The 261,389-nt window shown below is 31.1% G+C and overlaps 1 protein-coding gene across 1 annotated transcript; it reads left to right on the top strand.

Moving 5' to 3' along the window:
• The first annotated feature begins 43,268 nt into the window (after positions 1-43,268).
• On the top strand, positions 43,269-229,017 carry LOC142325419 (uncharacterized). The gene is made up of 5 exons (XM_075367166.1): positions 43,269-43,748; positions 126,315-126,488; positions 213,548-213,737; positions 221,504-221,674; positions 228,829-229,017. The coding sequence occupies exons 1-4, from the start codon at positions 43,403-43,405 to the stop codon at positions 221,547-221,549; spliced, it is 756 nt and encodes a 251-aa protein (XP_075223281.1). The 5' UTR covers positions 43,269-43,402; the 3' UTR covers positions 221,550-221,674; positions 228,829-229,017.
• The last annotated feature ends 32,372 nt before the right edge of the window (positions 229,018-261,389 follow it).

Genomic DNA, 261,389 nt, shown 5'->3' with positions numbered 1-261,389 from the left:
TGGAGTATGGGTTTTTAGCTTTTCTTGACTCAGAGACGCCAAAAAACAAAAAATATTGGGGGAGGGATAATGTTCGTACGTAAGCGCGTTAGCGTGTTTGAAGCTTAATAACATTTATCTGGATGTACCGATTTTGATGAAATTTTGTACAGAGACTCGTGTATATGTGGCAATTTTTTTTAAAATTTTGGAGTTAATTTTTTTTTAATTTTGCAACGTAGCCCCACTTTATACAGTTCGTTTGGAAAGTTGCAGTGCACTATGCTTTAACATTACATTCTGTTCTTTCAGCGTTAGGTTGGTAGCCCTGTGAGTTCGTTATAAGAAGAAGATATCGGACTTGCTACCGCATATAAAGGCGTAAGAAAAGAACTGGAACTTTCCCCCCAAAAAGTAATGTGTGTTCAAGATCTGAAACCTACAGAATCTGAAACCCACATGCTAAAAGACTAGCTTATTGTCAATGATTTAAACGTTTTAATGACCAAAATTCCGTAGGTATCGTCAACATTAGATTTTTTACAGGTGAACAACCGTGATTTCATCTGGGAGGGTATATTACACAAAATACAAGACTGTCGTCGAAAACTAACCCCCTTGAATTACACGAAGCGAAAATTGGAGTCTGGGTCGGTCTGAGTAGAAGGCGGATTGTGAGTTCAATCTTTTTTAATAACAGTAAAAAGTGATCGTCATTGTGCTGTTTTAACAAATTTCATTAGTAAGTTAACAGAAGTAGAAAACGATCACGGTTAGTTCCACAAAGATATTGCCACAGCGCACACACACCTAAGAGATCAATGACTTTTTTATGAAATGTCTTTTCTGAACGAATCATTTCGAGGGGTTTGTGAGTTTCACAATCGCAGGATCTGAGTCTCCCAGACAACTTTCAATGGGGGGTCAGGAAATTAAGCAATGTATCGCAACAGACCACGCACGATCGACGAACTAAAAATCGCAATAACGGAATACATAAGAGACATTCTAATACATCAGATGATTAAAATGTTCAAAAACAAACTGAAACGTGTGAAGTGTTGTATTGATGTTGGAGGAGTCATTTTCGTCACCTTTTATAAACTATTCCAATTATTGTAATATCCGTTTCTGTAAATAATCAAATAAAAATATAAAATAATAATTAAGAAAATTTCGTCATTAAATGTCCATAATTCCACTGCACAGCAACTTTTATTAAGCTCAGTACATGTGAGCATGTTTATCTAACCATTTTTTAAAATTTTCTCTAAAATTCCCCCTCCGCCAAAATTGAAAAAGCTCTCTTTTTATTTATTGAATATTTTTAACCGCATTTTAAAAAAATTTCTTCCTAGGTTTAGCAGTAGTGCAAACGACAAAAAAAAAAATACTTTGAGGCAATATAGGGGGAGGGAACCAATCAAATTTAAAAAATATCGATTTTTTTAATTTTTCAAAACTTTTTGGGTTTATTTAAACTTTAAATATTATTAAAAAACTAATAAACTTAAGGTTTAAATATAAAGTATAATCGGAAAAATATTTTAAAACTTTTCTTCCATTTAACGTGGTAAAGTAGACAAATCAAAAAAAATTCCACGGAAGAATGATTATAGTGATTGGAGAGCTGAAAAAAATAAAAAATACCGATTTTTTTGAATTTTTAAAACGGTTTTTGATTTATTTAAGCATAGAAAGTTATTAATTCTACAATAAAACTTCCCCAAAAAAGAAATCTTAGGTAACGTTTTCCATTTATAATTATTTTCCCACTATATAAGAATAATTAACCTATGCCAGGGAAGTATTACAAATTTTTTGGCAGATTTTTAATCAAAATTTCTTTCTAAACGTTCATACCCTCCTCCGATCTTCGAAAAACAATTTCAACACCGTCCGGTTCCTTTTAGATTTGAACCGCTCACTATCATTAGGTTCAATCTAAATTAAAATCGCGCCAATTTCCTAACTGAATCAATTATTTAAACCAATACTTATTTGTTTAAAGAACGACTTTTCTCTGATACGTTATACGGTTAAAAAAAATCTGACGTATATACCACATGACTTCCTTGTACGCATACACATTTTTTTTGCACTTCTTTTAAACCTTTTTCACTTGAAAGTCAGATATGATCCTCCAATTCTTTAATAAAATGGACAGTTACACAATTGCTGAAACTACAGAACGTGAATAAAAATTAAGATCAGAAGAATTACATACCAAATTATTACAAACCAACGAGCGATTAAATGACCGGCAACAAAAAACAAATAAACGAAATTATCAACTCCGACTTAGGGAGAATATTGTCCGACAATATTATAGGAGTAATGAAATAAAAGATAAGAAATTTTTGCAATTTATTAAAGTTCGGGCATGTACGCCTCAGTGTATATGTTGTTCTGGTGAGGATCTACTTTTCAGTCGCTGTGTAGTTTATTTTAATGTAGATAAAATTAAACAGAAATTGAATTAGAAAATCCAAAAATAATACGATTCTAAATTATAATTTTCAGTTAATATTCACCAAACATATTACTTATACACTTGTATAATAATGCCTATTAAATTACATATACGCATTTTTAAAAGTACATAAAATTTTATTTTACTACTAATTTCTGATTTTTTTCATATTTTTTTTATTGAATTATTGGTTACGGTAATTTTTTTACATTCAAGGGTTAATAATTATTAAAAAATCAATATATTTAAATTAAAAAAAGGACATGAAGTCTGATACAAACCGATGTGCTTTCCCTTGTAAGATCCAAATATTTCATTATTTAAAATTTTATTTGGCTATAACGCTGCAATCAATGAAAATAACTACCACTTATGATATATCGTTTAAAAGCTCTCAGAGAGATCATTACGGATGTTAAGAAAAATTCAAATGTTTTGAATTTTGGGCTTTTATGGACACTTTTGCTTCAGTCGATTACAATCAAAAGGGGAGGTGCACATCTAGATGTTACAACAGTCCTAAATCCAAAATTTTCAACATACTACGGCTAATCGTTTTTGAGTGTGCGAGATACGTACATACTACATACATACGTGCATAAATACGTCACGCCGAAACTAGTCAAAATGGATTCAGGGATGGTCAAAATGGATATTTTCGTTGAAATCTGAAAACTGAAATTTTTCGCGATCACAACACTTCCTTTACCTCGTACAAGGAAGTAAAAAAGATAAACGCAATAAAATTGTTGTAAGGAGGCAATGTAGACGACTTGAATATCGAACTCTAAAGAGTGTAAACGGGTGCCGTATCGAGTCGGATGAGCAAAATAATAACAGTGATAAAAGACTAGAGTGTAAATACAGAAATAATCGGTAAGGGGGAAATAAAGAGATACGCTTACGTACGGTCATACTCGTTCTATCCTTTTATAGCCGTCTCTCTCATTCTATTTCTTTACGACCTGCAGCGTATATATGGTATATAAGGTCGTAAATTATATGCTTTTGATGACTTCTAATGCCAAGGCCAGTACCGTTCAAATTAATTACCTTTTAAAATATCTTTTGTGCATTATGTTTTGTTTTACAACGTTCGTACCTTAAACAGCCCCTCTTCCACTAGTATTGTACGCAGACAAGCAAGCATGTAGGAGTATTACATAAGATCTTAACGAACAACAATGCGAATGTCTAAAAGTCGTTAAAATTTTCTTTTTAAAATACACAAAACGTGCTTTGTTACAACTAAACAGAAATATTTTTATAGTAACCCTGATGGATAGAAAAAATGCATCGTTTTAGTGCGTGGAAGCTCTTAACTAAAAATTATCTGATTTTTTTTTTTAAACAGTAGCATATTGTGAAAATATTATCAAGTCATAGTTTAGTGTTACCCGAAAGCTACCTGAGATGTAATGTAACTAGTTATTTGTTTTAAAATTTCATCCTTACAAACATTAAAAAAAAATCACTGTCACAGACTAATTAAAAAAAAAAGTACAGCAATTTATCAGTTTTATAAATTATGTTTGGTATCAAAATAGTAATATTTTTAAGAGCATAATATTATAAAAAGGAATAAAATAAAATACTGTATTGTATGTAAGTGTTATGCCGTTTTATTTACCATATACCTTTGAAATACAGACGATAGAAGAGTTAGTGGGAAAATGTAAAATAAAAGTAATTATAAAAGAATCGTAGAGTTTAATTAATGAATTAAATACAAAAAATCTGATGTGGACACTACATGACTTCCTTGTACGCCTATAAAATTACTTATACACATTTTTTGCTGCATTTCATTTAAACTTATTTCATTTGAAAGTGAGGTACGATACTCCAGTTTAATAAAGCGGACAGTAACAAAATTGCTGAAATATTAGTTTTTATTAACATCAAATATTTAAACAATTATTAATTCAACAATCTCTCATAAAATATTAGGATAGAGTGAAAGTCCCTTTATTACTCGTATTACTAGATCAGCATTAATCGTATCTTCCTGAATTGCTGATTAATAAATATTTTAGATTTCTGGTGTGTCGTATAAATAAAGGTTAATACCAATTAAACTATTCCGTTTATTGAACTCCAGTGTACTGGTTATAAATGTTAATTTCGGCCTTACGGTGTAAAATGTTCAGTTTTTATTACTGGATTATTTGCTTAATAATTGAAAATGAAAAAGAAAGAATCGTACAGGAAAAAGAAAGATAACATGAAGAATATATCTAAAAAAAAAACGACAATAAGATGAATATTAAAGGGAAATATTAAGAACAAGGGAAGAATAAAACAATTAAGAGAAAATGATGAACATAAAGAGGGAGGAAATGTTAAAATTGAAGAAAGAATAAAAATATTAAGAGAAGACGACGAATATAAAGAGAGAGAAAATTTGAAAATTAGAGAACGTGTACACAAATTAAGATCAGAAGAGTTATATCAAACCAAAGAGCGATTAAATGATTGGCAACAAAAATCAAATAAACGAAATAATGATGAACTCCGACTTAGGGAGAATATTGTCCGACAATATCATAGGAGTAATAAACTAAAAGATAAGAATTTATTGTAATTTTTTAAAATAGTGCATACATGCCTCAGTGTATGTGTTGTTCTTGTGAGGGTCTATTTTTCAGTCGCTCTGTAGTTAATTTTAATGTAGATAAAATTAAACAGATATTGCATTAGAAAATCAAAAAATAATCCGATTCTAAATTATAATTTTCAATTAATATTAAATAATCAGCTATTTCACCAAATCTATTCCATATAATAATGCCTAATGTAATAATAATGCCTATTAAATTACATACTCACATTTTTTAAAAATACGTAAAATTTTATTTTACTAATAACTTATGATTTTTTTTTAAATTTTATTATTGAATTATTAAGTATTGTATTTTTTTTAGAATCACGAGTTAATATATTATTAATAAATCAATATATTTAAAAATAAAAATAATAAAAAGGAGCTGAAATCTGATTCGACCCGATGTGCCTTCCCTTTTAATATCCAAATATTTCATTAATTAAAATATAATTTGGCTATAACTCTGGAACCAATGAATATAAGTACCACTTATGATATATCGTTAAAAAGCTCTCAATGAGGAATTATTACTGCAGTTAAGAAAAGTCCAAAATTCAATTTTTTTTTGGATTTTGGGCTTTTTTGGACACTTTTGGTTCAGTCGATTGCAATCAAAAGGGGAGGTGCACAACTAGATGTTATAAAAGTCCTAAATCCAAAATTTGAACATCCTACGGCTAATCGTTTTTGAGTTATGCGAGATGGGTACGTACAGACGCCACGCCGAAACTAGTCAAAATGAATTCAGGGATGGTAAAAATGGATATTTCCGTTGGAATCTGAAAACCGAAATTTTTCGCGATCGCAGTACTTCCTTTACTTCGTATAAGGAAGTAAAAACTAATAAATAGATATGAATTGACTGCAATTTTCCGTGGCGACATCTAACGGAGCAAATCTCTTCAGCTGTTTTGGAATAATTACAGATATTTTTGTCAAACAAACAAAACTTTATGATAACTTGATGGAGGTAATTACGAATAAAATCCTAATATTATGTCCATACCTCTTACAGTGGACATACCTGGGTCATAACGCGACAAATGTGCAGATTAATCATTTTCTTGGTGTATGTATATAGCCAGCACTGATATGAAACATTTAATAACATTTTTACTAAACAAACATTCCACCTTTGGTATTATAACATGATTCTTTATCTTTAAATTAACAAACACATTTTCTTATTCGCCTTAGAAAAATGGAATATACAACTTGTTTTACTTTCTACATACCGATATAATTGTTATTTGAAAAACCCGTAAATAAATAGAAACCGTAAAGAAAGATAAATGGAAAAAAACCTGTTGCTCCAAAAAAGGCCAAATTTGGTAAAAACGATGAAGAAAGATTGTTTAGTTATATTTGGCTGTTAATCGAGCAAATTTAATTTTTTACAAGCCTGTTTTCAAAAATTTTCAATAAAAAATTTTAACACACTACGGCTAATCGTTTTTGAGTTATGCGATATATATACGTACGTACAGACATCACGCCGAACTAGTCAAAATGGATTCAGGGATGGTCAAAATGGATTTCCGTTGAAATTTGAAAACCGAAATTTTTCGCGATGACAGTACTTCCTTTACTTCGTACAAGGAAATAAAAAACAAAAATACTTATATTGTTTTATCTGTTAAATTTTGTATCTCAAATATTTTATGAGGAAATCAATAAATTTCAATATGTGCATTTTTCGTCGGTTGAAAAATGTCCAATGAACATTTAGTTTCCACCCGTCCACGATTCGACGTATCTTCTGTTATTATTGTAATCGCTTATGTTTAAGCGGTTCATTTTTTGCGAGTAAACAATAGTTTTAATGTATCCCCACAAGGTATTAGTTGCGAACTTCTTCAAGGCTAGGGTATAGGTCCTTGTCGACCTATCCATGTCTGCAACTAATTTGTAATCGCAAAATAAAGTCCAAAAGCACTTGTTGAACTGAGAATTTTCTAATAAGCTTTTCATATGTCACATGTTAGTTTCACAAGACAACAGCATCAAATGAAATTTGAAAGGACACCCTTTAAACTATTTTCGAATAATTAATGAACAGTCTCCATTCTGTAGAGTATGTTCATGATGAATTGCACCCACAACAGTATGAATATTGATAGATTACACTAAACTATTTTCTTCGGAATATAAATGTTGAAATTCTTTCTTACAATTACGAAAGCAACGCACTTTAGCACTGTAGAATGGAGAAGATCTAAGCCTTTCAGCTTAGATCCCAAAAGCTTGGTTTTTTCTTCGGCAAGTTCAAATCCCGAAGAAAGACGTTTAACTCAACTTGAGTTATCAGATGAGGTTCAGGGGAAGAGGAATCTGCTTCAAAACAGAATCATCTAACTCATTGATTCTCAAACTTTTTCGCCCACCGCCCACATTGAGAATCAAAGATTTTCTAGCTCCTCAAAATTTTTTAACTTTCCATCTGTTAAAAATAATAATTGCAATTGCTGGTTTTAAGATGCGCTCTTAAAAACGGCAACTGGAATTAATGTTTTTATACGTGGAATACGCCATTTCTGAATTGAAACTTAAATGAGAGCAATTAAAACGCATATTTAATTATATTTGAAAGTATTTTTATTAAAATTGCATTCAAAAAAATTACAATTGTATTTATATAGTTATGTAACAATTGTGATAGCATATACAACATAACAATACAATAAGTAAAACAAAACCCTCAATTGAAAAATTACACTTAATTAATGTGAAGGATGAATCCTGATGTGCTTAAACGAGTTAGTTAATATCAGGATCGAATTTACATAAAAATAGCCGTAAGTCGCTGCGTTCTCTTTTTTGGTTAGCAACGTTGCTACAGCACAAAACCCATGTTCAAACAAATACGTCGATGGGAATGCTATGAGAAATCGTTGAGCAATCGACCATAACCCAGGGTACAGTTGCGGGATTGGTTTTTGCAGCCAAAATTCTTGGTAGCCTTGAATTTTATTTTTATTTCTTCGTTTGTTGTCAGTTCTATAAGTTGTTCTTCTAACTGGGATGATCCCATAATGTGTTGACATTTGAAAAAGGACCCAACACCCAGTCTGGTATATCCATATTTAAAATGTCCTGGAATCGTTTTTTGAAATCACCGAGGAGTTTCTCCAAGTACTGGCAGTAAACAAGCAACCCGTCGTTGTTTAAAAATAATCCATATTTATTTGAAGCACTATGTTGCTTAGATCGGGAGATATGTAGCATTAAAGACAAAGTGGCCTTTTCTCTTTAAAGTGGATTATTTCGATTCAGAAAAATCGTTCAGAGACATACAAAAAAGAAATTAGAGTTGGTCTTAAGCTTTTAAACGATTTTAATACAGTTTACTGTATTATACTAAATCACAGGAGACACAGACCGAACACTCCAGGGCAGAAGAACTGACGGACATTCTTGAATCCGAACTGACCGACGAACAATTAATCGATAGATTGCCTGGTCGCTGGTCTACATGGGCCATGAATAGAGTGACTTCCGTTGACCCTCAATCTGATAGCTCTGACAGATGTAATTTTGTAGACTTGAACAAGCAAATGAGACCTAGTGCTGCTAGCGGCAAATATGCTAACGCTAAACCGGGGGCAATCAGCATAGACAATACCACCATTCTAGACGAAAATAATGTTTCTACTAATTGGACTAGATACACGGTCCTTTACGACTCATCAGCAGGAGACCGCGCTACAGCCGCCATTCTCCTTAGGGCGTTGAAACGAGTCGTGGTGAAAACTAGGGCTCCGGTCTTCGTGCTTCCACCGGGACCCGCGGATACAACGATAAGGAAATTGATCATATATCTGACCAGAAAAGAGAAGGAGTTCCCGAAGATGGTCCTGCCCAGATTGGGGGACTCGGTTCGGGCTTGCTCAAGATCGGCTTCAATCGGAAGGGGCACACCACCGGTAACTGATAGCAAGACTATCGTTATTCAGGCTAAGGGAAAGACTTATGCCGACCTGTTGAGAACAATGAAAAAAAAAAGTCACCCTGGAAGAGGCAGGCGAGGTCCTTTCCCTCCGGAAAGGCCGAAATGAAGAATTAGAGGTGAGGATAAAAGGGGCGCAGAAGGCAGGAGAACTCACCACTCTTCTGAGAGATTGGGCAGCAGAACTTCAGGTGGACCTACGTTCTAGGGGTGACAGAAGGACTGTGGTCCATATTAAGGACCTCGACGTAGACACAACCGAAAAGGAGGTGAGAGAAGCGGATTCCAGAGTTGTCGGCGCGGGGGAGACATTTCAGGTCACCTCCCTCAGGAAAGCATATGGTGACAGTAAAAACGCCAACGTCATCACGACACATAGAGGCGCCACAAGGCTGGTGGCATCTACGAGTTGGCTGGGTGCATGGTAGGACCTATATTCTTGTAGAAGGAGAGCGCTGCTACCGTTGTTGGGGCACCGGACATGGTAGCAGAGACTGTAAGGGCCCGGACAGAACCAATCTCTGTTATAACTGCGGTGGCGCTGGACACCGTATCCGGGAATGCAGAGAGGCATCCAAATGTCTTGATTGCCGTAGCCTAAACCACCGCACCGGGGGCACTGAATGCGGAATGAAGCGCGATACCTAAAGTCTTACTAATCAATAACCATCGAAGCCTACTATTCCATGACTTGGTGGAGGAGACAGCTAATACTGGAGAGTACAAATTTGTTGTTGCCACCAAGCCTAACGTATACTCTGCGGCTGGGTGTCGATGGGTGCCAGATACCGCTGGGAATGTGGCTATCAAGAAAATTACTGGAAACTGGGACTATAGCTTATATTTGACTGAAGGAGTCGTTGCGATAGAACTCTGTAAGTATATATTGTTTGGGTCTATATAAGCCCGAATGTGACGCTCGCGGAGTACAAAGCCAGACTACTCGGACGCAGAGGATGGTCATGAATACCCCAACGAGGACAATTGTTGTGGGTGATTTCAATTGCCGTACCGTAGCGGCTGGGGCTGGTTCCTCGAACAACAGAGGACTAGCGCTAGAAGAACTACTAGGAACTACTGAGCTTGTGTGCATCAATGATGGGTCGCCCACTTTCTACGCTCGCGGGCATTCCTCTATCCTGGATCTGGTATTGATCGACGGTAGATTTCCACCAGACATGGTGAGCATGCGGGTTTTGCAAGTCGAGACTGCAAGTGATCATTTGGCTGTTTCTGTTGAAATCCTTGATACTGAGACTCATAAGAGAAATCAGCATCTATGCTTTAGACTTTCTGAACGTCAGGTAGAAACCATTGTTCGCAAAGTTCCTACAAAAATAACGGATGGCAGACCGGTCACGCCAGATACATTACAACAGATCATCATTACTGAGCTGGCCAGGCTCCCCGAAAGAGCTACCAGACATCACCCTGTCTATTGGTGGTCTTCCGATATTGCGGATCAACGCAGGGTTCTGCAATCCATGAAGAGGCGCGTGCAGAGACTTAGAACGAGAGCATACGGAGCTGATCGAGACCTGAACACGGCGATTACACAATACCGAGCAGCAAGAAAACAGCAAGAAAACTTCATGATTAAGCATGCAAAAAGACAGATGTGGAGGGAGCTATGCAGTGAACCAGATGCTGACCCCTGGGAGACGGGCGTACCAGGTAGTCATGAAGAGACTGGGAAGGGAGTTGCCCGTTCTTAATAAGATAGAAGCTACACGACACATGGAAGCGCTTTTCCCGCGGGTTGATATGGGCGTCACGGAGCTAATACCTGGTGAACGCGGCAGGTTCACCCACGATGAAGTGGCGACTGCGGTTAAAAGACTAAGAAGAGTCCAGGACCCAATGGTGTGCCAGCTGCAGTCATAAAGGGTCTGATGTCCGTCATCCCGTGGGAGATGACAGATATTACGAGTTATGGGGTCCAGCATTGCTTTTTTCCTGCTTGCTGGAAAGCGTCAAGAACTGTTTTCTTGCCCAAACAACAGTCAGTTCCAGGGACTCTCGAATATCGTCCTATAAGTCTCATTAATAATATGGGCAAAGTCGTGGAGAGGCTCATCGCTAATAGACTAATTGAGGAGCTAGAAAACAACTTATAGTAGGGCTGGGGGGGACAGCCTCGTTCCTGAGGGCTCACATGCCCTGGTGTGTGGGTTCCCGTGATGGAGCGGGGACTCCTGGGGTCCGTTAGGTGGGAATGAATGAAATGACCGAGACCCGGCCGGCGGTGTGGGTTCCCGGATACGCTTTGGCGGCTTCGGCTCCTGCGCCGTCGGTTTGAGGCCGGCAAAAGCAAAGACCGAGACCTGGTCTCCAGCGCGGGGCCTGGGAACGGCATAGCCGGGCCTGGTTCTTACGTTGGAGATTAGAGGCAGGCAATTAAAAGATCCGGAAAGGACACGTCCCCGAGTCGAGTATACTTAATTGGATGTCCAGCTCGGGGATATAGAACAAAAAAAAAAAAAAAAAAATACAGTTTACTGAAAACATTTCGTTTTCTCCATGCGCTCAATCAAACATGAAGAAAAACTTTCAAATTTTTAATACTTTTCTTCTCACTGACTTTTTTTTAATTTGTTGATTTTTCAAAAACTGGAGTATTCAAGCTTCACTTTTTTGTATTCGTGTCTCTAAGCCTCTTGGTTGCAAAGTTAAAGTAGTTTGAATACAATCATTTTTTATCATAAAATGTAGAAGTCTCTTTAATTTTGTTTGTACTAGTGTAACAGATAACTAGTTTGAAATATCAGGAAAACATAATTTTTGCCTTTTTTTTTAATCAGCTTTCGCCTACCTAGACCGTCTGAACGCTCCCAATCTTCTGTGGGCCTTCTACCGCCCCTTCAGCGCCCACAAGAGGGCGTTATAGCCCACTTTGAGAACGAATGATCCCCATATCGAACTTCAGTGGCTACCTCATATCCGATTCATCTTCTAAAGTTAGATGTGTTGGAGTATGCGGTAAACTAAGTCCTCCCTTATAGGGAGGACTTAGTTGTACCGCAACTAAGTCGGAACTAACCTTAAAGCAGTTGGTATATTCGGGTACTGCACTGTGTTTTGATTTAATACTTATTTCTTTTATCTTTTTAATATAGAAATAATAGTCCGACAAATGATCATGTTTACGTCACACCATCGATACGGTAGAACTCATCTGCCGATTACTTGTAGCCCAGTCTGTCTAACGATTCACACAGGTCTAACAGCAGATGCGAAGGGCCCAGTTCTTATCTAAATCCCCAACTTTACGGCCAAAATATAATTTATAATCTTTTTATTTTAACATGTGGGATAAACTCGTCGTTGTTTTTTAAACTTCCCATTTTAAATGGGAAGTTGTTGTTTTTTTTAAATCCCCATACACGTAATGGAAATTATCCGAATCTTTTATACGCTAAACTGTGAATCATAAAACAGAATTAAACCACAATACAGGGAACATAACCAGGGAACGTTTAAACACTACCTATGAATTAATTGTACGACTCAAAAGATTCTTGACGTATCAGTCAGTCAGTACAACTATGCTACTCTGCGTTGACTTGTCAAAACGTACGTTAAATGAATCATCAAGCGTATACAGCAATTACCTTCATAATCTACCCCACCCACTATTAGAAATTATTTAAAATATTATTTATTTTACATAAATTACCCCTAAAAAACATGTAGAATTTCGTAAAAGCAATATTTCAAAAATGCTATTACATAAAAACTGTAGGTGATGGAAAAATTCTGATTGCATTTTTGAATTCACCATAAAAAGTTAAACATCAAAAACACGTGCCAAGTAATAGTATATTTAAAATATATTACCTTACTAATTGATTGGATTTGTGTTAACTGTAAGACATTTTGACTTCCTTATACGAAATTAAGGAAGTATTGTGATCGCGAAAAATTTCGCTTTTTAGATTTCAATGGAAATATCGATTTTGACCATTCCTGAATCCATTTTGACTAGTTTCGGCGTGACTTCTGTACGTACTTCAAATGTATATCGCATAACTCAAAAACTATTAGACGTAGGATGTTGAAATTTTGGATTTAGGACTGTTGTAACATCTAGTTGTGCACCTCCCCTTTTGACTGCAATCGACTGAACTAAAAGTGTCCAAAAAAGCCCAAAATTAAAAACATTTGGATTTTTTTTTTTATCTGCAGTAATAAGCCCTCAATGAGAGCTTTTCAACGATATATCATAAGTGGTACTTATTTTCATTGGTTCCAGAGTTATAGGTAAATAAAATTTTAATTAATGAATAGATCTTACACGGGGAAGGCACATCGGTTCAAATCCGACTTCATCTCCTTTTTTTAAATTTAAATATACCGATTTATTAATAATTATTAACCTATCTTCAAAAAGATTTTTACAAAACGTATTTATTCAATAATAACAAAAAGAAAAAATATGAAAAAATATCGGAAGTTATTAATGAAATAAAATTTTACGTACTTTTAAAAATGTGTACTGTAATTTAACAGGCGTACAAGGAAGTGATGTGGTATCCACATCAGATATTTAAATACATCATTTTAGTATTTATTTTAAATTAATAAGTTTATAAGGGTAGTCATTTTTTTGTTGTAAAAATCCAAATAATTACTGTCATTCAGGAACGGAATTGTGTCGAGGATGCACGTCACGGTAAACAACAGCCGAACGAAGCACGGTTGTAAAACTAATAAATGGAATTAAAACATTAACTATATAAACCATAAAATCGTAATTCGATGAGACGGTAAAAACGAGAGGTAAGCGTTCGTAACTTATAATATGAAATCAAGTTTCATAATTAAGAGAATGTAATAAAAGTATAAGACAGATCATCGCGGTTTTATATAATAAATGATGGCTGACTATAATGTAATATCCTAATTATAACGCGGCATACAGTACCAGTTTATTACAATATACTGGCTTATGTATATAAAATTTTACGTTTCCAATATACCGTTTCAAATCAATATAATCTGTGAAATTAAAATGCATTATTCTATCGGCAATCGACTCTTCTAGTAGTACTACTACAATTTGGTATTTAATACTCTTTGAGAATGTGTACACAGTTTTCTCTATTTAGTGATGCCTTCCTTACAACGGACCTTGTTACAAGTAAATGCTAATTAAACATACGTAGTCGGTATTTATATAACAAACCGTCTTGAAATTTATTATAAATGTAATTTAATTATAGTTTCTTTATATTTTAATATTATTACACGTAGCATTACAACTTAAATACTATGTAATGTATCCGTAGTAATTGTATAATCATGTATTTCTTCGCCTTACAGTTCAGTTAACAAAAGAAAACACCTGTGTTTGAGCTGTTACAATTTTGTAAAAAACACATTTAAAAAAAAAATTAAAATTAGTTTTTATTTAAAATATAAATATTTTTACCCATAATTACTTCACTAAGCGCCATAAAACTTGGCGATGAGTCTCCCTGTTACTGTGTTATCAAAAAACAATCGTGCAAATAATTGAATAACACCTTTAGAATCAACAATCTTTTTTGCGTAAAATGTATAGAACGCCCCTTTGGTGTTACTTTCCGTTTACTTTTATTTGGCATGAAAATAGAAAGGAAATTTCAAGAGATAATTTGGAGAATAAATTTAATAAATTTCTTTTCTGTACAGATTGTTTTGCAGTGCACTATTTAGCGGCAGTTTGTGATTATACATGTAGTCACAAATTTGTCATTAAATTACAATATTATTCAGCGGAAACCATACCTACCTGGACAAGCGTAGATATAATGGGAGGATTTGAGGGCAATTTTGATTTATGATGCTTTAATCGAAAAATATGCTGCAATCTGATTGGCTGTTGTCCTCAAGTCATGTAATTTAATCTTTAGAAATAACAAATCAAAATGGTCTGATTTTTCAATTTCGCAAACTTTTAACCATCATCTGTTAGTGTGTATGTGCATTTATAGAAATATTGTAGTTTTGTTAGAATTGACCATATAAAGCAGAAAGCATCATTATTTTGTACATTAATCACAGCATATTTATATTTGATTTTATTCGGTAAATCTATATATGAAGAACCGCGTAATGGTTTAAATCTATTTATACGTAACAATAAACCATTAATACTTATTACGTTATATTCGGGAAAAATCGCTTATTTCTTGATGTTGCAGCCGGCTTCGTTGATTGGTTTAACAAGATGATTAGGAAAATTTATCGTTAACTTCCGACTTCATTTATATATGTTATTCTTTATTCTTTTATATGGATTATTGGTATTGAACAGGGTCAAAACTCCTGGCCTTCATTACATATTTTGTGATAGATAATTAGGGTTAATTTTTTTTTTGGTGTAATATATTAGAGGTTATTATAACTCTATTGCACTTTTCTTATAGCTCATACCGGCTTCCTAGTAGTGAATTTTCGGTGAACGGTTGTCGACGGCTATTTGTGGGAGATGTGGAAGCGAATAAATTTAAAAATATCGTGTAACGTTTTTCATTCATCAGTGATTGAATACATAAATATTCGATTTAAATCCATCTTGCAACTTATTTACTCGTGTTTAACGGTATGTTATGACATATGCTCATCTTTTTTTATTTTGTTTTTGTAATCTGGGTATTTTTATGTATTACTCGAATTTATTATTTCAATTATTTTTTATTTCGTTTTAACCAATTATTAATGAACTATTATAACAAACATCTAATAATCGGAACTGTACCAAAACATTTCGTTAAGTACAGATAAAGAAGTTGGAAGAAGTATAATTTATACATTTTTTAAATCTATCTAAGCGATACGGAGACCGTAAAAAATTCATTTAGCTCAAGCTTTTGTAAATTATTTAAAAGAATAAGAATAGTACAATAATAATACTGAAAAGTACAGTAATAACGATTAGGAAGAAAAGCATTTTGAACATGTGACTTAAGCCACGCCCACTAGTTTTTACAGGAAAAATTACATATTTTGCAGTCTTTTGCAAGCTAAATGATTTATCCCTAAGGGATAAATCTTTCATTAGAGCGAACGAGTATTACCACGGCTTTTCGACGCTAGACCGTCTACAAAGCTAAATACGATTTTGATCTCAGTTTTTTCGATTTCAGTAAAAATTCTGATACCCTCAAACAAGTTACAATTCTTTCAGTTTTAGAATCGATAGACCCGCAAAAAGAAAGAGACGGTATAGTAAAGGATACGATGAAAATATAATCTTTATTGAAAGTGAGTCCCAAGTGATTCGTTCTGTTTAAAGATAGGAGTACAGCTCTTGAAGATGGACTTCCCCTGTCCTCCTCCCCGATTTCGGAATCGGAAAACCTTTTTTTAAATATTCAAACGGAATGGAGTGCAGGTCAACAAAAAATTGGAAATACCTAAACAATTACTGAATGATGCCATTTTAATAACTACATCAGAGAATTATCCGGTTAAAATTTTGGCGTAACTAGAAATAGCGGGCGAATTAATTCGCCCGCTATTTCTAGCGAATTTAATTCGAATTAATACAAGATTAAAATCATTCCAATGAGAAAAAAATTTGATTAAAATTAAGTACCCGAATATCGGTTTACTCGATGATCAATGATTTAATGTAACTACGTTGTAGAAAAATATTTTTGAAAGGTAAGACAGAATACTTTCAAAACAGTTTTTTAAAGGAAATTCAAAATTTACCCCTCTTTATTGGAATATGTACCTACAGGTCTGTAAAGAAAATACACATACATAGAAACGCGAACATAGAAAAGAATACGCGTACATAGAAACAAAGCAGAAAAGCTTGATATTTAATAGCGATATATTACCAGTCCCGACACATGATTATCAGACCTGGTCGACGACAAAATAATTGAAAAAGAAGATACTAATTCGTCAGAGAAACATGTTAAATATTAGAAGGGTTAATGACGGTACTATTAGGAAAAGCTTTTCGATATGGGATGCTACCGGCTATTGTGATGGATTAAGGTGGGAACGGGCAGGACCTCAAAACTAGAAGGCGGCTACATATGGACGGTACCATTATAGAATGGTCGCCTTTCGGAAGAAAATGAAAAAATTATAGACGAAAAAAAATGGTTGGATGAGATTAAGGGGAAGAATTAATCGGATGTGAAATATGGACAATAGAGGATACGGCAGGAGAACAGGTGGAGATGAAGTCAGTGAATTCTTAATTTAAGATGCTGTCTATCATCGAAAACGATCAAAACTCCTGAATAGGGAAGACCTGTATATTTTTACATGAAGCTTACTATGTCATTTCTGTAACAAATTAATGATTTGAGAAAGCACAAGATACTCATTTTTTATCGTTTTACGTAATTCTTGTAAATAATTGTACGTAAATAAAGAGTTACATTTTAATTATTTTTTTAAAAATTAATACAAAAATACCCACAAATCGCTTTTCTACACGCAAAAACGTAAAACGGAGAAACGTACACCTTGATTAAAATAAGAAATTAAAGCAGTAAATTTACGTGCATTGAATGCTACCGAATCTAATCTAAATTTTATTTCCAAATATGTTAACATTTGTTATTTTTTTAGACCAAATTTTCAACTAATTTTATTGAATTTCGCACGAAAATAATTAAGATACCAAATTGATAACACCCTGTACATTATGGACTATCCTTATAAAATCCTTATTTTGAACGAAGAAGATGATAGAACTGTCCCGACTTGCAGGAAAATTTCCCCATCCAATCATGATTATTTTTAAATTAAGATTTATCGGTATCAATTTCTGTTATATAGAGTACGAGTAACTGAATCGTTTCTCTATCTATTTTTTGAAAAAATTCAAAAAATATCACTTTAGTATTTATAAATAAAATTTTACGCCGATAATTTATAGTTAAATTAGTGAAATCAAGCTTAATTGAAATTTGTAAATTTGAAATATTTGGAAGAAGAGATGGTTTTCCAAAAACGCTTTTCGAAAATATTACAAATATTACTAAGATGCAACAAATAACTAAGTAAATAAATTTGCCACTCTCCCATTTTTGTCGAGATACGATACCCTGACCTTTTATCAAATAACCCTCTTGGAATACTTTTTTTGAAAATTTAATACAGTACAATCAAATTCCCATGTTTACAATCCTTGTGCCAGAAATATCATGTGTTCATTCATATGTAACCCACCAGGTTGGTCTAGCGGTGAACGCGTCTTCCCAAAACAACTGATCTGGAAGTCGAGAGTTCCAGCATTCAACTCCTAGTAAAGTCATTTATTTTTTTACGGATTTGAATACTAGATCGTGAATACCAGTGTTCTTTGGTGGTTGGGTTTCAACTAAACACACACCTCAGGAATGGTCGAACTGAGACTGTACAAGACTGCACTTCATTTACTCATACATATCATCCTCTGAAGTAATATCTGAACGGTAATTACCGGAGGCTAAACAAGAAAAAGAAAACCTCATATGATATGTAAGCCGACTTCATTACTCTCCCAACTACGTTTAAAATAAATTATATAAATAATTAATTACTGAATCACAGAATTATCAATAAACACCGCCGACTGAAACATTTATTCGTATGTGAAGTATTTGAGGAAAAGGGTAGTTTGAGAAAATAAAAATTTATTAGTATCATAAAGGCAATTAACAGATTAAAAAAAAGTACCCCTCAATTATTTTATCGAGTTATGACACCCCTACCACCCTACACCTTCAAAAGGATATGTTTCAGAAAATTAATAAAATCAGTACTTATATGTAGAAGTCATTCTATCATATTTTAATTTATGACGTCAATTCGTTCCTATATTAAGTGAAATATACGTCAAAGACACACACACATACAACACTTTTTATTTTTTTGTAAAAATCACACAAACACACACTTTTATGGTTTTTTTGCCGGGTAAAAAAATCGCTCATAGAGGTTTTATACATATATATATATAAATATATATATGTAGAGAGAGAGAGAGAGACCGAGAGAGCTGTATTATTCATACATATTGAGTGGAAAGTTTTATAATAACAATTCTTTCGCTCTATTATACTTATAATTGGTGGGAAAATAGAAACAAAAAAATTTTTAAATAAAAATTCGTCGATGACAACGTTATTTTACGTTGAAAGATTTGCCGCAATATTAACTATATGAAAAAAGCTTACGACGGTACCACTAGAGAAGCTTACTCTAGATCTCTAGAAAATAAAAAAATCAGTCCGTTTGGTAAGAGTAATTAATTGCTTGAAAATGGATAAAAAAATAAAAAAAAAAAACATACGGAATAAGGCCCTCTTCCTTTTGTGGTCGGCATAAAATTGAATACAATTTATTTCTATTTTAAATTTTAATTTATTATTTAAAAAACAATCAATTTAATTTACGAATCTTCAAATCGTTCCTTCCAACTCGACATACCTTCTCCAACAGCCTTTAGATGAAGAACGAAAGATAAAGTGATATAAAATAAAAGAAACGAAATACAAAGAGTTATATAGTACAATAGACATAAAGTGCACAATAATAAAATAATTATAATATATCCTGTAATATTTGCTAAATGAATGTTACTGTTAAACAGCGAACAGGCGAAGCAGCCAGACCGTCTCATCAAGATAATAGAAATTTCAATTATTGTATTTCATAGGGATAATGTAAGCAAATACAACGCGCTGACAAACAGTAAAAGTGCAAGTTCATAATGTTTGCGTGTTTCATCTCGACATTGACCTCGTACAACCGGGCTACGTATATGTAAATGTAAAGTTAGAGGACAATGTAGGGTATATTAACTTTACAATACTATGTATACGGTGTGGCAAAGTCATTTATAATCTAGACTTATTGTCTTTATAAAAACTTAAATAAATTGCATAATTATACAGAAGACCTTTTTATTTTATTTACTTTTTGAATTTCTTAACGTTTACCAGCGAGTTAAATTTAAACGGCTAGTGAAGACGACATCAGCGGATCATTAATAATTTATAATAACAATACACTATAGAATATGAATACATCGTAACAAGACCGGATTAGCCGGCCTGAGTAACGGATTATTGCTAATTAAGAAGAAAGTAGTAGAAAATATAATAATGGGAGAAATCCAGAAGAGGCTAAAGGAAACCATTTTCCTTTAAGGTAGCAGTTCCGTTTAACAATCGTATTTTGTAATACTGCCCGCTGACAAACAATAAACACATATTTGTATCGTTAGAAGAGTTATCGAACCAAGGTTTGGAATGCACGGTAACGAAACGGCTCGGTCGATCGTTCTCACGCTTCGAGTTAGGCAGGTAAAGGGAATAGGAGTATAAATACTCCCGAGAAGATCAATTAAAGAGTAGTTTTGCGAACCAGTCTAGCGAGATGTTAAGACGTAAGTTCAGCAAGGAGAGTCTGCGAGACGAGAGTTTGCGACATGTCAGTCAGCGAGAGTATTTTGTCCGAGGAGGACAGTGAAGGAGCAAATTTCCAGTGTGAATTAAGTTCGATACGATTGAAGCCACGAGTAATTCCAGAAGGCAAGAAATACTATCGATGAGTTTACTGTAAGAGTATAAGTGAAAGAAATAATGCACTAAATTTCATTCATAAAATGTTGGGGTAGTTTTTTTTAACAGTAAAGGTATTTGCAAGGAAAGAACTTTAAACTTGTCTTATCTACTGTAAGGCAGTCATGCTACATCTTTTGTCAATGGGACTGAATTCTGGTTTTCATTATTTATTAACCTACCTGTAAATAAATCCTGATAATTACTTTAAATTCTATTTTATATTTAATCTCTGTTTATTGCATTCTATGATTATTTGTTTGTTATTGACATGTAATATTATTATTGTATACTGTTGCTATTATTGTGGTTGAGATTACTATGATTAATATTTGTTTATTTACTATTTTTCGGTAATTGTTAATTAGTGTCGCTTATTATTATTATTATTATTAATATTCCACACTTTTTACAGCTTTTTCTTTTGCCGGTGACATTCCTTAAACTTGGAGTAATTTATACCAACGAGATTAGGCTTGCTATTGTTGACTAAGTGCCTTCAGGGCAACATGGCAGGTGTCAATTATCACGCTCCTTTACATTAGCGCGTGGGTCTTCCACTGGATCTTCAGTTTTCCAAGACTGTAGTGCAAAGTAGATGGTATTATTCCCTCCGTAGATATAATTATGGGATTATATAAACTTCTTTTTGATTCCACATTTCTTTAATTTCAAAAGCAAAATCTGTATATTTCTGCCGCTTCTCATTGTGTTTAATATTGATGTTGTTACTTGAGATGTTGAGTTGGGATGGCTACGTCTATTAGGTAAGTTACTTTTTCCATTTTATCAACTATTACTATACCTGGCTTATTACAGTTGATTGGTTATGCTGTTACAATTCCCCGGTTCCAGAAAATTTTTGTGTTGTTGTTCTCCAAAAAGGAGGCTGGCTCATAAGTATAGTAGGATCTATTTTGAAACTTTTAACTTGTATCTATTGCAGAGTTCTTTGTGTATAATTTTTGCCACGTTGTTGTGCCTCCTAGTGTACTACATCGGAGCTAGAATCGAACAGCCAGTGATTATGTGGTCTATTGTTTCATTGTGTTGCATACATAGCCCACATTTGTTGATATTTTCTTTAATAAATTTTTTTTTTAACAATTGGCATTATTGATTTGTCTTGTTTTATTTATGTTTTTAAACTAATAAACTGTAATTGTATAAAGATACTAAATAGTCAATCTCTCAATATCTTGATCGAGCCGGGAACACGCGACAATACTATTCATGATATTATTAGTATAAAAAAAGACATTAACTACGTTGAAAAATTGTACATTACACTCGGTACAAATATACTCATTTCTCTATTATTTTCTATAATAAACGACATAGGCGACTTGACACCAGACACAACCACTTTCTAACACCGCATAGCCATTTTCAAGAAGAACAAGCACCTCAGGATATACTTATTAGAAATGTTGAGTTGTTGATTTTTTATTGTATATGGTAGGTCAAAATAAAAATTTATAGGGTTGATTCTTCAAGGAGGATATGAACACGGATAAGTTGGAAAAATAGGTGTGTCAAAATTTAAAAGATGTAGTTAAAGAAAGATGTGGCTATATTGGATACCGCTCATTAAACGAGACACCGGCTAATCACTTTCTTGCGACGGTTACTGTATGTCAACCCGCATTGGAGCAAGATTTTAATAATATTTTTATATAGAAATATAAATTCTCCCGCACGCACTAACCACAGCTTTTCATTAGGCTATTAAAGACATTTACTTTTCTTTTTTTTTTTTTATTTACTATTTCACAATATACTTGCTTATACCGTGGAAGTCTGAAATGAAATTTTGAAGAGTTGAAAACTGCCATGCCTGATAGAGATTCAAATCCGGGACCTCCGGATGAAAGGCCGACACGCTACTACTCCCGACATGTATGTTAATTTAACTTATCAAAACGAATATGGACTTACGGTGTGTTTTTTTATTTATTTTTTTAATCTAAAAATTCCACACCGAAAAACCTTTGAAAATACCTACCGAAAAATCGAAAACGAGATAAAATATCGGGCGAGTGAAGATAATTTTAATATTTTCCTTCACATTTAAGTAAATTGGAAGGAATGAAGTTAAAAAAGTACTTTTCTGAAAACAGACTTCAGAAATGAAATTGATATTCATTAAAGTTATCGGGGAATAAAGAAAGACTACTCACGTCTGTTAAGCGTTATTAAGAAGCGAGTTAAAAAGTCTCAAACTCTCGTCAATATATTACCGCAATAGTCAAGATATAATCTAGATTGCTAAGTGATAAAAAAAGTAGAAACAAGATTAATTAAATATACATATTAAAATAATAAATGGTGATATTGTTGTAAATAACTAAAACAGCTGCTTTGCATGGAAAAAACTAACGGAAATAGTAAGAATTATAGTAAGAAGAATAATGTAAAATTTATACAAAATACGACTGTAATAGTGTTATGATAATAAAGCTTATCTGATTCAACTTGTGGTCAAAGCGCCATAAAATCGTCTTGGCAACCGTCGATTCAGGAAAACGTAAGCTTTATAAAACTAAAAAAAGAAGGAATATATGAATGAAAATGAACGTACTTTTCTAAATTTTACAAAGAAACCTGTTTTTACCCCGACTACAAGTTTGTAATAAATAGAAAACCGAAATAGTCTCAGATAAAAAAAATTAAACAGGTGATTAGACGTCTCTTGCACTCTTCCTGCAAACATTTTGATTGCTTCTGTGTGAAATTCAAAAATTTCTTTTTACTTCTTAGACGATGTTGTAGGAGAAGTTTTTACAAAAGTCGATCTTTTTTACAGATTTAAGATTTTTAAGACCTATAGATTTAAATACTAAAATTTCATTTTTTTCTACTTGAGGCGTTCAAAGAGGAGACAACTCTCAATTTTACTGACGCTAGGTCAGTAAAATTGAGAGTTGTCTCCTCTCTATCCATCCAAAGCATCCAAACGAGATGCTATTTGTTTTTTGATAAAGTCGAGGGAGATAAAGAAAAGTGAAAAGGAAATTTTCATCTCAAGCTCCCAGTTCTCCAGATTAACGCGTGTTCCTCCTCCGCATTTGTCACGACTTATCCCTGACAACACTATCATTGCTAATCTATACATCGAAAGGGGTAGTGAAATGTATGAAAATTCTTTCACGTACTATACCATTTTGTAAGCGTAAGATTGTCACTGAATCTGTTTAAATCTAATGCGCTATTTAAATATTACTGTAGCATTTATTTGGTGACTTTACATCCTTCTTATCCTTTTGTAAATATGTGACTCTCTTCTTCTGTAGTTGCATCAAACTATTTATTTATTTTTTTTATTAATTGACCACAAAAGCAATTTGACCACAAAAACGTAAAAAAAAAACACCACGCCTGACCGGAGTTGAACCGTAGATCGCCGATTGGAAGGCTGAGACGCTACCACTTCGCTACGGAAACTAACGCATATATCCTGAATTTTGTTATTGATATCACTTATGCGTAGCAAATCTTATAAATCTAATGTGCGAGTTTACATCGCGAATTAGGTTAGACGAAAAAATATATATATATATATATATACACATTTCATTTAAACATATTATTCGATAATAGAATTTTCAACCTGAAGTAATAGTGATATTTTAAACTAAGTAAAACATTAATTTGTTATTTAACTTTCAAAGCTATCTTTTAAATACAGGTAGAAACAGTAGCGGCTCGCGTATAGCCACTGCAGAACTGCAGCACCTCTATTTCCACTTGATATTATCGATAACATTTAGTATAATGAGTCCTTTTTCTTTAATTCTTTCTTTTTACTTCTACAATATACAATTCTTAAGCTTAATGTCAGTAGCCATCCCAAAGTATATGAAAAAGACACTAAAATCTTTGTATGAAACTTTGCGCTTCACAGTTCCAGCGGCATGGTGTTTGGCTGTTGTGCGCATGCGCACATAGGAAGCTGCACGCGAGACTGGGAGGGAGAGAGAGCACTGTCGCTCCCGCAGTGCCGACCCTGGCGTGCTGGTGGTAGTTTTCTTTTTACTCCGCGTGTGTATGGAACAAAAACACGCTGGAAGGACGAAAGTGAAGGTTATTAGTAAAAACTAATTATGTATTTGTTTCTGTACATAGATATTTAAATTAAGCACCTCTGAACTAGTGTTTTTAAGCGGACGTTTTATTAAGTTATTATACAAAAACACTATAATATATTATCTGTATTGACATTCTTGAATGTGATAAAGTATAGAATTAGATTATTACCTTGCTTCCAGTTATTGTATTTGATTCATTGTTTCGATTCTTTTCTTTTACAGAAAAATTTAACCATGGCCTTGAAAGGCCCAGAAAAACATTTTCTGGAGCAGCAACCCCACTAATTTTAGCTACGAGCCGCTACTGGATAGAAATAAAATTAATATTCAAAATACTTACACAATCAACATTGTTTGTTCTGCAATAAATTAAAATCTAAATTATTGGAGCTATATATTAAAATTATTGTTATTATTACAAAATTGAAATTATAGTAACAATTCTAAATAAAATTGAAAATGACGTATATTTCTACCGAAGTACTTTACACAATATTATACAATCATACTTCTTTTAATCTGTCATTATACGTTATGATCGAAGCTTTGCATGATTGTCGATGTAATTAACTGCAATAACGTTTTATACATAACGCAAACGTTTAAATATAAAAACTAATCTAAATAAAACTTGTACTTCAAACAATGACAAGTAGAATTCTTCTTTATAACCAACAGAATTTACGCCAAAAAAACCTTTGAGGTGTTATCTTTTCTACTGGCAAACAAATAGAAATGTTAATAACATAAAAACAAATACAAATTAATGATTATATAATAAAATTGCAGTAATAAATTTGTCTGAAGCCCGAGATTGTTATACCCATGTTTCCACACCTTTAATTAATGCGTCAGTGTTTAACTTTATTTATAAAGCTTAAAAAAAAGCATAGGTTCTCTTACAGAGAACAATGTTGCCGTTTATATGGTCAAAATTTTCTATTATATATTCGAAAAAACGTAAAGAATTACATAAGACCATAGGTTAGTCGATTGTTCTTCCTTCTTGTACATATAACATTATGATATCAGACACCAGCAGCCGACAATTAATTATTATTTTTGAATAATTTTATAATCTATACATTATATACACAGGAAGAGGGATTTTATTTGTTCGAGGTAAACAAAAAAACTGCTTTGATCAATAGCAACCAAATTTTTACCCATGTTTCTTGGCATAACTCAGATTTTTAGATACATTTCACCTCAGAAAAAAAACTATATTTATGTATGTAGTAGTGGAAATACGCCGGTTGAAACACAACTTTAATGAATTGAATTAATGAACTGTGAGTCTGTGTAAGCTTGGTTTGAACTGAATGATTCGAATCGTCGAATGAGTAATATGACAAAAAAAAAATAATTAAATTTACGTTAAATAAAATAACATTAAATAAATTTATAAAATTTCTGTAACAATTATTGGCTTCCCGTTGGGACTGCATCTGTGGCTAGAAAGATATGCAAGCACCTCGTGGGAGGCTAGACCAGTCATAAGCATGAACTGGAAACAAACCGGGTGCTTGGTGCCCTATTTTGGGGGATGAAACGGGGTGTGCCTCTGTAAACAATCGTCCAGTTTTCAGAATTCAAACGAAGTATTCGTTAGTAGGTTGAAGGCTAACTTTTACATTCCTCAGGTATACTCTATCTAACAGATCACGGTTGTTCGGAAATGTTATCTAAAAATGAAAAATCATTTATTAAAACGTGTAAAATAATAAATAATCCGTTACGGTGCTGCACTTCTTATTCGGGCTTCTAGGTGGGAAGCAGTTAAATTCGCATACTCCTTTTTTACAGCGAGCCGCTCCCATAATATTTTTGATCAGAGATATTTTCAATAGAGGGCTTAGTGAAATTGAAGACAAAATATCGTGAGTGATTCATAAGCCAAGACAAGTCAAAATTACTGACAAGACAAGACTACTGACGATAAATTGATGAAAATTTGTATACATGTTCTTAAGGTGTAACTGCACACTAGAAAAGGTTGTTTTTAAATTCCGAGTTTAAAGAATTAAAATGGAGTAACAAAGAAATTTACTATTTTTTTTTTTAATTTTTGGTAACAAATGAAGATATCAGCTTGATTTCTGTGCGTGTGTAATCTCGTGTGAATATGAAAAAACTAATTTCTAGATTTTTTAAATTCCGGTTTTAAGGTTAAAATGGATTTTTGAATTCTTTTTGAAACCCTGCTATTTTTTTTATTTTTTATTTTTTTTTAATGAAGAAATCAACCTGATTTTTGGCGTGTGTAAATGTTTATGTGAATAAACCAATTTTTGATTTTTTAAACTGACAATTTTTAATTTATTTTGAATTTCGAAAATATTGAATCCATTCTTACATAAATAAAATTACTTATATTTGTAGCAGCAAAAGAACTTGAAATAGGCAAGGAAAAATTTTAATTTGTGTATCAGAATGTCGAGGAAGCTTTTATCGATTCGATGAAGAAATTTTGACCCTACAAGGTTATAAAACCTTATTTCCAGTTTCCATATAATCGGTTAATACATAAAAAACCAACAAAAGCGTTACGCAAAACAAAAAGGAACAACACAACACAGCTTTACAGCATCACAGTTGCTTTGAGATCGGCCAGGTTGGTTGCACAAACCCACCGGGTTGGTCTAGTGGTAAACGCGTCTTCGCAAATCAGCTGATTTTAAAGTCGAGAGTTCCAACATTCAAATCCTACTAAAGGCAGATACTTTTATACGGATTTGAATACTAGATCGTGGATACCGGTGTTCTTTGGTGATTGGATTTCATTTAACCACACATCTCAGAAATGTTCGACCTGAGACTGTACAAGGCTACACTTCACTTAAGCTTATACATATCATCCTCATTCATCCTCTGAAGTAATATCTGCAATCAGTTACAAAACAGTGGAATCCAGATAGTGTTCCAGATGGCTGAAGTAAAAGTTTAAATGTAAGAGGTATATGATACTTAATATGTACGATGGTATATTTAAATATACCATATAATACATATATAAAACTATTATTATAAATGTCCATCAATTTAATAAAATTTTAAATGACTAACAGCATTAAATGTAAAACTTAAATACGCCCAAAAATATCTTAGCATTAAAAAAAATAATAATAAACAAAATATTTGAAAATATAGTTTGTATTTTTGCCATGTTAATAGAAACGAAAATGAAGTTAATAAACACTGATAATTTATTAAATAACATTCCTTTAATGACGAATTTATGCTCGAGACAAAATAAACGACCTATTTAATCGCTTTGGCCGTTTAATAAAATAAACATTTGTTCTAGTGATATTCGTCGTTATCTAAAAGTCGTTTATAGTGATGAAACTGTTGATCGAAATACTATGAACAGGTGTGAAACAAAATTTTGTTCATTAGAAGTTGGTAAAGCGAATATTGAGGATGAAGCTCTTATTGTTCGACCGGTTTCTGTGGCTGATAAGAAGCATCAAAAGAAAGGAGATGGATGAGTCGATTAGAAATGACCGTTGCATCACACAAAAATTCATCGCCACCCAGATAAACATATCAAAAGAAGTAGTAGAATAGATTATAACACAACTGAGGTATAGTAAAAATCTGTTCACGACGGGTGCCATGCAAACTCACAGAAAATAAAAAATAACAATGAAAAAAGTGTGGTAAACGCTTTTGAAACGTTATCACGAAGGGGAAGATGACTGACTTTTCAATATTTTTGAGTGGAGATGAAACTCGGTTGGATCATTATGACCAGACCAGGAGAAAGACAGCAGAGCATGATGATCACGTGGAATACACAGTGATTTACCACAATTAAAAAATTCAAAACACAGCCCTCTGAAAAAAAGCTTCTCTTGATAGTGTTTTAGTGTTGATAGTGTTGATTCCAAACAAGTGTACGTAATCGACTACCTGGAAGTCTTCTCTTTTTCCTGTTTAGCCTCCTTTCAGATAATACTTCGGAGGATGAACGAGGATGATATGTATGAGTGTAAATGAAGTGTAGTCTTGTACAGTCTCAGTTCGACCATTCCTGAAATGTGTGGTTAACTGAAACACAACCACCAAAGAACATCGGTATCCACGATCTAATATTCAAATCCGTGTAAAAATAACTGAATTTACTAGGGCTTGAATGCTGGAACTCTCGATTTCCAAATCAGCTGATTTTGGGAAGACGCGTTCACCACTAGACCAACCCGGAGGGTTACCTGTTAGCCGGGTCGACTGTAAATTACCCACGATACACAGAGACGTTAAAACACATTGGGATACGTTTGTGTCATGTTCGACAATCCATTGTGCCCATAACTCTGCAAGCACGATAATGCTTGGACATACAAATCTCTTGCAACCGCCCTTGTGAAAATTTGAATATAGTAGTCCTGCATTCGTTAATGTTGAAAGAAAGAAAGGGAATTCTCATAGCCAATAAAAACAAGCGTACATTTCGGCGGAAACCGCGGAACATCCTGAATTAGAAAAGAACATTGTAGAATATATATGGAACCTACATTGCTTTGGACACGTGATTTCTACGGAAATGTGCCGAATGAAAGCCATGGAAATCGCGAATGAATTAAATATCGGTACGGAGTAGAGAGCTTGTCTTAATCGGATACGCCGATTTCTTTGCCGATATAGTTATTGCATTCGATGAAGGACGTCAATAACACAGCAGCTACCAGAAACAAAAATACGTCATAAATTTACGTTACAAATGTTAGGTTATATTATACAAGTACAAGAAAAGGGATGGATTAATAATGAATTAGTACTGAACCTGATTAAAGCGTCTGGGAGCGTCGACCAAGCGTTTAATTAGATAGTTTTAGGGGTCAGACATCCGACGTTGCAAAGCGAAGACCGATTTTGGAAAGTAAGGTCACGTTATTATTCCTGGTTGAATGACATCTATTCTTCAATCTCTAGATATCTGCGCCAACCGACCGTTTATAACCGGACTCCGTAAACACTACACAAACCAGATGATCATCGCAGTTCACGAGACTACACCATCTAGCAAAATTAAGAAACCGTCTTAGATACAGATTTGTTAATAGATTATTGCGACTCAGTCAAAAATACCGAATGATTTGATTAAAAATCTTTATAAGAAATGTTGTATTTCGAACGATCTCGCTGGAATTGAGGACGATTATTTGTGGTTAAGTGATTCCGAAGTTCATTGATGACAGTAATTAATAAATACCTAACATAATTTCTAAAATTTTAAATATTTACAGTATAGATTGATTTACTGACATTATACAAATAACACATACAATCAATCTTCTATGGTGTTTTTGTTAATGAAATGTAAAAAGTAACAATATATATATTTTTTTTTACTATTTTCAGTTTTCCAAACCCGAGTGTGTGCTGTACACGGGGGTACATGGTAGATGAAAGATACTGAAAAAAGGTGAGATGATTGTGCTCAACGATATCAAGGGACTGCTGTATTTCAAAAGAAGATGAAATTTACAAAAATATTAATTTAAACATTTTCTTTTTAGCACATCAAAACACAATGTGAAATAAAAACGTTAAATTTTTTGAGGAAAATAGTTCTCTAAAAACCACCCTACCTCTAAAAATGTATTGTTTTTTTTTTTGTATAATCTTCGAAATTCTTTTTAATACAACTTATCAATTTTATTATTTTTCTTCAAATGTTGCGTTATCTGGATAGGAATGATTCTCTACTTAGGAAAACCGCATTATCTAACTTTGAAAATACGATTTCTATAACAGTTGGAAATGTTCTAGTCAAAAAATATATTTTTTTAAATTATGTTTTGAAAATGAGTAGTTATTAGAAAGGAAACAGTTTAAAAATATATCAGTGTTAAGAGAAAAAGTCACTACCCAAAAAATGTATATATGAATTCAACATATTCGCTTAAAACATTGTTTTAATATTTTTTCTGAACGAAGAATTTTCGGGTTGGAAAGAATTATATTTTTTCATACAGGTGACGGTAAGTTTTTTAGTACTTTATCGAACAAATACACTAAAACATTGTTATTTGAAGGGATATTGTCTATATGACATGTGAATAGGAGCTATAAAAAGCGATTATGACTAGCAGATAAAATACATTAGCACAGAATTCAGATTTTGCTGTTTTTAGATACAATTAAACAATTTTTTTCTTTTCTCTGTAGTCGTTAATCGTTTGACTAGCTGGTTGCAATTCTCGATTCCTTTCTGTTATGCGCTAATCTTTTAACTTTAACATAATTACTACATGTCACATCCTCCATTATTTATTTTATCTAATCCGATTTTTGAGTTCCTCTACAAATTGTTATTTTCGAGTTGATTTTTAAGTACTACTGCACGACAAATTAATTAAACCTTCAAGTGTTCGTACACGGCTGACCTAATTAGACTCCGTATGAACTTCTTTTACAAATTTCTCCCCTCCTATTCAGACTATTTGTTCTTCGTTAACCGTCTAAATTTTCAATATTCTCCTGCAATACAGCATTTAAAAGGCCTCTATTTTTTGCTTTGGTGTTTTCTCTATTATCCATATCTCGGTACCAGAAAACTTTTCACTTCACATTAACATTTTTAAGAGTATATTTCTAATTCTTAGATCGGCGTTTGATTTAAGCATATTTATTTTCTGCAGAAAAGCTCTCCTTGCTCGTCCGGCCCGCTTTTTACCTTAAACTAAATTAATCGTCTGTAACTGTACTTCTGAGTAAAAGTTTTTGAATAAAATTCAGTAATTTCTGGTATATTGTTTCCTAATCTTAATATTTAAATTTTCAACATCTTCCTTTTTGTCGATTTCATTAGATTCGTTTATCCATATTTAATTTCCGATTAAAAAGCAACTCGTCAATTCTTTTTTCCTGGGCTCACAAGGAAGTGTCGTTAGCAGCACCCGGACGCGATATTTATATTTTAAATAAAACATATTAAATAAATATTAACATTGGTATAACTAGCTGAACATACTACAGTAAGTCAACTGCTTGAATATAAACGGACGGCCCTAACAAATCGTAAAACTTAAGATGATGTTATCTTAAATTAGCTCCCAGTCTAAACTTGCGACGAAATGCCGTATAATAGACACAATCCACAAGGATGTGGTGTACAGTTAGTGGTAGTCGGAGTGAACACAAATGGGTGAATCTGTTTTGGTCATCAGATATCCATGAGTGAGCCTTTTTTTCCTGCTTAGCCTCAGTAACCATCGTAAGGTGTATTAAGAATGATATGTATGAATGTAAATGAAGTGATGTGGTCTTGAATAATATCAGGACTCAGGTCAACCATTTTTGAGATATGTGGTTAATTGAAACCCAACCACCAAAGAACACCGGTATCCACAATCTAGTATTTAAATCCGTGTAAAAGTAACTGCTTTTACGAGGATTTTAACCTTGGAACTCGCGACTTCGAAATCAGCTAATTTTTGATGACGAGTTTAACCACTAGACCAACCCGGTGGGATCCATTAGTGAGCCTAGTATGCCCTTTTTGCAAACGGCAAATAATAACCTTCTCTCGATGGTTATTCCTGCATAAGGAGCTCGACGGAGACTCAGTGTTCTTAAATGGACGAAGTTTATTGTTGATGGTAGCATTCCATTCACTTTGTCACTTATTATGTACCACTCTCTTGATAAAAGAAAGACAAGAGCGTTCGAAACAACGCGATTAGTGAAAGGAAACTGGAAACAAGCTTCTTTTGCAGCACTGACAACCCGCTCGTTGGCTGAAATTCCAATATGGCTGGGAATCCAGCAGAAGCTCACAGTTGTATTACGTTGAGTCATTTGAGAAATAACAGACAAAACAGGGTGTCTTGAAAACTATGGACCAATCGCCTGAAAAGGCATTCATGGGATCTCAGGACAAGTACTTGTCGAAATGTTGGGCAAATTTTATTTAAGGCCTTATTAATATCACACAGCTCCGCAAAAAAAAAAAAAAATGACAATGCTGGATCAGCCAAACCGTACGCAAGGATTCTTTTTTTCACTTCTGTCCTACTTTTTTAAGGATTTTAAACATTTTGTTAATTCTACGATACCATATGGTTTCCACGCCTTAAATTTCATATCAGTGGGACCGGACTTTTTCTTATGCCCTTTCAAATTTAATCCGACGATCGGAATCGCCTTGCTCGTATACCAGAAAACATCTGCTTGAAACCGAACCGGTCTTTACCAAATAGACCTTTCGCTACGCGTTCTAACGGCCTTTAAATATAACCTTTTATTATATCGGTTTAAAAAAAATAAATTAATAAATAAAAAATATTCAATCGCATCGGAATCATTTTTTAAATCGATAAGTGTGTGACGCGAAACTAAAGTAAGATTACAAAATTATAAATAAAAATTTTAAAAATGCTTTTACAATTTAATTGTTCAAGATAATCATAATTTCTTTGGAGCGTTTCGCAGTTGTTATCAAAATAAGAGACACACATTAACAATTGAATTATACTTAATGTATAAAATGTATTATAATTTGAGCACATACGCACTTAATATCACTTCATACATATACAGTTTTTATCGAATTGAACTTTGAAGTACGTTAAATTTTATCAAATAACAAAGATAAAAATTTGCATTCTAAAAACACCATATCACAACTTACTTTAAATAGAAATAATAGTTTTATTAAATAGAAATAATGTATATAGCAACAACGGTTATAATTAAATAATTCAATAAGTTAACACATCTTAATATTTATACTCGTGTGTGTTTGTATATAAACTAAATAACTTAGAAAATTATCCAAATTAATAGAAAATGTCTAATGCAATTCATTAGGTCAACAACCAAACAAACAAAATAACAAAAACAAAAGCAGAAAACCTCGACGTTTCGTCCAAGATGTAGGACATAGGATGTAGGACTTTATGTAGACGTAGGACATTTTTGTGGTTTGTCTTGATCTAGTCCTACATCTTGGACGAAACGTCGAGGTTTTCTGCTTTTGTTTTTGTTATTTTGTTTGTTTGGTTGTTGACCTAATGAATTGCATTAGAAATTTTCTATTAATTTGGATAATTTTCTAACTTATTTAGTTTTTTTATATTTGTCTAACCAAAGAATAGAATTTGGTTATTATTTGATATTTATATATATATATATATATCCGTTGGATTTATTCATCTACGATTTTATTCAACAAACTCTATCGTTAAAATACATTTATGGAAAATTCGAGATCGTAACACTAATGCAAACATTTCTTTAAATCGTACAATACTGAAAATATATAATAGTACAATATTTCATTTTTGTATTCGTATAAGAAAAATATATAATAACAAATAGCGCATCAAAAAAAAACCCTAAACCACATTTCTAGCGACAAATGTAAAAAAATTATTCCGTTACTGTACTATTACTATTAACAGAGTACAGGAAAAAAATAATAGAAGCCAATAAAATATGAAGTGAGAGATGAACATTATGTACAGTTAAAGTACAAAATGAAAAGAACTAAAGACGATTGGAAGAGAACTAAAATATATGGAAGAATTTCGTAAAAAGTGGCGACCAAATGTTAATTCATTCAGTTTGGTTAATAGAGGGAAATCTTTAATTTGGTATTTAAATCAAATTAATAAAGGGAAAATTAATAATTTTGTAATAGAGAGATACACAGAAGGCAAAAACTGTATAAGTCAAAATCTGTATATGTAGAATTGATAATCGATGACGATGTATGTATTAAATATATTAGTGTTAAACCTTAATTGGCAACGGATATTATCCTACCAAAGACTATAACAAATTTCAGTTTTGAAGCAATTTCTAACGAGAGGATATCTATCTGGTTATAATTTCCAGCTGTTCCGGTTTCACCATTCTTTTTTTTAATTTATTCCCCTAAAATAAAAATTTTAAAAATAATCGAAAATTTTGCTATACCTAATTACTTTAACTATATCTAATTACATACAGGTCTCCAGCTAATAAGAAAACAGAGAATTTATGTTATTTGTGATTCGCTGTTTGTTTTCCATTTAAATATGTAAATCGAGTAGTGCCCCGTCTCAATTACCTAAATACCAGTGGCGGCTCGCGTCAGGCACTGTGGAACTGCAGTACCCCCTATTTCCACTTGATATTATCGATAAAATTTAATATAAAAAGTCCTTTTTTGTTTAATTCTTTCTTTATACTTGTACAATATATAATCTTAATGTCAGTAACCATCCCTCAGTTTATGAAAAAGACACAAAAAGTTTTGTATGGAACTGTGCGCTTCACAGTTCCGGCGGCTAGGTGTTTGGCTGAGCACATAGGAAGCTGCATGCGAAGCTGCGAGGGAGAGAGAGCACTGTCGCGCCCGCGCTGCCGACCCTGTCGTGCTGGCGGAAGGAATTTTTTTTACTCCGTGTGTGTATGGAACGTTCCTTGTTCATTCCCTTTTCTAGTTTAGTCGGTGGAAGGAATATGAAAGCGGTTTAGTTGTTATTTTCAGTAGTGATCAGAGAATGGCGGAAAGAAAGGGCTCTTTGATTGCCAAATCTGTCCAAAAACAGGCTGGAAGGGCGAAAGAGAAAGTAATCAGTAAAACTGATTATGTATTTGTTTCTTTGTCTATAGGAATTTAAATTAAGCACCATTGGACTACAGTGTTTTTAAGCGGACATTTTATTAAGATATGTAATAATACTAAAAAATATTATCTATATTGCAATTTTATTATTTATTCGGTTAAACCGAATACGGTTTAAAACCTGTATTCGTCTGGTACACGGTTTTTAAGCACAATGTACACAACGGGTTGGTGTAGTGGTGAAGGCGTCTTTCCAAATCAGCTGATTTGGAAGTCGAGAGTTCCAGCGTTCAAGTCCTACTAAAGGCAGTTACTTTTATACGGATTTAAATATTACATAGTGGGTACCGGTGTACTGTGGTGGTTGAGTTTCAATTAACAGCACATCTCAGGAATGGACGAACTGGGACTGTACAAGACTACATTTCATTTACACTCATACATATCATCCTCATTCATCCTCTGAAGTAATACCTGAACGGTAATTCCCGGAGGTTAAACAGGAAAAAGAAAAGAAAAAAGTACAATGTGCTTAAAAACCGTGCACCAAATTCTTGAATGTGATAAAGTGCAGAATTAGATTACTATCCTGCTTCCAGCTATTCTATTTGATTCATTTTTTTCGGTTCTTATATTTTACAGAAAATGTTAACCATGGTCTTGAAAAACAAACCCACGCGTAGAAGAACATTTTCTGGAGCAACACTCCCACTAATTTTAGCTACGAGCCGCTACTGCCTAGAACGTTTTTTTCTCTTTTTGTTTAGCTTCCGGGAATTACCGTCAGGTATTACTTCAGAGGATGAATGAGGATGATATGTGTAAATGTAAATGAAGTGTAGTCTCGTACAGTCTCAGTTCGACCATTTCTAAGATGTTATTTGAAACCCAACCATTAAAGGACACCGGTTTCCACGATCTAGTATTCAAATCCGTATAATAGTAACTGCCTTTACTAAGATTTGAACGTTGGAAAACTTTCTTATTCGAAATCAGATGATTTTGCGAAGACGCGTTCCTCACTAGACCAACTAAGTAGGTTCATTGTTTAGGGTTGAATGAATAGAAACTTACTTAGCGCAACATCAACTTACTTTCGAAGGAGAACATAACTAGGATTTAAATTTCTATCTCTTATGATCTTAGCCTAAATGTTTACCTAATTTAACCCCTTGGGGGTTATTAATCGAAAAAAGTACTTACTCTTGTTAAAGACCGCCTCGAAATAACTACTACAAAATTACCTTTCAATCTATTCGGGAGACAGAAAAATTAATATTAAGAGATCCCTTGGATTTATCTTTAGATAACAGTTTTGTCTCTCTTTTAAGAAAATAGAAAAGATTTTTTTTTAATTTCAAATTTATTGAAATTCGAGTTGGAATGTAAATTGCACTGGTAGTCAATTGCACCGGTGTAAAAAAATCATGTTTTTAAGTTTTACTATATTTATTTAACGTATTTTTTATGTAAAAATATTTATTTAAAATTATTATGAACAGACGAAAGGATACAGCACACAATAGAAGTAAAGCGACGTATGAAAGTGTAATCGATTTGTGCAACAGTGCAATCGAAATGTAATCCGACTTTATAATTTTGAAAGTCTGTTCTTAATGCAATGAGGTGAAATACTGAAATCGTGTACGTAGGTTTCACTTAACCAGTGCTTGGTCAGTTGAAGAAAAAACTCAAAGTATGGATTAATATCTGAATGACAGAAATACGGGCTCTGTCGTAGGAGTCCGGACGCACTACACATTCGATTTACTTTGAGTACGTTGAAGTTAGAGAGAGGCTCGTCTGCACCTGACCTTAACTCACCGGGTTGGTCTAGTGGTTAACGCGTCTTCCCAAATCCGCTGATTTGGAAGTCGAGAGTTACAGCATTTCAAGTCCTAGTAAAGCCAGTTATTTTTACACGGATTTGAATACTAGATAGTGGATACCGGTGTTCTTTGGTGGTTGGATTTTAATTAACCACACATCTCAGGTATGGTCGAACAGAGAATGTACAAGACTACACTTCATTTACACTCATACATATCATCCTTATTCATCCTCTGAAGTATTATCTAACGGTAGTTACCGGAGGCTAAACAGGATAAAAAGAAAGTGCACTTGACCTTGTTTCTCTTCGACCTCATAATACTATAAAAAGTTCAGACATTCTCTTCAAATTTAGTCGAAAACTATATCGACAAAAGTAGTTCTTTATTTTAATAAGTGTCTAGGGGAACACACTAGACGTTAAGCGCGGAATCTCTTCGGTTCGTCTTCAATTTGTCCTTTAATTCCGCTTATTCGTCTGTCTATAAGAATAGACATCTTTTCAAACGGAAGTCTATAGAAAAATAAACGATCTTCATCATTCCTACGTAAAAATTATTGAAATATTAAAAACAGTAAAACATTTAGAGATAAATCCCCAAATAAAGAAAATTAGATCGACCGACTAACATTCGTGAAGAATATTACGTACAATTAAAAAAATTAAGTTAAATTAATTTTTTGTCGCTGTACAGTGAAATGTTTGCTGTTGTACATCTAAGTAAGCAATATTGTTCACTTTTTAAAACACTCTATAATCCAGAAACAATTTAAAAAACTTCTAACTTACGTCTTAAAAATTACGACATCTATACGCCTATAATGCATACGCTTATAAAAAGGAAGATTTTTTTTCTTCGTTATTGATCGACAGTAATACTATGTAGCTTCATGTAATTATAGCGTTTATATATATATATATATATATATATATATATATATATATATATATAGAATAATTTTTTCGTATTTAAACAGATTTTAGCATTACTTGGTTACTAGGTTTGATTTTTTCAGTGACAAGCAGTAATGATTAGTTATAATGCCACTCCTGGATACTTTCCTTCGTTGTAGTTTCGAAGGTACATTATAATTCCTTACCGGTTTTCAGGGAAATTTACTACCGCTCAAATTCGAATTATGAAATTTTTTTACTTTCTCGGAAATTTTTTTCTTTTCTTATTAAAATAAAGAATTGAAAATATCAAAATCTAAAAATAATAATTAAAAATGAAATAAAACTAAGGAATAAAGTTGTTTAAAAAAACTGGAAAAAATAAACATTTAAATAAAAATATTATTCAAGGCGGAAAATTAAAGGAAACAGCCTCCAACAATCCAACCGCACTCTGCGCGCGCCAACTGAGCTTTCTAAACCTTAACCAGTAATAGTAACTTTTTTGAAAAAACTTTTGAAAAGAAAAAAACAACCATTATTTAGTTTAATATATTAAACTAAACACTATGTGAAAAACTTACGTCATACATGTGTAACATGATGTAATTGTTTTGTCTACAATCACACACCGCAAGACATATTTATTACTCAGCTGGCAAGATAATGTGAGATATTATTGTTCATTTAACAATATTGTTTTTTTTTTCTTTTTAATATATCCATCAATCACAATTTCGAAACACTAAGTGGAATGGAAATAGGATGAATGTGTTGGATTATAATGTTTTCACACTTAAAGAGATTATCAAGAATAGATAAACTTTATTAATATTTATCTCGCAGTAAGATTAATATTTATTTACTTAAAGTTGCTTTTTTTATTCGATGGAGGAGAAATTATTTTTTGTAGCGTATGATTACACACCAGCCTGTCGGGATTCATACACAGGACCTTTTGATGAAAGTGAAGATCCTACCACCAAGTCAGTTTTTGATATCGATGATGCATTACAACGCGCAAGGATAAGTTCGTCTTTTACGAGTTATTCTTTACGAATCTTTCTCAGTTTACACCGCGTTAAAGCGTACTATTTTCTTCATTATCGTTGCAATTTTCAGTTTATTTGAACGACTTAGAAGCACTGTTTATCCACATGGGTTAAAAGAATCGTTGCCTTTAGTTTGGTTCGCCGTTTCGTAGAATTATTGACCAATATTTATAAGGATATTGTAAATAAAAATGTTTATCCTGAAATTATAATTTAAAAAAAGAATACGTTTTTACATCATAAGATGTGAATCACTTACAGAAGCTTCAGAAGATGTAACGTAGAGGTGCGCCTCATAACATATAACAGCCGAAACTGTAGAGTTTTTTTGAAAGAATGTTTAGATGACCGTCTAATTTCAAAAATATTACGGTACTTCATTCCACTGATCTCACGTCACCAAATTTTTCTTCCACTAAAGAAGGGAGGGTTTAAAAGAAATTATGGATAGTAATAATAATGATCTTCATAAAGCTGATTAACTGAAAATACGAAATAAAATAAAAATTATGAAATTACAGGAGCGAAATCACGATTCAGGTAACCGGAAATATAAGAAAAGCTTATAAAACGTAAGGTGATGGGGCATTTTCAAATGATTATAAAAATCTGTCTTAAAAATAAACATAAATCAATTTTAAAATAAAATAATTAAATAGCAGCATTATTATTTACTGATTTATTTATACTATTCTTCTACTTTTTCTCCTTCTTTCTTTTTCCTGTTTAGCCTCCGGTAACTACCGTTTAGATAATACTTCAGAGGATGATATGTATGAGTGTGAATGAAGTGTAAGTCTTGTACATTCTCAGTTCGACCATATCTGAGATGTGTGGTTAATTGAAACCCAACCACCAAAGAACACCGGTATCCACGATCTAGTATTCAAGTCCGTGTAAAAATAGCTGGCTTTACTAGGACTTGAACGCTGGAACTGTCGACTTCCAAATCAGCTGATTTGGGAAGACGCGTTCACCACTAGACCCACCCGGTGGGTACTATTCTTCTACTGGAATAACTTTTCCATCACGTTAATTTATTAAAATTAATTAAAACACTTTTTCCACTTTCTGTTCCCTTTGAGTACTTTGCTGACAACTGTTCTTGTGGAAGGATTATTTTGTTTTACAATTAATAATATATTAATTTATTATTATAATAAAGTAAATTAAATATAATTTTTTATAATACAATCTACTGATAAATAATGAAATTATTGTTTCGGTACAGTATCCAGATATTCATTTTAAATTATGAATTTGTACTTAAACTAAATTTATTATTTCCTACTCAGATTTTACTGGATCATATCTTCAATCCTAGGATTGAAAATACACGGATTCCAAACACAGTTTTTTTTTCTTAACTTCCTTGTACGAAGTAAAGGAAGTATTGTGATCGCGAAAAATTTCGGTTTCTAGATTTCAACGGAAATATTCATTTTTACCATTCCTGAATCCGTTTTGACTAGTTTCGATATGACGTTTGAACGGACGTATGTATGTATCTTGCCTAACTCAAAAACGAATAGCCGTAGAATGTTGAAATTTTGAATTTAGCACTTGTAACATCTAGTTGTGCACCTCCCCTTTTGAATGCAATCAACTGAACAAAAAGTGTCCAAAAAAGCCCAAAATTAAAACAAAATTGGATTTTGGACTTTTTCTTAACTGCAGTAATAAGCCCTCATCGAGAGCTTTTCAACGATACATCATAAGTAGTACTTATTTTCATTGGTTTCAGAGTTAAATTCAAATAAAGTTTTAATTAATGAAATATTTAGATCTTACAAGGGAAGGCACATCGTCTCACAAGCGAAGGGAAGACTTCATCTCTTTTTATTTTTTAACTTTTTTAAAAATTTAAATATAGTTATTTATTAATAATTATTAACCTCTCATTGTAAAAAAAATTTTACGATGAATAATAATTCAATAACAAAAAAAAAATGAAAAAAATCATAAGTTTTTAATGAAATAAAATTTTATGTACCTTTAATTAAAAAAAATATGAGATAATGTAATTTAATAGGTATGCAAGGAAATCATGTGTTATCCACATCAGATTTATTTTTGTTATACAAAATCCAAAAATAAATGGAAATAAAAATCAGCGTAATTTGAAGATGTAACTAATTTGTATATATATATAGTTACAAACTATCCTGACTGACTTATCAAAGTACTGCTCAAATAGCTTAACCTAGGTAGATGAATTGGGAGAGTATATTGATTTTACATCGTAGATTTCCTCTAAGAAAGGATTTTGAAAATCTCGTTCTGTAAGGGAGTGAAAAGGGGGGAACAAATCCTTTTACGAAAATTCTACATCTCAGGAACCTAATGTTCAACAGTTGCGAAAATTTGTATTTAGAGTCTTCTTTAAAAACAAATTGACACTTGTTTCACCAGTTTTAAAAAACGTTTCCGATTGAAAATTTTTGTTTTTGAATTTTGGGGGAAACAAGGGATCAAAATTTTGTATGGAAGTTCAAAATCTTAACAGTATATAATGAATAATGTTTTAATTCTTAGAGACGATTCCAGTCCACTTTCTCCATCGTATTAGCTTTCAAAGAGATATATTTTACTTTGTTACTCAACTGAGATTTAGATCGATTTAAACGAAAACAGATCGATTTACCATTACGCTTACTAAAACATCAACTTTCAAATTACGGTAGAATGTAAAAACATATCTAATATAGGTACAAATCCGAACTCCAAGCGAGCGATGTCGCGGGGAAGAGATAGTAATGAAATAAGTGTACATCACTCCTCTAACTACGAAACACTTAGAAAAATAATAGTTGACATATAAAACTTATGCTAAATAATTTTTAAAAAAAACTTTTTGTTTAACTCAAAACTTCAAAACATTATCCTAATAAGAAAGTAATTTTTTCTAGTAAAAAATAACAATTTGATTATATATTACATTTACTAATAACAAAAAATTACGTCTCCCTCTTCGCCAACCTTTTAAGATTGTGAAACAAGAACATTAACGGTTAAATCTGTAATACCTCGATAAAATTTAACCGGACTTTAATAAATGAAATATCAAAGTTAAATTTAAGTTTCAGGAACGAAATAGATATTTCTTGGAGAACATGATTCAGTAAGCGTTTGGAAATATTACTCAAGAAAACTGGTCCTGTAAATTCGGTATGCTGACAATTTAAGTCTGTTAGTTAATTAATACAGTTACCTAGATAAATTTCCCCTAATACTTCCACTAACTTAAGTAAATAAAATTTAAAAAAAAAAATTAAAATTATTACAAACGAAAGCAGATAAGTAAAACTAAAAAAAAATTCTGATAATTATTATATTTTTATAAAATAAATACATTGATTAACTAAAATAATTCATTTTAACTCTTTTTTTGCGTAAGCCGTCGCTTGCTATAGTCAGTGCAACTAATCAAATTACTTTCTAGGTACCCAGTTTGAAAAAAACGTAATCAAAAGATGACCAATCATAGATTAGAGATTAGAAAAGTAGAATTATATTTACCGAACAGAGGGAAGCGAACGATGGCAGAATAAAAACTGGAAAGTAACCAAAACTGATAAATAAAATTAAAACTTGATAAAAACGCAACGGTAGAAAAAAAAGCCTTAGGAAAATGAATATTTATTTCTTTGCCTACTCGATTAAAATCTTCTCATAAACACTGATAACCGAGTAAATCTAAATATTATTTCCTCTTTGAAGTTAAGAATTTACCGATGATCTGACTTTTTTGAAAACTATTTCCACCGAATGCCTCGTTAAAGAAACAATCTAGGGAACAATTTAAATTAGTAACAAAAAAAAAAAATTAAACTCCAAATCCCACAACTATTTTTATCTTACAGTGAAAAAAAAAATGCCTTTCTTGATCCTACAAAATTCTCTACTATTAAAATTAAGATAGGTCGAATGCAGCAGGGACAGTTTCTTGTATTTCCGTAATACAATGAATTTAAAAATTAAGTGAAGTATGATCGCTGAGCTAATCCGTGTAATGCATGCGCGAAGGCGGTAAAACACCATTGCGAAGGTGGGAATACAAGTAACCAGAAGGGAGAGACAAGTCATTCTGTCTATGTTCCAGGCTCACGTGTTTCTACTCATAGTATATTAATAATTTGTAATAAATAAAGTGTGAGGGGGGGAAGTATTGTCGTCTATTCGTACGTGTTGTATGTGTGAGAGTGGGAGGGGTCGATCACGTGATATGGGAGGGTTTGCGATTTTTAAAGTCTGTAGTAGTGACAGTTTAGGAGAGCGAGCGGTCCGGCCTGCCTTAGCCGTTCTTAGTAGCGGGGGGCTCGTAAAATCCTTGCGCTAGGAATGCCCGCGAGAGGCGCACAGCGCAGCAGTGTTGCACTCTTGATGCGCCTTGCACCGAGTGAGTTGTTAGAATGGGTAGGATGAGTGGAATGATCGTATCGGTCGAAGCTGCCTCTACCGGAGCGCGTAGACCGAACTGCGCCCGTTGCAGAAACCATTACGAAATAGTACCGTTGAAAGGACACAAAAATTATTGTAAATTCAAGAAATGCAAATGCGTGAAATGTCTTCTGACGCAAGAACGGCAAAACGTTATGGCGAAACAGACGGCTCAAAGACGAAGACAGCAGCTGGACGAAGACCGTTTGAAGAAAGGCCTTCCGGTACCACCCTCGCCACCCCCGGAGACTTCGCAGCAGTGGTCGGAAGTGATAACGCCCGCCCCCAGTCCCCCGCCAGTCAGCGTCCCCACCACCTGTAAGTACACGCTACAACTTCACTACGAGTTTACTTTGTTCGCTTTAACTTCAAACCGACTTAAGTCGACCCGAAATAAGTTTTACACGACTTAAGTTATAACCGATTATATATATATATATATAATATATATATTTTAATAAAAAATTTGTCGTAGTTTCCTACAGATTAAATAATAAAAATACGACACGTTTCTTTTTTATTGGAGTGTGTTACAAACTTTTTTTACTCCGCAAATCTATTAATGTTTAAAACATTTCAATTACTTTGATGTAATAATTAATTACTTTTTAGGCCGATCAATATGTATTATAATTAATGTCGTGTATCAATTTACTAACGACTAATTAAACGAAATCGTCTTATTTTATTTTTATATTAAATAATTAGAGAAATTCGCTTATCATTAAAAAAATTGTTATTTATTAAAGCTCTTAATGTTTAACCCAATTGTATTGTGTAATGTTGTTAGAAGGTCATAAATAATTTATTGTAACCGATGTATACAGTAGTACAATTAAATTATTACAGAGTAGATTTATGCGGTTATATTTTTTCTTTTTTACTACCATGATTTTAATCGGTTCAAACATTTTAATTAAAAACAAACAAACCTCTTGATTCATTCTATATTTTAAATAATAGGCCTACATTATAAAAAGTAATACGGCAATCATTACATTTCACTATTTAAATTTCTTTAAAGATTTTTAAATTTCTTTAAGTAAAAAATTATTAGTTTAAATTTGTCAGATGCATGGAATCGGTTAAAGGAGAGAGGGCATGTGCTGTTTTCTAACTTTACTCTATGTATCTACTTATATTTTAGGTCTTATACTTCTGGTTTCTAAGCCTAACAATACCCAAATTTGAAGTTATTAATGTATAAAGTATGTTTTTTATTTACATTTATTTTGTTTCTCAAAAAAAAAATTAACCGTTTTATTCAACAAGCTTGATTTTTGTTTTTGAAAACGCTTGGTTTTTAATCAATTTTTGCAGCAGTATAAAAAAAAGGCACTCGATACTGTAAATAACTAACTAAAAGTCGTATCAATGTAGTTTTCACATTACACATAAATTAAAAAAAAAATCAACGTTTCCAAAAGTATAAAATAAATGTTATCTATTGAAATTTTAATATAATTTAATTTTAACGACTACAAGCATGGTTATACTAGTAATAATTAAGCATTTTTAGGAAATGTAGATAGACCTATCCTTAGTAATTTAAGTATAATTTGTTTTGACTATGTAGAAAAAAAATGGAATTGAAATTTTTTTATCCCTTTTTAGATTCAGATTAGTTCAACTTTTTACGCTTTATTCTTTTGTATTCCAGAGCGTAATTATTACTCTGTAATATTGCTTTATATATTTTTCTTGTTTTGGTTTATAGAAATAATTTATAAATTTTATTAATTTCTTATTACGTATTCATTATTGACAGTATAAAATTAAGAAAAAATAAAAAGAAATGTCTTCTTTTTTACAGTTCATGTTATTTATTAAGTGCAATATACATGGATTTAATTGAGAGGTCTTATCGATAGCTTAATTTTTTTTTTAATTACGAATTTAGATAATGTTTTTATTCCTTACATTATATCTGTTTTTTTACGATTTATACATAAAAATAGGTTCGGTAGCATATTAGATTACGTTAAGTACTCGATTTAATTGTTACGTTTTTTTTTTCGTTTTAAATAGTGTACTTTTAATACTATCTCAACATATCCGATCAAATAATTAACTGTTGATTGTAGCAGATTTATTTTATTATGAAATGCAAAGCCGATATGTTATTACTACTATTCACATTTATTTTCATGAGATATTCTTCGTTCATCGATTACCGTTTGAATTTAAGTTGAGGTATTTAATCGATATTTTAAATGTCGAAATAAATATAAATTGTAGAAACCTTATCAGACTTATTTGTATAGCTTTGAAGCGCCTTAATAAAACGCTATGTTAGTCACCATTATTAAATATTTATTATGATTTCGTATGTTCCAATTTAGATATACTCCTAAATCTCTTGGGGCTTCCTCAAAATATATATCAATGGGCTATTGCATATCTGCTTATCGCCAATAATTATGAATCATATAGACCGATAAGGTGGATATTTAGATAATTAAAAATATTAATTTATCCTTCAGCTTATGTTTATTGAATGTGAAATCTTTGTAAAAAAAAAAGTCAACCTCTGTTGAAAAAGACAACAGAAATATTTTTTGTGTACGTAACATATTTCGGCTTATGAGAAGGCTTTATTAACTAAAATAAATAAATTATCGAATCTTTTAAAATTCTTCCCACTAATTTATTTAAAATATAATTAAAAGATATTCTTTTACAGAAACAGGTTATTCTACCTATGAGTTTTTAAATAAAGGTAAAAAATATAATTAGAAATTAAAATAAAATATTCGAATTTTGTTCATCCCCTTCAACATGTATACAAATACGGGTTTCTCGCCTTTTAATTTATATAATTATTTTTTTCCGTGCAATAGCATATATATCCATTACTTAAGTGAACTAAATAATATATTATTATGTACCGACCAAAATAAAAGCTCAAATATTTATTTACTTTCCAAAATTTACATTTAAACAATTTTTAATATAACTCGTTATTGAAAACTTCTAGTGCCAGTCAGAAGACGTTTCGTAAATACAGTATTTATCCGTTTTAAAAATAAATTTCGTTATCATTTTACATTATTCTAGAATATCTGTCAGTCGGTCTGAACTACAATATACTGTACATGCAATTTTAACTATTTTCTACTAAATAACATAAGATATGCATTATGACATTGTCCTCAATTATGGTGTGTCAGTTTTGCCAAAGAGAACTGTTTTCAAAATTGCAATCTGTTTAAAATTATAAAAAAATGTAATTTAGTTAATATTTTTGGAATTATTATAAATACAATATTAAAACAGCTTGCTAATGTATCTGATTTCCTCAAACGTTTTCGGCTATTCTGCCATCTTCAGGAGGAATTTATAATAATTTAGAATTAAACTATATAAAAAATAAAATTCACAAGCTAAAATTAGAGAATAGAATTGATCGTCATAAGATAAACATTTTGTAAGAGTCATAAGTTAAACTAAAATAATTACGTCCGTTTTGTAAGTGTGTAACAATTGCTATCAATCTTTCGAACTTATAACTTTCCCAATCTTTTGAACTTATTAGATAAGTTTATGTTATGACGATCAATTGTATGTCTCTAATTTTATCTTGTGAATTTTATATTTTTTATATAGTTTAATTCTAAATTATTATTAATTCCTCCTGAAGATGACAGAATAGCCTTAAACGTTTGAGGAAATCAGATATTACATTGGTAAGCTGTTTTAATATTATATTTATAATAATTATATTTTACCAACGTTGACATGTTTGAAAAACTTATTTCTGGAATGTTTACATCTTTAAAGTAGAATATTTTATTAGAATCTATAATATAACATCCATTTATTTTGTGCAATTAATAATTAATTGTTTTGAGTCGGTGATTTTGGAATACTAATGCTAAATTTTTTGCACCCAGTTTAATAGAAAAAATAAATATCGTACGAATTATTATTTTAGTCTCGTTACTTTGAAATTTTTTGTAATTAAACCTAGTCGAAGTCCCTAAAATTGAACTTGCCAATAGTATCAGTCTAACTTTTTTGGTACGGGCTTCGAGCTTAAAAATTGAAATCTGTTGTATTGATGTTAAGTCGAAATTATTATTAATGTTAAAACGTTTTTATTTAATAAAAATAAATAAAGTTTATATGGTTAAGCGATTTATAAATACTTAAAATATGAGCAAAATTTATTCTCTTTTATGTGTGTATTCCGTTTTCATTGTGATAAAAATATTACCATTGGACTGCTACGTATTTTTTATTCATTAAAAACATTCTAAAATTTAACAGGTACTATTCTAACAAAGGTTGAAAAACTTATTTCCACTCTCATAACGCCTCATCCAGACTTGCATTAAGAAAATGGATATAAAAAAAATTGATAGGTCAAAAAAAGTGTAAAGTAAATGAGAAAAAAATCGTATAAATCAAACTTTTTAGGGCGGAGATTTGTTTTATAAAGATTTTATTTTTTTATAAAGATTTCTACATTGGAAGTATTATTGAAAATTTCAACTTTTTAATTTACGTAAAGAGTACTCTATTTCACTTGTATTATTTACATTTACTTAGGCTAAATTTCTTTATGGGAAAGACAATCAATCGCTCGGTTAAATAAAAGAAAAATTTTATTTATCAGTCAGGAAAGCATATTAATAATAATACCTGGCGCATATTTAAATCGATGTGTGGTACCGGTAGAAAAAATCTCAGGAATAAAATCAGCAAGAAAAGCGTTTTAAAATGCATAAAACAACGGCAGTTCCCATTCTTCTGTGGGAGCAAAGCCTTCTAGGTAATAAAATTAAATAATCGTAGTCTAATTCAAGCGGTCAAGATCCTTTTAAGAACCCTGAAGGGATTAGATAAAGTAGGAACGAGAATACTAGGACGCATTTGATAGAAAAATCAGTTTACATGTCGGACCACTCCGGAGAAACGTTTAAATAGCACGATATAACACACGAACCTAAGCAAGCTGTAACTTATAATGTCGTGATGTTAAAGCAACAGACAGACCGAGGAGACTTGTCTAGTCGGATGCGGTCGGTAAAGTTTTTCTTAAAAGAATGATGATACTTCTGAAACAATTATTTTTTAAACTAAAAAATAAGTACTAGTAAAATCTTGTTGAACTCAAATCTCCTTCAAAATATAATACTCTTTGATATTCCCTCCCCGACTCTTTAAATTTTTTCAAAGCGTAAAAGAATCTATCATGCTTTCTCACAAGCTAACGGCTCCAATTTTTATACTTGTAGGTTAAATTGTTACCGAATTAAAGTGAAACATAAATGCTCACAGGATTTTAATGTCTGTAGCTTAAGAGGCCTCAATAATTCGGAAATACAAAATTCCGTGAGAATAACTTTTTTTAGCGAGAGGAGAATATTTTTTGTTTTACGAACTACGAGGCGGATTGTAATCTGAAAAATAAATCCTCAATAGTAAAATAATTCCTCATAGAATCTATGAAGAAAATTATTTTGAATCGGATATTGGGTGAGAAATTTATTATCCGTTTTGCTGAGCGAAGGAACCGAGTGATGGTGTAACAAAAATTAAGAATTATGCAAATATTTAAAACTTAAAAACCCGTGGAATAGTGCGACAATAGAACAAAAGTTATGCGGGTGTTTCTTGAAGAAACACATATTTGTAGAATACTGTATACAGATCAAAATATTTCATATGAACGAAGGTCTGAAAACCCCTCTTTTTCGAGTTTCCATTAATGAAAAAATTCACCCCGATTCCCCCCAAACATTTAATTATACTAAAATAATTAGATAATTATTGTGTAAAATTGTTCGTTATCGATAGTTTTTAGAAATGGTTTCGTGTACAGCATTTTTAATAGTTACGGACAAAATTGTTGTAAATTACCAACAACTGGAGTCAAAAACACATTTTGTTTTTAAGTTTTGCCGTGAATTGACTTACGTAAGTTGATTTCATTGAAAACAAATAAATTTTTATTTAGTGGAATTTTATTGGAAATCATCTTAGAAATTTGGCAAGGTTTTTGCAAAACTAACAAAAATCATTATTAAAATTAATTCGTTTAAAAATTTTAACTGATTTACCATATTGTATATTATTTAATATAACGTCGTCGCTTATTTATACAAAATGTTGTGGTCTTCGGTATAATAAATAAGTGATAATCTTGTAAATGCATATTTTGAAACGAAACGGAACGCAAAAGTGGCGGGAGTTTCACAAATTCTCCCTTCGAATCGCAGAGCCTGGACAGTGTCCCTTGCTACTGTATGATTCTGTTAATCGGGCGTGTTTCAAGGGTTTATTTTAATGTCGGGTCTAAGTTTCAAGTTTTGATATATTTTACGGACCGATTTATGAATAGCGTTCCATATCCGTTTGAACCAGCGTTCTCAAACCCGTTTCTGGGTCCGACCGCGGGAGACTAGGCTTTTGAAAACTGTGCTCCCGACTAAATTCCGCTTCAGACCTTCCACTGAAGTACTTCGGTGCTAACGCTGCATAGGCTAGCAGGAATACGCCACTACGGAGCCCTAACTGTTTGGAGGGAGCAATGCGCCCCCTTCATCGGAGGAAGTCGCAGTTGTTGATTTAATTTAATGCATATTCAAGATTGTCTGTACCTTCCCAATACACTACGAAGAAAACTGAGTGTTTATTTTATTATCTAACTGTAAATAAGAGCATTTTACAATCATCTGTTGGGTTCCCGAAGAATCAAGAAATTAACAATTTTCTTACGTTACAAGTTTGTTGCCGGTGAAGGTACTCGATTTGATATCAGCATATTTTAATGAAAACTGTTAAAGAATAGAGGATAGAAAAGCAGAACGATGAATGGAATGTAGTTCTTCTACGTTTACCATATTTAAAAAAAAATTATTTAGGTCTTGTTTTTACGGTTTTTTTTTTTTTGTTGAAATTATGGTTTTTGGATGATTTTTAATTACTGCCATTGACTCTTCAAACGTATATGCATTCAATAAATAAACTATGATTATAAAAACTTAAGTTGCGTTTGGTGACTCAGAAATTTTATATTATTTTTACTTCGGATCGTCTCAACCTGTAAATTTAAATTAATTTGTTATTCAGTTTTAAAATATAAACTCGATACGATAAACTAGAAAACCAAGATTACTTTACAAACCGTTCACCAACAATTTAACATTTAAAACACTCGAAACTGTCATTATCAACAGATGCTACGAAGAAAAGCTGACAACACAGTTGTAGGACTTTCCCGTCACGCTGCTTTTTTTCTGATGTATGAGCTTAAATACATATGCACACAACTTAATTTAAAATATTTATCATTTTATTTAAATATAATATTTTTTTAAATTTAATTCAATGATTCTAACTAAAGCGCGCGCGCGCATATCGTATTTCATTCGCGCGGATGTGGCGGTACTAGCGACCCCTTTAAATACTTTTTTTACATTTTAAATATTATTCATTTATTTAATTCTACCGCTTACCTTTAACGTCACAACATAGCAGGCAACTCAAACGCTATACGTCGTGCTACATTAGCGCCGCTTGTGGTTACAGGGGGCACTATTGACGCAATATATCCACTTAGCTGCTAGTTTATTTACAGCATTTTTTGTTTGGATGTGGGTACGATTTTGGAAAAAACGTTTTTTTTTTCAAATATTATTTTTTAATTGTTAACAAAGCCTAAGAAAAATAAGAACTTAATTAAATCAAATCTCGAGATGATGACCTTGTTGTACATCTTCACCCCTTTGACGCCCCCCCCCATCTTCAACCCCTTTAACTTGAAAATTTAATGGAATCAATGCCTCATATATAGGAGTAATCTGACCAAGTTAAGTCAAAATCGGTCGAGTAGTTCTGAAAATATGAATGAGATACTGAGCACAAACATGTACATACGAACTATCCGGGAAATTTCCATCCGGTTTTTTGGATTCCAAAAGTGTCAAAACGTGAAGATCCGGTGAAAATCGCATACGCTCAAATTGGACCGATTACTATACTTTTCCTTATAAAGCTACGACTCTGCTATAGCGCTAGACGGGAAAGTAAAAGTATATTTAAGAAAAATAGTATACGAATTAAAAAAAATAAAAGAAATAATATTAAAAAAATATTAACTAACAAATAAATTTATGCAGCCAAATAAAAACAGTTTTGTACAACTCCATTAAAATAATCTTTTATAATTTTTTTTTTACAGTGATTTTTTAAAAACAAATTGAATTTATTTATTAATTTAGTTTGTATAATTTTCCTGGATGTCTTCAGACAAAGACCGTTAAAGACTTGAGATGAATTTAGAATATTTTTAAATTTTAAAACATTTTTGTTTTTAAGCGGTGTCTTATACTCCAATTAGATTTCTATAAGTTTATTTGAATTTGATATAATACGAAAAAATTTATTTAAGTTATGAGTTAAAATTTTATTTATCGTTTAAGTCTAGAAAGTCTTGATTTAAAGCTATTTTTTGCGAGATTCGTTATTTTACGTTGACCGTCGCTTGGTTCAACAGCAAACGGAACTCTCATTCCGGGATTCGATTCCAAAGAACAATACTCAATATAAAAATACTCAAAATTCTGTGGTAAATAAAATAATCTTTTACACTAAAATTTATTGTTAAGATTTTTTAATATATTGGGGCTGAATAATTAGGATTATTGAACAGTTAAAAAAGTGTTGTATACAATCACGAATTTCGAATTCTATGAAGAATGTTACTTTAAACAAAAGGTTAATGTGCAGTTACATGCTTTTATTAAGTTCTGGACTGTGATAAATAACCTTCTCTTATATTGCCCCTTACCGAACTTGATTTTTGAGTAATTGTGAAAATGTAATAATTTTGTTATTTAACATATGGTTTTTCTGAGACCTCTTAATATTTGTAAGGAAGATTTTTAAACAAAGTTTTTCAAAGGAAGATTTAATATTATAAATAGACATTGATTTCTTTTTCTATATTTAGCTGAGATCTATATTTTGTCTTCAAAGCAGTTATTTTTTATGTTAAAGGTTGGAAAATTTACTTAAACTAAACTATTTTAACTTTGTAAAAATTAAAAATTTTATAAATAAAAATCCGACAATTCCAATCCAAATGGGAAAGCTCCCAAAAACATTATTTCATCTACTTGCGTCATTATAGCTTGTTTTTAAACTACAGAATGTTTCGTAAGTTTCTATACGCAGGAGAAATAAACATTATTTTATGAAGCCCTTGGAAAAAGTATAAAACATAAATTATAAATCCTGTACAGCTGAAGATATGCTTATAATGGCGTTATGATACTTCCTTGAGATGGTTTATGTTTTGTATCTTTTCTTGATACACCATGGCTATTATTAAAAAATGTTTATTTTTCCTATTTATAAAAACTTATCGGGTTAAAAATATAATTATATTTCTACGTATGAAAACTTATGAGACACTTGTGTTGTTTGTAAAAACAAAATCAACAAATAAAATTGTAAAACTTCCGCTACGTATTGTAAATTTATTCTTTAACCCAGCGATTCCCAAACTGCGCGCCGCGGCGCCCGGAGGAGCCGCGGCTTATTTACAGGGGCGCCGCGAAATATTGTAAAAGTTTCATAATTAATTGAACCAAGATATTTATAATTATGAATTAATGTTAACAAATTAAAAAAATAATGAAAATACTTTAGTTTTATTTACTTTTATCTCTTACTTACGAGTAGTCTTACTTTTACTTAGTATAGGGTATCATGGAAAAAGTTTAATTGAAAAAGGGCGCCGCAACTCAGAAACGTTTGGGAACCATTGCTTTAACCGATTTGGTTGTAATTTTTGGCCGCGCTTAAAATAAGTAATTTTGAATTCAACCTAATACTCCACCAGACAAATATTCTCCGCCTGATTCCACGTTACGATTCTAATCGTACAATATATTTTAATTCAAAAGTTCCTTTCTCAGCAGATGCTGTTGAAGAATTATATCCAAGATTTTACTGTAATTTACTACTGACTCGTAAGAATCAATCGATTAGATATCAGGAAAATCCGCCAAATTTTATCAGAAAGAAGGATTGTTCTCCGTTAACATTTCGAAAATTCTTCTTTTTTTTTAAATACTATTCAATATAATTTTTTTTTGTAAATTCAACTGACAAAAAAATTTATTGAATTCTTAAAATCGATTAAAATATTTTAATCTGATCGTATTTAAAAGTACATTTTTAAATCGTATTTTAAAATAGGTTGTATTTAAAAATACAGAATTTAAATAACGTGAGGAACGGGTAGGAATGATACTCCATGATTATAAAAATGAACTGTCCTAACAATTGCCTGGATATTTCAAAGGAAACCGTGATTAAACTTTGATCATTGCAGTAGCATCACAGAATACAGAATCGGTTTTAAAATACAAATTAGATGTGATTAAAGCAGACCTACATATTAATTAATTAAAATATAAACAGATGAATAACCCTAAGCCTACTATGTGAAGACACTAAATATAAAAAAATAATTTCAAAATAATTCACAATTCAGAAGTTCTTAACAAAAATGAATTGAGATTATGTTTATGGACATATTGCAAAAATTTAAGGAGGATTAAAAAAAAATTGAATTAATGTTATTTAAAAATTCAACGAAAGGAATATTATATATTTTATATTTTTTAAATCTTTTAATGGAATTTTAAATAGATTGTTGGGGAGATAACTTAAATATTTCGATAATTTATTAAAAATTTGGGATGGAAACATAAGGCCCTATCGTTTAAGTTGAAATATTGTATTAAGTTTCACGAAAACTGTTATACTGTTATCTGGTTTAATAGAGGTAAATATTGCTCTTTTTTTTTTAATATTCTATTAAATAAAAGTAATTATTCTTTTTACGTGGAAAACTCGTTTTAACGAAAAATATTTTTTTTATATTGTGATCTGTAGCAGTACTGTCTGAGATAGAAAAAATAAAAATTAAAACCTAAGTCGATATTTTGTTCTATAGGTTTTTGCAATCTGTCGTAACATATTTAATGCTAAGTAATAAACCGACTTTTCGAATTAAATCCCACGTTTACTTGCGCAATAGGTTTTCGCATACTATTTTTAATGGTTTCAAACAAATATTACTCACTTTTAACTAATTTTTTAAATGCATCTTTGTAAATGTATAAATGTTAAATTTTGTAATAAGGAAATCTGGAAAAAAATCCTTATGTTCGAAAAATAAATCACTTTGAAAGAAAATTATTTCTTATTATTTTTTTAACTTCAGATTACTAATCGGATTAAGAACATAATAACCTAAAATTACTACTAATAAGAATGGATGAAATTATACAAAAAAAATAAATGTTGTTTTGTACTGAACGTTGGATCATATCCAATAATTTAGGAAATTTTATAACTTTCCCTTCTGATTGCGGTGAACTTATCAAGGGGTTTCCCGATAACGTTTCTGATGGTACTTCATTTTGATTTAAATTTTGTGTAATTACCATAAATCCTAATTACCCAATAACTGCACTGTAAGAAAAAACCAGAAAATTTCTTTTTGTTGACGCTGTCCAATCATCCAAACATCTACTTCTTTATATTACCTACCTATTTATTACTATTTACCTACATACCTATTACCTATTTATTACTTCATATTACTTGCCTAGATATTCATTTCCACGCCGATTTTGAGTGTTTAAAAATCAACGGCTTTAAAAAAAAAACTCCGTAGTTTTGCTTGTATCTAAGCTGCAATTTTTTTCTCCTTTTAATATCCAAAAAATCGGCTGCCCATAGATTCGAACTTTTATTATATTCGAAAAAAGGTTTATTAAAGATTTTTTTTAAATTCCTCTTAATGATTTTGTTTTCCAATTTCTTAAGTATTTACATTATTATCTTTTTTTTTACATTGTTATTAAAAAAAATTAACGATTGAAAATAAAAAAAAAAATATTCTCTCTCCAGATTTAATAAATCTTTTTCATTGAAAATTGGTAATTTTGACATATTTTCGTAGTCAGGTTGATTTTCAGAATGCTGTCGGGATCAGTGCAAGGAAGGGACAACCACTGCTTGTGGTAAATTACAGTTGGTATTTAGTTTTATCTAACAACTTGATTGTCTGTACTTAGCTTCCATTTTTTTGCCGTTTGATTTTTTACATAATACATTTCTTGATTGTTCATATTTTTGCAAATATTATCATCAGTGTACTAGCAATGCTATCAAGAAGAGATCACTACGAACCCAGTAAAAAAAGGAAGACGATTCTATTAGCGAAAGTATACGGGAATAGATCAGCTGCCAGAAAGTTGAAGAAATAAATGTTCGTCGTGGCGTGAACGTGATTTGATTTTTACTTGCAAATCTACGATAAAGAGTTTTACAGAACCACAAACAGGAAAATTTCCCCAAGTAGATGATTATGTTGCTCAATTTATAAAAGATGTTTCTCAGTTTATAAAGATGTTCTAGCAGTGTTAAAGAACTGCTAGTAACAATAAAAATGTAATAATAAAGGGTAAAGAAAACATTGATAAACTTGAAAATTTTAATGCGTCAAGAAGCTGGTGCCTGGTGCAAAAAATTGATGGAAGGTGAGGAATTTTCTCTTAGAGACTTCAAAGTGCCAGAAACTTTCTTCGAATTTTGAAGATTAGCTCGTTCAGTTTCAGCTACTATCGTTGGAATTTGTAAAAAAATCTACATGTGAATATAAGAATACTGGTAATGTGTAGGATGTTCCCTTTACTTTAATATCCCGCGTAATTATACAGTTACGTCAGAGGAAGAAAAAAAAATTAAAATACTTAATACAGGATACGAAAAACAACGTATCGCTTCAATGATATGTATTATGGCAGAAAATCTGAAATTACCGCCATTTTTTATAAAAAAAATATAAAAACAGTGTCCAAAAACAAGAAATGTCCCGTTGATGTGGTAGTGCGTGCTCGCAAGAATGGCTGGATGACTTCCGAAATTATGGAAGATTGGATAAATGCCGAATGGAACAGAAGACTAATAACTGTCCGAAAACCAACAAAAAAAACATACTTTTAATGGATGCATTTAAAGGACGTATGGCGGATTCAGTGAAAAATAAACAAAGAAAATTGTGTCGGTGATGATACTGGCCGATATACCAGCTAACTAACTAGCCATTCGATATCTGTATTATGAAACCTTTCAAAGACCACGTAAGAAAAAAATACGAAAACTATGGTTACATTCAACAAACCATCCTCCAAACTCTTTCCAGAAAAATAAAAAAAGGCAAGTTCTTCAAAAATAGCGGAAGGAGTTTTTATCGCCTGGAATAAATTCCCGAATAAATTAATATGTTACTCCTCTAAAAAATGCAGTATCACAAATGCCGTGGGTGGAACAGAAGACGCCATGTATGTTGGTATTTTATAATCTTTCTTCTACTATTAATATGAGCGCTAAAATTGCTTCTCTTGTCCTGAAACTTTTCCTGAAACCAAATTGGTCTACTATTTCTTCCATTCTCCTCTCAATTCTTCTGTACAGAACTGTAGTTAAAATGTTTGATGCACGAGTAGTTAAGCTAGTTGTTCTGTATTCTTCAAATTTATCTTCTCCTGCTTTCTTTGGTATCATGACAATAACATTCTTTTTGAAGTCTGATGGAACTTCCCCTGTTTCGTAAATATTACACACCAGTTTGTATAGTCTATTTATCGCTTCCTCATCTGCACTGCGCAGTAATTCTGCAGGTATCCCGTCCATCCCAGGAGCCTTTCTATCATTCAAATCTTTTAATGCTGTATTAAATTCAGATCTCAGTATTGCATCTCCCTTTTCATCCTCTTCGACTTCCTCTTTTTCCTCAATAACAACATTTTCTAATTCATTTACTCCGTACAACTCTTCAATATATTCCACCCACCTATCGACCTTTTCTTTCGTATTATAAATCGGTGTACCATCTTTATTTAGTACATTATTAGATTTTAATTTATTTACCACAAAAATCTCGTTTACTTTCCTGTATGCTCCATCTAGTTTATCAATGATCATTTCTCTTCCCACTTCTGAACACTTTTCTTTAATCTACTCTTCTTTTGCTAATTTTCACTTCCTGTTTATAGTATTTCTTAATTGTCGATAGTTCCTTTTATTTTCTTCATCACTAGCATTCTTATACTTTCTACCTTCATCCATCAGCTGCAATATATCCTTTGTTATCCAAGGTTTTTTTTTACCAGTTCTCTTTGTTCCGCATAAGTTCGCTTCTACTGATTTAAGAATTTCCTTTTTAACATTCTCCCATTCTTCTTCTATATTTTCTACCTTATCTTTTTTACTAAGACCTCTAGCGATGTCCTCAAAAATCTTCTTTACCTTCTCTCCCTCAAGCTTCTTTGAATTCAATTGATTCATCTGACACCATTTCTTCAGGTTTTTAAATCCTAATCTACATTTCATTATCACTAAATTATGTTCGCTATTGAAGTCTCTTCCTGGATGTGCTTTGCAGTCGACGAGTTGATTTCTAAATCTTTGTTTAATCAATATATAATCTATCTGATACCTTGCAACATCAGGCTTTTTCTATGTGTATATTTTATTATGATTTTTAAATTGGGTGTTGGCAATCACTAAATTATAATTATAGTGCAAAACTCAATAAGTCGGTTCCCTCTTTCAGCCCGTATACACCCACTATATTTCCTTCCTTGCCTTTTCCGATGCTTGCATTCCAATCTCCAACTATTATTAAATTTTCATATCCTATTTTATGTGTTTAATTGCTTCGTCAATTTCTTCATATACACACTTTACCTCATCATCATCATCATCATCATCATCATCATCATGGGCACTTGTAGGATACAGACGTTAACAGTTGTTGTCGGCATAAGTTTGGATTTTATCCTTATTACAATTATTCTATCGCTAAGCTAATTGAAATACTCTTCCCTACCTTCTTGTTCATTAAGAAACCTATTCTTGCCTGTACTTTATTTGATGCTGAGTTAATTATTCTAAAATCACCTGACCAAAAGTCGTTTTCCTCTTCTCGATATAAGACAAGAAAGGTTACAACAATGAAAAGTAATCGTCAGTACAACGAAGCTAAATGGATTGGAAAACAAAAAAACAAACATTTGTTTAATATAACCGCTATGCGGAGAGGAAAAATTATTGCAACAGTCACATAATAAGACGGACTAAATCGTCTAGACTTTGGATATATGCAGCTTTACCTGTGATCGTTACTTTGTGTGCGCGCATGCGGCGTGTAATCAATGTATATATAATAATATTTAAAAGAAAAATTATTATTACATTTTATATTTATTTTAATATATATATATATATATATATATATATATATATATAGAGAGAGAGAGAGAAAGAGAGAACTGGCACAAATACGTTTATCACATTTTTATTTTAAAATATAGATCCGTCTCGTTTCTGACTGAAATATGTGCTATTACTTGAAAATTGTCTGACATACTGTAAAAACACGTTCAAATTGTACGAAAACAAAGGGAAAAATACTTAAGTGTTTAGATCATTTTCACTCAAGTGTTTAGCCCACCGGGGTGGTCTAGTGGTTAACTTGTCATCGCAATTCAGCTGATTTCGAAGTCGAGAGTTCCAAGGTTGAAATCCTTGGCAGTTATTTTTATATGGATTTGAATACTAGATCGTGGATACACCGATGTTCTTTGGTGGTTGGGTTAATTAGCCACACATATCAGGATTGGTCGACTTGAGACTGAACAAGACTACACTTCATTTACGTTCATACATATCATCTTCATTCATCCTCTGATGTAATACTTTACGGTGGTTCCGGAGGCTATAATATTGCTTGGCATTTCTCTCGTCACCATCCCATTCGGTCGCCTTAAAGCACAAGACTTGAATGCGACCAGTGTCCTAAATAGCTCCTAGAGCTTACCTAACAGCGTGACCGGACTAAGCAGAGTGCCATACACCACCGGCTTACGTATTCCAACCGCTCACTTGTCATATATTTACTAAAATGGGTAGGCGCATCCCGTCAACTACTAAAAATATATATGGCATCCATAAATTAAAATTTAATTTGTCTAGACAGCAATTCGCTGCCACGCCTAGGTCGCTGAATGCCAGCAAGATCCTGTCCACCATATTAAAGCGCTTGGAGCCTTAATTGGCTGGTGGTCAACCATATATTTCTAGGTTAGCTTCCGACAGCAGTGTGGAAGGAGTCTTTCCCTTAAGTAAACTACTGATGTCAATTGTACATAGCAACCGCATCAGGTGTTTATTTGACTGTACCTCCCCGCAGACGCACAGCTCATCAGCTGCCAGGCGGAACCGAAACAGATATTGGTTGTAATTAATATGGTTGGTGAGCACCTGGACACCCGGTGCCCTTAAAACGAACTCGAGGCATTCCATCCCCCCAGATCCCGTATAAACATGTACAGGGTTCTTCCCTTAGTCGTGGTGTCTAATTCCAGCTCCCACGCTTCCATCGCGAGGTTCTGCAGCCTCTTCCACAGGCGGGAGATAGGCAACCGATCGAAATTTCCGGAGGCCAGAAGAAAAAGAGATCATTTCTATTAGTAGCTTTTTTTTTTAGAATGTGCTTTGCTCGTTTCATACGGGTGGATATTAGTGTTTTTTGGAAAAAAAACAAAAAAAAAACAACGAAATTCCTTAAGTATTTTGAAGATTTAAAATGATGAAATACTTTTAAGCTGTATGAAAAGAAATAGAATAAAATTAGACGACTTACAAATTTTTACGACAAACGAATCGGAAAATATAAAACCGGTTACACGCCGTCCAGAACAAACCGCATCGATCAAGTATTTTTTTTTCCCCAGCTTATAACAGGAAAAACGAAACTTTTTCCAATTTTTTCTGAAGATTATTTAAAAATGTAACAGATCGTGATTGTTACATTTCATCAATTACTTTCAGAAAGGAAAACCGCATCACGTTATAGCTAACGTGCGATAATGAAATTTTTAATTAATTTATTATAAAATTCATTATCGCATTAAGAATATAGTTTTTATTTTAATTAATATTTTTTGTTCATTGTTTATTGTTCTTTTTATAACTTATAAATCCCGTCTGTCTATTTATTACATAAAAATTCTTTGATTGCAAAGGAAAATCAAGTAAAGTAATAAAATTCAAAAATACATAATTAAATACTATATTCTATGAAACAAACAATTTTATTATTTACGTGTCAAGAGTCACTGATTATTATTATTGCCGTTATTGTTTTTAAAACGAAAAGCAATTAAAAATAATCTTTTAATATCTTTCGTTGTAATAAATAACTTATAAAAGAATAGTTAATAGTTAAAACACTTAATAATTTGATCTTTTAAATCCAATTTTATATTAGTTATTTATTGATTATGATTAATCTAAATTATTATTTTTTGATACGTTCCAGAATTTTAATTTATTGCCGAATTAATTTATTACAGTATAGCTATTTCCCATTTATGAATAATAGCCCTCTCCCATTTGTTCTAATTATGTGAACAGAGAATTTTGTATGTTCAATTCAATAACAATCATTTTGTTTTCTAGCGCTAACACATAATCCGGTAAATTTTAAGACGCATTTAAAAATTTCATAAATATTTTCTAAAAGTATTAGGCCCAGTCCCTCCCTCTCTTTTCCTGTTTAGCCTCCGGTAACTACCGTTTAGATAATACTTCAGAGGATGATATGTATAAGTGTAAATGAAGTGTATGTAGTCTTGTACATTCTCAGTTCGACCATTCCTGAGATGTGTGGTTAATTGAAACCCAACCCACCAAAAGAACACCGGTATCCACGATCTAGTATTCAAATCCGCGTAAAAATAACCGGCTTTACTAGGACTTGAACGCTGGAACTCTCAACTTTCCAAATCAGCTGATTTGGGAAGACGAGTTTATCACTAGACCAACCCGGTAGGTATTAGGCCTAGTCCGTTTTCTTAATATAGTACTGAGTACGACATAACGTGCGACTACTCGAGCACCTTCAACCGTTGCAAATCGAAGATTGCTGTTCTGATCCGATACTATACAGGATGGGAAATTTCAATAAAAACTGTTTTCTACCACAATTATTTTAATACAGAGTTATTTAATTCGCGTCAAGATATTAAATTATAAAAAATTAATATTTTTCATCAGAATAGGTTTTCAAAATTTCATTAACTGTTAAACGTCCTTTAATTTTCAAAAAGACTTTAATTATTAATTTCTTTTAAAGGACGAAAACTGAATTTTATTAATCGAATTGATTTTTTTTTTGTTAACATGATTAGAATTAATAAAATATTCAAATCATCTTTCATTTCGCAGTAGTTCAAAGTTATATACTTCTTTTAACTCGAATAGAGGTTCGCACTCATATATATTTTAAACATGATATTTCAGTATCATTTCAGTCTGGACTGAAATGATAAGAGAATCGTTCTTATCTAGTACACTTCTTAAATGTGGTCGAAGGAAAATTTTTTGGTATTTTCAGAACATCTGGATATCTCACTACACCACAATTTTTTTTGAGATAAGGCGATATCCGAAAAATTCTTGCTAGGTGGATATACTTTCATTAGCATTACTTCAGATAGCAACATCTAGCTGAATCCGGCGTACTCGTCATTTGTCTTCTTACTATACGATCGGAAAAATCGCGATAAACTTCACCGTTTACAGTTAAAATAAAGAGCCTATTACCCGGGGGGGTAACTGATTTCATACTCCTGTAACGATTATTTATGAAAATTATGATGATTTTAAGCGCTCCATATTCTGTTTCCTTCCTGGTGAACCAAGATCGGTCACTGAACCAACACGATTAAACACCTCGCTCTCCTTCATGACAACAGGTCGAATCCGAAAACAATATTGTAAATATTTTACGGTGTGTTCTTTCATGTAACCGACAGATAGCATCGATGCGATATGAATCTGAGGATAACTTTCACTTTTGTAGGTGAGCGAAGTAACTTCTCTTTCGCGTTCTCTCGTGAAATTTTACCGCTTGTGATTTTGTACGTTTCCATTTTCACGAAATTATTAATCCGACACAATAAAATACCTCGAGTAATCGGTAACTGCAAATCAGGGATAATTTTAACCGTGTTTTCTACGTTTGAAAGGTTTATACGAGAAGATAAGTTTGTCTATAAATTTACAATAAGTGTAAAGGATAAGCTCGCTTTAGAAAACGCCAAAATTGACATTCTTCAATGGGATAAGATACTGAAATGGCACTGATATATATAGATTTTTGATTTGATTTTGGGTATTGGTTATTTTTTTTAATTTTGGCTCTTTTCATTATGTTTTTTATATTTATTTTTACCTGTTGTATGTAGTACCGTTTTATTATCTCTCTCTTTTCCTGTTTAGCCTCCGGTAACTAGCGTTTAGATAATACTTCAGAGGATGAATGAGGATGATATGTATGAGTGTAAATGAAGTGTAGTCTTGTACATTCTCAGTTCGACTATTCCTGAGATGTGTGGTTAATTGAAACCCAACCACCAAAGAACACCGGTATCCACGATCTAGTATTCAAATCCGTGTAAAAATAACTGGCTTTACTAGGACTTGAACGCTGGAACTCTCGGCTTTCCAAATTAGCTGATTTGGGAAAACGCGTTCACCACTAGACCAACCCGGTGGGTACCGTTTTACTATCTGTCAGTGCGTAAGCATACCCTTATTCACGTAATTTTCGAAGCGCCGGCATATTTATGTATTTTAAAATAATTTTTTTTAAGATAATTTGTAGAAAACAATAGGTATTTCTTTTATTTTCTAGAATAGTCTCTTCCTTTCATTATTAATATACACATTTTTATGTTAAAATTTCGCTAAATTTAGCTGGGTATGGGATAGTGTGATGTAGAAACTATCATTAATCAAAATATTTTTTTTGTTTGAGATGTCGCCATATAAGCTTGTTGTGTATGAAAAATGCCATGCCTGACCGGGTTTTGAAACCAGGACCTCTGGATGAAAGGCCAAGATGCTATCATTCGCGCCACGGAGACCGACAATTCGCTTTAATTTCTGTATAAAATCCATTACGATAAGAAGAGGGTATTTTGAACTGCAGTCAATAAAACTTCGATTTTTTACTTACATTTTTTTCAATTTTTATATTGTATATGAGTAGACAGAGGAAATTAATGATTTTCACTTCGTAAAAAAGAACGACCGGAACCAACGTGATTTTTAATGATAGATAGGATTTTGGTTCGGAAACAGCTATGTTATCATCATAAATAATAAATTAAATAAATAACAAAATAATAAGGACAAACAGTACCTTCATGGCAGTGATTGCACATTCATTCGGATCGTTAACGAACGTATGCTATACTCGACAGCCGTTTTAAAAGTGAAAAATCTATAAGTTGTTCTGTCTAACAGGAAACTGATCTTATCGAACGATATCATACAAATCGGAAAATGAATTCGACTGTAACTGCGTTACTAACGTACTTAATAACCGGTAGAAATACCTTAAAGCTTAAAGAAAAGTCCTTACTTTAGTCGATTGATTAAATTCATAGACTGTGAGCAGACTTATTTTTCAGGATATTAAAAAAATTAATTTCCTTATTTTGGAGACATCTCTAGTAAAATGATAAATGTAAATGTAAAGTTGTAAATTTTGTCTTTTAATTATATAGCACACATTGTATATATGTATTAGCATTCCCGTCGCGGCTTCGCCCGCGCTATACAGTTACTTGCGTTTCCTGTCGCTGTTGTATATTTAGCAAGTTAGAGCTATCCATCTAGCCGGGGGTTCTGGCTCCTAGACCCTCTGTGTTCATTAAACTCATGCTTATGAGAATAATGATGATAAATAAAAATTAAAGCTTATTTAATTATGAAAAAAATATCAGTACATTGTAATCTCTTCGAGCAACAGTTTTGTCAGTACAGGACCCGAAACTTTAAGCGATCAAAAAATGCAGGTTTCAAAATAGTCTGCCTCCATCATAAAATATAGCTGTTTACCCGTACGAAGGGACGGGTAAAAATGTAATTTTGATCGGTTCTTAGCGTTACCAGGAGATTGCGATACACCACTAGGAGGTGACCGTTCTTCGCGACCACCCAGTCGCGTCGCAGATATAATAACAATGACAATGCTGTGTTGGTTGAACCGCCGCGCCGTACACTGTTGCACCCTTTAAAAATTTATAAAAATCACATACCAAATCAAGTTGTCTTCATTTGTTACCTTGAAATTAAAAAAAAAGTAAATTTCGTTGTTCCTCCATTTTAATCCTTTAAACTCGGAATTAAAAAAATCCTTTCCTAGTGTACACTTAAGGCGTAAGCAGAACGTGTATACAAATTTTCATTAATGTATCTTCAGTAGTTTTTACTTTTCTTTTTCTTTTTCTTTTTCCTTTTCCTGTTTAGCCTCCGGTAACTACCGTTTAGATACTTCTTCAGAGGATGAATGAGGATGATATGTATGAGTGTAAATGAAGTATAGTCTTGTACATTCCATTCTCAGTTCGACCATTCCTGAGATGTGTGGTTAATTGAAACCCAACCACCAAAGAACACCGGTATCCACGATCTAGTATTCAAATCCGTGTAAAAATAACTGGCTTTACTAGGACTTGAACGCTGTAACTCTCGACTTCCAAATCAGCTGATTTGGGAAGACGCGTTACAGTAGTTTTTACTTGGTGTTGTTATCATCACTCACAACACATATATATAAAATTATAATATAAATATCGTATATGTAATATGTTATAATTTTTTTTGGTATTTTAAAAACGCATTCATTTGACAACGTAAGCATAATAATTTTGAGTTTAATAGAATTTATAACCATTACTTTTTTTCTCAATTTTTAATATGAAATATGTTTGTTTACTTTTAGCCGAATTTTCCCGTTATGTAAATCAATTTGGAAGCGGCGATTGGACATACGATCGGTGCTATAAATAATCCTTAGATCTATTGAAAAGGTCTGTAAGAACAATAGATAGAAATTGACTTGTTTTACCAGATAACCAGTTCGGACTTTTCGATTCAAACTTTTACAACCGTAATCTCAGTAAACTATGTGATTTGGCAATACCAGAATCGCAATCTGCCCCCAATGATAGCCCCAAGTCTGTTAATATCATTTCGTTTAATGCGTGCATTTCTTATAATAAAAATTGCATTCCGCTTTTCCATTTACTGGAAGAAATCCAGAAACGATTTGAAACACAATCTTTTAACTAACAACTTTGTATTAATCCTAAAGCGCGGCTAGTCGATTGTATGTTTCCCGTAGTTCTCCGTCATACTACTACATTTTTCTTACTTAAAATAAAATAAAAACTTCTTCTTATTTAAGTCAAAATAAAAACTTCTTTGGCTCCCATGCGCGCATACATAATCGAAAATGTTTTTATAAACCCTTATTAGAGATAACCCTTACTATACATATTATTTCACCGATAAAATCTAGATGATGAAATAATAAATTGTTATCTTCCGTGACGTAACGATAAAGAAAATGAACAGACTAAAAGAAAACAAAAAAATAAAAAACCAATAAATATACTTAATCACATTGTTAAAGTATAGCATCCCATTTCAGAAAACTGAAAAATATGTGTTTTTCGTTTGAATTAATATGTAATTAATCAGATGGTCTGCTGTATCGAAACAATATAAATTACTCGTAGTAAAAGAAAAAGAAATGTATAACTTACTAGTTTAATTCATAAATTAATTTTTTCTATAGTTATAAAATTATACAAGTCAATTAGAATAATGGAAAACAAAATAGTACATGCATTATTATAATGTAAATTATTCATCCGGCTTATAAAATAATATCGTGACCTGCTTTTACAGGAAATGAAGGATTCCATTACTTTCTTTGTATTAATCGATCACTTTATTAATTTGAAAATCAAAATGCTACGATCAAAAATCAATCATCAAAATGCCCTAAAAGGAATTTAATGTATTTACGGTGTGTGTATGTTTGTTTCACCGTAGCATCTCAACGGCTGAACCGATTTAGATGTATGACCCCGTGTTGGAATCTTTACGTTACCGGGAGTGTCATAAGAAATATATATGTTCAAATAAATTTAAATTTTATTTATTTTTAATTTTTCACTATGTACGAAATTGTCACCTTCACGCTATTTAATTATTCTACGAATGTATTAAAGAGCAGAGTTTATCAGCAATTTTTTTTAGGAGTTGTGTTTTTAAAATTTTTAATATTTATCTTTTGTTTTCTTAAATATTTTTGATGAAAATAATAATAATAATAGCTTATTAATCAACTTAAAAACATTTTTATAAAAAAAAAAAATAAGATTCAGGTCACTTTAATTTAAAGAGTACAAAATAAATATTGACACTATTTTGACGAAATATTAAGCATAACAATTGCAATTAGGGAGAACAAATAAGATTCAACTGGTCTGGGCACGTTATAAAATTGCCGATGAATGTTAAGCTGTAATTTCTTTTTTTTAAAAAGTGCAAAAAATAAAGGATATATATATATATATATATATATATATATATATATATATATATTTTGTTTTTTTTGTTTTTAAAGCATGGATACTTGAAAGAAGTTTTACCAAATAAATTTAATGCTATTCTTAAAAAATTGTTCGCTACGTAAGAAGTATAGCAAATGCAGCTGTAGGGGAATTATGTAAGGTATGATTACATTATTAATTTTTTTCAAACTTCTTAATGGTCCGTTGACATAATTTACATCGATTTTTTCTCAGAATTAATTACGCTACAAATTTACTTGGAAAATTTTATTCGATTACCGGAAATTTAACCTAATTATTGAAAATCAGACATAAAATTGCCTTTTGCGAATCAATGTATATGTTTTACAGTAATTTTACCGAAAAAAAAACATTTGTGGGACCTGTTTTACTCAGTTTTTTAGATCAAAACGCGTACGAAACCATCGACTTTATTGTTATTTATCAATATTATCCTCACTACTATGAGGATAACCAATACTACGGGGGTCCAGGGGGCAGAGCTCTCCAGCTAGACGAGAACGGCGAGCGAAGCGAGTTCTACGTCCTGGGTGAGCCCCTGAGTCGACTCCAAGGTTAGCCTGGGCGTAGACGGTCACCCAGCGGATTGGTCTAGTGGTGAACGCGTCTTCCCAAATCAGCTGATTTGGAAGTCGAGAGTTCCAAAGTTCAAGTATTTACACGGATTTGAATACTAGATCGTGAATACCGTATTCTTTGGTGATTGGGTTTCAATTAACCACACATCTCAGGAATAGTCGAACTGAGACTGTACAAGACTACACATCATTTACACTCATACATATCATCATCATTCATCCTCTGAAGTATTATCTAAACGGTAATTACCGGAGGCTAATTAGGAAAAAGAAAGGGCTTAGACGGTCGGGCGAGCCAAGTAACTTCCAACCGGTTAGTTAATTATAAAAATTTCAGTATACTTTTCGCTTAATATTTTTATTTCTTGATATTTTTCATTTTATAAACCCTTTCGCAGTAATTAGAACATTAGAGAATATATATAATAATTAATAATACTATTAAAAAAAAATATATATAGAGATGTAATATTTGAAGAGGCAATCAGAGGTATTTTATGTTCATCCTCTCGGTCACCGATGTAGTTTTTTTTTCATATTAATGAGCGAGGTCGCTTTTTTAGATTTTAAAAATGTGTTTAGCTTTTATTTATCAAAATAATAAAACTTCTTTTTTGAAATGACGGGCATCGACTGCTTTGGTCATTTTACCCTATGAGAATGGAAATTTGCAGCGTATGAAAATACCGTTATCTGATGAGATTCGAACCCAGGACCTCCAGATGAAAACCTGAGACGCTATCACTCCGTCACGGAAATCGCAAAAAAAGAAATAAATCTGTATTTTAAAACATTACAGAAATTTTTTACATTACATATAATTTTTACTGTATTATATGGAAACATTTCTCTTATTACATTGAGAATTAGGCATTGCAATCGGTCGCATTTAAAAAGTTTAGAAGGAATCGGAGAGACCGTTTACCGATTGTTTTAAGATTAAAATTAATTGCATTTTAAATGGCATGAATCTTAGAAATCTTTTTTATGGCGTATTAATAATCGGAATATTATACAATTTTTTTCTCACGACACCGACGCTACTATTAATTATTACATGATCTCATTCAAGCAATACCCAGTACAAACATTTATTATTCATCAACTATAGTTATCGGTTCACACATTACTTATATCATCCGAACAAACTCTGTTTATATTTTTTGTACGAATAAAAATACTATGTTTGAATTGAAGTTTTTTTCTGTTTTAAAAGCGAAACGTAATAAGGTGGACTACACAATAAAATTATTGCAAAGTTAGTTTGTGTGTGTGTGTGTGTGTGTGTGTGTGTGTGTGTGTGTGTGTGTGTGTGTGTGTGTGTGTGTGTGTGTGTGTGTGTGTGTGTGTGTGTGTGTGTGTGTGTGTGTGTGTGTGTGTGTGTGTGTGTGTGTGTGTGTGTGTGTATATTTATAATCGCGAAAAATTTCGGTTTTCAGATTCCAACGGAAATATCCATTTTTACCATCCCTGAATTCATTTTGACTAGTTTCGTCGTGGCGTCTGTACTTAGGTATCTCGCATAACTCAAAAACGATTAGCCGTAGGATGTTCAGATTTTGGATTTAGGACTTTTGTAACATCTAGTTGTCCACTTCCTCTTTTGATTGCAATCGACTGGACCAAAAGCGTCCAAAAAACCCAAAATCAAATTTTTTGGGAAACCAAATAAAAATTTTAAATCCAAATAAAATTTTAATTAATGAAATATTTAGATCTTACAAGGGGAATGCACATCAGTTCAAATCCGACTTCATCTCATTTTCATTCAATTTCAATATATTGATTTATTAATAATAACTCAATAATACAATAAAAAATCTGATGAGCACAAACACGACTTCCTTTAACACCTATTAAATTACACTTACGCATTTTTTTTTCTTTTTAATGAAATGTACATTACATTTTATTTCATTAAAAACTTCTGATATTTTTTATTTTTTATTGAATTATTTATTATTCATCGTAATATTTTTTACAATGAGAGTTTCATATTATTAATAAATCAATATAATTAAATTTAAAAAAAGTAAAAAAAAAAAACAGGAGATGAAGTCTGATTCGAACCGAGTATGTCCGTAGGATTCAAATATTTCATTAATTAAAAATTTATTTGCCTATAACTCTGGAACCAATGAAAATAAGTACCACTTATGTATGATATATCTTTGAAAAGCTCTCAATATTTGTTTATTACTGCAGTTAAGAAAAAGTTCAAAATCAAAATTCTTTTGGATTTTGGTCTCTTTTTGAACTCTTTTGATTCAGTAGATTGCAGTCAAAAGGGGAGGTGCATAACTAGATGTTACAACAGTCCTAAATGCAAAATTTGAACATCCTACGGCTAATCCTTTTTGGGTTATGCTAGATATGTTTAGACATCACGCCTAAACTAGTCATAATGGATTCAGGGATGGTCAAAATCAATATTTCCGTTGAAATCTGAAAACAGAAATTTTTCGCGATCACAATACTTCCTTTACTTCGTACAAGGAAGTAAAAAAATAAATAAATAAATAAAATATTAGAAGTTATTAATGAAATAAAATTTTATATACTTTTCATTTTAAAAATATGTGTGTATGTAATTTAATAGGCGTAGAAGGAAGTCATTTGGTATTCACATCAGATTTTTTTACGTTATTAAAAAAAAAAAGAAGAATTTAAATATATATATATATTTAAATTCTATAAATCTATATATATATATAGATTTTTCGTAACATTTATTATTTTAGTGTATAAACCCGGAAGCTAGTACGCTGCCATATCAGTAATTACACTGGTCAACAAAATTTAATTTTTTGTTTGTTAAATGAGAGTGAATAGCTGATTCTTATGGTATTTTTTATGCTGATTTCATTATGTTAATATTTGTTTCTATCGGGTTCAGTTTTTTTAATTGGAATTTATTTTGAAACAAACAAATATATGAACGTAATATCACAATACATTACATGCATTTTGTACTCACCTAAAATCTATTTCTTTTGGATTTTCTGCTGTAATTTGCTATAGGTAGATCCTTCTTTAGATTCGAACAGTAATTAACTTATATTTTTGGTTTCCATTTTCCCTGGTATCGTGTTTCCGTTGTAGATATCTCCTGGTGAAAGCGTTCTCCATGACCATCCCTGATAGAACCGAAATTATTAGGGGAAAATTCCAAATGTGAATATAAGAGATGGATTTTGAGTGACATGTTACACTCGAGGTTTGAAGGCATTCACTCACAAGTTCTCTGTAGTTACTGGGCTTATGGTTTCCAAGGAAGTTGTTTATCACATTTTGAAATTATTTCCATGCAGCAACCTCAAAGACATTCAAACATTCTTCAAACGTTGGATCACTCATTAGTTTTCTTATTTGTGGTATAACAAATATACCTTCCTTTATTTTAGCATCGCTTATATTAGGGAATTTGTTTTTTTAGAAATTGAAACCCTGCACCATTACGATCCAATGTTTTAACAAAAGTTTTGAATAAACTAGCTTAATGTGTACTGGCGGAAAATAAAACTTTTTCTGATTTTTACCAATGCCTGACTAACAACATTCTTTTCTCCTATAGTCAGTAACTCTCTATTTGGCCACTGCTCTATTATGTGATTGTTTTTCCTATCCCTGCGTCCCACTCGCACAAAAAGCAACAGTGTATTCAAGTTCTAGTCCAAGTAAAAGCACTAGTACTTCCAGATCTACTCATATATGTCATAAATAGTTCCCATGCTAAATCCTGCTCAACAAAAGTTCAGACTTTCATAAGACTCCTTCATGTGAACAAGTATGCTAATGGTATTGATGGGTATTTATTTCCAGTGTGAAGTAGACCAGCTTTTAAACTAAGCTTTGATGAGTCAATAAAAAGTCACGTTTGTCGGGATGGTGCATATGTCCCAAAGCTTCCAATAAAGAATCCACACGTCATTACAGTATACTAAGTTTTCGTACTGAGAGAAGAAATGTTCAAATTCTGACTGTCTGTCACAGAAAGCACTTATTTTAGCCTTTGATTGTAAAAAATGGATTCAGCTCTTTCATCTCTTGATCCAGTATGTCTGCTTGATTCTTTGATAAATTTAGATCACGAACCAGATCATTTAATTCTGACTGATTAATTAAATGGGGTGCAGTAGTATATCTATTTACTAAAAAATTTGGATCTATTTATTCATCGCCTGATAAATCAGCACAAGATTCGACATTTTCATCTTCATCTAAGTTCCATATTTCTGGTGGTACTGGAATCGGAAGCTCTTACCTATGTTACTGGCCGCGTGGCAGAGGGAATATCTGTGAACAATTTACGTTCACGAACTGCTATGCTTATGGATTTAATGCATAATACTACCTGAAAATAAGAATTGTATTTACAAAAAAACTAAGCCTGATAAACGATTTCTGGTTTTATATTTGAAATCAGGATGAAGAATGCTACACGAGTCGGTTATTTAACAAAATCATTGTTGATCAGTGTAATCTGTAAACAGATAATAATTTATCTGCCTATTTATTTAATGTTAATCTGAGACAACTGAGCAGAAAATTTTACGGGAGCTAATTCTCAGCCTAATAATAAAAATGAAATTTTTTTTGGAAACAACAAACTTATAATAAACATTATAAAACAAAAATGATTTTATTAGATCCCTTTGCCAGTATATAGGTAATGTAAGAGATAAGATAAATAATATAAAATGTAGCGACTGATAACAGAAAAATTCGACGGACGAATGTTGTTTTTCACGATGGAAATATAATGGAGAATAGAATATATCAGCAAAAATAAATTTTCGATGGGATCCTTAGAACGGCAGACCGATCTGGACCGAGCTGCAGATACTCAACAGGAAACGACTCGAAGGCATATCGAGTCGGGTACGATAATAATTTTCGAATTTGAAATTTTTATAACGGAGTATTGTAGAATTACCGTCGTATGATTAGAATTTTTACCGCGAGTCTGTTCACAAGTTGTTAAATAGTCAGACTCTTCATGGAAAAGTACGAAGCGTTGCAGATCATAATCTTTTTGAAGAAATATTTTAAAATGTATGAAACACTTCTGAGCACAAAGGTGGCCAGAAAATAAAGTTTTCCACCCTTTCTTTTGCCTTTCATTAAAGGCCTTATGCGTTTTAAGCTAGTTTATTGCAATTTTTTTATTTTCTTTTTTTATATTTTTATTACTTTATTGTCTAATAAACAGCTCTTTAGTGAATTTGAAAGTTCCAGTATTTTCACTAAATGTTCATCATTTTAATTTCCTATTATATGAGAAAAAGTTCTAGATTTGGTGTAGAATAACTCAAAGATCCGATATGAGAACGGTGATTTTGCAGTTGTTTATGTAGCAGTTATTTTAAAAAGATTTTTTATAATTTTTCTTATTCATCGTTACAATTATTTATCATTTTAAGGGCCGTTCCTGACAAGTACCTTATGTTTTTCTACACAAAAATATATGTTTTTCAAGTTTCTTATTTTTTTCATTTTATACTTTCTACCAATAGAACTACATCAGCAACGAGTTATTTTTTCCTTGTTCATTGTTCCGTTCTCAAAGTTTTTCCTTATTTCCATTAATTTTATTATGTACTATCCTACTGGGACAACCTTTTACTTAGGGAATTGCCTCTCCCCTTGAATAACATCAGCATTAGCTGTTATTATCTGTACTGGAATTGTCATTCGTATGGTATTTTATAAATTCTTCCTTGTATATATAGAGCTTTATTGATTCGGGATCCTTAGCCGACTGGTACCCTTTTGTGCAATGAATGTACCTGCAACCATGGATCGCCAGGGGGCAGGTGTTATTATTAGATTCCGACTGCAGAAGGACGGCCGGAGTCAGTATTAAGGACTCGTTTAGAGTTACAGCCTCCTTCAACTCTCTTTCTTTTTGAACTTAGAGATTATTATACATATTTATTATTAATGAAATATATTCTTTTTAAATATATATATAAATTCTTATATTTAAAAAAAAAAAGTTATTCAAATTTATATTTTGTTTTTAATATTATTAAATTAAAAAAGAAAATATAAGTAGTCTTTTAAAAGCAAGATAAAATTTAAAACAAGAAAGAAAGAAAATAAAATTTAAAACATCAATATTTACATCACTGGTGCGCTATAGGTTCGCTGATCAGCGTAACGCTTAATAATAACGCCTTTATAATCACCATAAAAATGAGTGTAAATTCACTTGGCTCCGAACATTTTTCTGTCAACCGAAATAATTTATATCATTACTAAAATTTTCATTCAAAAAATTGACAGAGAAGTATCGCCTTGCATTATATTTTAGCCCGACTCGACTAGACGCCCTTGTGAAATTCATAAAAAATTAGGTCGAATACACCTAATACGGTCTATTAAAACTTTAAATTTTCTCATTATGTTTCCCTAATTTCCGAACAATATTGAGCAAACAATTTTCAAGCTACCTGCTCATTTTTGAGTGATAATTTTAATTTATATTTTGACTAGTTTTATAATGAACTGCATGAAAAATTGTTAGTTATTAAAAGTAATTATGTCACAAATGAAATAGAATTACGAAAAAATATCCTTTTAAGGATATCTTTTCTATTTTTCTTTTCTTTAAAAGAAAGAAAACATTTATTTGTTTAAAACTGGTGGATAACGGGAAAACCAGTGACTGATATAATATAGATTTTGTTTATATATATACACGCGTGATAGTGTTACAAGGTACTTGACCATATTATTAAACAAAACTAGGTACGTAGCTATTTTATGCGTGAAAAAAACCATAAAATTAAAAAGTCTGATGTGGACACCACATGACTTCCTTGTACGCCTATTAAAGGAAAGTAGAAATAAAACCAGACTGACCCAGACTAAAAAAAAATTTTTTATTAATACATATACAAAACCTGGTGCCCTGCGGTCTTTATCTCTGGCGTTCCCCTCTTTTACGTCATCACATTGCAGACAGATCTTTTCCTGTCCAAACATGCATGGAAGCATGTTTTCCCAATCTACACTTCGTACTTTGCATAAGAAAGTCATTGTATTTTTGTCATTCTCTGTCTCTATTAACTGTTTGTGAACAATTTCTAATTAGAATATTTATTTCTATTTATTTTACAAATAATTTACCGTTCTTATTACATTTATTTTATTTAATCGACAAAATTACTTTTTAATAACATTTTTTTTTTTAATTTTTATTTCTCTTCTTACTGATTTACTGTCATTTAATTTTTCTTTTAAATTTATTGACCTTTCAGAGCTAAAAATTCCTTCGCGTCAATCATTTTCTTTTTAATGAAGAGATTCTTATTTCATGACTGAGAAATAACAATCGTTCGATTAGACGGTACTTTATTTGTCTAGTATTGTTATAATATTAAAAAAAAAGAAAATGAATTTTTTTCAGTAAGATCTGAAACGTGTCTGTAATTAACACCTATTAATGAAATTTTTAAGGAAAATTAAAAGAAAAGAAATGATCAAAACATCATTTTATTTAGTAAATATGAAGCAAAAACAAATCAAATTGTTTTCTTCTTCCAATCTTAATAAAAAATAAATCACTTATTAGCGCACGCGCGTATAAATTTTTGATATTTATTTGTTATTTTTCTCTTACACTCTTTCAATAAATATATTCAAGGGTGTCTGATTTAAATTTAAAAAAAAAAATTATTTATGTATTTTTTTATTAAAACGTAAGTTGGAATTGGCGCTTTGTAGTGATCAAAATTATGACTACGGTAACTGCATATGTTTTAAGATAATAATAATAAATGTTTATTAGTAATGTCTTAAATATTCTTGGTTCTAAGTTTTAAAGGTTCTATTAATTCCTATGCCCCTATTATTTTTGTGACTAAATAAATTTGAGTAGTACGGGATATATGGTACAATTTTTTGAAATCTTAATGTTAAGATGAATTGTTGAAAATCAAAATCATAGTAAGTCGGAGGTATCGAATAACTAAGATACAGCAATCGGTGGTGAACATAAACACATCGCGGATGTTGTATTTTATTGTTCCTTAAAGTTTTATTAGCGCGCAGACTTATCCCTTCACCGTCGTCACCCCTTATAATACGTCAGTCGGGTTATAAAACAGTCTCCTAAAAAGCGGGAGAAGAACCGTCTAGTCAGACAGAAGCAGTAGACGAGTGGAATGAGTTCTGTTTAAGATTTATTTAGGCGTTTATTTATTTACTCTTGTAATCGGTTATATACCTACCTATCTAACTAAATCTCGCTACTGGTGAGGACATTTTAATACTGTGTACCGAATAATAAAATTACGATTCGATACGAACTTTTTATAACTCGTTAAAGCGAGTACGTAAGAGTGCATCGATTTAAATGGTGTATTTTTTTTTATGAAGCTATTGGATGAGCAAACGCAATTACTTATTTCGTTTTTTAAAATCATCGGGTCTCCCTGTCACGCTCACAGCTCGGAAGAAAAAAAATTGGATGCGCAATTCTTACTGAGAAAAAGAAGTTCTAAAAATCTGTTCGACATTTTCCTAGATTTAAAATTAGAAAACGTGTTGAGTAAGGGAAGACAAAACTTTTAAGCGAGTGTCTCGGTAAGATAACGCTTTCCTTGCACGATACCGATACGTCTCTCGGAATATCGAGTGATATTCCGAGAGTAAAATATTTTTATTAAGATAGTCCTCAAGAGAAAGAGTAGGAATGCCCTAATAAAGCGTAACCAATACCTATTACCGGCAGAGGCAATTAATATGGTAATGTATGTCTTGTGTTGCCAAAGATTACTGAATGATCTTCCGTGCTCAATCGGTTTTTTGTCTTAATTAGGTTCTAGAAAGAAAATGGGGCATGATGTCTACACCACTTATCAAATAGTCATATTTAAAAATAGTTTTGATAACTTGTCGCTCTGTAAATGCTTATTAGAATTCCTCAATAAACTGTCGTGACGTTGAGCGAGATCTTCCGTGTACATTGTGTTTCTTAATCTGGAACATTCGGTTTCATATTTCTCCTTAATAAATCGATAATTTAAAACATCTTTTACTACGATCGTGTACCGATCACAGTAAAACTGACTTTACTAGAATTTGAACCTTAGAACTCTCGACTTCGGAACCAGTGATTTGCGATGACGAGTTCACCGCTAGAGCAATCCGGTGGGATTCGTTATGATGTTGCAAGTTGGAACTCTGACATTTTATCTGGGGTATCTACTGTTAGCAATATTAAACCGAATTAAAAAAATATATAATATTAAAACTAAATTAAATTAACGAAAGTCTGTCTTCTTGCGCACATCTGCGCAAAGGTTTTTTTTTTTAAATTTGCGTTATAAATGATAGTTTCTTGAATAATATTATCAACAGCTGATTTAAAATCAAAGAATTTTTTTTACAAATTAAAAAATGTTTATGTTTGTAGATATTTCAGTTTCAATGTGTGTTTTAGCTCATGTATGAGAAACAGGTGGGAGTACATTCAGGTGTTAGGTTTTTTGCTTGTAGTATTTTTATTATAAGTACCGTGTAAGTAGGAATATGGAAGTAGGTTTGGGGTTATTTTATGAATAAGAGACGCATGGAACGGTAGTTCACGTATTATGGCAGCAGCGCATTTACGTTGCAACTTATCGTTAATAACTTTGCAGAGTATCAAAATAAATTGTTATTTCCTAAAAATTGACTGAATAGCCTAAATATATTAGAACAATAACATATATACTGACATATATTTAACATATATTGTAGAACAAAATTTTTTCCTGTTTTTCTTTTCACAATATTTACGGCTTATGTCATGATTTATTCAGAGATCTTTATCAATTACTCTAATCTATATAATTTAGAGTAACGGTTTGATGAAAAAAGTAATAAAGATTTACATTTTTATATTTATTAATATTTTCCAGATTAAATTAAATCATCTAATCGAACAAGAAAATAAAATTCGTATTCACTCCTTACAGCAAGTTAAAACAGTGTGTACTTGAACGAGACAACTGCAGTTTCGTGCGCGTCTTTTAAATTTATAAAAAATTTTCAAATGTATGTACATCATACTCCTTATTTTATTTCGATTTTAAATTGTTATAGACGAATTCGAGTTGCACTGACAATTTCACCGATACTATATTTATCGCAAAAAGCCCGTTACATCCTGCAATGTTTTTTTACTTCCTTGCACGAAGTATTGTGATCGTTAAAAATTTCGGTTTTCAGATTTTAATGGAAATATCTATTTTGATCATCTCTGAATCTATTTTGACTAGTGTGTACGTTCGTACGTACGTATCTCGCATAACTCAAAAACGATAAGCCGTAGGATGTTGAAATTCTAGATTTAGGACTGCAGTAACACCTAGTTGTGCCCCTCCCTTTTTGATTGCAATCAACTGAACCAAAAGTGTCCAAATTTTTTTCGATTTTGGACTTTTCTTAACTGCAGTATAAGCCCTCATTGAGAGCTTTTCATCGATATAACTGGTACTTATTTTTATTGGTTCCAGAGTTATAGCCAGATGAAATTTTAATAATTGAAATACTTCGATCTTAGAAGGGGAAGGCACATCGTTTCGAATCAAGACTTCATCTCCATTTTTTTATTAATTTCAATATATTGATTTATTAATTATTATTAACCTCTGATTGTAAAAAAATGACGATAAATAGTAAACAAAAAAATATCAGAAGTTATTAATGAAATAAAATTTGATGTACTTTTCATTAAAAAAAAAATGTGTATATGTAATTTAATAGGCGTACAAGGAAGTTATGTGGGTCCTACATCAGATTTTTTTTGCAAAATAATTTTTTACCGTTTAGGTATGGCATTTTTCATATACTAATTAATTAACGACCTTAAAATTTCAAATTTTTCCATTATTTTCAGAAGTAGAATAGGTAATGAAAGGCCCCGGAGAACTTCGTGATACACTTGTATATGTCAGACAATTATAATGCCGATCAATTTAGCGTTTATCTGCTAACGTAATTGTAATACTTGTTGAGAATAGGCCTACATTTTTATAACATTTAAAAATTACCGCATTATTTTTTTTTGGCGAAGTACTTATCCAGTATTTTATTTATAAAATATAAACAGTAGGATTAGAAAATATTTAAAAGTAATCCATAATGCCATCCAGTAACACATAAAATAATAAGTTATATTTACAAGAAAGCAGTTTGCTTCTGCGCGTGAAAACTAAACTGAATGTTTTCAGATTTAATAACAGGCACCGTCCACGAACCATCGTAGTCCAAGTTTCAATATTCATTGCAGTAGCTACGTAGGTATTCCGTCAAATAACTTTGAGTTCGGTAGGGTTTAATTATTGTGTCCTGTAAATAAGTTATAAACAAATTCCTTGTTTAACTAAAGAAATATTCTACCATCTTATTAACGAGACTTATATTTTGCCTTATTATTTAGAATTCTAAATTCTAAATCGGATTAATTTACAAGAAATGTAACCACCATCATCCTGAAAATCTCGCTGCCAAGAAAAAACACCCATGAGTTCGCACGGCACGGAAACTAAAAACGAAAATGTACGTCGAAAATGCGGTATGGCAGTCTCAAGTAGATTTTCCTCTGCTCAAATTCTGATCTTTCAAAAATTGACGATTCCGTTTCTTCTGAAGCACGATTTACCGGTAATCAGAATGCGATTAAGGAAATCTTAGGGATCTTATGCATGCACATTTTCTAATTAACGGCCGAAATAATTTTGTCTGTTTATTACTATCTAGTGATAATAGTTGGTATGCACTACATGGAACGGGTACAATTGTTGCTTCGTAATGTCGTCACACCTTGATTTTAAACATTTAAATGACGTAACAAGCTTATACGGTAATAGCAGGATATAACAGTACACCCACCGGGTTGGTCTAGTGGTGAACGCGTCTTCCCAAATCAGCTGATTTGGAAGTCCTAGTAAAGCCAGCTATTTTTACACGGACTTGAATACTAGATCGTGGATACCGGTGTTCTTTGGTGGTTGGGTTTTTCAATTAACCACTCATCTCAGGTATGGTCGAACTGAGAATGTACAAGACTTACTCTTCATTCAGACTCATACATATTATCCTCTGAAGTATTATCTAAACGGTACTTACCGGAGGCTAAACAGGAAAAAGAAAGAAGGATATAACAGTGCAATTATATAACCATTTATTTCCTCTGCAATATTCGTATTTTTATAACAATTTTCGATCCGCATCTACTAGACTTGGTTTCAACATACCCGTTTCTCGAAGACGATCTCTCAGCTTTAAACATTTTACGATTTTCATTTGGATATTTGTTTCGCCATTATTATTATTATTATTTACTTTATCGTAAATTAACAGCATGTTCGTCAACTTTCCAAATACATACAAATTCGTGTTGTCTTCCATTACGCATATTTGAGATTAAAATATATATATTTTTTAAAATAGAAACACAAAACCGTTCGCAAATTTACTCCCAGAATCGATGATAATCTAGAATAGTGAATTTTTTTTCTTGTATTATGAAGAAAATGTTTAGATATCCTTAAAAGTGTTACTTTTTTTGTTAAAAAACGAACTTTTTTGCCCGTTTTGTTTCAAATTTCATAAAATTTTACTTTTTTCTGTTGACTTTATTTACATCAGTTTTCTCAGAATTAGATGCTTTACAAATTTTCTGAAATAATTTTGATTAATTTATTGGCGATCTAGCAAAGTTAATTTACGGCAAACAAAAAAACTTTTTATATCGATTCAACTATTTTGGATTTTGCAAACATTTTTGACAGATACGAAGTTAAGACGCAGGGACCACCTCAAATCTATCTTTTAATTTTCGATTAATAAAAAAATAAAGGATGATAATGTGTTTTTTGGTTTGAGCTCATTACATTACATCGGATTTTTAAAGCGATAGGGTTAAATAGACTGGAATTCCGTCTACTAAGTCCGTATCGGTTGAAGGGTTTGATATTCGGTACCAAAGATTTACGTATTTACAAAACATTTCTGAATTCAGAAAAGCGAATCGACCAGTAGTAGTTTTTGTACATGAGGTCTAGATACATAGCAATCATTTGTAAAAAAAAATGTGGGTTGAACAATTTAATAAGGCAGAATGTTTGAAAAAACCTATTAGTAAAGGAGACAGGACAATCATTTTGATTACACGAGGAATGATGGGATTTATACCGGATTGTCTGACGATGTGGAAATCTGGTAGTACAAAAGGGGATTACCACCTTGGTATGAACTACGTTAACTTCTCTAAAATGGTTCAAAACCAATTACTTCTTAAACTACCAGAAACTCTGAAATTGTGATAGACAACGCGCCTTATCACAATGTAAAAGGTAATAAAGCTCGTAATCCAAATGCTAGAAAGTAAATTATGATAAATTAGCTTCAGTTTAATAAAACTCCAATACCTCCAATTGTCTTGAAAGCGGAGCTGTATAATATTATGAAGGAAAAAAAGCGCTGCGAGAAATATGCCATTAACGAGATTGTAAAAAGAAAACACGATATTTTAAGACTGCCTTCCTACCACCCCGAACTAAATTCCATTGAACTGATGCGGGGAGATGTGAAAAACGTGGTTGGAAACCCGACGTAACTTTCACACACGAAGACGTTAATGTTTGTATGGGTAAATTTAGTACTATTGGACCTGAACAATGAATAAAAGAATTCATAATATCTTACGATGTGAAGGTAAATATAAAGCCGAGCCAGGTATTTTAGAAAACGCAGTGGAATCTTTTATAATATGTTTAGACGAAAATGACACGGATGACAGCGATCCGAATACTACTGCTGAAACTGTGAGTGGAGTAGAGGAGTGTGATATTTTTTGGTAAATTATTTTTTTTAAATTTATATTAGAAGTTAAATTAGAGATATTTCAGGATGCATTGGACTAAATACTTACAGTATAAGGCGCGATCCACAACATTTTGCTATAAAATAAGATAAACAGGCCTATTATAAAATAAGATAAAATATTAACTCTAGGTTTTTCAGTTTAAAACATTATAATTGTTATTAACATCACAACCACTCACCGAAGGTGGAAAGGTCTACTAACTACTGAATCGGCATATACGCCCTCTGTATCTCCACACGCTAAGTGAAATGCTTACAGTAGAATATATATATTTCCCAACCCATGGGAATGAGCTTTTATATCCATTCTGTATATCTACCTCTTACTACATTATTTGTATCGTAAGAATTGTTCGATATCTACGTTTTATATTTGTATGCATTTGGGAAATAAAATAGAACAATAATTTACTTGTACGGTATAACAATACATGTTTAACGCTTCTTTACCGCTAGGTACGTTCTCAAAAGAGGAAAAATAATTGTACAACAAGCGTATAAGTAATAAAGTTATTGTCATAAATTCAGAGGTGAATTTCAATTACAATAATTTTACATAGAAATAAACTATTAAACAAAAAAGAAAAAAACCTAATCGTGTAAAATCCAATATTTATCTCCTTTTTATGGTCGCATTCTACTCGTGTAAAAGCGTATTACGCCTTTTAGTATTTCTGTAAGCGTATGATTTTATAACCTAATTTATTTTAGTCCCCATAAAAATATTATTATTCATACCCGACGTATTTTAAACGACAAACAACAACATGTAATTAATGAAAATAGTGGCATCTCATATTTTATACTGGCAATTTACGATTCAATAAAAGTAGATAACAATAAATTTATTGCCATTGAAGCGTAACGTATAGGTCTAAACGATATTTAGACCTTCGCGTTTAGAATCTATTTAATTAGACATTACCTGTTATACGAAGGTAATTAATGTAGGATTATATGTAGGATATCGATGTTTATTTAAATCATATAAATCGCTGTTTAATCGATTTCAAAATTAGTTGATTATATTATGATTATTAAAATAAAAAACTTCTATTATTATATATTAGCCTGTTAGGGCTCGCTTTTCTTGGTCCTCCCCGTTTAGCTGGACCCGCATTGTGTTTGTTATCATGAGTGCTGTGAGAATTATGCTGATAAATAACAATTAAAGCCTGAAAAGCTCTCTCTTCCAACGTTTTTTCTCGTTCTTGATATGACATAGAAGCTCTGATAAACTCTTTCTGTAGACCAACATATCCGTTTTGGTTCCGTTTTCCGTTACTCTAGAATAATTTAATCTTGGGAAGCGGTCAAAGTAGAGAACTGAAAATCGGATATGTTATAAAACGCATAGTATATAATTTTTACTTCAAAAAATGAATTCGAAACGATATTAGGTCGTCGTAAGAGAGAAAAATCTACAATCCGCAAAGGGGTTAGGGCCTCGATCTATGACTTAATCCCGTCCCTGAGATAACACTAAGTTACAAACTCCTAACACTAACGGACAGAACCGCTACAAACTTTAGTATTTATATACCCGTCCGGAGTCAAGTCATCGATAGTTATCTGCTGGTAAAAGAATCATTTGTTTCAAAACAAAAAAATCAACCTGTATTACTGTTACCTGTATCGAAACACAAATATTTTCGCGTAAAACTTCGGTTTCATAGAACAGCAGCACCTCATTCCGGTGGCCGAGGTACGACATGAATAACGGCGTAAAAAAGAGGCTGTAATGTGTATAACGCATTATTTCTTAAAGGGTTTAGTACGTGGTACTTTCAAAATGGATAATATTTTTACAAGATGAAGAAAATTGGAAACAAAATCAGACGTTCAGAAGGATCTAACGTTTTCAAAAAGCGCATAAATGAATTATAGTCATTACTTAAACCGGAGAAAAGAAAATTCAGTGTGAACATTATGAGGGAACAAAAGTTAAATCGGTCGAAGGAACATTTATATCATTTCGTAGAAATACTCCCGTACATAGAATTCACAGGTGTAATTTCGAAAGATTAAAAACTATTTCTAAGGACGAGTTCCTGACAAATTAAATAATGTCGTTTGTCTTATTACCACATACATCAATGAATAGGATCTTATCTATAAAAAAAAAAAGTTATATATGCATTGTAAAACAAACATACATTAAAAGTAGAATTAATGAAAAAAATTAATAAATAAAAGATTTTACCTGTTTTATTCATTGTTCTACCGAATTTACGGCATAGACTTCCTTCAGTTTTGTATTTTGAGGAAATACAAAGGAAACTATCTACGAAAAAATGTTTAAATATAAACCGCGAAGCAACAACGTAAGAAAACGTTTCGTTTCCACACCGTTCTTGACCCCAATGATATACCAGTGTCGCTTTGTCAACCTATTGGTTTATAGGAAATCACTTTGTTATATTAGAGAAGGTTATTCTAATTTAACATCGTGTCATATTATGGGCCGCTTATTTGCGATATTGCTTTTCTAGTAAAGTGTAGATTAACAGAAAAATAATTTGTCGTACATGAAAGTACTGTAGTATTATATACATAGCTACATAGCAGACATTTTTATACATTATAGTTTAAATTAAATTAAAAGATTTTCTTTTACGGAAACAATATTACTCTGCTGATAAGGTTTTGAATATTAATAATTTAAAGAAAAAAGCATACATTTTCTTCATCCTTTATTTAACGTGCACAAATAATTTTAACGATTTATTTATTGCTTTAATTTTTTTTTTGTATTTATTTAACATCTTTACGTATTTGCTTTACTATTTATTAAGGAGTGTAATGTATTTAGGGTGTATGTAAGTTTGTTCCAATGTAGCAGCTTAACGGCTGAATCGATTTAGATGTATGACCTCGCATTGGAATCCTTACGTTACCGGGAGTGTCATAGGTTACATATATATATATATATATATATATATATATATATAGAATTATATAATAATTAAATAATAATTATGTTAAATAGAATTAACAAATTTGAAAAAAAAAAGTATAACGAATACAAATATTATATACAAAATTGTCTCCCGTGCGCTCTTTAGTTATTTTATATTAAAGAGCAATGTTTGAAACGCAAGCACAAGTTGTTGCGCTTGAAATGATGAGGATTATGAGAATGAATGTGGCGATTTACTTGATAATAAGCATGACGGTGAAATCATTACCGCTAATGTAATACCGATTGACACCGAATACCACTCTATTTTACCTAATGCTACTTACGATCATCCGATACCTATTTATCAGTTGAAACATAAAAGAGTTCCTTCCATAAGCGTTATGAGAAAACAAACGGAATCGGCATGGATCAAAGTATTTCCAGACGGTAGGAATGAGTTAAGAGAATACCGGTCAGTGCCCATAACTCCACTTGACAGTTTCCGATCAAGGATAATGAGTAACGAAAGGAGATTACAAACCGACGAGTATGTGTTTTACGTCCTCTCAACTGTAAACTTACTTAAAGTTCAGTAAAATGTTTCTGTTTGTGGTGGGTTATGCCAAAATGGAGTTGAGCCTAATAATATTATTCAAAACGTTTATCTTTTGATACGTAATATTCGAGAGACTCAGTCATATTGGCATAAAGCCTTCACGGATCTAATGCCTATGGTCCAAAATTTAGATGTTCCGCACTTCTACATTACACTATCGTGTAATGATCTTCACTGGTCGGACATTTTACTTTTTTTATATTTTTAACAGATTTAAAACTTGAAACGAACGTAAATCTCGGGAGGTTATCATCAACTCCAGTGGCGGCTCGCGTATAGGCACTGTAGAACTGCAGCACCTCCTATTTCCACTTGATATTATCGATAACATTTAATATAATGAGACCTTTTTCATTAATTCTTTCTTTATGCTTGTACAATATATAATACTTAAAGTTAACGTCAGTAACCATCTCTCAGTTAATAAAAAAGATACAAAAATCTTTGTATGGAACTGTGCACTTCCCAGTTCCGGCGGCGTGGTGTTTGGCTGTTGTGTGCATGAACATATACGAAGCTACACGCGAGGCTGCGTGGGAGAGAGCACTGTCGCTCCCACAGTGCCAACTTTGGCCTTAGTTTTTTACTTCGCGTGTGTATGGAACGTTCCTTGTTCGGGACCCTTTTCTAGTTTAGTCGGTGTAAGGTTTTGTTGTTTTTTAAGTGTCGCAAAGCAAGGGCTCTTTGATTGTGCAAAAACTTGTTGGAAGGGCGAAAGAGAAGGTAAGTGTAGAATTAGATAATTACCCTGCTTCCAACTATTATAATTTAATCTTTTTTATTTCGGTTCTTTTATTTTAAAGAAAACTAAAACCACGGCCTTGAAAAGGTCCAGAAAAAATTTTCTGGAGCAGCACCCCCCACTAATTTTAGCTACGAGCCGCCACTGTTCAACTCAAACTTTTACCCTTTAAAAAAATTGTATAAAAACAAGCGTAAAAAAATTTCATAGTTTATGTTTATTACCTTAATATTAAGCATAGGGCTGGTTTGTTTTATGAATAATCTTACGAAGCTTCGAATTGATTAACGAAGACGATTAAAAATTCCAATTATTTCATTTAAATATAATTTAGTATTTTATGATGTAACCTTTCTCAGAAGATGGTCTTACTTGTTTCCGATGATACGTCCAGATAAATGTTAAGGCGATCTTTCTGTCATTTACAGATATTTCTGTAGTTTACAGCATGCGTTCCGTTCCTAACGTAATTTGTTTAATATATTATTATATACAGATTTGAAACCTTTATTTTTATTAACCTTTCTCTCAGAAGATGGAAGTTTCATTCAAAAATTTAAAATAATGTTTACTACAAAAGCTGTATAGTCTGTAATCTTTAACATGTGCTTAGACATGTCAGTTTCGTTTATTCTAGTCAAAAATTAAATGTTTAATATGAAATTTTACATAAAATAATACGTAGATATCATGGGAAGAGAATTAATATAAATTATATTAGTATTATTATTTCAGGCTCGATCGTAAAATATAAGTGAGTGTCTTAAATAACTGAGATTAATAAAATTGATAATTTATTGAAAATTCATTCATGAAGTCTGCTCTAGTGTCAATTCGTTTATTAATTACTTTTGGCCGATTTTGATGTTTTTTAAATCTACTGCAGTAAATACTCGAGTTCAATCAAAATGAAACGCATCTAATTTTAAACAAGGTTATGAGGGTGAAGCTCCTTTAAAAATAAATATGAAATAAAGAAGTTTTTTAATGAAATTTGAGTAGGTAAATATGTGCTGGAAAATCTTATAAAAAGGGATCGAGTAATGTATGTAAATATTTACATAACGTAAATGAAGACAAAATTCAAATACTTTTTAAAAGAATCTCGATGAGAGATTTCCTTATTGTAATTCTTGTAAAAAGAATAAGAGTTAGTCAATTTAATTTCTTAAGGAAGTGTAGATAATAAAGACTATAAAAAAAATGGAGTACGTGAAACAGATAACAGTATGAAGGAGTGATTTTGAGGTTAATAGATCACGTTGAATAAAAATAGAACTCTATGGCAAAGTCATCGCTCGTGAAGTTCTTACGTTGTTACGAATACACCCGTTCCCTTGACGAATCGAAACTGTATATATAACACACTACTTCACAACAAGAAGGATATACTAATTTGTTGCTATAAACATTCTGTCTGATTCTTTTTTACGGCTGTGATGCACATAAAACAACTGAAGGTCAAAAGGTGTATTTTTTTCTTTGAGGGTAACGGTCTTCATCGTACAACCGGATGATGCGATGAATGGTGCCAAGTGTTGGGCTGAATATCGCCTACATTTCGGTCGGCTTAATGTACGACAGCCGACCGTATATTTGGCTAAATGCAGAATTTCAGAACTGTTAATCGTCTGCAAAAAAAGTAAATAATATTTATTTGATTATTAAACATATATGAATTAGATATCACTGTTACCTCGTCAAAACATTACAACTCGTTACAATTTTTAACTCGTTTACAATCGTGTCAAAACACGTTATATAATAAATTTGCATTTATGTAATACATTAAATACGTAATAAAACTGAATTTTAAAAACATGATGGCATAGTCGCTGCCAAAGTACTTGCCTATAGAAATAAAATATACTACGTACCTATGAGCCAGAAATTAATTAAACATTTTTCACGATCGCTTCTCTTGCCGACTGGTATAGTTTATTAAATTTTTTATTCAGTATTCTAATTTATGACTGTTTAACGTTTTTCTAAGCCTTTTCCGAGGAGTGACCGTTAAGTGGTTAAACCAGGTATCGTAAGATTATCTTTATTACTCTGGACGGTGCTCAAGGATTGTTTAATTTCTTTCTCTCTCTCTCTCACTCTCTCTCTCTCACTCACACACACTCTCTCTCTCTCTCTCTCTCTCTCTCTCTCTCTCTATATATATATATATATATATATAAAGCAAGAGTAGTTTACATTTACTAGCAATATTTGGAACTGCCGTTTTCTCTTTTTAAGAAATAAATTCCTGCAAAGTAATCGCTAAAGTTCAGCCCGTTCGGCAGGTGGCTGTTGGACAATACAAAATTAGCTCTCTCTTAAGACAACCAACTTTTGTAAAGAAAAAATACGATACAAGCAGCAATTTATTGCCTGTATCATTAATCTAAACATGGCATAACAGTTTACTTCTTAAATGTAAGCCTAAAGTTTCATGGATTCAATATTTTTATCGAAGGGTTTAAGACTGAAAAGCAATATATTTTTGTTTGTCTTATTTAACAACTTTCCACGTGATAAAAACCGCATCCTCTGTATTTTTCAAGGACTCCTTAACAATTTGTAACTGTGAAGAGTTGGCAGTGTTTTATCATATCTATTCGATACTAGAGGCTATCCGCGGCTTCGCACGCGTACTTGACTTACAGCTTCAGCCCTTGGCGTTCGTTTATTTGATCTTCAGTTCAGTAGTTTTGGATGTTGCTTGAAGTCAACATCCAAATAGGTTTTTATTTTGGTAGCCTGTTTGTTCTCAATAAAAAAAAAGATTTAGTAACACTGTTTTTAAACTCCTCGTCATTTTCAAAACGCTGCGTCGCTAACCATTTCTTCATTTTCGGGAAGAGGTGGTAATCACTGGGAGCCAGATTAGGGCTACATGAAGGATGGTTAAACAACTCCCATTTGAAATTGTCGATTACGCGTTGCGTGCATACTGCAGTATCTGGACAAACGTTGTCGTGAAGGGTCGACTATTTCTTTCATTGTCGTGGAAGTTTTTTTCGGCCTTCCTGTGATGTACGGCACCATTATCTTAACGCACTGTCACTTATGATATTCCCTCCTTATACTGCAAAAACTTCACGATAAATTTCAGCAGCTGAAAGTTTTTTGAGGGAAGGAAACTGATGACGGCACGGACTTCACAGTCGGCGGGATTTTGTATGACAGCAGCCATTACGATCGAGAGTTTTACAGGAACAAGCAAGCGAGCAATATTCCAAAGCCGCTTCTAGAACCGCACTGAAACGGGCTGGCTATTCATCTGTTCAAATATTGCTACTTCCACTCCTTCGTGCAATACCAAGGACCGTAAATTAATTTGAGAATAGCCCTCGTTTTACCTCGAACGCGATTACTCATTAACGCTTTATACTGAACTCAACCAAGGGGCTGATAACGCATTGACGTGTCAGATGTCTATGATATTTTGTATTGCTGTTATTCAAGCTCAGGCAGAGCTGGCTTAGGTTGTGCCGTTCCGTCACTCGAAAAGGTATTTCAATTTTATTGTATTATTAAACTACTCCGTGGATATCTCACCTCGGCAATTTTTAATTTTTTTTTCAAAGTGCTTTTATTGTCGTCGCGGTTACCGTATTTCTTGTGATTCTAACATTTATGTTTCTTTTATATAAAAACAAATATTAAAATAATATAATATTATTCAATCGTGCGAATCAGATAACAGCCATAAGAAAAATTTTAACCAAATGGAAAGTGATCTTACTGTTTACGGTTTATACGGAAGACAAGTATTAGTGTGAATAATTTATTTTTTCACTTTTCCGAATTTATTATGTCTTAATAAAAATTTACTTCAAACATAAAAAACTGCTACGTAGATTATATGTACGATTATATATACAGGTAAATTGTGAAAAAAGGCAGTTCACAGTTCCGGGTGACGCGTTAACGAGTCGTACTATTTTTTTTATGAACTTATGGCTTAGCGAATAGCTTGTTTTTCCACGTCGCGCTGAATGTATTAACAAAAAAATCAGATTTTATTACAGATTTGTTTAATCGATTCAGTAAAGCGATTTTAAAATAAATCTTGGGTGTAGATCTTAGATCAGGAACAGAACTTTGTCGGTTTTGTCCGATCGGGCCTTAACAAATTTCCATATAAATTTACAATATATAATGTATATATATATATATATATATATTATAAATTTACATCTGCCTCTTGTAAATTCATCATTTACCCTCACTTTTTCTTTATTAGAACTCGTTATAAATTTTTACCTCTTATTATTACCTCATCACTAATAGTTAGCGGAGCCTTCACATCTACGAATTTCTTAATAGGTAGAATGTAGTTTCTCAAAACTCTAATGCTGAAGGGTATACGATAACGTTTTTACTTTTAAAAAATAACTGGAAATTTTAACCAGAAAGTATTCCTTATACTCTTGTCCTAATAAAAATAACATGTAATTTTAGTTTTATTGCTTCTACTTCTGTTAGAGCCTAGTTACTATTATACTAAATTTTTTTATATCTTCTGGGTAACAATCATAATCGCTTCCGACACCAAAATACAGTTTACTATGACGAGGCAAAAAAAGGGTCTGCAAACTTTAAAATTGTTACGCCAAAAGTCAAGATCGTAGGTAATTTGAAATAGGAATTCGTCTCTTTGATCGGACTATTGTTATATGTAAATATTTCCTGTGATCTAAGTAGGTGTCGTCCTAGTTAACCTGCGAGTGAGAATATCAGTAATCTATACAAAAACCACCTTGGCGCTAAACTATAATTTACACATAAATAAACAATGTATAAAGACCGGAGATAACCAGACAAGAATATTTATTATCAGATATAATTAAATTCAGGATTTCCATAACAGTTGCGATAATTTCACAAGCTTTCTCTTTGATAATTGTCTTTGAACAACATTTTGTAACAGAATTATCTAGAGTGTACATTACAACAGTTTTTTTTTTTTTTTGTAGATTTCATGTTAAAATATAGCGCTAAACAATAAATATTCAATCGATAAAATTACTGTTTGGTATCTTACGACCGATGTTCACAAATATAAAGGAAGACCTGTGCAGTGCACTCCATTCTATACCGTAGTCGCTTCGTAAGTCTACAAAGGCGTTTAATATTTGCATTAACAATAATAAAGTCAGATATATAATAATTTTATACGAGTATCATCAGAACGATTTCTAAAAAACAGTTACCCCTGTAACTTAAAATTCTATTCCGATATACATCCGTTCATCATAGTGCATAGATTAACCTCTAAAAAGACCGAGAATTGACATCAGTAACTCAAATTTCATTTTTAACAATATTAAAATGCAAAACGCGGAATAAGATGCCACCTAAGAAGTGAACTTCGAATGATCTGTTGCAATTCATCATCACTATCTACATCGTGATCGTACATGCATCAAATGCATAATAAAGTAATTCGAAAAACAGACAAGAGTAAAAGCAGTACTTTTTCTTTTCAAACTACGCCTCGTCCGATATCCATTTTTTATCGTGTGATAAGAGTGCAGATCTGTTAATTACAAAACGATCGACTATATATCCGATGTAATTCGGTTCCTTTATTTATAGCCGAATTGCTGAGCTGGTAGTATCTTTATATCAATATTAAAAAAAACTGATGTAGACACCACATAACTTCCTTTTACGTCTATTAAATTACATATTCCCATTTTTAAAATGAAAACTACATAAAATTTTATTCCATTAGTAATTTCTGTTTTTTTTATTGTTATTATTGAATTATTATTTATCATAAAAACCTTTTACAGTCAAGACGTTAATAATTATTAATAAATCAATATATTTAAAATTTAAAAAAAAGAGATGAAGTCTGATTCGAACCAATGAGCCCTTGTAAGATCCAAATATTTCATTAATTAAAATTTTGTTTGGTTATAACTCTGGAACTGCAAAAAAATGCAAAAAAATTGCAAAAAAATAGCAAAAAATTACAAAAAAACCAATTTTTTCTCAATGAAAATAAGTACCACTTATGATATATAGTTGAAAAGCTCTCAATGAGGGCTTATTACTACAGTTAAGAAAAATTCCAAAATCAAATTTTTTTTTAGCTTTTTGAACACTTTTGGTTCAGTCGATTGCTATCAAAAGGGGGAGGTGCACAACTAGATGTTACAACAGTCCTAAATTCAAAATTTCAACTTCTAATCGTTTTTGAGTTATACGAAACATACATACATGTGACGTACATACAGACGTCACGCCGATCCTATTTATTTTCACACGTCAGTTATTTTTACACGGATGTGAATACTAGATCGTGGATACCGGTGTTCTTTGGTGGTTGGGTTTCAATTAACCACACATCTCAGGAATGGTCGAACTGAGACTGTAAAAGACTACACTTCAATTACATTCATACATATCATCCTCTGAAGTATTAGCTGAAAGGTAATTACCGGAGGCTAAACAGGAAAAAGAAAGAAAGACGGCACGCCGAAACTAGTCAAAATGGATATTTCCGTTGAAATCTGAAAACCGAAATTTTTCGCGATCACAATACTTCCTTTTTCTTCGTACAAGGAAGTAATTATAATATATCTAGATTAACCGGGAAAACATCGAGCTTTGGCACATACAATATTTCATATTTTTAGCTCATCGAATGAAAAGTTCGCGGCTGATGTTTTTAGTATCACGCAATACTATGCAATCTCCACTTTGTAAACCATTCATTTCAAAGAAACCTTGAACAGCCAAATTACTGCCAGAATATACTGAATCACGATTATGAATCTTTTGGTAATTTACTGACGATCCTCGATGTGTTTCTTCTATGATCGACAGTGAGCTGTTAAACTCTTTTCTTCCTTAACTTACTAATTTGTACGCTTAATATTTTAGAATGATTATGGAACTAAATGTAGAAACCTTTGTTATCATCCTCCCTATCAAATGTACACCAGTTATTTTCTTTTGAGACTATGTGGACGGACTCGGTTCAGAAATCTTATTAATATATTGGATATTTATTAAATCGATTGTAAATGGATTTTTAAACAAATATAAACTCTCCTTAATACAAGTAATTCAGAGAACATTTTTTTTTTTTTTTAGAACAAAATCTAGCTTATTTAGGATCAAAGTTCATTGATAGATTACCATATTTCATTGATACAATAGAAAATTTTAATTGTTAAACGGTTTAACAGTCGGCGGGAGAAGAATTCTTTTCTCCACCGATGATCATAACTTCGGTAATTGCAAATAAAAGTTTAACTGTTGATTCGACTTGTATTTCTTTTCTTTTTCCTGTTTAGCCTCCGGTAACTACCGTTTAGATAATACTTCAGAGGATGATATGTATGAGTGTGAATAAAGTGTAGTCTTGTACATTCTCAGTTCGACCATACCTGAGATGTGTGGTTAATTGAAACCCAACCACCAAAGAACACCGGTATCCACGATCTAGTATTCAAGTCCGTGTAAAAATAGCTGGCTTTACTAGAACTTGAACGCTGAAACTCTCGACTTCCAAATCAGCTGATTTGCGAAGACGCGTTCCTACCGAGTCACTATTTCCTACCGGGTCACTAACGAACGTCGGTTTTAGTAATAAAGATATTGTTCATCATATTACTCGGACACATGAAGTACAGAAAGTATATTATGGATAAAAAACATTACTATTTTTTTTTCTCATAATAATGATTACAGATTATAAACTGTTAATATTTACCTTTGTTTACATTTTCACGCGTACGTATCTTTAAATTAATATTTATTTTAAGATTATTCTTTAAGGTGAGTTCAAAATGAATAAGCCGTACACATAGTCATCGAGAAAGCTTTTATCTTAACAAGATTTTCCGTTTAAACGGGAATTATAAACGATTAAATTTTATTTTTGACATTATTGACAAATTATTGTATAATAATTTTATTATTGTTATATATTATTTCGTAAAGATTAATCCAAATATTAGATTACAAGATCGATGTCGGGTTATATATGATAATTTAGTGTGCTTATTTGGCTTTGTTTACTGAGAATTGTTTTCTTTTATGTCATACCGACTGAGGTAAGGAAGTATCTCTACCGCTACCACGCCTTCACTGTCAATTCGGTATTAATTTTATTTACTTATAAATTTATATGTAATAGATGTTTATCAGTAATAAATTTCATAATAACAGATAATGACTAGTTATGACGTTAATAAGAGAATAATATTAATAAAAATAATAATAATAATAATGTAATTCCTGGAAGTTGTTGCGTATTGCGTCAATAATACTGTTTTATCCTAGATACAGATTATGTACGTGACTTAAACTTACTGTGTTCAGCGTTAGAGCTATCCCAACTGTTGTTTTTAATAGTGAGATTTTACTGTAGCGTGCGTGTTAGTGCATTTTACTGCGATTGCGTTATTGCAGTAATGTACCGGGTGACTATTTGCTAATCCTCACCGTTGTTTATATAATACTGTATCATCTATCCTGTTTTTGTCAACTGTGATGTAACTTTAAATAACTGCGATGTAAATCCTAAGTTAATTGATTCAATGAGCGGCAAATGAAACATCAAACCCAAATCGATTACAAGTCAAACATTAAAATGTTTAATTTGAACGTGCAAGTTTCGAGACGGTCTGTTGTTACATCACGCAGTTTGTTTACAACATGATATCTTTAAAAGTAAATCCAATATAATGAAATTATATTTTGATCGGAAAAGATTATTACGAATTTCCTATATAGTACATTTTTTTGTTTAAAATATCAGCCTTGTAACATAGTAACGGGCTATGTCTCTGGTAAGAAAATGGGTATGATAATGAAAAACCACTGTTATTCCCGTGTAAGGTGATGTTTCCAAATAAAAAAAATATGGAATATTTTTGAGCAGCTATCCGCTGTAACAGGTAATAATGATCTGTTTTATTATTTGAAAGTTACTTTACTTTTCCCCTGCATCATTATTTTTGTAGCGGTTACTTTTTAAAAAAGAAGAAATTAACTAACATTTCATCCCAGCGGTAAAGATATCTTTTTTCTTACGTAATATTTATTCATCATGGCTTAATCAAATGGATAACATCATGTTTTAACTTATCAGAAAAATACACAAATTTATCCAAGCGATTAACAAATATTTGTTAAGCGATTATTATGTTTTACATGGATTTGAAATATAGTAATCTAAGGATAAAAAGGATCAAAAACGTTTCGTTCAGTTTTTTGAAGACAAATACGAGTAAAACGATTAAATTGGACAGGTTAAAAGAAAATTATCCAGTAAAACTACAAGATTACCCCTTTTTACTTCTATTACGAAGCGAGTTATTAAGTTTCAAACTCATCGGCGAAATAATAATCACCTTGTATAGTTTCTGTACGGAATGACTGTTCTTTAAAGACAAAATAAAAAAATTATTTTTGAAATACACTACCATCAGAAAAAACTCTATATCCACTTATCCTACTTCTTTTTTTTTTTAAGAGGTGGGGAATCTCATTTACGGACGCCTAAGCAGTGTCGCGCTCGCTAACAGGTGCCGCAATATGTTATTAATATGCGTATGTAAACCTGGCGCACTACCGACTAAACCAACACCACCCATGCTACCCACCCATCCTAGTACCACTAGTGAAGCATTCCTTCTGGAAGGGGGAGTGATACACACATTCATACGTCACAGTGCAAACGCATCACAGTAGGAATATCAACAATAACACATCAGTCACAGCAAACATAATGCATCATAATACATCAAGATACATAAAACAGATTCTGAGACTGCATACAAAGAAAAATGTCACATAAAAAAAACTGCAGGATTCAAAATACAGCAGAAAATATGTCAGAAATACATAGAATTCACAAGAAATAACATAACATATACAAATATAAAAGAAGAAAATATCAAGGGTCGCAACAGTATAAACTTCATATAAAATAAATCATCAAAACCAATCCAGCAAGAACATAAAAACACGCCTGAAATGAGATATTCATTAATATTATACGATCACTATAAATCCATACCTCGAACAGCAGTAAAAATCTGCAGCCATACAGCTAATCCTCACGGAATGCAGTAAATACAAAATACTACATACTACAATAAGGCCCCAAGAAACAGGAAATTAGCCCAAGATAAGATAAACATCTTAAGACATAATACACATCAAATGCAAAATACTCAAATATAACAAAACAACAGAATTATAAATCAAAAACATTACATCATAATACGAATAAGTAAACTTACATCATAAACTAACCAGGCACAGATACATACTCCTTATACTTACTACCTGCGCACGCCATCAGATACGCGAGCGGAATGCCCGTGGCTTCTTTGCGTCAAGGCGACCCCCATATGCACGGGGGACCCCTTAGTAGCTCACCCACGGACCAGTTCCCCCTCGCACCATCTGACGCCTCCTATTGTTTCGTGACTCCTCCCGTGCTTGGAGGTCTCTCATCATGATTTTCACATACGTAGTGATCGCGTTCCAGTTTTCTTTCTTTTCTATCATTATGTCCATCAGCTGTTCTGGCTGGAACATCACTTCCCTGCCTAGTATGTCAAGCGGCTCTGTTCTAGGTCCTTCGTATCTCAGACAATGGAAGAACACGTGGTATGGCGTTTCCTCCCCCTCCCATACCGAACAGTTCTGTTCATCGTCGACACCGTACTTATAAAGGTATGCTCTGTAACCCCTATGGCCCGCCATAAAGTGGGTAAGGCAGTAATGTAGCGAACCATGAGCTGGATTAATGTAAGCCAGCGCCTTACATCTCTCACCAGGTGGTGTGTGTCCATCTGCCTTTTGTGCTGCCGTTTCACCGTTCGTGCCACATCCTACCTTTACCTACCACGTATTGTAGTTTACAGGGAAGGAGCGTGAAAGCTGTAACATTAACTTAAAAAATCTGCTACAATAAGTTTCTGTTGATTGAGGTTTTTCTTACGTTGAATAACATATAAAAATTTCAATCACCTTGTCGCTACAAGTAATCTCGAGCGTGAATTCATGTCATGTTACATTTCTAGCGAATTTGGGCTTTATGAAAAATTTACTCGCGCATGTTTTTTTTTTTAAACTAAAATAACGAATTTAGAAATAGAAAGGGTCAAAAACTGTTTACAATTAAGATCCTAAACTAGAATACCGAAACAATCACCGTACTACACACTTAGAAATTATTACTATAAAAAATAAAACAAGCATTCAATAATCAAATAATAATGTCTTATTAAATAATAGTGGCGAAGTACTTAAAAAGAGTACTTTATCTAATTTTATGAAATAGAAGCAACCGGTAACTAAAAATTACTAATTATTTTTCCAGACGATCTTAGAAGAAACGACATAAACGTTCTCCTGGTCCTCCTCGGTTCGCCAAAATGCCCCTTAATCACGGACGTGTGAGATAAAACTTAAGAAAAGACAGATTTTTAACCTATCAAAGAAACATCCCCTTCCGTAAACAAAATTTGAAGGAGAAGATAAAATGATTTTTAATAAATTTAATATTGTAATTGAGTATTAGATCGGTTATTTGACAATGAATTGTCTGAATCATCGTTAATTAATTAAAAATGCCCGCCTATCTAAATCCTATTTATTAAACATTTTTCGCAATTTTGGTATCTAATAAATTTTATTTTTTTACCTCCGTAACCACCGTTAGGTATTACTTCAGAGGATGAGATGAGATGAGATGATTTGTGGCGTGTGAAAATGTCATGCCTGACCTGGATTCGAACCCGGGACTTCCGTATGGATGAAAAGCCGAGACGCTACCACTCGCGCCACGGAGGCCGGCAAAATAAATTAATTTTGAGTATTGAACGGTATCGGAGTACGATCGATTTCTCAAGACTTCAATGTTTATAACGAGACAAATCTGGCTTTACTCTATGTTCAATCTTTATTTTAATTTCGCCCTGCTATCTTAAATTTTAATTATTGTTTTACAGATCATTTTATAAATCTCTAAGCTCGTTCTTTCGGCGGGTTTAGTTTTATCTTTATCGTTTCTGGAGGGCAGTGTTCAGTTTCTTAAACGGATTTTAGTAAAATGGTTGCACCCACCTACACGATGATAAAAGTTATCGATTTTATTTTGATTAGAATAAAAAAAAAACTGGTAAAGCACTGGCAGAGTTTTAGCAGTTTTCCCGGCTACGCATGTCAAGTGGGCTTTTTTTTATTGAATATAATTATTACCAAAATAAAATTTAGTATCAGAATTTCCTAATTTGATATTAGGGAACTCCTTTACGCTGTGAGGACAACTTAGTAAAAGAAAATCTTTATAAAAAAGTAATTCTTAAGAAAAAAAAATTAAGTAAATTAAAAAAAAATAATTGTTTAATTATTTTTTTTTTTTAAATATTGAAAAATGAAGTGTAACTTTTATGATAATAATGAAAAAAATTGCTCTTATTTTGGGTGAGAGGTATATTATAGGGGTCAAAACTACTTAAATTTTAATGACCGTAAAGTGATAAAAAAAAGTTATTTTTAATAATAAAATTAAAGAGTTAACGAAAAAACAAAACAGAAAATTATCTTTAGAGGTAAGGAATACATTTAAAAATATTCATACAGGTTAAGAAATTAATCTTAAGAATAAGAAATTTGCTTAAGTAAAGATTTTTCTAAATCTAATATCCCTCCAATTAAGGCTAAAACAAGAATGTACAAATTTACAGTAAAATGTTTCTGTGTTTAAGGTTTGGGGTTTATCAATTTGTAGATATTTTTTAATAGTTTTTTTTTTAAATATTACAACTGAAGGGAGGTAGAGAAAAACATATATTTTAAGAGGAGGGAGTTGATTTTTTAATAAAATCTTGTTTGGATTATTTATATATGCTATACAGGTAACATTTGCCAAAGTAAAGTTTTTTCAAAAGTACCTCTTAAGAAAATCGAAACTGTTTTTTCGCGATATCTCCCACCCTACGAACAAATTAAAAAAAAAGTAATGTGTTCAATGCTCCCATATATAAAAAATTGAACCAAATTTGAAGAAAATCGGTTCGGTCAATCCTAAGATATAAGGTCAAAAGCATACGACATGCTACATACATAAATATATTTTTTTTGGCCTAGATCATTCGTTCTCAAAATGGGCGATAACTTTAGACGATGGAAGCCTTCTAGGAGGGGGGGCGGTGGAAGGCCCACAGAAAATTGCGGGGGTTCAGATGGCCTAGGAAGGCGATGGCTGATTAAAAAAAATAAGGCCAAAATTGTTTTCCTGCGGCTGTTTTTTAGTAAATTCGAGCCTGATATTAACAAACCCGTTAAAGCACATCAGATTCATCCTTCACATTAATGTAAGTGTAATTTTTCAACTGAAAGCTTTGCTTTAAAACAAAGTATAACAATATATTTTATTGTATTGTTATAGTCAATATGATATCACTATTGTTGTTATATAACTGCACAGACACAATTGTAATTTTTTTTAAAGCGATTTTAATAAAAATACTTCCAAATATGATTAAATATGCGTTTTAATTTCTCTCATTTAAAATGTAGATTTCAACTCAGAAATAGGATATGCCACGTTTAAAAAAAATACTGTTTTTAAGAACGCATCTTAAAAACAGCAATTACAATTATTATTTTTAACAGATGATTAGTTTACAAATTTTGGGGGCGCTAGAAATATTTTAATTCTCAGTGTGGGCGGTGGGCGAAAAAGTTTGAAAATCATTGACCTAGATAAACGAGTTGGACTCTAATAAAACATCTGCAAAAAAACTCGATACACCATTTTTGTCACATCACCACCTTTAATACAGCTATTATTTCTTCTCCTTCAATATAGCTATTATATATTCGCCAGGAAAGTAAAATAATCAGCGGTGAATTGACGATTATAAACTACCTTTCGAATTAATTTTAAATCAAAAGAAAAAGTGGAACTTTTTTTTTACTTTCAGTTCATAGTTAGATTTCTGGGTTTTATCGATCGGTTAATTTTTTAACAAAATTTTCAATACGATAACTGTCGAATACGGAGACTAGATATTTCAAACGAATTCGTCTTAAATACTGAAATTAATTTTTAACTTTCATTAGTAGGTTACAGAAGAAAAGATTAGATTAAAATTCTGGCGTGAACATTTATCGTTTATAAAAATTGTTAATGACGCAAAAGATTTTGTTTCATACATAAATCTTATATTAATCTTACATACTTCTCTATTGTAGACGATCAAACGTACATCAAAATCTTTACGGTATCATCGATCGAAAAACTGGTGTAAAACATAAAAACATTTTTTTTTTTAATTATTAATTGGATTGAAATAATTTTTAATACGGGGGAAACGGAGTCTTACCGTAATTTAATGAATTCTTCTTATCCCAAAAAAAGGTTAGTGATGTTTCATTATGGACCGCAACAAATGTTTTACAAATTATGGAATACATGGTTATTCAACAAAATTTTTGTTTTGCAATCTACTCCTTTTTAAAAATTATTTTTAATTTATTTGTATTAATATATTGCAAACTTAATTAATGGTAAATTAATTCAAATCGATCGCTACTACTACAAAAAAATCTAGGTATGTTTTCCCTTTTAGTATATTAATTCGTTATTACACGTAAATTAAATTTGTTACAACCTTACCTTATACATAAACTTAATATTATTTCAAAAATTTTTATAAAGAAATTTCAAATTCTCTATTCACATTAGTCTGTTTTTATTCTGAAAATACTTAAATATAAGAGTTTCATGCTGTTTTCTATGGTTTTATTAAAATATAATAAAATCTCACGGTACATCTGTGAATTTTGCTATTTTAAAAGGGTTGTTCTTTCTTTTAGAATTACCGGAGAAAGTTTTTTTACCCTAATATGTTTGTTCCATCGCAGCAATTAGAAAAAATCTAATGTGGACACCTTATGACTTATACGCCTATTTATTTATTAGCTTATGGCGCTAAAACATAACACCAATTACAGTCAAAATTATAAACAAAGATTTAACAAACTAATATATGCTACTGATTCTGGAGTCGCCATCAGGAAATCTTCAGGATTCTCTTCATACGCTGTCCTAGGGCAAACGCCTATTAAATTACATATACTAATTTTTTCTAAATGAAAAGCACATAAAATTTTATTTCATTAATAACTTCTGTTATTTTTTCTTTTTTTTATTGTTATTATTGAATTATTATTTATTGTACCTTTTTACTACTTTCCTTCCTTTTACGTCCGCAAAAACCCCTTCTATTTGTTAAGGTAACAACGTTTTCTGCTACATTGAAGATGAAAGAATCCGTCATCATAACATTTTATGTACACGGAATTTTAAATTATGGCGCTTTAATTTTTATTTTCTTTAACGATTAGAAGTGGAAAGGCGAAGCGGAATTGAAGCGATGGTCTATGGAGGTGCAGCATCTTCCAGGCTTACGTTTCGTACGATTTAATCGGTTTAAATAATTTTCTATTGTCTAAATTTAACATTTTCAAAGTTTTCGTTAGTCATATATAATGTTTTTTCAGAGCTTCGCGGTTTCGTCGATTGAAAGTATAAAATCTTGACACACATTATTATAATTAAATCGATTATACCGTTATTTCATGGAAGTTTAATAATTAAATCGCAACTGAACAACTTTGAACTAAACATCAATAGCATATATAAGATAAAAATAATCGGGGAGATTAAAGAGCACGAAGGAGATGCAAACACTCTCCTTCACCATCAAGAGGTGGAGCAGTAAATCGGTATAATCTTAGTTGTATTAAACGATTGTTTTAACAGTTTATTTTATTTTATACAGTATAAGCTAAGTAGAGTACAGTAAAGTGAAGTAAAGTAATGCGTTTTTCTTTCATTCCTTGATTCTTTTGTGTTGTGACGACCGGTATAGCCTGTAATATAAGAGAGACGATTGTAAAATTTTAAGAGAAGTAAACTCTGAAGAAAAGAAAAGCCTCCAGGAAACGACGACGGGGAGAAGGATAAGTTAAAGCATAAAAATCTTTTTTAACTTCTTAACCAATAAGAAAAATGGCATTAAAAGTAGTAAAGTATTAAAGTGGAATAAAATAAAATAAAATACAATAAAATAAGTGAGTAAAAAGACATAAGAAAACGATATAAAACGTTAAGAGGCACGGCTTACTAGTATAAGAAATGCATAGTATGCATCCGTCGGCCGGTGTATGCAATAACACATAAAAACCTATTTCATTTTTATTATTATAAAGTAATATAATAAAATGTTATCTTGACATCACTTTATGTGACAAACGCGCATTAATAACTACCAGCATAATATCGGCTGGAAAACAGTAATAAACCTCTTTATCCTGAATTATACAGAACTTACGTCGTACGACTTAAAGTTTGTGCTTCAACATTTAAGTTCTTTTATTTAACTGAATTTTTATATTGAAATATAATAATAATAAAATATCGATAAGGATTCATTAGAAATTATATATTAAAAAAGTACAGCTTATCGTATACAAAATTTACCGTTTGAAGATTGATATTAGCCTACAATTGAAAATTATACTTAAAAATAAACTCAAATTCTGACTCGACGAACTCAGCACAAGGATTGTTGGTAATTATCCGAACTTTCCTCCGATAAAATTTGCCGAACAGTCCCGGTCAATTACTATGTGTGCACATCACACAATTTCGGTGGCATTTCCTTTATGAGACGTAAGCTTATTTTGGAGTAAGCTTTTATATGTTTTCTAGATGAAAAGCGCCTTATTAGTAACATATCGGTATATATTATATATACCATATTATAATATATTTTTTATATCGGTATAGACTTGTCAAAGCAGAATTATTCATAGCAGTATGCTGTTCCTATCTAACGCAAAAAATACTTTTTTCTTACGAGGGATTGTGGACTAGATAAACGCCTATTACTTGAAGAGAACGTTAAATAACCTTTACTCGTGTTGCAGTTTTTCCGCAGTATTTCAATTTTTTTATTATCCGTACTCTTTCTTTATTATTGTTGATCCCTTTTTCTAGTTTTGGATTCCTAGGTCTGTTTTAGATCTCTCATAAGAGGTTATCAAAAGCTATAAGGTCGCTTTCATTATGTGATGCTTTCTTTAGCTATGTACTTTATATGATTTGAAGGGGGGGGAGGGTAGCTTATAGAGCGATCTGGAGGACACGGTTTCCTATCTTGTAACAGTACAAAATCTACCTAATAACTCTGTTACATACCGAGTAAAATCGGGCCGCTTAACCTTTCCTAAGCAGAACACAATAATCGATAGTTCGAAGCAAAGTACTTTTTTAAGTCGCCCTACTAGCTTGTCGTCTATTTGCATTTAGGCCCAAGCAGATCTGGTTTACACTGACAGCAAAAACGGTGTGATAACGATATTTTGTAATGATTTTCATAAAATTCTCTATTTCAAAAACGGTGTCTGCAACTTTCTTAGAAAGAAGAGAATATTAGAGAATCGAATCGACGAAGGTATATCGCAAAGCCACCGTTTTTATAGACTTAGTTCTACTCCTAATGTTACCGTTTATTTTCAGCTTATTTTTTGTCGCTATGAATTAGGTAATCAAATTTTTCTTATTTTACTTCCGTCTATAAACCTAACGTTTGCTTTTGTTGCCGTTCTCCTTACACTGAACAAACACCGTGCTTTTCTTAGTACGCTATGAAATACTTAATCGTACGTTGATTTATCATCAACAATGGTTTTAGTTTTCATTTTTATTAATCTTATAATTTCTTTTTAAATAATGAATTGTAGTAAAATATTTAAAGCAACAAACCAAGGATAAAAAAAGTTGAGCGAATAAACTACTATATATATATATATATATATATATATATATATATATATTATGTATATAAAAATTATTTATATATATATATAATTTTTAACAGTTCAAATCTGTAAAATATTTTTCTAAGTTCTTTGACTAGGATTTCCTTTCTCTTTTACTGATAAATTTGAATTGTTAGCTGTGGAAAATTTTAATAACTTTGTTTCAATATAGAGATGTATGATATATGTAACGATTCATTTTTTCTAAACAATTTTTCCTGACAAACGGTTATATAACTAGAAAAAATATGACACCATTAGTCTTCATATTCAGATATACTGACTCATTTTGAATAACTAATTTTATGTAAAATAAAATAACGGATTTAGGTTTTTTTAATCTGTACAACTGTTTAATTCTTTTCTACCGATCGGAGACAACATTTACAAAAGTGCATTTACCGCAGAAAGTGATATATTGTTTTGTTTCTTTACACGATTTATCCTAGCTTTCTTAATGACTGCTATATATTGAAAGCATCCGATGAACAACTGAAACCGGTCAGAGTCGCTTTCTCTAAGAGTAATGATGTTCAGCGAACACTCCGTATCTATGAAGAAGGTATAAAAGTATATATTACCTGCGTTTCGGCGGCTTCGGTATGCTAATATATTAGATTAGATTTGATAAATTGAAGAAAACACATTATTAATCGTTTTACCTTAGTAAGCACGGCTTGGATAGCCTTTCATCTCAAGAACGGTTTTACCATTTTCATGATCAAGTCGTGTATTACATTAGGGCTTTTACAACCATCAATTAGATTATAAGACCCGACTCGCAGATGTACTTATTTATGTATATGCATAAAAAAAATTACTTACATTACAAAAATAAAAGAAGACACTGTGAGAGATTCAATACTTCCTGGTTAATATACTTCCCTGGAAAAAGAGAAAAAAGTATAATTTATTGATAAATATAACAAATTCGCCTAAATAAAATACATGAATAATTTTTATTTATATCGTATAATTATACAATATATATATATGATCAAGTAGGAATGGATAGGTACGGTACTCCAAGGATAAAAAAGATTGTACTAGCATCTGATAAAAACATTACCGTATCAAAATATATATGAAAGAACAGTTAAAAAACATAGCATTTTATTTAGATCGCTGCATTGCGCTAATTACTTCAGGAATGCTAGGAATTAAGTATGGTATTATATGAATAAAACAAAGCTGCTCAATGGAAATTATAATACAACTTTAATCCGAATAAAATACGAAATTAATAAAAACAAAAGTTCATTAAAAGTCCTTATTAATTAAAATAAAATAATAATATTTAGGAAAAAATTAAAGGAATTTATGAAAATTTGAACAAGTGTTCGTTAAACGAATTTGCAGAATTCTTCTTCTTTTTTAGTATTATTAAAAAAAAAAAAAATGGTAAAATGGCGTTCAGCAAGGTTAGAAAACTACTGACAAAAAAAAGGTATACCTACTGATCTGAGAAAGAGATTTGCAAGATGTTTTGCTATTAGGATTGGAGTTTGGTATTATTTGGTGGAGAGACGTGGACAATAAAGAAAAAAGAAACTCGATATCTGGAAAGTTTTGAAAGATGGCTTTGGAAGAAAATGCTAGGTATCAACTGCCAAGAGGGAGTAACTAACGATAAGTCTTGACAAACATAAATGAGAGTAGGAGTTTGATTAAGAAAATACAAAGAGGAGTGACTAATTATGTAGGCCACATCCTAAGAAGACTGTATTCAAAAAGTAATAATTGAAGGAAAGATTGCGGGTGTGAGAGAAAGAGGAAGAAGGAGGAAAGGGAAACAAGGATAGTATATTTTAAAGGAAAAAGCTAAGGATAGACCATCATTGAGAATGCTGTTTCTTGGTACCTGCCAATAGACAATTCCACTACAGAAGAAAAAGTAAGGTATTTTCGATCTCCGTGGCGGAGTGGTAGTGTCTAGGCCTTTCATCCAGAAGTCCCGAGTACGAATCCAAAACTCCATTTCTGTATCCCACGCACAAACTTCAAACTTAAATGGTGATATCAATAAAAAAATAAAAAATAAAAAACATTCTGTGTTATATATTAAGAAAGACATCGGAATCATAATAAATCCCTTCATATATTTTTATGTAAACTGTTTTGTAATCTGATTTACCAGGGGAGCTATTTTTGATTTTTGAAATAAATAACTTTTTTTTAATATAAAATTCATAAGTTAAAATTTTTAATTTAATATATGATTATTTTATGGGCATCGAACAACTAACTGATAACTCTTTTTATACCTTGAAAATTGCAGGGCATTTTGACGAAGCTCAAAAGGTGTGATTATACATAAGTATAATAAGCATTTAATGCGAATAATGTTGATAAAAAGCATAGGTTTTAATGTATTTTACAGCGAAACGGTATAAATTGATTCTGTAATTGCGAAGTTTACTTGATCATCCATTGAAAATTAACGTCTAAGTCTAAGTAAAGGATTATTAGTTTTGTGTAACAAATAAGTAATATTAAAAATTAAAAAAATAACATTTTATTTTTTAATTTTCGGCTTGTAAAAATCGGGCCTGAATTAGAAGCGTCTACAACCGAATTATTGACTATTAATTTGGCTTCGAATTCAGACGTCGGAACGTAAAGAATAACTGTTTGTTAATTCTTAAAACGTTTTTTGTTAGACGATTTAGTATTTTTAAATAAGGTTTATTAAAGTTAATTTTATTTTTATTTAAGTATGGATGAACTTCAAAAAAGGAGGCAAAGGGTTGTATACAAAATTTACCCAGCTTCGACCTTGACTGATTTTTATTTCAATTACGTCGTAGGGTTTTTTAGAAATAAATAAATATTATTATTATTACTTAGAATCGACCACGCAATTATAAAATACAAAATGGATGAACGATATTGGAAATTGATTTTAGGTAATTTTAAAAATTTATTTGTACAAGTGTTTTTAAGGTTCTGGCGATATTTTACTACGTAGTAAACAGTAATACACATTTAAAAACATAAATAAGTAAATAAAAATTGGCTTTTGTAACTCCTGTTCGATAAGCCCAAAAACATCCTTATAAGTAATATTAATTTATTCTTAATTCACATTATTGAAAGCAAACAATTTTTATTTCAAGTAAAATATCTGTAAATATTCTGTTTAGTTCCGCTTCATAAACGCTTTGAATTCCAAGAAGTACAATGTGTTCCATAAGTTTCATACATAGGATTAATATATATATATATATATTTTTTTTTATGAAGGCCGCGTGGTGTATAAAGAAAATCTGTGCTCAGTACAGCTGGAGTATGCGTGTTATGGCGTTGGTGATGCGGTCCTTGAGATGATCTATGTTTTGTATCTTTTCCTTGTACACCAAGGCCTAAAAAAATGTTTATTTTTCCTATGTATGGAAACTTAGGGACTCGGTAATATTAATTTAAGTGCATATATTAAAATTAATAATAATAAAAATGAAATATTTATTTATTAAATAAATAATAATATTAAACGTATTTTTAATTTTAGTGTAATATTAATATTAATAAAGGAAATTACATTTTAAGTGAATGGTATTTTAGTACTCATCATACATCAAAACGTAAAGAAAATTCAATTTCACCCTCCACCCCGCACCAACATGCGATCCTGCAACCGAAAGCAATATCATACTTTCCTTCTCAACACATTTTTAAAAATCTGGGAATTGTTTTACACTTTTACGTGATAGACAGCTCCAAATCCTTAACCCGTTTATGATTCCCTTATAAGGAAACATTTTAATTAAATTTACCTCTTGAATAAAAACCTGTTTTAACAGTGTAAGAAGAAAAGTATTAAAATGTGAAGTTTGTCCTCCTTGTCACTTGTCTGTAGGGGTCTTAAACTTGATATTATTAAGATTTTACGCGTAGAAAAACTACGGCTTCATTTAGTGTTTAATAGTTAAGCCAGTTCAAAATCATTAAACAAATGTAAAACAAATTCATGCGCAGTTCTGCGCCAGAAGAATAAAAATAACTTTATTAAAATAAAAATGAAATAACTTTTTCGTTATTTTAGTTTGTATAATTTTTTTTTTTGTTTAATTTTATTCCGCAAGAAATATACAAAACATAAATTAAATGAGAAAATTGAAACAGGTAAATTTTCTTTTTTATTTAATATTAAAATGTATTTTGTGTTTACAGAAAAATTAGATTGTTTTAACCGTAATTTGATGAAATAATTAAAAACGACGAGTAGACCCTGCACAGAAACAAGTTTAAACTCGCTCATCACTTTGACTCGCTGCATAAGCGCGTTTGAAAATACACCAATACGAAGACAACATAATATCAAAATGAAGTTATGTTGTCTGTTGTCGACCTTAAATTGAACGTAACTCAAGAACTACTCAACCAATCTTCATCAAATCTTTATATGTAAAACTTCAGACACACTACTAAAACTTAGCTAAATTTGAATGAAATTTATGTTTGTAGTTTTTGGGGATTTTTAAGCCACAAACTTTTATACATTAATGGTATTTTGGGTAATCCTCATACCTCAAAATGTAAAGAGAGAATTCATTTTCACTCTCCAATCCCACCATGCGACCGAAAAAATTTCTCAAATTAAGGTTATGTTGTTCATTGCCGACCATTGTTGTTCATCAAATTTTCAACAGCACAACTTCAGATACTAAAGCATGTCTAAATTTCAATAAAATTGATATAATAGTTTTAGAATTTTTAGTTTTTTTTCCATATACACAGGTTGTCTGAAAAACTATGAGCGGTTTAACATGAAGATGGCAGCACTCGTCAACAAAACTTAAGGAATGTATGCGCGATTGCGTTGAAAGGTACTCGCTAAATTTTCAGCCATTTTGGACGCTGAGTTTTTTGATAATCGTTTGAGTAAGTCGTTGTGAATGTTTTTGTGAAAATGGAAAAAATGGAATATCGTGCCGCGATTAAATACTTGCATGTGAAAGGCAATACGCCTACGCAAATTAAAACCGAGTTGGACGCTGTTTACGTGGACTCTGTCCCATCATTTTCCACCCTGAAAAGATAGGCGTATCAGCTTGGTTGTTGATAAGCGTCAGGGACAACCAAACACTGCAGCCACCACCGATATCGTCGATAAAGTTCACCTAATGGTATTGGACGACTGACGAATTAAAAGATAGCAGAGGCTATGGGAATATCGAAAGAACGTGTTTTTCATATATTAACGGAAGAATTGGGTATGCGTAAGCTATCCGGGCGTTGGGTACCGCGTTTGCTCACTTTGGACAAAAAACGCATTCGAATGAACATTTACAACGCCCTGCTGGAGCAGTTTAAGCAAAACAAGTCAGATTTTTTGCGTCGATTCAAAAATGTAGGTGAAACGTGGATCCACCGCTACACTCGTGGGACGAAACAACAGTCAAAAAAGTAGACTGCAAAGAGTGAACTTACCCCGAAAAAGGCGAAGACGGTTCTATCGGCCGGGAAGGTGATGGCGACTGTTTTTTGGGATGGAATTTTTTTTTATCGATTATCTTCAAAAAGGTAAAACAATAACGGGACAGTATTACGCATCATTACTTGAGAAGCTGAAAACAGAAATTGCAAAAAAAAAAGACCACAACTGAAGAAGAAAAAAGTGCTTTTCCATCAGAACAATACACCTGCTCACCTTTCGACCGTCGCCACGGTTAAAATTCACAAATTGCACTTTGACTTAGTTTACCTCTCATCGTATTCAGCAGATCTGGCCCCAAGCAACTTCTTCTTGTTTCGCTTGGAGGAAAGAGATCGGACGAGGATGTTATCGCGTACGTAAACGCCTATTTTGCGGAGAAAGACGTCATCTACTATTTGGAAGGGTAAAAGAGGTTAGAGCATCGCTGGATAAAGTGTATCGACTTGAAAGGAGACTGCTAAAAAATAAAACTATATTTGGCAGAAAAATATATCTTTTAGGCTCAAAATCTTTCAGACAACCCACGTATAAATATATATATATATATTTGGAAATTACATTTTTAGTAAATGGTATTTTCGTACTCATCATACCTCAAAACGTAAAGAAAATTCAGTTTCACCCCCCTCCGTTTTACCGTGAAAGCAATACCGTACTTTTCTTCTAAAAATCTGTATTAAAAAAAAAATTATTATTTTGGGTACGGCCATACCCCTTGTTGGACTAGGGTTACATTTTAACATGAAAAAGAACTTATTTAGACTGATACATTTTCCAATATTCTTTAATTTTTGGAAATGCATAACAAACACTCTAAAATAACTGAGCTAATTATATTCCCACCGTAATTGTATTCTTGACTGATTAATATTAAAATTTAATGCCATAAATGTTCCTTATATAGAAATATTTGAATATTTATACATAAAACAATTTATGTATATTATATATTTATTCGTAATAAAACTTAATCTGTCATTTAATTTTCCTATTTTATCTTACGAAAACATTTCAGAAGTGTTATCAGAAAAAATAAGCAAAGCGCGTATTCCTCACCTCCCTTAGGTCATAATTAAACATTTAAACGACGAAGGTACAACAAAAATAAATGAAATACTCGTATATCTTCAAGTAAACAACATAACTTTCCATTAAACATAAAACGGGAACAGCCGGGGGAATTTCCTCTACAAAAAGATCATCGACCCGCGTCCAAGTGGTCTTCTAGTGAAGACTAGGGTATGAACATATATAACAAAAATTGAGACTTTTTTAAAAGTTTTTTCAAAAGCAGATATTTTTTAACGGTAAATAAGGAATGGAAATGTGTAAATATTGATCGACATTTTTTTGTTTTTTCAGATGATTATTGCAATTAAATTTTTATTACAGTAGATAGAATTATCATGGTTCTTAGGAAATTATTTTATATATTTATTTATAAAGAACAGTGTTAAAGGGGAAAAAATCAATTAATTAATAATTGAAATGCGTATTAAGTTAATAAAATTAAATGTTACTAATATAATTCGTGTAAAACTAATAAAAATATATAATTAATGAATCTTTTAATTTATTGTGATAAAATTAATATTGATGCGCAAAATGAAATTCAATTATGTACTTTTATAGCTTTTCTATATAAAATAATCTGGTTATAAAATACTAATTATTATCATAAACCGGTAGTAACTAATAAGGCCTATTATAATAAATATATCGTAAACACTATTATTAAGTTAGACTATGTAATAATTATTATTGTTACTATTATTATTTATACGCGACCGGCCGACGTTATTTATTAATTATCACAATGTCAGGCATTTTCTTCAAACAGTATTATATTATACAATTAATCAATTCTTCACGACTATTGACATATACAAACCGATAACAAGAAAAGTAGTGGTAGTTGAATTTACCACTCTAATTACTGTAATTACGCAGAAATACCAGTAAAATAATTTCACTTAAAATTCAAATTTCATACTTGAAATTAAGAAGTCCACCGCTCCAACGGAGAGTATGACTTTCGTTTATTTTTACACATAGGTCGGATACACGCCAAACGATTTCGGATATTCGATTAATTTGGTTAATTAACCGGCATTTTTGTCATTTACCCTTTGAGTCACTATAGGATACTACATAGATCACTATGGGTAATATAAGCTTTGGAGTCTTTTCGTAGGAACAAAAACGAATCGTATTAATAAATGACCGTGTTATAAAAATTAAATTTAAATCTTATGTTAAAGTATAAAGAGGGTGGATGGTAGATACGGAGTATTGGCCGTCTAGTGAGTGTGCCACCCTTACGTCAATTTACAATTAATTTTCGCCGAATGGTTAAAAAATTTAAATACATCAAAATTAAAATAACTAGGATAAACTCTCCTCGTAAGTGGTACTCGGTTTGCGAATACCGAGCCTTCCCTTTAGAGGGTTTGCTTCTCTGTACCCGTTACGATCGTCTGCAGCTAATTTAGTTGGATCCAAGTCCACAGAAGAACCAGATTTCCCTACTTATTGACAATCAATTTCGAGGAACTCCCACAGTTCAGGGGTGCGGCTCGTATCAGAAAGTTTAGTTGTAATTAAGTGACTGGTTCCTCCGCAAAGCCATAAAGTTTTGGGGCGGTATGGTTTCTAGTTCTCCCGTAGAACAGGACGATCAAACAGATGTTTATTCAATCAGATCGTCCCTTTACAGGCACAAATTCATCGGCCACTAATCCAAACCTTTATAAATATGGAAAAACTTTCCTAATCGGACAGATTCAAACATCATTCTATGATAAACTTTAAAGGCATACCGACCGTCCCTCTGATTCCGGAGTGGATCGTATACGCAGACGGAAATATTGCAATTATTCTGCCATGTTTTCAAACATAGACGTCTCACTTTGGATGTGGTCTCTATAAGCCTTGTTTTTTTACAGCAGAATAGGGTGGCTCAACGACATCTGGAACGGTACCGACATTAGCAACACCTCCCCGGGGTGTATTACACCGACACGAAGTTGTTCACCGAATACATCTCATGTCCTCTTAGCCAGTTTCACATAGCAGCCCGCATCTTTACGATCGCATCGACCGGTAAATCCTTTCCTAGAACGGTAGTAACCACGAGGAAGATGATTTAGCCAGTCCAGTCCAAATAATAAGGATTCTGCGCCGAGCATAGCGACATTTAGAACATTCATACTCTGTTATGTTCAGACCTATAAATCAGATTCCGGGGTATGAACAAGTACTCCCCGGAACTTGTTTCTACGCACAATTTATGTCCTTAATTTTTCTCTAATAGTAGAGGGTTAAATATATAACTACAGGGAAATGAATAAAAGTTCTACTGCATTCCTTCCATGGTTTTTTTATGCGCAGCTAAAATCTTAGCGTAGGCTCCCGCTCGGTCGGTTTGCTCCGGCAGTTTAAGCTGGTGGATATCTATTGTAGTATCCGATAAAAAAGAATAATAGGATCTGGCCCAAACCTATTTGTCTAAAAACACTTTAGAATTACGATAATATAACTACGTAAAAAATAAAAAAATATAATCGGTGTTTATGTATAGCTAAATAAATATTTTGTAATAATAAAATATAATTAATAGTAGAGAGTAAAGTAAGAAGATGAAAGTAACAGATTAAAGTTCTATAGAAGACCACTACTGTGAGCTTCATTCTCAGAGTAAAACGGGTGAATTTCTCACCATTATATTCATTATATGATTATAATGTAATACAAGTTAGAATTTTCAAAGTATGCGCTTGAAACGAAAGAATTTATTTTACATGTAAAATTCGTTTATCAATTTTATAAGTTTACAATTTTTTGCGTATCAGTATTATATACAGTTTTTTAGCATATGAAAAATTGTTTACACGATTGTTATTTCAACATACCAATATCGGTTGAAAAACGGAACCGCTACCAACTCCGCCAAAGGAGGTCTTCGACAATACGAATTATTCTATGGTTGGTAGTTATATTTCACCAAGTAAAGCGTTAATTATTTTTGCTATGTGTATTTACAATTCGTATTTTGTAAATACGAGTCTGAATATAATTATCTCGGAAATTTACTCTTCAGAGAATTTAATATTCAATCGGTTCAACTGCAAATATTTTTTGATAACGTTTAATATGCTTCAACTCTTTGGTAAGATTTGTTTTACGGGTAAAAACGAAAAAAATATAATATTCTTACAGCTCAAACTCGATCAAACATCAAACATTTTTAATATTGTTTTAAATCACTGAATAAATTATCTTCGTTGATATTACAATGCAAATAATACATACTAATAAAAAAATCGGAGATTGTGTCATAAATCTTGAAGATAAATTTTCAAATTTAAAATAAAAATGTTTGAACCGATTGTTATTACTTCTGTTTAGAAATATACATGTTCAAAAGAATGCTATTCTATTGCCCACAAACTAAAAGTGTAGGAAGTTTATGTTCTAATAACAGCTTGTGGATGCAGTAAATTGTATTTCCTTAACGTTTATATAGTCTCCAGTCGTACACGGAATATAGGGAAGGTTGTTGGTACCGAGAGACATGCTGGGATTTAGTAACAAATGCACACGTTCAGACCATTTCATATCAGCGAGTAAACATGAATGCACTAATTGAAAAGAATAAGGAAACTTTGAACTTCTCCCCGAACTAGTGTATGTGTACGTATGTCTATATGTCTGTGAATGAAGTTGAAACGTAAAATTTCGTTTCAAAGCAACTATAAAATAACAACTGTTTTTAAAATCATATTTTGTTTCGTAATTTCTTACTTTACGGCTATAGCTTTATTGCTGCTGCAGTAGCATAGCCGTAAAGGGAAAGTAATTTTGGCATCACCCAAAATTTTGGGTCTTTGCAAACGTCACCGTTTCAAGACCTCTTCCTTAATCCAAAAAGCACAAAAAAGTAGAAATCTCCGGTAGATATTAGTACATACATGTCGACCTGAATTTTGATTAATATCTCCGGATTGGCATAAGATAAATTCTTCAAAAATGACTCGATAAATATGTTGTATTGATGACATTAATTTTTGGATAAAATTAAAAATGAAGGAGGGGTAGTTTTAACATTCAACATTTTTGACTTGTATAGTGGTCTTAGAAAATTGACCACTACACAAGAACATTATCTAGTACGATTAAAATACTTATTAAGTTGTTTAGAATTAGAAAGTATTAAGTCAATTGGATTAGGGATAAGGGGACATTCAATTGTTTTTGCCTCGTACATCGAAAACCCGTTGACCAAACAATTGAATTTATATATCATACACATCTTATGATATACATGTACATACACACATCAGCTTTGGCTTTATTTCAACACAATCGGACGAGGACCACCATACCCATTTTTAATTTTTTTTTATTTTTAGCCTTGTTGAATAGCAATGCACCAAATCGGACCGACTTATTACGTAAATAATTACTACAATAAATAAAATTTTAAGTAAAAAAGGAAGCTGCTGGAAGCTGTATTTAAAATAACAAAATTTTTTCAAATAAAATTTTAAATCAATTTTTTTAAAAGTTTTTTAGCTTTTATTTGTAGCTTCTTCGTACGTTTAATTGTATTTTTTATTTATTTCAAAGGATAGATGACATATTTGGCAGTTTTGATTAGTTTACGTTTCAGTTCACGTTCTTGGTTTTACTGTTTCTTAGTTTTCTTTGAATTGGGAATTACTTTCAACGTTATTTCTTAAATTATCAATGCCAAATCTCGTTCTGTTAATTGACTTTTTGTTAACTTTGTTTTATGGGATGAATCTTATCTTGATTGTTGTGATTATATTATGTTTTCGTCTGAATCTTGTTTCTTGAAGTAAAAGTACTGAGAATTGTTTGTCTAAAAGTTTTATTTGTTCTTTATCTTTAAGCTTTCCGGTTTTTAACCGGGAAATTTTAAACAGGATGTTTAATATTCGAAAGAGGTATTTTTTTTTGGTCTTAATTTTGTCAATAGGTTTCCAAGAGAAAGCTCCGATTTCTTCGTGAATGTTGGTTTGGGCTCCCCAGAATCTGATGCCAATTGTTTTTTGCTTGTTGCCTTAGTGGAATTTCGTTTCCCATTATCATCTAGAGTAATATCTTTTCCGAGAGTTTCCAACGTGCGTGTTTGTTGTCTGAAATTATTTTTGGGAAAGACAGTATTTCAAGATTAAAACTACGGTTGTGAGCCTTAGATGTTTCTAATGTTTAGTTCAGTTGAGGTTTGAAAAAGACTTCTAGTCCTACTCAGAGCCAAAAAGCCTGGAGGGACGCAATTTTACATTAAAATCTAATCACCTTCCCCAATTCTGGGAAAGGTTGCTCCGACAATATTTTCGGCGCAGGAAAATGAGAATTTTCAATATTATTAATAATAACATTCTCAATTTTTTTCATTTATCTTATTTAATAAAATTGTTAACTTAATGGCACTAATTACTGTTTGACATTTGCATTCGTAGTAGTCTAATAATAATAATAATTATATTTACAGTTTCTATTTAAATTAAATAAATGTTACTTAAAAACTAAATTTTAGTTTACTACTCCCGTTTAAAATGTTTATTGATCGTACGGGACAAGTTTTGAAATCTTTTGCCGATTTTCCTCTTTTTTTTAACCTAAACGGTTTGCCTTCTAAGAACTAAAGAAAAGTATCAATTTATTTTCTTTTCACTCATTAACTTACTCGACTGTAAAACCGTTTTGAACCTGAAATATTCCACTTAACTGATTTTATAATTAAATAATTGTTTTTTCAATTAATTTTTAATTAAAAAACCTTGTAAGTTCGTTTTGGTAAGCTAAATAAGAAAATTTTTATAATATTTTAAACAAGCATTTTTACTTTAGGACGGATTGAATTTTAAAAACAAAAATGAAATTAAATTTTTAGCCCTGACGCCGGAGCACTAGTCAGTTTTATAATTTTTTTTTTGCCTTTTTTTTCTTGCGTCAGTTTTTACAACTGACGCAAGAAAATTATTAGCTGATGCCGTCTCGTAACAGGCCGCAACACGACCTCTATAGTATATTGTTAACGTTATAGAACATTTTCCCTTACACTACCAGTTATTTTATAAGAATTTTCTTTCCAAATATCACTCGTATCGTCTCCTAATACTTTCTTCTTAACTGTAATCCTTCCTAACTGTACGATTTCTTATTCGGCTTATCAAAAACATGTAGCAATTTTTATTTTTAAAAAGTAGATATTCCCAAATGAAATAACTGTTATCTGAAATATAACCGATAATCGGAAAATCTTTTGTAAAAAAACAGTCAAATTAGATGTTCCTGAAAAAGATACGTTTTTAGGCGATAATATAAAGGCATATTTTTTAGAAATCTTTCGCTTTTCGCACAGCCAGATTTTAAAAGAAAAATTGTTCAAAAAAGTTTTTGTCCATCTATTGAAGATACATTTTATTAATGACGTGAAAGCGCTTTGTTTGAAAAAAAGCGATCGGGGAAACAAGTTAGACACTTTGATTTTTTATCGTTACACGGATCGAATTAATGATTTTCAAAGACTAGGTAAAGAATGTAACATGAACTGTATAGACGTACAATTTTTATTTAAAAATTAAAATCCTAATTTTTTATAAAGATTCATATTCTATTATAATGTTTACACGTGGGGGAAACATGAACAAAATTAATCGCCCAGAGGTTATGCAGTAAAACTCTGATTTAGCTTACATATTACTGCAAGGTAAATAGAAGTGTTTTAAATCGAAGCTAAGTTTTTAAATTTGGGAAATATTAAATATCTTAAGTATAGAAGATATATTGAAATATTTACACAAACATTACACAATAATAGAGTCGTTTGAAAAAATATTCAGGGGCGAGGAGAAATACCAGAATAAAAAAAAATAATAAAAGCTTGGACATTCTTATTTTTTTGTAGTTTCCACGTAAAATGAGTACATATTGATCACATTGCTTGTTAGCGCTAAATAAAAGACATACATATTTACTTGTAGAAATGAATGTTAAAATTCTATTTATTTTTTTACGGGTATAACCTGCATGTTTTATTGAATAGTAAAGAAAACTTGTTTTCTTGTTATGAAGTTAAAAATTTTACAGCATTTTATATAACTTAGGTATCTTTTGTGGCCAGAGTCCAGACAACAATAAATTTTCTGACTGTAAAGATGCAATCCTTTTTATTGGGGAACGACTTATCAGGGTTGCAGACACTTTATGTTCAGTAAAGCCGTAAATTCGTTGGAGGTTGCATTTGCTGAACGGTCGGTCTAACTCTCGCCCGCCAACCTATCTTAACAAACTAGTTCTTGTCTTTAACGTTCATTTCATATAATCAAACTACATAAAATACAGATGACCCTGATACTGGACTGTGTTATTATTTAAAAAAAAATAATTTTCATAATTATGATAATAAAAACTTAATAAATCGATTTACTTTTAAAAAATGTTATTCGATATTTCTTGTAATAATATCCACTCTATATTCTAAAGCTATTTTTCTTGTGCAAAAGTATATAAAAATATCTTAATATCTAACGGGTTTCAAACAAATTATGAAGCAAATTAACGCATAACATTATCTATTTTTTTATATAGATTTGCGGATGTTACATTAAAATTTACAAGTATTTGAACAAGTATATTGAATATCTTTTTTTAAGAAATACTGATCGGTTCGAATCGCGTTTAGGTTAAGTTTAATAAATTTCAGTAGAATTTCTATACTCTACATAAATATATATATATATATATATATAATATTTCTTCATATTTGGTGCTATAGAATATTGACTGAGCGGCATATACTTTGGCGAGTGATTTGCTCTGTCAAAAAAAAAAATCATAGAAAACTTTAAATACACCATTAAAATATTCAATATTTTCTATATAGAATATATAAAACAACACTTGCGCTGTCATTTTCGTTTTCCTTTTTTTGTCGTGAAAATAAAAAAAAAGATTTGATGCGATTTTCAGTAAAATTAAAACAGTTATAAAAAAAATGACCGGCAGGGATAAAAATTTGATGTTTTAACATGTTTATCAAAATCTTATTTGTCGCTATACTAAGTAATAAATAAATCTGATGTGGACACTACATGACTTCCAAGTAGGTCTATTAAATTATATATACACAATTTTTGTTGCACTTCATTTAAACTTATTTCATTTGAAAGTGAGATACGATCCTCCAATTGTTTAATAATGTGGCACTAACACAATTGCTGAAATATTAGTTTTTATTAACATCAAATATAATAACAATCTTACATGAAATATTAAGATAGAGAAAACGTCCCTTTATTACTCGTATTACTAGATCAGTATTATTCGTATCTTCGTGAGTTGCTCAGATTAACAAAAGTTTTAGATTTCTGTTATTACGTATAAATAAAAATTAATAATAAATAAACTATTCCGTTTAGTGAACTCCTGTATACTGGTTACAAATGTTAATTTTCACTTTACGGTGTAAAATATTCAGTTTTTATTAATGGATTATTTGGTGAATAATCAAAACTGAGAAAGAAACAATAATAAAGGAAAAAATATAACATGAAGAAATATATCTCAAAAAAACGACAAAAAGATGAATGTGAAAAGGAAGAAAATGTTAAGAACAAGGGAAGAATAAAAAAATTAAGCGATAAATATAAAGAGGAAAAAAATATTAAAACGAAAGAAAGAATAAAAACATTAAGAAATGATAAATGTAAACAGGAAGAAAATGTTAAAACCAAAGAAAAAATAAACAGGAAGAAAATGTTGCAAACAAAGAAAGAATAAAAACATTAAGAAAAGATGATAAATATAAAAAGGAAGAAAACGTTAAGACCAAGAAAAGAATGAAAAAATTAAGAAAGGATGATGAATATAAAGAGAGAAAAATTTTGAAAACTAGAGAACGTGTACGCAAATTAAGATTAGAAGAATTATATCAGACCAAATAGTGAATAAATGATTGGCAACAAAAAACAAATGAAATAATAATCAAATCCGACCTACTGAGAATATTGTCCGATAATATCAGAGGAATAATGAACTAAAAGATAAGAATTATTTTCAATTTATTAAAGATCGGTCATGTATGCCTCACTGTATATGTTCTTGTGAGGGTCTATTTTTCAGTTACTCTGTAATTTACTTTAATATAGATAAAATTAAACTAGAAAATCCAAAAATAATAGGATTCTAAATTACAATTTTCAATTAATATTAAATTATCAGATAATTCACCATATCTGGTGAATTATCATTACATATGCACACATTTAATAATGCCTATTAAATTAAGTACACACATTTTTAAAAGAACATAAAATTTTATTTCACTAATAACCTCTGATTTTTTCATTTTTTTATTGTTATTATTGAATTATTGTAAAACGTTTTTTTTTTTACAATCAGTGATAAATTAAAATGTTATTTTCATAAATTTCTACTCTTTTTGTCATGGGCAAAACTTATGAAAAACCAAATAAAAATTACTATTTTTTTTTTTTAAATACAACGAAATCAAGTTCACTCGTACTTTGAAAGTTTACTTCAAGTTAAAACCTTACGACTAATTTAAATTACTGTAATTTAATTATTAATACGAGTTCTTAATTACCTTTTAAGATTTAAAAAAAAAACATTAATAACCGTTACAATAACAAATTAATTTACATTACAATATTAACAAAATAAAAATAATGTATAATAAATTTTCTCCTATCAGAGTAAGTCGTGAGATAACGTTAAAATTTTAAATATAAAATTAAATATGTCGCAGAATAACATAAATTAAAAGACTGTAAATTTTTAATGTCTTTACATATCTCTTGATTAGAAAAGAAGCCGTTTTCACTGTAGTAGTTTTTTTTTACTGTAGTAGTTTATTATATATTCGTTATAAAATAAACTACCAAAGATTTCTTGTCTGAGGTAGTGGTAAATCATACGGACATTTAATGCGTACTACATCCTGAGATAGAATTAATAGAAATACAGCGAGTCAGTAATAATGGATATGTATATGTGTGTTTATGTGAAAGTGTATTTTGAACAAGCTGTGCAAATGAACACATACCGAGCGGTAGTGAATCAGCTTGTCTCGACTTTCTTAGCTGCTTCAGCCTACATTCGCGTTTTTATGACCGCCAGCATTATAACAAATGTATATATACGAAAATTGCTTTCTTTGTTCTCGAGGAGCGTGTAATAATCTTTGTACCGAATGGAGTTGTATAGATTTCAGTGTATATTAAAAAAGTTGTAAAAAAAAATACAAACAAATTTTATTTAACATTTCTACTTAAAAAGGATCGCAGAGGGTTTAACGTTTACGACGCATACATACATGCAGAAAACACAACTTTAATCTTTTATTTTACGGTCTCAGGTTCAATTTTTTTATCGGCTTTTGCCTTTTTTTTTCTGGGATATTATTTCATTCAATTTGTTTTATCCATATTCTAATCATTTTATTTTTTCGATGATAAAATAAATAAAATTTCCATTCATTAACAATTTTACTCGTGAGGATCTGTCTAATATCTATTTACGTATACGCCATATAATTCTGATATTTGGCAAGGATGTTCCTTGAGAAAGTCCGAATCTGTTCTTGTTGGTTCTTTAGCTTCATATAGAAAAGTATATATACAAATCTAAAAAAAAACCGAACATGGAAAATGATCGATCGGTTATGCGTTGTTCCCATACCTAGTAAAAATACTCGATCTCCCAGAATTGAATGGAATAGATGCGCATCGCCTGGATCATTCGTTCTCAAAATGGGCGATAACACCCCCTTGTGGGCGCTAGAGGACTTCAGGGGGAGCGGTAGAATTTTCTGGCTCACAGAAAATTGGGGGCGTTCAGACGGTCTAGGAAGGCGATGGCTGATTAAAATAAAAAGGCAAAAATTATGTTTTCCTGATATTTCAAACTAAAATTAAATACCTACTATACTAGTACAAAAAATTAAAGGGACACCTATATTTTATGATAAAAAATTATTGTATTCAAACTATTTTAAAATTTGCAACCAAAAGGTTTAGAGACGAATAAAGATGAAAAAATTAAAGCTTGAATACTTTACTTTTTGACAGTATACTTCAGATTTAAAAAAACAAATTAAAAAATAAATCAGTATGAAGAGATGTTTTAAAAATTTGAAAGTTTCTTTTCGTGTTTGATCAAGCGCATGGGAGAAACGAAACTTTACAGTTAACTGCATTCTAAATTTATTAACTGCAGAATCTGTTCTTGTATGGTACATATGGAAAAGTATACACACATTTATTATATACTTACAAACCTAAAAAAATACCGGGACAATGGAAAATTGTCCCGGTAATCCAATGGAAAATCGGTTATGCGTTGTTCCCATACCTGGTAAAAATGCTAGATCTCCCAAAATTGAATGGTATAGATATGTGCATCGCCTAGATCATTAAAATCGTTTAAACGCTTAAACGATTTTAATAATGGTCTTTTTTTTGTATGTCTACGATTTTTCTGAACCAAAATATTCCGCCTTAAAGAGAAAAGGTCACTTTTGTCATTAATGCTGCACATCTTCTGATCTAAGCAACGTATTGTTACAAATAAATATGGAATATGGAAATTAAAGCGTTTTTAGAAAATTACCATTGTTTATAAAGTTATATAGATACAATTGTAATCTTTTTTAAAGCAATTATAATAAAAATACTTCCAAATATTTAATTGCTCTCATTTAAATGTAAGTTTCAGAAATAGAATATGCCACATTTAAAATCAATAATTGCAACTGCTGTTTTTAAGAGCTCATCTTAAAAACAACATTTTCAATTATTATTTTTAACAGACGGTAAGTTTAAAAATTATGGGGGCGCTAGAAAATTTTTGATTCTCAATGTGGGCAAAAATGTTTGTGAATCTGTGGCTTAGATGGAGCCTTGAAGCTTCTCTCTGGTTAGAGGTTTTCATCTTGTATTGAATCCCTCATACTTTGATGGCTTTTTCACGACGTCCTTTTTTTTTATTAGACATCCCTCGGTCCGTTTCGCCGTAAAGAAGCAGGATTCTGTAGAGCCGCATCGGCTCGGATCTTTGAGTGTGAATTATTTTTATATGTATTTCGTTTGGAAATGAGTATGTGTAGCATCTATATCCTACTGGGGACACTTGTCCAATGAACGCAAAAAAGCCTAATCACTGGAATACCTATGGTGTTAAGCCGGGGCATCCTAATTCCTACTAAAACAAATACTAATATAACTGAAATCAATAAATGACAAAAACGATTCGATAAGCAGTTAATGGATTTCAAAGTCTTTGTAAGTGAAAATCAAACACTCCTTAGTAGAGAAATTCAGCGTTGTCTTTCCTACCGTAAGGAATAATGTTTGTGTAACTGAACTGTTATGCAACGTCTTGAAAATCTCTACTGTAGCCGAAGTTCGTCTTCAGTTAATAAATTCATAATTTCATTAGTTATCCATTTGTTAATTAAAAATTTTCGGGTCGGTCGGTTTTTTTGTTTTTTCTGGGCGAAAAATACTTTCGTGTTATCATCGCCCGGTCATAACATAGTTGTTGTAAAAAATAACTGTTAAAAAATGGACAATTAAACATTAATTAAAAACTAAAAACCCAGAAACGCAAAAATACATTTTCAAAGCAAAAATCCTGTAACGCATGCTAAAAGCGAAATAAAATCACAAATATATTTCAGATTATATATCTCAAAATAATGAAATTACCAACTGCTTAGAGCAAATGGCATGAATAGTTGAAACACATTACAATAATTTATAAACATATACTATTACAAAGAAGGAAGAGGGGGTTTTTGTTCGGAATAAACGAAAAAACTACCCGATTTATCGCTACTAAATTTTTACCCATGTTTCTTGGCATAACAGAGAAGGTTTTTCGTTATATTTCATCTTGAAAAAAAAATAAAAAAGATATATATAGTAGTGGAGGATTACCGGTTGAAGTAAAAACTTGATTGAATTGAATTAATGAACTGTGAACAGGGTTTGAACTAAATAATTCGAAACAATGGAATGAATAATATTACATAACAGAATTAAATTTACATTAATAAAGCACTCTATATATACTATTATATAACGAGGAAGAGGGTTTTTTTCTGGATAAACGAAAAAACTACCCGACCTTTCACAACTAAATTTTTACTTATGTTTCTTGTCATAACTGATGTTTTGGGATATATTTTATCTTGAAAAATGTCTAAAATATATATATATGTATATGCATACTGTAGTGATTTCAGTTTGCCGGTTGAAGCACAAATTTTAATGAACTGTGAGTGTGTGTCACTGTGTGAGCTGGGTTTGAACTGATTGATTATGAACATATAAAAATCAATTTCTAGATTTTTTGAATTTTATTCCGAGTTTCAAGGGTTAAAATTGATTTTTGAAACCCTGTTATTTTTTTAAATTTCTCGGTAACAAATTAAGAAATCAATTTGATTTGTGATGAGTGTAATCTTCATGTCAATAAACCGTTTTATAGATTTTTGAAATTCGACCTTGAAAGGGGATGAAGAGAGGTAAAAAAAATGTTTAAACAATGATTATAAATTTTCTAATCCCGGCTATAGTAAACAGTGATATTCAATAGATCTGGGCTTGCAAATACTCTTTAGATAAATATTTAAAGCAATTTTCGGGTTCTTTTAATTCCGATTTTTTTAAGGGATGCGAAGTTATACGGCGCTGTGGCTCAACTATCACAGCCACTGCCACCGTTTGCTGTATGTGTGACTGGCTGCACCTGACTTGGTTACTTGACCAATAAACATAAAAGAAAAAGATTGACTGTTAACGAGAAACTCAGGTAACCGTATATCACGGGTGAACTGCTACGGGGAGCTAATTTGAACATAAACGGATGGCCCTAAGAAATCGTAAAACTTAAGATAACATTTCATTATCTCTTAGAATAGTTTGCATATTAGCCCCTAGTTTAAGCTTGCGATGCAATGCCGCATAACACATACAATCCACAAGGATGTGATGGACACTTAGTGTACTAATGTCACATTGGATTGGATTGGATTGTGAAGACCATGAATTGATTATTGGGAAACTGCTTCTTCTTTTTCTTTTTGTAATCTCCCGTTTTTTACGCATTGAGAATCCATAAGCCTAAAAAAACATACATACAATGAAATGGGAAAAATTCTATGTGTAAGAAAATTTATCATTCTATTAATTATAAATTCTATTTGTAAGAAAATTTATCATTCATAAAATGATAAATTTTCTAATCTGTCATATTTGCGCACGTTTTGACATCTTTCTTATTTAATACTCCCTCCAGGAGGATTAAAGTTTAATGAAACCCAATTAAGGGTGGTGGGTAGTTCCCCTTAAATCCATGATTACCTCTCGAAATAAGTACATTTTGGTGAGAGATTTTCACCACTGAAGTTTAAAGACTAGAAAGTTTAAGACTAAAATAATATGTAAACCCTCACAAAAAACAATGAAGTAAAAAAATCAGACAAAAAGTAGACTGACCCGTCTGAAACCCACGGCTACTTTCTCTATACAGGTACAATTTGGTGAAAAGGTTGTCGGAACACTTTAGACTTAATATTAGAGTAAATTAAAAAAAAACTTGAAAAGCTTCCTTCAACTCTACTCCTCTATCGTCTGAAAAATCAATCAAGATTATCCTAATGAGTGATCAGGTTTTAGATTTTTCAAATTTAAAAAAGAATGTACATACATACACGCACGCATGCAAAGAGAGAGGGAAAGAAATTTTCAACAGTTAACATAAAAATGAGATTAAGTAAAGCCCTTACCCCAAAACGATCTGTTTTTTTTTTTTTTTTGTAAGATCAAGCACCCGCAAGCTGCTATAAGGAGAAACTTAAAAGTTTTAAATGGATAGGGGGATTATAACACGCTATTTAAAGGGCACTGAAAAACAAAAATCTTTACGTAAAAAATCCAGCTAAGATAACCCTAACAAAAATGGCAGCTGTTTAATACTTTCACTGTTAGTTTAAAGTGTCATACAGTACATCCTAAGTAGTGGTCTCAAGTCGATTTAGATCGATTTGAAGTAGGAATTTGTTTTTTTTGTTCATTTTATTTGTTAATGAGAATTTTTCCTAAAACCTAGAAATGCATTTCCTTTCTCTATCGTTTATTTCTCAGTTAAAATTTGATTCTTAATTCGGCTCTTTCCTTCCTTCTTTCTGTTTTCCTCGATTATTTCTTCAGCGATATCTTTTTTCGGAGGGGGAAAACGCTTTCGCGTTGTCATCGCCCGGAATAAACATAATACAATATTATAAAAAAAAATATTATAATAATTATAAATAGTCGAATACAGATGCACGGTCCAAGATACAAGACATTGATAGCATAATCGTATTTCTTCCTAGAATACCGTGGATGTTAACTCCTAATTTAAATTTACGACGCAACGCCGCGTAATATAAACATTCCACAAAGATGTAGTGCACCGTCAGCCGGCAGTCGTCGCAGCGAAGACAAATGGGTCCATCGGTCTTGCTCATTAGGTGTCCATGTATAAGATTAGCATGCGCTATTCGTAAACAGCAAACAATAACCTCCTTTCGACGGTTATTATCTACCGTATAATTCAGCGGTTTCACGGCCGTATATCGATGACAAGGTAATGTGTCGGTTAAATTGCCTTTCCTTGTTCTCCTTTCTGATATCGCTCTTAAAATATTTTATTTTTCCAAAATAATATCGACCAATCTTAACGCGTCTATTTACTTCATCACTGATTACTAACTTCTTACGTTTAATTTCTTTCCCAAGCGTAATCGGTTACACTTTCATATCCCAAAATTAAATTATATACGGTTTTTTAATTAGTTTATTTTTTATTCTATTAATTTTTAGCATTTCCCTTAATTAATTCTCCTGAACTCATCACTTTACAGAGTGATCCGCAAAATTCAAGTGATTTAACCGAATCCCGTTAAACCATTCCTATCTGAATTAAATAAACTTGTTCATTGAAATCCGATTAAAATTTTCCGTTGTACGTAAGCGATCCATGTTCTGTGATTCTTTCGAAATTCCCCGTTCACACAGACGTATCTCATCTATCCGTTCTTCCGCTATTTCATCGTAAAATTATTTGAACGAAAATTTCTTTTTTTAAACTCGATTCAAGTGATGTAATAATTATTGTAGAAGTAAAAAAAAATTGTCTATTTTCTTCTGTATATTTTTATTCGTTATTGAAAGTTATAATTTATTTTTTGTTTTGTTTTCAGCGAACAGTAGTAATAATAGTAGTAGTAGTACCTCGTCAGAAAGTGTACGACTGGAATCGATCGTAATGCTTATGGAAATGTTCCAATATCAACCAGATATGCCGGCTTTGCTATATATTATCCTAAGAGACATAACTCCAGACATAACTGAAGCCTACAGAAGGATTTTAGATGGTAAGAACGACCAAATATTAAATTACTTGTAACTTAACAGATAATATAAAAAAACTGATAAGTTAATCGTTTAAAAACATTAAAAAATGTTCGTTTAAATATGATCACTTGAAAAAAAAACAAGTAGACGGGTTAACTTCTACTTCTTTTTTTCAACAGATCAACCTCATGAAAATAGACCACCCCTGTCTCTTGACGCTTTAAACTGTAATCTATGATTAAAATTTGATTCCAGTTATTAACGGGTGTTTTAATATGTAAAAAATAAAAAATAAGACTATCAGCGGTCTTTTCTGTTATTTTCCACAAAATGATAAGCTTTTTACCGCGTGTAATAAAAGATGCGGTATTAATGTAATTTTTTACGGGAAAAATAATGAAAAAACTATCCCACGAATATTTATCTATTTAAGAGCTAAGAGATTTAGCATTAAAAAGCAAACGTCTAACTAGACGGTCTAGCCCGTCTAAAATCCTTTTAATTGCAAACACAGTTTCATTTTTTACGCTAAAAATCTTCACCTTAATATTAACCTTAACACCTTACTGTAATAGATAAATAAAAATAATAATTGTAAATAACACAATGAAATTTAACTAACCTTTAAATCAAATTTTTGAACAAATATGAAAAAAAAAAACAACTTCATGTAATATACATATAACACTCGTTCCTCCTTTAATTTATTTGAATGAATTTACTTTTTTTTCTCTACATTTTATGTACAAAATAACAGAATCAAAAATAAATTTCAAACCACAGGAAGCTAGAAAGCTATTATGTTGGGTTAAATAAATTTCGTTCACGGTAACGCTGCCTCCACATAAAACTCGCAGCGAAATGATTCTTATTGGTACTCCTTCTTTCGACTTTTCGCTAGTTATTATTAATGTGCATGTTAGTAAATAATATGTGTTAATGTAGGGTTACATATATATATATATATATATATATATATATATAAAGCATCAAACCAGAGAGGATCTCAAAAGAAAAAAAAAAAGATTTTATTTGATAAACGTTACCGTTGCTATAGAACACATCTCTATTACACTGCTGTAGATATAACGAATTTTCTTTGTAATTTACTTACAGAATATGTGTTTTAAATGAACAAATGTTTGTTTTGTTTACTTACTTAGCTACTGTTAATAAAAATTATTTTAGATTTCTAGATTAATATATTAATGGTAATTAATTGTTAATACTGATATTATTTTGTTTTTAGGTTATTCATATTCATGGAAGATAGTCATTTTTCCATTAATAAAAATTATTATAAAAAATGTATATTTATTGCTATCGTATAAAAATTGTTAAAAATATTAATTAATGATATAATTTTTTAAAATTACTATAAATTATTTATTCTTTCTCTTTTTAATTTTGAATTTTACTATTGATAATTTCACATTTTATTATTCTTATTACTACTAAATTGTTTTTTTTTCATGACTAATTAATAAATAATTTTAAATATATATTAAAATCTATAATTAAAAAGTAATTATTTTTTTTTAATATAAAAACATAGAAGAGGTACAGAAATGCGGACTAAAAAGGAAACAGTGAATAGAAGAATTTGTAGTTCTATTATCAGCATAAAGTATTTCAATGAAATAATAATTATTAAAAAAATCAAGAATTCACGGTTTAAGAAAATATATAAGCAAAAGAATAAGCCGGCGTTGAATTTCGAATGATATGTACTCATAAAAAATCGTTCGGCGTGGATCTCTTTGGTACATCTAAAAAATAAAGCTTGGGTTAAGTCGTAACCCGTAATTAAGAGCGTCTATCCTACAATCCAGAAAGGAAACTGGTATTCCATGAAACGATCGAGGAACGTAATTGTGTACGAGTTAACCGGCCTTCCTCGGATCGATCGGACTTTTACAACTACAGATAATGAGAAAAACATGGCCTCCAGAACGTGTACTTCCTTTGTTGTGAAAATTTCGAACTGACATCAAAAATACTATCGTATTTATGTAAAAAGAATTTCGGCTTTCTGTCGTACAATTGACGCTTTCGTTTTTACAGAAGATGAAACAGTAAAAGAACAAGTTAACCGATTCATTAAGACGCTTCAAAATACAAAATACAGACGTAATGTAAAATTGGTTTTTTTAGATTTTAAGAGTGAATAATCGAAAATTTAAATCATGCGAAGGTCTTGGTTCGAATCCCGATCAAGCGTGACATTTTTCATTTGCTACGAAATTCCTTTTTCATATCCCACGAATAAAATTCAAGTTTATGTGGCGAAATCATGAAAAAAAATATCAAGGTTTACTAGTCCACAAAATAAAAATACGTCAGAAATTTCTTAATAGCCTATAAAAAAAAAACTGGGTCAATTATAGTCTATATATCGACATGCTTCACGATCACAGCCTCCTAAATTCGTACATTATAAATTGTAATAAGATTAAAATCATGGATACCGAACTTAAATACAATTCATGATACGATCGTTCATACTTTAGAAAAAATTCTGTAAGCTTTATGCGGAGACCAGAATAATTACTGCTTGGGTTCTTTTAATATTCTAAACTGAATTTAAATACACATTCAATATGTAAATGAATGACAGATTTATACGTATTTCCGAATAAAAATTGTGTTTTTTTTTAGTAAATAGTAATATAATAATTTATTCATATAAGATTATATTTTTGAATATTCTTTTTTTACATTAATAACGATAAAAATTGTTGATTACAAGAAAAATATTTAAATTTTTTATAATGAGTTTAAACATAATGAACGGTACAGTATTTTCGAAAAAATTTATGATAAAAAAGAAACATCAAACGTTTACATCGATATGTATTTTAAATGAATAATATTATACCGAGCGATTGTAAATGGAATAAGTAACTCATCTTCTCCTGCGGAAATAATATTTACTTATTTACAATTACAGGATTAATTAATTCTTCTGCCTCTTTTAGCAGATGATACTACATCTTTTAAGTTCTAAAATTCGAGCGAATGAATTATATTTTAAACAACAGAGAAAACAAATAATGCGTTAAAGAATCTACGTTTTTTTCTTTTAAGTACAAATCCCACGAAAGGAAATTCATTAAGTGTCAAGTAATACAATAACTTAATTTACTACTTCGTACTTTATCTACGTTATTACCGTAATAAATAAATAAATACGAGAAATAAAATTCAATAAGAAATTTTTCGCATTTATTTTACAGCATTTCTGTATAACTGATAAATCGTTAAACGAATATAAAAAATAACTAAGTGAAAAAAAAGAAGAAAAAAAAACAGGTCAGGTGAATAATAGACAGTATGTTATCAATGCATCAAAATAATTTATTTAGTAAAATAGGAAACAAGTTTTTATTTAAATTAAATTTCATAAATATAAAAAGTAAAGTATTACGTATTACAAATTTTATTATTTTTTAAGAAAAATACGACGTTTAAATAATAAAAATTTTACGATTCTCAATTTGAAAAGAAGCAATGGAATCTAATAATGAATGATGATAGAATAATAATAAATAAATAAATAATAAAATGTGAATAAGAAGAGTAACATAAAATAAAAAAAACATTGTTTTGGATAAACAAAATTTTGTATTATTTTATGTAAAAAAAAAAAAAAGAAGAAAGTATTATATAATATATAAAGGAACTTTTCAAAATGAAATAACAATAGTACCCCAATATCAGGAGCATTCTTCATCATAATGTATATATTGTACTTATAAAATTACACAGTAATACGATTGAATTTTTGAAATCTGTAATAAAATTTTTCAAATAAAATTTAAAATCTTATATTATTTTATAAAATTTATTTGAAACTAAAAGAAATAAAAACTAAACATTTACTTCGTAAGTTTATTATTTTTGAAAAAAGTTGTTTTTAAAATTAAAAGGAGTAATACATAAGTGTGTCAAGACAAAAAGTAACTGATAAATTTTATCACATTTCGTAAATAATCAAAGAATATCATAAACTTTGTGATAATGATGTATAAATAATTAATTAAGCGTACCGATGGTTTATGAATTCTGCCGGTTGAATAAATACTATAATTCACACATTTTAAGAAAGGTATTGACATTTGAGAAGAGAGGATACAGCGTGTTGTCGGCTTACACACTACAGCAAAAAAAAAAAAAAAACGGACTCGAAGAAAGTCTAACATGTGCGAGAGTAAATGAGGCTGACTTATAAACAAATCTGCCTTTTATTCAGTTTTACTCAGTAAATAAACATTTTTTTTTAAATCTACCGACCGCAATCCAGCTTTCTATAATAAAAGGGCAAATTACTGACTATAATTTGCTTTCGTAAAGACTTCGTTTTCACATAATTAATAAAACTGTCACCTGAATTATGAAAAAGAAAATAATAGCGGAATAAAAAAACAGTTCATTCGACTGAAAAATACTACATACTTTACTGAGAAAAGGAAATGTTTTCCTATTCTATATATTAAACGAACAGGAACAGTTAATTCGGTAACCTGTATACATCGATAAGAAATGTTAACGGCTTCAAAGTCTGTAAGGTAGAGTTCGATTAAATTTTTATATGAACTATTTATTTTTACTTTTACGTTCGTTTTTTGTTTATAGTATGCTGCGGAGGTACTTCCAAACTTGTGAATTTCATAACAAAAAACAATGGAAGATAGCAGCGACGCGGAGATTACAATTATGAAAATTAATACTGACCAAACCGGTTATTTAATTTTGGATAAAAGTAATCATCGATTTGTATTTGCGTATTAAAAATCTGTGTTAAACGTCCATCCGAACACTATTGCTTGAAAACTATTAACGACCCTTATATATCGTTACTGTATATACAATAGACGATATTATCTGCGCTTGATATTAAGGTATCGCTAGGGTATCATATTTTCCTTTAAAAACAAAATCATGAGAAAGACGAAAATATTTTGTTAGACGTTCGTTCTTCGATCGGTGAATACCGAAGCAGTTTCATCTATAAAAGAGTTTAAAACAGTTTAACGGTACGTTAAACTGATTTTCGAGCTGCATGAAACTTCTACGAACATCGGAATGAATCCGCATATATGATATTTTTAGAGATTTATGAAATTTGATGAAAAATTTACTGTATCGATAAAAATACGCTTAATATGATAATAATATAACTACTGTTTAAAAATGTCAAAGAAAATAATCGCATCGATTAGAATGATGTTTAAAGACATAAAAGAGGAAGTAAATAAGAAAAGATTTTCGACTGCAAAGCAACAGTACGACAACAGGGAAACGTCTGTGTTTTGATGTTACGTCAAACAAAACTCTCGATAATCGAAGTGGAAGGATCATTTATGAATCCATCCAAAAATATTCTATACCTACAATATCGTTTTAATTACAAGTTATGTTGTAATTTTAAAACGCGTTGCATAAATCTTGAAAAGGGGTAAAAACAATACCGGATATGAATACAAATAAAGTACTTTTAATAAAAAAAGGATCCGGTGACAAATATTTTGCTCTACTAATAAATTCTGTGTATGACACCTACTTAAAAGTTGTAAGGAAACAAAAATTTAGATCGACCGATTCAACCTGCAGTCGTTTTAAACTTATATCCACTGGTACCAGACCGACTTGGAGTTACTACGACTGCCTACCTACCTTCTGTCTTCCTATGCTACTTATCTTCCTGAGGAAGCTTAACTAATTCAAAATACTCTACAAGAATCTACGGGTGCTAACAACCAGGAATAAAAACCTTTTTTCGAACTTGAGTAGAAAGTAAATTTTAAGACAATCTCGGAGCTTTTAGCATTCAATCAAGTTATATAAAAAAAGCCTAAAACTACAACCTACTTCGAATGTTCAACGCACTACCACGTGTATGTACTGTTAGCGTTCGTGGATAATAACAAAGACAGGTAGACGTGTCTTAGGATGTTCAAAAAAAAAGAAATGAAGAACAATCAGTGTATGAGTAAAAGAGGATTGTGTAAAGAGAATCAGGCACAGTAAGGTCACCGACAAAGAGAAATATCATATTTATTAAGCACAATATTCTACGGTTTGGCCATTTTGAATGAGTTTACGAAGGTAGATTATAAAAAATCGTTTTGGTACAGTTATTAATCAGCAAAAAAGATGAACAAAGACTAGATGCATTATCAAGTGGTACACAATTAAAGAAAATGGTAGCGAGTGAGTGTAAGACATTTCAGTGTACAGAAAAACTTCACTCTAAAACTTCTCATGAGGTGTAGTACTCTTGTAAAAGAATTTGAAGAACGGTGAAAAGTCACAATAAGTTCAATGATGTAAAAATCTAACTACCTAAACTTTGAATATATATTTACTGAAATAAAATTTAGTATTATCAATGTAAATGAATAATTTTTTTATTAATAATTTTACCGAAGTGTGGTGATAGTTAATAACAGTAAAACACGTGCAACCGGAAATACAAAATAGCTCAATCAAGACAAATTGGAAACATACGTTTTACAATTTTTTTACAATTAAAGTTTTGTTGGTTAATACAATTTTTGTAAAAAATTAACTTGCAATCAAAAGATGCTCGTGATAAAAATCTAAAAAAAAAGAAAAATTTAGCGGAAAAATTTTAATTTAATTTTTATTAAATTATTTTAATAAATGAAGATAAAATTGAGGTTAAAAACTGAAATCAAAAGATAAAAGTTATAAATACTTAAATAGAAAAACTTGTAATAATGGAGGGAAGAAAATATAACAATTAGAAGAATTACAATAGATATAAGTGAAAACAAAATTTAATTTGGACGTCAGCGGGTAAAATACTACCCGACCTGCAATATACCTTTTAAAATAAAGTGAGAAAGAAATTTACATTTGATTCGAAAATACCCCTTCGATATTTTTCCATTATCCTCGTATCTGATTAAGGAAAAAGTAAGAAATAACTACTATAATATTCAATCATCTTTAATTTTTGGAAATTAAAATGTTGAAATTACAAGTAAATAGTAAACTTAATAAATTAGTCTTCATACGCAGATAGGAACGAAGTTAAACCCAATCAAACGAACTACAGATTCCGCAAGTCTAGGAAAATGTTTTAGAAGTATCTTTAAAAAAAAAACAGTTTGAAGAAATAAGCAAAATAAGGAACTGATAGAAGCTATATCTAATAAACAGATACCGTTTGACCGGGCGACTGTTTTTTTCCGTGAGAGACTGCAATTTTTTTAAAATTCTAACTTTAAAGTCGGATACAAATTTTTCCAGGTCTTTACTTCGATTTACCACGAGGTGAGCACAGACAAAAGTCGATCGATAGATCTGCAAAGATATAATCAACACAAACTACTAACCGAATTTAAGAAATTTTCTTGAAATTTACTCACACTTTTGAGTCGAATAAAACTTCATAATAGTTTTAACTTCATATGGGTTAAAACATCCTTTTGGTGAGTTCCAGTAATTAGATATGTATATATTTAAACATCGATTTTTGTCTTTTAGTTTGGTTAAAAAAAATTAATTTTCAAATATAAAACCGAGATGGTATTTACTAAATAGTGAGCACAATGTGCATTAGCTCAACGTTCCAGGAATCACATCGCATAGTAGCACAGAGGTCGCCTTTTAAGTTTTTACAAACGACCACTAGATGGCACTATTGAGATATGACATTTTTTTGCTGTAAAATTTGACTTTTTTTTATTGTTACAACAATGGTAGCTCAAAAGCGACCGAGTAGTTTGTTTAGTGGGCGTTTAAAAAAAAAAAAAAACAGTTTTGTGAAAAAATGAAACTTTCACGTGAAGGTTTTCTTTGGATGATTTTTTACGATTTTAGTAAGGGCCTAACTCAACAACGATGACCCGAACCGCTTCATTCAACTTTAAAACTTGATAATGAATCATCCTCAGAAAAGACTATTTACAATTGATTTCCAGAATTTCGTCGTGGTCGTACTATCGTAGTAATGAATTTCTTAAAGATCGACCAAAATAGGTTGTTCCAAAAAAACATCGCTGCTATGCGTAACATGATAGAAGAGGATCGGCATGTGACTTACCGTGAGATACAGGCATCTATAGGCATATCGAAGTCTCCATTACATTCGATTTTGCATGAACATTTAGCTGTGAAAAAGATCTGTTCCCGATGGATTCCGTGTAATTAGACCGAAGCTCAAAAACAGACTCTTGTCAATCGGTGTAAGGAAATTCTCAAAACATTCGACCGAGGAAATGCAAAATTCGTATCAACATCCTACAGGAGACGAAACTTGGATATATTCGTACGAGCCGGATACTAACCGGCAATCAACTGTTAATATGTTCCTAGATGAACAGAATCCAACAAAAGTGGTTCGTTCGCGAAGCACTTCCAAGAAAATAATCGCTTGTTTTTTCGGTTGTACTGGACATGTAGCAATCATTGCTTTAGAGGGTCAAAAAATAGTTAATGCTGAATGGTATACAACAATTTCTTTGCCAGAAGTCATCAAAGAAATCGGAAAAAACAAGCGAAAATTTCGCATCATCCTTCATCATGTTAATGCCAACTCTTACGCAGTACGTCGAATAATCTGATGGAGAAAAACATTGAATTAATGTCTCATTGCCCGTATTCACCTGATTTATCATCTAGCGACTTATTTTTGTTCCCGAATATCAAAGAAAAATTGCGTGGACAGCGATTTTCATCATCCCAAAAAGTTGTTGAATCCTTCGTAAACCATGTTTTTGAGGTAGCAATTTCGGTGGAAAAAATGTTTTAAGAATTAGTTTAAATGCATGCAAAAGCGTTTAAATCTTAAAGGCTAATATTTTGAGAAAACAGTAAAACGATTTGTACTACACAATTTTTTTTCTTTTGTTGTTTTTGTAAAACTTAAAAGGCGCCCCTCGTATGTTTCTTATTTTTTTGAGCAACCAGTACCGATCACGAAATCCTACGACCGGTGCCATCTTAAGGATACCGTAAAGATAAGTACGAATCATTATCGGCTAAGACATCTGTAAAAGTTCCACGAGTTTAAGGAAGTTTTCCATACTAGTTAATAGGAAATTTTTCTTGCTAAAGTAGGATTTAAATAGGAGTATTATATCGTATCTACTTCAGAAGTTTAGAGAAATAGGCTGAACGTTACTAGATAAGAATGTCATTTCCACTCGATTAAACGTTAACTATGACTTGCCAACTATTTATCTATCGCATTCATACAATTTATCTGAAGAACACAGGGACTTTATGCAGCAAAAAACATTTCACCGGAGGTTAGAAATGAAGCAGCATCCGATCGACGAGTGTTGTCGAAAACTTATCACAATTTTTATTTTTTTCATCGACAACATATTCTTCATAAGCATTTTTTTGTAATTAAAAACTTAAAAAAGAGAAGTTACGTAATCTGTTTAATTATATACATTTTTTTTAAAATAAAAGAACTATTAAAATATATGAAGCTTTATATAACTGTTTTTTATATAAATTGTTTTCTTAAATGAAATTAACTTAAATTTTTTTAAATTTATTAATTTTATAAAAAAATTATAATGTTTTTTTTGAAAATTAAGGAAAAAGGATATTAGATTTTATTACAAAGGAAGAATCTAGTAACGATAATAAAAAGTAAATTTGGAAACTTTTTCTATCGCGTAGTAAAATTACAAAGGATGAACGAGAAAAAAAACAAAAAGTGGAAATATCCATGAAATGCCACGAGTAAGGAAAGCTTATCTAAAGAAAACAAATGTACATTTTTTATTAAAAACAGAAAACGGAGGTGTTTTCAGAACTACATAAAAGAACTCAGATGAAAGATTTAAAATCAAGTACAAATTGCCATAAACATTACCCGAAAACGTTTCATTTTTCATACCGATATCCCATCCGATAAATTAGTCCGGTTGATGAAATTCTCAGCTGTAACAATCGCAACCGTTCTATTTCCGAAAATATACTGTGAATTTTTAAATTTGTCATCTTTTGCTCGAGGATGTACTCGTTCTTTTACGAAAAGAAATGTAATTTTTACAAGGCGGATTCAGAAGATTAAATTCGAACCGTTCGTGAACAGTTAAATATAGCGGCCGATCGGTCAGGAAGTACCGATTTCTACCCGGTCAGGAGTACGATATACCCCTGAGCTCATCATGATACATTTCTTATTTCGGGAGTGCATCAAGACCCTCGTTTATTCTACAGCGTTGGAGAGTACTAAGGAGTTGCTAAGGAGTACTAAGTAGGTGATGCTTTGATAATCTGACGGCATAAATCACCCGATATGTGTTTAAGAATCCATTTATCTATATCGAGATCGTCGATGCCGGGTTGAATCTTAAGTGAAGGCGGTCATTTTTTTCTTATTTTCAATTATTTACCTCGATCGGTCCCATAGCATGAATTATCCTTTGATAGTAACACTTTCGTGAACAGATCTCGGTCATTTCGTATTGAGAGTAACGCGTTAAGCCCTACAACGAAATTTAATTATTAAATTGTAATTAAAATATAAAAAAGGAACGGTCAATTGTAATTTATCGAGAAAAGTTTAACTGATGCTAAAAATAATCTTATGGCATTACCGGTATCTTGTTTTTTTTTTATTGGAGAAAAGAAAAACCAGAAAAAGTTATGTCGCGAATGAAACCTGCGGCAATGTCATCGCCGTTTAAATTCTTATATCACAGTAGTAAACGCGTTAATGATGTGGGCGATCTTCAGTCGGTGTACTAAAATAATATTCAAATTAATTTAAAAATATATTACAAGATAAGAACCGATATCCTTCAAATCATGACGACAATAAATCTTTACAGTTTATTTTCGGTTTAAAAACCTATTTTACCGAATTTATTACGTACCTTCGCATTATAATCGAACCTGAAGCTTTATAGTGCCTGCTAAAACCAGGAGATATTTGATTTTATTCCACTATTTTTTTTTAACTCGCACAATTTTATGAAATTGTTTTTAAAAGATCAGTTTCTGCATTCCAGTGTGTAGCGATGTTTCAATCTAGATAACTTACATTTTGATTATTCTACCGAAGAAGGATTTCTTACACCTCCGGTAAAAGAAAGTTTTATGTTATTTACAGATGTAAAAGATTTCTGATGATTTTACTCGTTTCAAAACGACCGAATCATTGTCTACAACCGTACATAGAGGTTACATTTGTAAACGTTAATCTATGAAATGGAAAGCAAAGTGACTTTCCGAACGTGCAGTATTTTAACCGTTATAACGAAATCAGGTATTTGTAGTCAAATTTATCAGCGAGAATAATGTGAATAGTAATAACGATACAGCATTTTACATTATTTTTGAAGTTGCTGTTTATAAGGAAAAATATAAATGTTCAGGAACTCCGACCCTCGAAAAAACAGATGTCGCTACAAATGGATATCTTCTACTAAGTATTCGACTGAATTATTCTTCTTTTTTTTTTCGAAATAAAAAATATATTAAGCATAATTTAAAATATATATATGTTTTTAAACAAAGTAATCACAGGAATTAATTCAACAGGAGAATGTATATAAATCTGTAGTCTATACAAATAATTATTTATTTATTTTTAAATTAAAAAAGAAAAGAGAAAAAACGCTATAAAACATTTATAACAAAAATCTTTTTTATTTATTCATTAATAGAGATGGAAATAAAGTACACATATATTTTCAAATGAAGAACATTAAAACGGAAAAATGAAATCTCAACAGAATCGAATGTATATAATCAAATCAGAATTAATGAAGAAATATTAATAACAGTTAAAACGAAAATAGTTAATTTTGTATGAATAATTTATTAAAGAGTATAGGAATAAAAAATATTTCACGTATCTACGAAGTAATTAAAATTATTAAAAAGGTAAGTTTTATTAAACTTAACATATACACACACGTACACAATTGATACGCAAAAGGTGCATTACGCAGAGTAATATCAAATGTTATTTTAATATATAACAACTTTTTTTATTTGTAAAATAAAAATGTCGTAATTTTTAAATATTAAGTCGGTATGAAACTAAGCATATTTATTTATTTTTTAAATAATACAATGAGACTCCAGTTATCCGACCGAGCAGTGTTCGTCGGATAACAAAAAAAAAAACTGAGTTCTGTGTTGACGGTAATGAAAAGTAAAACGGGATTTAAAACGCTAAATAAGTTAACAGATCGAAAGAGATTTACTTTTATCTTGTAATTCATTTTTTGAATTCACACTAGGTTTCTTTTCTATGTTTATAAATATTGTTAAAAAGAAAAAATATAGTAATATAATAAATATAATTATGACATGGGTGTAGTAAAGTTATCCTACCCTACTAAAAAGCATTTGTATGTGTGTCTGCGCGTGCGTTCCCCTTAGCGTAGCAACGAAATGTATCGTTCACTTGCAGAAAATTCCGATTCGTTAGTAGATGACTGGTGGTGGTCAGGTGTATACATGTTATATTATTATATCGATATACCGTATATATTTATATATCAAAGTTTTCGGAAAATTTTGTAGTTTTAACCAGATCCGAATTTTCGGGCGAAAATCCCAAATATTTAGAAAACGATCGGTCCTAGCGCTCTGAAAAAATTGTTCGACCTCCTCGTCAGCACTCTAATCCGCTCCCAGAAGTACCCGTCGGAAGATCATATTTTCAAGTGCCCCCGTGGCGCCGTTCGTAATTGGGGAGGGTTGCAATAGGGTGCCATCGTAATATCTCGGCAACCGCTCGTTCGATTTTCGTGATTCAAGCGGCGTATGTATCAGCAGGTCGAGCGCTAACTGTTTAATACATCGGATACACTTTTGATCGACCGGTGTTTGGTTATCCGGAAATTTAATCGTTTAGCCCTATGTTTCGGTTGCACTCGTCCACCGTAAAACGTACCACTCCGATCTTTCGCTAAATACGCTCAAACCTGTGCGCTAGCGTAGCAATAAAGAATATGCTTATGAAGACTAAAAAGTAGAATATAACAAAATATTTAAAAAGCCTTTTAAAAACCACTTTTAAATCAAACGCACTTAAATGTAAAAAATAAGTTTCGGACGGTATCTCAGAATAGATTTACAAGCTTTGATTGTGATATATAAGATTATGTGAAAGTCATTGTTTCAAATTAAAAATTTGATGTTGCCAATTTATTCATATGCGTGGTGACCTAAAGAGTGGGGTGCCGCGTCACCCCAATCTTTTTTTCTCTATCATGTAAGAACTTATTTAAACAGTAATAAATAGGTTGTCTGCATTTTCCCAAAAATTTTATTTTTATCATCTATTTTTTCCCCCGGCTAATATAACTATACTGAAGGGAAAATATAACAATCGATTTCAAAAAAAATGATTAAAAAAACACCTTAATTAAACTGTGATTCAAGGGAACAATTTTAGAAAAAAAGTCTAAAAAAATCCTAACTTTATTTATATCAGAATTGCAAAAAAAGCTTTTTTTTAACGTTATCCGCAACCCAAAATCTTCTTTTTTATAAGTTAATTTTTATGTACTTATATTCGCCTACTTGAAGCTTCATAATTCCGGAATTCATAAACCAATTTTCTTCAAACTTGGTAGAAAGATGAACTCACTAATAAGGTCTAAGGTTCAAACCCTAGTAAAGGCAGTTACTTTTATACGGATTTGAATATTAGATCGTGGATACCAGTGTTCTTTGGTTGTTGGGTTTCAATTAATCACACGTCTCAGGAATGGTCAATCTGAGTCTGTACAAGACTACACACTTCACTTACATTCATACATTTCATCCTCTGAAGTATTGACTTACGGTGATTCCGGAAGCTAAACAGAAAAAGAAAGAGTGGTAGAAAGATGCCGTCCTCAGGGGGATTTATTATATTATCCCCCAGTAAAAATGTTGAAATAATTAGAAAAAGGGATAGGGATATTTTGTCTAAAATAGAATCAAAAATTTTTACTGGATCATTTTTTCAAATCCGTTTTCTTACAAAATTTGAAGCCCTTTTTAGGATAAAAAATTGCTCTTTTTTTATATTCTCTTCCACCCTCAAAAAAGACAAAAAATTTAGCTATATTTTGCTTTAGAAAAGGTGTTAATGGAAAATTTTACAATAATACTTTTTACATAAATGGGTCTTTAAATTATACAAATTTTTTCTGACGAACGAAAAGTCATTTTTTGAATTTTTTAAAAGTTTAATGGATATTCTACCCATTGTGTTTAAAATGTGAAAGTATTCATATTACATTATCCCCAAATATATAGTATATCTACAAAAAAATTAGCAAAATATTTTCACCCTCTTCCTAAAAAATCAGAGTGAAATAATTTATTTAAAATTATGGCTGCATCTTTTTATTTTAACAATTTTTTTTAGATTTAGTATTGCCATCTTGGGGCTACTTTTTCAATATTAATTTTACGTACTTACGCCCCCCAAAGTAAGGAAGCCGACCCTTTTGGGTCTTTTGAATTTTTTTTGGAAAAAATAATTTAAAAAATCTGTACTATGTATTAGGCCGTCGACCTCTAAACTGCAAACAGTTGGAAATTGTTGTATCGTTAATATCACCCGATATAACCATTATATTACCATTTTCATTTTTTTATATTATAAATAAATTTAACCAAACTTAACCGACGCTCGCTATCCTTCAGTAATATTTTCAATATTTAATAAATTCAGTAATTATTGCAATTTATTTATTTATTTAATCCCTTTTAACCACACTAGGTCAACCGGTAACCGCCTGAAAGACGTTGACTCGTTTGATTTAATGTGACGATGCGATGTGTAACCACCACCCGTCAGCATTACAATTTATAATTTAAATAATCGTTAATTAGTCGAGGTTAACGAGCGTAGGATAAGTTTGATTAATTTATATCTATAATTATAAGCAATAATTGCTATATTTTTAATCTGTAAAATATGTTATGATCCCGTAAGTTACGAATAATGATCTATTCAAAGTTACGGGATCATTATGGTCATGGTTGAGAGGCTAATACATACATAAATACCGAAAAATCAAATTTTTTCCAATTCCGAATTATCAATGCCTAAAACTTATTATTGTAAATATAAAAGTTACAAATAAAGTCCCTTTTATTGCGGCGACCTCCAATTTAAAAAAAAAAGTTGGATAAGCACGTATAATTGCAAAAAAATTAACATTTGTAACAATTTATTATTATAATTTTTTTAAATGCAGTTTTACTTTAACAATACTTAATTATAATTAGCATTTAACATACATGTTATGATGGGTACTGCTATCTCCACCCTCACTGGTTGCTTTCGCTGATTACTGCAGCTATAGACAGTAAAAAAAAAATCATCTTGTCGCCATAGCTGAGATCTGTTTCTTTCAAAGAAGGGAATTGAGTAGGTATTGTGTTTTCACTATTTATGCCACACACAGGCTACGAGAGAGATGCTGCTTCGCCCGTAGCGGTTTGTATTGTAATCGGTAACATGTTATTTATCACAATATTTAATTTACGCCGATGCTGTTAGTGTTAAAATGGTGAAAACGATCGAATAATTGTTAAAATATTAAAAATCATATCGCTTCTACATTAGGTTAGTATAAAAAATCAATTTGAAATTTCTAGAAATAAAAATATTTTCGTCAAATATTTAAACAAGACTCTTTCAAAAAATTGTCCAATGCTTCCTGTATATAAGCAATGAACAGGATAGATGACAGATGACAATCTTGTCTTACTCTTTTTTTTGTATCTTTGCTTCTTCTTGTTTTCCTAATCTCAACATTGCTCTTTTTTCTGTACAATTCCTAAAAAAAATCTTTGGTCTCTTCATTTAATGCTGTACAGCAATGATTCTCAATCTTTATAGCTACACGATCCCCAAAATGTAAAAACATATATATAATGATTATTTCGCGACCCCCCTCCCCCAACCACAACCCAAGGAAACCTAGTTAAAACTAATTAGCTGCGTCGACAGCGACATGTATGGACATGCATGTATGAAATGTACAAACATGAGCGATTTACAGGTTCCAACTTGATGTGTACGTGCTCCTTGTAATTTGGTGTACTTGCATCACAATCGCTACGAGAACGGACATGCATCTGATACGTTTGAACACGTCGTGCTCTCAGCAATAAAGAAGATATGTAAGGGATTTTAAAATCTCAGGTAAGTTTCGAATGCAAAGCGAACGTCTGGTGCCTTTATTTAAGTTTTTAAAAGCGTTGTTTTATTGAAATAATAATAATTGAGGTTTCAGTTGTTTTAGTGAGTGGTCAAACAGGTTTTTTTTTCAATTAGATTCTTATGCAAAATGGCTAAAATTTGTGAAAAAACGAAGTGAACTATTTACATCTAATGAATCGTTTGGTAAAAAGACAAGATTTTTCAATGACAGTTATTTAAATTGTGATTTTGCCTCATGGGATAGAAAGCCACAGAGTATTGTTAGCTAACAAGTCCTCTCCGATGAAAGAAGTATGAATTCTGTAATCTCTACTCCCAAAAATATCCTTACAATAACCTATCAGTCAATTTCCATTCTTTCCATTTCTAATTTGATATTTGCTGGATTTTCACCCTGTAGCAACGTTTCATGTTGTCGATCTCATCTATTATTGCCTTTTGTTAGGTCTAGATACTTCTCGAGTAGTCCCCCTCCAGAGATCCAAGCCGGGAACTATTTTACATCCGGAACATTTACCTAAAGAAGACTTCATCATACTTGGTGATGCTCAGGTGAGAGAGGGTGCCCAACCTTTACCTGATCACCTGCCTTCCAGAGAGGCAGAATTTAATTATTTAAAAAAAAATAACAGGATTTAAATAGAGGAAAATAAATTTAAAAAAAAGAATTAATTATGTATCTTCATTAACAATAACTTCATACCCAAAGACTGAAAGATTTGCAGTGCGTTCGGAAAGTCGCTGTACTGTATGCTTTAGAATTATGTGGTGCACTCTGGCGTAGGTTGGTTGCCCTTTGGGTTCGTTGGGCGTTGCTCAATAATAAACCAAGAAGTCAGTTTATTTGTGACTGAACTTACTTCGTTTCGTTTATCGAAATCAATAGTTATGAGAAACGTAATGGTTCTTTCGGTAGAGGAACAGATTTTCTCACTGAACAAGTCTTTCGTGAAGGCGACAAGTATACTGATTTAGTAAAGCACAAGTTTTTCTGAAAAGATTCCAAATATTCCTGTTCCTCACCGCAACGCAGTTCGAACTCTTATCGAAAAGTGTCGGACAGCAAGCTCTGTTGAAGACGCTGATCGAAGTAGATGACCACCTAATCAAAGGAACAAAAGCTGCTTGATATTTCGGATGCTATAGCCGAAAGTCCATTAATGTCGATGTGTAAGTTTATACAGCAGCAAGATATCGGACTTTCTACCACATATAAAACTAATAAAAGAACTAAACGTTTTCTTCTTCAAAGTAATGTGTGTTCAAAAACTGAAACCTGCAGATAGTGCTAAAATACTAAATTATTGTTGATGGTTTAAACGTTTTATTGACCAAAATTCCGTAGGTATTCTCGAAATACGTTTTAGAAGCGTGGTTTCATCTGGGAAGGTATATTAATGTACAAAATACACACAATTGTGGTCGTCAACTCCCCATCAATTCACAATCTTTACACAAAGGGAAAGTTGGAGTCTGGGTCTGTACGAGTAGAATGCGCATTGTGAGTCCAATATTTTTTTGAAAATACTGTTAAATAGTGTTCTTTTTTTGAAAATACTTTCTTTTTTTAAATATTAAATAGTGATCGTTATTGTGCCGTTTTAACAAAGTTCCTAAATCATTTAATATAAGTGCAATTCATTCACGGTTAGTTCCAACAAAATGGCGCCACAACGCTCACAGCTAACACCAATGACATTTTTACGAAATTTTTTTTTGTGAACGAATCATTTCGAGGGATTTGTGGCCTGTACGATCGCACGATCTGACTCCCTTAGATTACTTTCTATGGGGAGCAGCGAAACGAGCAGTGTATCGCAACAGACGAACTAAAAACCGCAATTACTGCATTAAGTACGAAAAATTCCAGTACATCAGCTGGTTAAAATGTTTGAAAACAAATTGAAACGTGTACAGTGTTGTATTGATGTAGGAGGAGGTAATTTTCAACATCGTTTATGAACTATTCCAGTCATTGTAATATCCGTAAAAATACAAAGTAATAATTAAGAAAGTTTTGTCGTTACATTTCCATAATTCCATCGCATAGAAACTTTCTGAACGCTCTATATAATAATATATTTTATAATTAAATAACTTGATGTACTCATCAATCATTTTATTAAAAAATATTCCATTCGCACTAAGCCACTTAAAAGAATAGAAAAGAATACAAAATTTCTAATTAATTTAGAAAAAATTTCCTTTTTACTTTTACAAAGATCACTACCAAAAGCTTCTGCGCAGTTGGCTTTGTCCGGTAGGATTAAGATTACGAGAATCTTATTCTATTTAAATACTCATTCACAAAAACACTAACTCAAACAATATGAATATAACCTAATTTATTAATAACCAGGGACCAAATTTATTAATTTACTATTTAAACATGTTTTTCTTTATTAAATCGTTCGGCTTATTAACTGAAATTTTGAAAAAAAATTCCTACGATCGGACGTCATCCATAAACACTACATTTAATTTGAAATTTATTCTAATTCTTTATTGTCTAATAGTCAAAACATAAGAAATCTGACAAAGATTTTTAATAGCTGTTTTGAAAATATACTTTTGAGTTGTAAAGAACTTATTATGCGTATGAGAATCAAGACTACCCCGAAGTCGCAATGCTGTATTGCATTAAAGTCTATGCATATACAAAATACATTTTTTAATGATATTTATATCAATTGTATTATTTTTATAAAACTGGTCCATCAAATAATTGAATTTCGTACTCGGATATTTAATGTGTTGTTTTCATTTAATTCTCCGTATCTACTTATAACAGTCGTTAACAGTATAAAATGCTTCACGAAATTTTACCCTTCGTTGTGACTCGTTCTAAATTAATTCTTGCTCAGAATATTTACAAGCGACATAATTTCTTCGTTTTCTTGTTAGGGTTTTTTCCACTCTTTAACACCACACTAGAGCAAAAGTATACCGAATAGCGTTTGGGATAAATCTATGAACGTAACTCTGATTTACAAATTCTCATTATGAGGACGAAATCGTTATCGCTGACCTATCGCGACACCGAACGTAGTAAAACATCGGATAATCGAAATTCTACTACATGAAGAAAAGTTATATTTAATTAAGATTTCTGTAGTTTTTAATAATTAAAAATTTTGAATATTTTATTATATACACAGCTGTTTTGTGTAAGACAAAAAATATTTTAATGGATTATCCTGAAACGGTAAACTACCAAAAATAATACTATATTAGGAGATTAATTCGATTAGTTATTTAATACTCTCTTTTTTAATACATTAATTAATGTATTAATAGATTAATCGATCGGTATAAAATCTATCTTTCTCTATTCATAGTAATTCATTTATACCCATTTTTTAAATTTATTTATTCGTAACGTGTACGTTGCAATCTGTTATAAGCAACCCCCCACCCCAGACAATGCCCAATGAGACGAGGATGATTAATATGACGGGTAAATGAAGTGTATAGACTCAGTCCAACCATTCCTGAATTGTGCGGTTAATTGAATCCCAACCACCAAAGTACACCGGTATCCACATTCTAGTATTCAAATCTGTACAAAAGCAAATGACTTTTACTAGGATTCGAACCTTAAAATCTTGACGTCAAAAATCAGCAGTTAAACAACTGATTTGTGACTACGCGTTTACCACTAGACCAACCAGGTGGGCTGATTATACCCATTTAATTAGATTTCTTTTTTTGTTAAATTAATTACTACAGAATAAATAGTTACGATATAGTAAGCATGTTAGGTAATTTTGCAGGAACCCACGTTTATGAAAAATGTTAAAAATATAATTTACATTTTATGGTGTTTCTTCCCCCTCCCCAACCAACCAAAAAAATACAACATCCAAATTGATCTGTACTTTGGGACAGGCGATATGAGCTCAAAACTGATTTGATTAAAACATAAATAATGTGAGCGCGTGCGCGGGAATAGATTAGCATTTGTGCACACTAAATTTAAATCGGATAATTACAAATTTTTTAATTAAAAAAGAAACACCTTTATAATATAAAAATATAGATTTGCATTCCTTTTTTATAAAACTAATCGATTAAATTAACGGTTTGTCGTAATAGTCATGTTATTTTATGTAATGCTAAAAGATCCCGGTTTCAAAACGAAGTAACTTTTTTCTTTTTTTTTTTTTAAGAAATCCATTTTAATTTATTTTATAGTAGATTTTTCCTCGTTTCTTCTGAAAGTAACGATGGATTCTGGATCAATGATTTATGTCATTGTAAATTACATACCTTATTGAGCTAAAACAGGTAGTTGAAATTTCACAGGTAATATTTAACTTTAATCGTTGGTATAACCATTCTTAGATAGACGTAACTTTGCTAATAGCCCGCATAGAATTCCCATTAATGATGTATAGTATTTCTGTTGCACGTAGAATAAAATTTCTGGGTGTTTCTTTGGGTGAAAATTTTCCTCTGGATAATCAAATTGATTTCGTTTACAACAAAGTCAAACCACACTGATTTGCTTTAAAGCACATTAATAAAACGCTAACTTGTCATCATTATTAAGTATGGTTACGACTTGGGGCTGCCTCAAAAAATCAGAATGAGTTTTCGAGTTTTAGAAATTGGATTTCACATCGTTTGGTGTCCAAAAGTATTAATCATATAATTCGATATTTAGAAAATTAAACGTTAATTTTGTGTTTACATTTTTACAATTTTTTTCAATGTACAGTGTTTGCTAAAAATGATAGTTTCTTTAATACTTTTCACATCTGCGAAAGCAGATAGAAAAATGGTCTCGATCCGTCGAAATTCGCGGAAATAGAGCGATTTTTTCGCACTCCGCCGATTTGAAGTTACGAATTCAGCTTCATTCGCGCGCGACCTGCGAACCGCTTCCCCCTCCACGAATACTGCCAAAGTACGCTCATTTTTTTGAAGAAATTAAAACAAGTTTTACATTAATCTTTGATCTAAAACTTTTAACCGTTCGAAAGTACAAGTCTTGAAGAATAGATTGCACTTGAAATAGACACGAAAACGTTCATAAAAGCCAGAATAATTACAGTTGCCTGAAGAGTCTTTTTATAAACAAATCGCAATATCTCGGCAACGAATAAACCAATTTTCTTGTGTAACCACTCATTGAATTCGGAATTCCAAGAGATAACGTTTAAAACAATAAAAGTAATAAAAACTTTATTTTTGCAATAAATATTGGCTTTGCAAAAACTGCTATTTTTAACAGTTTTTCAGCTTTTTTGCAGGAACTAATTAACAATATTCAACATTTAATGGCTTAAATTATAGGTAATGCAAATGCTCATAACTTTTTTAAAAACTTTTCGCCTAGGAAGTTTACCTTGGCCTACAAAATTGAAAAACCGATTTTCACTACTTCGGAACGGCCGCCATTTTTTCCAATCGCATATAAAAACAAATTATATTTACCCTAATGTAAAATCCCTTGTGTTTATCTAAACTCTCCTAATTTTCTTCAAAAATCTACATTTTCCCCCTACTGACTGGACTATTGGGAGGTGGAAGATATCGCGAAAAAAACGGTTTCTATTTTCTTCGGAGACATGTTAAAGAAAACTTTATTAAAGCAAATTTATTATCTGCAGCGCACACATAAATAAGCCCCAAACAATATTTTTCAAATATTTTACTTCTGAAAATTGAATTATGTTTTTTTGTTCTTTCTCTATTGTATCTTACTTCAGTTTAACAATTTTTAACAATTTTTGGAAATTTCCACTTCAGAATACAAGTATCAAGAGATGCCTACAATTTTTTTTCAATTACAGACACTGGACCTAAAATGCAGAAAGTTTTTTTTAAAAAAATTACTTTTTCTTATTTTAATCTTTATTGAAGGAGTATTCGATTTTAGCGAGCGCTTTACTTAAAAAAATTTGTTAAGCTTAACCTATATATGAATATTTAAAAAAATTATTTATAGAAAATATTTATAATTTTTATATTATTTATAGAAAATATTTATAATTTTTATATTATTTATAGAAAAATATATATAATCTGTGTTTTGTTTTTGGGCTATTACCCTTAATTTTTATTATTAACAGCCATGAAAGTTAAAAACATACTTTTCTTCATTTAATTTAAATGTTCCGTATTTGTAGGTTTACTAACATTCATACATTTGACTTATTCCCCATTTACTGTTTTATAACAAAATATACTGTTTAGGGTTTTTCCTTTTTTATATAAGTTTGTTTATATCTTTTCCGATGAGTTTGAAAATACCTTTTGCTTCAACATAATAAAAGTAAAAAATTTATTATAGTCGTATTTTATTTACCGATCACTTTTTATTGTTAATTTATTGTTTTATTTTAAATATCAAACATTTATTTAGAAAAGTTTTTAAAAAAGTCACTTTTATTAAAAAGAACTTAAAAGGCTCAGTATTCGAACTAACGCACGTGTGAAACGGGATAAGAACATTTAAATATATATCCCAAAAGGTAACAGGCCTATCTCATTATTCTCATCCGATTTGGAAATTTTTAGATTAGGATTTCTCAATTAGCAGCTCTTTGTAATACTTTCCTGGCATTGGTTATTTATATTTATTCTTATATAATGAAAAATAATGATATATGAAAAACATTATCTAAGATTTATTTTTTGGAGCGAGGGTAATTTATGATGAAGTTTATTGTAAAATTATCATTATACGTTTAAACAAGCCAAAAAATTTTATTTCTGGCTTTGATCTTTTTCTGCTCTTCCATTTCCAAAATCACCTTCCAAAGAGATTTTTCTGTTTACTTTGTTAATGGAAGAAACTACAAAAGAATTCCACTAAAAAATGTAAAACCATAAAAAGTTACTTAAGATCTCTTTTTTAGTGAAAGGGGTGTATTATGATGAAATTTTTATTAATATTATTATTAAAAATTTAAATAAACCAAAAAAGTTTTAAAAAATTAAAAAAAATCTGAATTCTTAACATTTGATCGGCTCCCCCATCCACAATATTGCCCCCAAAGTTTTTTTTTTGTCATATTATTACAACTATGTATAGGAAGAAATAAAAAAACAATTGTGTTAAAAAAATATGCAATAAGTAAAAAGATAGCTTTTTCAATTTTGGGGGAAATTTTTTTTTTTTTAAATTAAGATGAGTATGCACTCATGTACTGGGGCTTAAGGGAAGGTGGTACCTTGTATCTCGGTAATGTAATATTAGTGATATTTACATATATTTTTCTAAATTACTAGTTTTCATAGAAACATGAATCTTACATCATTTGAAAGGGACTTTTTTTTTGTAGAATATACACCTTTTTTCTTTATTTCTTCTTTTGCTGAAAATTTTCAGCAATAAAATATCTATTAAAATTTGTTCGTTACAGAAACAAAACTAAAAAAAAAGTGAAGGAAAATGTTAATCTAGTAAACACCCATAAGAAATTTCATTTAATTCTTGCGAGTAATTTTAGAGAAAAGTGTACCTAGATATTTAAAAATAATAATTTACGGAAATTTTAAGTTAAAAGTTTTTCTTATCTTTGTAATACATCCCTACTCCATAATCTGGATCATCAAGATTTTCTTCCCCATCATTCATTCAGTTTTCTTTTTTTATTCATTTTTACTCCAAAATGTTTTACTTGCTGTTCATATTCAGCTTGATTTACACATTTCACATCTATTTCTTTGAAAATAGTATTTGCATTGACTCCCACTTCTAACCCCATTTGTTGCAGCACTTTTTGTCTTCCCCATACACATACCTTTGTATGATAAAACTGCATCCATCATATACTTCTACATTAAACGTTTTGTAATCTACAAACACAGTTTTAGGAATTCTAGTCCAAACAATACTATTTAAAGATTTGTTGGGATTCTAGGTTTGTCCATGCAAGCACTTTTTTAGTAGTTCAGGATCTGATAAATGCTCAAATACTGGCCTGATTATGACGGCTACACTTTGAGGTGATTGTGATGGTAAGGTATCAAAAAATCTAGCTTTATTGTATTTGCACCACATTGATTCATCACCTGGGCAGAATACATGTCAAGTGAAATGGTATGTAGATATCCTATGGTAATAGATTGCCCGTACAGCTTGTCTCATAGCACCTACAGGATGAATATAGCTTGCCCATAATAATTTTGTTTGAGATTATTGTTAAATCTACCTTGTCCAGACAAATCCTACCAGCGTTAAGTTTTTTTACCAACATATTCTTTATGCAAATTTCTAAGCCTACAACCCGTACGCTTTTGGATATGCCCTGATGCATTCAAGCTTTTCAATATATACATCCTCACCATAATGTTTAATTTCTAAAACCTTCTTTAATGCTTTGCTGTCCCCATCCCCTAGATATCTGACACGTTGTTCAACAGAACGCTCGATCATCACCACAGCACCTGCCACCACTGGTATCCATATAATTTGCACAACATGTATTCCCCTTTTTGTGCCCATCTAATTAATTTATATTAGTTTATAAATTTACACACACTTAACAACATTTTGACATTACTTCTATGTCAAAAACTTTGCTTGTATCAATACTAGTTGGAGAAACTAATCCGTTGAGACTGGCGTGTTCTTGTTTTTGCCAGCTACCATCTAGCACCACCACCATGTCCTTACATCCTTCATTCTGCATTATAGCTCCTTGCAGTGCATCGAAGACTGTTATGCACACTCTTTTGTAATGGACAAATATCTTTATTCAATTTTCTAAATTTAGTCGGTGGTTTTGGACATTCCATAATAACACACAAAGTTTTTACGTCAACATGGTCTTCCCCAATGGAGTGTAGGCCATACACAAATCTGGTATTTACTTCATAACCATAGTTTTCTTGTCTGATGAATAAAAGCTGTATTCATCCCCACATTTTGTACAGCCAAGTAATATTTTTGATGCAAGTCCAGCCCTAAATTTTTTTTTTCATATAATTCAATGTCATTTTCAGATAAACAGTACTTGCACTGAACAAAAGATTTTATTACATTGGACAACAAAGATAAACTAAAACTAATATTTCCAGCTGATATAATCTTTCAGTTACATAAGTACTGATCAAAGATAATTTTTTTTTGGATGAAGTAGGAGTATAAGCTTCACTAACTGAAGGAGTCTCACCTAATCTAGATGTACTTGACTGTCATCTCGATAATTAGAATAATTATTAACAATAATGTTAATATTTCCATCAGTATTTACATCACTGTTTCTTTTTTCCCCTACCTGGTCCGCCACGGCACTTTTTAGAAAACTAGAAACTTTGCCTGGGCATTTTTTCACAGGATCACAAACACTACTTTACTTTCACCAGCTTATAAAATTAAAAATATGAAGTTGTTTACACAGATTGTCCAGTTGAAAAGGTAGAAAATTTCCTTCTAATAACAAAAAATTTCCTTTTTGCTCCAAATTAAAAAAAAATATTGAATAAGAAAGAAGAAAATATCCTTTTACATAGTTGAACCTATTAAAAATCATCATGCAACCAAATCATTAAAATATTATTTTTAGGCTTCTAACTAATTACTGGGGGTTTATTATCTTTTTATTATATTATAGGTATTTAATAAAAAAATATGCCAAAAAAAAATTGAAGTTTGTACCCAATTTTGGGGTACCACTTCCCCTTAATGTAAAGTGAGTTTATGTTGCAAAATTAAAAAAAAATTACTCCAAAAAACTACTTACCTCACCTCATGGAGATATTGACTCCTAACTTTTACCAATAGATGGACCCCATTTACATGAGGTGTGCCAAACTTCATCAAACTCTGTTTATCTAGTCAAAAGTTACTAATCTTTAAAACATGCCAACACTAGTTCATACGTATGAATGAACATTATCCCTCCCACTTTCTGTTTTGTTTTTTGGGATCCCTGGTTTATGAAACGTCGAGAAATAGAAAAAAACCCATATCCCATTTTTTGACGGACTACCTTATTTCCTCCTTGCAGCATAGCTCTAGATCTATAATGCCAGGAAAGTAATATTGTAAAAACTGAAAGTCGAGATGAGTAATTAAATATAATCATGTTATTACATTATATGTAGAAGAATAATATTTAAAGAAAGAAAGTTCTTTTTTAACACGTTGACCGAGATTTTAAAATATCTCTTGTAGTGAAAAACGTATTGTAAAGACCCCGTTCATATAGTCTACGTAACTGCATTGCTTTTTTTTAAGATAAGCAAATGAAGAAGAAATTATGATTGCTACTCATTTTTTTCTAAAGGTTACTATTACACATCGTTCGCAGTGCAACTAAATATTTAATCAAATGCTTATTTATATTTATCGTTTCAATCCTGTTCTGTTTACAAAATATAAAACAAAAATTTTAAAACGTTACTTCTATTACATGTGACATCGTAAAATCAGCGTATTTATACATTTAAAATCACTTAATGGAAATCACGTTTAATTTTTATATTGTGTCCATATTTTCGATTAAAAAACGAAGCGAAATACAATTTTTCAGTGAAACATACTAAAATAGAAAAGTTATTTTTAAAACAAATCATACACAGTGAATAGTAAGAAAATTTGTAAGCAAAGCGATCGACTATTTATAATCTGTGTAGATCCGGCCGGCTTACATAAACAAGGGTATAAAAAATATAATTCATTTGTAGATATCAATAATCTGTCCGAAATATGTTCCGCTTGACTGATTTATCATCGTACCCGTTTGAAAAATATATATATTCTATTCTGGTTTATTATTATTATAAGCACGTTTCTGTGACATTTGTACGGTTTAACAGAAAACAAGTTATTCGTTTGTTTTTATTCCGAATAACCAGAAATAACATTTTTTGCCGTAAATTATTATACGTAATTGTCTACCATTAATGAGAGGAAGTTTGAACGTTTATTATTTAGCGCAACAAAAAAAAAAGGCCAACACTATTTTTATTTTAAGCATTTACATGAACGTTTCGACACAGAATTTGACGAAAATTTTTAACTATTTCTAGAAGATATAATTAAAGGAATACATGTATCGCGTTATTTATAACCGACATTACACTGTAAATGTAGCCAAATCGGGCTCTTGAGTAGGGAAGTTTAATTCTTAAATTACTTCGACGGTTATCCGGATCGCAGTATAAATATGACTGGTTAAAGTATATTCTGATGATTTATTTATCGCTAATAATAGGTCTTTCATTTTCAGCACAAGTAAAATCGTAATAAAACAAATGTGCAATATAAACAAAAGTTTTTTATTTATTTTGAAATTTATAAACATTACATTTTTTTCAGAAAACAATATCATACCATTCACGGCTTTGCTTACAGAGTGAAGTCTAGAAACAAGATCTTGCGTGACTTTCGCACAAATTGGCTTGAACTTCAATAACAGGATCGAATATTTGCTTTCAATTTATCAGTCATTCGTGGTTTGTTGCTACAGACTTGTGATAACATAACCCAAGAGAAGAAAATCAAATCACATGATCTTGGTGGCCAATTAACAATACCATTTATGAAATTATCGAATCACAAACTTTTGACGCAATAATCAATTTTTTTCACCCACTATGTGGCGTGTGACCCCCATCCTGTTGAAACCAAATCTCATTCAAATCAAAATTTCCAAATTTTCAAACAAAAAATCACGTATCAGAGCTCAATAGCGTTCACCATTTATTATAACAACATTTTGCTCATTTTCGAAAGAAAAAAATTGGTCCAATTGTGCCACCAGCAATTTACACCAAACAATGATTGTTTTTGGATGTAATGGTCGCTGTTGAATCATTTGTTGATCGGAATCATCCCAAATACGGTCATTTTGCTTGTTTACAAAGCCATTAAGTCAAAAAACGGGCCCCGCTCTCTTTGAAAAGATAATTTTTTTGGATCCACTTTCAGCTGCTGTATAGTCCAATCAGCAAACCGTTATCGCAAAAAATGGTCTCGTTGCTTTTAATTCTTGAGTTAGTTCAATCTTATATGGGTGTAGATCTTTACGCACAAAATTTGCCATGTTGTTGAAGAAAGGCCTTCTTGCGAACGATGTGATCTCGATAAATTTCGATTTTCACGAACATTTGCACTTACAGCAGCAATATTTTCTTACCTTGGCAGTTTTGGTGAATTAGTGTTTCAACATCAAGTAGGGAAAAACTCTTTGAATTTTTAATCTAATGATGATGTGCTTTTGATTGGTCGATTATGCATACCATAAATATCGCGAAACGCATTATACGTAAACCTGTAACTGATTCCATATTTCGTTAATAAATTTGTATGATTTGTAAACGTTGTTGAAACGTGTTATGTTTCATGATGATTTGCCACAAACTACTGAAAGCATATTCGCTTGAAAAATCTAAAAAAAAAACCAAGTCGCCATCATGATCTGTTTTTTTTTTGCGCTCAATTTGAAAGTGTATTTATATATATAAACTAATATTCTCCTGACTTTAAAAACGAGACAACTGTAAAGTTTGTAATTCCTCTACGATTCCGATTTTGGCTGTGCAAGTTTAAACCTCAAGGAAAATAAATAGGATGAACGAATTATACTAATTCGTTTAATTGTAAAAAAAAGGAATTCAATTTCCACCAAATTTTAATTACTTAATATAATTTAAAAACATTTCGATATAATAATTAAAATAATCGTTCGAAATATAATATTCATTAACTTCTGATATATTGGGAAGATATCGTCAACCATTATTTTGAATATATAAAGGTTGATGATATCTCGTAATATATATGAGGTATATTACATGAGATTTTTATTCTATCTTAATTTTATTTTTTATGTATATTCTAAAATTATTTATCACAGAAAGAACCAGTATTAGCAGTCTCTTGAGGTGTTACAAGTTTTTACCGTCACGTAACTTAAGGGAAAGATTTTTTTTTTGTCTTTATCGTAGTAACTGTGTCGCTGGAAACATTAAAAAAAATTAATTACACCAGCTATAATTATCAATATTTTCTTTGAAAAATGTATAAAAAAAGAGGTAGATATTAAAAATTAAAAAATACGAATGCCAAAAAAATGTTGCTGACGAACCACTGCTGTTTAATATAGGATAATTAAAGAACGTGCAAGTGACAATTTTGTATATATATATATAATTTTTGTTATAATTGTTTTAATTTATTTAAACAAATATATATATATATATATATGTATACACAGTCTAGAATTCCATCGCGAGGTCATACATTTAAATCGGTTCAGCCGTTGAGCTGCTACGGTGGAACAAATATACGTGTACATACACCCTAAATATATTACACTCCTTTTTAGGCAATTCAGAGATATATATTATACGATGAGTTTTATGTTATTAAGAATTTCTATTAAGAACTACCGTGCGACACGATAGAAAATCGTAAAATATGTATAAATATAATTATTATTACAATCTATCGAATTACTTTCTTTTTGTCGTCACTAAATCTATGGATATAGTTTTATCTCAGAATGTGCTTTCACATTAACTTCTGTAACAGATTTGTAAATAGTATATTCGTATGCTATTCAATTTTTATTTTTATCCAATTTTCCTGGAGGCTAAACAAGAAAAGAAAGAAAGAACTCAATTCATTAAAGTTTGTGCTTCAACCGTCATATCTCCATTATTACTGCTACTAAGCAGACACACACACACACATATATATATATATACTTGTATATATACAGGTTTTATATGTTTAAAACCTGTGACACTCCCGATAACGTAAGAATCCCAACGCACGGGATCACACAACTAAATCGGTTCAGCCGTTGAGTTGCTACAGTGGAACAAACATACATATACTGTAAATACATTAATTTTTTTTGGGCAGTCGTGTAAAGAAAATGTAGGTATTATTTCGTGTAAAAATGTATTAAAATTCATTTTAAAATTTTAAATATTTAAGGGTTGTACTTTACGAAAATGTACATATTCATGCACGTTTCAGCTTATCTGATAAAAATATGATGAAAAATAACATTGAAAAAACTAAAAAGTTGTATAAATCTGGCCCACCCACAAATCTGGATTTATATTATTTTTTTATTTTGTTTTTTAACTTTAGATTGTTTCAGGTTGTTCATTTCAATTACTTTCATTATTTTCTTATAGATAAGGTGTTAAGATGTAAAAAAATTGTCTATAATTATCATATGTCAGAGAGTTAACTATCCCTACCCTTTAAAATGAAAGATTCTAAATTTTCTAACTTTCTAAATCGGAACTTTTATTTATTTATTTTTTTTTAAACAAAGTGTTGTATATGTATTAAGTACCATATCGGTAACGAATGGAGGTGACACGTCACGAATTACGTGTCACTTTTGGAAATAAATTGCCGTTCTCAAAAATAACAAGCGACCAGTGGCGGTATTACTGGAATAAAGAGAGATGGAAATGGTTTTTCGTTACCCGTTTTCACTGAAAAAAATTACGATCGATATACGTTGCATATCAGTACGTGTCAAGCCCATTTAAATGCTGTCGATACTCAGCTCTATTTCACTCCAATTACCGCAAGGACTAGCCGGGAGATGAACACGATTACTCAAAGCCCGAAAGCGACTTAAACCGGTTACACTTATTCGTACAGAACTTTATATCGGTCACAGCTACTACAAAAATCGGGATAAATGATGAAAAGCAGAACTTAATGCACCCTTTTCCGTGGTGAAACGATGCGTTTCATTACCGCTGCGACTAGGCAGAAATAAACGAATGAAATGTTTTTCCTCTGCGACCAGGCAGAGGGAAAACATAATGTGAAATATTTTTCAATTTTATCAGTAAAAATTATAATTTTAAATTCTGTCAGAATTAAAATCTTAAATTCTGTTTAAATTCTGTTTTTTTGTTTGTGGGCGAAAAACGCCCGTGCGTTATCATCGCCCGGTAGTTATTAGTAAAAGGGTAAAATAACTCCGAAATAATAAATGGATGTTGTAACCTGATATTCTTTAAGAATTATTACGGCATCTTAAGACAAAACATAAAATTACGCGTTGACGTAGAGAGAAAAATTGGCGTTTGTATTCATGAGGGAACAAGTTTCTACAGCTCGTAGACACGACTACGGCCCGTAGAATATGGTACGGCTCGTTCTAGTTTCCGGCTACCGCTCGGCTTTCTAAATCTTTCCCTATGAAAGAGAAAGGTTTAGTCGGTGATGAAACCACCGACCGACTATCCTCTCATTACCTACTAGCATCCCTACGCTAGCGACGCGGCTTCGCCCGCGCTAAATGGTTACATACGATTAATTGTGTGTCGACTAATATTTTGTCATTTTGGACGAATACGAGCCAAATCGGACCATAAATACAAGTTTTCGAAATATCTCGACCCCATCGCCAACTAGCGGGTCCAAATAAATTCAAAAAGCTTCGGAGCGTGCGCACAATTTAGCAAAGTTTCATCGCAATCGGATGAATGGTATAGTAACGCATACGGGACAAACTAACAAAAAAAGAAACATTCATTTTTATATACCGTATGTAGAAGGTAACGTACTCTCAGCCGAATTTTAAAAATAAATAATAAAGAAAATGTTATGAAACTGGATACGATGTGACAGTACTTAATGTAAGCGTAGGATGGCCGCAATTCTGTAAAAAAAAAAAATACTTAAGTCGTTCGGTGAAATACCGCGGAAACTTACTTCAATCTTATATATATATATATATATATAAATTGGGATGATACTTTGGTGAGTTGTGGGCATGCCCGCGAAGGTTTCTGAATTAGTTTGAACCCGCTAGGTGGCGTTGGTTTCGAGATATTTCGAAGAATTATATTTATTGTCCGATTTGGCTCATATTCAGAATATATTATATTAGTTACATGAAAAGAAATATTTTTGCAAAAACTATACCCGCTTACCCGCTAGGTGGCGCCAGGTCGAGATATTTACGAAACAAACAAATATACATATAGACTTTCTTCTTCTATATATATAAAAGGCAATGTTCGTGTGTGTGTCCGCTGTAGACTAAAAAACTACTGGACCGATTTACGCGCGGAAAAATGGGAAAAAGGGAAAGGGGAAGGGGAAAAGTGTAAAGGGGACATGGAAAACGGGAAAAAAGTAGGGAACAGAGAAATAGGAATAAAGGGAAATAGAGTAAAAGTGCAAGGTTAACTTTGTGAAGTCCCGTAATGTTCAGTTTTTTAATGTTTTATCAAACGTTCAGTTCTGTTAATTTAATCTATATATATACATACTAAATCTAACAATAGCGAAGCATTGCCGGTTCAGCTAGTAAATCTGATGACTCGTTTAGCCGTAAATGCGTTCCAAACAGAGGAAATGGCAAAAGGTAGAATTAAAGAACGGACCTTCTTTTGCCGAGTCGACAGTTAATAAAATAAAATACAGTAAAATGATTTTAATGTAGTCGTTAAATTATTTTCTGCGGAGAAGAAAGTACGGTATCGACCGTTTATAACCACATTCCTGCTACTACGTACTGCGGCTCAAAAAAAAGAAGCTGGAACAATCTTACCTAAGATATATTGCTTAGCTTTCATTCGTAACTACATCGCCACTCATTAAATTATTCCAGGTCGAGTTCTTTCCTTTACGAACCTAGCCGGTTCTCAGGTGAAATTACTAATGTCTTTAACTGAGTTCGATACCACGATCTCCAGAGGAACTGTGAAGGAATGGTGCTAACTCTCCGAACGGACCTTCGGGCTATACTCCGAGTAGAAGTTGTTCCGTCTCATAAATTGTTCTTCCAAGGTATAAGTGAGAAAAAATTAACATAGCTAAAAAGGAAAGACAATGGAAAAAGACGATCTATTCGCGTCAAACGGACTTAAACGGGGCGGTCATTTTATTCCTTCCACTGCGGTCATAGATATCCTGAACTGTACTTAAGAATTTGAACTACATCTCTCGGTCGCCAGAGATCATCCCTCCTCCGATTTTGAGTTTTATGGGAGAGGTAAATATAACGATACGTTCTGCGAGAGAATGAACCTGCTCGTTCCGTTCTGAGGATGTTAGGACCTTTTAAACCAGTTTAGCCTACACAAGATTTGATTTGATGGGAAAACTGCCTTTAGACTGATAGGGGGGATTCACTTCCTACCGCTGGCCGGACCCTAAAGCGTCTTATCGAGGAAAGACAGGTTTCCCAATTCATTCCAAAATACAAATACTGAATACACTGTATTTCTATCGTATTGTGAGAAATGTTTTATCGATTTTTATTTTCAGATATCATTTCACCCACGGCAAAACTTTTATTCCTTAATATAAGTATTTTGTTAATCAACGTTCTAGCGGTTTTAATTCTTTTTAGCCAATTGCCAACTGAAATAGTTATTACCTAAAGATATAACTAGTAACAGCAATACCCTCAGTTGCACTAGACGATGAAAAGGAGGAAGCCCACCGGACTGGTCTAATGGGTTCCTCGTCATCACAAATCAGCTAATTTCGAAGTCCAAGTTCTAAGGTTCAAATCCTAGTTACTTTTATTCGGATTTGAATACTATTTTAATACTATTATTCAAATAAATATTTGAATAGATCTTGGATATACCGGTGTTCTTTGGTGTTGGGTTTTTTCAATTAACCACACATCTCAGGAATGGTCGACCTGAGGCTACACAAGACTGCACCTCATTTATATCATCCTCCGAAGCCTCATTTATAATCATACATATCATCCTCCGAAGTAATACCTTACGATGGGGCTCCAGAGGCTAAACAGAAAAAGTAAGAGACTATGAAAAGGAGGAAAAACCGTTAAGCAGATACAGACATAAATTTCACTTATGTTCAGTATGTTTATAGATGTACTAACTATCATTTATACATACATTTTTTTTCAGTTCTGTGTAAAATGTCTAAATACAAATCTATTAGGAAAAAAAAACCGGGATTTTGTTTACTGTTTTTGGTAATGAGAAAGTTGCGTGTGTTTACAGAACACTGATCAGGCTGGATTTTATTACGAGTTGTTCGTTTAAAATGCTTCAGACTCTTAGGTTAACATATTCATATTCATTTATAGATAAGATTACTGACGCAAAAAAAAGAAATTATTTCAGAGTTAAAGATTCAATTGAACAACATGTATTTAATGTTTCATAATTAACTGTAATAGCGTATAATTATTCGTAAAAGATTCACAAATTGTCATAAATAATGAAAATAATAACAGACTAAACACATGAAAAAAAAAAATTGCTTCCACGTGTCGAGGGCAGTCAAGGTGACGCGTATTTAGCTCGGTGCGTCACTACTACAGTATATGTGTACTTAAATGCTTAGTAGGTTTACTGCGTTGAACAGCATTCAGATATCATCCACCAGCCAGCCTACAAGACCACGCGATTTACTTTTATCGTAAAAATCGAAAAAAAGATAAAGAAGTTTAATAAGACGAAAACAAAGTATAGGGTAAGCGAGCGGGGAGCAATTTATATACGATCGTCTTCTGCACTCCATTACGATTGGAACAGGTCCCTCTCTTAAAAGTACATTCGCTACACGCCGAGTTATCTTAAGTTAAATTAACCTTTTCTTATGTACTTCGTTAATCCGATTTTAAACGTAAATGTCTTTACCGTAGAATATATGTAATCAGCAAACCTTCTATAAAACCCGGGTCGATTTCGTTATCGCATAAACAACAAAATTTCCTTTTTTTAAAATTACCTGTATATTTAATATCTGTATATATTTTTATAATTTTCAATAACGTCTTTTTAATTGTGAATTATTTAGCAGTTATTCTTTATATTTAACAATATTTATGTATTTATCTTAAATTTTTTTACATGTTAATATTTTAAATAAATTATATGAACTTAAAATAATATCTATTTTCTATCTTATAATTAACTGTGCATTCTTTAATGCTTCTCTGATCGAAGTTTTACAGCGGTTTCCTTTTATACGCGGCATATTCTTTTTATCCGTGGAGTAGCATATTTACCCATTCTTGAAGTGATCTGTGTATTGTATTGTTATGTACCGATCAGAAAAAGTTGTATTTATATACCTAATGTTAATCCAGTACATTATAGTCTTCAGTCTAACTTCATTGGTACGAACTTTCAGATTTTCTCGTAAGAAGAAAAAAAATGATTAAAAAAGTTGATGTCAAATTAAAAACTATTAAATAATACTGGCACTGATTTAAAAAAAATTATAAATTATTTAAGGGCGGGATTAGTGAAGTCTGTTGTTGTATTGTTATTATTTAAATTTATTTTACGTATTTTGTTTTATTACTACCTTGTACGAAGTAAAGAAAGTATTGTGATCGCGAAAATTTCGGTTTTCAGATTTCAACGGAAATATCCATTTTGACCATCCTTGAATCCATTTTGACTAGTTTCAGCGTGACGTCTGTACGTACGTACGTATCTCGCATAACTCAAAAACATAAGTCGTATTATGTTGAAATTTTGGATTTAGAACTTTTGTAACATTTAGTTGTGCAACTCCTCTTTTGATTGCAATCGATCGACCAAAAGTATCCAAAATCCAAAAACATTTGGATTTTGGACTTTTTTTATCTGCAGTAATAAACCCTCATCGGGAGATTTTCGACTAAATGTTGGTTTGTTTGGCATTTCTCCAGCCACCACCCCATTCGGTTGCCCTAAAGCATAAGACCAAATGTCTGTGCCACAAACGCCTACTGAGCCTCGAACTGCTACGCCTAGGTCGCTGAATGCCACGAGCAAGTACCTGTCCACCATGTTATAGCGCTTGGAGCCATAATAATTTGTTGGTGGTCAGCCAAACTCAGAGTTAGCTTCACACGGTAATGCGGTAAGAGTGTTTCCCTTAAGCAAACTACGGATGCCGGTTGAGCAAAACAACCACATCTAGGAACTTCCACACGGTCCGACAATGCGGCTCTCTCCACATTGAGTCGCCGTTTGTGAGTGGCCAATTTTCCCCATGATCTCTAAGTTCCAGAATGGCCCGGTCTCTCCCCCCCCCCCCCCAAGAGCAGGGCAGTCAAACATCAGTTGTTCATTTGACTGGACCTCCCGGCAGACGTACAGCTCATCAGCTGCCAGGCGGAACCAAAACAGATATTGTTGAAAATTAACGTGGTTGGTAATTCAACGATGTATAATAAGAAGTACTTACTTTCAATGGGTCCAGAGTTAGAGCCAAATAAAATTTTAATTAATGATATTTGGATCTGTAATGGGAAGGCACATCGGTTCGAATCAGACTTCGTCTCCTTTTTGTTAATTAATTTTTTTAATCCTATTTTTTATTTAAATATCTTTATTTATTAATAATTATTAACCTTTGATTGTAAAAAAGGTTTTACGATAAATTAGAATTCAATAAGTTACTAATGAAATCGATTTTTACGTACTTTTCATTTTTTTTAAAGTTGTATATGTAATTTAATAGTCGTACAAGTAAGTCATATGGTGTCCACATCACATCTTTTTTATTTAAGTTTATATATGTACATATATATATATATAAAATGAAATGTATGAAAAAAGGCCCCGTTCTCAAGAAACGGAAAGAAATCTTACGACTCCTTATAAACAACTGAACTACAAAAAAAAAAAAAAAGAGTGAAATGAGCTGACTAACTACTTCTCTGGAATGCGGGAATATATACTAACTTTTTTCGATTTGTTAATTACTAACAATTTTTTCGTGAAAATAGTAAGAATATCGGTGTAGTTCGGGGTATATATTATTATAATATTAACATCAATACTTAACATTAATGAGATAAAAATAAAAAACAACTTAAAATCGTCTATGTAGGTCTTAATTTACCATTACAAAAAGAAACAATGTAGACTGAATATAAAAATAACGTTCTCTTAAATGCTATTTACTTTAAATCTATTTACCTTTTAACAGAGTATCGGAGAGCAGCTAATGCATTTTCTGAAAACTGCTCGTTTACTTCTCTCTAAATGTCACATTTCTATATTAGGAGGCAGATTGTTGGAAATTGTTGTTGAAAATATTGTAATTAATTTCCGCTTTAAATTTTGTTTAATTAGTTCAATGACCAGTGAAATTAAATAATATACAGTTACAGTAAGTTAATAAAAAAAAAAAAAAAATTGTGATATTACAGGTAACTTTTACTAATTAGAAAAGTATGAGTCAGTTAAACCCAGTTGGTTGATGTTTGACGGGTAAAAATGTGTACATACGTATAAAAGAACATGCGAGTGATTCGTAATCAAACACCTGACAAAAACTCCAGAAGATAAATTGATGAAAATTTGTATACACATTCTTCTTACGGTTTAAGTGAACGCTAAAAAAGGATTTTTTGAAATTCCAAGTTAAAAGGGTTAAAATGGAGTAACAATGAAATTTACTCTTTTTTTTAATTCTCGGTAAAAAATTTTTGGTGCATAAACATTCATGTGAATATCTGAAAACCAGTTTCTATATGTTATGTACATAAAATATAATGGGAATTTTTTTTTCATAAGATCGATTAAGAAATCGACTGTAATCAAAATGAAACGAAAATTCATCATAGGTTATCTTATAACGGGTCAAAAACTACTTTTTTAAGTGCCCATGAGGTTAAATCTCATCGCAAATAAGGTGATTTCGAAGTCAAGAGTTCTAAAGTTCAAAGGTTAGTAAATGTTACATTTATTCGGATTTGTATACTAGATCGTGGATACCGGTGTACTTTGGTAGTTGGGTTTATTAACCACACATCTCAGGGCCTAGCCTTGGGACTAGGAAGTGTAGTCTTGTACAGTACAAGACTACACTTCACTTACATTCATATATAATATTATCCTCTTATGTAATACCTTAACCGTGGTTCCAGAGGCTTAAAAAAGCCTTCGTCATCAAAAGAATAATTTTGATTGCTTAAATCGCATACTTAACTGAAAAACCATACGATGACCTTAAAACCGGAAAATTTTCATTATAGAAGCTCAAGCATTTATTGAAAATTTACTCTTTAAATAACGTTTAAAGAGTAAACGTTATTAAACCATTGTTTAACATTTTTTCCTGTCTATTTTTTTTTTTTTTTTTTTTATATAGCTACCGCAATGAATCTTGAAGGTTGGACTACAACGGCTAGTGTGTGCCTGTTATTCCAAATTGAAACATTCACTTTAATTTTCACGTGGGATACAAATTTCTTTGTTGTAAATATAATATGCTATTTTATGTTACTGGATGGTATTATTGACCAGTTTTAAATATTTTCTAATTCTGTTGTTTATATTTATAAATGATAAAGTATTTTGCCATAAAAAAATGTTATGGTATAAAAACGTAGCCCTACTCTCAACTAGTATTATAATTACGTCAGCAGATAAACGCCAAGTGATAAATTAACTAACATTATAACTGTCTGACATATATAAACATAGTTTATAACTAATCTGATTTTATTTATCGTAAAAGTAAGCATATGGACTAGTCAAATAATATATACTCAATAAATTAGTCACCTTTCTTAGAATCTTATCAAGAAACAATATTGTTGCAATTAAATCTGAAATAACATGCATATAAGTATACAAATATAAATTTTTTTAAATTTAAAAAAATATTGTTCTGTGATCCAAATCGTAGATCACAAAACGTCTTACGAAAGCCCATTCGCTGTTAGATAATGGAGCAAATGTTACGCTAAAAGGATATTAAAATGATTGGAATTGCCGGCCTTTGCTGTTGTGGGACCTTCTTCCCCGAAGTTTTTTTGATTTTTCTACGTTTAGGTTAAGGTTAAATGGAAGAAAAAAAAATTCCACTGAAAGATCTCCAATCAGTAAAAAGTTACTTAATGTTTCTTCTTTCAATCATGATGAAATGCAATTGTAATATTATTACTAAACCTTTTATTAAAAAAATTTGAAAAATTAAAAAAATTCTGTTTTTAAACTTTGATCGGCTCCGCGATCTTGCCCCCAAAGTATTTTTTGAGGTCGCATTCACTACTACTATGCCTAGAAAGACATGAAAAAAAAATTCGGTTACAAAATATCCAATAAATACAAAGATAAAGTTGTAAGATTTTTAGGGAAGGGTGAATTTTGAAGTAAAATTTTTTAATGGTAAGATAAGCATGTACACATTTACTGAGTTTAATATAAAGTAGGGTTATGTTTGCAAAGATTTGAGAAAGTTGACCCCTCCAAATCCCTTCCCTGGAAATATTGACCCCAAAACTTTTATCAACGAAGTCCTGTGTATACGGGTCTCTGTACAAAATTTCATCAAAATCGGTTCATCCAGTCATAACTTATTAAACTTCAAACACAACACGTACGTATGATCAAACATTACCTACCCTCTTTTTATTTTTTTTTGTTGGAGATTCTTGCATTTTTCGATGCAAAAAACCCATACCCCATTTTTTAACTGATTACCATACTTTCATTCTTGCAGCTTAGCTCTAGAGCTATGATGCCAGGAAAGGAAAAAATCAATATCTATCTCACAAAAAAAAAACTGTTCCTTCGAATTGTGGAAAGAAATTTCCGTTTAACATTTCTATTTCGCAGATTTGAAATTTTCTATTCGCTTAATTTAAATAGCTTGAATTTTTTCACTAAAACACAAGTTTTTTAAGGACAACTTAAAAACAGCAATAGTTAAGGTAGCTTTTAATTGACTAATTGATAACAATAATTTAAAGTATAAATAGATTTTAGTGCAGTATTTAAATATTTTCTTTTAAATACAGTAAAAAGAAATACAAATTTTGCTTGTTACAGAAAAAAAAACCAATACAAGAGGAGTCAAAAAATTGATTTAAACAAACAAAATAGGATAGGATAGGATATTTATGATAGAACATTTAACAATTCACAAACCATCATCCTACCTATAGCTAAGATGAAAATAATTTTTTTTTTGCCAAAAATTTGGGTAAAATTGTATTCATTTCAAACGGAAGACGTTTGAAACGAACAAGAAAACCTCCAACAAAAAAATTTCTAATAAAATATTCGTTGGATTTTCTTTGTTAAAATGCATTCTGAGTGTATAAAATTTTTCAAGCCTTATTAAACAGTTTAAGCTAGAACTTAAATAGGTAGCTATCTTAATTGTACAAGAAGTTATTTTTTTCAAATTTCGTTGTAAAAAGTTGCTTCTTTCATGTGCAGTATTTTTGAACGTTTTACATACAGCTCTATATATGCATATGTATATTATCGCCGAATGGCTTCGACTGCACGTGATACTTACTAACCTTATGGTAGCCCTGAAAAGAGCCGTTTTTTTCGTCGATTGGCTTCGAATTTCTTTAGACAACAGTCAATGATTTTGTTTCTGGGTACCAGTATTCGGAGTATGCTTTCTACTGGCGACGCCACGGTACTGTAAGCCGGGATCATAACAATTTGGCTTGTGCAGTAACCTAACGCAGCTGCTATTTGACCGAGAATGTTTAAAGTAAATTTAGTTTATGCGACTTAATTGTTGTCGCTTCAAGATTACTCATAAAACACTACAGACTGCTGCAAAATAAAAACTATACTCGTTTTTCAAACCCCGCAGTTCTTTCTCGAACACCTGATATAAATTGCTTTTGATTTTTTTTTTAAATTTGTTTATAACTACTGATTAATAATTGTTTAGTGTTCGAAATGAGCATCCACATAAATATTTTTAGTATTTTAAAATATTTCTAGGCGCTTAGGCGCTTAGGTGCTTTCTTTGTTATTTTTTAACTACTGTAATTTATATTAAACTTCATAATTTTACATTACAATCAAAAATAAAAGAGTAATTATTAATTTCTTTTGTCTTTATTGTTAATTAACTAATTAGCTTTGCTTCTAACCTCTTTCCTTGCTTAGAGGCAGGGACGAAAATACACACACACACACACACACACACACACACACACACACACACACACACACACACACACACACACACACACACACACACACACCCACACACACACACACACACACACACACACTCATTTCCGTAGTAATGTTACAAAATTGTTTAAAAATAAATAAAAAAAACAGGAGAATTATCTGAGGTTAAGAGGTTAATTCGAATTATAATTAAAATTACACTCTAATAAGATTGTTGTTAACAACATTACCTTACCTGAAACTAAGTTACATTTTTTACAGTAGGAAAATAAGCAAAATAAAACACTAATACTATACGACAATATATATACAATAGGTTCATTGTATTGACGTATAAATGAAAATTATCTATCTCGGTGAAAAATGTAAACCATACATTTGACACTTGATTATACAAGTATGTTTACCCACGAATTATCATAATATTGACTTAATTTATTACTTTTAAGTTCCCACACGTGCGCACTTATTTACAGGTTTGCATTAAGTAAGAGTTTAATTTAATACAGTTTGGTATAGTTATAGCACGACAAATAATTGATTTAGTTCGATCGATTAGTCTTACGCTATAAGAATAAAATTAAATAATAACTCGGGGGGTTTTTCTTCCAGTACTTACTTGCGAATAAATGAACAAGGTCAGCGTAATTACTAAAAATGAATATTTTTCTTTACTTATACATAACCGCTCAGACAGCTGCGTAACAACTTAATTTGCGTTTAAATTATTTGTTACGTAGGTGAATAAAAGCTTGTCATTACTTAAAACAAGTTACTCGATTATTTTTAACATATAGAAATAAATGCGGGCGACCTTAAAAACTATCACTAATATTGTTTATGCACTGTAAGACTGCGTTTATGAACGTGCGAGGTAGTAAAACCATTAGGTAACGAAGAAGGTCTAGCGTGTGTAAATAATTTCTTCGCTTTCAAAAAGATTCGTTTTAGTATTATCTATTCTCGCCCGTGGAGGGCATTGTTAGATTCTTATCAAAGCATCTTAAATATTTCTCCAATCCGGGATTTTAATACGCCTTCAGCAAAATCGTGGGGTTCTTTAAAAGGTTCCTACCGGATTTGTTTCCGCCGCTGAAATTAATACAAGAAAACGAAACGGGAATACTCGTTCAGAACGCATAATATAATCGGTAAAATCAGTTGTACAAATAAAATGCTACCCTATTTCGGTGACAGTAATGTAGACCTGAAGAGATGTGCCAAAATTAACGTACGAATAACGCGTGTCGCAGAGGGTGTTAATTATAAGTGAAATTTTACTTCTTGTTCAGCAGTCCCGTCAGCCGAATTAGGTGGCGTTTACGAGGTAATGAAGAAATAAGATGGCACTGCTCGTCCTTTAGGAAGTAGCAGTTCACCTTTAATAATGTCTTTCAAGAACCCCCGCCACCGGAAAGAAAAATTACTTAATAAAGCGTACGCAGAGAGTGAACCGTTATCGAAATAGTGTTTGACCGAATAAAAGACTCATTTTCCACATCAGTTAACATTATTGGAATGAAATTAGAAAATTTACCTACTACATGTGTATAGTTTTACATAAAATCGATAGAATGTAAATGATAATTACATAGAAACAAAAGAGATTGAAACTGTCGAGGAGATTATATAGATAACGAAGAGAATTTAGACCGTGTTATTCCAAAATGTATTGCAATAAATTTCCTATCATTTCACCTAATTTTACAGTTTCGTACCTTTAAAAAAAATAAATGTATTCAGAGAACGTATCGGGTAACAAAAATGTATTAACAAAACATTACAATAAAATAAATAATAAAAAAAGGTAAAGGTAAATAAGATTTACGAAGCGATGTTATGAAAAAAAATTAGATCATGAGAAAAAATTAGACAAGATCTAAAAAGCATGGCTACAACGATGACTGGTGCTAACAATAAAATGTAGATCATTTGAAGAGTCAGAGGAGTCCTGATGGCTGATCTGGAGAAACTGGGAAGGTACTTCCGGAGACGGCGCCTCCAACCGAATGCTAGTAAAACAGAGGTGTCATGCTTCCATCTGCGTAACAAGTTTGCTAATAGGGAGCTTAAAATTCTATTCGATGATACATGGCTCTTTCACAATAAGACACCAAAATACTTAGGTGTGACACTTGATATAACGCTTTCATTTAAGGAGCACCTAATGAATACTGCAGGGAAATTGAGAGCGAGAAACCACATCATGCATAAGCTCTGTGGAACGACGTGGGGAGCATCGGCTTCCACTTTGCGCACATCGGCTCTGAACCTGGTCTTCTCGGCTGCTGAATATTGTGCGCCAGTGTGGCTTAACAGCCCTTATGTTCATACAATTGATGCTCAACTTAATAACACTATGAAAATGATTGCCGGGGTTATCAGGTCTACTACCGTGGAATGGCTCCTGGTATTGAGCCACATACCACCCCCGAACCTGCGCCGTATGAACGCTCTTGTAAGAGAGTACAAGAAGATTATGAATAATCGAAACCTACCAATACATGAGGACATTGAGGATTCCAATCGTGGTCGCCTTCGATGTAGAAAGCCACCTATCAAAACAGCAATTGCTGCCGCAGAGGACGGATTTAACCTAACTGACGCCATGTATTACTCAAAGGCCGCCGGGTTTTGACTTGCCACGTAAGATATGGTCAACGCTAAACAGAATACGAACTCAGCATGGTAGGTGCGCCTATTTCCTGTATAAATGGGGTAAAACCCCGACGCCCCTTTGTGAGTGTGGTGAAAATCAAACTGTTAGACACAAATCACAGAAGTTTGGCCTAGAACAGCTTATGAAAGGAATCCTTAAGATTTCCTGATGGCGACTCCAGAATCAGTAGCATACGTTAGTTTGTTAAATCTTTGTTTTGTAATTTTGACTTTAATTGGTGTTGTGTTTTGGAGCCATACGCTAGATAAATAAATAAATATGAAAAAAGCTTTTCAGAAGCGTATGACGCGTAGTGTTGTCTTTGCCTTTATTAAATGAGCCAGGTTGCACTGCATTCATTGAACATAGCCCCTAAAAGAGCATATAACCTGACAACATTGAAATATTCTAAATGGTAAACAATTATATTTTCTTTTTCCTTTAAAAATGTATATACATTCATCGATTTTTCTCTTAAAATCCTTTGAACCTTTTTAATATGTCGAATGAAGTCTCATATGAAATGTTTGCTTTTTTAGTATATCACTGATAAAATTCAAATATTGATTCCACTACGGTCATACAGTTCTTTTTCACGTTATTCCTTAGTTATCGTCACCGTAGACATCGAATGAATGCCACTTCACCCTGTTATTAATTCGAGGTAGAGTCGACGCGTTTTCCGTATCGCGATAACATTTTGTATAATATCGGATCAACGATTTGACAACAGTATCTTCGATCGTCTATTCTCCCTCTTCGCGCGTATCCGTAATCTGAATTCTATGAGATATTTATTGACATAAATTACTTAATTACGTAGAGTTTATTTTTCTTGGCCGGTGAATATCGATCCGTTTTACATAATGATGGCACACCCTCTTTATAACAGAGCGGGTAGCGGGTGTTAATATATATATATATATATAAAATATATTAGTTTTAGGGAAATTACACCCTGGATTTTTTTCATTGTATGTGAAAAAAATAGCATGAATAATTCTATCATTAAATGCAGTTTTAATTCCATTGTTTAGTACACAAAACTGAAATTATTTTATTCAAATTGAAATTCTGCTTTTGAAAACATAGTTTTCGAAATAGTTAGGGATTATACAGCCAATTTCCGATATTAAAAAAAAAAATCTTGCACAAAGGTAACAAGACAGAAGAAGATTCTGTTTTAAGGTATCATTAAAATAGGTAAATGAAAAAATTAAATAAACTTAAAAAAGTAAAACTAAATTTCAAAGAATTCCCTAAATAAAATATTTAAAAAAACTGTTTTCAAATTCTTTAAATTTCATTTTTTTTTTAAATCGATGCAGCAGACGTCAAAACAATTACTAACCTTTAATTTGGTGCCGACTTAAAACATTCAACATTCAAAGAAATTAAAAATGTATTACTTATATATATTTTTGGGAGGTTTAGTTCTAAAATCGTTAATAATAATAAAGCGTGTATTTTATATGTAGATATTTAAAATATCTACAGACTTGCAAACACACTACCGATGTGAAAAAAAAAACACCTTTATTAAAAACATACAGGCGGGGAATAAAGTAAAATATCTTGATAAAAATAAGAAAACCTCTCCACAGAAAACACAAAAAGAAAGCCTTTGTAATCGAGCTTGAGGTTGTCTATTTAAATTGTGAGAATGTTTTTTTTTTTTTTTTTTTTACCCTAAGTTTTCGAAAAGTTTCTTTAATTTTGGCACAAAAATACTTTCATTATGAGAATAATATCAGATTTTCTATTATTACGACGTAAAAAACCAATATCAAACAAGGATAACGACAAAAAAATGAAAAATGTTCAAATCCGTCTTATGTAATTGCAGTTTAATAAATGTTCAATTTATAATATGAAAAATCTACTAATGGACGACTAGAAATTTCTCTAAAAATGAAAAAAAAAGAATCTTCTAAACCGATCCATTTGTAAGGAAAATAGCATGAGGAAAAAGAAAAATGCCAGTCAAAAGAAGAGAATACAGGTTTCCACGATCTAGTTAGATCGTGGATACCGGTGTTCTTTGGTGATTGGGTTTCAATTAACCAAACTTATCAGGAACGATCTACCTGAGACCATATAAGACTACACTTCATTTACATTCATACATATCATCCTCTGAAGTAATAATACCTTACGGTGGTTCCGGAAGCTAAACAGAAAAAGGAAGTCAAGAAGAAGAGTCCTTTCTTTTCTGAAATCTGTTAAAACCTAAACTGTATTTTGAACTAACTCGGAAAAAAGATTGTTTAACAATTTACCCAACCTCTCGAATAAAAAATCAATCATTAAATAAATAATCATAATAATAATAAATCAAACTTGTAAGGTGGTAATCTGAAACTGTGAAAAGTTAGAAAAATTTTAAAACTTTTTATTGAAAAGGTAATTACTTCTAACCCGATGAGAAGTCGTGAAAATTTTTCCATCACGATAACGGTTGATTTAAAGAAGAATCATTAAAACTTTCAAGATTATAGATTGCAAATAAAATTAAAAATTAATAAAATCCTATTTTTAATATCGGGAAGTATTTACTTCCTATCTTTGAGAAGCGTTGAAAATTGTTCCTATTCTGATAATAAGTTGGGATCCTTGATGGGTTCGACTTGATAATAATTTGTCGACGCGATAGGTTGAAAAAGTTAAAAAATACTTTTAAATACAATGTTTTTTTTTTTTTTAATTCAGTACATTTTCTAAAAATAACATTCAGTTGTTTGTTGCTCAACCTTCGTTTTGGCAAAGCTTTTTAATCTTAACTCTGTCTGCAATATTTGTAACGCGGTTGTGCGATCAAATGCGTTTACAAATTTTTATGAAAATTTGCATTAAGCTTCTTTACCATTAGGCGGAACAGCGAACACAATAATTTTACACAAAATAGTACTCTCAACCGTATGCCGGATTTTCAATATACGATTTTGTTTTTCGGTTTCTAAACAAATATGTTTATGGCATCTGCTTCCTACATTCTGATCAGTCAGTGATGTCTGATTTCCCTGGAAACAGAATTGACGATTTTCAAATATAATAAAGATATTTTTGGACACCCACTAAACTATTCCTACGACGAATTACTTCTGACAATTTCGATTTGTGCTTTATTTTTATTTTCAGTTATTATTATAATTCGTTAAATAGCCCTATTTGTCAAGTCGAGTACAAAATGAGCCAGGTCTACTGTTCACAGAACCATTAAAATATATTCTTGATGATGAATTATGGATTAAGCGAATAAAAAGTAGTAAATATGTAAACATTTTTATTGTTAGAAAAGTAAATGTTACCCCTCATTTCTTGACACGCGTTCCAGAGCCGAACCCGCACTTAAGCATAAACACAGCTCCGGGAGGTGCCATCGCTTTAAACCACCCGGGCAGGAACCCTGAGCCCGGTTATGCCGTCCCCAAGACTCCACCCAGACAACCGGGACTCGGTCTCGTGCCACGCCTCTAATAAGGGTAAGGGGATCCCAGAAGGGATCCCTTCTGGAATCCCCTCAGCCATTGCCTTGCTTCAAATAAGGGATCCCGAAGGAGTTCCTCTTCCGGGATTATGGTTTTTCCTTCCTCCCATACTGTGTTCCAGGGAGTTCCCGTTCAATCACCGAAGGTGGGACATCTGAGAACCACACCTCTCCTAAACCACGCTGTTCCCCGGAGCGCAGAAATGAATAAATTTTTACTAAAACCTGAAGAAAATTTTTATTTCATTTAAGTATTTTTATGTAGCATGTCAATATAAATTTGTAGTTTCCCGTGTTTACTAATGTTTAATTACTTTACTCAGCGGCATGGTGAACATACGTTTCAAATTTTAACAAGAAAAGATGGCGCAGTATAATTTCACCTGTAATTTTCATGTTCGTCATTAATAAAAAATAAACGCCGTATTCGTTTAGTGCACGAATTACTTAAAATTTAGGATTATACAAAATAAAAAAAAAGATTTTTTCTTTATTTCAGGTTAATGAGTTTACATTGTACAGTTCTACTCGATTTCTCTATAAGTGTATCGAGTCAGTTTGCGACTTTTTTTCTTAATTCGTTACCTGTGTTTACTACGGGTAACATCATCGAAGAATGTTGCCAACATTTTTCCAATACCGGTTTGAATAACCTGCGATCGGCGTCTCTCCATCCGTTCCGTTGACGAATCAAATGCAATTCTCCATCTGCCCTCATAGAATTCAATCTTAAACGATGGTGTTTAATTGAGTCGCGGTACCGCGTTCGAGGCTATTCCCGACGTAAACGTTTAATGTAGTTTTTGAAGAACGTAGTTTAGATTATTAATTTCCTCCCATTTTTTTATGTCTTTATTCCTCTGTTTTCTTCCGTTCTTCTGGTTTCCATTTTTTTCTTTCTTAACCGGCAATATTTTTTACTTTTAAAAACAATAATTTTTATTAATTAAAGTAATATTAGTAATTTTAGAGTTTTACGGTTTAATTATGAAATCTTCAAAATCCTTTGGATCTAAAAATTAATATTTTATTGGAAATCTTTATCATACGCAATTTCATATTTCACATTGGATTTTCTGAAGTGATTTTTTAATTTTTTTTTTTATTTTTACCACTGATATCCCATATCCGATACGACAATTCAGACGTAATTATAACTTTTTTTTTTACTAATTATATAAACCAGAACAATCTATTCAATATCGATACGAAATTTAGTACATACATTATTCGTGCTTATATTTAACAAACCAAAAGACCACGACATTACGTCTGATTTCCGAACTTGTAAAAGTCGTCCGCGAAAACATCCTGTTTAAATTGTGGAACATCGACGGAGATCACATCATACGATATGATCATATGACCATTTGTGATACGATCGTTGAAGTTCTCTATTTTTTATGTAGAATGTTATGTATATTTGTATTGCATCTAACCGAATGCTAAATAGTCCACAAAACATCTGTTTGTATTTTTTTACTACCGATTTCAGCAAAGCCGTACACATACTTCGTTTTGCGTTTTAACTCCCATTTAACAGTTATTTTTAATTGAATGTTTGATAATATTTTTTTTAGCCGATACAATATTAATACTGTTTTTTTTTTGTGAATGTTTTAAACTAATGTAACATTTACTTGCCTTTTTTATATGAAATAAATTATGCTTCTAAAAAAATTTTAGTTTGTTTCATTAGACCCCACTGAGGTAGTCTTCTTACCGATTATCCCCAATTTTGACTGAAGGAATATTATCTCCATGCTCAGTAGATTTTATGATTAATCATCCGAATAATCATTTATAGCATCCGGGTGAATAGTCAGAAGCCCTTTATAATTTTTACGATTTCGAGAGTTCATGTAAACAACTTCTATTTTCTAAGATGGTCTAATTAATATTTTAAATTGGACAGTATTTTATTAAACAAAAGGTAAAAGGAAACGTTTATTTAACTCATTTTAAGTACTTTAGCTCAATAAATACTATCGGAAGATGCAAAAAAGGAAAAGTTTTAATTTTTATTTACAAATTACCAAGCGTTTACTGAGAACCGGACCGGTAAACGTAAACGATATCTTTATTCACTTAACTCAATAACATATAACACATTGAAAAAAGGAAAAGAAAAGTAATAAAACGTTTTATTCTAAGGATTTGTTTAACGTTTGATTATTTCAAACTATCTAATTTTTTTTACTACCTAAGAAAATGCAGATTACCTATCAAATTATAAATTTATACTTATTTTACAACCGGTTTCTCAGGTAATTACAAAATGTTTTTTTTCCTATTCTTACGAAAAGCAATAAAATAAATAAATAAAATCTTAATAATTATTTTCATTTCTGTCGCTGAGATAAAGGTTAAGTTTTAAGGCAACTGCTGCGTAAGTTCAGCTGTATCGTTGCCAGGTTTTTTAAAGAAATATTTTTTATTTGTGCTGTGTTAAGGAATATATATGCAAACGCTAAATGAATGTCGTCTACTGTATTTCTGTTCTGGTATTGCGTCGACCGTAAAATTTTAATCATACATTTTTGCATATAGCAGAAAATGTTATGGCTACAACTAGTCTGTAGCTGGTGTCAAATAAGAGGGCATCTTTTAATTACTTGAGCTACGCATTTATAATTAAAGTATTACATCTCGTTACGTTAAAAATTTATGAAGAAAGTGATGATAGTAAATAGTGAATAAATAAAATTTAATCGAATTGTCGACAAATAAAGAAATTAAAAAAAAAAATGTATTGTTTACATATATAGACTTTTACTCCAATCGTTTTTGTAAACCTTACGTTCTAAGAATTCAAATATTAATATACCTGTAGTTAACCGAGTATCATTTAAAAACTGTTTTTAACATTAAAAATTGATCGTTACGGGGGGGGGGGGGTTAATATTTAATTCCAAAACTTTGATTCTATTGTGTATATATATAGGAATAAGAAAATATGTTAATTTATCGCAGGATTATTATTTTAACTAATTTATACTGACAGTATATTAAATTACGCATACACTTTTATTTTCCCGTCCATATAGCATGTATAGATAAATAGAAGGAAAAGTAGGTGATCGGTCAAAATAGAGAAAATCCGGTTTTCACCGAATCTTGACGAATTGACCCCTAACGATCCCAAAAAACCGATAATTGACAACGACAAAATGTGCGTAGATATGTATGAACGTTGGCGTGTAAATCGCATTATATCTCCAGAACTACTCGACCGATTTTCACCAAACTTGGCTATAATATTTCTATGGTAGGGGCATTGATGCTATTAAATTTTAATTTAAAAATATCAGGGGATGGGGGATACAGGGGAGAAAAACAAAATCATCTCCAGATTTTGCATACTTAAGTTTATAAATTTTTTTATAGTTTTGTGACTATTATTATTAAACAACTTCTGTAAAAAAAATTTTGCTAAATTTCACCCCCACCATTAAAAATAGTTTCAATTTTGAAGAGTTACAGAAGGCAGAACAGGGAGTGATTTTCTTTGCATTTTTGTGAACAATTATAAAAATCATCTTTTATGTAAAAGTGTTTTCCTAAATTGGACCCCCACTCCAAAAAATAGTAATATTTTTGAAACGTTTTAAAAGTCAGTACAGTGGGTCTCTTTCAATTTTTTCTATTAGCATCTCGCTGGCTCCACAAATTTGTTTCCTATTCTTTGTAGTCCACCCACTTAGCGGCTGGACTACTGCTCTAGTCATGCTGTTGTGACGTCACACGTGTGCGGTATAATTAAATAAATGACTAATATTTAAAGTGTAAAAATTTATTTAAAATGGCCGCCGCTAGTACTGTCACACCCGCGACGAAATATGGTATGTGCGCGCGCTTTAGTTAGAATCATTGAATTGAATAAACAAAAAATATTTTATATAAATAAAATGATAAATATTTTAAATCAAATTGTGTGTGTAAGCGGTGCATTGAAAAAAGCCGCTTGACGGGAGTTCTACAACTGTGTAGTCAGCTTTTTTTGTTTGGCATGATTTTCACGTGACCGTAAATATAATGTTAAAATTTGTGTTTACTCGGCGTTTTTTGCATAAAAATTCTAATTTTAGATCGGATTTATAATATTTGTATACTTAGTAATAATTTAAATTTCTATATTGAATTTTGTAAACAAACAAATAAATAAACTTAATAAATAAAAATCTGTTTCATTTATAAATAAAAGAGAGGAAGAGATCCATAGAATATTTATTTATTAATGCAACTTAAAGAACCATGGTACCCTCTACAGTTAACCAGATTTTTCTTTTTTTTAATAATGGGTGTTAAAAGTACGAGAACCCTTACATAACGTTTCAATAATTAAACATAGAAAAATTTAATTAATCCCTACTCGAAAACGATCTACTTTTTTCGGTGTGAGACCACCACCATTTCCGGTCACCATAAGAAAAAGAAACTCAAACATTTTTAATGATACAAATAGTGTTGGGACAGGTTATTTAAAAGGTATCGATAAACAAATATTTTGACGTAAAAAAAACTTCTGGCTACAACAGCATTAACCATTTAATATGTTTAGCTAGATTCAAAAGCTAATTAATCAAAAAGCCAATTTAATTTTTTTTCCTACTGTAAAATTCGAGTAACAGTCTCTTACCTTAACAGATCGTATAAAGGTAAAAAGTAATCGGTAAATTTTACTTTACTCCTTTTACTTTTGAAACTAGCAGTACAAAACATTAAACGACCCGTTTTGGTTACAGTTACCGCGACCCGTAGTGTTCTCGCTATCCGCTAAATTTTATTTTTCTGTGTTTTAACGATCGAAGAGCTATTTAAGGATTCCCATACTTTATTAACACCCTGCACGTAATTTCACACTCGGCTATTATTAGATCGCTTTATCAAAAATGCAAATTTAACGTCGACGAGGAAAACCTAACAATAATATTTACACGAACAAATGTTCATTTTGGAAATCATTTGAAATAAAAAAAAAAACAAAAAAACATTATCTTTAAATATACTTCACCGATACGAAAAAAATACGCGTGAAAATAATTTCAAATAACAATAAATCAAAAAAATAACATTCAAAAAATGAAATAATAATCCAAGGTCTATAAAACGTCGAAAATAAACCCTATTTTCCCTTTAATAATTTTTATTTATAAAATTTATTGTATTTACTTATTTTTCATCTTATGAAAATCTTCCAGTTCTTTTACGATTACAGTTTATTGTAGCATAACATAAAAAGATCAACTGAAGGTGGCTGCTCTAGATTTTGGAACCAGTACTCCGTTGTTTTTGTTCTTTTATTTTTGTTCTTTTCAAATAGATAATTTTGTTTTTATTCTTTTATAAACCTATAAACGCAACGACACCAGTTAAGTACTGTCAGCGCTCTCGTTTGCAGTGGCGGCTCGCGTACAAGGAATGTGGAACTGCACACCCCCTATTTCCATTTGATATTATCGATAACATTTAATATGAGCCTTTATTCTTTAATTCTTTCTTTATACTTGTACAATATATAATCCTTAAGCTTAATGTCAGTAGCCATTCCCAAGTTTATGAAAAAGATACAAAAATATTTGTATGGAACTTTGCGCTTCACAGTTCAAGCGGCGTAGTGTTTGGCTGTTGTGCGCATGCGCACATAGTAAGCCGCACGCGAGGCTGCGAGGGAGAGAGCACTGTCGTTCCCGCAGTGCCGACCCTGAAGTGCTGGTGGTAGTTTCGTTTACTCCGCGTGTGTATGGAACGTTCCTTGTTCGTTCCATTTTCTAATTTAGTCGGTGGAAGGAATATGAAAGCGGTTTAGTTGTTTTTTCTGTAGTGATCAGAAGATGGCGGAAAGCAAGGGCTCTCTGATTGCCAAATCTGTCCAAAAACACGCTGGAAGGTCGAAAGAGAAGGTAATTAATTAGTAAAAGCTAATTATGTATTTGTTTCTGTGTACATAGAAATTTAAATTAAACACCACTGGACTGTATTGCTTTTAAGAGCAATTAAATTACTATCTAATAATACTAAAAGACATTATGTGTATAGCAATTTTATTATTTATTCGGTTTAACCGAAAACAGTTTTTAAGCACAATTTGCTTATAAACCGTGCATCGTATTCTTGAATACGGTAAAATGTAGAATTAGATTTTTATCCTGCTTCCAGCTACTCTATTTCTTCCATTTCTTTCCGGTTCTTTTATTTCACAGAAAACCTAACCATGGACTTGAAAAGGCCCAGAAAAAAATTTTCTAGAGCAGTATTCCCACTAATTTTAGCCATGAGCTAAAATTAGTGGGAATTAAAAGGAAGAGTACGGTGTCCATGTCGAAATGGGGTATAGGTTTTTTTTTACTAATCATTCGTTTTAGGATCAACTAATTCATCTAGGAAAAAAATCATTTGTATATATGGATGTATGTAATGTCAGACTGCTTTTGATCTTATATCTCAGGACTGACCGAACCGATTTTTTTCAAATTTGACTGGAATATTTCTATATAAGGGACATTGATCATATTATTTATTTTTTCTAAATTCGTTCTAGTGATGGGGGATATCGTGAAAAAACTAATTTCGATTTTCTTCAGGGCATTTTAGCAATTTTGTTACCTAATTTGCATATATAAATAATAAATTTTTTTTTCAAAATATCATTCCCTACCTCTTAAAATGATTATATCTGTACCTACAAAGCAACTTGTCCTGGCTGACTGATTCATAAACGTCCAGCAAAAACTATTACAGCTAAATTAATGAAAATTTGTGTGTACGTTCTTCTTATGTTGTAAGTGCACACTAAGAAAAGATTATTTTAAATCCCGAGTTTTAACAGGTTAAAATGGAGTATCGATGAAATTTACTATTTTTTTTAATTCTAGGTAAAAAAATTAAGATAACAGGTTGATTTTTGGTGTACTCTTTACGTGAATATCTAAAATCGAATTTCCAGATTTTTTGAAATTTCGAGTTAAAGGGATTTTGAAATTTTATGAAACCCACATATTTCTTTTTGTTTTTCTCGCTAACAAATAAAGACATCGCGCCGAAATTAGTCAAAATGGATTCAGGGATGGTCAAAATGAATATTTCCGTTAAAATCTGAAAACCGAAATTTTTCGCGATCACAGTACTTCCTTTATTTCGTACAAGGAAGCAAAAATTGAACAATGCTTACAAATTTCCGACTATACTGTACTGTGAGATATTCACTAGAGCTTGCAAATACTATTTACATAAATATCTAAAAACCATTTTCGGGTTTTTTGAATTTCTATTTTTAAGGGGTTCGACGTTGTAAAGCTCAGCGGCTCTACCAATATACCCGCTGCTACTGTTACTGTATATGCGACGCGACGAATGCACCTGCCTCCGGTTACTTAACTGAAAAACAATAAAACAAATTGACCGTGATGGGAAACTCTGGTAACCAAATAGCGCGGCCGGCCGCCGTGGCGCGAGTGGTAGCGTCTCGGCCTTTCATCCGGGGGTCCCGGGTTCGAATTCCGGTCAGGCATGGCATTTTCACTCACGCTACAAATCATTCATCTCATACTCTGAAGTACCTAACAGTGGTCCTGGAGAATAAAAAGAAAAAATAACAAATAGCGTTGGCGAAACCGCTTTATACTCTTTATACGGTTTTTATATTGTTCTACCTCCTTTCGGTTTTAATATTTTTTTTAACTTTTTTTAATATTACGTATACCATACACAGGGTCATCAAAAAAAGGCTGTTATTTTCCAAAATTATATTTTTCCCGGATCTTAAACATCGAGGTTTTTTTGATGATTTTTCTGTTCTTGTTTTAACCTTTACTGGAAGGGATGTCAGATTTAGAGAAATCTTTACTTACGCAAATTTCTGAAGCTTAATCTACGTATGAATATTTTTAGAAAGATTTTAATTTGCTTATATTTTGTTTTTGGCTCTTAATTCTTTTAATCTTTATTATTAAAATAAAAATTAAGTTTTGATTATCACAAAAAAAATTTAAGTAGTTTTTACCACTATGCTACACCCCCGAACACAAAATTAGAAGAAAATCTTTTTATTAATGTCATAAAGTTATACTTTATTTTTTCAATATTTTTAAACTTTTTTAAAATTCTTTATAAAATATTTTTTTCTAAACTGTCCCCACAATGTAAAGGACCCTCAAAATCAGAAATCATTTATTTGAAATTTTGATGCTTATTTCTTATTTTGTTAATAATAAAAAAGACAGACCCGTTTCTAAGGGGGAACCAAAATTTTAAAAATTCGGGAAATTTTTCTTGTTATTTATATTTAAAGGTCTATTATGAAAATAAAAATAAAGACTTTTAATAGAAAAGTCTTTTGCCGGAAAGATAGCAAAGTATTGCATGACTTGACCGGCGAACCCGGGAAAGCCTTCTCTTAGATCCAAGAATTGAGGAAGTAATTTATACGTATTTTAAATTTAATTTTCTTTAACACAACAATTTTTTTTGTAATTACGGAAAAGGGTAAATAAATACTTTGCCAGATTTTTTAAATACCCGTATAATTTGTGCTTCCCATGTAACCGCCTAGCGAGAGGCAATGGATATAGTTATGATATCAGAACCCAACGAGACGGTGGTGGAGGGACGTCGGTGGATGGTGGATCGGACATCCAAGGATGCTACTGGTCTCCCTTCATCCACTGTACCAGTCGTCGGCTGTGGAGGAGGAAGCGGTTTTTTTTGGGCTGACTTCGCTGGTGTTCCGCTGCTACCATTCGCCCAACACCGGGATTGACGACTTTGTAGAATTTCTGGACTGTTTCGGGGAGAAGGTCGCCTAGTGTAGGTATCAACGAGTTCTGGTAGCGGGGGACTTTAACGTAAGGTATCCCGAATTCGCCGGCACAACAACGACGACACGAGGACTTCACCTTAGTGAGCGGATGAACGCGCTGGGCTTAGGTTGTATTAACGGAGAAGGAGATACGTTTATGTGGAAGAAGTCGCGTTCAGCTATTGAACTGGCATTTGACACCCAGGAACATATCGCTGATTACTGCAACTGGAGGGTACTTCAGAAGGAGAGCCTGTCGGACCATCAGATTTTATTCCCGAGCAAGGCACCGAATTGACCCTCCAGAGAGGTTGGCCACATCCAGGACGGACTGTATAGCGTTCTCACAAGGATTTTCGGAGTTAATTCCCCGGATATCCTGATGAAGACTGTGGCTGATGAATGTAGACTATCTCGAGTCACATACATGCAACCGCGATGGAGGCACGTTTACTGGTGGAGTCTGGTGGAGCTCGGAGTTAGAAGAGTTACGCAAACGGTTCTGGGCCAGTAAGAGGGCCTACAAGCGTGCCAGAGCTAGAAACTCCGACTCCGCAGACACGGAAGACCTGCATGCACCAAGAATACCTGGTGGCGAAAGCGGCCCTCGCGTCGACGGCAGAAAGGGCTAAGAAACGGTGCTGGAGGAAGCTGTGCGAGCAGATTGATGAGGACCCGTGGGGAAGAGGGTTCCAAATTGTTACTGAGCGGTTCGGTAGATCATTGCCCGTGCTAACGTAAGAGCAAGTGCGGGCTAGTGGTAGGGTGCCGCCCTTCCCGCCCGAAGAAGCCCAGCCTAGGGAGGAGGTTGTGGCTGATTCCCTTCCCGCCTTTCCTTTGCGTCCTTCCTGCCTTTCGGAATTGAAGAGATTATCCGAGCCAGCAGGCGGATGAAGCTACACAAGAGCCCAGGTTCGAATGGAATACCGGTCGAGGTGATCCCAATCTTGGTGTTTATGCTCATATAAAACGTATAAAAAATCCTATGAATATGTATCACTTGGTAACAAATCTAATCCTTTCCAAACCCGATTCCAGTGTTTTTTAGCTTAGGGTTTTCCGATTACTGGCCATTTTCTAAACGAATAGTTTTTTCATTCTGTAATAGTAATTTCTAAAATCATGACAAAAATGTGTATTGTTGGTTTTGGGAAGCTGGAATATTTAATTGTGTACAGTAATTAAAAGTAGCCATTTTTACGACAGTGTTTTGGCATTTTAGATCAAATGTTTTTCACAGATGAAGCGTGATTTCACTTTGGTGGGTATGTTAATAGTCAGAACTATCGGACCTAGGGTATTAAAAACCCGTACATATTCTTTGAATCTTCCGTACAGTTACAAAACATAGGGATATATTGCAAAAAATTGCAAAAAAAAAGCCAAAAATTGCAAAAAAATTGCAAAAAATTAAAAATAAATCAAATAAGCAAATAATGTACCGTATAAAAAAAACGATATATAAAAAAAAAGGAAAAAAAACAATGGATTTTTATACTCAAGCAAGATGCCTGATTAAAGGATTACTTTGATGAAGTAAATTAAGTGAAACCTCACTCATGCTAAATTGTAAAATCCAGAATTAAACTGAAACTGAAGAAATCAAAATTCTTAATGCATCACACATCCTTTTACAAAAAGATAAGCTAAATCAAGCTTATGGGTTCATACCCCATCAATGAATAAATTCTCTTTTTAATTAAAATAAATTTATCAAAAACAATATTTATAACAACAATAACCATAAGAATTATTATAACAATATCCTCCAACAGAATAATATTTTCACGGTTTCACGGCGACGAATAAATAGAACCTTGTTTTTTTTAAAAACTGGATGCTGTCGTCTACCAAGAAATCATCCATCAGTTCATAGTTCACTGTAAGAAGATTAGCGTGACTGCTAGTCGTAAAAGGGTAGCGCCACTTGTCACACAGCTTGCTGAACTATAGAAATGCTGCAGGATTTATTCGATGGAAAATCATTTTTAAAGGATTATGGCCATCAAGATTCCTGATGTGACTAGTCCAGACTTCTTTCTGTGGGGTTACTTAAAACAAATTATTTCTAGAAGCAACCCACACACCCTTCAGGAATTGAAGATAAACATTACCAATGCCATCCAGGAAATAGACAGGATACAGCTAACAACAGTAGTCAACGTGACAAGTGCATAGAAGTGGATGGACATAATTTTCAACATCTTTTTTGAATTATAATGTAAGTGTTCGCAATAAACTATTATTTATAGACCAATGGGGCCTCTTTTAAGTTAACATTCTATACTTTACAATAATTTTTTTAAAAAATAATTTGTACATCTACCGCTAAGAAGCGGAGAAAGTATTGCGATATTCGTGTAATATACTCGTCCATTGCATCGTACAATTGATATTATTAAAAAGCTACTTATAAAAATATACTCTCGCTAATCACATTCTTATGAAATTGCAATTACGTGTAAGCTACACTTCCTCGAGTAATTCGTTATAATCTGCCCTGAGGCGGCGGACTCTATTCCCGATTAAACGTTTGAGTTCCTATTAGCTTCTATTTTGTATCATACCGTTTATAATTTTGTATCTTTTCTTGACATCTCTTAATTCCATCTTACCGTTTCTTTTAGCTCTGTTTAAATCGATCCTTCATTATATTTCTTTACTGGTAATACGGAGCCGAGACGTTTTTAATTGTTCAATTATTCCTTTTTTATAAAGAAATTCATCGGTTTATTGTCATCTCTACTGATTATTCTTGTTTTTTGACATTAATTTTCATTTCATATTGTGTCAATGTTTTTTTAATTTTTAAATCATCTGCGGAAATCTTTTGCTTCTCACGTTTAATACATCACATTTTTAATCATAAATATCATTTCATCCACCACCTAAAAACGGTTGTTTTACAGTATTCCACACGTTTTCATCCCTCTATTTTTTTTGCTTTTAATTACTTTTCGAAAGAGAAAGTGATATTAAACGAAGCAAAAAGGTGACAGACATACTGAATAGTATCGGTCAAAAAATACCGAACCGGGCGACGTCAATGAGTAAAGATAAGTTTTTAGGACTACTATACGGCATATTTACAGAAAGGTTTTTGCGCAATTCATCCGTGTTTTAAATCGGATTAAGATAAAAATTGTCAAAAAGAGGTACTTTTTAGTTTCTATTTTTCAAGACAAATTTTATAAATAAAATTAAATACACAAATTGAAAAAACCTTCAGAAATAAAATACCTTTATAAATACCTTTTATTAAAGAACCTTCAAAAGTAAATATGAACGCTCTAATTTCATGCATTTAATTACGATTACTATTCTGATAGATATTTTCGTTCTCCCGAAGCTACAAATCGCAACGAAAAGTTCAGGCAGGACTAGAAAATTCTATTCTAAGATTTATTCGGATATCGGGGTAGTTTCGTTACCGTCAATATCATGCATACAACTTATGATTATTTATTATTAGCCGAATAATAAGCGGAGTTGATGAGTTGTTCCTACCAAACCGCTCATATTCCAAGGATACGATCGTTCACCTTCACCCGTTAGCACTCATCGGTAAACGTTTAACTTAAAAAAAAGACGAGGAAAAAACGAGGTGAGTAGTAGATAAGAAACGATCTACCCGAAGAAGCAAGGTGGAACGAGACAACCCCACTCCAAGTAATTCCGTAGGGTCACCAGGTAGCGGTCATCTATCTGTCCCATCTATCCTTCAATAGATCGTAGTAACTCTATCTGAAATTATTGAACGTATAACTTCAATAACTGTTTCAAAACAATGAACACGGCCGAGTTTCATCTCGAAAGTCAATTTGGTAGCGGGAAAAGTTCAAGAGAGTTTTCTCTAAAAATTCTCATACAGTTCAAGGAACTGAAAACCAGAATTACCAAAATGAAGAAGAAATCGCACCGAATCCCATCAAAATGGTAACGCGGCAGTAGAAAATGTTATAACCGAACTTCAAAAGGGAGTTATCACTCGGATGACATCATAATTAAAACAAAGTAATGTATTAAATAAATTCTTCAGCATGTAAAAAGTGAATTCGCTGTAATAATTTCATTAAGTCTCATTTGCTTCCCGACTTCTATATTTGTTGTATTTACTCTTCGACAGAATGAAAGTAGGACCGACTCAAAATTCCTTTATACGCAAAAAACAACTGATGAAAATTAATCATAAACGATAGAAGTACTGAAGGTGGCCTGTCCGAACCTGCCTGAAGGGACAATAAAGAAACTGAATAACCACAACAAGGGAAAGAAAATTATTATACAGATCAAGAAATACAAATAAAAACCAATAAACAGTACGATAAAGATTAAGATTCTGGGTTAGATCTGAGAAATTCTATCACATCTTATTGCTACCGACACAAAAATCCATGAATAATGAAAAATTAAGAGTCAAATAAATAATTAACTTTCCATTATTACAGGGAAAGTTTTGGTAACCCGTTTTTCATTCTTCAAAGTTTTGGGATCCGAGTAAAAAAAATTGTTCTCCTGCATGTTTACGGGCATGAGTTGTCACCTATATTTTCCTTATTATGGCAGAAATGGGTGAACGTATAATCGTAAAATTTTGCATGGGGATATCGTGCAGGAGTATGGGATAGTTCCTCTTTAAATAACGGCTTTTATATTCAGGCAAGTACGTACATTTTGATAAAACTTTCACCGAGGAACTACTACATTATTAATATATGAAACTCTCTAACTCTTAAAACGAAAAAAAAATCGGACAAAAGAGTAGAGCAACTTCTTTGAGACCCTGAAATTAGTGAAATGTAAAATGGGACGTGTAAAAATAAATCTTTTAAACTTTCCTCCGAAATTAAAATATCTTCTGAACCAATAAAGCATATAATGTTCGGTCTTTAAACACAAACAATTATAGTATAATTACATATTAAAAAAATAGGAGGAGGAGGAGGAGGAGGAGAAAGTGAACGCCTTTTTGCAGATCAAGGAGGAAGTAATTTAAAAAGATATGAATTTTTAATTAATTTTTCTTTAACAAATCAATTTTTACCGTAATTAAGGAAAAGAGTAAATAAATGAGGAAGAAAATTAGTGAAGTCCTTTCATTAATTACTTAAGCATAACTACGTAAGTTTACAGCATCATTCTCTACAGTACATGACCACGGGGAATAGATACAGAAATCTTCCAACCTAGTCGTCTAGTAGAAATTGTACATCTTTTGTAGTATAAAATGCATCAAAATAAAACGACTTTTACACAACTGTAGAACAGATTATTGATTTTAGAATAGAAAATAGATAAAATATAGCTTTTATCTAAAAAAAAATTAGAATAAAATCCGGCTCCTTCGATTAGATATTTATTTAGTTATTAAGGACAATGTTTAGTCTTTATTAAGTACATATTAAGTTGACAAAGTAAAAATCAAATTCGATTAATTTTTATCATTATTTAGTACATATTATTATATTTATTGTAAAATAAATTTTACTATTAAAAAATAATAAATAATTTAACATTATAAAGTATATACAATTACAATTGTATATACTAAAAGTTTTTTCCTAAAAAATTTATTAAAATTGTTTCCTAAAAGTTTTCCATAGGGAAAACTTTTAGGAAAGGATAGAATAACAATTATAAACGATTTACTTTCAGAAAACGATGGCAATGAACAAAAATGATGTTGTTTGACACAATACTATAAAAATGTTCATTATACATTTTGTTATAAATAATAAATAACAATAAAGTATTATTTCGTACCGAAAATATCTAATAAGTAAATTGGAAAATGCAATCTTTCTTTTAAATTTTAACATTAAATTTAAAAAATTATTTAATATTTTTTTACATTTTTATTCTCTATTAGTTTTCTATATATAATTTTCTTCCAGAAATTAGAGAAAAAAGTTAATTTATTAAAAAATTTGTAGTTTTAATATAAAAAAAATTCTTGTGCAGTCTGCGCAAGAAGACAGACTTTCGTAATGTCTTTTGCATGATTTTTACCGCAAGAAATGTACAAAACATAATTTGAATAACAAAGCTAATTTTTACAAATGATAAATATTAAAACATATTTTCTGTTAATAAGAAAACAAACCGGGTTCGTCTAGCCAGCAACCTGGACCCTCGGGGCTCAGGTCATCCCAGGCGAATCCCCGAGCCAACGCAGGGGCCTCAAGAGGCGTACCCCATGGCCGCAGTGCTCGCTTCGCTCGCCGTTCCCAATTTGCCAGGGGGACCGGCGCCCTGGACATCCGCAGAGCTTGAGCTTCGGTTGCCATTCCAATCTACCCACGGCTCCACCCCTTGGACCCCCACACTGTCCTTTCATTATCCTCATGGTTGTGAAAATAATACTAATAAATAGTGAGAATAATACTGATAAATAATAATTATAGTATTCAGACTTTATAGAAACCTGAAAAAGATAGAATAATAAATATTAATTAATATTAATTAATATTAATTAATTAATAGTAACTATAAAGTTCACACACCTTTGATGACGAAAAATTCATAACTTATTTCTTTGCCGTGGTGTCAGAAATATAATAACGAAGTAAAAGGATTAATTTATGTTTTCTTTAATGAATATCTTTAATTCCCAACTTCACCCCCTCCTTGGGGGCGAAAAAATAATGAATATTTTTAATATCTTAAAACTTCAAGGAAGTTAGGGCCTCAGTCGAAGGCTTAAACCCTTCTTTGGGATAACACAAATGTATCCTGCAAATTTGAAAGTAATCGGTCTGTTGGTTCTCGCGTGATGCGATAACAGACTGATAAATTTTATATATATATATATATATATATTTACTAATAACTGTGGTCTGTTAGATCGAGAGTATACCTGATGCATTAGCCTTCAACCTAATAGCAAATACCCCGTTTGAATTTTTAAAATCGGACGATTGTTTGTAGAGATATTATAAGAGATCCCATTGTATCTCCCTAAAAAGCGTCCTAGGAGCACTCCGTATTTTACCCAGTGAATGGTGATAATTGTTTTCTTTTATCCTCTTTATTTTTCCCGCCCCTGGGATCCGGATTCGGATCCACAACTAACCATAAAGGTAGATCGAAGGGTGCCAGCGCCTCAAACTACCTCGGAAGAGCACAAGACCCCGCCCAGATAACCGGGACTCGGTTTTTCCTTGTTTGCCATGCCTCTAATGGGTAGCTCCCAAAAGTAAACCACCCAACGGGACTCCGGTCTTGATGCCTCACTTCTAGTGGGGAACTCCCAAGGGATACCCCCGACGTGACTACAGTCTTACATTTCTCCCAATGGCATCTTAAAGGAGTCCCCACCCGATCATTGAAGGTATAAGATCAAAGCCTCCCACTCCTACCGGATGGGGCTGTCCCTCAAAGACACCATGACGTTACTGAAGCACAACTCCTGACGCAGATGGAGCCGTCTTGCATCCCCGATGTCCGGTCGCATGACCGTGCAGCTTGAAAATCGAGGCTTCTGTTTACAATTTTTATGTGCATGGCCGGCCTTACCACATGTGAAACAATGTCCACTCCTATCGGTGCCGTTACAGAACTTGGCCCTATGGCCTGGACTCCAACATCTGAAGCAGAGGTCGTCAGGGGTACCCCGTATCACCCGACAAGCCACCCACCCAATCCGAACACGCCCATCAGACAGCAGTTTGTCCGCAAGGATGGACGGCACTGCTAACGTGACTGTTTGCGTTGAGCTGTTAGCCGGCCGCATTGATAAAACGTCGTGACGTACTCGCCCGTTATTTTGCGAAGTTCCCCAAGAAACTCATCTGCGTCGTAAGAGAATCTACGTCCTTAACTAGGAGGTGGACCTAGTGATGGTTGGTTTAGCCTCTGATGAGGTGTACGCATACCAAATTTAATTCTATTATTTTTGTAATATTCATTCGAATCATTCAGTTCAAACCCAGCTCACGCAATAATAGAGACCCACAGTTCATTAATTCAATTCTTAAAAGTTTGTACTTCACTACTACATAAATATTAACATATATTTTTTTGAGATGAAATATATCTAAATGTTCTCAGTTACGCCAAGAAACGGTAAAATTTGGTTGCGATTGATCGGTTTTTCTTTTTGGTATACTTTAAATGTTCTTATGATTTTTTTTATCCAGAACAAACTAAAGCCCTCTTTTTCTTTATACGTATAATAGTATAGATTAAATTATTATAACCGTAATTTTATGAAATAATTAAAAATAACGAGTAGACCCTACACACAAGCATAAAGTTTAAACTCACTCGCCCACCACTGTGACTACCTGCATAAGCGCATATGAAAATACATAAAATCAACATAACCTTAACTTGAGGTTTTTTTAACCTCCGGGACCCCCATTAGGTATTGCTTCAGAGGATGAGATGAATGACAATTTTTTTAGCGTGTGAAAATGCCATGCCTGACCGGGATTCGAACCCGGGACCTCCGGATGAAAGGTTATATTGTCTGTTGTCAACCTTAAATTGAATGTACGATTCAACCAATCTTTATGAAATCTTCACATGCATAACTTTATACACTACTGCAGCATATCTAAATTTCAATGAAACTGATCGACTAGTTTTGGAGGTTTTCAGGATACAAAATTTTATAATGTTATTTTGAGATTTTCGAGCCACAAACTTTTATACATGAATGTTATTTTCGTAATCCTTATACCTCAGAACGTAAAGGAAACTCATTTTCGCCTCCCAATCACACCATGCAACCGAAATAAATACCTCAAATTGAGGTTATGATGTCTGTTGTCGACTTTAAATAGAGCGTAACTCAAGAACGATTCAATACTCAACTTCAGATACACTAGTCTATAGCATCTAGATTGCAATGATATTGATCTAGTAGTTTTGGAGATTTTCGAGCCTAATACATATACAGTTATATATATATTGCATTTTAAGTGAATGGTTTTCGTATTACTCATACCCCAAAACGTAAAGAAGAGCAATTTCACTTCCCCCTCCCGGCAATCACACCTTGCGACCGAAAGTAATACCGTACGATTCAAACCGATGTGCCTTCCCCTTCTAATATCCAAGTATTTCATCAATTAAAATTTCACTTGGCTATAACCAAGATCCAACTTTTTTTTGGATTTTGGGCTTTTTGGACACTTTTGGTTCAGTCGACTGCAATCAAAAGCGGAAGTGCACAACTGGATGTTACAACAGTCCAAAATCCAAAATTTGAACGTCCTACGGCTAATCGGTTTTGAGTTATGCGTGATACATACGTAAGTACATACAGACGTCACACCGAAACTAGTCAAAATGGATATTTCCGATAAAATCTGAATACCGAAATCTTTCACGATCACAATACTTCCTTTACTTCGTACAAGGAGTAATAAACAGCTGAAAACGTTAAAATAATTCAAATTCTTTGGGTAAAATTTCTTTATTTTATATCTTACTTTTATTATTCAACTAAAGATAACGTAAGAACCGGCGGTTGGAGAGATGACGTAAAATCTGACGGATTCTCACGCGGTAGATTGGCGGAGGGGGGTCTACGGACCATAATTTTTGCTTGCGTAGTTTATGGATGACTTTTAGGAATGAAATTTCTCAATAGAAGAAAAGTTAAATTTTAATCTAAATAAATGTAGAGAAAGTTTAGATGCATTGATGCAATCTTTTCAAATAATAATTTAACGAAAAGATCGATTAATTTCAATTACCAATTTGTTTTTAAGAAAAATTATTTTCACAATCGTTAAAAGGAGCTTGAATGAAAAATCAAGCCTATTTTAAAAAATTTACGAATGAATGTTTTTGTAAAACTTTTTACAAAAAATTAATATTCCTACTTCCTACCGATTCAACAAATCCATCTGTTTCAGATTGACTTATTTTTGAGAAAATTATGCACCTATTTGTTGATATTTAAAAGCTTTTAAACGTTTCAAAGACAGGCTGCAACTTAAAGAAACAAACCCAGATGTTATCTCGATACTTTAGCCATCCACCTGCATCAATAAAAATTTTATGCTCGCAATAAAACCTTATTTTTAATAAAGCGGAATTTAATCTAATACGATAATTAATTTAGCTTATATATATATATACTGTTACTATCTAAATGTAACACGCAAATCATAAATATAATATTTTAATTTTAGTAGGTAAAATCACTAACCGAGATCCGTTAATATGTAAGTACCGTGTACTGAATTTCAATTCCGCTAAAAAGGTATTTATTTTAAAGTTAATATGAAAGGAAAAAAATAGTTAAAATTAATACGGATTAGAAAAACAGAAGAAGATACAGAGTTAAAAAATACCAACGGTTATTAAGTGATCCGCGCAGAAAATAAGAACTGAAATGGAGTTAAGATTCTATTACTCAAAAAGGTACGTCGGGACGACCCGTAGCTTTCTCAACTTTGCGGAGAAATTTTCTTATCCCATTAAAGATTTACCGATATCATATCTCATACTTAGAATTCACGTTACGGAATTTAAAGTTTTTATATTAATAATTTTCGGAGGTTCGAACAGTTACTGAAATTAATGTCTCCAATTCTTTTGAAATATTCAACGAATTATGAATTACGACATTCATCGAATAAATTATATTTTTACAACGATAATTAACTAGATATTAAATTAAAATAGAATTAGTGAATCGATTCTGGCATAAATTTGTATATTTGAAATAATTGGGGGGGTGATTTTTTTTGCAAACTTTTTTTGCATATCTTGCTCAACTTGAAAAACATGACAAAACGACACGTTCCTAAAAGCAGTCCAAAAACATAATTTAAACAGATATTTAATTATTGAATCGTAATAAAATTAGTTTAATAGCACCGTTTGAAACGCGTACATTTTTAAATACTTGAGAGAAGTAGTCGCTTTCAATCTTTTTTATGCAAGTATAACAAATATCAAAAAAGTAAAGAAAAAATCTAACCTTTAGATATTTTTACCGAGATATGAGACCCACCTATCACCTTATCACCCCACCCGTTCTATAGATTATTTTAATAATTTAATAGAATCAGTACCCCCAAACAGAAAAATCATCCTACAAATTTCAACGTACTACATCAACCCGTTCCTGAGGCATTAGGCGAAAGAGATTCTGACACACCGCTAACCAGCTGGAACGGAAGGAAATTAATATGGTTAAACAAATATTCTTCTACGGATTCGTCAAACATTTTATTGCCATCTGCCGAACACTATATGAGTATATTTAAATTTTGTTTAAAATCTGTCGGTGAATTAAAGGATTTTTAAATGACGTAAACTGGGCAGTTTTTAGTATTGTTAGGAATCATGGGAATCAATTAATTTAAAAAATTTAATTAATGTTTTTATGCGTTAATCTATTTTAATTTATTTGAGATATAAATTTTTGCCGAAATGAAACGACTAGCACTAGATAAGGAATCTTGGAGAGCTGCATAAAACCAGTCAAATGACTGAAGACAAAAAAATAAATTTTTGTTCCTTTATTATTTTGTTTACGATACTCGTATCACAAACCTCTAATATTAGTGTGTATATAAAACAATATTTTCTGAGGAATGTAAATGTTTTCTATTTAAATATAACTTTGTTATTATCATTAGATTACAGCACACCGTACATATTAAAAGTAGTTTTTTTTAGGTTTTCGATTTTTCTTTTTCCTTGAGCTAGAAAAATCTAGGTAGATTATTTTTGACAGGATAATTATTCTTCACCTGTATTTTATTCTGTAATAGTCGGGAAAGAAAACGGAAAATTCAATCAAAAAGTCAAAGAAAAAAATAATACTTAGATCTAATACAAAAATATATTGAAATAATTTACGATTACATTTTTTTATTTAAATTAAGAAAAGAAAACAGAAAAATGATTCGGGAATAAAAAGATTACTGTAGCGTCCAACTCATTTGGACAATTATAACACAACTATTATAAATAAGTAAATATGTTATGAATTACAAAAGTAGTAAAATACAGAAAAAAAAATCAATCAACACTTAGTATGTTAAATTTTATACGCAAAACGATTCGCCTATTAAACCTCTAAAAAGAGAAAAGAAATTGTTGAAAGTTTCCCACTTTTTTCCATTTTTTTTTTTTTTTTCAGTTGTTAGCAGTAAACTATAAACTTAAATGTTTTACACGTATTAAAAAAGAAAGAATGATTTATATCCAGTCTAAAGTTTTTTGACAAAAGAATTTGTGCTGTTCATAGATATAATATACGTGGGTCTACATAATACTTTTCTTTCGGCGACATTTACGATTTTATGTATATAAATTATAAATTTAGAACTGAACTGGACGTGCAACATATACACACACACACAGAGAGAGAGAGAGGGACCCAGATATATATATATAAAATAGGTAGTATACTTTTGTCGGCCACATTTTTATTACTTTCATTTTTAAAAATCGCTTTTAAGTTAATTTTCTTTTTTTTTTATTCTTGTTAATTTTTTTTAATATAATCCCTCATTTTTTGTTAGTTAATTTTTTTTTATTTTTTAATTATGTTTTTACGGTTTTCTTATTTTTTTTATTTAAACTAATCGATTCCAAATATAAATGTATTTCAGTAACGATTCGATAACTGCAATGTTAACCTAACACTAAAGAAAATAATAGAAAATTTATAGTACAAAACAAAATTAATCATGTTAAAGAATTAACCCTTTTCCCAGAAGAGTTTAAAATTATTGTTATCCTTACAACCTAACTTATTTTCTTACCAAGAAAATCCTTTATATTATTATTTATTTGACAAGTTTTAAAATTACCACCAACTCGTTCCTTTACGCATCACACATATTTTAAAGCGTTATGATATTTTAAAATGGCATAAAACGTAGTTTAAATCTACTATTATTTTTGAGTATATTTATATATATACTACCGGACACGACAGACGTTGTCCTGACGCGGCATTATTCTGTAATAAATGCACACACATAAATATAAGTAACTTAATTAAGTTAAAATTAGCAGGAATGTGTTCTAAATTTCATTAAAATGACTATTAGTATGATATTATCAGTTTGGGATTGTTGTATTATTGTAATGGGTTTATTGATTAAATATCTGTAGTATGGTTAATATTTATTTTTACTAAATATTGAGATGTCCGATGAAAATTGAATTAAAAAATCGAAACGTCGTAAATTTATTAATTAGTGTAATTAATAAATTTTCATCCACATTACTACTAATTTTCACTTAACATCATTCTAAAAAAGTACCTCCAACATATATTTTTTTTTATTTAATAATTTTGATGTTTCATAACCATGTAACAGCTTAATTAATCAATTAATAAAAAAATTAAAGCACTAAAAAAGCAACGTAGTTAAAATTTTAGTCGAAATTTTATTAATTTTTCTCATTCTTTATTTTAACATCTATCTTACCAAATTTTAGATAATTGTAAATTAAAAATAATTTTAGAAAACTTTTTATAAAATTAATCAGCTAAAACATTATAAATTAATTTTTTTAAATATACTTTAAACTATATTATAAGTAACTTATATTTTAATTTTATAAATGTTATAATTTATTTTACAAACTTAAATTTTTATTTTCAAAGAGCCGTTCAATACTTCATAAGTTGCATAGAATCAAATGAGAACTGACAATTTAAATTTCTAGGTTAAGTTGATTGTTATTGAATGCATGTGTATACATCATTAAAATTCATGAAAAATCATATAAAATACTCACTTCAATACTGCACCTTACAAATTTGCACAATGTACATTTTTTAATTAAACTTTAAAACGTTATTTCAATAAATAATAATATAATATAATATTCTCAATAAGCGCGCAATTCTAGCAGACTCGGCAATGCTTCGCTATTGCTAGATCTCAGTATACAAACAGATTAAATGACAACAATTGAAAGTTTCATAAAATCTTAAAAACTGAACATTAGCAATTTAACAAAATTTAACCTTTCACTTTATAAAAGTCAGAATGTAAATAAATCCAAATGGCAAAACCACAGCACTACCTATTGGATTTAATTCACACCACTCTCTTAATCACAGTATTCGGTGGAAAATAATTTTTTAACGAAAAGTGTTGTGGCTGCAAAATCATTGCAGTTAATACTGAACATTAAGAAACTTACAAAACATTACGGAACCTTATAAAATTTCACCTTTAACTTAATAAAATTCAGAATGTAAATAAATCCAATTGCCAGAACAGCACTACCTATCTATTCTCTATTCAAACTATTCTCTAAATAAGAATTTTAATGTAAGAATAACACTAAGCTACGACGCAAGTAACTGATATGCGAAATAGCAACAAAATAAAAAAAATTCCTAGAATTCTATCGCAGCACCAACTACCAGGTTTAACTGATAAACCAAAAATTAAAAAAAACTTCTAAAACGCGATCGCAGCTCTGCCTACCGGACCCAATTGTGAACCTTAACCATCAAGATCAACAACACATAAATAAATTAAAAAAACATTTTCACTTCAATACTGTACCTTACAAATTTGCACAATGTATATTTTTTAATTACACTTTAAAACGTTATTTCAAAAAATAATAATATAATATTTCTCAATACGCGCACAATTCTAAACGCGATCGCAGTGCTGCCTACTTGTTACTTAATCAGTTGTGATTTTGTTTACATTGGCAACGGCCATACGGGCTCTTTGTGATTGGTCGTTGTGTTTGACAGCGGCCATCTTGCATTGATCTGATTGGTTTTCCTTTGTTTACATTTCCATCTGATTTATTAGCCTCTTATTTATTAAAAAACTGTTTTCTCGCGATTTTTTGCAACACAATAATAACATAAAATTACGAAATATTTTTCTCAATTTGATCGCAGCCCCAACTGTCCGGACAAACTAAAATTAAAATAGAATATTATTGAATATTCGATACTGCTATGGTAGTGCAGTCTGCCGGATCCAATGTAGAACATTCCAAAATCAACAACTACTTATAAATACAAAATTAATTAAAAAATCATTTTCCAGTGGACCAACTTGTGAATCTAAATCATTCTCGAATCCCCTTGAACACACACACAAAATTTCATCAAAATCAGTCCAGCCGTTTAGGACGAGTTCACTTTCATACACACGCACACAAGAAATATATATATATAAAGATATATCTTTGAATTAATTAAAATTTTATATTTTAACATTAGTTATTAAAATTATTAGAGTCGTTAATTTAAAACTAGTTGTAACTATTTGTTTTTTTTTATGGTTAAAACTGATAACTGAACCAACTGGTAAGAGTTTAAAAGACTGTTCCAATCAGAGAGTGACTCGCCGAAATAATATGTCTTTAACGTAAGAGTTCTTTAATTCGATCCGTATAAAAAAAAACCCGCTCTTCACGAAAGGGCTGGTTCAGCGTTCAAGTCATAGTAAAATCAGTTATTTTTACACGGATTTGAATACTAGATCGTAGATACCGGTGTTCTTTGGTGGTTGGGTTTCATCTAACCACACATCTCAGGAATGGTCGAACTGAGACTGTAGACTACGTTTCATTTACACTCATACATATCATCTTCATTCATCCTCTGAAGTATTATCTGAATGGTAATTACCGGAGGCTAAACAGGAAAAAGGAAAAGAAAGAGAAAAGGTCGACCATTCCTGAGAAGTGTGGCTAATTGAACCCCAACCACCAAACTCCACCGTCATCCACTGCCTAGTATTCAAATCCATATTAGACTAATTATACTCGGATTTAATCCTGAAAACCTTCTTAGATTTTGAAAATCGCTGTTAACAACTGATTTACAACGACGAGTTAAATACTAGACCACCAAATACTAGACTAGATAGCCCGGAGGGCTATCTTTATTTTGTGCAAAAATTTTCTGCTGGTCTTTGTTCTTACACTTATAGTGTAACATCATATAAACGAAATTAATTGTTCAATGAATTGTTCAAACGAAAATAATTGTTCAAATGTTCAATGAAAAAATGTAAGTCCGAATTGACATCCTTTCTCAAATGACGTTTTTAGCTTTAAAATTATGCAGTATTAAAAGTATAATTTGAGAAACAGAATTAAAAATTCTTATTTAAACCTTTAGATCCCAGTTGACGGTCATAATCAAGTGACGTTTTCATTATCATAACTGTACGTATTTTGATAATAATTGTTAAAAAAAGAAATTCACAACTTGAGAAACAAACAAAAAACATCCAGTTGAATCGAAAATTACATTTAAAAAAATAATATTTTAAATACAACTTCCAATCAGCCCTCAAGTTTTTTGGGGCTTAAAAGTATATTTAATAATTATTTATTTCGATAAATCTGATCGATTTAGTGTAATGTTATTCAACAAGGATTTTAGGTATTTTTTTACTGCTTACAAGAGAAAATCTTAAGACGTAAGGTAAAACCTTATATATATGTAACAGTATTACTCTTATTTTTGGTAAATCTGTAATGCAAATGAATATTGAAAAACCGTGTTAAAATAACTCTTATAGTACAGCCAATTTGTCATCAAAATAGGCTTTCTTTCTTTTTCCTGTTTAGCCTCCGGTAACTACAGTTTAGATAATACTTCAGAGGATGAATGAGGATGATATGTACGAGTGTGAATGAAGTGTAGTCTTGTACATTCTCAGTTCGACCATACCTGAGATGTGTGGTTAATTGAAACCCAACCACCAAAGAACGCCGGTATCCACGATCTAGTATTCAAGTCCGTGTAAAAATAGCTGGCTTTACTAGGACTTGAACGCTGGAACTCTCGAATTCCAAATCAGCTGATTTGGGAAGACGCGTTCACCACTAGACCAACCCGGTGGGTATCAAAGTAGGCTGTATTTGAAAATCCTTACCTACCGATTGATCTTTTGTCCATGCGTTAGGGGTGATGAGGGAAGCTTAACTTCAGATTTTTAACATCCCCCCTCCCATAGAGTTTTTAAAAACTCAAAAAGTTTTGAAATACGTTTTTCTCTGAATCTATGCATTTTAGAGAAACGTTTTTCTAACAAAAAATGTAAAGGACATTCTCCTCTACAATTACTGTCTTTGAAGTTATGCCGTATAATTTGAAATTGAAATACTAGGTGGCGCTGAAGTTGTAAAAAACGTTGTAAACGAGTAGACCGGTTTCGAACACGTGCCCAATTCACAACATTTTCACACTTTCACAAGCTATAGTTCCAAAACGGTAAGTCGTACAAGAAAATTGTTTAAATAAAAGTTGTACCTGTTTTTTTTTTAATTTTTCCAAATGCAAAACAGACGAAAAACAATTTTTCCGGTGAAAAACCCCGAAAAAAACACGTTTTTTACAACTTCAGCGCCACCTAGTATTTCAATTTAAAATTATACGGCATAACTTCAAAAACATTAATTGTAGAGGAGAATGTCGTCTACATTTTTTGTTTGACAAACTTTTCTCTAAATGCATAGATTTAGAGAAAAACGCATTTCAAAAACTTTTTGAGTTTTTCAAACATCTAAGGGAGAGGGATGTTAAAAATCTGGAGTTAAGCTTCCCTCATTACCCCTAACATATGGAAAAAACATCAATCGGTAGGTAAGGATTTTCAAATAAAAATATAGATTGACTGTACTATTACTTTTCGAACAAAACCAGTTGATCAGCAAAAGATTTCAACGATACATCATTTTTCTATATTTAATATAATTAAAATTTAATAATTTTTTTTTATAAACTTGATAATAATCTAAAAAAAAATTATTCTACATAATTAAATTGATTAACGTTTCAATCAAGAGAAATTGTGATTTTTTCAATTGAAAAACTAAAATCATCTTTTGTAAAACCATAACGTAGAATCAACGACAAAATTTGATTCCTACAACATTTATTTAGAAAGTTTTTTAAACATAATGGCGAAATGTGTATTACCGTGAGTAGTTGGGGTTTTACGACTTGTCACTGTTTTATAATGTCCTTGCCATAAAACTGAAGAACTTGAATTTTTGTTGTTAAGAGTAGTACATTTTTCAAATATACTTAAGTACGGTCGAAAAGCATAATATTTATAGGAAAAAAAGGAACTCGTTTAATTTAATGACGAAGATTATTTATATTACTTATTAAAGCGGCACTAATTTGAACCAACGAGTTCCTTTTAACCGATGATCGCTGGAAATCGTAAATAAGTTAAAAGATTTTAAAGCGTGAAATTATGTTGTAAAACAATCGACAGACAAGTGTACATACGACCCTGACCTTATTAATAGAGACGCGTAATTCTTCACCTAATCTCCCCACTCCTTTCATAAAATTTAAAATTCACTTGCAACGAGGAACAATTCCGTGTAACCTAGACAATGAAACTATCAGAAGTTGTTACTTATAAATTTAATGATAATTAATTCAACGATAACACTGTTCGATTTAGGTATTTAATTAAATACATATAATATATTTTTAGTAGCGATTTCTCTGGAACCGGAGAGAAGAGCTGACGGTCAATAAATTCCAGCTACTTCTCAAAAATGTTCATTTTTACTTGGTAGTATTAAATAAAATGAAATGTCTTTCAAACAAATTATTTCTACAAAGCATTTTCGTATGATGTATATAGACACAACTATTATTTTGTTTTGTATTGTATTAGGATGTCCGGCTACACCTCTCCAACGTAATAGACTTTTTGGGTAACCATTCGATAGGAAACAAAGAGGCCCGTTAGGTGCAATCGCCAACTAAATTCTAAGACTTTAAAAAACTTTTAAAGGGCCGTACATCCTTAACACACGAGAAATCAGATAAAACTCATACAAACACCTTCTAAAGGAAAAGAAAGTTAATGAACAACCGCAGAAGGAGACCAACAACCGAACCGGAAGACGTTCTTCACAGGTGCTTCTAGGCAGCGGTCATTCATCTCGCTTACAATCCTTCGATATTTCTTTACCGAAGAAAGCAGCATATCGCTGCTGTAAATGACGTTGTGTTGACCGGTTAGTATATTTTCCTGAGATGCTAATCAGCCGCCTGAAAACAGATTTCCTTAACAAAAACCCTCGCAATAATTATGTGAACTCTTCAACTATTTTACAAAACTAAAAAATCTACACACGTTTCTATTTGTTTTTATGAACAAAGTTAAATCCTGGTAGTTCCAACGAAATCTTTTATCACTATTTTCGGTAGCTTGGTACTTAGTATTAAATTTTCGTGAGTCTTTCGTATAATTTGTTTTAAAGTAAAGCGCAATTATTAATATAAAACATTCCAAAAAAAAATTAATCGTTCTGCTCGTAAAATTTTGTTTCGAATTATTATTTTTGCGGTATAGCCGTTAAAAAATGAGTTGACGCCTTTTCCGAACACACTTCCACCACATTAGTCCATTCCCTCTAATAGAGATATGACTGAACGATTCGTATTGTTAAACCGTATACTTGCTAAAGTTATACACAGTTCTGGAGATGATCAAAGTTTGTCTTCCTGAACCTCGGTCCAGGGGGCTCTTTTAGTATGTCGTTATTTTTAGTAAGACCTCTGGTTTTTTGTAAGGGAATGGGATGTTTTCTTGCAGTACATATTAAATCGGCGGAAGAAAACTCGTCGATTAGTTATGTGCTGCTTTTTCCCGATAAAAATTTTCTCGCGGAAGGTAGTGAAGAGAAATAGGCATTCGCTGCCTAAGGGGATCTTAAAGGTGTCCTTTGAACGAGGTTATTTTTCATGAAAGATGGTCGTACCACAGGTACATCCTTCCTCAATGAAACCGCTGATATACGCGGATAAATAATTATGTTCTTCATATTATCTAAGCTAGTTTTTCGCAAAGCTTTGAAGCATTACAACATTTGAAATATTATAGAACACATCTGAAGTTACAAAATAATTTTATACCAAATACATTTGTACAGTTTCATACGACGGGAGAAAGCTTTAAATTCGTATAGTATGATAACCCGGCAGACAGGCTTCGTTCTATCTTCCTTATCTTTGTATCTTCTTTTTTATTTGAATACACAAAGGACCTGTTAACGTATAGCCCAAAATATGAACCGATGAAAAATTAATTCCAACATTCACGAATGTCCTTGAAAGAAAAGTATTACTCTAAATATCGGTCATAATATCTCTCTTTAGAAAAAAACAAACAAAATAATAAATATATTTTTATTTAGACGGTCATTGTTTCTGTTTAACGTCATTGTCGTTTCCCGTGTTGCCCCATCAAACGGCTGCCAAATCACGTCCCCGTGATTAGCTACACTGAATAATGCACCGTAAAGCAAACTGCAGAAACGTGCTGTTCCATTGCTCGATCACACGTTACGAATGGAAATGGAACAAGAAACAAAGAAACGTATTATTTAAGCCCGCAACAAACTTCTTTCCCTCCCCCTCCACGCACACCTTACCACAACAAATTACCTTTAAGTCTGTGTAGCTCCGTCTTCTATATCGGAGAGCACATTTCAATTATTCAACCGTATTAAAACATAACGACAACAGCTATAACAATATAACATTTTATTACTTGTTTCATGCCTCTTAATAAGAAATGCGTCTTTAAAGTAAAAAGAAAGAACTAAGAACACATTAAATGTATATGTGTTATTAGGTTCTCCGTATTATATCTAAATGTTTAATACATAACTCCTACGAAACCAGTCGTTTCATTTTCAACGTTTACATTAAATGTTCTTCTCAAACCTTTTAGTACTACGTTTTTTTTTTTTTAACTCTCTGATTACTATAAGAAATTAAATAATTAAATTAACCGTTAATGAGATAAAAGTAACAACGATGTAATCTTTTTTGTGAATATACAATTTTACAGGATCGGTACGAAATATAGGCCGATCAAGTTACTGCAAAGAGCGCCCAGCGAAGGGAATTCGAAAATTCAGAAAGGTGGAATCGGCTCCGAAAATCGATTTGTGTAATTAGATTATAGTTAACAAGCGTTTTAACGCTTCTGTATTGGTTCTAAATCAACAATTCGAAAACATACCTCATTACTCATAGCGACTTTTTCCTCATTTAGAATATATACGAGTCATCATTCATTTGTGTGTTCTCTATTCATTATTATTTTCATCTTTCATCATATAACCTCTACATAATTACTACATCCAATAGTTTCAGCTATAGCTGAAACTATTGGATGTTTGTTGTTTTAACTATTGGAAACTATTGTTGTTTTAATGTACAGCCGAACACTACAGTTCATCTTTTAAAAGATTTCTCTACGTTTTCCTATTCTTTTGAAACTTCAAATTTCGTACTTAATCTTTTACAGGAGTATATACGGTGGAGGAGTGTGATGGTTACAACCCTGCGCTTCAGAGACTATTCATTCCGCTTTTGCTTTTCGTACCGTCTATATCTGCCTACCGTAAACCGCTACATACAACAAATATTTTTCTAATCGTTAAGTTCTACATACGATATCAGTATACTTCTTTCTACACAAAAGTTCTTCTCTTTTCTATTACCGGTCTGCTTTCGATCTCCATCTTACATGGTCCATCTTGTAAAACTTTGCGATTAATAATGACGTAAAGTTTATTGAAATACTAAGTCGATAAAAATTTACACAGAAAAATAAACAAACTCATTATAACCTAACAATTACGTAAAACTAACCTAACATGACGTGAGGTAGTCTGCCGAATCGCCAACATTTGTACACTTTAACTAACAATGTAGCTGAAAATATTAAATTAAACTATACCGAACAAATCAAGACTCCTCGTTTGGGAGTCGAGTGAATTTCCGCCTCAAACTCAAACACAACAGAGAAAAAACATAAGAAAACGACAAACGGGTGTTATTCACAGTAACGGTGTAGCTTCTAATGAAAGGTCGCGACTTTTTATTTATTAGAACATGCACAACATGATGACCACCGCTAGTTACTACTTTGTTATGCACTTTTCTTTATATCAAAGCTATTTTCAATATTAAATATTCATTAATCGACACGTTAACATGTTTTTTACTCTTTTTTAATCGTCACGCAAAATGAATCCGCCATTTCTATTCTTCTTAGACAGCAAGCCAACACATTAAATGGCACAAAAAAAAAATGGTTAGCTTTATAAAAAACTAATTCCGTTTTGTTTATAATTAGTCAGAAGGCGCAGGCTATAGTTACCTATCTTTTTCCGTTTAGCCTCCTGAACCACCGTAAGATATTAGAGGATGAATGAGGATGATATACATGAATGTAAATGACGTCTAGTCTTATACAGTCTGAGGTCGACCACTCCTGAGATCTTGGGTGATTGAAACCCAACCACCAAAGAACACACATTTCACAAGACCACCAATGGTTTTACTCTTTTCATGTTAAAAAAAATTGAAACCATTTTCTCTGCGTGTGTGTGTGTGTGTGTATTCTATCAGATGGTGGAAGCTGTCATGGTTCAGAAAACACTAGGGTGTTTCAAAAGGTTATGAAAAAATATTTTAATCAATTATTCGTAAGAATTTAATAGAATATGAATTAAAATGTAAAAAAAAAATAAATATATAAGATAAAATATAATTAATTAAATATAATGAAATTAGAAATAACGAATAGTTTATTAATTACGATTTTTGCCCCAAAAGTAATTGTATTGATTTTCCTACGGACGAACAAGTGATGTAAAACGTCCTTGATCTATAACAGCGCGTAGGTGACCTTGGCTGCACGTGCATACTTTTTTCAACTGGATCGGTTTAGTCGCGCACTACTGCTCTTCGTGTATGGTCGTGTTTTATAACCCCGTTACGTTTGCGACGGAGGACAATATTGAACAACGTTACGCTATCAATTTCTGTGTGAAACTTAAAAAGTCTGCCACAGAAACATTTGATTCTTTAACCCAAGCGTATGGAGATGCCACTCTATCGAGAACTATGGTCTTTAAGAGTGGCACAAAGCTTTCAAAGAGGGTCGAGGAAAACGTTGAAGATAACCCTCGTTATGGAAGACCAACTTCGTCAACAAACGATGAAAATGCGGAAGTGATACGAACTGTGCAGTGTGCACGAAGAATTTGTACCTCCAGGGCAGACAGTTAATAGCGTCTTTTATAAAGATGTCTTGGAAAAACTTCGAAAACGGGTCCAGCGAGTCCGAACGGACATTGCACATGATTTGGTGCTGCATCACGATAACGCCAGCTCACACTTCGTTTTCAATTCAAGAATTTCTGGTGAAGAAAAACATTCCCTTACTTCGACAGTCTCCCTACAGCTCAGATCTAGCTCCGTACGATTTCTACCTCTTCCCTAAGTTGAAGAAGCGTTATCATTTCGGGACGAAAAAACAAAAAAAAAAATTCTTTTTTTTCTACACCAGAACAGGCGTAGAAAACTGTTCTGCCATTTTATTCCTCACAGCCCAATATACAGCCGCCATATTAACATGGCTTTGTCAGTTACCATAGATAAAGTTGACGGACATACAAATATATGATCGGCTGTCATTTCTTCTTCGTTGCATATGATGCACTGTGAAGTTTCAGCTACTTCTATTCTGTTTAGATGGTGTCGCAAATAATCGTGTCAGTGCTACCGCTCTAGGTAAAGTCGGTAGAGGTCGTTTTTTTAGGGTCGAGCATTGACGCCCGACGTTTGTCTCAACAATCTCTAAAATTTGCTGCTCTTCCTCTCTCCTTGATAGCACTGCAGATCATTTGTTTCGCACTACGCATAAATAGGCAGGATGAGCTGTGGTAGGCGTGCACCCACCCGCGCAAGATGATCCGCTTTTTCATTTCCATAGTTACCGCAACGGGCCGGAATCTATTGCATCGCTAGCCCACGTACGTTTTTACTAAGGGTGACCGTATTTTTTCGGCATGCGAGGATTCCATAAGTAGAAGGGGTTGACTAGAGGCAATCGCAAGCAGTGCTGCCTTCGAATCCGACAGCAGCACTATCTTTTTCCCCGGCAACATCCGTCATTTTTCCCAAGGTCGGTGTAATAGCAACCTACCTCTCCGTCAAAATTTGAGGTATTTTTCCCGACAGCTGCTGAAAGTTGAAACAGGCTGATATACACACCTGCGTCTGCATCAGTATTTGCTCCAGTAACTGATCCATCCATGTATATTCGAATCCATTCTGGCTCAGGATAGCGTTCAGCTATAGTGGCCGATGGCACCGCATTTTGTTCTTCCACAAGAGTCAGGAATTTGTTGATGAGCATTATTAGGTCTAAAGTAACCGTAATCGGACACGTCCAACAACCATGTTTAGATAGGTCTGGCAGAGTCTCTCTTAATTCAAAGTTCAGGCCTAGGTTTGAGGTGATAGATTTTGTCACATGGCTAAACGTCACTTCTGATTTTTACCTCTTGGTTGTATTCCTATTGTTTGCCCAGTAGTCACTACCGTTTCTAAGAACGCGCTCATACAGGAGGCGTTCCTTTCTCGTCTGTCTTTCAGGGTCTCAAGTTCTGCATGTATTTGCATGGCTAATATCGGGGTTGATTTTGTCGCTCCGGTAATGATCCTAAGTGCCTTCTTTTCAACCAAATCAAGATGCCTCAAGGCTGAGTCACCATAATTCCGGATCCATACTTCGGAACTGGTCTTACATATGATGTATAAGCAGTTTCTAAAACCTCTGCGGTAGCTCCCCATTTTATGGCTGTTATTCGTTACATCAGCCGTTTGTTTCAGTCAGTTCTGTTTGACTATGTGTGCGTGGTCCCTAGAGGTCTAATTGAAAAAAACGTATAAAGATTATACAAAGATGTATAAACATATAAATAATGTATAAACATTTATATGAAGTAAGTATTTTTGCCGGGAAGACGATAACTATCATGTAAAGGTAAAATAGCCTATTTCATTTTATTTATTTTACGTCATCATATACATCACGATGAAAGAGAAGAAAGGTATAACCGAAATAGCTGTTATAACAACCATAGAAAGTTTGTATTATAATTGATTTCAAAAATCAATTTTTTTTTAATTCGGAACAAACAATTGTTTTTTGAGGGATACCTTCACACTGTAAATATTTTTCGAGGGTTTGTATTATTGGCAATTTTCTTAACTTCATGTTTTTGTCATAAGAGATACACTAACACTTACAATGAACTGTTTTTTTGGTGGTTATGATATAATTTTATCTTTTATAAGAAGAATATCCTTTTTTTATAATTAAATTTACCTACTAATAAATGTAAACTGTAAATCAAACTAAACAAAAATTACACTATAACGGGCATATCATGGGACGTGGACCTTTTATTTTCAATAGTTAACTTCTAATATGAAATAAAAAATTTCGGCTAAAAGAAAGAAAATTTTGTGGAATTAAACGGAATCGAGCAACTTAATCGTAAATATAAATAGACCACCCTTTACATATAATAAATATTTTCCGAATATTAACTCGTACTCTAACACTATAAGCGTAAAAAAATCAAGAATTCCGTTTCTCGTATTTTTACCCGATTTATAAAAGATGTCTCTTATTTAATAATAATCAAACTATTAAAAAAGAAATGTTGGCAGTCCAAAGTAAACAAAGTATGAAACCATACGAGAGTCGACAAGACACTAACATGCCCTCTTTAAAATAAATAAATCCTACGGCACAAAGAAAAAATAAAAATAAATATATATTAAGTTAACTAAGAAAATTTTAGTTCTTAATTTAATATACATTTCATTTTTAAGTGGATCAAAAATATGTATATATACTTATTTGAGTGACATTATTCTAGCCCGATAAATTTAACATTTATTAATAGTTAGCTCATACAATAACAAATACTAATCACTCCAGTTCAGATTATAAAAAATAAATGTTTACCGAATTGAGCGTACATCATTAACTGTTAATATCAGTACCTATATTTCTATTAAACCTATCTGCTCACAAATGGACAATAAGATTAAAAAAAAATCGAATCGAATACCAAATTCACCATTTAACAACTTCTGCTTATTCCATAATTTTGAATATTATTACATTAAGCGCTGCAATTATCCTTAAGACTTTATACATTAAACGCTCTCTAATCAGTGAATAATTAAGTGGCGATTTTAAAAATAATACTAATAAATTGGCCGTGATTCTCGACCGTAATTTCTCCTAAACAGCGATTCGGCTCACTATCACATAATTGTAACAAAACTATCTCTTTCTAATTCAAAAGATATCTTTCGATTTTCTCACATCACTTATAGCCTACCCAAAGTTAATTCATCAGGTAATATCTGTTAATTCTTTTTTTTTTTTTTAATACGGCCGATTTTAATGATTTTACTAGAAAAGACCATCCAACAACTTGCATAAAAGAGTCGGCAAAATATATTTAACGAATATAGCAAAAACTTAAAAAAATATGGAAGACCAAAGAATCTGGATAAAAATTACATATCCTTGTACGTATAGTTACAAGATAATGAATATTTTTAAAATACCAACTTTAATGTTATTCACGGCTAGTCTTTAGAAAATCAACTTATGTTCTCGGATATATTAACGATAAAGTTAAATCCGTCGAAAGAACGGGCAAATATAAATTGATTTATAAAGACAATAACTGAAATTTTGGATAATAGGGCGAAATAAAAGCAAAATTGAAAATAAAATAAAGAAGAGTCTCGTTACAATTATAAGTTATCAGAGAATATACAAGTATTAACAAAAAAAAAAACAAAAAAACTGCAAGGCGGCTGAAAAGAAATGAGTAACGGACGGATAAGACCTAAGACCTTAATAAGTTTTAAGTAAATAGTACCTGATGAAATATAAGATGTCAAAACAACCTTGGAAAAGCCGAAGGCTTACTATCATTCATACCTATCAAAAGTGTGATTTCGTACCGATCGCATTCATCGGAACAAAAAAAGTTTCAATAGGCGATTACCATAATCAAATAGTGGGATCGACTTCGAGAGTCGTCTAAGAGATACACCGATTCGGAATTTAAATCCAAACTTTTTCATTAAATACTGTCTCTCGGAAATAAGCGATTCATCAGGAACGGTTTACCGAACACGGCATTCGGTTTAAAAATAATTTTTGATCGGAGTTAATCCCTGTCGTTATGAATTGAAGCGAAGTAAAAACTTGAATAGTCGCACGAAATGTTAAAATTTAATATATATGAGGTTAAGAAACTTTTGCGAAGAAACGTTTACCCGAAAGGGACCGCTTTTAACTCTATTATCGCTTCGTGAACGTCGAAGAATTCATTTCGAAAGATGGTGTTATTGATTAAATATATGAATTAATACTGGACAACATGATAGCGATAGTTCGCGGAAACTGTATAATCGAAAACTAGTCGGACAGAATACCGAGGTTTGATAAAATCTTGTGTAGCGTGATAATTAAATACGTACGGGAGTTGCGCTCTTTGTAACAAACAGTTGTTTTAAAAGTTTTATATCATTTTATATAAGTAAATATTATATTTAAACAAATTAATGTAAACTTAAATAAAGTAAATTCTCTTATTAGAATTGACTGAAAATAATCATTTTTCTAACAGTTACCGTTTATTATTTTTTGTTTTACAGTTAAAAAGTTTTTTCAGTGTAAGGTATACATGGTTTTTGCACAGTTAGTATATGTAAGTAGGAAACATGTAATGTTATTTGCCTATCCCTATATGTCTCGGTGAACCGTAAGTATAATAATAAGTTCGCAATTACAACCATCTTAGAAAGAAAAAAAAAATAGAAACAATAAGGAAAGAAAACGAAGGAATGCGGTACGGCGAAAACGATGTCGCCTAGACGACAGATTCGACACATCTAGTAGTACAAAGTTCTTCTCGGTTGTTAGATAATTTCTATACGAGATCAAAGCTGTATATCACCGACCCAACAATTTTGTGCTAAGCTCCTTAAATGTGAGTTATCTTATATTTAAACTGTCGACGAAAACGAACGTCGAAATTTCATCATTCCTAGGGATACAAATATTCAGTTCATAGAAACGTTTGAGTGCTGTAATGTAGAAAAATATTGTAAATATTTATTATATGGGAAATGGACGTGTTAAGGACTCGAGATGTTCTTTGTAGTATTCGTTCTGTGGCAAAATTGATGGTCTTTTCGATGAATGGATCCCGATCAAGGTTCACTTGATGATGAGTTATTCGTGGACAATTTAAAGTTTCGATAAACGACCCTAATTAAGTTATATTAGAAGTAAAATAAAATCAAAAAATTAATTTTTCATCATTGTTTGGAATGACAAATTACAAGGAATAAAATTCAACATCTACTATACGTAAATTTCTATTAAGAAAAATCATCCAAGTAGACGATCGGTTTAAACGCGCTGAATTTGTATGTTAGATGATGATATGAATTTTTATAACCCGGGTTTTTGTTTACCGATGAAGCCACTTGTAATGCTAATGGGGCAGTTAACACTAAAAGTGTAGAATTTTAAGGAGTTGACCGAATGTAATTTACGAGTACATGCCGGAATCTCTATAAGCGATCGTGATGTGTAGGTTACTACCTGTAATTTCATCTTTGAAAGAAAAACCATCAAGAGAAATATTAAGATAAATTTATTAAAAAGTTATTTTACCTCAAATTGAAAATATTAACTGAGAAAAAAGCGACCATGTTACTTTCATGCAGGAAACTTTGAACACAGAAAGGTTAAACCAGTAGAGATAGGTATATTTCTGGCCTCCTCTAAACCCGGAACTTATAACATTTTTATTTCTTTAAATCGATTAAGAAACACTGAAAAAATATGTGATGACAACAAAGGATTCTTTCTGCAGGTGTGATGGTTACACCCAATTTGACTAAGTGAATGAACATAGGAAGAGATTGTTAAAATCTACAGAACTACTTATGCACCACATATTAAATCTTATTAAGGTATATAAATATTGGGGAACCTTCTAAGATTACAAATTCCTGAAATTCCAGCATTATTTTTTTAATTTTATCTGCTGCAACAAAAGTACCTTTTCTTTCAGAAATTTTTGATCTGCATTTTTCACAATCTAATTTTCCAACCGTAAAAATCAAACAAACATTACATTAATGTTATTATGTATTATTTAAATATTAATGTTGAATTACGTTGGGTAGGCTGTAACTCATATTTGCTGGTGTATATCATTGCCAGCAGCCATAATAATCCACCAAATTATTCTTACGCGGACAAAACTGTGAAATCATCACACAATGGATACTTGCAAGCTTATTAGCTCATCAACTGCTAGCAATTCTTCTTTACAGTGATTTTCTTTGGTTCTGTGCAATCTCATCAACTGCTAGCAATTCTTCTTTACAGTGATTTTCTTTGGTTCTGTGCAATCGTGCAAAGTAATTTTAACTACAAATTTTACTATATTACAATAAGTTTCAATGTGATACTAATAACTCTTTCTGAAGGAGTGATTGAGATTTATTGTGCAGTCCAGTAATTATAGTTGTGGTCAATTCAAGCCCACACACTTTCAAGCAAACATCAACTCTGAAAAATACGGAACTATATAATTTTAGATTACTTTTTGTGGATTTACCTTTTAAACACATTCTCAACTATTTGGACCCTTTGTGTAACCTCCAAATAGAAAAAGATAGATTCTTCTAGACAAATAGAAAAGCCTGGAGAGAGAAAGAGAAAGAAACAGATATCAAGCAAGATGAAACCAGACAGGTGGTTGATTCGTCTCTATTGTATTTAACTAGAGAAAGCAGAATGAAGATTTAAAGAGGAATGGTGGAGAAAGAGGAAAGAGATTTCTTCAAGAAATAGTTTACATGATCTACCAATGAGAGTTTACGATTCTGAAATATTACTTATCAAATACTTTCTTACTTTTACATAGTAACGTGTTCCATGTTTGTACATGCATATAACACGTTGCATATTTCCAACTGATACAACAATACGGTAAGTACAAAAAAGGTCTAATAGTAGCCTTTTTTTGTTACCTTCCTTTATCTCACTTCTTAGTCATTTTTAACTTAATTAAAATTAGTTTTTATTGTCAGTGGACTTGCTTTTTTTATAATTGTTAAGAAATTTTTAACTAATTTATTCAATTTGATGGAACTACAAGAAAAAAATTGTTACTCTCTATATATACTCCCGTGAAGTCGATGAGAATGTTAATGTGGTCAATCATTGATAATCAATTAACTAACAGCAGTATCTAAGGGATTTTCGTGTGATACTGGAAAAGATCAGCTTAGGAACTGTGATTGCACTTACTGCATGTTGCAAGACATTATAATCCAGAGTAGCAAAATAAGTTCCTTCAAGAAAATAACATACAGAATAATTAGGTGAATGATCTGTGATAAATAGTTCAGTAGTTTTACCACCAGTTCATTAGTGTACAATTTGACATTCATGCATAGAGACTAATATAAAATTAATAAAATTCACGTGCAATGACTACTTGTAAATATCTGATCAGCTGTTCTAGCTTTTACATAATTTCTGATTATAAAGTTCTTGTAAGTTGGGTCTAAAGTGGATACGGTAACTATCCTGTGGTCATCATTCTTATATACAAATACATCAACTAATATTGATATTTAGACTCTACTAGCCTCACATTCTAAATTGTCAGCAATAAGTCTTGGCCTAACATTACCAACCAACACACTTTTATAGAGTCTAAAAGAGTAGAATGACTAGAATCAGTCACAATAAAGAAATCAAACTATGGAGTATTAAGCATGACTGTTTACATGCTCTTGATAAAATAAGGTATTAGTCATTATTTATGAATGCTCTTTTGTAGTTGTATACTGTGCAATAGAGAATTGGTGGTGTATATGAAAATTTATTATACTTTAGAAATCTTAATGTTACAAGGTTTTGAAAATGTATAAAGGTCGTATAAAATGTATCTAGTCTGCCAACTAGTCCTTAAACATGAAGTTAATGTTGAATTAACTTCAGTAACTAAATTGTTCTCTTAATAGATAAATTGAAATTGGATTAAGACCATGGCCCTGCAAGTATTAAGTACAGTTGTAATTTATTGTCAGTAAGCAATAATTTTAAACACTAATTTTGAATTGTTCCCATTTTTTGCACATTTGCTGAAAGTGTTAATTTATTTTATTTTCTATCTTGATTAAAGAAAAAATTGTATATATGTGTTCAATTTTGAAATGATATATAGCTCAGGTGGAGCTGAGAGCTGAAAGAGGAAGACATCCTCTCTGGTCGATATATTACCCACCGCAATCACCGACAGCAACAACCGTCTACAAGCCACATTCCACAACGCTTGGCATGCCGTTACCATGGGCATTATCCCCATATCGTTACCCCCAACATCCCTACTTCGTAGCTTCATCTCCATACACAAGGTAATTATATAAGGAATAAAAAGGTACTATATTTACTGTTTATAGTGCTTTTCAAAACATTTTACCCTACCTAAAAAGTACTGAGATTTTAACCTGTTATTGTAAGAAATAAATATCTTTGTGAATAAATATATTTATCTATCCATGTATTTATGTTTTGTTTTTTTTAAGTTTAAAGTTCCTCAGACACATTTTATCAGATTATGTGACATATTTTAATGTTAACATACTTAAACTGTTAACATGGGAACAACTCACAAATAATATTTTGTGACATGAAAATCAGCCAGCTATCATTCAGACAATGATTGCAGAAAATTTGTGTGAATTGTTGAAAATTACTCATAAAACATGTACCCCATTCTTCTCCTCTAATCTTGTTAGTGCAACTTCAACATTCCATAAATTAATTACAAGATTATATAAAAAAACAATTAAAATTTAAATATATTTACAACAATTTTAATTATACTTATCATTTAAGTATTAAAAGTATTTTTGTAATTGATCAAGAACCATGAGATTATGATTGCAGAAGGCAATTTTTTAAATCGGTATTTATTTTGGTTCTCAAAAAAATAATACATTTTATTTACTAAATTATGTATAAAATCAGCACTAGTTATGGGGCAGTATAAAACATAAAAGATGGAAAAGACCAATTATATTTGAGTTTGAAAAAAACATTTTGGGCAGATGCAATAATAATAATAATAGTGCAAAAGGATTCAGAATCTGAAAATGTATAGAAGAGAAAAAAGAATAATTAAAAGTGTATGAGAAGATCAAATGGAAAATGACTATTAAAAGGACTCAAGTGGAGTTGGTGGAGGGATGTGAATCTTAAAATTCTGTTAGTAAATTAGAACACATGGAGGAGACTGAAGAGCGAGGCAAAAATTGACTTCATTTCAAGTAGCCAGACAGGTAAGGTAAGCTAAAGTAGATAATGTTTTAATAACAGTACATTTATAGAATTATAATTTCATTTTACATCAGGATAGAATAAATAGAGATGTGGGGAAAAGAACAGTTTCTATTAAAACTACTAGGAATCTCAGCTATTAGTTAACAAAATGTAAAGTTGCTTCATTCAATCATGTAATTTAGTACAGGACCTCGTACATGTCATGCAACTGTTTTTATACAAAACATCTACCCTGTGTTTTATAATTATGACTGAAATTCCCAGCAGTTTTAATTATTTTTCCGTTTTCTCTCTTTTTTATCCAGAAGTTGATAAATTTATGAAACTGCACAATTCATAATGGTGCTGTTAGAATATACAATTTGTACAAAAAAATCTTTTCTACCTAAATGAGAAAGTGAAAGACCACAGGTTCATTTTTTGGAGTTACTAATTATACTTAAATGATCTAAAAACTCTTCTTAAATATCTTTTTAATGTTAAAATTTTGTATTGTCTTAAAAGAACTTTTGGATCTTTGACTGTCTTTCACTGTCAAGAGGAGATGAGAAAAAAAACTGAAAATTTTTATCACAAGTTCCTGTAATTTGAGTTTTTCTTCAAATTAGTTGAACCTCACAACAGTAATACAGTAAATAATATGTTTTAACTGAGGATAAATGTTGATTTTTTTCCCCATTGAGCGATTCATAGTATAAGTCTTAAAAAGCAAACTTTTTCTTTCTTGATATTTGTTAGTCTCAATATTTCATTAGTATTTGATCAAACATCATGAACAAACTTACTTATATATCATATTTTGATTAATCTTTTTTTTTCTAAATTATTTGAAACAAAAAAAATAACTTTCAATTTTGAATTAAGATATGTGTAGAAGATTTCATATGACAAAATATAGTGAAGGAAGTTGTAGTATACAACTGAGAAACCCTGAGAAACGTAAAGCACCATAAGTTGGGTTTGTAAATAAAATTATTTTAATTAACTGTTAAAGAAGTATATGTATTATAATGTATTGAGGCTATGCTAAACAAGCGCTAATAGCATCAAGTTTATAATGCTTTTTTTTTACAGAAATTAAGCCAATTGATGAATGGAATTATATGATACTTACCACATAATAATACATTGGTTGTATTAAGACTGTGCTATATAAGCATAAATGCTTGCAGGAGGAAATTACGATATGAATTGTTAACTCTGACGGTTTTTTGGGAGATTTTTAAACAATTAAAAACTTCAAAATGCAAAGAGATAACCACAAGAACCAATATAAACTAGTCATACATAATATAGTCAAATAATTAGCATCTAATTTTTAAAAAAGTAAAAACATTATTGAATTTTATAATGCAGCATTGAGTCGTATTCATTTGCAGATTTTATCCATGGGTATTTACTAAAGTTCAATACAGGCTTCTTGGGGAATATGGTAGTTGTTATTTATAAGTGATTTCATCTCAAATTCTACTAAACAAATTTTTACCTACAGTTCTGCAAATGAACTGTTATCCCCATTTACGGTTCATCTAGATTTACAAGAGGTGGTACAAAAAACCTTTCCTTTTGGGTGGGCTCACACAGAGAAATCAGTGAATATTTAATTCAGTGATAGTAATTATTACGCTGTTCTGTTACCATCAGAAGAATGTCGGTATCTTTGATAGTCCAAGATAGTTTTCAACATTTGATGTTTTACCTTGCCACTTTGGATGTAAAACAGTTTCATTGTGTAATATAATTTGAAAAAGGAAAAAAATTTCATCATTGTCTTTATTCTACGGATAATTCAAACACAAAATTGTGTCATATTTCTTTATCACTTACTTCTTTACCATAGTTTGTATCAAACTACGTTATAAATTTACAAAGTTTAAAATGCAGGCATTTTTTCAAAATCGTACACAGTGAAACCTTAGTTCTACACTTATATAGTAATTCCATTTCTTTTGACTACAAATGAATGTCTGTATGGTCATTTTAACATCTTATCTGTGACTAGAGGTCTACCTGATGTCATTTACTGTACACAGTTGATATCAGAAAATGTATATATTTTTTCTTTTTGGTTTTTCATGCCTGAATAACCAGAAATGTTATCATCAGCTGAATATAAAAAATGCTGCGCTATTTATTTTGTTAGAGCAATTATTTAATTTAAACAAATTTAAAAACAGAAAACTCATGAAAGTATAAAAAAATGTTTTGTTAGTAATGGTAAATAATACATAAAAAATGTAACAGAAATTGAATGGATGTCTGGTTAAAGGGTACTTGCAGAAGCTGAGTTAAGTGAAAGTAAATATAAACAAAGAACTTTTGCTCTTATTGACCATAATATATTTTAGTGATAATGTATTGTGATACAACCTGATAAATCATTTAATTTTATATTTTGAAATCAGTTTTCTTTGTAATTAATATTGGCCCCATACAGGTAGTACAGGATCTTTCTGCTCATGGTAGAGCTTGTGTATTACATCGATCCTGAGAAATATGCCAGTAAAATGTAGTTTGCCAGTAGTAGAGCCTCCCAACCCAAAGGTTAGAGGCAGATGCAGAAGACTCAAACAGAACTGTCTGTTAAGTAGTAAGACTAAAACTGTTAAATGTTTTAAAGTCACATCCCATTAGGATCTGGATGCAACACAAGAAGTAACAGCAATCTGCTGCTAGGAAGAAATCATCAAAAGATGGAAGAAGGATATTAATAACATTGAATGCAAGCAGGTAGGCTGGGAATTTAAAGAGAGATATGAAAATAAAATAGAATGGATATAACTGGATTAAGTAAACTGAAATAGAAAGATAAAGTGAGCAATGATGATTGAAATGCTCCGTTCAGGGAATAAAAAAAGGCATATGCATTGCTTTACAAAAAAAAAAAAAAAAAAAATGACAGGATGTATACAAAACATTTTTTAAATTAATAAAATACAATGTCATTTGAATACTGTATATTGTCATACAATGCTATTGTCATCTGTCTGACAGGATAAGCATATGAAGGATTTGCTTTTAATATAGTAGCATTTGCCAGCTAATCTTTATGAGGATAATTCAACTGAATTGATGTATAAATGAACAGAAGATTGTTAAAAAGGAAGTTAAAGATTGTTGTAAGATAGTAATAGAGGATTGGAACATGAAGAAAGAGAGAAAGGGAAGAAAAGGAAGACCAAGTGATGGAAAAGTGTAGACCGAGTGCATGAAATGAAAGGGGATAAAGGCTTGTTGATCATTATAAAGAAAATGAAATAATCATCATAAGTAGTCAATCTGAATATTATAAAAGTAAACTCTTTATGTGGAAATGATTAGGAGGTAAAAAACATATTAGTTAAACTTTATTTATGTTTAGTTCTATCCTGATATAATCAGTGTGACGTAACAAAACATTCTCTAACCGGCTCGTTAAACTGCCAGCTGAATTAGTAAAGGAATAAGAGTTAGCATAATGCAAACATTACAGTTTGCTGGCCTCTGTGGCGTGAATGGTAGTGTCTCGGCCTTTCATCCAGAGGTCCCGGGTTCGAATCCCAGTCAGGCATGGCATTTTCACTTGCTACTTGTCATTCATCTCATCCTCTGATGCAATACCTAACGATGGTCCCAGAGGTTAAAAAAAAAATTGCAGTTTCAATCTAATGCTACAATTCTTAAAACTAGAGCTAATACTGTCAACCACATTGTATGAATGTTTGTACCATAAATAGCATCTCCTAATCAATGAGATATTTTCAAATACTTTTTACTATGAGTTCAATTTGGTTACATAAATATAGAAATAAGAAAAAGTAAAGCATATATAATTGCAGCAAGAACATTCAAAAATGTGATTAAAAAGGCACACGATTGGGTGGAGCTGACATAAATAGTGATCATATTCTTCTGGTTGAAGAGATAAAAGTAGTAATGAAGAGTCTACACGAGAGGGAAGAAAATAAATAAATTGTATATTAAAAAACTAAAAAAAAAAAAACTTTTTATGAAGAGGTTTTAGGAGAGAAGTTAGCTCAACTAGAGGAAGTTAGCTCAACAAAAGGTGACAGTGTATTGAATTTTGAGGGAATATGAATTGTACCTTAATTGTACTTGGTTCTGCTACTTTTTAAAAAAAAGCAGCAGAACAACAATTGGATTTTGTAAGGGGGAAGAAAAAAGAAGCCATAGGTTACTAGAGAAATGACTGGAAAATGGAAGACAAAAGAAAATGCAAGACAGTAAGGACGAAGAAGTAAAAAGGCTCCATAGAAATAGAATAACAAATTAAGAAGACTACCACAAAAACTAAATGAGAAATGTTAATGATCAAATGTAGAAAATTTAAAAGAAAAGGGTGGTATGTAATAATCTATGAAAAAGTAAAAACATAACACAAACATTGGATGAATGTTAAAAGAGTAGAAACATTAAATAAATTACCAACAAAGATAGCAATGCGTTGTACAAAGAGCAAGAGATAATTAAAAGATAGAAGTAATACAAGGAGGAAGTACTACACCAGTCCTAGAGAAAGACTACTGACTGTGCTGTGTACTGATTTCGTGATCAAATTGTTGCGAGCATGACTTTCCTGGTTGTATTGGGTTTAGTCAACATTTCATCTTAATGGGAAAACTAATGCACATAATGTGCATATCTAGGGGCCAGAAATTCTCCAACTTTTACAATGCAAAAGGGACTCCTCAAACTTAAATGTTTTCTATGTGATATCCTGACAGTAAATTTATGGACTGTTCTTTTTCTCTGAAGCAAGCATATAACAGGAGTTGATTCTTTGGATATGCTAGAATGCTGTACCAACCACCGACCTAAGAAGGGCTCAGCATAACAGAAACGTTTGGAAATGTAGTACAAGATATTCAACAGGTAATTTCAAAATTAAAAGATTTACAGTATGGAAATAAAAATAATATTATTAATTATTATTACTACATATATTACTTATTTATTTAGTTTTATTCTTAATAAAATTAAGAAACAAAAATAAAGAGGCTAGGAGACAAGTGAGAAAGTAATGAGGAAGGGAAAAGCTAATAAATGTTTACACAGTAGAAAGGAAGGATTGAAGAGTAATAATGCAGTATTGATAGTAACATACCATGCTAACAGAAGATTGCAGAAGTATAAACATGAAATAGCAACTGCTAAGAAATTGTTTAATAAAAAGAAATAGTTATTATAGTGAGATGGAGTTAGGAGTTGAAGAAGCTCTTGTGAAGTGTTATGCTAGAGATGTACTTCTCGCTGATTCAGCCTTACGGCTGATTCATACAAAATGTGAGTATGAAGAATATTGGAGAAGATAAAATAGAAGAGTGAATGATAAACAAAGTAATGAGCAAAGTCAACAAATATAGAAGGTTAATTAGAACAATTGAGAGTAGGAAAATTAATTGGCTGAGAAATATCATTAGAGGAAAAGAACTGATTTAAATACTGTTAAAAAGATCAGATGCAAACATGAAAGGTCAATATAAAAAGTAGATAAATATTAGATACGTTAAATTCCAAAAACTAACTGATCTTTTTAAGCAAAAGATTTTTAAAAGTTTAAGAGAATACAACAATAAAAGGAAAAATTTTTCAAATGTTACTGATCATTTCATCATACACAGACATACAATAAAAAATATAGACAATAATTTAGAAATAAATAATAATAAAAATCTTTAATAAAAGAATATTTTATTTAAAAATATAAACAAAAATAGACTCTTATAAATGAACAGGAAAATTTTGAAAATGTTTAATAAATTAAAGTAGCATACATGCTTTAATAGCTTAATTGTAATAGATATTCAACGAATTAACTATGAAAACGGTAAATTTTAATATAATGAGGGCATTGCATGGCCTAAAAGAAAATGAAAAATCTGTTTGAAAAGCACTTTTTATTCAAATTAGTAAATTTTATATTAAGCTTGTTAATTTGGTGTGTTCATGGGTTATCTTTGTTAATAATTAAAATATTAATTTTATGCCCTAGACTTGTTTAATTTATATGTAGCTACTCATTGGTCTAACAGTTAATTTATAGAATGGTATCAGTAGAATTGCACTGATTGGAATAATAATAAACCAAACTTATTTGAACACTTAATTAAAAAAAAAAACAACATAGGATAAATAATGAAATGAAAACGCTTACTACAATATTAAAATAGATAAATGAAGGATGGGATTTTAAGATTTTTAGATAAAGATTTTGTACTTAGAACAAAATTTTTTTATTAAAAAATAAAATTTGTTAAAATTAAGTAATTAAATAATTTAATTTTATAATGATAGTTTATTCAATTTGATATTTAAATAATAATATATTAAGAGTATAATGTTATCTATACAAATGATTTTAAAATATATATTTTTTTTAAATTCAATAATTTTAAGATATAATAAATTTTAACAGGAACATCCTGTTCAAAATACTTGGCGTAATCAATTGGTTACTTTTCTAAAAAAGTAAAAAAAAATTATTCAAATGACAATAATTAAAAATAAATAATAAATTCTATAACTCTTTCAATTATTATTATAAGATATCAAAGACATCATATAAAATAAAAACAGATAGATTAACATTACTTAGCAGAATTTTTTTTTTTAATAATAAACATTCTTTAATAGGTATGTGTTATTTAATTATTCATGATTTTATGATTCTGAGAACATTAACGTTGAATGGTGAAGTACAAGTGTAATTCTCTAATAGATGCCTTTCATCAACATAAAACTATCAGCAATGCATAATATTCAGTGCTCATGTAGCATGAACCTACAGCTCACAGATAGCAAATTATCATTGCTCACATATATTTTAACATGTTTTCAGAGCATTAAAAGGTGTTACAAATGCAAAGGATTTACCGCTCGTGTAGCATGGACCTTAGTGATAGTGTTCAGCTTCTACATCACATTTTGGTCTCGGAGATTTTGGGGTCTTCCTCTGCAGGGCTTACTCCCTAGTTACAAGTTATACTCTGTGAAGAGGTATGGAAGTGAGGTAGGTTGAAATAATCAACTTCCTTGGTCTGCAGTGTGTGTGATATGATGTCATATCATGCGTAACTGTTATTTATTACATTAATATGAGTAACTGTTGTAATGTTTGAAATTTATTATAAAAGAAAAGCTTTTATTTTACTGAAAAAAAAAGTTACAGTAATAGAATTACTGTCTTTTAATGCCTTCCTGGGATTTATAGAATTTAAAATTTAAACCTTCTTTTTGTGATAAAGTTGAAAAATAATTTTCTTTTACTTCATTAATTTTATTATCTAATATAGAACAGTAAGAGATATTATAAATTAAAATTTTTTAATTATTATTTTGTATTCGTGTATCCCTTTGACCTTTTTACCAGTCAAGAATTCTGATAACAAAAATTATGCAGTAATTCCTTAAATTTTATCATAAATGTTTAGTTTTTCCTTGCTGTGAAAACATCAATCTGCACACTCATGAATGAAAAGGTAAATTTTGAAAATGATGAATTATTTAAATCACCACACCTTATTTAATAGTTGGCTAACATTTTTATAACCAATATTAAAGTTTGTTAATCATAACGACAATCATCTTAGTATAATGAGGGCAGTGGATAACGAAACAGTATTTAATAACTTATGATGAATCCACAGCAGATTAACAGTAACAATAATTAGAAAAAAATCAGGTACTGTAAAAAAGTTAAAGAAGAATTAATTGAGATTCTAAAGTTAACATTTAAAATTTTATTTGACTGAGAAAAAGAAATCAAAAAAGTCCCATTTTTTATGATGAAAGAGGATGATATCTACATGCTGTATAACCTAAGTTTGAATCACAGTGAATCATAATTAAAATGTTAATTTAATTCAAGCTTGTATCTCTCTTCTTCTTGTCGCAGAGTATGATACATTACACAATTACAGGTTGTTTCTTCAAATTCATATTTTTGTTTACCACAAATACAAATTTGAAGTTTTGTCTTTTATTACCACTAAATACCAAATTATCCATAAAAACTTACTGTATGATCATGTATGTAATGTGACCAAACAAAAAACTTCCTCTACAACTGAAAAAAGTCTTCAAACCCCTGTATCTAATTGTGAATAAGACTTGAGAAAATTAAGAATAACTTGTGGATAAGAATTAAGAAAAAAGTTATAGATTGAACTAATACACTTATTCTTTTTCTAAACTCGGTTAAAATTAAAAAAAAGGCCTTCATATATTACATTAAAATAGAAGCATTTGTTTTCATTTTTTAAGTGTGAACCATTTTTAATACAGCAAATTAGTTTGAAATTCAAGATGTGACGATCCGTGGCCTCATTTCAAGATTTCTGTTTATTAATTATATTTCACAATTCACTGATTAATATTAATTTTATCAGTAAACACAGTAAATGGTCTGTTTAAATTATCTTAATTGAGCTTGATGATTTGGTGTAATATTGGTTGTTTTTCAAAATACCCACTATCAAAATTATGAATAGTTTAATTTGGTAGAATTTCAAAGATAATTTCAGAGTCAACTCTATTTAAAAAAATCCATACTTTTTCTTCAGATTTATTATTTCTTTTACTAACATATGCACTGCACTCCACTTATAGGGTTCTGGAGTCCCATGAGCGGTTTTGTATACATACTGATTGATTTTAACTGCTTGCCAAAATATTGTTAGTTATATAAGTTTAACTGATAAATATATATATATTTTTTTAATTTTGTTTAGAAAAGAATGATTTTTTTTTAGGTGTTGGTTGTATTGTGTATCATACAATATTAGATGTCCTTGTGGAATAAATCTTTGTTGATTAGATAAAGCCATCACAATAGACTTGTACATTTTTAGTGTCAATTATACTGTTGTCAAATACTGAAAATGTCAGTCAACAGTTAAAAATTAAACTTAAATTTTTACCCTTTTTCCACTATGGGAACTAAGAATACTATATTTTATTTTAATAGTTTAAAATATGGTTACCTGTTTTTCAGTTATGCAGTTCATTCATTCCAGTTGCCTATGATTTATCCAATACACAAACACTGCTTTTGTCCAAACATTACAAAAAAGTACTATCAAAATTCTGCATATAATATTAATTCTTTTTCGATATTATTTTCATTTTATCAAAGCTTGATGATTTTAGGTTACAATTTTACCATGTTAAGAATAGAACAATAAAAAGCACCGATAAATTAATAAATGCGAAGTACCGTTTTCACATTCAAGTAATCATTAAATAATAGCAATTTTTAAAGGAATACATTTACAAAAATCACACTTTTCAATCGCGCGGGAACTGTACGAAACAACTTTTACAATCCAGCCGATGGATGAGCTGCCGGATGCTACGAACGTATGACTTCTGAACGTATTGAAAGAGTGTGCATCACAAACTTCCAATATGCGATCTATGCTCATCAGAGTCGAATAAACATCAAATCTGAATACGTGTACGTTGGTAGGCGTAAACAGATAAACTTAAGGGAAAAAGAGTCACATCGGTCACCAAAAGGATTAATATGTAACTCAAAGAAGCCAACCTATTTTTTACTAACAGCGTTTCGATGTGTTTTGCATAGTAAGCATTTCAACAAAATCTGTTAGGCTTTTCATTACTATTTTATAAATGTATCGTACATAAAATTTTGGCTCCTACTTGAAAATTACATCTTTTATTGGTATTCCTATCCTTAAATTTATTAAATTCGAAGTTATATTTGTGTTTCTTTTGTGAATGAATTTTTTACTTCCTTGTACGAAGTAAAGGAAGTATTGGGATCGCGAAAAATTTTGGTTATCTGATTGCAACTCAAATACCAATTTTGATCATTTATGAATCCCTGACTAGTTTCGGCATGACGTATGTCTCTCGCATAACTAAAAAACGATTAGCCGCAGGATGTTGAAATTTTGGATTAAGAACTGTTGTCACATCTTCTAGTTGTGCACTTCCCGTTTTGATTGTAATCGACTGAACCAAAAGTGTCCAAAAAAGACCAAAATCCAAAAAAATTGGATTTTAGTCCTTTTCTTAACTGCAGTAATTAGCTCTCATTAAGAGCTTTTCAACAATATATCATAATTGGTACTTATTTTCATTGATTCCAGAGTTATAACCAAATAAGATTTTAATTAATGAAATATTTGGATCTTACATCGGGAAAGCAAATCCTTCAAATCAAACTTCATCTCCTTTTTTTTTAATTTAAATATATTGATTTATTAATAATTATTAACCTGCGACTGTTAAAAAAATGTATGATAAATAACATTTCAATAACAGTAAAAAAAATATGAAAAAATATCAGTTGTTAATGAAATAAAATTTTATATACTTTTCATTTGAAAAAAGGTGTATATGTAATTTAATAGGTGTACAAGGAAGTCATGTAGTGTCCACATCAGATTTTTATTCAGACATTAGTTTTCCATAGCTCAACTCACATTTAAAAAATGAAATAAACTTTCCTTTTTTTAAAAATAAAACTTCAATTTCAAAATATGCATTAAAATTTATTAAAACTATCATGTGAAATAGCAAATCAAACAAAATTTTACAATCTTTATAATGATTTGCTTCAAAATGTTTTCACTCACTATTAAAATCTGCAGTAACGCTTGCAATCAAACTCATTAAAAGTAAAATATAATGCTCTTCAAGTTTTTTAAATTAAACTGTTTAGAAATCGGTGCCAAATTAAATGTTAGAAAATTTCCATTTATAAATTGTTTCATAATTTGAGTCAACCTCAAAAAAATGTTATTTCAGTCAGTAAAAAATGACATATTATAAAATTTGATTTTATAATAAATGATATATTTATAATATATTTATATAAGAAATATTTTTTTTTTGTCTTGAGTCATATTGTGTATGACAAATTTTTTTCATTTCTGTTATGTGCTAATCTTCTAAATCTCAATACTACATCCTTATTTATCCAATACATCTATTTCTTCTTATGGTTCATCTTGCTTTGTACTTTTTATCTTCATCTCTCTTACTATGAAATAATATTATTGTAGATTTTTATTTTAATGATATTCTGATATTCTCTTTTTTAACATTCTCAAATACCATAAATCAAATGATTTGTGTTGCTATCTGTAAAGTGTTTTATGTTTTTCTAAATTAAAGTTTCCAGATATTAAAGTTTCTGTTCTTTTCCCTTCTGGCTTCTTTATAGTACAAATTACAGTATTTAAAATTTTTACACTTCATAAGATTTCCTTCAAAAGGTTTTTATGTTATAGTCCACTTGTCAACCAACACTATTTAATGCAGCTGTAAATAAAATATGACTAGCGATATTATTTTATTAACATAATTTAAGGGGAAAATTTAATTTATGTATTCATCAAAAGCGAGTATTATTGATTTTCTTTTCAATTAATGTGAACATCAAATGCATTCAAATGTAAAAGAGAGAAAATATATAAATTGCAGCTCAATACCCATATTATCAAAACAATGAATAATATCCCATCTTTTAATAGCAGCTATAAACATAAAACAATACCAGTTTATGGGATAGTGAGGCCTCTAACTGTAAGCCTCCTCCCTAGAGCAGTAAAATACAGGCTTGGTTCAGTCATTTATTGTTAAACATTAACTTACAATAGCAGTTTTATAATTTCTAGATGTGTTCATGCTTTTATGTATAAACATAAATAGAAAAAAGTAGAAATAAAACCTATCCATGCAAAATTTTGTAAAGGGTTAGGAATATCTCTGTTGTAAAAGATGAAAATGTTTTATATTCTGTCATCAGTCGGTAACTTCAATTTGAATATTAATAAAAGTGTCATAATAATAAATAAAATAAATTTACAATAAAAATGGAAGCGCTGCCTATTATTTCTTTACAATATAATTATGTACAGTACTACCTAATAGATGATAAAAGAAATAATGAGTTGATTATAATTGTTGTGCATTAGAGTAAATAAACGATTTATTTTCAAAGATTTATATTGGATGTGTATTTTTATTTATTTTCTACTATTATATAAATGTTTAGGTAACAGCTGTTTTTTTTAATAATAAAATTAACAGTTTTTTAAGGTTGTTCATAAGAAACACAAAGTCGGGAAACCTGCTTCTTGAAAAAATAAAAAAAATTTGTGCAGAAAAATAATGTCAAATTATAATTGAATTTTAACTAATGTTCCATGGTATATGGAGATTGTATTATTTTGTTACTTTAGTTTATTCGCATTGTTTGGTACTTCTAACATGTACTATTTTTTTTTATATGGAAACTGCAGATTAAGTTAAAAAATCTAATTGGTTCAATTTTGTTATAAAAAAAAAAATAAAATAAAATAATCACTCCATTTTATATCGTTGATACATTTATATAATAATATTCCAGAAAGCACTGATAAACTGAGAAGCAACCAGGTATTATCTTGAAATTGCACATGGTGCTTAATTATCACCTATGTTCATAAAGGCGACTTTTTTGTTACTATAACAGTAATGAGGGGAATCCAAAAACAGTAATGGCTATTTTACAGTAGCTGCTTTGGCTCATTTTTAGTAACTAGTAATGACTATCGCTATTTTATTTTAGGTAATATTAATTGCTAATGACATATTGTTACATAACACAGCTGAAAAAAAAGTTACAAAAAATAAAAAATACATTGTTTATTAGTAACAATCAAGTAAATATTACAACAATATTTTTGTTCCTAATGGTCAGTAGACGAAATTATATAAAACTATTCATTTTTTAACAAAAAAACCAAATCGAATGTAAGAAACATAGGATTTTAAAAATTCATATATTTCTACTTTTAGTCGCAACTTCTGCCATCTTCCATGAGGGGTCTAGGTGTTTCAAACGCTGTTGTCAGTTGATGTTATGGCTGGTGGTTTTATTCATTTACAAAAATGTATTTTGAAAATGATCTATTGAATACTTACAGCACTGTAGCAGCATTGAGCTTTCCTACAAGATCATCAATATAAATCTTAAATAAACTTTTTACTAAGAATTTTAATTTTTTTCTCAATTATATTTTTAATGCTGCATAATTTTTAAGGTAAAAATGTCACTTGATAAAAGGGGTCAAATAAGAGCCAAATTTGTTTATTAAACATTTTGATATTTTTCACAATTATACTCTAAATATTCCATAATTAAGTTACTAATATTTTAAAACTCTACAGCATATTTGATATAAAAAATTTGTCAAGGGCAAAACTAGGTAAGTTATGCAACACTTGCATAACATTTTTTATACTTATAATATACCACTATGGTAAAAGGTACTTTTTTCACTGTTTCAAATGTGTATACAAACAAAATATTATATTTTAATGTTAACTTACAATAAAAGTTTTTATGTAGTTAGTTGTGTTTTATCTCTAAGCCATTAAATTACTTAATTTAGAGCAGTGTGGCTTTTTAACTTGTTAATGTATTTTATTCTATTTATATAATTTTATTGTTTATTATTTTATTTATTTTAGTTTAGTGTAATAAATGGTTGGTAAATAAATCAAGATGAACTTGAAAAAATCTTAAAAATATATTATCATTATTTTGAAATATTAATATTACATTACTAAAGAAAATTGGGTTCTCTTTAAGAACAATAAACAAGTAGACAAGATCATATTGCAAATAACAAAACAACTGAAAAAACAAGCTGAGAAATGCATAATTCAGCAGTATACTAACTAAACTGCTGTTATGATATTGGACATACTAGACTCACACTTACCACCGACACAAGCGTATATAAAGTGTTTTTAAATGTCATTGGATTCAAAGTTTGCAAATAATTTTGTAGTTAAAGGCAATAGCCACAACATGAAAATTTTACACAAAAACCAAGTCTATGATGTTGGTTTCTGTAAAATTTATGCCATGTAACTTGTAATTAACTCCTTGTATTCTCCATTAATTAAAATGGCTTTTGTATACATTTATTTATAACATATGTATGAAATATAATTCAAAATAGTTTATAACATATATTACAATAATATACTTATATAATATATTATATAATTACTGTGTAATGTACATATATACTATATAGTATATATATTATATGTAATATAGTGATTATTTATTTATTTTATCTTCTTTAAATATTTACAAAAAATACATTATTAACTTGAAAATAATTTTCTTTTTTTCAGATGAAATGATGTGGAGGATACCATGTCTATATAAAAAAACTGAGTTGAACTAAATCATTTTGAAAAAAATGTTCTGAAAAAATCCAAAGATAATTGTTACTGAATCAAATTAGTTATGAAAATTACATTATCATGTTATTGTAAGATAATCTTTAATATGATAATTAACTCATCACAAATTAATTTTATGTAAAATATATGTATTAAAACATTTTTAAATGTACAGTTCAATGGAAATTATAGGTATTATTTATGTAAAATTATGTTAGATGGCATTTACAAAACATTTGTAAGTAATGTAGAAATTGTTAAAAAAAGAAAGCAGTTTTATTTTTTATAAAAGCAAAAAAAAACTTGTGTTGTATTACTTACTGCTTAAAAATTAAGCATTGCATTTATTTATTTTTTTAATTCACTCAATATTAATAAAATTTACTTAATACATTAACATTTTAATAACAACACTATGTAAAATAATGATTTTTATTTTATAATTTTACCATTAAGATAGTACATAAAACATTAATGTTTCTGTTAGAAATTTAAAATGCAGTTATAGAATAACTGAATCCATTAATGCATTTGACTTTTCTAAAACAAAGTCCTATGTAGCTATGTTCCACGTTGGAATAAAACAAAAGCTCCATCAATATTAGAATAGTAAAATGGCAAGCACTATACTAGTTCCAGTGCTGGTTTGAGAAAGATATAGAAATTACAGTTCTCTAAAAGTTTTTACACTTTTAATTTTCATGAAAGATAAAAAACTGTACCATATTTTTAAAAAAGTATTGTATTATTGTTTCATTTTAGCTTTTATCAGGAACTGCTAGCATTTCTGATCTTATAAGCTGTGGAGGAAGGACTGTCCATGTTATTTACTGATATCAAATTATTTACTTGTGATATAAGTATTAACTCCTGTTTTTTTCCAAAGCTCTGTATCTGATAAGTTATTTTCTTTTAATAGTGCTTGGGTAGCTTATTGCCTTTATAAATTTTTATCATTAACAAACTTTACTGGCTACACTTGAATGAAAAGTGTGATCTAAGTTTAATGGTCATATGATTGTTTCTTTGTGAAATTTAGTTACTGAATGTAAAGATATTTGAATGATTAATACATGGAAGTGAATTGTTTGATTATTTTACTCACCAATACACAATAATATATATTAACATTAACAGCTTAGTACATAATGTACAATATTTACATTTAAGTGTAAAAACAAGAATATAGGATCTAATGCATCGTTTGAAATAATTAAATTATAATGATTTTTTAAATATTAAAAAATTACTGTCATTTTAATTATATCATTAGAATGATTACCAATCTAAACTGATGTTGACTTATTTGTATATATTTTTGTGGAGTTTATTATTTGCTCTTATTCATTTAAAATAAATATTACTTTTACAGTAGATGGTTTTGAATGGGCAATATTTTATAATTTTTTTTTTTTTTACAGGCAGTAGTTGTATAATAAAATAACAAACCACATTATGTGCTAAATAAACGAAAAAAAAAATGTATCCATAAAAGTAGTAATACCCTGTAAATCAAGAATAAATGAATAATGTAACAAAAATATCATTTCATATGGCATATGAAACAATTTCTTAAAATTGACTTCTACTGAATAAATATTTTCTAATTTCTTAAATTTTTATAAACAACATAGTTTATTTATTTGCTATGCTTCAATATGAATAAGTAGTAATAGGATGTGAATGTGAATAGCAGCTGATATCAGTGCCAAGTTATAACAACATATAAAATATAAACATTGCTGTTTGAAACAAGTGCAGTTGAATTCAGCTGTAGTGTTTGTTATACATCAGCTGACTTTGAAATAATATACCCAAAACCAAATTGCATTATAATTGGATAATGTAAAGACTTTTGCATATTTTTAATGATTTTTACTTAAATTTTTAAGATGATGAAATCTTAACCCATGATATGTAAGGATTGAAATAATTCAAGAAACACATTGGTTTTTCTCAAATTAATCTACCTAATAACTGTTGCTATTTATTTTATTTTTATTTAATTAAAACATGAGATATAACAAACAGTTATAAGAAATAGTTATAAAAAATAAAGATTTCCTAAAAATGAAAAAGTACTAATACAGTATTTAGAATGTGGTTAGAAAATGCAGCTTACCTGTTTATAAAATTTGCTGTTATATAATTAATTAATGCACATGTGTATATCTAATGATGTTTTGGTCTGCAAAATCACTTATAAATGCATTTTTCACATAATTTGATAATCTTTTACTTTTTTTACTATAGAATCATTTCTCTTACTTTGAAAAATAGTTAGGATTGTACAATCAAATTAAAAAATAATAATTTCAGTTAACATTATACCATTATTTAATTTTATAATTGTGTAATGTGATCAATTTATAATGCATACTAATGCAACAGTAAGAATCTGCAAAACTGGCACTAGTTTTTATAATACATACTAATGCATTAGAAAGAATCTGTAAAACTGGCACTGTTTAAATACAGAGAAATTAGCACTAATTTTTTTGAACCAAATCTTCAAAAAGATCAATTACAGTTCTGCATTTCTATGGATTTAGTGCAAAAAGAAGTCACCTGTACTAAAAGAATGACTTTAGCTGATACTAGTAAATAAAAAAGTACTTTTGACATTTCTGATAAAGTAAGAGGGCTTTGCATCCAATTGATACAGCATTTCATGTAGTATCAAAAACAACCTTTTGCTTTTTTTTCAAAATAAGTATATAAACTTATAAAACACTTTTTGAAACAATGCATTTTTAAATTAAAAAAACTATATTTTTTAAAAATTGTTAAATAACTTTTTTATTTTTTCATAAACACATTTGAATAAAAAATGCATTCTATTAGTTTGCAAAATACAGTTCTTTAATCATCAGTTTTGTCTAACCCTACATGACATAAATTACATAATTTATCAACAGTGGAAATACTCTATACAATCTAATTTGTGTAGTTCGACCCGATTAGATTGTCTCACCACCTGCCATATTGGAATGTGCCAGTAAGCATGATCTTCACATTTATTTTTGTCTGCAGAAAATGACTTGCTACTTAACATTATCATTAAATTATAGAAAATGTTGTAGCCAGTATTTCCTTAAAATCAAATTTATGTTTATTGAAAGAATTTTGTTGTGTTTAAGAATTTGTTTTCTTGCTAAAATCCATTTATTAACTATCTAAGATTACAACTAAGAAAATAAGCCAGAAAATAAATATACCCACATCTTCATAAACTGCTTCTTTTTTTTTGAAAAGCCTCAACAACCAACAGTTGAGCTTATCATGTGTTTGTAATTTACATGTTTTATTATTTAATTATTCTGTTTGTGCTAAAATAAATTCATATGAGTTATCTGTCCTCTTTCTGTTTCAAATTCACCCATCTAGGGGTACATTAGATCAAGCTATTATTGTGTGTTGTTCTTGTCTTCCAATATTCCTTTTGGTCGAGACTTATTCTTAAAATCTCAGATCTTAGTCTTTCAATATTGGTCTTTTGTCTGTTGGTGATATAATTTTCTTGGATCTTTGGTTTTTTCATGTTTTTTAAACCAGTTTGTTTTAGTTTTTTCTATTGATGAAGAAGTCAAAAATTCTATTTCGATTAATCTCTTTGATGTGGCAGTAGAACCTGACAGTCCTTTTCCTCATCATGTTGGAGAATTTTTTTATTTTCTTGTTATTATTTTTTATATTTATTATGGTATCATGTCCATGAATTCTCAATAGCTATAATAGTATCATATAACTAAACATGCAGTTTTATTAACTGTTTATTTGAACCATAATTGTATACATGAATGTCAAGAAAATATTACGGCTAGTTTTGTTCTACACTTTGTTGACATCTAATCTCTACATTCAAATGGAATAAAAAAAATTGATAACATAATAAAGTATTGATTAAAAACATTTTTTTTTGTGATGGGTTAATAAATAAATAATTAATTGTAAATATGGAAGCAAAATAATCTTTATTAATATGTAGATATAAGGTTTATATCATGTTAAATAATTATAATGTACATATGTCATTAATTTAACATTATTAATAAATAAACTACATTTATACAATTTGTACTAGTTTAAATTAATTTGTTTAATGTAGATGAAGTGAATTTATTATAAAATACAGTAAAAGTTGTATATAATGAAATTTAAGCAACAAAAAAAAAACACTATCCACTATGAAAGTAATAAAACATTATAACAAAAAATTCATAAATTATTTGTCATCAAATGTTATTTTTTTTTTTGTGGAGCAAGAGTTTTTTGGTCCAGTAATAAAACAGTATTATTAACAATTTTACTACTATAACTACAATTACTGGAAATGTTAATGGTTTTTGTATTTTGTTTATAATATTAAAACATTGTTTGATAATTCTTGTTTCCTGTTAAGTTTTTTATTTACATTCCATAAGTGACTTTACATCAGGTAGATTTTTTATTTCTTGATGCAACATTTTTGGTCACTATTTTTTTCCAGTTATAACAATATCAGAATATAATGTAACAAATTTTCTGATCAGTTAGATTTATTCCACCTTTTATCAAAATTTCCTCACAGATAGTTTACACTAATTTTGTATGTGTACTATTTATTTAGACTAAGTATGCATGCTGTTATTTTTTTCTTTTTGATTAATTCTATCTTGTGTTTTTACTTATATATATTATATTAACTTGTTTCAAAATATATAATATTCATTACACTAGCTATACAATGAACTGGATTAAGTACAATGTAGTATGTGTATATCTGCATTAGAAAAAGGTTAGAATTATAAGCAAAACATTGTGTAGTTATTTATGTTATGCTTATCTGTTTATATATAGTACGTTAGCAATATTACAAAACAATAAAGATAAAATTAATATTTATATGTCATTCTACATATAACTAATTAAAAAAAATATTGTAGTTTATTTGTATTTTTCATATACATATGTGCTTCCTTTTTTTTATAGTTTGTTTTTGTAAATTATATTTACATTTTGTTTAACATTAACTGTGTCAAGGAAGCCGTTTGGAGTATTCCTTGTGTACCTAATTTTTTTTGTTTTTAATAAATAAACATCCTAAAATAAAAAAATTAAATAGTTATCTGTAGTAATAATTCATAAACTTACAAGAAAGTGTACGGGTGTGTTAATTTTTTGTTATGAAAATTCTACGCCAGTATTTTTATAATAGTCAGTAAAAATTTCAATATAATTATGCACTAAGTCGGCCTTATTTAAAAAAAAGCACTTTCAAGAACATTATCATTAAAGAATATGATTATTTTAAACTGCTAATATATGAAAAAATTGTTAACCAATATTAAACATTTATATAAATCCTAATACGATGTACTATTATTTAATTCTTTTGCTCCTGATTTATATGCATATATAAAAAAAAAAATTTTATTTATCTAAGATAAATTCTTAACTAATTTAAAACAAATACATCCAAAAGAAATGTGTAAAATAATAAATAAATACTAAAGTAACAAATAATTACATAGTGCTAGAAGTAAGAAAAGTGTTGGTGAAGACTGTGCGTGTAAATGCAAACAGATGAAATGATTGTAGTTAGAATGTGGACTAAAAAATCTAGAAAAAATGTATGGTGAAAAATAATATATAAAGTTTTGTGGAAGAGCCAGTAATTCTTTGTTTTCTTCATTTTTATTCGTCAAACGTATAATACAAAATAGTTTAACTATCAAATAACAAAATTTAAATACCAAATTACTGCCAAGTGTAAGGAGACCTCCATCTCTTGGACAGAAAAAAAGTTTTACAACAATGTAGTAAGAGCTTAATAGAACTTTTACTGCAATTTTAATAGAAATCATTCCTGTAAACTAAAATAAATGAAATTAAAATTTTGTCATTGTAGGTACCTACAGATATGAAGCAGTGAGCGATATCGGTTTTTAAAAAATGTAATTACTAATCTACCACGCAAGTGTAAAGCTTGTATGTGGGAATGTGATTTAGAGATTTTTTACCACACTACTGAGTTCAGTATAAAGAACTACTTATTATATTTTATTTGGTCAAAAAATTTATTAACTTTCAGTGTCGAGCCAAAAATACCAAATTCACTTTGCTGCTATCTTTTTAATAATCCCCAAAAAGATTATGTTGGTTATTTCTGATTATTTTTGTTTATAAATAATTTTTAAAGTAAATGTTACCTTGTAATATCTACAGACAGTGAAATGAGACCTAATTGTCGGTGACTGTTGAGTATATAACTTTCATCCAAAAGCGACATTTTTATTTTTATTGGTAATTTATAACTAGATAATTTTGAAATCAATTTTTTGAAATAATTTGTAATCAGTATTTATAATTGATCTATGTATGCTTTTATTATATATTTTATTAGTTACGATTACAATAAGAGCTTATAGGGGTTAATCTTCCTTAAGATAAAGTCTTCCTCTATCACATCCACATAGGAGGGCAGAAAGATATAAACATTAAATTTGTCCTTTTTATTTTATAAATCACTGTCTTTTTATAATTTCTAATCTGGTTTGCATTACATGAAAAACATGTAATCATAAGGCTATGGAGTACAAGGATAATCCATTTTGGATTTACTAAAGCCAACCATTGTCATCTTAATTCATATGCCATTCAGGTCAGTTGTAATTTCACTTATCAGTCATAGTTATTCTGTAACATATTCTACACATATAGTAAGGTGGTTTCATTATACTATATTGTTCATTATATAATATTATTGTTGCCTAATTTATTTATTTAATGGTGTAAATATTTAGGTGTTTTGCAAATAGTAATAATTGACTTGAGACATAATTCTTTAAGCAAAGACAAAATCTATTTTTTTATTTTGTGGCTAAGGAAGAGTAGTTTGTTAATAAAAAGTTAAATATGAATGTTAAACAATAAAAACAGTTAACAAATCTTTATTTATTTATTTTTTTTTGGGGGGGAAAAAGAAAAACAGTTACCAGGTAAATTTTAATCACTTTTCAGTGGCAGAGTAGTTAAAAATATGTTGATTTGATCAAAGCAAATTTACCAATAACTTTAAAAAATAAGTATGAAATATGTAGAACTATGGATTTATAATATTCCTTTATATAGGAGGAAAAATCGACTGCACAACACTTGACATCAGGCATAGGAATAGAAAATTTTTGAATTTAAATATAAACATCATAACAACTAATACCTTGAGCATATAAGTTAATAGTATCACTGATCTGAAGGTCCAGCGATCAATTTCTGGCAAGGTCTAAATCAAAAGTTTTAAAAATGTAAATTGCTCTCTTATGCTAAGAAGTCCATGTGCACTTCTGTAAAAAAATTCTTACTTTTTTCCTTATTCTAAAATGATGAGTTTATTACTTTTTTTAAATTTTTGTATTAGGTTGCACAAATTGCTGTGGTCTTTAGTCATCAATAAACATCTACAGCAGCAATGAAATTATCGGTTAATTTTGGTGATCTATAAGAACAGGTTTATTAAAATGCCTTTGCCAATCTGTATTTTATCCTTAATTCATCTATTTCAATTTCCAAGATGATAGTCCTTCATTCCAGTTTTGTAGAACCATTTAGAGGTAGGGATACAATCTACCACCTTACCCAAAACTCTTGTTTTTTGTTAAGTACTGTTTATGTACTCATATACTTATTAATATATGATAAGATAAAAGAACTGTTGAATTCCTATTTAACCAAGATTCCATTATGATCATCTTCTCTTGCATTGAAGTACTGTTTCTTGTACATAAATAATTTATAATTATTAATTGCAGTACACTAAACAAAATGCTTAATAAAAATTGTAAATAATTTAATAGATGAATATTTATACATATTTCATGTATCATATGTATTTAAATGATCTTATTTAATCTTAATTACAATTAATTGTATACATTCTTTTAGATCCGTTGATAACTTATATAAACTTTTTAAATAATATTGTATATTTACTATTTATTACTTGCTATATGTGGTTTTAATTATTTACAATTTAAGTTTTGCTTAAAATACTTAAAAGATTATAGATTAATTTTGTAAAAAGCCTAACATTACTAAGTGAACAAAGTATATAATATATTGTTAATAGTCTTCATTCTTAATATTTTTAAATTATTAAATATAAAAGAAAATCACTTTTAATTTGACTTCATTGAAGCTCTCAAGAAAAAATTCCAGTACTCTGTAGGCTGTTTTATATTTAATAATTTTAAAGTGTTAACAATTTCATTGTGCTGTTATTGAATAAAATTTAATATTTACTAGAAAGAATATAAATGCGAGGTAACTAAAACAAACTAGTCTAAAAGTACAGGTTATTTCAATTTTGATATCTACTTTTTTTGTGTGAATGCATGTGCCAAAATCCATGTGTTTGTTTATAAATGAATATTAATATATTGAAAAATGTTTTTGAAATTAATAGTTTAACTCTACTGCCTATTTGAAACCTTTTTTGCTTTTCCTTTACACCTCTTTTTCATTCATATTCATTTTAGCTTTCTTTAATCATCAATAGCTTCTGTAACGTGTACAAAACGTGGGCAACTAATTTAATGTGCAATTAGTAAAAAGAATTCTTTACTCCTGTATTATGCAAGTAAAATGCTACTCAATAACACTTAACTTGCATTATTATAGACATAATTTTAAGATAATGATTAAGTTATTGATAAATTGGGATGTCCAATGAATAACAAACTTATGCTTATGTGTGATTTTTTCTTAAAAAGCTAAATTAATTAATTAATCATAATAAACTTTTTTCAACAGATATGATATAGTATAACAACGTTTTACAATTTCTATATAACTACAATCAGAATAATTTTATAGGCTGGCTGATCACAAAACATTAATAAACCATTTTGTCTATTGCAGTGACAAACTCCTAAAATATACTCACTACCTGAGAACATTACATTCATGCTGTATCATGAATGAAAAGTTTTATGTTTTTAATGTTATTAATTTATGTGTTTCATTTTTTAGTGATATAATATTATTTGATATAGCTCCAAACTACCTCTATCTAATTTAAAGAGAAATAAACTTATGACAATGATGTCCTTTTTTACTAAATTCAGTATCATCAATTATTTAAACATTGGTCATCAAAGAAATACAAGATATTACCTCTCAGTAACCTTTATTATTATTTTGGAGCACAATACTGTTTGTAAATGGTTCCAGTTATGATGAATCAACTACTGCAGTGCCTGCTTTCCATTCTGTCACATTTCAGTTTTTTTACAAATTTATGAACGTTATAAATGTCTTGTGCACATGTTTAGTAATTTTTAAGTGATTATTTTGAATCGGTGATAAAACAGATCATACAGTGTTTCTGAGAAAATAAACATTTAAAAGGAGTTACTAGATCTATAAAGTTGTGAAATGTGGTAATATTTTACATTAAAATTAATAATGAATATCATGGGGTCTTGAAAGTAAAGACGCTTACTCAGAAAAGCAGTGAGAATAGTTGAAGATAATGATTTAGATAAGATAATTCACACTTAATTAATGTAGGTAAATAGCCAAGGTCAACGGTTCCTTAATGTATGAGGCACTAGAATGCAATAAAAAATTAAGTAGTTGTTCAAATTTTAAAGCCACTACTGGCTGGTTTCAACAATTCATATCAAAACTGGGATAAGGGGGCAGGATATTCAAGGGAAACATCAGTTTGATATGAAGCTGTTACATCAACAATAAGTAAAGAACTCTGTGGTTGATGAAGAGGACAAGTTGATTTCTCAAACATCTGATCTCCAGTTGAATCCGATATCCAATATTTTATCTATCGAAATGAATATTTGTTTGTAATTGATGCATCTTATGCTTTAGCATATTCAATGAAAGTTCACTTTACATGCCTGCAGTAAATAACATTTCCCACTGCTATCATATTACTTTCCATTAATATCTGTATATATTTTTTCAAAATAAGTTATAAAACTCTCCAGTCCCTAATGGGTATAATAACAATTTATTTTTTTATTTCAGATTAAGTACTTAAGAAATTATGAAGAATAAACCATTATTCTTTGTAGAGTCAAAAGTTTAGATCAGTCATTCTCAAGGTGGGCGATAGCACCCCCTTGTGGGTGTTGGGAGGCCTTCATGGGGGGGGGGGGGGTAGAAGACCCAAAATTAGGGGCGTTCAGGTGGTCTAGGAAGATGATAACTGATTAAAAAAAGGCAAAAATGATGTTTTCCTGATATTTCAAACTAAACTGTAAGTTTCAACTCAGAAATAGGATATGCCACGTTTAAAAACAATAATTGCAATTGTTTTTAAGAGCTCATCTTAAAACCAGCAATTACAGTTATTATTTTTAGCAGATGCAATTAAAAAATGTTTGATTCTCAATGTGGATGGTGAGTGAAAAAATTTGAGTATCAATGCTTTAAACCATATTAAAGCTTCCAAAAACACATCTAGTATCACTCCAGATGTTGGATACTACATGTCCCTCCTCATTGACCTATGTTTCAGACATTTAATCATTTGTTTGATCATTTACCTGGCACTCCTTTATTTTCCTCAAATAGTTAATTATTTCTAAAATCATACTTATTTTCTTTCAGTAATCTTATATTTCTGTCTCTTTTTAAGTAATTAAAATCAACTTTATTTTTTATTGATAAATTAATTCACCACATATGAATATGTGTAATTCCCACATATGTGAGAATATGAATATGGAAATTTTCATGTGTATGAAAAATGTCATGCTAACTGGAATTTGAACACAGGACCTACAGATAAAGGACTGAGACACTACCATTCTGCCATGATCGGCACCTGTAAAGAATTTTTTTATATTGGTAAATGTAGATCCTCTTTTTGTCAGAACTTTATTAGTTTAGGTGCTTCATTTTCTGAAAAAAAAAGAACTGCACTTTTAAAAAGTTCATCATACTACCCAGAAATTTTCTTTTGAATGGCATCTGTAACCTTAAAATTGTTTTCATTTCATTCCTTGTGTTGTAAACTGAATATATAAAAATATTTCAATTTTCATGTTAATTTTTTCAAAATTTTTTTTATAGACAGAAAAATATTTTCTATACATATTCAAAATGATATAAATACTTTTTTCTCAATGTTCCTGGCAGGATCACCTTATTGATTAAGTGACCCTGCTGGTTCAGGTAACACAACTTTATCAAAATTAAGATTATTTATTTACCAATTAGAAATTTTGTAACTGAAATCAAAGCAATGCAACTCTTATTTAAAATTATAGGTTGACCAAGAAATAACCTAAATAAAGGACATGTAAAACTTTATGCATGTAACAATGAAAAAACTCTGATGTGGACACCACAAGACTTCCTTGTACGCCTATTAAATTACATATACACATATTTTGCCCAGTTAAACTTTTTTCATCTGAAGGCGAGTTACAATCCTCCAATGCATTAATAAAGAATTTTATTATTTTTTTTATTGAATTATTATTAATTGTAAAATTTCTTTTACAATCATAGATTAATAATTATTAATAAATCAATAAATTTAATTTAAAAAAAAGGAAGTCTGATTTGAACCGATGTGCCTTCCCCTTATAAGGTACAAATATTTCATTAATAAAAATTTTATTTCGCTATAACTCTGGAATCAATGAAAAAAGTACCACTTATGATATATCACTGAAAAGCTCTCAGTGCGGGCTTATTACTGCAGTTAAGAAAAAGTTCAAAATCCAATTTTTTTTTTAGATTTTGGGCTTTTTTGGTTCAGTCGATTGCAATTAAAAGGGCAGGTGCACAACTAGTCGTTACAACAATCCTAAATCCAAAATTTCAACATCCTTTGACTAATTGTTTTTGAGGTATGCAAGATACATAAGTACTTATAGATGTCACGCCAAAACTAGTCAAAATGCTTTCAGGGATGATGCTTACAATGAGAGGGCAAAACTTTATATAGTTTTGATACTGAACGTAGCATAAGTAAATATATATTTGTGAACAATAATAATTAAGAGAATCAATTACTTAAGTGCTAAAATAAGTAATAATGATAAGAATAATAACATTCATATATCATTTATATCACATGGCAATTTATATTAATCCATGCTAATCGATAAATAAAAATCTCTGCCTATCATCCAGAGGTTCCTAGTTCAAGTCCTGGTAGGGCGTGTTTTCATGTTACTAAAGTCTTCCATCAATAACTGTTATGGGTATCAGCTATCAGCTTATTGTTACTGTATAAATAAATAAATAAAAATCTAAACCTTTCAATTGAACTTAGTGCTTTGTTCCATTGACTGCTGAAATATTCCAAAAGTTGGTTTTTTAACTCTGAATTAGAATTTTTATTTAACATCTTCATGGTGAATTTTGAATTAATTATGTAGTTCTCATCTTCATTTTCCAATGAAAATAACCTAATTGCTGTGTTAATTCCTCTAAATCTTTTCTGTAAATACCATCTGTTTGTAAAGCTATACAAGATGAGATCGTTTCCATTAATCTGGTAATGATTTTCATTATTAATAAATGAACTATCAGTCCAATTATTTTATCAAGATGAACATCATTCAATATTTTAATCAAACTTGTATAGAAAACAATTTTATATCTGTAATCAAATAATTTATATTGACAATGTGAAATGCTTGGCAATTGTTTTTATATGAAATGTAATGGATAAATTTAGATAATTTTCTGTTGTAATAAACAAACCCCTACAAGTCTATGCAGACCTTATGCTTTGAAAGCAGCTTATAATGTTTTGATCTAATAATTGTAACAGTGTTGTATGTTAAGTTGGAGAATTTATTTATCCAAAACTTAATTATTTCTTATAATGTTAATTGTTTTAGAGAACTGAAATAAGCATAACCGACGAAAAAATAATTAAACAGTTAATTTTTACAATTTTAATCTAAGGGTTCCTCTTTACAGAACTGGTTATATAGTCAGATTTGTATAATATACTTTAACTGAAGAAAATGCTGTTAAACAATATATATTTACATATTACTTAATCAAGAACTTTTTAAAATTATATGCTGGTAATAATGAGTAATTTACAATTCTATAACAAATTCAAATACAATATACATGTAGGAAGTGTAACCAGATTCACAGATTTTGATGAAAATTAAAATAATATTTATGTATGTGAAAATTATCAAAATGTTACCCATTATATTACATTTAAAAACAATTTCATAGCATATCGTACAATCAATATAAATGATTTGATAAGAGAAATTAAAAAAAAAATGATATATATATATATATATATATATATATATGTATACATACATACAATATGATTAAAAATATAAAATTAAAACTAAATATCTATCACAACAAATATGTCTTAATTTATATTCACCATCTCTATAATCATTAATCTATAAAATATTTGTCAAATATTTATCAAGCCCACCGGGCTGGTCTAGTGATAAACTTATCACAAATCACTAGTTTAACAGCTGGTTTTCAAAGTCAAAGGTCCTCAGATTTGAATTCTAGTAAAAGTTGGTTGCTTTTATATATATATATATATTTTAAAAATGGGACAGTGGATACCAGTGTACTTTAGTGGTTGGGGTTGAACAGAATGCAACATACATATTAGGAAAACAAAATGGTTTATCACAATGGCTATATCATCATATACAAAAAGGTTTATGCATATATATGTGTGTGTATGTGTGCATATATATATATATATATATATATATATATATATATATATATATAATATATATATACACAATAAAAAGCATTAAGATTGTTTTGAAGGATGTTTATTTTTATAATCAGATTGTGTTATTTATGTAGTGTATTATTCTCATACAATGAGATTTATCAAACATTCAGAGCCAATGAAGAGGAATTCTTGATTGTGCCACAAATGAATTTTTTTATTTTTAATAATTATAAAATTATACATTATTATGATAAAAATCTGATTATACTGTTTACTCTAAAAATGATTAATCTTGTTAAAACAATAGTATTTATATTGGGAATTTTCATGGTAACACATGGTTACCTGTAAAAAAAAATGGCCACAAGTACTGTTGCCATTATTTGAACTAATTACTTTTAGCCTGGATGAGTGTGAATGAGAGAGAAGGAATGCGCACGCTGTTTCATGTTGTAAACAAGGACACAATGTGGTATAGTTAAAGTAATATGATTTTAATTTAACACAAAGCAGTATGGGCATTTTTTCTCTTTGTTCACACTCATCCAGACTGAAAGTAATTAATTCAAATAATGGCAACCACTACTTGCAGCATTTTTTTACAGGCAACCATGTGTTATTATGTACAGAAAAAATTAAACTTCAATTTAGTATATCACTTTTTTGAAAAACACAGTGAGTGTAAATAATTAACAATAATATACTTGTTTACACCTGGAAACTTAGAGGTTGCAGCTGTCGCCTTCTTACCAAAATCGATTCAAAAGTTTCTTACAGATCTCCAACCTGACCTGTTATTGATTTTTGGTCAACAACCTCAGAACCCATCGAGCACTGATTTTTCTAAAGCCAAGATGATCAGTGATAATGGCTTGAGCACTCCATAGCTGATACCCATTTCTGACGCGATTTCTTCAACAGTGAACTGATGATCACCTTCAATAATGGCACAGATATTGTTAGCTGTGAAACTTGACCTTGGGCATCAATCATGACTTTTGTTTTCTACATTTTCTTGCCTGTCCTTAAATTGTCTGGCCCACATATACACTCAGTTCTGAGATAGTGCAGCATCCCCAAACTTTACCTTTAAACAGGTTAAAATTTCTGTAGGTTTAACATCTTCACTAGTTAAAAACTTTATGATTATACATTATGCAACAGATGACAGAACAGAGCAGAGGAGCTAACCAAGGTGGTTCCCCATCTGTGACACACTGAACATTAACCCACCACTACACCATCCAGCTTGGAATTGCATGCTGTGAAGCACAGAATAACAAAATTACCATTTAAATTTGATTCACCCTCATTATATATATATATATATATATATATATATGGGCTGATTCAGGATATCAAAATAGCAAAAAACTTCAAGTCTATAAATGCCCTAGCTCACTTCATTTTCTCTCAGCCCACAATTTTTTTTTTTCAATAAAAATCTATATCTTAAAAACACTTATTGTTCTCAAATTAATCTGATTGAAATGTAAACATTAGGAAAATAAAAAACAGATCAAGATATTTCAATTAAATTTAGCGCATACATCTACAAAATGAATAAGTTTGAAAATTTTATCTTTAAAATTTAAAGAACATCTGACAATTTTGTGCCTCTTCTATTATTTCTAATAATATAAATTATAATTATTTTTAATACAACTACTGAAAGAGGTACAACATTTGCATAGTGCATAATTTTTGCTACACACTTCAGGCAAATTTCAGCTGTTCTACCAACAGATCTGAACTAATGTGGTGTCATTTTCTTCAGAATAAAATGTTTAACGTTTTATTAAATAAAACATAGTTTGATAAAACTAATATTTATAGAGCTATTAATTATTAAAAATGTTTAATAACTACCATTACAAAATGTTAAAATTCATTTATTTAAAAAAAAAAAAAACATTGTATTTATAATTTTCTTTGTTTTTTATTAAAAATAAATAGAATTAATTTTTTTACATATTATTTAATTTTAAAAAGAAAAAACAATATACATCCTTTGCTTTTAAAAATCACATTTATATTCTGTAAAATTTCTATATTGGTGTTAACATGAAACCAAGTATTTTAATTGGTCTTACAAGGGACAATATGACTGTGGGTCATTACAGTTTTTAAATATATTTAACAAAAAACACACTTTTCTAATGGATTTGAAGAGTGGTTTATTAGTACACTTAAATAGATAAGATGTTATAAAAACAGTAAGTAAGTGAAAACAGATTTACAGTGAAGAAACAAAGGAATGATTATTGCATCCTGAGATAAGTTTAACTCAACAAAGACAGATGGGCATGAACCTTCAATTATACAAAAATATCTATTGTTACAAAAAAATTAATTTTTTTAACTTTTAACTTGAGCTGCCTAAACCAATATTGTAACTTTTTTTTTTACTTACTACTTGCTTCTATAAATTTTATTTTTTAAAAGCAGGAAGAAAAAATATTTTTGTAATTATGTTTTTATTATTAGATTTGCTGTTGAGTGAAAGGATTATTGTTTTAACATAAAAATACAAACCCAGTGTAGATAATAAAACTAAAGATAATTGATACATCAATTTTTACCATATGGCAAGTAAAAAATAAAATATCAATTTAATTAAATGAAGTAAAGTACATGACTTACTTAATCAAAAACATACTTATAAAAAGTAAAATATTTATTCTGAGGGAGTACAGAATCTGGATTTACTTATTATATGATCATATATCATCAATTTGCTATATTTTACAAAAGTGATAAAGATACTTAGAAATTAGGAAAAATTCTAAAACTCCAAGCTATTTTATCATTTCTATTGATGTGGACAATGATAACTATATTATAACAATATTAAAATGCCACAGCCATCTCTACAAGCACAGGGATGTTTTTTATTCTATTTAATGTAACACTGCTTAAGGAATTCTTCAAATTGGAGATAGTTGTTCTTAAATTCTTCTGTAAATTTCAGATTTGTCTTTTCTGCTGAAATCAATACTACATTATCGAATATTGTAATACAATACGAAGGGAAGCCAAGCTCATAAAAATACAAGCAATTTTCTGCCCTATAAATAACACCCCATCTGTTCACAGCAAAAATTATCTGAATATTGAACATGATTATTTTTCAAAAAGAAAGCAACTCTGATTAATACCACTTATATCTAAGGCGCTTTTCATGCATCATGCCCAACAAAAAACAGGGGCAGATATTATAAATAAATTTACTCGTTCCTTTAGGAAACTTCATTATATACTGTCTCCACTATGAAGGGTAATTCCAAAATGTGCTGTAATAAATTATAACAGTAAATACAAACCTCTTATGTTTATAATAAATATATTTTAGATGATGATAATGATTCTGATCTCCATGGCAGAGTGGTAGTATCTCAGCTTTTTATCCAGAAGTCTCACATTTGAATCCTGGTCAGGTATGGCATTTTTCACATGCCAAAAAATGCAGTATCATCCATCAGTAACTGTAAGTGGGCATCAGCCTGTTGTTGCTGTATAAATAAATAATTTAAAACTACATGATATTTAATGAGAAAAATTCCTGATCTGATTACATCAGCATAAAAATTGTAACCTTTACAATTTAATGTCCACTACTGGAAACAACATTCCTTTGTGGTCCAGAAAAATGTATTCCATGATATAATAGGAAAAAAGATTACAAACTTGTAACCAAATGCTTCATGAAATTTTTTATGCCACATACAAAAAAAAGGAGTGTATAATGAGTAGAGAAGCTGTATTATCCATAAATAAGAAAGAAAGTGAGAGATTTTACATCACTAGTGATGGATGAACTGCAAGATGTAAACACATCTGAACGGAACCCAACTGAAGATGTGAACATAATAGAACTGAATGCACATATTACCAGTTCTTACCAGAACTGAATGTGTAAGAATATTTTTAACAGAAAATAGGAGTTTTGAATAAATTATTGATCTACAAAAATTGTGTAAGTTAAAGTAGGGGAAATGAATTTTCCAAAGCATATTATAAGAATTCTGTATTACATGTTACAATACTGAAATACAAAAATTTTCTCATTTGCTGGAGATTTTAGGTAATAAAATAAAATTTTTTACCATTTTATATTCTCACTTGATCACTGAATTTTGCCAAGGAATTGCACCATCATTTATAAAATAATTTGCAAAATGATCTCTGACATCACAAGCGTATTTTGTACCACGAGTAGGATCGGTAATGTTGATGTCATAAAATCCATTAATAGTCAAAGAGTCTTCAAAAATATAACCTTCCTTTTGTAAAATAAGATTATGAAGAATACAACATGTTTTAGTAATATCTATAATTAAACCTTCATTGACGTTTAAAGGTCTCTGAAATATACGCCATTTATTACTGAGAATTGCAAATGTACATAATACTTGTCGCCGAGCACGTTCTAAACGGTAGTTAAAAATACGTTTGCGATCATCAGTTACTCTTTTTCCAGCATATGGTCGTAAAATATTTTTTGTAAATCTAACTGCTTCATCTCCGAGGAAAACGTATGGAAGTTTGAAATCACTATTTTTATCACAAGGTAATGATTCAGGTGGAGGAATATTCAGTGAATTATTTGAAATTTTTAACCAAAGTGATGAACGTTCAAATATAGTCAGATCAGTATTCTTTCCATCTGGTACAACATGTACATAAATTAATCTACATTTAGAATCTGCAACAGCCATTAAAACAACCGAAGCATTTTTTAAAGAAAGAATATATTTACAATCGATAGCACCAATGCAGTGAGGAAAATTAAAACTTTTTTCAAAATTTTCTGCAACTTTTAACCACGTTTCTATACTTGGAACAGGCATATACTTGTTAACTAGGGAATTCCATATGGCTGAACACACTTCTCTTACAATATAACCGATTGTAGACACCCCTATTTTATATGACTTGTGTAATTCAAGGAATGAACACCCACTTCCTAAGTACCTACAGAAACAAAAGAAAAATCAATTTATACAATAAACACCATTTAATTTAAATAAATAAACATACTTAGGAATGACTTTTAATAAAAAGCTTAAGTGTAATGGTAACAATGTGGTTCTCTGTACATGACAATAAGTAAAGAAAAAAGAAATGTATTTAATAAAAAGAAAAAAATTACAAAATTCTATACAGATTCATGATGGGATGTAAAAAAAAACCAGAGGACAACAGAAATGGGTTACCTGAGCAGTAGCTGTAGAACATAATGGCTGAAGAGAATCAGGAAAAAGAAATATATAAACCAAGAGGGTAGGTAATATTGTGCACTGAAGATCTAATTATTCAATATGTTTATTGAAAAGACGCAATTAATTTGATTTGGAAGGAGGTATGAAAGAGTGAAGCTAGATTAGGAGGATTCTGGAAAGGAAATCACCAGAGAAAAGAGAAAGACAACATCCTAGGACGAGGAAAAAAGATAAAATGGAAGCAATATAGATAAGAAATTGACAAGTACAAGAAGTGATGATAGATGGACGAGTATATAAGTTATCATTATTAAACAGAATTTCATAAAATAATATTCAGCAATTTTTTATTAAAACCTTGGGCATGCAGCATATTCATTTAAGTAAGAGATGAGATGAAATGAACTGACCCCTATTAAAAATTAATCCAAAACTAGCAGAATCAGAATTTTAACTTGTTTGTATCAAAATCATAATCAAAGAGAAAAATGTGAGATCCTAGGTTAAAAGCAAAAATTACTAAATTCAAACAACAGTTAAGTCATAAATTTATAACAGCAAGCATATCTTTTAATTCCTAAATTAAAAGAAAACAATCCAGCTGACTCGACAAGTCAGTCAAGTATATATATCAAGATGGTGGGGACACTTTGAATATATGAATATTGATTTGAGTTATAATTAACTGTTATAAGGTCATTTTTTTCAAGAAAAATAATTTATTGTACGTTAATTTTTAAAATAAATTAGGCTCCACTGATTTGGTATTAATTTGGCAAGACCACTTTAATATAATTAAGGAGTAAGAATACAGTTATTAAAATGTTATTAATGTAAGAATATGACATTTTAATCATAAATGAATAGTGATTTGAGACCACCTGGAATAACTAAAGTTGGGGCACATGTATTGGGATTTAACATTTTTTTACAACTTCTTTTAAATATATCACAATTTATTATGACTAAAAAGCAGCTCATTTTGGTGTAAGTTAGATCAAGATGCATACATTTTAATGAGCTGTACAACCACTAAATGGTCTGAATTTTCTCATACTCCATAATTCCATATTCCTCCTTTAAGCCTTTATAAAATTCTACGGCAACTTCAATCATTCCCCAATTGACTTTTTATTCATTTTTTTAATTGCTTTCTGTACTTAACATTTTAATATCAATTGTCGTCCATCCTCTTCAGCTACCTCCCATTACTTTTCTATGTTTAGTTCCTGAGGTTACTCTTGTCATATAGAGGTCTTTGATCTCATGCAATGCTTTCACTTTCCTATACATCACATCATTCTGCCCTTTTTCTAGATCTTCAATATCACTGCGTTCTTCCTCCAACTACCATTCCTAGCTTTTTGAGCTTGCTTCCCTTCTTAACTCACTGTTTAATTTGTGTTACATCTCTCCGGTCTGATTCTAATATATCCTTCTTTCTTATATTCTCTGTTACCCACTGTTTCTTGACTCTATTTCCCTCATAATAGCCTACTTCTTCTGCTGTCTTTATTGTGGCATTCTTTTATTCTTATCCAGGTCTCCTCACTATTTTCATTCTCCTTTTTGCTTTCTTTAATTCCCTCAGTTAGTTTCTCTCTTATTATTATTCAATTTTTTCAATTTTCTAAACGCAATTTCTTAATTGCGTTCTACCTTCATTACTTTCTCTACCTTCATTAACCTACTCTCATTTCCACTATAAACAGAACTGATGTCTGTACCTGCTAATCCACTAGATTTCTTAACAGCATTCAACTAATAAGATATGATCTATCTGATAGCAAGCTTCGTCCCCAGAGAATACTCGTGCATATCTCCTCCTTTTAATGGTTTTTGAACAATGAGCTGGTTATAAATAATTCTTTTTCTATGTGCAAAATTCTACTAATCTGTTCTCCTTTTCATTCCTTACCCTTAAGCCAAATTTTCCTAACTCACTTCCCTCTTCAACTTCTCCGACCACAGCATTTCCAACTTTATTACATCTTCAATGTTTTCATTTCTTTCTATTTCACATGAAAAATTGTACGTTAAGCAAACTTTTAGTACTGTAATTCATCAAAAGTAATACTTTAGTTTTCCCAGAAATATTAATGTTCTATTTTGGAAAATGCATCTATCTTACCTCTTAATAAATCAAACTCATGTTAAAACATATATTACTATAATTATTAGTACTAAATGTTCAGGATCTCGTATATTAATATATGAAAACATACAGCACTGATGAATCAAACACAAATCTAGAAGGAAAAAATGAAAGAAGTCCTACATTAGGACACAGGAATTGAGAATGGAATTACAAGAAGTTAAATGTATCAGCACATATGTTGGCACAGGACCTGAATGCTTATGTATTAGCATTTTGCATGTATTAGCCACGTTACAAGCAAACTAAAAACATTGTCATTTTCTATATGTATTTTTTGTGATATGGTAATATAGGAAAAAACAAGTTTCATAAACTTACTGTAATGAATGTAATTGTTGACCCCCCACTAATTTTGGAAATAATTTAGGAATTCCTAATGTTATTTTTTAATTTATAACTAAATCATTATGTAATTGATAGGTCACACTTTGTAGTTTGTTTTCTGTGACTAGTCAAAGGCTTTGTTTCTGTAAATTATACATGAATGAAAACTCAAGCTTTATAATATAATGCATTAACGAACCATTAAATATTATCTCTCTCATCCACATCAGAGTATCAAAATGGGTATATATTTTGACAGTATATATGAAAGAATAAATTATGGTATACTATATCTTCCTAAGTTACTCTCCTTCTTAATCTTATCAGTTAGTGGATTCAAACTGAATGATTTAATCTAAATACGAAGAAAAACCAAGCAGTTAATTCAATTTAATTATAGCTGAAGAGTCCTTAATAAGCTGATACTAGTAATCATTTTGTTGGGGTATTATGAACTACCATAAATTGATACAAATTTCTATGATAATGAGCAATTTAAATACAGTATACTTTATCTTAGTTAATTTCAGCCAACTGATTTTTATGTTCTTGGCCAATGAAAAAATTAATTTGTAGCACACCACTCCTTTCATGAGCAGATGAAAATCATTACAGTAATTATGAATGTCTCTAAATAACCTCTTACAGGGTAATTTTTATAGAATTTCATTTTCTACATACATTCTCACACACATATTTTTTTTAATACATAAAATTTTATTAAACAATTCCTCCTGCATCCACAAAACAAATGACAGAAATCGGAGAGTAATTATTCCATTTGTTCAAAGGTATTAATCATACAATTGGAAAGATCCTAATTTCATATTTGTAAGCTATTTTTTTAATCAACTAGACAGAGTAAAAAAAAAATGACTGGTAAAAGCTTTGGGAACAGATCAAAGAACTATATTCATTGTAACAGCAAGTGCAACTTTGGGGAGGACTTCACAAATGACTGTCCGTTTTTAAATTACTATTATAATAGGATGTTCTGCTATAATGTATTGCAATTTATTTATAACTATTAACATTTTGCTCTAATTTATTTCATTACTTTTTTTGTATGTTTTTATACAAAAACGTATGTACTTTTTGAACTGATATGTCACTTAGCTGATGAATACAGTATTGCATTTAATTCCGGTTAGGCTTCAACAATAAAATTAACCAGAATCTCCAGATCATCAAAGTTAAATACCACTGCAGTTACCCTTTAGATGAATAATTGTAAATTGTTGACATTTAGAGCATGTAAAAAAAGGTACAAAGAAAAGGTTTAATGTGAAACTTCTTCAAACTAATTTTAAAATTGGCCATAAACAATACATAAAAATAAATAAGTCTCCAGTAACATTTTCCAAAAGAAATTTTATAAAGTTATTATTGTACAACAAAATACGTGCATGTAGTTGAACAGAATTTTTTTTTAAATTTTAGGGGTTATTTAAAGAATTTTAATCACAAACCTTACCGTAAAGTCACCGCCAATTTTTCTGCGGGTGATATAGATAATCTCATATTTGTGTTACACCGGGTAATTTTTGGTTTAATATCACTGAGTAATTCATCAAATGTTGTCACAGACATTCGAAAATGTTCATAAAACCTAGAATCATTCTTTCTTAATTGCTGAAATTCTAAATGGAATTCCCCCTCCTTCAACCGATCACCATTCTCAGGTCGAACCCAGAAACGTCTAACTCGTTCTTTTTTCTTTCTCTCTTTCATCTCAAAACACAATGAACCAAAAATGTTCAATTATTTACTTTCCACAGCATCAGCTATTAATACTCCCATGCTATTAGCATATAAATATCAACGCTACCATAACCTAGAACTTTTGAACTCTCCTCTAATATGAATCGTTCTACACACAGCAAACGTTATAAACAGAGATGACACACCGCACTATACTAACCACTTAATGGCAAAAAATACCTGCTTACGAGTAAAACATCCGGCCCGAGAATGTAAATAGATTTTAACGTTTGCTTACATCGTGTCTGTCAAATATGAAGCTACCACCTATAGGAAGTTTGATGTAGTAAACTTCGCATAAACAACTGCAGAACTGTGGCAAATTCAATCTACAGACGTAAGAGTGTATGCAGTAATTAATTTCAGTTTTACGAGAGCAACCCACCAAATCCCATTAAAGCAGTTACTCCATAACTTACAAAGAAATAATACTTAACAGAATATTTTTTACCCGAAATGGTTCTTAATTAGACACACAAGGGTAAATCAAACGTAAACCGGATTTGATTTTTAAAATAAAATTTATTTATTGAAAAATAAAAGGCAAATATATTTATTTTCTACATAATTTCCTGCTTCAGAAATGGTTTTTATCTCAGCATCGTAGAATGAATCTGGTTGTGTCAGGAGCCAATTGCGCACGAATCTCTCCACGCCCTCGACATCTTCAAATAGGTGCCTGCCTAGAGCTTCTTTAAACGGCCTAAACAAATGAAAATCGCAGGGCGATAGGTCCGGGCTGTAGGGAGGATGATCAAGTTCAGTCCAGTGCATTTCTTCTAGTTTTAAGACCATTAGAGCTGCAGGATGGCCTCGAATCGGTTGGTCTCGTCTTTTGCGGCGATATGCAGCCCTCACCTCGTTCAACAACTCGTAGTAGTAAGCAACATTGATTGAACTTCGCTTATGCAAAAAATCAATAAGCAAAATGCCTCGCCGGTCGAAAGAACTTTGGCAGCTGACAGTCGAGTCTTTGCTTTCACTGGGGTTGCCTCCCCTTTCCACCATCACTCCATACTGGCTTTTTTCAACTGGAAAGTGTAGTGGTGGACCCAAGTTTCTTCTCAGGTGACGATCTGACTCAAAAATGCATCATCTTCTTTCGCAAACCTTGCTGTAAGCCTCTGACAAACCTCCAAACGTGTCAGATCGTGACCTGTGGTCAAAAGGCAGGGACCCATCCGGTACACACTTTACGGAACTATAGGTCTTTTGTCATGATCGCTTGACAGCTCCCATAACTTATTCCGACCTGTTCTGCAATTTCGGATACTCTCACCCGTCGATCATTTTCAAGAATGTCTCGAATCGCGCGAATGTTTTCGTCTGTAATGCTGGTCCGAGGACGGCGATCTGGTTCCTGACTTTTCTCTCGTTCTCGTCCTTCCTTTAACTCTTTATGCCAGGTAAACACACGAGTCCTTGACAATGTTTGGTCCCCGAACAGTCAATCTCCGGAAAATTTCCATCACTTGATCTCCTTCACGAGCAAGAAATTTTATAATTATGCATTGTGCAGAGAAGAGGTGTACCTGTTGGTCTGAAATCGTGGGCGTTACTGATGAATTGGTTGGGAGTGTGGAATGGCCGGCTCTCCACACTCTTAACGACCGCATCCAAGCACACTAGAAGCGCGGGCCCAGAGTCCTACCAACCGTAGACGCTCAGGAACAAAAATCCAAATTATATTTGATTTACCCTCATATATCTCGTGTTTGGTTACAATCCAAATCATTTCATTAATTCAATTATAAATCATGAAGCTTCCTGTGTAAGAGCATATAGACTATGAAACAATTTTTTTTTATTCATCTTTTACTCAAATTTTATTAATGTTGGTATTTATGTATTATAACGGCTCCACTATGTTTGTAATGTTATATATAATAGGTCTATAAATTTATGATGGCTGTGGGAATCTGTTAGGAATACAGTAGAAACACAAAACTAGAAATTGAATCATTTATTCAAATCTCCGATGGCCAAAATTGGGCAATACTTGCTAATACTTCTTGAAATATATCGTTGGATGTATGTTTTCGGCGCCACCTAAACTTCACAAAATACAACCGAGGATTAAATGCAGATATGGTAATTGACAGTACCTCTGTTTTTTATTTCTCCATTTCAAAGAACCCCATAATCTTTCCACATTTTGTGTGTGAACTCCTGTTTCAGGATCAACAAAATTATAGTTGTGATTGACCATGAAGTGCTGGTAACCATGCTTCTCCAGTTCATTTGTCCTATATGCTCTCCATGAGTGAGAATACAAAGTTGTACATATTCCATACGCTTTAGAATTTCATTCGAGACATTATTGAAGGATCTGTCGGGAACCTCGACTATAAAACATTTGCCCGTCTCCCAACAAATTCCCCCGAAATCCCACTGTTGGGAAAACACTCGTCCAGCCTGTTTTTTTCGTAGACGGAATAGAGTTTCATCTATTTCAACTATTCTACCTGGATCTCCAATTTTTCCCAAAGTGATTTATTAATTGTGAAACGTATACCTCACGAAGGTAGTTGTCCCATTCTGTACACGTATGACCGCTCATGTCTAGTTCACATGAACACCAATTGAAAGAACTCATTTCATACGCCCGGGCATAAATAAAAAGGACTGCATTCAGAAAATTAATTTTGCTGCCTTTCATCCAATTACCTATATGCATATTTATTTTACTGCAGAAACTTCTCTTGTTGTATCGCCAAATAACTCCTTCACTAAAGTACAGTCATATCATGTTCTTTGGCACATTTTCATCCCTTCGGAAGAATACCCTTTTCTTGTAAAAATCTAACAGTTTCCTCTTCACAACGTGAGAGATCTTAAATTCTAAGTGCATACATTTTACTTATAAGTTCACCGTTAATTTTTAATAAATATTTTTAATTTATCGTCTTACTAACAAGAAGTAGTACGTAGTAATTTAACACGCCTCCAGTCATGCTGGTTATAACCTCCTAACGACGGTGACATCGTTATAATTCGCTAGTACCATAATTTTTTTAAATTGTGTTTTATAATAGCTTCACTTGTGGTTTTGATGAAAGCTTGAAATATACGTTATTTTTAAAGAAATAGAATAAAACATGTAATTCAGGGGCGTATCCAGCTCAAAAAGGAAGAGCTTTCTAAATTTATCTTCTTTCAAGGTGGAGTAGTTCATGAGGGTTGGTGGCTTTGGAATAATAAACTATAACAAAAAGAATAATAAACTACTTATTAAAACAAAAAAAAAAAAAAATAATTTTTTAACAATAGTTTGCGAGGATTAGATGCAAATTGCGTAACAACAGCTTCAACAAATTGCTCCTTGTTAATAAAAATCCATTGACAGTAAGTGCTTAACATAGTTAACCCGTTTAACCTGTTTTCACTGATGGTGTTTCTTAGCCTTATTTTATTTTGATGAAGGGAGCTAAATGAATGCTTGATACTAATTGTTACTCATTGGAGAGGGCTGTGAAAGCAATATCAGCAATGGGTCAGAGTATCTCCGGCCATGACAGATACTCAAGAGGTAGGCTAGAAGTCCGAGTAAATCATTTTCCTTCGAACCCCTCAGTCTCTGTTAATGAAGGCACGGTGTAGGGATCCACCCGGGTGGAAATTAACCCTTTAGTTAATTCCTGCGGGCTAGGAGTAGACCTGGTAGTTCTGCCCTGATGGTCCGTGAAGTTCATGATGAATTGGATAACGTGTTCAGTTGTCTTGCAAATCAATTTTAGATTTTTACCACCTGAAGTTGTTTCAGGAAGCGTTCTCTGCATTTGTAAAAGGATTTGAGAACCTTACCTCCAAGCCCAAAGAGGTCACAGTGATCCAAAAGTCTGCCTCGACCTCAGTACAACCTAAACAATATGCTGAAGTAGTCTGGGGAAGACGTGAAGTCAGTCAAGTTTCTAAAAACCCTGAGGCTATTTTTGTTAATAAGGTGCAGGGTTTGACTGTAACTAGTAGTCAATTGAAAAAGAATTTTCAGGTTGCCCTTCACTATAGTCAGAAGGGGATTAAAATTAGAAACATTAGAGAGACCAGCAAAGTATTAGTTGCAGTTGCAGATGGCAAGGAGACAGACTGTGTGATCACGGAGTCTTTGGCTGTCTAACAATTGAATGTTAAAGTAGACCATAAAAGGTTGCGTAGGCCCTGCAACATTGTTTATGATATTGATTGCAGCCTTTCTGATGGGGATGTTCTGTCCCCAGTAAGGGAGCAGAATACCAATATCGACGAAGCCGCTTTTAGGTGGGAATGTAGGTTGGTCTTTAAAACTGGAAGGCGTGATCTTGGTGTTTTTGAGGTAAGTGCTGGACTCTTTCAGAGGTTTACACTGAGGGTAGATTATTTGTTGACTCTGGATCCTGTCGAGTCAAAGAATACCTTGATGTTCAAAGATGTTTTAAGTGTTGTACGTATGGCCACAGGACCAAATTTTGTAAATTTACACTGGTCTGGGACATTTTCCAAGAGACATATTTTTCTGATCAACTGGCATAGTGCTCGCCAAGCTGACACATTTTCAAATATCATCTTCACTTTCACTTTCATTGTGTTACACATTGGTTTGAACTACACAGAAGGCCCTGCCTGCAGTCACAGTGTTTGAACCAGAGGGTGGTACTTCCTTGTCCTCATCCTCAACACTGGTGGTATTTTTTTCATTTTAAATTCACAATGATAAATTTAATTTGACCAAACTTAGATGTGGCATCTTGCTGCATTGGTTTGACAAACAGAGAACTGACATTTTTATCAAAACTGAGTTAATAATTTTAATTTGACTAAATGTTGATGTAGACGTGGACATGGTAAATTGCTGCATTGGTTTAACAAGGAAAGGTTCTAAGCAACATTTTTGTCAAAACTGAGTTTTGTATGGTATGTGACTAAACTAGTTGAGCTTAATTCCAAAGTAAGATTCATATTATTATAACATTAATGACTTATAGAAGAATCATCAATAGAAAGTTTATCAGACATACAGACGTTTTTAAAAACCACTTTTTTAGACTCAGAGACCCCAAAATAGATATTTTTATAATATCCATATCACGTGGTAGTACACATTTCACAAGGTAGTTAAATGTTTTCCTTTCTTTACTGATAAATTGTTCCGGTCCACTTGTGCCATCGGGTGCTGCTGCCTAGCGAGGGCTAGGACTCTCAGACAAGCTTGGTCAGGGATCTGATCATGTGTTGTCCTACGTAATAATACCGCAAGGAGTGCAGAGGAGACGTAATGACTCCTATCTCATTCAGTGCTCGAATCTGATCCAGAGCGGTCATGTTGCACACTCAGCCCAGATGAACGCTTATATTAGTTTTATACTTATATGTTATTCCGTCTTATATGCTTTATTAAGTTCAGTTATATGTTATCGAAATGTCAAGACAACAACAAATTAAATAACAATTCAACAAGCAACAAGGCATTGTTTCAATTCATTACCTATGAACATACAGTCCAACCTCACTCTAAAATCTACCACAACGTGTTAACGGTCTTCAGGCGAGATCGTTCATAACCACAAATTTAAGATAAACTAAAAATGGGCCGATTTTACTGATATAAAACTGAGTAACTGCCAAAAGGAATATTGGTAAGTAGGCCAAATTTTGAATTATTTTTTAATTATTCATCAAAAATGTGATTTAGAAGAGCTTAACAAAAATTATACATTGAAATATGAAACTCTATTTTATGTTAAAAAATCCAGAAGAATTTCTAGTGGTATAACATTTGCTAGCATAGGAAGCTAATCAAAAAATGAAGAATAACAAATTTTAAGTTTCATGCTTTTAAAGCAAGCGCTGCACTTCTGTAAATTTATGGTACATACATTGGAAGTTAAATAAAAGCATGTAATAAACTTTACAGTAGGCTACTTACCAAAAATTTCTAATATCTGTTTGTTATAATAAAGTGGGTGGCTGGCCACTGCACGAAAAAACAAACTTTACAGTTGCGAAGAATGGCATACACTACTTACACACCTGTGTGAAAGTAACAACTGCACTGAATCTAACAAAAAGTGCATGTACTCTTATATACTTGGTAAATAGCTTCTGGAATATTCCTGTTGTCGTGAAATGGGCAAGGCTATTCTAGAAAACTTGTTGCCAGTAGTAAGAGGCATTAGTGTGTAATAGTAGTTCTTAAAGCTTCTCACAGATAGTGCAAGTGTCTTTATTTTGTAATTAGTTTCTTTCAAAATGCTTAATTTTTCAAAAATTTGTTATTTATATATTTTTTGTTTGGATTTTCTCCATCTTGGAAGAGGGGAGCAGCTGCCCCCTTTCCACCCTTGATGTAATTAATAGTTACAGAAACATTTCACCTTTCGTAAATAGCAGTAATAGTAGATTATTCAGAAATAATGAAATTTTGACCCCCATTTTGATGACAATTGGTCAAATGTTATTTTAATGCTTTATTATTCTTTAATTACTAAATATTTATTATTTTAAGTAATCACGCCTGGATCGAATAGAAATTCCTGCATATTTTGGTGTGTTCGTATTACATTATGGGTGCAAAAACTAACTGTATTTATAACTGGCACACAACACGTGTTAGAATAAATGTAATACAAGATGCTGGCTTGCCCACAGTTACTTCTGCGTTTATCAAAAAAAACAACCCGGAGCATGAAGAAGCCTTCATAATTAAATTATGAACCTCATTTTTTATTTTTTTATTTCAATGATGATATTTAAGCCTCCTATGACTGAAATAAATTTATTTATAAATGAAATGTATTAATCAATTATTATTATCTTAATATTATGTGGGCTGCAGGCCAACAGTCAATCATGAAGGTTTTTCCTTCTCCATTTACAGGCAGCAAGTAGTAGTGAGCATAGTTAAAACACATTCCTTGCAAGAATTTGTACCAAAGTTACTGTTATTATACAGTGGAGGTCGGGTGTAATGTTTTTTTATGAAGATTCACATTTATTATTCTATTTTGAGTAAAAAAAATGTACATTTTAACTTTCATCTAAATACTATAACTCACAATTGCCCATTTTTTAATTTTCTTCAATAAAAACTTCTTGAGCTATTTATTGTTTTACAAACTACAAACCAATAAGAAGTAGTTTTTCAAAAATGTATAAGCATTTTTGCTTAAAGCATTACTAAATATTACTTTCTCTAAGTGACTAATAATGTAACGAAAATTTGTTAGTAATTAAGTTTCTGTAAATTTTTAACCCTAGCATAGATCATGTTTGAACTATCTGCAAATGTATTTTAATTTTCACTAGATACTGGAGGAAGTAGTTCTACAGACAGATGTAACTAATTTTTTCCAAAATATGTTAACAGAAAATGCAGGTCATTGATCTGCAATTAAACATCTGTAGAGCCCTCTAACAATCTCTGTTCTTATAGTTATCATTGTACCAAGAGACTTTTACGGGGTTAAATTTTCTAGAAATTTCAACTTGATACATCTTCTAGCAGCATTGAGCATTAAATTAGTACAGTAATCAAATATATCACTGCACCTATAATGCAACTATCATCTTGGCCTATAATGAATGTAAGTAATCAATAAAGATTAATGATTACTTTCTCTTTAAGACAGTCCATTTTTGGTAATGATTTTATCTAAATCGTGTCTTATTTCCTCAACCAAATGTCCTCAAAGTGAACAGAAATCAGAATCCTTAGTTAATATAGTTTTTAATGTCAGCCACTGTTAAACTTGAAAATATAATCTGAGATTACAAGAATGATAATCTAATTCAATAATATCTGAATTTGGGAGTAGATAAAATTTAATATGTATAACAAAAAAAGATGTGAAGTAACAGAAGGGATTTGCCTACTACCAGCAGATGACTAGAAGTATACCATCACTCCCTCGCAACTGCTATCATCTCTGGCAAATATCTTTTCTCCCCGGAATTTGCACAATGATTTATTTTTATTTATATCCCACAAGACCAGGGAGGGGTCGTTGGAGGTGATGTTTGGTAACATTTTCATCCCAGGCTTTATAACACTGTTTCATTTGCTGCTACTTTTACTATTGGCTTACCCAATTCTGAGGTACAGGCCTTAAATGTGGGAATTACCAACTTTTTAGAAGTAGTTTCTCAATTAACAATGGGGTTTTCATTTGATTATACTACTGTTAGTGGTTTAAGTGATTGCAACTTACTCAAATCTTGTATAATATTTGTTAATGCTTTACAAGATCCATGAATGGCAGTTCTGCTCTATTTGTATCTTAAATATAGACTTTTCTTCTTTGAAGAATGGACAGTCTGCTGAATGAGGAGCAGTGTGGAGTGGAATGACCAGTAGGCAATGAGTGAAATGATCATTTCCCAATATTCCAAAAAAACAAATAAATGCACATTGACAATTATGCATATTTAATACTGAAATACTGACTTATTCAAAAGAAAATGTAATGAGAAAGATTATAGTAATTGAGGGTAAACCTAATTTATTATGAATTACTAATAACTGTTTGTTACATGCAAATTTATGGCATCAAAATTTCAGGTGTTCACAGAAAAAAGTTACACCTTGACAACAATTAAGCCTCTAATTTAGTTTAACTACCAGATAAAGACCCATATTATTTATTTCTGAAAGCTGGTTTATCCTGTCATCATTAATTTTAACAAAATTAACTACAGAACACTACTTTTTAATATTTTTTTACGGTCCACAACAACCTTTACTGTATTCATTCATGAATTTTAAATGGAAATACTTCCAATAAAGGCTGGCCTTTTTCTGTGCCTAATAACAAAAATTATGGTGTCTTAACTTTACTGTCACTTTGGTTTTTTTTTATGGTTTTGAGCAAAACTTCAGCCACAGAAAAAAGTAAATTTGGTCCCCAAACCAGAAATTTTTATCTTACGACTATCAATGAATAACAGCTCTAGCAGTTCACAGGACTAAAACTACACATCTGAGTTCATCTTGGTACCTAGATAACTCATTTCAGACTCATTACACAGTGCCATCCACATCAATTCATTACAGCTGTAGTACAAAACATATTGCAATGACTGTGATAGGATATGTTTAAAGAGAAAAAAGTGTCATTGCATTGTTAAAAAGTTGTGTTTATGCTATATACAAACATGTAAAGTAGATATGGCTGTAGCCTGTGTATAGTGAAAAGCTTCTAGGGTTAATAATCCCTACTCTCAACATCTTAAGCTCCCAAATGGGTACAAGTTATCAACAATCTGTAAGAAATTTGCCTTTTTTTTTTAAAACTTGGTTTTCAGCCAATAAAGTTTGCTTTCCCCCATTATTAAAGGCAACATTATTAGTAAAGGCATGGAAGAATAG

Source organism: Lycorma delicatula, chromosome 5 (genome assembly GCF_047948215.1).
Source record: "Lycorma delicatula isolate Av1 chromosome 5, ASM4794821v1, whole genome shotgun sequence".
Lineage (NCBI taxonomy): Eukaryota > Metazoa > Arthropoda > Insecta > Hemiptera > Fulgoridae > Lycorma > Lycorma delicatula.
Note: the sequence above shows the minus strand (reverse complement) of the source record. Positions and strands in the feature narration are given on the sequence as shown.

Bases quoted from the DNA above. Each gene is read 5' to 3' on its own strand.
- LOC142325419 (XM_075367166.1), top strand. From the start codon at position 43,403: ATGGGTAGGATGAGTGGAATGATCGTATCGGTCGAAGCTGCCTCTACC. The intron at 126,489-213,547 runs GTAAGAACGACC...AATGATATATAG, and splicing joins CTACAGAAGGATTTTAGATG to CTCAGGTGGAGCTGAGAGCT. The intron at 213,738-221,503 runs GTAATTATATAA...ACATGTTTTCAG, and splicing joins GCTTCATCTCCATACACAAG to AGCATTAAAAGGTGTTACAA.